The sequence below is a fragment of the Elephas maximus genome, chromosome 1, assembly GCF_024166365.1.
Source record: "Elephas maximus indicus isolate mEleMax1 chromosome 1, mEleMax1 primary haplotype, whole genome shotgun sequence".
NCBI classification, from domain to species: Eukaryota; Metazoa; Chordata; class Mammalia; order Proboscidea; family Elephantidae; genus Elephas; species Elephas maximus.
This window is the reverse complement of record NC_064819.1, coordinates 170815644-171104001: the sequence shown is the minus strand read 5'-3', so window position 1 is coordinate 171104001 and position 288358 is coordinate 170815644. Positions and strand designations below refer to the sequence as shown.

The 288358-nt window shown below is 40.4% G+C and overlaps 1 protein-coding gene across 1 annotated transcript; it reads left to right on the top strand.

Moving 5' to 3' along the window:
• Positions 1-117998: 117998 nt before the first annotated feature.
• Positions 117999-260964, top strand: PREP (prolyl endopeptidase). Its single transcript, XM_049898204.1, has 15 exons — positions 117999-118250; positions 124297-124371; positions 148257-148390; positions 149691-149821; positions 153786-153995; positions 156216-156337; positions 183610-183715; positions 197017-197208; positions 205214-205411; positions 210674-210777; positions 247733-247869; positions 249206-249300; positions 252150-252281; positions 254253-254409; positions 258186-260964. The coding sequence occupies exons 1-15, from the start codon at positions 118206-118208 to the stop codon at positions 258478-258480; spliced, it is 2133 nt and encodes a 710-aa protein (XP_049754161.1). The 5' UTR covers positions 117999-118205; the 3' UTR covers positions 258481-260964.
• Positions 260965-288358: the final 27394 nt, after the last annotated feature.

Sequence of the window (288358 nt, the reverse complement as noted above, 5' to 3'; positions counted from 1 at the left end):
TGGGCTACCCCAGAAATCAAACTTATACAAACCACAAAAACAGAGCTCTTTGTCTACCAAAGAACATGTTTCTTCCTGAGGCAGTAAACGCCCAGCCATGATTTGGCTGGTGAAGTGAAAGTCCTATATGAGGCAGAGGGCATGGAGCCATGAGTGGTTTTCTGCTACAGAAGAAAGGCTGGATTTGGCAACATCTACCATCCCTCTCAGTTTGATTCTGTGAGATTCTGACCTGCTAGTCCTGAGTGTTTCTGTAAAGTATACTTTCTAACTCAAGAACGAAAGAGATATAAAATGATATACACTAAAATGATACATTCTTACCAAGCCTCTCCTTCCTACTCAAATACAACCATTGAGTCTATGCCAGAGAGAATATTTTTTCGTCTTATCATATCACTCTGCTACTGAGAATAATTTTAGAAACCCTTTCACAGCAAGTCAGCTCTCAACCATTAGGCCAGTCATGCGTGCTGGACCAGTAGCCTCAGTGAGTCAGCAAAATAGTTAATGACATCATACTTACCGGGTCAGGACCCTGCACTTCCATGTCAGCATCTGTCTTTAGATATTTGCTGGCCTTCCAACACCTACCATGGCTCCAGGTTTGGGTTGGGAAGACCTCTCTTGCCAACTTATTACAATGAGACAGTGGATGCAGTGACTGCCAGGGCAATCTTGGGGTGGCCTTAGTGTTTCAGTTCTTACTGCAGATCCTCCCCAAATGCCCTCTCCTCTCTGACATCTAAACCAAAAAAAAAAAAAAGAGTCAAACCCACTGCTGTCAAATGGATTCTGACCCATAGCGACACTAGAGACCTTAGAGGACTGAGTAGAATTGCCCCATAGGGTTTCCAAGGAGCGGCTGGTGGATTTGAACTGCCAATTTTTTGGTTAGCAGCTATATCACTTAACCCTCTGATATCTAGGTGCCAAAAAATTTACATAGAGGGCAGAATCATCAGCTTGGAAGGAAAAAGAAAGTATAAATATTTGCTCCAGAAAATAGAAGAGTAAATAGATTACAAAATGGGGCTAAATCACTAGGAAGTGTTGAAAGACTAAGATCTATAGACAAAACCTGAATCTATGAAAATTGGAAATCATCAAAAATGAAATGGAATGCATAAAGATTGATATCCTAGGTATTCATGAGTTGAAATGGACTGGTATTGGTCGTTTTGAATCAGACAATCATGTAGTCTACTATGTCAGGAATAATAACTTAAAGAGGAATGGCATTCTATCCAACATCAAAAAAACATTTCAAGATCTATCCTGAACTACAATGCTGTCAGTGATAGGATAATATCGATACACCTACAAAGAAGGCCAGTTAATAGGACTATGATTCAAATTTACGTACCAACCACTAAGGCCACAGATAAGGAAATTGAAGATTTTTATTAGCTTCTGCAATCTGAAATTGATCGAACATGCAATCAGTATGCATTGATAATTACTGGTGATTGGAATGCGAAAGCTGGAAACAAAGAAGGATCAGTAGCAGGAAACTATGGCCTTGGTGATAGAAATGATGCTGGAGATATTATGATAGAATTTTCCAAGACCAATAACTTCTTCATTGCAAATATATTTTTCACCAACATAAATGGCAACTATACATAAGGACCTCACCGGATGGAATACACAGGAATCAAGCTGACATCAGTGGAAAGAGATGACGGAAAAGCTTAATATGATCAGTCAGAACAAGGCCAGGAACTGACTGTAAAACAGACCATCAGTTGCTCATATACAAGTTCAAGTTGAAACTGAAGAAAGTTAGAACAAGTCCACGAGAGCCAAAGTACGACCTTGAATATATCCCACCTGAATTTAGAGACCATCTCAAGAATAGATTTGACACGCTGAACACTAATGATCACAGACAGACAAGTTGTGGAATGTCATCAAGGACATCATACATGAAGAAAGCAAGAGGTCATTAAAAAGACAGGAAAGAAAGAAAAGACCAAAATGGATGTCAGAAGAGACTCTGAAACTTGTTCTTGAACATTGAGTAGCTAAGGCAAAAGGAAGAAATGATGAAGTAAAAGAACTAAACAGAAGATTTCAAAGGATGGCTTAAAAAGACAAAGTATTATGGTGACATGTGCAAAGAGCTGGAGATGGAACACCAAAAAGAAGAACACACTTGGCGTTTCGTAAGCTGCAAGAACTAAAGAAAAAACTCAAGCCTTGAGTTCCAATTGTGAAGGATTCTATGGGGAAAAATATTAAACAACACAGAAAGCATCAAAAGAAGATGGAAAGAATACACAGAGCCATTATACCAAGAAGAACTGGTTGACATTCAACCATTTCAAGAGGTAACATATGATCAGGAACCGATGGTACTGAAGGAGAAAGTCCAGGCTGCACTGAAGGCATTGGTGAAAAACAAGGCTCCAGGAACTGACAGAATATCAGTTAGTATGTTTCAACAAATGGATGCAGTGCTGGAAGTGCTCACTCGTCTATGCCAAGAAATTTGGAAGACAGCTACCTGGCCAACCAACTGGAAGATCCATATTTATGCCTATTTCCAAGAAAGGTGATCCTACCGAATGTGGAAATTATCGAACCATATCATTAATATTACACAGCAAGTAAAATTTTGCTGACGATCATTCAGAAGTGGCTACAGCACTATATCGACAAAAAACTGCCAGAAATTCAGGCTGGAATCAGAAGAGGACGTGGAACTAGGGATGTCACCGCTGATGTCAGATGGATCCTGGCCGAAAGCAGAGAATACTAGAAAGATGTTTACCTGTGTTTTATTGACTGTGCAAAGGCATTCAACTGTGTGGATCATAACAAATTATGGATAACACTGTGAAGAATGGGAATTCCAGAACACTTAATAGTGCTTGTGAGGAACCCGTACATAGATCAAGAGGCAGTTGTTGGAACAGAACAAGGGGATACAGCATGGTTTAAAGTCAGGAAAGGTGTGCATAAGACTTGTATCCTTTCACCAAGCCTCTTCAATCTGTACGCTGAATAATCTGAGAAGCTGAGCTATATGAAGAACAGGGCATCAGAATTGGAGGATGACTCATTAACAGCCTGTATTACACAGATAACACAACCTTGTTTCCTGAAGGTTAAGAGGACTTGAAGCACTTACTGATGAAGATCAAAGACCACAGCCTTCAGTATGGATTACGCCTCAACATAAAGAAGACAAAATCCTCACAACTGAACCAATAAGCAACATCATGATAAATGAAGAAAAGACTGTAGTTGTCAAGGATTTCATTTTACTCAGATCCACAATCAACACCAATGGAAGCAGCAGTCAAGAAATCAAAAGACCCATTGTGTTGGGCAAATCTGCTGCAAAAGACCCATTTAAAGTATTGTAAAGCAAAGATGTCACCTTGAAGGCTAAGGTGTGCCTGACCCAAGCAATGGTATTTTCAATCACATTATATGCATGCAAAAGTTGGACAATAAATAAGAAAACCAAAGAAGAATTGATGCCTTTGACTTATGGTGTTGGCAAAGAATATGGAATATATAATGGACTGCCCGAAGAACAAACAAATCTGTCTTGGCAGAATTACAGCCAGAATGTTCATTAGAAGTAAAGATAAGGAGACTTCGTTTCACATATTTTGGACACGTTATCAGGATTGATCAGTTCCTGCAGAAGGGCATCATGCTTGGTAAAGTAGAGGGTCAGCGAAAAAGAGGAAGACCCTCAGTGGGATGGATTGACAAGTGGCTGCAACAGTGGGCTTAAGCATATTAACAATTGTGGGCATGGTGCAGAACCAGGCAGTGTTTTGTTCTGTGGTACGTAATGTCGCTCTGAGTTAGAACCAACTCAACAGCACCTAACAACAACAACAACAACAGTCAAAATCTAGGAACCCTAGTAGTGCAGTGGTGAAAGCACTTGGATGCTAACTGAAAAGTTGGTGGTTTGAACCCACCAGCCACTGCATGGGAAAAAGATCTGGTAGTCTGCTTCCATAAAGATTACAGCCTTGGAAACCCTATGGGGCAGTTCTACTCTTCTCTACGGTCACTAGGAGCTGGAATTTGACTCAATGGCAATGGCAGGTCATTAAAAATCTTAAAGTGAGATCAGTTAGAACATTTTCTTTCCTTCACCTAAAATCTACCACGTGGGTACAGGTACAGAGAAAGTGGAGAGTTGGTTTTAATCAGCACTGGTTTTTTTCTACACGAGTATAATGGGGGGCAGGGAAGGGGTAGAGGGCAGTATGCAAAGATGTGATTATAGCAATGGACCATACAGTCTAGTAGGGAAAGAAGAGAATTTGAGGCATACAGTGGGGGTAGATAACGGTCACTGAAAAATGGTAGGATCAATGGATTGGCAGACCCTGCATGGTCAAATAACTGGAGTAAGGGTACTAGAGAAAATGAGTTGGAAAAGTAGCAGATGGTTGTCAGACAGTGGGAAGATTAAAATTTTGGAGGCAGTGCATTAATCAGACATGCCAAATTCTAGAGCATAACCATGGAAGAGGTTGGCAGAGACGTTATGAAGGAAAAGAACGTCAGAACTGAGGAGGCCAAGATACGACAAGGATAGCACATTAGGTGAATCATTTATAAGGATGTTAAAATCCCCAAAAACGATGCTGGGGAGGAGGTCTATAGATGAATAAACAGTGAGCCATGCAGTAAAATCCTTAGTGATGAGAAACAATGGCCAGGTTGTCAGTTAATTGCCTCAAAAAGAGGGAATAGCAGCTAGTTTCTATATCATGTGAGCATCAACAGAACTGCCACGAAAGCTGGGTTGTGAGAAAACAATGGCCTCTTCCTAAGAGTGCCCAGGGAGCTGTACCTCCTCAGGGTATGTTCTGGCTTCAGTTAGAACAAAGATGTTCGGAGCATTAATTGAAGATACAGGAGATTCTGTTGACCACAGCATGGTGGAGAGGGTTTGAGATGTGGTCAGAAAAGTGGAAGACTGGGTCAGGCTAGAGAACATTTGGGAAGGAGGTTTGAGCAGGGACACTTAGACTTCTAGTAATGACCAAAGTAAACGGTGCAGCACAGCCCTTCATTGCAGGGACAGACTGTCTTACTAACCTAGGGCTTAAATGAAATGCCACAAATGATTGGCTTTAAAGAACAGAAATTTATTTCCTCACAACCCTGGAGGCTAAAAGTCCAAATCAAGGTCTCAGCCTTGTCAATTCCTTCTGTGAACATCTCTCTTAGTTTCTGGTGTCTGCTAGTGATCCTTGACATTCCTTAGCATTTATCTTACCCTGTGTCTCTCTGTGTCTATTCTGATCTTTTTATAAATCAGGAGTGATTAGGTTTAGGACCCACCCTACTCCAGTATGTCTTCACTAACCTAATAAAAGAAAAAGCATATTTCCAAACAGGATTACATCCAGAAGTACAAGGTCCAGGAATTCAACACGTATTTTTAGGAAATACAATTCCATCCATAACAGACTGTAATTTAGTTAATTTTTCTCTTAGTTTGGGGTACTTAACATTCTCTAAATTTTTAGCATTATAAATAATTTTAAGGATCCCTGGTGGCACAGTGGTTAAGTGCTTGGCTGCTAACCAAAAGGTCAGCAGTTGAACCCACCAGTCACTCCACAATAGAAAGATGTGACAATCTACTTCTGTAAAGATTAAAAAACAGACAAAAAAAAAAAAACAGTTGCCGTCGAGTCGATTCTGACTCATAGCAGCCCTAAAGGACAGAACAGAATTGCTTCATAGAGTTTCCAAGAAGTGGATTTGAATTCCAGGCCTTTTGGTTAGCAGCTGAGCTCTTTACCACTGTGCCACTTTTGTTTTCTATAAAGATTACAGTTCTACTCTGTCCTGTAGGGTCTCTATGAGTCAGAATCAACTCAATGACACACAACAACAACAGTACAGGTAACTCTAGAATGAATATTTTATACTCCCTCACCCCAAGTTTTAGAGGAACCGCACCTTCAGGTTGTATGCTGTCCACTGTTTACTAATGTCTGCCTCCTGCTAGAATGTGTACTTGAGAGCCTTGAAAGTTGGGCTCATGAATTATTCAACTTCTTTACTCATATCATCTTGCACATAGTAGGAGCTCAAAAATGGCTACATTTGTTATGGCTGCTTTGAAAATCTAAAAACAGAAGTTTTCAGTTCTCTTCCTGTTTTCTTTTGTCTGTTTTTGGAAGTGGGTGGCGGGGGGAGTGCAGTGTTATGTTAAAAGATGTTTCTACCCTTATAATAGTCTTCCAGCCTGTTTACTTGTTCAGGGCACATCATCGCCATGTGACAGGACGTGTGTGCTCTAAAATGACAAAGTGTGTGGAGCCTAGCCAGCAGGGTCAAGAAAATACTTCATAAACAAGGCTGTAAATAACATCTGGGCTGTCCAAACACAGGAGGACCTGCTAGTTTTTCCTTTTCGTGGTTGTTTTGTTTGGTCGTGGCCATCTCCCTGTAGACCCAAACAAGTCAGGGAGCCACAGTTACAGCCCCAAGTTACTTCGGGCTAATTTTTGTTGTTGAGAATATATGGCAGGCTGTCAACTGGAATACCAGACCCCGCAGAGTGAAATGACAGGAAACTAGTGAATCACAGCATTGAAAAAGAAAGCCAAGAGGTCCGAATAATCAAGATAAAGGCTTTGAATCATGAAGGGGAAATAAGGCTTATAAACATTTTTCATCTTATAAGACAGAATATATGTAATGAGAATAATAATAATAATTTAAATTGATGGAAGAGTTTTCATCTAAATAGCTCAAACCACAAATTTACGTGTAGATATTCATCAAATTTAGCTCTGCAATATTCAATTAATTTTCTTTCCGTCATAGTTGATTTGTAGGCTGTTATAAGAAAACACCCCTTAACTAATGGAAATTATTTCAAATAAAGATAAAAAGTGATATTTAATATCTTGGAAGAAAACTAGGAGCCCTGGTGGTGCAGTGGTAAAAGCCCTCAGCTGCTAACCAAAAGGGGGGTGCTACCATTGGCTGCACACTTCATCTAGCTGTGGCTGTGCAGTAATCATCTGTGCACCTCAGTGCAGAGCTCTGGGCACCCTGCCCCAGAAAAAGGTGCCAGAAATGCAGCTTTTTTCGTCAGCATTCTGGAAGTACTACTTTGTCTCTGATTTAATTCCACTCAGCAAATACTGATCGAGTGCCTACTATGTGCATTGTGACACAATATGAGAAGTCTCTGCATGGTGCAATCAAGTAACACCCTTGAGTGTTAAATGAAAATTTGGAGGTTCAAGTTCACCCAGAGGCACCTTGGAAGAAAAGCCTGGTGATCTACTTCTGAAAAATCAACCTTTGAAAACCCTTTGGAGCACAGTTCTCTGACACACATAGGCTCCCCATAAGTTGGAACACTTAGTTAGTGTTATGGATTGAATCGTGTCCCCCCAAAATATGCATTGTAAGTCCTAGCCTCTGTGCCTGTGGTTATAATTCCATTTGGGAATGGGTTGTCTTTGTTACATTAATGAGGCAGGATTAGTGTAGGGTGTGTCTTGAGTCAATCTCTTTTGCGATGTGAAAGGGATTAAACAAGCTAGCAAAAGAAATAGAGATGAGAGAGGGTAGGCTCTATACTACATGAAGATAGCCAAGGAGCCAAAGAATAGAGACTTCCCTAAGAACCAACAGAGAGGAAGTCTTCCCCTAGAGCTGGCATCCTGAATTAGGACTTCTAGCCTCCTAAACTGTAAGAAAATAAATTTATGTTCATTAAAGCCACCCATTTGTGGTATTTCTGTTACAGCACCACTAGATAACTAAGACAGGCAGGTAGATAAGTAGATAAGACAACTAGACTTGGAGTTAGGAGACCTGAGTCCGTACCCATTTTCCGCTACTTACCACCTACAACCTTAGGTCAATCACTTGATCTTTTTCTCAGCGTATCTTCACACCTGTGGAATGAGTGACATTGAGAATTAAATGCCACGGAGTATGTCCTTATGCTTAAGAGGGTCTCAAAAGTTAAATTTTCTACTATCTTCTGTGGATTAGGTATGGTAGAAAACAGAATAAGTTTAAGTCATGGTTCTGGCCCTTAAAGAGTTGAGTCTCTCAGTGGGGACACTGGCCTAACTCTTGGGAGAACTTTGAATATGTAGCTGAAGACAATAAGAAGACCCCTTGTTAATCTGGATCTAATGCAAGCAGGAATCTTCATTTTCAAAGAGCTCCCGGGGTGATTCTGAAGTGCTCTACTGCAAAGCTAGCCTCAATCCTCTTCACCATAGTGAATGTCGGTATTTTAAAAGACTCCTGAGACACAAGGCATTAAAAGACATTTCAGGAGTTATAACACGTTCTATAGAACTTAGGTACTGGAGATAGGGAGGGAGAGAAATCACAACTTTCATATAGCAATTTTTGTGTTCTTTCATTATACTAATCACTTCATACTTTGCATTAGAAATTGTGTATAATTTATTCTCTCCGTGATTCAACTTGTATCCTCCAAAGCAACCTAACACATCATGACAAAGCGGCAAAGCACATAGCAATGAGAAATAAATGTTGAGGTGAATTAATCAATGAATAAATATAATAATGTATACATTCTTCCCAATTTCCATAATTGCTGAAACACAGAAGGACAGGAGGGATTAGAAAAGGAAGAGGAAAGGTCATGTCTCTGGAGCTGCTCTGGCCAAGACCAAAGCATTTTTTGACTCATGAGAGACCATTTCCCCAGGGATGAGAACGAGTTCACATTTCCCTGTCTCTCCAGGAAAGGAATGAATGCTGACATCTTAAAAACGCCTTGCTCTCTTCTGCCAGACTCATATACACACCACGGGAGGTACTGATGGAAGTTGCTTGAACAAAAGACATCTAAAGAAAAGAAAATTCAATAACGGAAGTTGGTTGTCCATCCAACTTGTAGTGTCCTGAAATACTCAAACATAATCTCAGAACTTTTCAGCAGGCTTCTTGGTGCCCATGTCTCCTGTGTGTAATATCTCTGGTGGAGAGCTCTAATAGACTGTTAAACTAAGTTTGATAGTGGAGGAATTTCTAAACCCAAAGGACTATGTGAGCATAGAAAACTAAAAGAGGTAGAACCAACGAAACGAAGAGCTTATTCTTAGCCTCTCATGTGGCATCTGGGAGGTTGTCTAGGTTTGAATTGCTTATTTGTAATCCATGTTGGCATCTTTCTGAGGGCAGATATTAAGGCATAGTTCCTTGAATCCACTTGAGGGCGTCAGTACCATCAGTCAGGCAATTTGAAGGCCAGGTTGGCCAAGATATTTTAGGATTCCACAGTAGAACATATTCTTTGAAAGGCAGGAATGCAAAGCAGAGTCTCATATGGCAAGTATGGAGAGGCCAAGCCATTAGAGTTAAAGCCTTCACAGGATCTACCCAGATTTGCTGTTCTTGATGGGATAATCTCAATAGGAATAGGTAGGAGTCACTTAACCTATGCCAGTTGAGCTGTTCAAATGGGTAAGTCATAAGATTCACTGCCAATCTGAAGTAAATATAACTATCTCTAAATTGGTGTCTGTATCACCTGCACAAATATATATATATACCATCCCCCCCGGACAGCCTGATTCAGTAGGGCTGTGGTGTGGTAGAACCTAAGAGTATACGCTTTTAAAGATCGCCATATGATTCTGAAGCCCAGCTAGGTTTGGGAACCACTGGTGGCTATAATTGACAAGCATAGCCCAAGTATGCAAAGAGGCAGCTTTTTAATAGTTATCACATAGGAAAGGCATTCCCATTCTCCAATGGATATTGACTTTGAGAAATACTTCAGGAATTTCTACTATTCAGGTAGTGAGTTAAGTATTGTTGAAATATAAATGTGCTTAACACACACACATATGTGCACACCAGTGATAGAAAAACTCTAGATTTGATTCACCTATTTGCTGACCAAATTCTTTCCATCCACAGAACTCCCTTGGAGCTCTTTGAAGTCAACAATTACTTTGTTCTCCGTGGAGTCACTCTGTGGTGAGGAAAATGTTGAAAGTTTGGAAGTGTATTAGGACTTTCTGAATCTGAGTTCGTTCAAAATATTTATCTGTGTGTTGTTTTTTCCTTCTCAGTATTTAGACTTCATTCATTCCAATAACCAGAGGACAATCTACTAATGTTAGTCACTTGAAATGCATAATAAAGATTGTAAATTTGCCAGTGGTGGTAGCAAAAAGAGGCTACTGATAACTGGTTATTAATCCATCCTGTCCTCTTTTGGAAGCATATAGTTAGTAAATGAATTTTAAAAAGAAGAAAGAAAGAATACCATTGCTGTTGTTCAATTCCGACTCATGGCAACCCCGTGTGTTACAAAGTAGAACTGAGCTCCACAGGATTTTCTTGGCTGTAATCATTACAAAAGCAGATCAGTAGGTCTTTTTCCCATGACACTGCTGAGTAGGTTTGAACTGCCAACTGTAAGATCAGTAGTGGAGTGCAAATCGCTTGCACCACCTAGGGATCTATAGTAAATGAATAGAACCTGAAAAGGGGCTCTATTTCAGCACAGTGCCTGAAAATAAAAGAATAATTCCTCAACAAATATGAGCTATGATTTCCATTATTCTTTTTTCATTAACTCATTACCCAGCTCCATTCTTCCTAACCAGTCACCATCACTGTTCTGAGGTACTGTTAAATAAAAAAAAGCGAACCAAACCCATCGTCAAGTCAATTCTGACTTATAGTAACCCTATAGGACAGAGTAGAACTGTTCCGTCGTAGGGTTTCCAAGGAGTGCCTGGTGGATTTGAACTGCTGACCTTTTGGTTAGCAGCCATAGCTCTTAACCACTATGCCACTAGGATTTCCAAGGAACTATTAAATACATGCCCTTATTCCTATCTTCTAGCAGTACTCTTCTCTGACCTCCTGTTTTATCCCACATATGTTTTTCCCTGACACTTATAGAGTGAGAAATCTTTGGGTAACATCTCTATCCGTAGCTGAAACATGTGTTTTGGTTTTTTTCTCTTAAATTCCCCGTTTGCAGGAAACCACAGATCCTAATGTAGATTTCCTGTAGTGCTGTAGAATCTCATAATACAGGATTTCACTTTTTAATCATCCCTCCTCTCTTTGCGTAAGCCTATCCACACAGTGATGTTCACGGCTGTGTCTGAGTGTTCACTGACTCATAGCTCCAGGCACAGCTGGTCCCACTCGTCTCTACTCGCCAGCTCCACTCTGTGTCACTCTCTCAACCTGAACCTCCTGCTCCAAAGGGTATTGAGTCATTGAATTATGCCCAGTTTGGGTTCCACTTAGTATCTTCTGTGCTTTTTTTACTAAGTAATGGATTAAGTGTTGATATTTATAGTAGCTTAGTTATTGATAACTGTTGATGCGATAGCTTTGGTGTCTCCCAAACCATTTATTTTCCTTCAGTGAATGCTTCCACTGGATTCCCTCATCACAGCACATCATCCATCAGCCGCTGTCTGTCAAGGAAAATGCACAAAACCAGAGCATGTGTGTGTCTGAGCTTTTGGAAGAGATTACAAAAAATGGAATATTTTTAATCTGTTTTCATTTTACTGTTTTTCCGTCTACCCAATACACATACACACACACACTTATTCACAGACACACATGCACACAGCTTCTGTTTTTCCAGTGTTTTTGAAATTTTGCTTGGTTTATACCCCTGAGGCCAATGGACAGGAAATGAGAATTGGCTAGGAAAGGAGATGAAAACACTTCTTGCAAATTTTTGGTTCTGTGTGGGGTATGCTAATTTTCCATTTAAAATGTTTTTAAAATAGATTTACCAGGAAATATTGCTTTATATAGAAAGACACTATTCTTTAATATTTGTATATGGCTATTTTTATCACTACCACTTCTAATCAGCATATTAATAGCCTTCTTGAATAATAACCTTCATTTGGTCACCTGAAAGTTTAGAAAATACTAAGATTAATTTCCCTTCAATGTAATTCCAAGGACGATGTCCTAAAGAAGATTTCATCCTATTGAAGAAACGTGCCCCATAGAATTCCACTGTTTGAGGGAAAGATTTAAGAAAAAACAAACACCATAAATCATTCCCTCTTTTAACACACTTACTATAAAGAAATAGTTTCAGATGATTTTGTCTAAACACAGAAAGCAACCTTCTACTGCTATTTAAGTTTTTAAGAGTTCATAAATTCCTCAATCTTCTTTATTATTTATGCATTTGTTTCCCAATCCGTAGTAAAATGGAAAAAATAAAATAAAAGCAATGTAGTGAGTTTTTCATCAAGATTGTTCTCTAGTTTGAGATTATTTCCTACTTACTATTTTGGTGTTAAAATGTTCTTCCTTTTTTTGACGTTATGAACATAATAGATGGAAGTTTTTTGTTTATTGTCTTCCCTTGACAAAATAAAGTGTCATTTCCACATTGTTCCTCTAATTTAAGTTTGAAGTTTCAAAATGCCTGAAATCAGTGTGCTGACTTCAGAATTCCATGATCATGGAGCAGTTTGGTAAATGCCACAGTAGTGGTAGCCAAAAGCCAGACTGTGTAGGGATGCCTGCAAGGGGCTTTGCAGCTGTAACTTAAGAAATAGCTTAGGTGATTGCTGCTGGTGTCCCAGAGGTCATAATTCTTGTTGAGATATTTCAAAAGGATGAGGTAATTAAGTTAATAATCCCTGTTGTTATAAATACTAGATGTAGCATTGTTCATTTATTACCTTCTAACATCCATGATGCCGATTTACACGAGAATAACTTGGGGGAAGCTCTGGTATTGAAGACTCTAGAAAGGAACTAGGATCAAAGACTCCTAGATTAAAGGGTTGATTTAGGATAAACATTAAAAGGCATAATGTGAACAACACACTTATTACAAACAAGAGATCCTGGGCTTACCTACTGTTCTATCTGGTGACAGGGATTTCACTTCCTGTAAAAACAAAACAAAAATCGAAACATAATTGAGTGAAGTAAATTGTTACTTGTGCAATTAACATAAAAGCATTCATTTTTGAATACCTCTAATTTACATTTAAAATGTAGTTTAATAGTTAACGTAGGTAGGGCCACACAGGATGAAAAAGTTGGCCTATAAATATGAACACATTTGAATAGCATGTATAATGTTCACATATGGTTTACAATTCTAACAAGTTCACTCGTCTGTCGTATTTTGAGATTTTTTAACATCTAGAGTCTATATCTGACCTCTTTTGAGAAACTCAGAGTATACAATTTAAACTGCTAGATGGTCCCATTTCAAACCACAGGCATCCAAATTAACATAGTTTCACAGGCTCAAAGACAGAGATAAATCCATATGTGGTCGAAGAAGAATTTTACTAAAAAGTGAAAAACACAACTTGTAGCAGGCTACTGGTTCTCAGTGTCATCTCATACATGAAAACTGCTACATAATGACAAAAAACAAAAACCAAACCCATTGCCGTGGAGTCTATTCCGACTCATAGCAACCTAACAGGACAAAGTAGAACTGCCCCATGGGGCTTCCAATGAGCAGATGGTGGATTCAAACTGCCGGCCTTTTGGTTAGCATAATGGCAAAGGGCTGGTGAAAAACTTTCCCCCACAAAAGACTTAAATACAGAATCACAGAGTTTGAGATATATCTGCCAGGTTGACATAGAAGGACGATTTTACAGTACATTTGCCTTAGCTAAGTCTTAATTTTCCCACTTACATCCTACTGGTTGCCATCAAGTTGACGCCAACTCATGGCGAACTTGTGAGTGTCAGACTAGAACTGAGCTTCCTAGGGTTTACAATGGTTGATTTTTTGGAGGTAGACACCAGGCCTTCCTTCCAAGGTGCCTCTGTGTGGATTCAAACCTCCAGTCTTTCATGTGCATCACCCAGGGACACTTCCATCCCACTGGTGGGCAGTTTGCCACATCTACTACTACTTCCTGGAGGCCCTGCGTGGGTGTTTGTATTCAGCGTCTGGTGCTGGGAAAAGTATCTGTGTTCATACCTCTATTGCTGTCCTTCTTGTCCTGTTGATAGATATGCTCTGTTCTTTTCCACATTAAATTTCAATTTTAGGTTAAAAAAGGAAGAAAAAAAAAAAACCCTTTGCTGTCCAGTTGATTCTGAGTCATAGTGACCCTATAGGACAGGGTAGAACTGCCCCATAGGGCTTCTAAGGAGAGGTTGATGGATTCGAACTGCTGACCTTTTGGTTAGCAGCCAAGCTCTTAAACAGTGTGCTGCCAGGGCTCCAATTTTAGGTTAATAAACGTATAAGGTTTTGTCTAAAACGGGTCAGAGATTACAGCCACGGGCCAAATCCAGCCTGCCACCTGTTTCTATAAATAAAGTTTTATTGGACTACATCTGTACCCATTTTTTTATGTACTGTCTGTGGATGCTACAACAATTGAGTAGCTGCTACAGAGATTGTGCGAACCACAAAGCTTAAAATATTTACCATCTGCTGCTTTCCAGAAAAAGTTTGCTGACTCCTAGTCTATAAGGAAGAAAACACATGTTGTGGGAGGGATTATTCATTTACATAGGTTTGAGTGCTAATTTCTTATAGAAACATTTTTTTTTTAATTCTTTGTGTAAAATCGTTGCCTTTCAGCTCACTGAGGAAAATATTCTATGTGAAGACAGATGCTGCCCATATTCCTTACTATTTTACTTTTTAATACTTGGTCGCCAGGTAGATGCATAACATATTTTGAGGGAAAGGGAAATATTTGGGGCAAGCAGGATTGATACTGAAACAGTGTGGCCTCTGACAAAATCTGAAGAAGGGAAACCCACCTTTAGTGCCTTTCCATCGTCCCTTACTCCTGCCCTCCTCTCTGCCCCTCACCTTTTCCTAGTCATGCTCTGGGTCCTATCCATTTTTCTCCTTTATCTGGGTTTAGCACTCAACTGACTCCTACTGAATATTTAGCTGAAAGTGACTTTGGAATTGCTCTTTCCACGCCTTTATATTTTAAAGATTAATTTCTGCAACTGAGGAACGTTAGCAAACAACAGAGCTTGCCAGTCAGAGGGCTGAGTGTATAGGTTGCTGTCGTGCGAAGATTTCGATCTCTATTGGGCACCAGCTGCTTTCCGGCGGCCAGCAGCCTCCCCCCAGCGCAACAAACAAACACGATATTTTTCTATCATGCCATGAAATTAAATGAAGAAGGTAGGGAAGTATTCACTCTAGAAATCACCATGTGTTTCAGCTACCCCAAAGCGAACTAATTTTGGGAAATCGGAGTTAATGATAACCATTATTTCCTAGAAACTTAGAAAAGTGCTTATTAGTATATCAAAAACCTATAGATAAATGAAAAAAAAAAACAAACAAGGCGCCCTGGTGGCACAATGATTAAGTGCTCGGCTGTAATCAAAATGTTGGCAGCTCAAATCCACCCAGGAGCTTCAAGGGAGAAAGAGCTGGCTATTTACTCTCGTAAATCTTTCTAGATTACAGCCTAGAAAACCTTATGGGGCCATTCTACTCTGTCACACGGGGCCACCATGAGTCAAAATTGACTCAATAGCACCTAACAACAATAACTTAGATAAAATTATACGAAGGAGCCCAACTTTAGGTCACTTACAATTCTCAGTCAAGAATAAAATTAGGTTTTCCTAATTGTCAAGTTGGAATTGTACACTTGTTATAAGAATGTCCTATTCCCCCTGTATCCTCAGCAGTTAGCCTAATAACTGGCACATAGAAGGAGCTCAGTATTCCATAGCCTTTCTACCCCCGATGTGATCCGTGGGCCTGGGCCATCGTCGTTGCCTGAGAATCTCTGAAAAATGCAGAATCTCTGGTCCACCCTAAACTCAGGTTAGAAATGCTGAATTGGAAGTTGCTATTTATCAAAATCTCCAGGGGATTCATATACACTAAAGTTTGAGAAGCACTGGGTGGGGCACCAAGTGAGGCCAGAACCTCAAATGAAATTTGGATATTCCATTTGAGATTTGAAGGCAGTGAAGTTAAAAAAAAAATTTTTTTGAAAGATGAAAAAAAAATCAATAAAATTAATGTAAAAGATAAAATGTGTTTTGTTTTTTTTTTTTTTAAGTAAATATCCATGGGAGGAGAGTGCCATTTTGTAAACTCAGGCAGCCCTGGGACAGGCATCATTTACCAAACTGTGGACAGTTTGGCCTACGGAAAGTTAAGCAAAAGTCCTGACTTGGTCCCTAACATGTACCATCGTCTCTAAAATGCTGGAGTGGTGAAACCCTCACGTATCAAGCTTAGCATAGGCTCTGTTTTTCCCAGCAGGGAATTCCATCAGCTTCATGCCCATGGGGAGGGCTCTGGCTTATAGCGGGAAAGCTCGGCAGGACACAGAGATGGTCTAATGGACTGTGCAAACCTCTAAACGGGAGCGTGCTCCTAGAATAGAGACAAAACTCCTGGGATTCTTGGAGTTCACTGCCATGGGGACAAAAGGAAGAATGATCATTCCTATGATTTAGTGAATTTTTCGATGCTTTATCTGGGGTCACTCTGACGTTTAAAGAAATAATTTTAAAAACCACTGGCAAGCGAAAACTAAAAGTGAGATTGCCCACAATTTTGGAAAAAAGAAGCACGTTCGCAACTCTACAGACTATGGAGTATAACTTACATGCTTGGCTTTGAGCCTTTGCTATCTTTAAAAATAAATGTTTGTGGAGCCAAGGAACCAGAAATAAACACTGTGTTGGGGAGTACCATATTCCATCCTGTCCCTTATACGTGGTAAAATGCTTTAAACCTTTCCGGACATCATTAGTAATGTCCAAAGACAATTATTCTGACTCTGTGAGAGGATCATGAGGGTATCCTTCTTCTAGATTTTTCCTCTAGGAAAACAAAGACAGAATCCAACTAACGGGAAGGAGTCCTGGAGATTGTCTGAGGTTGCAGGCATCCTTGCGGAGAGCCGACAAGGAGTGCTGCCCTACATTTGGGCTTTGCTAGAGCTGGTCTCTGCACCTGAATGAGTCAAGACAGTAAAAGCTGAGCAGAGACAGCGCAAGTCTAGATGCTAAGGTGGAAGGAAAAAGAAAAATGAAGAGAAAAAGCCTCTAGAATCAATAAAACCGGCTGCCATCGAGTTGACCCTGACTCGTGACAACTCCATACGTGACAAAATAGAACTGTTCTCTATCAGGTTGTCAACAGCCGATATTTTTTGGAAGCAGATCACCAGGCCTTTCTTTTGAGGCACCTGTGGATTGACCCGAACCCCCAAACTTTTGGTTAGCAGTGGGGTGTGTTAACCGTTTCACCACCCAGGTACTCCCTAGTATCAATAGCCTGAAAGCGTAAATTAGCGTAAAGCTTTAGAAGTCTGTCTGTAGAAGACCTTTGGCAAGACACTAAAGGCACTTCTCAGCCTGTTCCTAATCTTCCTCTCCAGCCTCAACATATGCCATATTCTTTCTAACACAAGTCAGCGCCTCTACAGTTTTCTCTCTGCCTGTCTTTCTCTCTCCCCTGTACAGCGAACTGAAAAGTCATCTTTCAAGACTTGGCTCCTACAATGTTTTCTCACAGATACCTTCTCACCTCTGCCATGGCCAGAAAGTCAGATTATATATATATATATATCAGTCATTCACTGGGCTCCTATATCACTCGTTACATAATTCTCTTTTAAAACTTCCTGCAGGTGGTTCAGCAGTCCCTGGGTGGTGCAAACAGTTAAGTGCTCAGCTACTAACACAAAGATTGGTGGTTTGAACCCACTCAGAGGCACCTTGGAAGAAAGGCCTAGCACTCTGCTTCCAAAAGGTCACAGCCATGAAAACCCTCTGGAGGGCAGTTCTACTCTGAGAGACACAGGGTTGCTGTGACTTGGCAGCAAATGGCACAGGTGGATCAGTGGTAGAATTCTTGCCTTCCATGTGGGAAACCTGGATTCAATTCCCCACCAATGCACTCACGCACAGCCACCACTCATCCAGCAGTGGAGGCTTGAGCATTGCTAAGATGCGGAACAGGTTTTAGAGGTGCTTCCAGGCTAAAACAGACTAGGAAAAAAGGCCTGGAAATCTACTTCCAAAAATCAGCCAATTAAACCATATGGATAACACTGTTGTGTGTAGGGTCACCACCAGTCAGGGACAACTCTATAGCAGCTAGCAATAACAACAATGTCCTCAATTTCTTATTTATACAATAAGAATGTAGTATCCAAAGAGGACACCATGTCTCTCTTGTTCATTTTACATGCTTAATTCTTGGCCAATTTTTTTCTAACACGGTACGTAATAGATATAATATGTGCCAAATTTGAACAAAATTATCACTTCATTTCTGAACAACCTTGAACCTCTAACTTTTTTTATAGGATGAGAGTGATAGATCTACTATAGGATCATTTGGAATATTGGAAAAACATGAAATGCATTAATGGTCCAAAGTCCATTTCAAGTCTTTCATGGTCTATAAGTTTTTTGCTGACAACTCTGATTCCTAGGGCTGTCTCCTTTATCCAAAGGACCCACCCACCCACTGCTGTTGAGTCAATTCTGACTCATAGTGACGCTGTAGGACAAAGTAGAACTTCCCGCATATGGTTTCCAAGACTGTAAATCATTACAGAAGCAGACTGCCACATCTTTCTCCTGCAGAATGGCTGGTGGGTTCAAACCGCCAACCTTTCTGTTAGCAGCTGAGCGCTTGACCACTGTGCCGTCAGGGCTCCGGATCCATAGAACAAGCGGTATCAAACGGAAATGCCAAGGTGTGCTGTCTTTTATTGTTCTTTAATTGTTTCATATCTATAAATCTTATCTCCCCAGATAGATTATAGTTTAATTCAAATAAATTCAAATCAGCAAATGGTGACTGATGTGTGAGGATCCGTGCTACTCAGCTGGAACCAGTTTCTGGATTTTATTTTAATGAATTCAGCAAATATTTATTGATCCTTTACTTGAACACATGATCACTATTCTCAGGGACATTACATTTTCTTTTAGACCTCTGTTTCTCCATTTTCTATGTTTCTAAGAAAATTGGCACTACTGAACAAGGTCAAGGGAAAATCAACCAAGCTATAGTGAATGGAGCAGTTTGGTGGTTCCAACTCAATGTAGATTCACATGCAACAAATTCACATGAGATTTCAGGTAACGCTTGGCAGCAGATGGTCCCATCCAGAAAGCAAAACAAGGCAGAAAGTTATTGTGGACAAATCCAAGTCAGAAGTCTAGTGGTCCATAGGCTATAGGATACTTGTCGAAAACTAAATCTCACCCTGGGATAAAGAAATACTGTGGCCTCGATCCCAGGGAACACCTAGAAAATGTTGATGAGGGTAACTTAGGAAGAAACATCTGGGCTACTAACTGAACCTTCATAGACCTTATGAACTTCTCCTGGAAATACTGGCAATGAGACAGCTCCTACCTAAAACCCCAGAATCCACACCTTCCAGGTTGCAAAGGAGGCTAGAGAGAGCAAGTAGGAGCGAGCCCAGGAGTAATGGCTGAGCCACTGAGTTCCAGATCAGGGGAGCAGAACTCAATTCAAAGTTCCTTCACATGGTGACCCTAAGGCTGCTGACCTTCCATCCCCCTCAGTACAGGTTGGCAGTGAACCTACTGATGGGGGACTCAGAGGACCCAAATGTCAGTTAAGTAAGGAAGAGAAAGAAGGGCCAAATGGGACCAGGGGAAGGGAAGACCAGAAGGGCTCAGGATGAAGAATTTAGGCACCAGCCATTTGTAGTAGCTCCTTGTATCACTGCACTTGCTGCAATACATTGAAATTGCTTTTTTACTTGTCTGTCTCCACCACAAGGTGCTAAGCCAGTGGATCTTATATGGCTCACCATTGTATTCTTAGCAAAAAACACAGTGCTTGCCACAGAGTACTCTCAAGATATCTTGTCCAGTAAGTGAGAGAACATCAGGTATAGGCCAAGCAAAGTCAGTGAAGTACAAAAAAAAATCAAAGTGCCAAAGGTAGACATGTACTGTGGGCCAGGTAAATAAGGAATCAAGTCTAGAAGACAAACTAATGCAGTACTGAATAGTGGTTACATGTATGGGCTTTAGAGTCTGTCTTGAATTTTAATTCTAGCTCTGCCTCAGCTACTTTCTACCTCCTGAACTTGAATAAGTTGTTAAATTGCTCAAAACCTCGGGTTTCTCTTCTGAGAAATAGCAGTTTATAATGCCAACCTCATGTGAGAGTTAGATAAGATAGTATATAAAGAGGTCAGCTCAGTGCTGGATTCTGTACTCAACAAATGGTTGTTATTAAGGCAGGAAAGAAAAAGCAAACCCTGTAATTCCAGCAGCTAATAAGCATCATCCAAGGTTGGAGGATTGGAGCCTAGAGATAAAGAATCAAGTCTCAGAGACTAACAAATAAATGACAAGGGACTCAAATGGAAACTCTAAAAACACAGGCCAAAGAGCGAGGTGTTGAGAAGCAAGATCCTGGCAAGGATGTTGTGTACCAAGATCTTGTATACTCCCACCAAGGCATGGAGGAGTAACAGGGAGGATTGTAGCTTGATCTTGTTTCAGCAACTTTCTAAAGCAGAGAGTCCTTCTATGCCTTAGAGCAGAGCTATTCGCCATCAGTAGGCAGGTATGAACTCATTGGAGCAGATAATTAGCACACTTGGCAGGAACACAGATGAGAAGGGGCCTGAAGTCGGGGGAATGCATGACAGCTAGGCACATAAATGGTGGTCAATAAGTAAGTAGTTGTCAATAATTTACTTTCATCATCATTACAATTGTTCCAAGGTGGAGAAGTGCATAAGCTCTCATTTTGATTGTGAAACTCTTTTTCAAAACAGACAAAGTCGAGCATCTTATTTGAAACAATTCTGGAGGATATGATGTATTCTAAACTCTCCCCACTGTGTCATTTGTAGAATCACCGGTATATTTTAAGGAATCTCTCACCATTTGCCATTAACCTATATCTGACAGTATAGAAAGTGCCACCTTTGCCAGCCTGAAAACAATATGTCTTGGCTTAAGTGTGAGTGAGCCAAATATAAAGGCTGTTAAAATGGATCTAAGGAGCCCTAGTGGTGCAATGGTCAAGAGCTCAACTGCTAATCAAAAGATTGATGATTTGAACCCACCAGCTGCTCCGTGGGAGAAAAGACCTGGAAATCCACTTGCGTAAAGATATCAGCCTTGGAAATCCCAGGTGGCAGCTCTACTCTGCCTATAGGGTCGCTATGAGTCAGAATCAACTTGACAGCACACAACAATAACAACAAGAATGATCTGGCACTTTTACCACTAAGAGGCCACCTTCTCTCTCCAGTCAACCCCTCTTACTAAAATTGTGTCATGCTTTTGCCCACAAAGTCAGTGGTGATTCCGAAATTCTCCAGCTTCTTCAAACTCTTGCTCAAGCATGTGGCCTTTGGGGGTCGATTTTGGCTGTTCTTTTTTCTGGGTAATGACTCTGTTTCTATGCATGAGAGCAACAGGCATCACATAGAATGCAAAGTTTTCTTGTAAAAATGTCAGTTGCAATAAAATGAATCTGGAGCCAGCCTGGCAGCCTGGGGGCTGTTACAGGCTGAAGTCAGAGCCTCAGCTTATGTCTACATGACACCAAACATCCAGTTAAAAAGTGAAAAACTCAAGCAGTCATCCAGATGTTTTGTCTGCTTGATGCCAAATATCCTCATGTTTCCCACTATGCAGATGTTTGGCATCAGGCAGACCAATATCCAAAATCTGGAAACATCTAGGTATTTGGTATCTCGCAGACACAGCCTTGGACCACTGGGCAGTGAAGGACAGGAGCTTGGGCATCATTTTTCCTGACTGTTAGTAGGAACTGTGAATCTGATAAGACCTTCATGAGAGTAAGGCTAGCCTATGTAAAAAAATGAAAAGGGCTTGGAATCAAACACAAAGGCTAGTAGCGCTTTGCCGGAGGAACGGATTCAAAGAAAAGAAAAACACAACAAAGTCCACTGTCGTTCAAATGACACTGCAGTCTCTCATGCAACCATCAGACTCCTGGGATTGGGAAGTGGGGAGCTTAGCTCCAAAGCAAGTCAAAGTTTGAGTCTAATCTTGTATTGATGTCAGACACTGCTTATTCAACTGGGCCCTCTGCTTCCCAAAAGTGAGCCTAAACTTCAGGACTGGTATCAAACCTTGTCCATCTTCTCCTGACTGGCCTGGTCATAACCTATTCCTGGATATGACCCCTTAGTATGAACATGAACACAGACTGAAGTGACCTCTAAGGAGACACAGAGTGTAAACTGGGTTTTGCCAGGGCATATTTCATTCTCTTTTCTGGGCAGATACTCTTTACTTCATCCGATTCCCGTTGATTCTGGCTCTTGATTGATGCCTAACTCTCCTCTCCCTCTTCTCTCAATAATTCTGAGAAATGAGAAAGACAGTGGAAGGCAGACATGTATTAAGACAGACAGACACAAAAAGAAAGAGACAGAAACAAAGAAGGACAGACAGACAGAACAAAAGAAAATAAAAGAACAAAAGAAAGAAGAAAGGAAGGAAAGAAAAGCTTCTGAGGACAGCTTGTGCAGGAGAGTTTTTGAAACAACACCACCACAACATAAAAGGAACAGTAAGAGTGACCTAATAAACGCAGGATGAAACATGGTCATGCGACGGAGAGGAGGATCTGAACGCCTGCACTTTTTCTTATTTATAACCATGTCAGGAAAACAGGAAAAACAGTGTGCAAAACCTCAGGTGGAATTTTCTTTCTGTCCCAGTTTTGCTAGTGGATTCTACTAGGAAGAAACTGACCATTTTGCTTGTCTTCTGTAGGCCTGTGATATACAATCATCATTGTCTCATGCATCCTATGATTGTGAGTTAGTCGTTATTACTCATTGTTATGTAGGGGAATTCTCCTCTCCTACTCACATCTGGATTTTGGCCATTACAGCAAAGGGGAGAAGCAGAGTCTGCCTGACCCTTTAACATTTGGGGTTTGCTACATTCTTTTCCTTGTTAGGATGGCTCCCTTGCGTTTTTTTTTTTTTTTTTTATTGTCGATATTGTTTACTAGTTGGTTGATTCAATCATTTTTAAATTTTATTGTGACCATGGTAATGGCAATGATTGCACTCAGCCTAAATTAGCTCATCAATAGCATAACTGTTAAATCTATCAGGAGATTAGCAATAGCTAATATACACATAATTTGGTCTCCTTTGTGGAGGCAGACATCTGTTTTCGTTGGCAGCAGTCTGTTTCTAGGCCCTTGCTTGATACCATGTGCGTGTCTAACTCCTGTTCACAACAATAGCTTTTATCCTTGGGGTTTGGTAGTGTAGTTAATTGATGCCTTTATCTTTTCATGAGAGATGCCAGCTCACATCAAAAAAACAAAAAAGGGAAAAAAAAATTCCAAAACACACTACAAAGGCTTGGCTTTTTATCTGGTGGAAATAGAGAACCTCAAAGCCGGACTCAGTATTAGAGAAAAATAAAGAGTGCTTTCATCCACATTGCTGGAAATTTTGCCTGTATCCTCTAATTTTCCCTGCCATCATTGAGAATTCAATGACTATTCGAATCTGAAAATTAAAAATACGGTTTTTTTTTTTTTTTTGCCTTTGAGAAATGTAAGTGCCAATCAAAATATACTAGAGGAAGGGCAAGATGTGTGTTTACTGGACGGGAACAAACGATGCCAGGCAGCAGGGTAGGAGCCATTTCACACTGAGCTGCGAGAGGTACTGGGAGGCCAGCTGTCATCTCCCGAAAAAGCTGACGAGTGCGTTTTTATAAACTGCGGAATAAGCAATTGGGTTTGTGCATTTGTCTGTTACAGTGCTCTGCAAACTGAGATACCTGCATACTAGGGAAAAAAATAACTGTCACGGCCTGATAGCTAGAGAAAAATCAAAGCCTTGAGGAGGTAAATCGTTCTGTGATGTTCACAGGAGTGTCTACGTTTCTTGTACAAGAGAAACTGATGCCTTAAAATTATGATTATTTATTCATTGCCTCAAAAAGCATTTATAGACTAGGAAAGCAGCAGGCTGTTGACCGGAAAAACTCCAGACTAAAAATGGAAAGATCAGAGTTTTGGTCCAGTCCAGTTGCTAAGATAAGATAAGCCGTAAAACATTTCAATGAAAGCAAAAGACAAGCCACAATTAAATACCTAAATGGGCGTTTGTTAAGATAAAATCTGTTTAAAGGAAAAATAAAGCTTTGTGCTTCCAGGATTGAAGGGTAAGAAATAGTGTTCAAAACACATCATCTTAACTACTTTTATTACTAATCACCACCATTATTACGGCTTAGTCTAGAAAGCCAAATCCAGATATTTTTCCTATGTAAAAATGAAAGCAAGTATCGTGACTTAGTTTTTTGATAGTCACTTCACTACTAACTTATCTGTTTTCTGTCAGAACCAAGTATTTATGAATATATTTTAACAGATATGTTTTCTTTGTATTATAAATTATGATAGATACAGAGAAAGAATAGACTCATAATAAGCCCTGGTATATGCACCCAGGGGTCCCAAGGTGGTGTAAATGGTTAATATGCTTGGTTGCTAACAGAAAGGTTCCAAGTTTAAGCCTACCTAGAGGTGCCTTGGAAACCCTGGTGGCATAGTGGTTAAGAGCTACAGCTGCGAACCAAAGGGTTAGCAGTTTGAATCCTCCAGGCACTCCTTGGAAACTCTATGGGGCAGTTCTACTTTGTCCTATAGGGTCGCTATGAGTCAGAATTGACTCGATGGCACTGGGTTTGGTTTTTTTGTTTTTGTTTTTGGTTTAGAGGTGCCTTGAACGAAAGGCCTTGCAGTCTACTTCTGAAAAATCAGCATTAAAAACCCTATGGAGCACAGTTCTACTTTGACAAATATCGGGACATAACGAGTCTGTCTGAGTCAACCCAATGACAAGTGGTTGGTTTCTTATAAGCACCCAGCTCTGTCAAATCCTAATATTTTTTCCCTATTTCTTTCTAATCTTTAAGGGAGGAAAAAAAAGAAACATTCCAGATTTTGTTGAAGCCCCTTATATACCCTTCACCTAATTCAGTCCCCTCTAGAGTTAACCACTATCCTGAATTTGGTGTTTCCCATACATGTCCTCACACTTTTAGATTATACGTTTGCATCCATAACTATATATTGCATGTTTTAACTTTATTAAAGTGTATCCTACTAGAAATTTACTTTTTCACTGAACATTATATTTTTGAGATTTTAAGGTTTATATATGATTTATATATGATTATACCACAACTGGACCAATAAGCAAAATCATGATAATCAGAGAAAGATTGAAGTTGACAAGGATTTCATTTACTTGGATCCAAAATCAACACCCGTGGAAGCAGCAGTCAAGGGATGAAAAGATGCATTGCATCGGGTAAATTTGCTGCAAAGGACCTCTCTAAAGTGTTAAAAAGCGAAGATGTCACTTTGAGGACTAAGGTGTGCCCGACCCAAGCCATGGTATTTTCAATCTCCTCATGTGCATGTGAAAGCTGGACATTAAACAAAGAAGACTTGATACTTTTCAATTATGGTGTTGGCAAGGAATATTGAATATACCATGGACTGCCAGAAGAGTGAGCAAATCTGTCTCGGAAGAAGTATACCCAGAATGCTCCTTAGAAATGACGATGGCAGGACTTTGTCTCACGTACTTTGGCCATGTAATCAGGAGAGACCAGTCCCTGGAGAAGGACATCATGCTTGGTAAAGTAGAGAGTCAGGGCAAAAAAGGAAGACCCTCCACAAGATGGACTGATGCAATGGCTGCAACGACGGGCTCAAATATAGTAATGATTGCGAGGATGGTCAGGACCAGGCAGTGTTTCGTTCTGTTTCACATAGGGTCACTATGAGTCGGAACCAACTCAACAGCACCTAACAACAACAACAACAACATATGAATGTATTACAATTAGTTTACCCATTCTTTTATTCATAGACCCTTGGGTTACTTCAAAGTTTATTAGAACAAGCAAAGCTCCCATAAACAAATCTTTTTGTGCATATGGTGCTATAGTTTCTCTAGCATATCTACAGGCAAAATTGCTGGGTCATGTGATATGTGTATCTTTAACTTTCCTAGATATTGTCAATTAGCATATTAGAATTTCTGTTTTTCCATGTCCTTGACAACACTTATCATTGCATGTGCATATTTGAAAAAAGGACTATCACTTTATCTACACTCAAAATGCCTGAAATATCGCTAAGTATAAATGCACAACTATTTCATTATTGAAAATAACATATTGTATATTATCACTGATGCCAAAAAAGGAATTTCTGATGCCTACAAGCCTTCTCATAGGAAAAAGTTATCCAGCAGCCACAGACCGTCTCTTCATGAGATTATTAAGGGTATTCATCCACATTATGATTGATTTTTACAGCTGGAAAAAAATGTTAGAAATCATTCTATCCAGCAGCATCATTTAAATATGAAAAATTAGAAGAGTTATGCCCAAAGTCACAGAACTGTAATAATAATATTATTAAATATCATTATATAGTGTCTGCTATGTGCCAGGTTTTTGAGTTTTTTTTTTTTTATGTGCCAGGTACCATTCTAGGTGCTGCACAAATATTCTCAATCCTCAGAACAATAGACAGATAAATCAAAAAAATCCATTGCTGTCGAGTCAATTCTGACTCATAGCAACCCTATAGGACAGAGTAGAACTGCCCCCATAGAGTTTCCAAACAGTGCCTGGTGGATTTGAACTGCCATCCTTTTGCTTAGCAGCCACAGCTCTTAACCATTACACCACCAGGGTTTCCAAGCACCACAAATAGTTTATTCTCCAAAACATATTTACATGGCCACTGAGAGCAAGACATCATGCTATTTATTCTGAGTGGAACAACATTATACCAGACACAGTCCCTACTTTTAAAGGTGCATAGTCTGGAAAGGAAGGTGGCACTGCAGTATAAACTAGTGCGTGAGGAATGCTGTATGATGGCTCAGACCAAGGCAGGCTGCTGAGAAAGGATCGTTTTCAAATCTTCCCTAAACATCCTATCTGAACCTGCCTCTGCCCTCCCCTTCTTCTATCTCAGAAGCCCATTTTATTTTCCTCATAGCCTTCCTCACACTCTGAAATTATCTTCTTTATTTAACCAATTGCCCCAGTGAGAGAGTGAGCACCATGAGAACAGGGAATTGTCGTTTTTGTGTTGTGTGGTCAGCCTCTGGCACACAAGAAGGCTTCAACAAATATTTATTGATTGCTGAATGTATGAACCACAGTATTTCAGTTTCCAAGGAGACAAGTGGGATATCAGACCATAAAAGTCTTTGAAGAAGTTGGAGTCTCAGTCATGGAGATGGAATTTAAGGGCAAGACTATATCAAAAGGACACTGAGTAAGATATACCAAGAGGGACTCAGAAAACAAAAGTGTAGTATAAGTTTAAGTACCAGGACTGGGACTAAAGTGGGACCTTAGAATCAAAGCAGAAACCAAAGAGAGCAAACAGGCTAAATTATGGAACAGGGACTGCCTACCATGACTGGAATGTTGAGCCACGAGTTCTTTAAATCCCTTCTCTATCACAGCAGGGAAACCCTGGTGGTGTAGTGGTTAAGTGCTACGGCTGCTAACCAAAAGGCTGGTGGTCCAAATCCACCAGGCGCTCCTTGGAAACGCTATGGGGCAGTTCTACTCTGTCCTATAGGGTTGCTAAGAGTCGGAATCAACTCGACAGCAGTGGGTTTGGTTTTTGTTTTTTTTTTATCACAGCAGAGTAGGATCTGGCCATGACTGTGGAGCTGGGAAGGGAGATTTATATCCTGTAACCTTGCCCGTTGGCAAGAGCAAGGCAGTGAGGTGGGGAAAACATCTTATGTTGGGGAATATCATGAATAGTGTATATTGGGTACGAGATGGGGCACGTGCTGATGAGGAATGAGAGCAAAGGGAAGGTAAGGACAAACCGTGGAGGATCTTGATTTCTAACCCAAGATTTTGAAATTCATTTGCTAGAAAGTAGGGAATGGTTGGTTATTACTTTGCTGCTTTGGTTTGCTTAGGTAGGGAAGTAATATAATGATTTTGGAAACTTGAGTGAGCTTCCTTAGGGCAAGATTCTTGTCCATTTATCAGTGATGTGTCTCCAGCTTAATACAGTGCCTGGCATATAATAAAAAATATAATAGAGCACAAAAAATATTTGTTGAAGGAATAGACTGCCAACTTTAAGCTGGTGGAGAGCCTGAAGGTGGGCAAAAGAGTTGGAAATTTATTCTAAAACCTAGTTTTATAAATTTGGTTTATTGCATTAGGAATAAATAGAGGTATATATAGCAAAGAAAGCATTGGCAGGACTTAAAGACTGACATTGCTTATTTTAGAAGGAGGTTGAGGCAGGGGACAATACAGGAATGAGGGAAATGGAGATGTTCTATGAGCCTTAGAGCATTGGTAACAGAGTACAAGCATAGAGAAGTCAGAACCAAGAGTTAGTTTGGGGATGGGGCTGGAAAGTTTGGTGCAGATATTTGACAAACAAGAAGGCCCGAACTCAACAGCCATTGTGTAAGAGAGGGATAATATGTGCCTGAAGCTCTATAGAAGCCTGGAAGAAAGATATATACTTGCCTGTAGGCTACTTCAATCATATTTAGAAAGAGGCAGAAAGGAACAAAACTAAATAGATTTGGGAATATCAACTGTGTAGCAAGAATGTTGTAGGAACATTTGATTTAGCAACCGAACAATATCCAGGGTTCGTCTCTAAAACTAAACATGTCTGAGGAGAATGCCAGGTGTTTTTGGACCACAAATTAATTCCTACTAGGTCCTCAGTACCTAACATTCTTGAATCTAGGCAGTTTACTTTTCTTAGGAAGCAATATTGCTGAGTAGTTAACCGCATGTCAATGGACTGAGACTGCCAGGGTTCAAATCCCACCTCTGTCATTTACTAGCAGGTTATTTAACCTCAATTTCTTCATCTGTAAAACAAGGATAATAAAAGTACTTACCTGTGGTGTTTAATTTTACCCCCAAAATGTGACCTTTGTCCTAGGTTCCTGGAAGATAACCTCTGAAACCTTGGTATTTCCCCAGTGATAGAAGTGTCCTTGATGAGGTCTCCAGACCACACCTGAGGGGTTATGCTAAATAAGGTGACTTAGGTGGGCACTGGCCTGGCTAAAAAGATCACCTGCTGATATCAGCTGACCTAAGGGTAGGGAGGGGTATGATTCAATCATTCGTGCCTATACAGTGAGGCCCCAATAAAGGACTTGGACGCAGAAGGTTCACAGACTTTCTGGTTGGTGAAAGACAGAAGGGTAGTGTGTACCTTTTTGGAACATGAAAGCTTCGTGTTGGGAGCCCTTCCAGACCTTGCCCTATCTGTTTCTTCCTTATACTGGTCCTGAGTTGTATCCTTTCTGCTGTAATAAAACTGTAATTGTTAAGTATAATGCTTTCCTGAGCTCTGCGAATCGTTCTAGCAAATTATTGAACCTGAAAGACTAGTGGATGTCAGCAGGCCAGAAGTAACTGGGCTGGGGACCCTTGACCTTACAGTTGGTGTCCTGAGAAGGAAGAGAGAACCCCCAAATTTGTAGCCAGTGGGTGAGAAGTGTGGGTGTCGTGGGGACTCCCAAGCTTACAGTTGGTGTCTGAGGCCTTGGGCAGATTTGGCAATCTGGAGAACTGTGCCATTTAACTTGTGAAGTCTGACAAGTGGTTAGGGTCTGGGTGGGTAGGGTCAGAGAAGAAGTGCTGCATATGCGGCTGGTGTCAGAACAGAGGGGAACAGAATTAATAAATTGATTCGGTTGATCAACACATTTGTTATCGGAGGAGGCGTGGGATTTAGTTTTTTCCACTCACTACCCCATGAGATTGTTCTGAAGATCAAATGAATAAGCACTTGTAAAGCAGTTCGCATAGTATGTGGCACTTAGTGAACACTCAGTAAGGGTCCTTGAAGCTTTGTACTGAGGACTGGAACATGTGCCTTTATTCTCATGTATGAACAGGGCTTGCTCACCTGGTGTTTCCTAAGCCCTGGGAAACTGTAGAACATTTTCAACAAATAGAAAAAACCCATATCAATGTTCATTCCTCCAAAGAAGGCCACCTCCTTATATTTAGATTCAAAAACACACCACTTAGGCAAGTTGCCACTGTATTAAGTCTTAGGCCTTGCCACATGTTAGCAACTCAGGTGCATTCAACTCTCACAATTGAAAAAGCCCTGGGAGAATTTCAAAGCTATTGTTTTGGATACTTCCTTTCACCCTGCTTTGAATTTGTCCCAGCTCCAATTTTAGACAATAGATTATAAGCCTTTAAAAAGGGAGTTCCTCCATTGAATATTGAGAAAAGGGAAAACGAATCCCTGAACTGGATGTCAATGATCACTCCCTGACTTAGGCAATGTCTGAACTCTTCAGCTTGGTAAAGTCAACCATGGGGTGTTTTTTGTGTTTGTTGGTTAACATATTTTTAAAAACTAGAGGGTTTGTTTAAAACAAGCCCATCTTTCTGTTTTGTTCATACTTGTCAGACCATCACAAGTGGTGAGGTAGTGGAATTTATCTGAATTGCCATTCTTCATTACCTTTAAAAAAAAAAAAAATGAACCCTAACAATAGTCAGCTTTACGAGGATAAACTACCAGCAAGCATCAGTAGGCCAGACGTACTGGCAGTCCCCAGTCAATCTGTAACTGAAAACTAAAAGTATAGCAGGAAGTCCTAATAATGAAACTTGCAGGAGTATAGAGCTGATGAAGCAGAAAGCAAAAAGTAGGTGATAACTGCTGAGAAATGCAACCTCGGCAGTCGTTATACCTTTAAGGATTTTCTTAACACATGGGTGAATCTTCATCTATTTTTGAATTCACTTTAGCCATCCAAAACAACTCTTGGCTCTGGGTTATTTTCCATCCTCTTCCAAGATAACCCTGCATAACTTTAATCAACAGAGCTATTCCAACAAGTATTTTTTGCTCAGTAGTCTTTCCCAAAGTAATAGACAGTTCAGGTTATCATATCTTTGTGTCATGTGGTACTAAATCACACTCCAGGGAGAGATAAGGAGACTGCCCAAGTGGGGTGAGCATGGTGGGTGTGGACTTTGTCCCCCAGTCAAGGTCCCTTTCACTCCAGGGGTCTAAATGTTTCAAGCTTAAGTGGTAAGAAGAAGAATCAGAACTGGGTGGGGTGGGATAAAGGAAATAAAGAGTACAGCTCTGCCATTGGCTGAAAAATGCCTAGGTCCATCTGGGTCCCACAGTCGGAAATTGGCTGATTTCATCTTGTTTTGTCCATGAATCACAGTGGCCTTGAGCAATCACATGCTCCCCGTGTGTCCCAGCTCTCTCTCCTCTGAAATAGAAGCCTTTACTTTCATCTACCAAGTGTGGAATGTGGGGGGTTGTCAGAAAATCTTCATGCTGGCCAGGCCAGCACTGCTTCTACAGTGGGTCTTAGAACTCCACTACCCTGTCTCGCATTGTCACTGACCCCAGACATTGCATTCGGCCCCACAAGGCTTTGGCATCAGAATCCAGAAGTAAAATGCAGGCTGAACTGACCTGAAGGACACAGTTCCTAGATTTCCTAACTTACTATGTGTCAGCCTTCACTCACTTCACACTGACCTCTGCCCATGAGCCCAGGGAAGGAGGTCAAGGACTCTACTAGTCTCTTGCTGACCAAAACCATATAAAAACTATTGCTTTGGGAATCTCAGAATGCAGTGAGGTATTGGCGGTTCAGTGGTAGAATTCTTACCCCCCATGTGGGAGACACAGGTTTGATTCCTGGGTAATATACCTCATGTGCAGCTACCACCCCTCTGTCGGTAGAAGCTTGCATGTTGCTATGATGCTGAACAGCTTTCAGGCTAAGATGTTCTAGGAAGAAATGCCTGGAAACCTACTATGAGCCAAGAAAAACCCTATGAATCACAAAAGTCCAGTTCCCAACAGGTCATGGGGATGGCCCAGGATGAGGGCCAAACTGACAGCAGCTAACAACAACAACTACGGCCAGTGAAGACTCTCAGGCACAGCAGGTATTAAGAAAAAAGAAAAAATCATTTTAAAAGAATTTAAAGCCATTTATGTACAGTTCGCATCTGCTCCTCACCTACTCACCCACCAAACTCCCATGCACATAATTGAAGTCATGAAAATAGAGCAATTATTAAAGGAAAATATTTGTTTCTAGGATTGGAAACTGGTATATATTCTCATTTTATTCAATATAAAATAGCTTTGTGCCTATTGAATTGATATGGAAGAAGACAGTAATCAGGGCCTAGAAAATATGTAACTTTTCAGCCTCTGAACATTGCCAGCTCCCAGGCTCCCAGAGAAAGGCATGTGTGCCTTATGCAGGTGAGAACAAGTTTTTCAGGAGCAGGCTACAAAGGTGATGCTGTCTCCAGAACTCAGACTACTCTCAAGTGCCCAGTTGGCCTGTTCACATTCCTGGCCAGCACAGGGCAAAACCAGTACTTGCACTTGCTACATGGAGTTCATTCCATCCACAGTAGCCCAGCCCTGTGACGCTGGGGCTGTTCATGGAACCGTGTAGGACACTGTTTCTTCTCCGCAGGAGGCTGGGTTAACCAGAGATTGATTCCTACCCATGACTACCCCATGTGTGGGGGCTGGGTGAGTGCCGGTAAAAACCCCAGAAGAGCTGTTGGGTCTGCTTTGGAGCACCCCAGACAGGACTCCTAAGGGTGCCTTCAGGGAGGTGAGCCAGTTGGCCTTGTTTATTAGAACTAGAATAATCTGACAGTTCTGCCGAACAATTGTTGTGCTCATATATGTAAGGAAAAATCCTTTTTAGCAAATGGATTATGTCTGATTTTCTCCTGAAATGAAGGCCTGGAGATGAAAACATTCAACATTTTATGAAATATATTGCGTTGTTGTTGTTGGGTGCCATGGAATCGATTCCGACTTACAGTAACCCTATGGGACAGAGCAGAACTGCCCCCATAAGGTTTTCTGGGCTGTAATCTTTAAGGGAGCAGATCACAAGGTCTTTCTCCCACCCAGCCATCAGGTATGTTCAAACTGCCAATCTTTTGGTTAGCAGCCAAGCGCTTAACCATTGCACCACCAGGCCTTCTTATGAAACATATTAGTAAATACTGATATCTGAAATACACACACAATATAAACTATGTCGTATTCTACCCTCTAGTTTACATCTTTAACCATATGATTTAAACCATTTTTAGGTCTTCTGTGAATATTAAATCTAATTTTTTTCCTTCCTATCACATATGCTTGTGTGTTCACGCCTTTTGTTTCCTACAGAAGGCACATTTCACATTGGACCTCATTTCATTACTCATTTTACATCTTCCTCTAAACCCTGGTGAAGATTTTCGGTAATTTCGGAAAAATGCTTCACTTTCACTTGTTAGCTGATCATCTTTGCCTGGACAGCAAAGATGAAGCATTTGTGTTTCAAGTTCGGGCCTGTCTGATGTTGCACCACCCGCATGACAAGTCTTAGCAGCAGGGTTTATGTGAATGGAGTTGATTTCAATTTCTCCTTTTAAAGTATTAGTACCCCTTAGCTTTTTGGCAAAGTGACCTGATGTATTACACCCTGGCCAGGCAGAATCCACTCCAGGCATTTGTGAGAGACAAAACTAAAGATGTGAGGAGTCGTAAAGGTCAGGTGGTACCATTAAGCTCTTGACTACTGAAAGGTTGGAGGCTCTAACCTATGCAGAGGCACCTCAGAAGTCAGGCCTCGTGACCTGCTTGCTTCTGAAAGGTCACAGCCTTGAAAACCCTGTGAAGCCGTAAACCCTGTGAAGCCGTCCTACTCTGCACACACGGGGCCGCCATGAGTTGGAATCCACAGCAACTAACAACAACAACAACAAAGGTCTGGCAAACTGTGCTGTTTCCAGGAAAACCTGCCTACGGTGGGCTTATTGTTGTCATTACGACTATTATTCTTCAGCACCAACATCTTTCATTGCCTCACAGTGTTTTTGTGAGACAAAAGAAGCCAGCTGAGACTTCAACAAAGAAGAATGCAGGGAAAGGGAGAGAATACCTTGAGCAAGAATAGCCTGGAAGGAGCCAAAAGTGGAAAAGGAAGTCTAATTCTGTCCAAGTCCGGGGGAAAAAAGTTTTTTGAGAAATGTAAACAAATCAGGAAATCCTGGCACTTACTCCAGTTCCGATCTGGGGAAACGCACAGGTCCTTTCCCTTGGAGCGAGGGAGCTGCTGTTTGTGAATGAAATCCAGATTAAATTATTCATTGAGCCCTGCCAGCCCCACAGTTTCCAGCTTTCCTTTTGCCTATGGCATAGCTTAAACCTTAAAATAATAATAATAAAAAAACATATGCATGTTATTAACTCTCCATATTCAAATGGAAATACAATGCTATCATAAATCTCTCTTTTCTAATGTAAATTCCTTTCTCCAGCATGAAGCTGCAGGAAAGCCATTGTATCTGAGTAATCTAAACTTGAAAGAGAATTTTTGTTAAACCAGTTATGATAGGGGAAACATGTTTTTCACTGAGTCGAAAGATTAAAGTTGGTTGTAAAAAGGGGTGGGGGACTGAGGGAGAATTATTGGTTGCTCAGCTAATGATTAGATACAGAACTTCAAGGACAAATTAAGAGGCACAAAAGACAGAGTCATGCAGATAAGTGAAAACAGTCCCAATGATATTAAATAAAAGATGCTTTGTTTATTTTAGGTTGTAATCGCCATTCCCATATTCATCTCCATCTAAGTAATCCACTGCCCCCCCCACCACTACCCCCAAGTGGATTCCAAATTCCATCACACAGCCCATCTGCAGATCAGAGGGTCTACAGTTCCTTCCTAGTTTACCAGAAGCACCTTCTCTCTTTCTCTAGTTTTGCCATGTCTATAAATGTGCCTGCCTCTTCTAACAAGACTTTGACCAAGAAGAATGTGGGCGTGAGGTGAAGAGGAGATACAGCTCCCCCCACTTTTTTTTTAAATATATATTTTTTAATTGTGAATCCTTTGGTTTATTTCAAAGAATGTTCACCTCATCTCAAGTTACTCCATTAGTTGTGCTTTTTTTTTTTTTCCATTTTTCTCCCACCCTTACCAGTTGCCATGGAGTTGATTCCAACTCGTCAAGGCCCCACGTGTCGGAGTAGAACTGTGCTCCGTAAGGTTTTCAATGGCCGATTTTTCAGAAGTAGATCACTAGATCTTTCTTCCCAGGCATCTCTGGGTAGATTTGAACCTCCAACCTTCTAGTTAGCAGCCGAGTACATTAACCATTTGCACCACCCAGGGACTCCTCATACCCACAAGCCTGCGCCAAATTCCTCATTTCAAAAATTATTCTTTCAAGTGTGGACTTGACTTGGCCATGCTGAAAAAAAACATGTCTATGTGTATTACAGAGCTGTTGTTGTTAGTCGCCATTGAGTTGATTTCAACTCCTGACAACCCCGTGTGTGCAGAGTAGAACTGCTCCATACGGTTTTCAAGGCTGTGACCTTCCAGAAGCAGATCGCCAGGCTTGTCTTCCAAGGTACAATGTGTGGATTGAACCACTAAACTTCTGTTTAGTAGTCCTGTCCTTAAGCTCTGAAGCCACTAGGAGCTCACAGACAAGAGACAAGTTTCTCTTGGAGGGAGGAGTTAGTTGAGGTGCTGAGCTGTGCAAAGGCCCTGTTCATGCCCCTCTTCCAGGCAGGCAGCCCTAGCCCCCTTCACTGCATAGAAATTCAAGGCAAAACCTCTTCCATTTAAGTTTTAAGGATGCAAGTGCAAGGATATACGGAGAAAAAATATACACTTTTGTCTGATTGTGAAGTACTAACTCTGTCCAAGAAAGGCATTTGTGACCCCCCCCAAAAATATTGTAATTACAAATAGAGATTTTAACAGCAGGACAGAGCTTAACTCTTAAGTATTCCTACAGATATTCAGGCATTCTATTAATGGTTCAAATATACATGGCTGCAGTCATTTTATTACTAATATTTAGAACAGAAATAATATAACTTAGAGTCATCTTAATAAAAATGCCAGAACCAAACTCTCTAGCAGCCAATGCTTATAGCATACATCTCCCTCAGGGGACAAATTTCTGCCTGATCTCTTATTTAATGTTCGGCATTCAAGATAGAAGATTTTATGTTGTTTCTCAATTGTTCAGAGGCTTATAGCACCTATAGAAATACAAAATCTGAGGCTATGCAAGGCTCTTTGGCGTCTGTCTCATTGAGTCATAAAAATGATCACCCTCTTGTCCATGGCCAATTTTGTCTTTCTAGATAATACAATCCAGAGGAAAATAAAGTTGCCTCTGAGTATCTGCTTCTAGTGGGTTATATTGTCAGGTGTGTGTGTGTGTGTGTGTGTGTATTCATGTGTGTGTGTTGAGACAATGGTGGTGTCGGTAACAGGGGAGAGAGAAACAGAGAACAGCACGTCAAACGTGTTTGTCTGAGGACATGAAGGGGAACTTTGTGAAACTGTTTTTCAGTCCACAAGTGTTATCTGTCAGAAGGATGCTGGTGTGGCATCGTTCATTTCAGCTTGGTTCTTGGGCCTAGCCTACCCAAGAGTGGTAGTCTCTGGAGTGTAGACAGAGAAGGGAAGCAGGTGCTTCAACACTCCAGCATCTGGTTTGGATGACCACAATGCACAGAACACCTGCAGCCTGCATTTCAGCCAAGTCTGGCCTCCCATTGTATTCAATCGGACTTTCTGCCTTGAGCAAGAAAAAGGCATTGTTTATCAGATTTGCCAAAGGATCTCTGGGGAGGTGGAGAGAGACAGGATAAACAAACCCACAACAAAACAAGTGTAAGCAATGCACTGGGAGACCTTGATTATTTGTGAATACCCAAGGTAATCTTTCAACCCTGACACAAAGTAAGTAAAGCTGAAAGAGAGAGCCAAATGTCAGCATGGACCAAGACACAGTTTCGCAACTGTATTTCGAGAACTGATATTGGATAATCACATCCAGACTCTGATCCTTGGGCTGAAGTAGAAACAAAATTCTCAAGACTGGAAAGATGAGTCTGCTTCGTGTAGGACTTTGTGCTCTGCAGTTTAAAAACCAGAATGGCACTGCCTTGCCCCAGAAAAATCTTACTAAGAAGACAGTCTTGCTGCTTGTGTGCTGGATGTTCCATTTATGTACTTTATGACTTCAAGTTTTATAATAATTATGCATTGGGTGAAATGGATCTCTGAAAATCATACTAAAAGCAATAATCTTGACTTAGACTTCTCTAGACAAAGTAAACAAAGCAATCTTGACTGATATTACAATATAATACAACCTCATGATTGTGCTATTGGGGTCAAGATAAAATTAACAAGCTTACTTCCAGGACTCAGAATATAGTGTAGAGATACTATATATAGTCCATTTTGTTAGTAAATAATTCCACAGGCGCCCCTTAGTTTCTTTCCTTTGTATAGAGCCCCAACTAGTGGAAAACTGAAAAACTGCACTTAAAGAGAAACCATATAAATGGGATAAGACCACCTGGTTTTCCCTCACGTAAGAAGCCATAAGATATTATGGAGGCTGCCCATTCTTAGCGTGGAGATGAGGACGAGGAGCTAAAAGGGGGCAGGGAGACTGGTTTATGATTAGCTTTTTACAGGGTAAAGGGCAAAATGCTACTGACTAATGAAAAACTGTACAACCTCACAAGTTAGAAATGAGTCAAAGCACTTTATCTATAGCTAATTTGAGAAAGGAAAATGTTTCTTGAGTTTAGAACTTATTCTTTTTGAGGACATCTTTTCAAAAGAAACAGGAAGATACGCTGTGACATAAAATTGCATATCCTGGAGGAAAGAAATATGGTTTCACAGATTAAGTGAGAATGTAGCTAGCAATGTTGCCTACCCAAATGTGGAACAGAACAGGCAAGAATGTTTCCATGTTGGGGCTGGCGAAGGGGAAGGTAAAAGAGCAGAAGTTAGAAGAGGAGCAGAGAGAAAGAAAGGATGCAAAGCTTCCCAATCAAGAATAAAATATACACACCTGGAAAAGTGACTTATAAATTTTCCTGGTGGAATTGGATCTTTGGAGTTGTTGGGTTTTTAATCCCGTTTGTTTGTTCTATTAACCTTTTCACCTCTGCATTTTAAAGAATTTCAGTTATGTGGATTTTTTTGAGGAGTCTTGGCTCCATTACTAAAAAATACCAATAAAATGCAGGTGACCCAGAAGAGTTATAAAAGTGGAAGAGGAATTCACCAAAGTGTAATCTGTCTGTGCAACAGGGGTTCATGGACAGCTTCAGAGACTTCACAAAACTCTGACAAGATAGGCAACTTCTGTGTCTGTGTGCATTTTTCTGGGTTGTATAGCTTTTATTGGATTCTAAAGGGGTCTATGACCCAAAAGAAGAACAAAGAGCACAATTATACCAGGGATCTGCGCATAGACAAAAATAACAGTCACATTTTAGTGGGTGTCCCTCAGAATAATGTCAAATTTCTCAGAGAAGCCAAGCAGAGATGTCAAAATGTTTCTGTATTCCACGAAGCTGACTATAGCCTTCTTATTTTTCCTTGCAGTGACTTTTGGGACAGAGCTTTACAGAAAGTTTCCTGTTGCATTTTGCACTGGTGTGATGGCACAGGGGTACCCCCTGCCAAACCTCAACATGAGGTACATGCCGTCCCCGAGTGCTTTCTGAGATGATTAACTTTCACTAACCAGCTTTCTTCGGTATGCATTAGACAAATAAGATGATTTATGCTTGAAAATCCTAAAACAATAGCAATTTTTTTTTCAATGGATTAAGTAGTGGAGAACTGGGGAAAAAAATGTTTAACTTTAGGGCTTGGAGGCTTACCCAGCACAGTTGGTTATCAAAATTAAGTCACGAAAGCAACATTTTTATACCACTTACTTAATGTTTGCAGTGGCTGTTAAATAAAGTCTCTAGTCCTTCTCTTCTTTTGAAAAGGGGTTTGTTTAAATACTACTTATTTGAAGATCATTAAGTCTCTAGAGTTCAAGGGTAACAAGGGTGATAATGCCATGGGGATGCTGTCTAACTTCTTTTATGGCATCAGCCTTCACATAGATTTTATTTAACAAATGACTTAGTTGTGAAGAAAAACTGTTATATTAATCTGTCTGTCCTAGCCTTCACCTCCCAACCAGACAGTTAATCTTACAAGGCAAATTTGTGGGATAACTAGAGAACACACCCAATCTATAAGTAATCCCCTTGTCAGTTGGCATGTGGTACTATGTCGCTAAGTAAGATTTTCCTTCCAAGCTGTTAAATCGCACGCCCCTGTTCTTTCCACCTCAGATAGGCTTAACTGTGCTTCTAAAATTCACAAGAAACAAGAGGTGAGGCTAACCAAGAAATAATGTAAAACTCGCCTGCATTTTTTTCTGGCTTTTTGTTGCTTCTGAGACTACTAGGAATTTTCATAACCGATGTTAGTTCCTGGGAACTTATTGCTTATTGGAACAATTAGACAGGCAGAGGTCTTCAGGAAAAAGGTTTCGTAAATTGAGGTTTGGGTTGTTGGGGTGGTTTTTTTTTTTTTTTTTTACTCCCCTTACCAAGACCATTTTGAAAGGTTACTTCAAATATTATAACCACAAACTGTTCAACCAGACGAAAATGAAAGTAGGCCACTTAGAGGGTTTTTTTTTTTTTTTTTGTCTAAAGTAAAGCAAAATGTCTTAATAGTTTTAACCATTGGGAGTTCACTGGCTACTAAAAGCAGTTACTTTGAAGTTAAGAAGGAAGCATTTAAAATTTTACATCTGAATTTGTAATTTTTTTCTTTTTCAGGATATACAGACTACAGTTTGGGTTTTTTTTTTTTTTTTTTTTTTTTTCTTCCCGTTAGGATTAAACTGACCTTCCTGCTTGAGCAGTGAAACCCCAGACTTGGACCTGGGCCAGCTGCCTTTCAGCACCACATCATTAAGAACTCTTGGAGGTGCTGTTTAAATGTAAAATTTCCAGCACTCCTTCACCAGGCAGATAGGCAAAGCCAACGCAGTCGGGGCATGTTCGACACATCCAATTTAAAAAGGAAGAAAAGGGGAAAAGCTTTCAAAAATATGTATATCAAAGTGAAAGTTAGTGAAAAATACAGCCATTCATCTGACTTAGGTGAGTCAAAGAATCTGATACAAGTGCACCTTACAAGGCTTCCTAGATAAGAGTAAGCCAGTGAGTTTAAACTGAAGGAGAAGCAAGACTTCAATGAGGAAAATATTTATGCTTTCACAAGAAGACAAGCAGTCCCCAAACAGAAGGATGCCACTTAGGCTTCCTATGTTCTAATAATTTGGGATTTCCTCACACATGGTAGATGTTCAGTGTGGCCTGGTTAATCCAATGAGAACTATAATTCACGTGCATACAAAAAAACAAAATCATGGGGGGGAAGAAGGAAGAAGGAAAAAATAAAAGCTATAATTCCATTAGGTTGGTAATCACATTTTAAGCCCAGTATAGGTTGAGACATGCAGGTGAGAATAATACGGTCAACACATGAGAGGTGTTTTGGAGGCGAGCCCATACCACCCCTGAAGTGAATGCTAAGCTGCATGTTAGCTAGCAGGTCTGTGTTAAATAACATCAGCTCACCTCCACTGTAAGCTGTGGTATCAGTTGAACGGCCAACTATAAAATAAAGCAGAAGCAGCTAGATAATTTGAGGACTTTCTTTTCCTTTTTCACACGACAGGATTTATACCAACATATATAAAACACAAGTGTATGAACACATGTACGCAGTCAATTCTCAATTACCTGTAATTATGTTCCCACCTCCACTGACAACCTAAAAGCAATTTCTAATTGATTTTGGAATGCATTTCAAATTACCATAACTTCTGGTATGCGTTTAGCTTTATCCCTTATTACTATCTTAAAACACTTTGGTCGATTAGAGGGCTATATGATATTGAATGATAACATCTGAATAAGTGACCTGAGATGTTTAAAATAACTATGAAAATTTACAAAATATATGATCCATACGAAGATAATGAGATTATGCAAACACTTTCTTTTTACTGTCTTCTTTACTCTCAATTAACTCTCCTCTATTTAATGGCTATTTGGAGCCCTGGTCGCGCAGTGGTTAAAAGCTAAGGTTGCTAACCAAAAGTTTGGCAGTTTGAATCCACCAGCCACTCCTTGGAAACCCAGTGGGGCAGTTCTACTCTGTCCTATAGGGTCGCTATGAGTCGGAATTGACTCAACAGCAATGGGTTTGGTTTTTTTGTTTGTTTGGTTTTGGTTTTAATGACTATTTAATATTACATACATTTTCAAATAACTTTGTGATTTTTCTCATTGATTTCCACAGTGACTAAATGTGTTAAGCAAAATATTAATTCCTAATTTCTTTGTGGCAGAAGTATACGCTTGGGGTATTACATTTTTTTATAATGGATAACTTTTTTTACCTATAGACCAGTGTTGAGTTGATGACAATTTTTAAAGAAATTGTCTTTTCACATATTACACATTTTCTTAATAACTTGCCATATAAATATACCTGGCATTTGGGGTTTCAGAGTATTTCACCTTATAAATATACTTGGGCCTTTGCAACTGCCTTTCAAAGAAAAAGAATAGTCAGAACAAACACACAAAAAGAATATGCAGACAATACTAGTAACACTTTTTATCCTTATATTTAAAAATATACCTCCATATTTCCTTAGAATTGATAATTTCGTTTCCTCTCTTGCAAGCTGTACAAAAACTAAATCTGAATAAATCCACACACTTGAGAATTCTGAGTTTTAGTTGTAACTTTTTGTGAGTAGGTAACTTTTAGCAAATCGATTCAAACAAAAGGATTAACTTAAAGGAATTGTCAACAAATGTACAAGGATGGAAAAGCAAGTTATTTATCTTGGCCTTGGTAGTGTCTTTGTGTCAAGACATTATCTCTGTGTCAAGAAATTATCATAAATTTATCTTGGCCTTGGTAATGCCTTTGTGTCAAGCCCACAGCAGATAAAAATACATGTTTTGCTAAGGGCAGGATTCCAGTCTTAGAACTCTGCTTTCCAGTCTTGTGCTCTTTATACCTATTTTTAAAGGAGTATGCCATTATTATCTGGCCCCCAGACTACACATTTTTTTAATTTAAGTTTTTATTGGTGTATTTTTGCAATATACTCGGGAAGGATGCCAAGATGTTAACATTGACATCAATAAAAAAATAATGTGCTTTAAAGGAAAGAGAGAGAGAAAAGGAGGAAGACAAACTATTTCATGTCCCTAGCCATATTACTGTCAACATTAAAGAGCTACAGTAAAAGTAAGAAGAGAGAAAAAATGGCACACACGTGTATCCAATAATATTTATCACCAAAATATGCCAAATTTTCATGGTATTTATTGTTTTGACCCCATCTAAAAATTATTTCTTACCAAAGTTTGTAGACAGGGCATGTGTAATTTGAATAGTTGTAGTCACTTATTTGTCTGATATAAAATTTTCAACCATTAGAATAGGTATTATGTAATTTGTCTTAATTTTCACTAAAACACAAACTTTCATACTTTTCTGAAATCATAAAACTACACTCTATCTATTGTGATATAAAGGATTCTTTAATATTATTTTTTTAGTACACGATTTCCTATAAATTGAGAAATATGTTTGTGGCTAAAATTGGCTTTATGAAACCAGTTTTATGTATTTTATTGTTGTTGTTAGGTGTCGTGGAGCCGGTTCCGAATCATAACGACGTTATGCACAACAGAACGAAACACTGCCTGGTCTAGTGCCTTCATTACAATCGTAGTTATGCTTGAGCTTATTTTGCAGCCACTGTGTTAATCCACCTCGTTGAGGGTCTTCCTCTTTTCCGTTGACCCTGTACTTTGCCAAACGTGATGTCCTTCTCCAGAGACTGATCCCTCCTGACAACATGTCCAAAGAATATAAGATGCAGTCTCGCCATCCTTGCTTCTAAGGAGCATTCTGGTTGTACTTCTTCCAAGATAGATTTGTTCATTCTTTTGGCAGTCCATGGTATATTCATTACTCTTCGCCTACACTACAATTCAGAGGTGTCAATCCTTCTCCGGTCTTCCTTATTCATTGTCCAGCTTTCACGTGCATGTGATGCAATTGAAAATACCATGGCTCGGGTCAGGAGCACCTTATTCTTCAAGGTGACATCTTTGCTTTTCAACATTTTGAAGAGGTCCTTTGCAGCAGATTTACCTAATGCAATGTGTCTTTTGATTTCTTTACTGCTGTTTCCATGGCTGTTGATTGTGGATCCAAAGAAAATGAAATCCTTGATAATTTCAGTCATTTCTACGTTTATCCTGATGTTGCTCATTGGTCCAGTTGTGAGGATTTTTGTTTTCTTTATGTTGAGATGCAATCCATACCAAAGGCTGTGGTTTTTGATCCTCATTAGTGCTTCAAGTCCTCTTCACTTTCAGCAAGCAAGGTTGTGTCATCTGCATAATGCAGGTTGTTAACAAGTCTTCCTTCAATTCTGATACCCCATTCTTCTTTATATAGTCCAGCTTCTCGGATTATTTGCTCAGCATACAGATTGAATAGGTATGGTGAAAGGATACAACCCTGGCGCACACCTTTCCTGACTTTAAACCAATCAGTATCCCATTGTTCTCTCCAAACAACTACCTCTTGATCTATGTAAAGGTTCCTCATGAGAATTAAGTGTTCTGGAATTCTCATTCTTCTCAATGTTTTCCATAATTTGTTATGATCCACATAGTTGAATGCATTTACATAGTCAATAAAACACAGGTAAACATCCTTCTGGTATTCTCTGCTTTCAGCCAGGATCCATCTGACATCAGCCTTGATATCCCTGGTTCCACGTTCTTGTCTGAAAGCGGCCTGAATTTCTGGCAGTTCCCTTTTGATATACTGCTGCAACCATTTTAGAGGACATATAAATGTGAATAGAGTTTCCAAAAAGAGTAATAGTTATTAGAACTCTACTTTCCTTCAAATAATGTTGCAAAGAAATTTTCTTGTGAAGACCAAGCAAAATGGACTTTTCTAGTCATCTATTTCTCCTTTTCCAAGTTTCAGAGAGAGGAAAAAAAAAGCATAACTTAATCATATCAATCTTTCATTTGAGAGCTGGTGAACCATTGAAAAGTCTATGTGCCAATAGTTGGTATATTTTAGGCCAGACAAGTAACTTGTTGGTTATTTCTTCTATCCTGGAAAAGAGAGAGTCCCATTACAATAGAGAAAAAATAGAACCCATTTATAAAGATTGTGGTAAGAAGAAGAATCTGGAAGTTGAAATTTAAAACTGTAAAATTCTCTTTAAGAATATATAGTGTTAGGTTGAACTGTATGAACTTACCAAAGAATATAATCATTATAACCCATAAAAATGGTAGGTTCATATGGTACAAACTAATAAATTAGTGAAATATTCCAAGAAGTTAGGGAAAAGAGAATAGATAGGTGTGAATAGGAGCTAGACATGAATTAAAAAAAAAAAAAACCTGTTGCCATCAAGTTGATTCCAACTCATACCAACCCTATAGGACAGAGTAGAACTGCCCCATACAGTTTCCAAGAAGCACCTGGTAGAATCAAACTGCTGGCCTTTTTGTTAGTAGCCACAGCACTTAACCACTATGCCACCAGGGTTTCCAGACATGAATAGAGGAAATAAAATTTTAAAACCATTTCCTTATTAACACGAATTATTATTTTAATCTTTAGCATTTGCTAACAAAATACGTATATCAACCAAAGCCTAAAAGCATTTTTTATCACAGCACAGTCAGGCTATCACTTGTTCCTATTTGTTTAAGTCACCCTATTTATATATACCCTATATACTAGAATTTTTCTGATCTAAGAAATCACATCTGCTTCAAAAAAACAAAGAATATTACAACAACATGGATTTGTTTGAAAGGGTCACTGTTGTCTACTTTTGGAAGACAGGCAAAATTACGAATTTCTCAATGAAAGATAAATGTTCAAAGTGTTGCCTGATTAGGGTCTGTGGCCTGGAGCAGTCAAGCCAGTGAAATGTACTCCAAGTCAAGAAAGAGAGAGAAAGTTTATTAGGAGGTGACACCAATGGAAAGTCCAACAGCAACATTGGCGGTCTTCATGTAGTCTCGAAAGGCAATCTCTACATCATTTTTGCAAGGGTTACATAGTATCTTCAGACATGTAGTCCACAGAAGGTTGGATGAGTATACATCAAAGACAATTACAAGAAACTCTTTATTAGGCTAAAGATATGCTTGCTGGACATCTGGACTCTAATCTTTATGTTTGTAACAGGCAAAAAAACTTACATAAAAGTCTCTCAGCTAGTGGAACTGGCCTGCCAAGTTTACTCTGACAGAGATAAAGAGTAAGAAAGAAAGTTGCAGACCAAAAGTGCCAGGCAGCCTTCCTAGCTGCTGTCTTGCAGGCTGAAGTCCATCCCCCAAGAGAACAAAGAAAAGGAAGGAGACCAAGGCCACAAGAGCCAAGAAGCTCCACACCCCTTTGGAAAGAGACCAGTGCAGCTGGTGTAATAAAAAAAGGACATTGAAAGTGAGAGTGCACAAGATACCAAGCCAGAAAAAAAAAATTTATAGGTTACTTAGAGTATCATCATGGTGTTGGTTATGTCAAGCTCTCATTCGCCCATTTTGAAAAGGAGAAAACGATCTACGAGATATTAGGGTCATGAAAGTTCTAAATTCCAGATGCTTTCAAGAGAAATAAACTTTCATGTTGTAACTCAACTGCTGAAATCTAAAGTAAATCTAATGTTCAATAGGGAAATAGTTAAGAAAACACTAAAATTACACATAATTCAATTCTAAAAGCTCACTATTTGTTGCAATATTATAATCTTAATCTGATAGAAGTGCCCATGCATAGGTGTAAGTGTATTTTTACTTTTTCCTAACTTGAATTTTGCCGCAGGAATATGTCAAATACTTTCATATCCAAAACAACTGATGACGAAATGGGACCTCCTTAATAAAACAGAATCAAAGGTTTCAATCATATTCTCTATTTATATACAAATAAAGAAAAGATTTTCAGGAACAAATAGATGGTTTTTGCAATTTTAGGTATATTGACAATAGGAAGAGTCTCACTTCCCTGATTGTGAATGTCCTAAAACTGAAAAAATAAACCAGCAGCTATAGAGTCAATTCTGACTCATGGCAACCTCGTGTGTTGCAGAGCAGAATGCACACCAGGAACCAGTTTTGTGTTCTCAGTTCCAGCCTCCTGTCATAAAGCTATGGCTCAGTACAAGGCAAATGTGTTGTGAGTTTTCAAGGTTGTGACCTTTCCAAAGTAGATTGCCAGGTCTTTCTTCAGAGGTGCCTCTGGGTAGATCCACTAGCCCATAAGAAAACCCATTGCCATCTAGTCTGTTCTGACTCATAGTGACCCTATAGGACAATGTAGAAATGCCGCATATGGTTTCCAAGGATCAGCTGGTGGATTCGAACTGCCAGCCTTTTGATTAGCAGCTGTAGCTCTTAATCACTGTGCCACCAGTCCTAGAAAGTGCTTAAATCCAAGGACTTGGCACTCACTAAGTACCATACTTTTGTAGACATTATTAAACTGCTGGATTTAAACAATATTCAGACTTCCAGTATCATTATAATGTTATCACTGTAAGAATTAATTTTTCTCACTTGCAAGTAACAGAAACCCAGCTCAAAAGCACTAAAGCGAAAGAAACGCAACGAAACAGTCAAGTTAAGACTTTATTCAAGCTTCAAACAATTTTGGAACCAGTTTTTCGCTCTCTAGTTCAGGCATCCACTCCTCAGTGGTGGCTCCATTCTAAGACAACACATGGCTGCAAGATGACTGACAGCAAATCTGTGGGCCACATTTTTCTAGGTTTCAGTCCATCCAAAAGATCAAACATCTTTGTCCTTGCATTCCCAGTGAAAGTCCAGAACTCACTCTGGTTGATCCATCTTAGATCCTAAGTTCATACCTGATTCAATCACTGTGACCAAAAGAATAAAAATTATTCCTGGGGTCATGCGCTCTACCCTTAGGACCCTACCACAAAATTGGGGGCGGGGGGGATGGGTTCTAAACAATAATGCAGTTGTCAGAAGGAATGCAGTGTGACAGAGCAAACTACAAACCGATTAATTTGAAACATGAACCAAGCAGGTAGAAATGTTAGGAAGCTGGGTCAGAAAGAGAAACCGTACTCAAATCAGTTTGGTCCTTTTCAGCCTAGATAATACTTTTGTTTTTGATTGTGAGGATGGCAAATTCAGTCGAAATTGAAATAGGCTATTTAGAGAATCCTAAAAGTTTTTTTCTCAAACTGTTGTGGAGCTGTTGCCTGAACACAGTCTTATCATATCTCAGAATATAATTTGGGGCTACACTCTGCACAGCTGGACTCAAGAACCTTCAGATTACATGGGAAGAGATTTCTAGCATAAACAGGGCCTGAGAAGAGCCCACAAATGGGGCTATTGATGCAAAGCTCTGTGGATTAAGTTCAACACCTTGAATTACATGGGAAATGAACAGGAGCTAAGGGGACACAGGTGTGGCATGTCCAGAGGAGCCTACATTCTTAAATCGACAGGCAGCCATATTCTATTCAAGCTGCTTTCCCCGGGTGGTCTGACTAACAAAGCTTCCTGTCATAAAGCTATCGTTCAGTACAAGGCGAGAGTATTGTGAATGCCAGGTTCAAAACAGTTCATTGAAAACTTCTTGGTTAAGTAATTAAAGCAGGCTGAGCTTTGGGAAATCCTCCAGGAGGGAACTCATTTTGAGAACAGCTTTCCAATTCACATGTTTCCCAAGCCAAGGGTAAGCTTAGTTCAGATGAATAACACACTTGCACACACACATACATACACACCACAGAAACTGTGGTATTAAAAAGTAGAATTGAGATCAGGGTTCAACCACAGCCGAAGTGAGTAGGTTTAACGAAAACTAGAAATTTTGTCTCCAAAAGCCTTCTGTTTATTGGACTGTTTTGCTTGATTGCTACTTTTTGTGTCTCTAGATTCAAATCTACGTTAGAAATATTCCAGGCGAAATTGCCTGCCTCAGCTGCACAGCATTGCTTTTTTTCAGTTAGGCAAATAAATAAAGTATATGTGTTTCAAATGAATGAAAGACACGCAGAATTTTATTTTTCACCAATCTGAAAATAAAATAAAGTGGAGTCTTTGTTCTTAGACATTAAAAAAAAAAAAGAAAGAAAAAATGGATCTTATAGAAGATAGTTTGCCTCAGGGCAAGTGACCAGAATGATTTTTCAAAGTCCTTTCCAATTCTATTTTTCAATGTTTCCAGAATATAGGCGGTTATATTTTTTACATTTTGCAATTTGTGGAAATTGTGTTCATGGTACTTATATTAGTTTCCTAATTGCTACTGTAATGAAGTACCACAAATTTACTGGCTTAAAGCAACACAAATGTATTCTCTTACAGTCCTGGAAATCAGAAGTCCTGAACCAGTTTCACTGGGCGAAAAAGTCAAAGTGCCAACAGGGCTGGTTCCTCCTGAAGGCTCTGAGGGAAAAATTCATCTTCCTGCCTTTTTCAGCTTTTAGTGGCCACTTGATATTCCTTGGTTTGTGGCCCCTTCTTCCATCTTCAAAGCACATCACTCCAATCTCTGCTTCCTTCATCACATTGCCCTCTCTAACTCTGACCTTCTTGCATTCCTCTTTACAAAGACACTTGTGATTCCATTGGTGCTCCCAGAATAATCCAAGATAATCTCCCTATCTCAAAATCCTTAATTTAATCACATCTGCAATGTCCCTTTTGCCCTATAAAACAATATTCACAGGTTCTAGAAACTGGGGCATGGATGTGTTTAGAAGGCTATTACTTCTTTAGAAAATTGGATTGCTGTCATTGAGTAGGCTATACTCAAGTTTCAGGAACAGACATATTCACGAGCCAGAGAAGTATTAAATAGGAAATGGAAGGATGGAAGCTGTTACTGAGTAGCCACTATGCATCAGGCACTATGTGAGATACCAGGTATAACAAACGAATAGTTGAAATACAAGTCCAGAAAGTTGAGAGATAAGTGCAGGGAGAAAGTCTGTGTTTATCGAGAAAGACTGCAATTGCACACCCACAAGTTTGTTAGAGTTTGGATTCGTGTGATGGAAAAAGCAGTAGATTGTCATAGTCCAGAGGTCTGAGGTTTCTGATGGCTTGGCAAAAATTATGTATCATTGGAAAGATCGTGTCATTTCTGTGATTGCTCCGAGTTTTAGCAACTTCCTGGTTTTAATATCCTGTCAGTTTTCTGAATACCTTGTATAATTTTAATGAGGAACTTCTGTCAGTACTGAAACTGATGGAAGACACACCCTAGGAATTGAGACTATAGAGAAAAGGATTCAAGATTGCTCAAAAATGGAAGGCGACAGGGGTCGTTATAGATACTGAGGTAATAAAGGACAGAATGAATTTATAAAGATTGAGGTACTATGGAAAGCAGTGCTTGACCACCCATAATAGAACTTATTTCTTTGGAATCTGGAATGACCAGCACGTGCCCAGTTTGACTTTTCTTGATCACTGCCATAACCCACAGTGTGAGATTTAGCTTTGTTAAACTTCACAAAAACCGGTTGCCATCAAATCAATTCCAATTCATAGCAACCCTATAGTACAGAGTAGAATTGCCCCATAGGGTTTCCGAGGAACTGCTGGTAGATTCAAACTGCCGACCTTTTGGTTAGCAACCTGAGCTCTTAGCCACTGCGCCACCACGGCTCCTTATTAAGCTTAGCACTCTTGATTGTTAAGATGTCTAAAGAACTTAAGAGATCAGTTGGTTCCAGAGGTAAAATTAACTACAGCCTGAAAGGTAGGATTTTCTGGCACTTCTGGCTAAAGCCAGAATACTTCAGAACATTCACAAGAAACAAACAAAAAAATCAGGAATTGGTTTCCCGATCAAATAGGCTGTGAGAAAATATACCTTGATCTAGTTTGATATGAAAAACTTTTAACTCACAGAATCCAATGCTTGTTCTAATATTTAAAGCTTTTAACTTTTTAGTAGCCCACCTTCAAAGTGTCTCTGAGTCCTTTTCTAGCTCCCTAAAATAGAGTTAGGGGTGAATATCACTAAATAGGAAAAGAGTTCCTAAAAGAAAATTCTTTATCACAAACAGCCCGAGGTGAAAAGCCATTTGTTGTTGCTACTAGAGAGTTGTGGCTGGCTCTTCCTAGGCTTGCATTCTGAGTTTGAAAGGATGCTCTTGTTGGTCGGTAGTATTAATGAGCTCAGAAGAAAAATAAACAGCTCTTCGTTGACCTGCCGATTTTTAGGTAAAAGGTAGAGTGGCTTTCTTTTTTAGCCCCTTGAGTTAAAAAAAAAAAAAAAGGTACATTTGAGGGCAATGAAATAACTTGTAATGACGTTTTCAGGAAGTTTCTAAAGTGGCCAACAGAAATTGTGTCCACTTACAGATTTTCTTTTTTCCACAGTTGTATAAATTAAGAAAGTACAGATTTTACTGGAAAAATAAAAAAAAAATTAAATTGAGATGCCTGACCTGGGAAAAACTTATTTTTCCATGAATCTCTTAGGGACAAGCTATTCGGCACTAGGTGAGATAAGAAACATAAAGAAACACAGATTTTAGTGTGACGAGAGGTGGAATAAAGACATGTACAGTTTACTGGTTTCTTACAATGTCTGTTGCAAACCTAGAGTTGACAGTCCTCAAACACAAGGCCATTTTTTGTTCTAGTACAGTTAAAAAAAAAAAAAAAACAGTTAAGGTCTGTGTAAATGCACAGCCTTAAGAGTACAATAAATCCCTCTACTTTCCCTAATGGATTTATTCGTCTTAAGTTCTTTATGTAAGAAATGTTACACCATTTGAACCAATAACATAAAACTGTTGAAGAGAAGATTTATTCATTTAACAGGTTAATTCTTGAAAGTGTGGTTCTAATTGTTGCATTTGGCAAGTGGAAGTATAACATTTGAACAGCGTTACTCATTTCCTTTCTTAGCAGCAGGTTAAAATAGACTGAGATTTTGCAGTCCCACATTCATTTCATGGGATTTACACCCCATGACTAGAGAAGTCAACAGTCTTTGATTGATGGTGATGCCAATTAATTTGAATGATCTTTTCCCATTAGTACATGTAATTTATCATTACTGCTCATAAAGTTTACCTTTATATTCTAGACTTTTCTTAGTCTTTTCCTTTATAGACTTGTCTTAAGGTATTTCTGGGACCAGGCACCTAATTAACTAATTGGAGGTCACCTTGTTAATGTTCGATAGTTAGTAAGATCGACATTGTCCCACTTATATATATGAAAAATATGTTCTATTTTACAACTCTTATGTGTATTCTACTTCAATACTGCTAGAGCCACAAAAAGTTTTTAAATGGGGTCGTCATTAATTATTTTATCAATGGGAAAAGACAAAGGCTAAATATCTTGCTTAAGGTTGCACAACTAATTACTGGCAGAGCAGATTTCCAACACAAGTCTCTGGCTTCCAGCACATGGAGTCTTCCCGCTTCACTAGGGGTTTTCAAGTTATATCCAGGGGAATCTCCTCTGGAGATACCTATAGGGGAAAACTGCGGAAAAGGAAGACAGGGCACTGGTCTGTATTCTGAATTCACTCAGAAAAAAAAAAAAAAGCCTTGTTTTTTTATCTGTTTTACATATTGGAATATTGGATAAATTCTTGTTTGAACAAATAGATTCATGGCAAGAAAAAATTGGAAAACTATGGCAATTGCCGTACTTACTACACTTCCTTAAAACGCCTAGAACATGATGGGACAGTGTTAATTCAGTCATTTTTATCTGGAATTAATAACTGATTTGATCAGTTTGCGAGGAAAGAGGCCAATTATAACAAACAAAAACATCATCAGTATATTGTCTTAAAACATTAAGAAACTGGTTGTCAACACCAAAATAGACAATTTTTTAAAAAATTATATGTGCACCTTCTAGAAACCTATCAATCAATAATAGCAAAACGGCTATTTGAGTGAACACAGAGATCTGGCAATAGATGTGTGTTGTGTTGGATTAAGGCAAGGAGAACGTGACAGACCTTTGCCTTTGTCTTCTTGTAGGGTATAATGTTAGCCATTGATCACCCAGGCTAGTACTGTGCTTTTTCAGGATTCTGTATTGTAAAACCATGTGAATAACTCACTTTTCTTTCTCAAGAGAGATTTATTGTGATATACATTTAAATCAGTTGACAAGTGATATTTTAAGACATTGAATGTACACGAGGGGGCACAAAAAGGACAATTTCATCACCTTTTTTTTCCTACATTTGTGCAAGTAAAATGAGACTCTGGGTTTCTTGGTTTATTTAATGTTTGCATCACATCTAGTCAATGCACTTGATTTGGATATAAGGAGCAATACAGAACTAGACCAGGGCGGTGGTGGTTCAGTGGTAGAATTCACACCTTCCATGCAGGAGACCCAGGTTCAATTCCTGGCCAAGGCATCACATAGACAGCCAGCATTTGTCTGTCAGCGGAGGCTTGTGTGTTGCTATAATGCTGACCAGGTTTCAGCACACCTTCCAGACTAAGACTGGCTAGAAAGGCCTGGCAATCTGCTGCTGAAAATCAGCCAATGAAAACCTTATCAATCACAATGGTCTGGCCAATCTTGGGGATGGCCCAGAAGGTCCAGAAACAGGCAGCATTTCATTTCACTGTGCATGAGGTTGCCATGAGTCAGGGGCTGATTCTATGAAAGCTAACGACAACATAGAACTAGACAGCATTGAGGAGTTTATAACCAGGGTGTTTTTCATTCTGGTTTTGACTGAACTTGTAGAGTTGTTTTCGTTTGTGTAATCCAAAGAAAATTCTATACAGTGTCTGAATTACCTTTTGGCTGTCTTTATCACTTGGACTCTGCTTTGCAAGGCAAGAAAATCTCTCTGAGCAAAAAAGTATAACATGTACCAAAAAAAAAAAATACAAAAGAAAAAATTTCTATGCTAATGAAAATACAATGCACAAATGATTACAAATATCCAGATATCTGGTGCAGTGTAAAAACATCCTAAACTATTCCCTAGGTAATTTGATGTCACAGACATATTTTTGACCTGTGCACTTTAGTTTCTCTGCCTATACAATGGATATTCTTCCTACTTGTTCTATCCCAGAGTGGTGTAAGCTTAGTGACACCAGTACATAATTCTGAGTACTGAGTAATTTAGTGAACAGAACTGTTTTCCAGAGGAGCAGTCGCCTAGGTTATTATAACCAAAAAAACCCAAACCCACTGCCGTCGAGTTGATTCTGACTCATAGCAACCCTATAGGACAGAGTAGAACTGCCCCATAGATTTTCCAAGGAGCACCTGGCGGACTTGAACTGCTGACCTCTTGGCTAGCATCCGTAGCACTTAACCACTATGCCGCCAGGGTTTCCTAGGTTTTTATAGGTTATAGAAATTATTCCCCCTTAAATAAGTAAGATGGAGGTTTAACTCATTAAGAACATAGCAGAAAGTTTTTACCATTAAACTTAAACACGTGCCTAATCACTACTGAGGTTGGTAAGTAGATCATACCACCAAGAACCATGTATTGTAGATCATGCATGCTGTGTCTCTGATCCACAAAGTTACTGCTATTCTACTACATAAGACTACAACCTGAAAATCTTCCGTCAGTGGCCCCAGTACCAATCTTTAGTAACTAGAAAATGAAATAAAGGGGCTGATTGCCTTCGTTAAAGTATTATCTTTAACACTGATAGGAGACACAGGTAACTGAAATTGCTCTTACTCTTTTTGTGATGGTATTGATCAAGGTAAAACAACTATTTGGGCCTATGTCACTAATCTTGTTAAAGTATTTTGAAAGAAATATGCCAACTACCATGGGTTGACACGCTCGCCTAATAAACTTTCTGGTTTTTAGTTGAGAATCTTAATAACTATTTGTTAATGATGATGTTAACCTAGTTCCCTTAGCAAACTCATGGCTTTCAATATTCTTAATAAAGGTGTAATTTGTGCTTTGTATATATTAAAGAATAAGTTAAGAATATAGTAAACATTTTTATGTAGAATATTTAATAATAATAAAACCACCTAACTTCATGTAGCACTTCATGTTTTGCAAAGCATTTTAACAGTCATAGCATCATGTATCAATTCACAATAACCACATAAAGAAGGTCAGCAGTCCTTATTATCCCTACTGTACAAATGAAGAAATGTAAGTTCAGAGAAATTGAGCAATTTGCTCTAGATCACATAGTTAATGAATAGTAGACCTGAATTTGCACTCTCATCTTGTTTCTTTGTAGCCAGTAGAATTCCACTATGACATTTGTATAAGCTTTGGCCATGACAATAAGCTTTATTAAAATAATTATGACCAACACTTTCATAGTGCCTACTATGCCCCAAACACTTGGGACGGGTTAAGTTACTGAACCTTCACAACACCTCTATGAGGCAGGCATTATTTTCTCTCCATCTTACAGATGGAGCTATGAGCCACAAATAGTTAAGTATCTAGATCACACAGCAAGTGACAGAATCAAGATTTGAACCTAGGATTCTGGCTCCAGAGTCTAAGCTCCTAATACAACACTACACTACCTCTCAGTATAGTTAACAAAGTCAACAAAGGTTGAAATAAAACCAATTATTAATGGTTTATCCAATTGGTATTTGGATTCTCATTTTGGTACAGGTTTTTTGGTCTGCCTTTTCCACGCTTTCTTTTGGGACAACCTATTCCACTCTTCACTGGGTAGACTGACCCAGGTTGGTTCATTCATCATATATCCCTCTCCTTACATGGTGTTGATCCAAGTAAGGGGCAAATGATCCAGACCAGGCTAATCAGTCCCCTCCACTGGGGTTCTTTGTACGGAAATTTAAAACAAAAACTCTGGCTTCTCAAATCACAAAGGAGGGGAATTTGAGCCTGGGGCTTCTGATGACTTTCATGCTCCCCTTGCTCCCAGGACACATGCAGAAGAGACCCCTTCAAGAGGAGGGAGTAGAGCAGGGCAGAGATGGGTCTGGCCTGACAGATGGTCACAGGATAACCCTGGGTTTCTGCAGACTTTCCAATTATTCTGTGAACTCTGGATTCTTCAATAAATATCTTCTTTTAGCCCAAGCTAGCTTGAGTTGGAGTTCCATCACCTGTGCTAGAAGAAGCCCTGGCTTAATAATGTAGCACAGTATATAGAGTGGTGAAGAAAGCAAAAACTTTAGCAATAAATGGCTCTGGATTTGAATCATGGCTTTCCAGCCAACCAATCTTGAGTAAGATATTTAATTTCTCAAAGCTCCAGTTTCCTAGGTTACATGGTAACATTAATAATAACTCTGTCATAGAATTATCGTGATGATTAAATAAAATTATGTGCATGAAAGTGACACATTCTTTCCTAATGATATCTTCGATGGTTAGGAATATTTCCCAGACCTCGACACTTTAGTTATTCATTCATTCATTCAACATTTGTTTGCTAATCAAGTGCCCTCAAGGAGTTTGTGGCTCAGTTGGTGAAACATATAAATTATGGTATGAACTGGTATCATGAAAAATTGGGGGTATAAATATAATCAGCAAAACATGATGGAGTGACCAGAGTTGGGTACCGAGTGTCAGGAAAGTTACTTAGAGGAAGTAGTATTTGAGCCAAAAGTTAATAGTAAATGCTATTGCCAGCATGACCCTTTTAAAATGAATATCCTTCCTTCTCTGTCAAACTTCTAGATTCTCAGTCCTTCTGATTGAAAATTTTAGTATCAAAAGGCAGTCCTGAATTGTGATTTGACACCAAGTGGCCACAGGTCTTGGGAAGTTCACTATTTGGCTACCCAGGTCAGATTTAATACTTTCCCAGACACCTTCCCTGCTTTTGTTTTCCTGTGCTACATTTCTCTCCAGTTCCTTACTTCCTAAAATGACTTGCATAAAAAACGTAGATCACTCTAAATACAAACACTTGTTATTAGGAAATCCAAACAAAGGAGTGTTGTTTAAAAGACTCCAAGGAGCAATTCCATTTTCATGTGATATTGGTTTACTTTTAGTAAAAGGTAGATGTGTCCTGAGTAAGAAATATTTTTTGAGATGTCGACTAACAGCATATGGGCACCATTTTATGTATGTACATGGGGCGTGCAGAGCAGTGGCAGCAAGTGTGGGCCCAGGGTCACGCAGTGTGGCAGAGATAGTGAAATAGGAATAAAAGGGAAATTCTTCAACTTAATAAAGAGCATCTAAACAAAAACCTACAGCTAACATTTTACTTAATGATGACACGCTCAATGCTTTCCTCCAAGACCTGTAACATTCACTCTCGCCGCTATTATTCAACTCAGGGCTGGAAGTTCTAGTCAGTTCAGTAAGGAAAGAAATTGAAATAAAAGGCATAAGATGAGAAAAGAAGACATAAAGCTGTCCCCATTTCCAGATGACATAATTGTCTATGTAGAAAATCCCAAGGAATACACATGCACGTACACAAATCTCTGAGATCTAATAACTGAGTTCAGCAAGGGCGCAAGTAAAAACACCAAAGTCAATTGTGCAATGAACACATGTGCACCAAATTTAAAAACAGAACATCATTTACAATCACTCAAAAATAATGAAACAATTAGGTATAAATACAGCTAAACATATACAGGACTTGTGTGTTAACTATAAAATGCTGATGAAAATAATCAAAAGAGTTCAAATAAATGCAGAGAGATACCACTCATGGATCAGAACACTCAAAATAGAAAAGATGTCAATATTCCCCAAACTGATACACAAGTTTCACACAATTTCGATCAAGATCCCAGCAAGAATTTTTTGCAGATACAGACAAGAGTATTCTGAAATGTGTATGGAAAGGCAAAGGAACTAGAATAAAACAATTTTAAAAAAAGAAGAATTAAGTGAGAAATTAATCTACCTCATTTCGAGCCTTATTATGTAAGACTTATTATATAGCTATGGTAATTATACGGTATTGATGGAGGGATAGATGCAGAAATCAATGAAATAGAACACAGAAGCTAGAAATAAACACACAAACATGCCCAAGTGATTATGGAAGAAAGCCTTTTCAAAAAATGGTGCTGGAGTAATCAGATATCTATAAGCCAAAAAAAAAAAAAAAAAATTAACCACAACCTAACTCTTGCACCTTATCCAAAAAATTAATTCAAAATCGATCACAATGGCTACAACCGATGACTCCCCTGAGAGGGAACACAACAGAGAACCCCTGAGGGAGCAGGAGAGCAGTGGGATGAAGACCCCAAATTCTCATAAGACCAGACTTAATGGTCTGACTGAGACTAGAAGGACCCCGGTGGTCATGGCCCCCAGACCTTCTGTTGGCCCAGGACAGGAACCATTCCAAAACCAACTCTTCAGACATGGATTGGACTGGACAATGGGTTGGAGAGGGATGCTGGTGAGGAGTGAGCTTCTTGGATCAGGTGGACACTTGAGACTATGTTGTCATCTCCTGCCTGGAGGGGAGAAGAGAGGGTGGAAGGGGTTAGAAGCTGGCGAAACGGACACGAAAAGAGAGAGTGGAGGGAGAGAGCGGGCTGTCTCATTAGGGGGAGAGCAATTGGGAGTGTGTAGCAAGGTGTATATGGGTTTTTGTGTGAGAGACTGACTTGATTTGTAAACTTTCACTTAAAGCACAATAAAAATTATTTTAAAAAATCTATAATAAATGTAAAAGTGAAACTATAAAACTTTCAGGGGAAAAAAAAGACATAAGAGCATATATTTGGGACCTAGGTCTAGGCAAAGATTTCTTAGACTTGACACCAAAATCATAACCCATAAAAGGAGAAATTGGTAAGTTGAACTTCATCAAAATTAAAAACTTTCCTCTGCAAAAGACCCTGTTAAGAGGATGAAAAGACAGACCACAGACCAAGCGAAAATATTTGCGAACCACATATCCAACAAAAGACTAGTACCTAATATATAAAGAACTCTCAAACTCAGCAGTAAAAAAGAAACAATCCAATTATAAAATGGGTAAAAGAGAGACATTTCGCTGAAGAGGACATACAGATACCAAATATACACATGAAAAGATGCTGGACATCATTAGCCATTAGGGAAATGCAGATTTAAAACACAATAAAATAATACTACATAATTATCAGAATAGCTAATAAAAAAATTCCACTCTGGGAAACAGTTTGGCAGTTCCTTAAAAAACTAACTATGCAACTACCATCCAAACAAAAAAACGAAACCCTTGAGTCAATTTTGACTCATAGTGACCCTATAGGACAGCATTGACCCTATAGGACAGCATTGAACTGACCCATAGGGTTTCCAAGCCTGTGATCATTACAGGAGCAGCCTGCCACATCCTTCTCCCACTGAGCAGCTAGTGGGTTCAGATTGCAGACCTTTCTGTTAGCAGCCAAGGGCTTAACCATTACACTACTGGGGCTTCTGCAAGTATCATATGACCTAGCAATTGCACTCTTCATTTACCTCCAAGAAATGAAAACTTTCGTTCACACAAAAACCTGTATGTAAAAGTTTATAGCAGCTTTATTTGTAATAGTCAAAAACTGAAGACATCCCAAATATCCTTCTATAAATCAATGGTTAAACAAACTGGTACATCTATACCATGAATACTACCCAGCAATAAAAAGGAAGGAACTATTGATACATGCAACAGCCTGGCTGACTGTCTTGATAATGATGCAAAATGAAACCAATGATACATACTGTATGATTCCATTTATATAACATTCTTGAAATTACAAAATTATAAAAATGGAAAACAGATTAGTGGTAGCATGAGGTTAAGGAAGGAATGGGGGTAGGAGGGAAGTCACTGTAGCCAGGGGTGGATTACCAGTAAATATGGTAAGCACAAGCTTACTTGTGTTTACTTACTAATCTGTAGTGACCAATTTCACATCAGTTTCATTAATATGTGAAATTGGCCACTACAGAGTAGTAAGTAAGCACAAGTAAACCTGTGCTTACCTTGCTGTCAGAGGCTGTAAAATCGAAGAGGCTTTGATTCTGTAGGAAGGTGCCGTGGGATTGGGAGACAGAGAGATGCTAGCCATAGCCAGAAGTAGAATCTTTGATGCAGTGAAAAAATGTAAAATTATTCACTACAGGTGATCTGGTAAACACTGTGCTTACCTTGCCTATTGGATAATCTTCCCCTGTGTGCGGCTATTAAAGGGCAACGTAAGCTATCCCCGTGGTGATGGAAATGTTTTGTGTCCTGAGACTGTATCAGATATCATATGGTTATGATATTGTTCTGTAGCTTTGCAAGATGTCACCATTGGGGGAGACTGAGTAAAGGGTACAGGGGTCTCTCTGTATTATTTGTTACAACTGCATGTGAATGTACAAAATAAAAAGTTCAGTTTTAAAATGTGAATCAATTACTTTACCATTTGAGAAAAAAATGAAGTTATACTTCTGTTTCATACTTGACATTATAACTAATTCCAGGAGATTGAAGTGTTAAATGTAAAAACAGCTAACAGCTACCGTTTATTGAGCAATTACTAAAAAAATGTACCACATTCTCACCTTACGCTTTCATAAACCTTCTAAGAAAGGTATTATTATCCACATTTTATCGAAGAGGAAAATTAGGTGTTTTCCCAAATTTATACATGTTAAGATCTATCCAAAGAAAAAGAACAATACACAACAATGCGTTAATCTTGCTTTGGAAGAATGCCATTCTAAGTGCTTTAATGATTTTCTTCTGTAATTATTTATATACACTCGGTTATCTGTAATGAACATGTTTTATTTTTTTTTTTTTTTTAAGTTGGGCAAAAATAAAACAAGGATTTTTTGTTAGAGACTAGGAATGAATCAGCAGGGAATATGGCTCACACAGCGCAAAACAAAAACTCCAGGTTAATATAAATTATGTTCTAATAATTGCATCTAATTACAAGGGAGAGTTGAGCATTAATAACGTTTAAAGACGGCTTAAAAAATAACAATTAGAAACTACAAAACAGTTTGGCAACATTCGAGAAATGACTAAATAAAGTAGACAGAACATTTTCTGAGGGGAGGATATCATAATGACTAATTATTTTGTTCTAATTTCCACCCAGTTGAAGGGCAAGAGACCGGAGGTCCTGAGGGCAGTCAGAGATGGCTGTAGTCTTCTAGGCAAAGGTTACCAGGGCCTGGATGTGGGTGATGGCAGTAGAGGTAGGAAGGAAGGAACAGAGATGAGAAAAGGTAGAAAGGAAGCGGATAAGACTTGATGATTAATTAGCAGTAAAGAACAATGGAAAGAGAAAAGCCAGAGTGTGATGTCACAGAACAAGAAAACACTGGCTATATTCCTGGTTTGCCATGATCCAGATGTGGCTCCTCACCACAGCCATTTAATATTCTGTTGGCTTCATTTTCCTCTTCCCTGCAACCTGTGACCTCTTCCCTGTAAACTCTAAGCCAAAAACAAAAACCAACTCATTGCCATTGAGTCGATTCTGACTCACAGCGACCCTATAGGACAGAGTAGAACCGCCCCACAGGGTTTCCAGAGAGTCCCTGGTGGGTTCAGACTGCCGACCTTTTGGTTAGCAGCCATGGCAGTTAACCACTATGCCACCAGGGTTTCCATCAAAAAAACCCCAGCGCCCTCAAGTCGATTCAGACTCATAGCGAACCTGTAGGGCAGAGTAGAACTGCCCCACAGAGTTTCCAAGGAGCACCTGCCAGATTTGAACTGCTGACCCTTTGGTTAGCAGCCATAGCACTTAGCCACTACGCCACCAAGGTTTCCATAACCACTAAAAAGGAAGAAAAATCCATTGCCATCTTGTCAATTACCGAGAAACCAAACCCATTGCCATTGAGTCAATTCCAACTCATGACAACCCCATGTGTCACAGAGTAGAACTGCTCCATAGGGTTTACGTGGCTGTAATCTTTACAGAAGCAGATCACCAGGCTTTCCTTTTGTGGTGTCACCATGTGGGTTCAAACCGCCAATCTTAGCTTCGCAATTGGGCACAAACCATTTGCACCACCCACAGAATGCCCCCCTTAAATCCAACAATTTGAGGCTGGATGACTAGAATTATAATAGTAACATTAACGGAGATTCCAGAAAGGAATCTGATCCCAGTTGCTGAGATTTAGAGTGTGACAATACCACACCAATGTGACTTGAACAAATGACTTAAGCCCTCTGTGTCGGTTTCCACGGAATAATGGTAATAATAGTAATACTGTCTGTCTCACAGGGTTATCCTACAAAAGCATATAGGGCAGCAGTTGGCATTTAACAAGTCTCAAGAGATGTGAGCAATTAACACCAGTGAATCTATTCTTACAGTTGATCACAACTATTCCCTGGGGCCCCAGCAGAGGGACTCACCAGACACCAAAATCTTAGTTGTAATATTCAAATTTTACTACCTCTCCTTCTATATGCAATTGGAGGAAATGCTGGGGTTTATAGGAATAGGATATACATAGGTAGCTAGGATTTTGCATGGCCGAGTCACCAGACTTTATGGGTTAAAGCTTTCAAATACTATTTCCTAAAGTGAGTGCTGGTTGTCACGTCCACCCTTTCTAGTCAGCACCATCACTTCCTAATATTTGTCATAGGTATTACCCCAAAGTAACAAAACACAAAGATCTGAGTCATCATGAAAAAAATAAGTGTTGATCCCAGCAGCCCTAATCGTCAGAAACAAACCACTCTGAGAGCAATGGATGCCTGTGCACCGGATTGAGGGTGCATGGCCAGCCTTCCATTCTCTGCCCTTGCTTTATAGTATAGGAGGCAAGAAGAGAGTCGAGGGGCAAATTTACACACGCACCTTGCTTCCGTCTTGCCCAAGCCTGTCCTCATCTGATGCTCACGATAAAATAATAACATCTGGTGGATACTCGCAAAGCTGTCAACTAAAAAAAAGTAGGAATTCTTTGCCTAGTACTGCAGGAGGAAAACTATGCTCAAAAGGATCGAGCTTTGGGGGAGAAAGTGCCAGGGATGAAATATTACCAGTACCTGTCGCTTGGTAGTAAAATAACAGAAGACAGCCGTCTCTATAGAAAATGTGTAGAGAATTTTGTTATCATTTAGGTTTCAATTGATTGTATTTTGTAAAATATGTTATTTCAGGGTCAACTTTTAATTTCATATGATACAAGCCTGCACACATCTGGTACTCTCTAAGCACCCGTTCAGACCAGTGCAAAAGGTACTTTCCAGTCCAAAGTCAGAGTAATTATCTTCTGTCCAGAGCGGGGAAAAAAAAAACCCGTTGCCATCGAGTAGATTCCAACTCATAGCAACCCCATAGAACAGAGTAGAACCGCCCCATAGAGTTTCCAAGGAGCACCTGGTGGATTCGAACTGCCGAGCTTTTCATTAGCAGCCAGAGCACTTAACCACTATGCCACCTTCACTGTAATGGCTACCAAAAATTAATGACTTGAAAATTTCTATAATATAAAGGAGCAATGCCGCTTGGTAAAAAAGCTCATAAATAAATGATTCAGCATTTGCGACTTCCTGACCGCCTCAAACACGAAATACGATCACCTTGTAGTTGGTTCAATTTGATCCCCTGCTGCGAATTTGCTTTCCCATCCCAGATACATGAAATCTGAATCTACATTTTAACAAGATCCCCAGGTGATTCTTGTCAAAATGTAGATTCTGATTCAGTATATCTGGGGTGGAAATGCAAATTCTCAGCAACGGGGCCAAACCAGTTCCAAGCCCTGGTTGAAACTGAACCATCATGAGCATGCCCTCTTATACCTCAAACAGAAAACTTCTTATTGCCTGTCTTTTTCTCTGTGGACATTAGTAGAAATGATGTGTAGTTTTCTCTTTTTTTTAAGCCTATTTTTCTTATTCTGAATCCTTAAGTATCCACTGGGGTCAGGGTAGAACTGAAGATAAAATCCATAAATGGACTTCCCTGTTTTGATCGCCAAATTTTTGCCAAATTGATTAGATGTGGTAGATACAAAGATTAATAATAATACTAGTAGTAGTAATAAAGAGACTATCAAAAGGAGATAGTCTGGATAAGAGAGTAGGGATAAAGACTCAAAACAAATGATGACATATTAATGAAAATTGTGCCTGTAGTAACACTTCCACGGCATTCTCATAGGGAAAATTAGGGGATCGATTTCCGTGACCTTAATATTTTCTTAAATTGTCTGATGTGTCTCTGATATATGTGAGAAGCTTGTGCTTACATTTGCCAGTGCACCTTGATGTGACCATGATTAGCAAGTCACCTGTGGCTCTTCTACCTGAAGGTAAAAAGAAAACAAGAAAGCACCAACCACGTGACACCAATTCTCCCTGAAGCAAATAAATCTGAGGGGATAACTACTCGGCTCTCACTTTTTGCGGTCTTGGGATGGTTTCCATGTCGTTGTTGTTGTCGTTAGGTGCCGTCGAGTCAGTTTCGACTCATAGCGACTCTATGCACAACAGAACAAAACACTGCCCGGTCCTGAGCCATTCTTACAACTGTTGTTATGCTTGAACTCATTGTTGCAGCCACTGTGTCAATCCACCTCATTGAGGGTCTTCCTCTTTTCCACTGACCCTGTACTCTGCCAAGCATGATGTCCTTCTCCAGAGACTGATTCCTCCTGACAACATGTCCAAAGTATGTAAGACACAGTCTCACCATCCTTGCTTCTAAGGAGCATTCTGGTTGTACTTCTTCCAAGACAGATTTATTAGTTCCTTTGGCAGTCCATGGTATATTCAATATTCTTCGCCAACACCACAATTCAAAGGCGTCAATTCTTCTTCGGTCTTCCTTATTCATTGTCCAGCTTTCACATGCATAAGATGCAATTGAAAATACCATGGCTTGGGTCAGGCACACCTTAGTCTTCAGGGTGACTTCTTTGTTCTTCAATGCTTTAAAGAGTTCCTTTGCAGCAGATTTGCCCAATGCAACGGGTCTTTTGATTTCTTGACTGCTGCTTCCATGGCTGTTGATTGTGGAGCCAAGTAAAATGAAATCCTTGACAACTTCAACCTTTTCTCCATTTATCATGATGTTGCTCATTGGTCCATTTGTGAGGATTTTTGTTTTATTTATGTTGAGGTGCAATCTATACTGAAGGCTGTGATCTTTGATCTTCATTAGTAAGTGCTTCAAGTCCTCTTTACTTTCAGCAAGCAAGGTTGTGTCATCTGCATGACGCAGGTTGTTAATGAGTCTTCCTCCAATCCTGATGCCCCGTTCTTCTTCATATAGTCCAGCTTCTCAGATTATTTGCTCAGCATACAGATCGAATAGGTACGGTGAAAGAATACAACCCTGATACACACCTTTCCTGACTTTAAACCAATCAGTATCCCCTTGTTCTGTCCGAACAACTGCCTCTTAATCTATGTAAAGGTTCATCATGAGCACAATTAAGTGTTCTGGAATTCCCATTCTTCTCAATGCTATCCATAATTTGTTATGATCCACACAGTCGAATCCATTTACATAGTCAATAAAACACAAGTAAACATCCTTCTGGTATTCTCTGCTTTCAGCCAGGATCCATCTGACATCAGCCTTGATATCCCTGGTTCCACGTCCTCTTCTGAAACCGGCCTGAATTTCTGGCAGTTCCCTGTGGATATACTGCTGCAGCCGTTTTTGGATGATCTCCAGCAAAATTTGCATATTAACCTCATAATCTCCCTCAGACCTGTAAAGCAAAAGGTTGAAGGATGGCATTTCCCTCTCCTCCAAATCTCTAAGGTATTACTTTGTCCTTTGGTATTTCTTTTCTTTTTTTTTTTTTTTAACTTTTATTGAGCTTCAAGTGAACGCTAACAAATCAAGTCAGACTGTCACATATAAGTTTATATACACCTTACTCCGTACTCCCGCTTGCTCTCCCCCTAATGAGTCAGCCCTTCCAGTCTCTCCTTTCCTGACAATTTTGCCAGCTTCCAACTCTCTCTATCCTCCCATTCCCCCCTCCAGACAGGAGATGCCAACACAGTCTCAAGTGTCCACCTGATATAATTAGCTCACTCTTCATCAGCATCTCTCTCCTTCCCACTGTCCAGTCCCTTTCATGTCTGATGAGTTGTCTTCGGGAATGGTTCCTGTCCTGTGCCAACAGAAGGTTTGGGGACCATGACCACCGGGATTCCTCTAGTCTCAGTCAGACCATTAAGTATGGTATTTTTATGAGAATTTGGGGTCTGCATCCCACTGATCTCCTGCTCCCTCAGGGGTTCTCTGTTGTGCTCCCTGTCAGGGCAGTCATCGATTGTGGCCAGGCACCAACTAGTTCTTCTGGTCTCAGGATGATGTAGGTCTCTGGTTCATGTGGCCCTTTCTGTCTCTTGGGCTCTTAGTTATCGTGTGACCTTGGTGTTCTTCATTCTCCTTTGCTCCAGGTGGGTTGAGACCAATTGATGCATCGTAGATGGCCGTTTGTTATCATTTAAGACCCCAGACGCCACATTTCAAAGTGGAATGCAGAATGTTTTCATAATAAAATTATTTTGCCAATTGACTTAGAAGTCCCCTTAAACCATGGTCCCCAACCCCCCGCCCTTGCTCCACTGATCTTTGAAGCATTCAGTTTATTCCAGAAACTTCTTTGCTTTTGGTCCAGTCCAGTTGAGCTGACCTTCCATGTATTGAGTATTGTTCTTCCCTTCACCTAAAGCAGTTCTTATCTACTAATTAGTCAGTAAAAAACCCTCTCCCACCCTCCCTCCCTCCCCGCCTCCTAACCACAAAAGTATGTGTTCTTCTCAGTTTATACTATTTCTCAAGATCTTATAATAGTGGTCTTATACAATATTTGTCCTTTTGCCTCTGACTAATTTCGCTCAGCATAATGCCTTCCAGGTTCCTCCATGTTATGAAATGTTTCACAGATTCGTCACTGTTCTCTATCGATGCGTAGTATTCCATTGTGTGAATATACCACAATTTATTTAAACATTCTTCCGATAATGGACACCTTGGTTGCTTCCAGCTTTTTGCTATTGTAAACAGAGCTGCAATAAACATGGGTGTGCATATATCTGTTTGTGTGAAGGCTCTTATTTCTCTAGGGTATATTCCGAGGAGTGGGATTTCTGGGTTGTATGGTAGTTCTATTTCTAACTGTTTAAGATAACGCCAGATAGATTTCCAAAGTGGTTGTACCATTTTACATTCCCACCAGCAGTGTATAAGAGTTCCAATCTCTCCACAGCCTCTCCAACATTTATTATTTTGTGTTTTTTGGATTAATGCCAGCCTTGTTGGAGTGAGATGGAATCTCATCGTAGTTTTAATTTGTATTTCTCTACTGGCTAATGATCGAGAGCATTTTCTCATGTATCTGTTAGCTGCCTGAATATCTTCTTTAGTGAAGTGTGTGTACCTATCCTTTGCCCACTTCTTGATTGGGTTGTTTGTCTTTTTGTGGTTGAGTTTTGACAGAATCATATAGATTTTAGAGATCAGGCGCTGGTCTGAGATGTCATAGCTGAAAATTCTTTCCCAGTCTGTAGGTGGTCTTTTTATTCTTTTGGTGAAGTCTTTAGATGAGCATAGGTGTTTGATTTTAGGAGCTCCCAGTTATCTGGTTTCTCTTCGTCATTTTTGGTAATGTTTTGTATTCTGTTTATGCCTTGTATTAGGGCTGCTAAGGTTGTCCCTATTTTTTCTTCCATGATCTTTATCGTTTTAGTCTTTATGCTCAGGTCTTTGATCCACTTGGAGTTAGTTTTTGTGCATGGTGTGAGGTATGGGTCCTGTTTCATTTTTTTGCAAATGGATATCCAGTTACGCCAACACCATTTGTTAAAAAGACTATCTTTTCCCCAATTAACTGACACTGGGCCTTTGTCAAATATCAGCTGCTCATATGTGGATGGATTTATATTTGGGTTCTCAATTCTGTTCCACTGGTCTATGTGTCTGTTGTTGTACCAGTACCAGGCTGTTTTGACTACTGTGGCTGCATAATAGGTTCTGAAATCAGGTAGAGTGAGGCCTCCCACTTTCTTCTTCTTTTTCAGTAATGCTTTGCTTATCCCAGGCTTCTTTCCCTTCCATGTGAAGTTGGTGATTTGCTTCTCTATCACCTTAAAAAATGACATTGGAATTTGGATCGGAAGTGCATTGTATGTATAGATGGCTTTTGGTAGAATAGACATTTTTACTATGTTAAGTCTTCCTATCCATGAGCAAGGTATGTTTTTCCACTTAAGTATGTCCTTTTGAATTTCTTGTAGTAGAGCTTTGTAGTTTTCTTTGTATAGGTCTTTTACACCCTTGGTAAGATTTATTCCTAAGTATTTTATCTTCTTGGGGGTTACTGTGAACGGTATTGATTTGGTTATTTCCTCTTCAATGTTCTTTTTGTTGATGTAGAGGAATCCAAGTGATTTTTGTATGTTTATCTTATAATCTGAGACTCTGCCAAACTCTTCTATTAGTTTCAGTAGTTTTCTGGAGGATTCCTTGGGGTTTTCTGTGTATAAGATCATGTCATCTGCAAATAGAGATAATTTTACTTCCTCTTTGCCAATCGGGATGCCCTTTATTTCTTTGTCTAGCCTAATTGCTCTGGCTAGGACTTCTAGCACAATGTTGAATAAGAGCGGTGATAAAGGGCATCCTTGTCTGGTTCCCGTTCTCAAGGGAAATGCTTTCAGGCTCTCTCCATTTAGAGTGATGTTGGCTGTTGGCTTTGCATAAAATTTTTTGCATAGATGCCCTTTATTATGTTGAGGAATTTTCCTTCAATTCCTATTTTGGTGAGAGTTTTTATCATAAATGGGTGTTGGACTTTGTCAAATGCCTTTTCTGCATCAATTGATAAGATCGTGTGGTTTTTGTCTTTTGTTTTGTTTATATGGTGGATTACATTAATGGTTTTTCTAATATTAAACCAGCCTTGCATACCTGGTATAAATCCCACTTGGTTGTGGCAGATTATTTTTTTGATATGTTGTTGAATTCTATTGGCTAGAATTTTGTTGAGGATTTTTGCATCTATGTTCATGAGGGATATAGGTCTATAATTTTCTTTTTTTGTGATGTCTTTACCTGGTTTTGGTATCAGGGATGTGGTGGCTTCATAGAATGAGGTGGGTAGTATTCTGTCATTTTCTATGCTTTGAAATACCTTTAGTAGTAGTGGTGTTATCTCCTCTCTGAAAGTTTGGTAGAACTCTGCAGTGAAGCCATCCGGGCCAGGGCTTTTTTTTGTTGGGAGTTTTTTGATTACCGTTTCAATCTCTTTTTTTGTTATGGGTCTATTTAGTTGTTCTACTTCTGATTCTGTTAGTTTAGGTAGGTAGTGTTTTTCCAGGAATTCATCCATTTCTTCTAGGTTTGCAAATTTGTTAGAGTACAATTTTTTGTAATAATCTGATATGATTCTTTTAATTTCAGTTGGGTCTGTTGTGACGTGGCCCTTCTCATTTCTTATTCGGGTTATTTGTTTCCTTTCCTGTATTTCTTTAGTCAGTCTAGCCAATGGTTTATCAATTTTGTTAATTTTTTGAAAGAACCAGCTTTTGGCTTTGTTAATTCTTTCCATTGTTTTTCTGTTCTCTAATTCATTTAGTTCAGCTCTAATTTTTATTATTTGTTTTCTTCTGGTGCCTGATGGATTCTTTTGTTGCTCACTTTCGATTTGTTCAAGTTGTAGGGACAGTTCTCTGATTTTGGCTCTTTCTTCTTTTTGTATGTGTGCATTTATCAATATAAATTGACCTCTGAGCACTGCTTTTGCTGTGTCCCAGAGGTTTTGATAGGAAGTATTTTCATTCTCGTTGCATTCTATGAATTTCCTTATTCCCTCCTTAATGTCTTCTATAACCCAGTCTTTTTTCAGGAGGGTATTGTTCAGTTTCCAAGTATTTGATTTCTTTTCCCTAGTTTTTCTGTTATTGATTTCTACTTTTATTGCCTTGTGGTCTGAGAAGATGCTTTGTAATATTTCGATGTTTTGGATTCTGCAAAGGTTTGTTTTATGACCTAATATGTGGTCTATTGTAGAGAATGTTCCATGTGCACTAGAAAAAAAAGTATATTTTGCAGCAGTTGGGTGGAGAGTTCTGTATAAGTCAATGAGGTCAAGTTGCTTGATTGTTGTAATTAGGTCTTCCGTGTCTCTATTGAGCTTCTTACTGGATGTCCTGTCCTTCTCCGAAAGTGGTGTGTTGAAGTCTCCTACTATAATTGCGGAGGTGTCTATCTCACTTTTCAGTTCTGTTAAAATTTGATTTACGTATCTTGCAGCCCTGTCATTGGGTGCATAAATATTTAATATGGTTATATCTCCCTGATCAATTGTCCCTTTTATCATTATATAGTGTCTTTCTTTATCCTTTGTGATGGATTTAAGTTTAAAGTCTATTTTGTCAGAAATTAATTTTGCTACTCCTCTTCTTTTTTGCTTATTGTTTGCTTGATATATTTTTTTCCATCCTTTGAGTTTTAGTTTGTTTGTGTCTCTAAGTCTAAGGTGTGTCTCTTGTAGGCAGCATATAGACGGATCGTGTTTCTTTATCCAGTCCGAGACTCTCTGTCTCTTTATTGGTGCATTTAGTCCATTTACATTCAGCGTAATTATAGATAAGTAAGTGTTTAGTGTTGTCATTTTGATGCCTTTTTATGTGTGTTGTTGACAATTTCATTTTTCCACTTACTTTTTTGTGCTGAGACGTTTTTCTTTGTAAATTGTGAGATCCTCATTTTCATAGTATTTGACTTTATGTTTGTTGAGTTGTTACATTTTTATTGGCTTTTATTTTGAGTTATGGAGTTGTTATACCTCTTTGTGGTTACCTTAATATTTACCCTTATTTTTCTAAGTAAAAACCTAACTTGTATTGTCCTATATCGCCTTGTATCCCTCTCCATATGGCAGTTCTGTGCCACCTGTATTTAGTCCCTCTTTTTGATTATTGTGATCTTTCACATATTGACTTCAATGATTCCCTGTTTTGAGCATTTTTTTTTTTTTTTTAATCTTAATTTGTTTTTGTGATTTCCCTATTTGAGTTGCTATCAGGATGTTCTGTTCTGTGACCTTGGGTTGTGCTGGTATCTGATATTATTGGTTTTCTGACCAAACAATTTCCTTTAGTATTTCTTGTAGCTTTGGTTTGGTTTTTGCAAATTCTCTAAGCTTGTGTTTATCTGTAAATATCTTAATTTCGCCTTCATATTTCAGAGAGAGTTTTGCTGGATATATGATCCTCGGCTGACAGTTTTTCTCCTTCAGTGCTCTGTATATGTCATCCCATTGCCTTCTTGCCTGCATGGTTTCTGCTGAGTAGTCTGAACTTATTGATTCTCCCTTGAAGGAGAGCTTTCTTTTATCCCTGGCTGCTTTTAAAATTTTCTCTTTATCTTTGGTTTTGGCAAGTTTGATGATAATATGTCTTGGTGTTTTTCTTTTTGGATCAATCTTAAATGGGGTTCGATGAGCATCTTGGATAGATATCCTTTCTTCTTTCATGATGTCAGGGAAGTTTTCTGTCAGCAGATCTTCAACTATTTTCTCTGTGTTTTCTGTCCTCCCTCCCTATTCTGGGACTCCAATCAGATGCAAGTTATCCTTCTTGATAGAGTCCCACATGATTCTTAGGGTTTCTTCATTTTTTTTTAATTCTTTTATCTGATTTTTTTTCCACCTATGTTGGTGTTAATTCCCTGGTCCTCCAGATTTCCCAGTCTGCATTCTAATTGCTCGAGTCTGCTCCTCTGACTTCCTATTGCATTGTCTAATTCTGTAATTTTATTGTTAATCTTTTGGATTCCTGCATGCTGTCTCTCTATGGATTCTTGCAACTTATTAATTTTTCCACTCTGTTCTTGAATAATCTTTTTGAGTTCTTCAACTGTTTTATCAGTGTGTTCCTTGGTTTTTTTGCAGTTTGCCTTATTTCATTTCTGAGGTCATCCCTGATGTCTTGAAGCATTCTGTAAATTAGTTTTTTATATTCTGTATCTGATAATTCCAGGATTGTATCTTCATTTGGGAAAGATTTTGATTCTTTTGTTTGGGGGGTTGGAGAAGCTGTCATGGTCTGCTTCTTTATGTGGTTTGATATTGACTGCTGTCTCCGAGCCATCACTAAGACATAGTAGTGATTTATTCTATAATTGCTCACTGAGTCTTATCTTGTTTTGTTTCCTTTCAGTATACGTGGATGGGCTACTAGATTGTGCTGTCTTGTTTTTGTAGCCCTTGACATACTTATGACCTATTACCAGCTGGTTTGGGCTGTTGCCAGGTATATATGCCTGAGTCTACTCACTATTCTTGAGTAGAATCTGATTTTGGGTCATCAAGTGTGTGCTGCACCCTAACACCTATCCACCTCGAGAAGTAGTGGTGATAGTTGTGTGTACTAGATTTTATTAGCAGTTGGGGTTCACACTCCGGGGGGGTAGGATGCTGACAGGCTTCCCCCAAGTGTCAGTGAGGTAGGTGTTTCTCTATTCCTATAGCACCTTGGTGGGAGGGCTCTGCAGCTGTGCCTTAGGCCTCCAATGCAAGTACCTCTACTGATTGGTAGGTGTCACCCTCCTTAGACCCCTAAGGCAAGAGGCTAGGTGGTCTGGGGCGAGCTTCAGCCCTCAGTTCCCTTTTGTGGGTCAGTGAGGGCTCTGTTGAATAAGCAGAGATATCAGACCTGGGAAACTTGTTTTTCCAGTAAATCCGCTAAAAAAAAAATGCAGTCAGATCCCTATCAGAACTGCCTTTGCATTATAACAGCCACCTTGTTCCCTGGAAGGATGAAAGCCCGAGATTTGGATCATATATGCTTGGCTGGAGCTGGTTCTGTGTTTTTAGTCCAATTAGGGAAGGATTTTTGGTCCCTGGGTTTTTTGTGGTTGCTTCTCTCAGGCGGGAAGAATGGGTTAGGAAAAGACCCCCCCCCCCCGCCAAAAAAAAGGGAAAAGCAAAGGTGCAGAGCCAGAGCCGTTCTCCCTCTGGCTCAGGAAATTCCAATGTTAATGAAGCCGCCTGAGAAGGGGAGGGGAGGGTTCAGAAAAACAGGAGAGAGTAGCACCCCGGAATATAGTCAAAGTTGCTTATCTTGCTTGGGATGACTATTTTATCTGAGATTCCCGTGGGGTGTGTCACCTATGTGTGCTGGCTGTGTGGAGATTGTCCCCCAGGGTCTGGCCCGCTGAAGCCGTGGTCAGATCCTCCGCTGCCAGTCCAAAGCCCAGCGTCAAGGTTCCCCTGCTGGGACGGTGTGCTCCTGGCTCCAAAATCAGTCGCTGCCTCCTGGGGACTTCTCGTCCCGCCAGCCGCATTGCTGCGCCGCCCCTGTGGACCAGCTGGGCCCTCTCCCAGGGTTAGTTCAGGGGAGTAGGGCTGCGCCCCGTGTTTGTACCGTGACCGGATGCTGAGTTCAGCTCCCCGGTGCCCAGTCCAAAGCCCAGAGCCAAGGTTCCCTGGCTGGGACACTGCACTCCTGGCTCCAAAACCAGTCACTGCCTCCCGAGGACTTTTCCTCCCACCAGCCGTGTCGCCTCGCTGCCCACGTGGACTGGCCAGGCCCCCTCCCAGGGTCAGTTCAGGGGGGTAGGGCTGCACCCTGTGTTTGCGCCGTCACAAGATGTTGTGTTCAGCTCCCCTGGGCCCAGTCCTAAGCCCGGTGCCAAGGGTACCTGACTGGGCCGCTGGCTCCAGGCTCCGGAAGCAGTCGCTGCTTCCCCGTAGTTGTTCGTTCTCCATCTCTGTCACTCAGGTCTACTATTTAAATCTGTGTTTGTTGTTCAGGGTTCGTAGATTGTCATGTATGTGTTCGATTCACTTGTTTTTCTGAGTCTTTGTTGCAAGAGGGATCCGAGGTAGCGTCTACCTAGTCAGCCGTCTTGCCCCCCGCCCCGTATTTCTTTTTATATTCAAAACTTCCCTTGTTTATTTTATTAACCAAAATTCAAAAACATTGGCAGCCTTTGTGGATATAGTCAGTCTTAATATCTATTCCCCTTCTTCCCAGGTTCTGGAGGGGCTGAGAAGCCAAAATCTACATTATCTAGACACCCATACAGGAGTCTATCTCTGGATGTGAATTGTTGTTGTGTGCCGTTGAGTCAGTTCTGATTCCTAGCGACTCTATAGGACAGAGTAGAACTGCCCCATATGTTCCCATGGCTGAAATCTTAATAGAAGCAGACTGCCAGATCTTTTCTCCTGCCATTTCTGACAAACGGAAGCGCTCATGTGAGATTCAGCAGGCAGAAATTCAAGACGTCCACCTTCCGGCTGCCTTTGGATGTTTCTGCCGACAAGCAAAGTTTCCATGAGAAGGGTGGGTGAGAGTGGGAGTTTGTTCTTGAACTCAATAATTTCAAGAATGGTCCCCAAGTCACTCCTCCAACCTTTCCAGTAATTTTAAGAGTGCCTAATTCCCTTTAATCAATCTCTTTCTTAAAAAAAAAACCTTTGAGTTGTTTCAATTCCCAGTTGAAATTGGACTGATAGTTCATGAAGTTTGTCTAGGACAGATGTCCCCTAGGAATACTCCCCACATAGCATTAAACAGTGAATTACTTTTTCTGATGTGTAGGGTCACAATGAGTTGGATTCGACTTGATGGAAATGGGCTTGGTTTTTCTGGTTTTATAAAAATACATATATTGGAACTGGTTTTCTGACTACCTTACTTTTTCTAAGTTATTTTTATTGCTGTTTCCATTATTCTTTTTCTCCTAATTATTGAAAAATCAATGGAATAAACATAAATAGTACAGCTAGGAAATTTTGTCTCAAGAAATGGAACTTCTTCTTATGCTCGTTTTCTTTTCTACTACATTGTTGTTGTTAGGTGCCATCCAGTCGGTTCTGACTCATAGCGACCCTGTGTACAACAGGATGAAAACACTGCCCGGTTTTGCACCATCCTCATGATTGTTGTTATGCATAAGCCCATTGTTGCAGCCACTGTGTCAGTTCATTCTCATTGAGGATCTTCCTCTTTTTCGATGACCCTTTACCTTACCAAGCATAAAGTCTTTCTCTAAGGACTAGTTCCTCCTGATAACATGTCCAAAGTACATGAGTCGAAGCCTTGCCATCCTCACTTCCAAGGAGCACTCTGGTTGTGCTTCTTTCAAGACAGATTTGTCCATTCTTTTGACAGCCCGTGGTATATTCAGTATTCTATGCCAACACCATAATTCAAAGGCATCAATTCTTCTTCAGTCTTTCTTATTCATTGTCCAGCTTTTGCATGCATACAAGGATATTGAAAACACCATTACTTAGGTCAGGCGCACCTTAGTCCTCAGAGAGGTATCTTTGCTTTTCAACACTTTAAAGAGGTCTTTTGCAGCAGATTTGCCCAGTGCAATACTTCATTTGACACACTGGCTGCTGCTTCCATAGGCATTGACTGTGAATCTAAGTAATATGAAATCCTTGACAACTTCAGTCTTTTCTCCATTTATCATGATGTTGCTTATTGGTCTAGTTGTGAGGATTTTTGTTTTTGTTATGTTGAGGCGTAATCCGTACTAAAGGCTGGAGTCTTTGATCTTCATCAGTAAAAAGACCTCATTGCTTTCAGCAGACAAGGTTGTGTCATCTGCATAATGCAGGTTGTTAACGAGTCTTCCATCAACGTTGATACTGCAATCTTCTTCATATAGTCTAGCTTCTGGGTTTAAATTTTTTTTTTTTCTGGGTTTATTTGCTCAGAATACAGATTGAATAAGTATGGTGAAAGGATACAGCCCTGATGCACACCTTTCCTGACTTTAAACCATGCAGTCTCCCCTCGTTCTGTTCAAATGACTGCCTCTTGATCCATATACAGGTTCCTCATGAACACAACTAAGTGTCCTGGAATTCCCATTCCTCACAATGTTATACATAATTTGTTATGATCTACACAGTCAAATGCCTTTGCACAGTCAATAAAACACAGGTAAACATCTTTCTGGTATTCTCTCCTTTCAGCCAAGATCCATCTGACATCAGCAATGATATCCCTGGTTCCAAGTCTTCTTCTGAATCTGGCAGAATTTCCAGCAGTTCCCTGCAGATGTTCTGCTACAATTATTTTTGAATTATCTTCAGCAAAAATTTTACTTGGGTGTGATATTAATGATATTGTTTGATAAGTCCACATTCAGATAGATAGATAGATGGGTGGATGGATGGGTGGGTGGGTGGGTGGGTGGGCGTGTGGGCGGATGGGCGGATGGGTGGATGGATGGATACCTCCTTTCCCGGTAAGTTTCCACTTCCTTGTGCATTCCCTCACAAAGAAATTCATGTATCCTTCTAATAAATTTCTCTTTTTGGCTTTAGCACTGATTTCTATTTCTCACAACAAAACAATCCCTAACAAATCTGTGCCTCAGTCGGAATGTATTTCAATTCCATGTAATTCAATTCAAACAATGCCTATTATGCACCTAACAACAACAACAATTATGCCTCTTATGCCAGATGATTTGAGTTCAGCTATGTATGTGCCTGGCCTTGGCCGAGTCTGTAGATGATCCTAATGGAAGAGCAGACATAGATTATAATGAGACATAAACAAATGAAATGAGACAGAATGTAATGTAGAGTCTTTTGTTCTCTCCACAGACCAGGCCATTTTTTCCGTGTTCTCTTTAACATTCTATTAAATAGGGGATAGTGGGGAAGAGATGTGGGTGGCAGTGGCTGAGACACATCTCCTCCAATTGTCTCGTGTGAAAACCTGAGAGGATGAGGAAGTTTGACAGGAAATAACAGCAGCAGGTCTCTGACAATGAAGATCACAATCTAGTGAGGGCCTTTAATTAAGCAAGATCATTTTTTAAAATTTGTTCGGAAACTACTGCCTTAATTCCTGAAGATCATTTGAAGTCCTGAACTGTGACTCATTGTCCATAATGACTGAGATACAAGTAGAGCTTTTATCCCACAAAAACCACTACCAGGACACAGACAATTAAAAATTAACCTAATCACCTATCCCAAGTTGGAGTCCTTACCTCTTGGAAGAGCCTGGAGGGGATGATAACACAGAAGTAGTTTTCTGTTTGTGTTCTGATTGCAAGGCCCAAAGCAAAAGAAACCCAAACAAAGTCCAAAATTGGGAAGGAAACTCATTTAATTGGCATGAGCAATGAAACTTCTTTTTCTGGGTTATCTGGACTTAAACAATCTAACTAGATTGACCTCATCTTAGCAGACAGAGACAAACGGAGAACCCAAGTACATATCTTTTGAAGTCGTTGTTTTCGGGTATCTTGGAAATTGCAGTATCAGTGCTAACTAAGAACATCTAAATGGTATTTACTTCTTCACTCTCACCAGTATAAAGACAATACTGATGCCATAAGCTACAATTGTGAGGATGGCACAGAACCAGGTATAGTAAAGGCAATACCTGTCATAGTAAAGACAATACCTAACACACTTGAGGTTGGAATTAACTTGATGGCAACTGACTGCAGACAAGGTTTCGTACTGTTAGAGCCAACTCAACAGCACCTAACAACAAATACATACATATATGTATATATATATATATACACTTTTGTGGTACATTATGGAGTTCCAAAAAAGTGTGTGGTTCAGAGTAACCATTTCACATTGTAGATAATATCAAATGTCTCTCAGTAGCAAAGAGATAGCAAGAACAGGTGTCATATACGAGCCTGTGCTGCTGGTGAAGCCTCTCACTTTTCCATATATGGAATGCATCCCAGCCAGGAGTCTAGCCTGGAGATGGCAAAGTAATAGATGACTCTTACTTATGGGGATGGTCTTGGCCATATACAGCTGAAGGGATGTGATAATGACAACAGCTGCCCTCTTTTGGAACAGGGTGTAGTGATGGATCCAATTACTGGCTACTTTAGTGAAAAAACCCAAACACCAAATCCACTGCCGTCGAGTCAATTCCGACTCATAGCAACCCTATAAGACAGAGTAGAACTCCCCTATAGGGTTTCTAAGGCTATAAATCTTTCTGGATGCAGACTGCCACATCTTTCTCCTGCAAAGCTGCAGGTGGGTTTGAACTGCCGACCTTTTGGTTAGCAGCGAGCTCTTAAACCATTGCACCACCAGGGCTCCTTACTTTAGTGAAAAGGCATGATAAATTAAAGACAACGCTGTAATTTAACCTCACCAGTGTCTCTTCCATCTTTTCATCAGGTTAATAATGTTCCAAAATCTCTAGTGTTTTTCCTTAAGCATTGGAATCAAGGGTGACTAAAAGCATAACTGAGTAAATAAGCCCCCCTGCAGAATTACTCTTCTCTTTCTTAGAAAGGCTGGGCCTCTGAACACATGGTTTCTTCGCTCTCCGCATCTATAGCCTAGGATGGGGCCACTGACTTCATTCTTACTGCCAGGCTTGCCCCCAACATTTGCAGAGCTCAAACCAAATGTACAAATGGAGACCCTCACTCCACATGTCTAAATATTTAACAGTTAAAAATCAAGCCAACAAACTGTTCAGGAAAACAGAGTCTATCCTTCCATCTTGACAGGTTTGCCTTCAAAACGACCTAGTTTAAATTTAGAATGTTTGGACTCCTTGGAATTTTGCGCCAGAAAGTTCTACCTAAACCCTGCCATCTCTGTTCTTCCCACCTTCCAGTCTATACCACAGAGAGAAGGGTCATACGCTTATGCATGTGGACACTCCTGCTCTCCTGTCCACATCCTATTCAAAGCCCCTCAAAGAGCCCTCTGGTTTAGAAGCCAGCACACCTGTGTTACAATCCACCTTCGGTAGAATGGCCCTGGGCAAGAGTCATGTGCAGGCCCTGAAAAAAGGCTTGGGGCCATTCAGTTGGGGATATGGAATTCCAAGATGATGAGGACCTGGAGCAGGCTCCCTAGGAAGAAAGACAAAAGGTTTGCACTATCCAACAAGTTACCACTTCAGCAATTTACCCAGGGGTACTATTAATGAAGTACAAGGAATTATCTCCTGATAGCACAACAGAGCAGGTGTCGTCTTTACAAGGACCATTGGTTTTGGTATTTCTATCTAGATAACAAGGAACTTAACTGAAACTTGTTAGAAAAGGTTCCACTACATATTGTTAAGTGAAAAAAAAAATCAACTTACAAAATAAATTATATGGCATAATCCTATATTTTAAATATTTATTTGTGTGTGTCTAACCCTTATATATATGCAACACAGTTTAACAATTATTATTTTTCATGTGTTAGATCATTAGAGATTTTCAGTTTCCACTTGGGTATTACTATCACTTTGTAAGTTATGCCTTTCCGTGCTGTCTGATTTGTTACTTTACTGTGACTAATATCTCTAAAATATCAGCTTTCAGAAGACTGTGTTTACTTGTCTTTATGTTCCCAGTAACTTACCCATTATCTTGCTAAACCCCCAAATCCTTGTTTCTTCACAATATATATATTGAATAAAGGTTTCAGAAATTGGAAATTTCTCTCGCTCTCCATTCGAGCACTATTTTTTCAAAGAAGGGTTTGGAGTCTGTGGTAGGCAGAATACCAAACCAAAACCAAACCCAGTGCCGTAGAGTCGATTCCTACTCATAGTGACCCTATAGGACAGAGTAGAACTTCCCCATAGAGTTTCCAAGGAGAGCCTGGCGGGTTCGAACTGCCAAGCCTTTGGTTAACAGCCATAGCACTTAACCACTACGCCACCAGGGTTTCCCATAGGCAGAGTAGTAGCCCCTTAATAGCCCCAATAATGTGTTATGATCCACACAGTTAAATGCCTTTGCATACTCAATAAGACACAGCTCTTCACATGGCAAAAGCAAATTTGCAGGTATAGTTAAGGGTAAGTATATTGAGATGGGAATATTATCCAGAAAGGTTCAATCCAATTACATGAGTCCTTTAAAAGCAAAGAACCTTTCCCAGCTGCGGAGAATCAGAGAGATGGCAGCATGTGAAGAACTCAACTCACTGTAGCTGGCTCTGAAGTTGGAGAAAGGGAGCCATGAGCCAAGAAGTGTGGGTGGCTGGAAAAGGCAAGTAAACCTGCAGAAAGCAATGTACCCTGCCAATACCTTGTTCTTAACCTCATGAGACCCATGTCAGACTTCTAGCTACAGAACTGTAAGATAATACATTTATCTTATTTTAAGTCACTAAGTTTGTGGTAAGTTATTACAGCAGTAATAGAAAACTAATACAGACTCTTTCAATAGGTCCCTGCATGGATGAAGCATGACAGAGAGTTTTGGGGACTGTGTATACAGCTGAAAAAGTAAAGGACTAAAAACAAGTAAAAGATGTGTATACTTACTAAGTGATACAAAGAATCTACTTAGGCTAATCTGTAGATGTGGGAAATGGTGGTAAGCAGAACACTGAAGTGTCCAGAACTCGATCTCTGTCTTAGAATACTGGGTGGAGAAGCCAACCTGACAGTAATTGAGGCCTTCGGTCAAGGGGCAAAGGCCCTAATTCAATTTAAAAAAAAAAAAAAATCATTAAAGAATATTAGGTGAGAATCTTAGGTAGAGTAAGAAAGTTAGGTTTAGAAACTACAAGCCAGGAACGATGCCTGATCCTCACTGTCGTAGTTGCCTAGTGATGCCATAACAAAAGATACCACAAGTGGGTGACTTTAAAGAATAGAAATGTATTTTCTCATAGCTCTGGAGGCTTAAAGTCCAAATCAGGGTCTTGGCCATGTCGATTCCTTCAGTGAACCTCTCTCCTAGTTTCTGGTATCTGTTGGTGATCCTTGGTATTTCTTGGCATCCCTTGGTGTTCCTTCCTTGATGTTTGCCTTTTCCCTTGTGTGTGTCTCTACGTCTATTTTGCTCTTTTTATAACTCAGAAGTGATTGTGTTTGGGGCTCACTCTACCTTGGTATGATTGATTAACATAATAAAGTAAACCCCTATTTCCAACCATAGTCATATTTACAGGCACAGGGGTTAGGATTTCAACATAATTTAATTTGGGGAGGGGGGAATAATTTAATCCATGACACATGCTATGAGACTCTCCCGCAGAGACCTTAAACATTCACTGCCACTAGATAGAGCTGCCAGGGCTTATATAACTGATGGAGCTCTGGTGGCACAGTGGTTAAGAGCTCGGCAGCTAACCAAAAGTTGGTAGTTTGAATCTACCAGCTGCTCCTTGGAAACGCTGTGAGGTGGTTCTACTCTGTCCTGCTGGGTCACTATGAGTCAGAATTGCCTCGTCAGAAATGAGTTTGGTTTCTCCTTTGTATATAACTGATACCAGAGCCTGTGCCACTGCTCTCCCCAAACCAAAAACCTCTGCTGCCACCCCCACCAGAAATCGGATTCTGCAAAGTTCCTTATGCTGCTTGCTTCTAAATTGAAGTCTTGTACAGTGTATCAGATCAGCAGAGCCTGGGTCACTTGCTTGGGCCCTGCTTGTCAAAGATGCTAGGGAAATGAGTTATTTCCTTTCCTCAGGAGGCAGGGAGGCAGGAATCATGAAGTGGGAAATTCTCCAAACTCAGGAAAGTTTTTTGAAAAATTTTAGCCCATCAAAAACGTACGAAACATGCAAGTGTCCATTACATCACCCAAAGGGTTTACAAAAGGTCCAACCCATTGAAAACACAGTGTGGCAAAAGACTGCCAACTGTGTCCCATCTTCTGTCCTTTAATGGTCCCTTTCCTTCTCCCTCTCCTTAACCCTGAAACTCTCCACTGGCCCCATTCATTCAGTATCATCTGCTCCCCGTGATGTTGTAGAACCTTCCTCTGCCACTAGCCTTATCAAAGCAAGATTTTTTTCCCCTTGTGAATGGAAAACTCAGATAGTACAGGCAGGTTATATAGAGTAAAGGACCCAGGTTTAATATTCTAAGAGAAGAGCCTTCCCTGACCACTGAGCTTAGGGTTTGGGTCTCACTAACCCCAAGTCCCCTGCAGTGCCTGGCACAGTGCTTTAACGCTGTAGATACTCTACAAACGTTTAGTGGAATAAACTGTAAACAAGCAAATTAGGTACACCCAGCCATGAAAAATACCTGTATAGTATTTACTTCAAGATTTTGGCAATTCTCTGTTAAAACAAAAAGAAAAAAAAAGCTTGTCTTTGGCAATCAACTAATTCCATCTGCTACCATAAAAGATTGCTAAATTTTTATTTCCATGTAACTTCTGATCTTGGAACTTAGAACCCAAATACTCTAGATAGTAAGTGGCTGAAATGTCACAAGCCTTGGAGTGGTGGCAGCACAAGTCTATTTTGGTAATGATTTTGGCAGATTCAATAGAAGCATTTGTTAAACAATCTGCATTTTAGGAAAATTGGGTCAGGGGTAGATGACCCAGGAAATGCAAAGGAAAGCTGCCTGCGTGAAATATAGCACATACGGGTAGAAACATTTTTCACTCCCAGGTTCTCCAAGGCAAATTATGAAACTGCATTACTTAGTCTAGAAATTTTCTTCAATGCATATTAATTTAACACTGTAGATACTCTACAAACGTTTAGTGGAATAAACTGTAAACAAGCACATTAGTTTTTATTTTAAAACTGCACACCCTCTTTTTTAAAGGAAGATGTTTAAATTATGGGATTTCTTTTTTTTTTTTTTTTTCCTGAGGCACCAGTGGCCTTTGACTCAAGGTTAGATGAAGATATTCTATAAAGGACATTGAGGGCTTTGTGATGGCAACAGGAAAAGCCCAAGAAAAGAGAGAACCTTGCTGAAGGATATATGCCAGAGAGGGAAGGGTAGGCTCTGGTGGGGGTCAGGGAGGAAGGCAAAGAGTGAAGAAGATGAAGGAGACCTGGAAGTGGCTATTATTTCAAGAGATGGCCCTGATAAGCTTATTGTAGAGCATGGAGCATGGTCATTGACCTTTAACTGACTCAGGTTACACTGGCTGTCAGTATTCAGTCGTCACAAGGATGGTCCCATCCTTTTGAAAGAAACGTACAAAGTATAGCTGCACTGAAACTATGGCTGTTATAACATTAGGGCTTTTCATTCTGTTTTGTGTACAATCCATATAGATATTTAGGGCAAACCTGCCTTCTAGATACCTACCCCTTGCTTCTTCATGTAGGATGTTGTGGTTTCCAATTTTAGCTTAAAAGTGGTGGATGCTCAAATACAGAGATAGAGTGATTGTTGCAAGGGATGGGAGAGGCAATATCTGGTGAAGGAGGAAATGGAGTGTTTTTAATTTCATTGAGACAATTTCTCAGAGATTTTATTATAGGTTTTTGTAGTAGTCCACAAATATATATTTTTGAATAGTTGCATTTTTAATAGTTTCTTCTTTTTTGTTTTCTGTTCTTCCCAAGAGGAGATGCCATCTCTTATTTATTTAACTCCCTTTTAAAGAATTTAATTTTATAGTGCCATCAAGACCAAAAATATGTCAATTTAGTGAGGGAAGATGTTTATTTGCTTCAGAACATTCACATTTTGAAAAATAAACATGTTTCTTTTTCTCCTTGGTCAATTTGGCTGCATAAAGTCACTTATTTGTGGCTAGTATTTGTCTCCACAATTTCCCTTAATAGTAGGTTTCGCAGTCTTTATATTCACGAAACATTTCCTTATGTCTGGACCAAATCCCTTTTTGCTCTAATTTGAGGCCAAGGACTTTGTGGAGTTGCTCGCAGTTGTCTATTGAATAGACAAACACTTGAAGTTTGTTTTGAAAACTCATTTCGGACTTCTCTTTACCAGGGTAAACAATCCTGATCTTTTTAGCCTTCCTCAATGGCATTGTAATGCATTAATGATAATATGCTCATGTATAAAATTGAACGTAGTTCAACAATTTCAGGACTAGTTTAAGAAATCCAATGTAAAACATATATGACTTAATCAATTATCCCTTATATTTGAATGAGACTTTTAATTTACAAAGTATTTTATAAACAATATCTCATTTTATCCTCATAACAAACCTGTGGGATGAATATTACTTTTCTTTTTTTTTTTTTACTGAAGACACTGAATCCCAGGCCACACTACCAGTAAGTGGGAAGGCAGAGATTCAAGCCTCCCTCTTCTGAGACAAGGACCCGGGGTATTTCTTCTACCCAACAGCTGCCTACTATATGCATATTCCTGTGCTAGGTGCTGCAAAGGATATGAAGATATGAGTACTCAATCCCCTATAGACCTGCTTGCAGAGGTGAGGAGAAGGGTCTTGGGAAGAAAATGGGAATGAGTTGGACTCTGAGTGTTAAGTGGGGTTTGGGTAGATGAGAGGAAATCAGGCACATTCCCGGTATGAGGGAACCTGCCTAAGTGACCTTGATTCAACTCCCAGCCAATGCACTTCATTCATGTGCACCCACCACCCATCTGTCAGTGGAGGTTTGTGTATTAGTAAAAAAAGGTGCTGAATAAGTTTCGACAGAGTTTCCAGACTGATAGACTAAAAAGAAGGAATTGATGATTTACTTCCAAAAATCAGCCAGTGAAAATTCTATGAATCACAATGATCCAATCTGCAACCAATCGTGGAGATTGTGCAGGACTGGGCAGATTTTCATTCCATTGTGTATGGGGTCCCCATAAGTCAGGGGACAGCTCGACGGCAGCTAACAACAACAACAAGCCTGAGCAAAGTCATGTTGTGCAAGGCTATTGTATGTTATCTCTTCTCATGGTAGAGGGGCATCGCTTGACAGGTGATAAAATTTCATGGTAAAGAACTTGGGCTGTAGGGTCTCAGAGGCCTGGATTTGAATTCTGGTTTTAACAATTACTAGCTTTGTGGTCCAGGACAATTTCCTTAATCTCTTTTGGTACATTTTCTCATCTGTAAAATGGAAGAATGAAATGAAATAATCCATATAAACACTAAATAAATATTAGCTTTTATAGCACTAAAAATGCTAAAGAGACTACTAATGTGCAGCATTTAGTAAGAATAAAGGGTAGTTTGGAATATTCCTAGCTCACAACTCAGAGCACCTTATCTCCCCAGGACAAACATGATTCCAAAGTATACTTATCCTCCCCACTCACTTCCTTGGTCTGAAGAATAAGATCATCCTAATTTTCACTCTCATTTTACAAGAAAGGAAACCAAAGAATGATTTGGTAGATAAGCTACTTTTTCCTGCCACAAAGCTAACTCTTATTTTTTACTGTTGAAAATTGGTGAGTTAAATGAATCTAAGCTACATACAAAAATAAATAAATCTAGTAGGATAGGGAAATAAATCAACTTCTTAACTGGCCTAAACTGCCCTTACACTTCTATCTTAAAAATGCAGGTTTGGGTATTTTTTTGTGCATGCTTCTTTGTTTTTGGTTATAAATTAGTATGGCTATTTCCATAAAAACTCCCTTGTCAATTGTGTCTCCAATCCTGTGTTAGAACCTACTCCTGAATATTCCCAACGAAATGTGTCAGGTTTGTGAAAGCCTTACATCATTCATGTTCTGAACAAAAATAAAAATGAAATCACCGATGGAGGGCTCAGTGAGCGTGGCTTTTGCTGGAGAAGTGAGAGAAGATAGTATGTCTTGCTGTGAGGTTGATCAGTGTCTTTTGGGGTGGAAGAATGGAGTATCACAAATAGTCTTTATTTCCATAGATGAAAGGTGCATGAGCACAGGCTAATAATTAACCATGGTCCTAGTTTTCTTTCTCCTAATGCGCTGGTTAGTGTGGGGAGAGGACCATCAAGTGGAATTGTAGGATAGGTGTGTAAGTTAACTATGGTGGCAGCGAGAAATTACCACAAACTTAGTGACTTAGAACAATACAAATTTATTATCTGAGAATCCAGAGGTACCTCAGAAGACAGGCCTGGTGAGCTGCTTCCAAAGGTCATAGCCTTGAAAGCCCTATAGAGCAGTTCTACTCTGCATACATGGGGTTGCCATGAGTCAGAATTGATTCAACAGCAACTAACAATAACAACAAACATTGAAAATATACCATAATTATTTATAACCCTGTTATAAAATTGGGATATATTTTAGGGAGTCTCTCACAGCCTTGGCAACCCTATAGAGTAGTTCCACTCTGTCCTATAGGGCTGCTGTGAGCCAAAATTGACTCAATGAGAGTGGGTTGGGTTGGGTTTTTTTCCTCAACCTCTGAAAGACTCTATACACGTAAAATCATGTCTTGACATTTGAGCCTTTCAGTAAGAACCCACAGGCTCCCATGTGTGGTACTGTGCCAGTGTCCTAAAAAACCAGTCTGCCTTTATTAGCCTGATGCTTTGATGGCCTTTGATCAAGCCATTGTACCAAAGCAGCCAAGATATAGGGTAAGATGTGGCCTTTCAGTAACCTTCCTTTTTTGTGTGTGTGAGAGTAAGACAAGTTAATTGGGCTTGGCAGTACAGATGACCCTTTCATGTCAGGTAAATTGAGACTGTTGTGCTTATCACAGGTAGATAACCATTAATATTGCTTGTACTGTCTATGGGAAGAGAAAGGGGGCTTGTTTGTTTTAAATGTTTTTCAAGGAAGGCAACAAAGATTCCCGGGGTTTGCCTGGCCAGGTCCGTCTAAAGAGACAATGGTGCCATTTAAAGAGTTCGAGACACATTGAAAGGTGGAGGACACACTCCTGTTGAAGTATTATTACTGTTGATAACCCCTTCTTTGTCCTTTATTTCACATAATTAATTGCCAAAGTTCAGATTGAGAGACCTAGTGGACTCACTTTGGACCTCTCTTTAGAAAGCTATACCTAAAAAGGGAAACCCTTTGTATTTTGGTAGTGATGGAATGTCCTGGACAATCTGCAGTTGACATCATTTGTACTTTATTAAGCAATTTGCTTTGCTCACAATTTATTCTGGGACAGTTTTTCCCTGTGCATTAGTTAGATTCTCTTTATGATTGGCAACAGTGACCATGCATGTGTTCAATGAGGGAGAGTGAGATCATGTGGGATTCACTCTTCTTATTAGGCAAGGTTTCCAGGGTTAGAAGATGGCACCATCCTCTTCGCTCCTCCAGAGAAAACCTAAAAGTTACAGGCTACTCTCAGAGAGTCAAAGACCCTTTGAGGGTAATCTGACTTTAGTGCCCACTATTCTGTTTTCACCAGTGCTGCTCCTGTTCCAGTTTTGAAAGTTCAGAATCTAGTTTAAAAAGAAGGGAAGGAAAGAAGGAAGACGGGAAGGAGGAAAACTGTGCTCTGGTCCCAGGAGGGTGGTTTGGTGGCCTGCGGTGGGTTCCTGCTCCCTCCTGAACTTGGGCATGGTGTTAGGGGCATGATCTGTAGATTTATGGTATATGTCTTATATTATTAAAATGAGATTTCCAAATAACTCCAAGATTTATCAGGAAATAAGAAATGAATCTGTGTTTTGTTGCCAGCACTAATGGAATTCATGGTTACAGTATTGGCAGGACTTCAGAAGAAAAGGTCCATCCGTTTATTATTTTAGGCTTTTTGAACTTGTAGCATTCCTTCTGGAGAGCTACTTCACAATGCATATGAAATGCAGGACAATAATCCTATTCCTACGAATGAGTCTTAAGGAAATAATTTAAGAGGAGAAAAACATATTATTGGGAAAGAGATATGCTTAGAGCAGCATTACATCAACTATACAAAACTGGAAAGAATCTAAATTTCCAGTAATAGATGACAATTGAATAATGATTTATCAATGCTGCGGGATATTGGATTACCATAAAAATAATAAGTGTGAGTTGGGTGAACATGGAAAAATATTTGTGAGACAAAGTGAAAAAGTAACATCAAATTCTATACAAAGGACAAAATCATGAAATAACTTTTATGTATATTGGAAGGTTTGTAAATAAATAGCAATAAATTCTGTGGAATTCTTTTTTTGTCATTTAAAATTTATTGATACAGTATTTCAAAACTTATTTAATTGTAAATAGTTTTCAATAAAATTAATTCATGTTAAATAAATCAGGGGACATTTTCTTATATCATTGTTAGGGAACGGATGCTAGGAGATAAATTTAATCTAGGAACCAAATTATCACTCCATGGAAACTCTTCTGTCATCAGAGGTGTTAAGGGTGATGTAGCTGATGTGTTTGAAAAGGTTAAGATATTAGAATTAGTGTCCACCCTTTAGGGTATAATCAGTGGATAAAATAAAGAATTACCCTGTGCATTTCAGAATAATAGTGAAAGTGTCATATAATTCAACAGAAACAGTTCTCACTCACTTTTTAAAATTAGCTCAAGAGCTTTTAATATTGTTCTACATTTAATAAATAAACTAAATAAACCAGTAAATACACTGTAAGTAGACATAATCTCATTTGCAAAGCAAAAATTCATTTTTCAAAGTTCTGTTTGTGACAAATGTACTTAGATGAAGACATTTATTTACTCCATTGTTGTTTATGGAAGTTAATCTCTCTCTCTTTATCATAAGTTCATTTAGTGACAGGTGATTTCTTTTTGGATCATTTATACCCCTAAGTGTCTTACGTACCTAGTGCATAATTGGCGGTCAATAAATATTGGCTTAATAAGTAATAAATAAGCAGGTCAAGCCAAATTTTAAACAAATCATTTTCCTTATCTAATTTCTACATATTATAAAAAAAAATACATACATAAAAAAATTTAGAATACACATATTCTAAATGTTATATTTAAATGGGGAAAAGATTGAAGTTGCCAAAGATTTCATTTTATTTGGATCCACAATCAACACCCATGGAAGCAGCAGTCAAGAAATCAAAAGGCACATTGCATTGGGCAAATCTGCTGCAAAAGACCTCTTTAAAGTGTTGAAAAGCAAGGATGTCACCTTGACAACTAAGGTGTGCCTGACTCAAGCCGTGGTATTTTCAATCGCCTCCTGTGCATGTGAAAGCTGGACAATGAATAAGGAAGACCAAAGAAGAATTGATGTCTTTGAATTGTGGTATTGGAGAAGAATATTGAATATACCATGGACTGCCAAAAGAAAGAACAAATGCACGTTGGAAGAAGTACAACCAGAATGCTCCTTAGAAGCAAGGATGCTTTGGACATGTTGTCAGGAGGGATCGGTCCCTGGAGAAGGACATCATGCTTGGTAAAGTAGAGAGTCAGCAAAAAAGAGCAAGACCCTCAACGAGATGGATTGACACAGTGGCTGCAATAACAGGCTTAAGCATAACAACGATCATGAGGATGGTGCAGGACCAGGGAGTGTTTCGTTCTGTTGTACATAGAGTCGCTATGAGTTGGAACCGACTGGATGGCACCTAATAACAACAACATGTTAAATTAGAATTCATTTAATAAAATTACACTATTGTCATTGATAAAAAGCCAAAAGGAATTCAGTAATAATACAGTAAATTCTACCATTTGCACACAGTCAAGAAGAATTTCTGCTTTTTTCAGTCTGTATTTCTGGATTGTTTTAATTTTTTATTACATAAAATATATATTACTTTTGTAATTCAAAAAATAAGATGAAATAAAAGGCTGAAAAATGTTTTGTTTTGGCATGAATATTCATACTTTAGGAATTTGCCATTCCTAAAGGGGTTGGGGACAAAAGGAAGTTTCAAGGGTGCTGATGCAGAGAAATGGTTTAATGTAATTTTTAAAATCAATGTAAATTTTTTAAGTTAAAAAAGAATTCCATTGATCCAGATTTCCCCAGTCTTTTGCTAAAGTAATTGAAAAAAAGTATGTTTTCTTCTTTAAAAAGATAGATTATTTGTACTAGACCTCAGAAGAAGGAAATCATGTTGCTTTGTACTACTTAAGAATAAGTGTATCTGACAACTTCCTACAGGGGAAGGGAGAAAAAAATATTTAAAAAGAAGTCATAGCTCCCGCCCCGCCCCCCCCCCCCCATCCTCCTGTGCTTTTTTTCCAACAATTTTAGGTAAGAGCCTACAAGGCTGTTTGCTACCAAACTTACCTGAAGTATCAGACCTGTGGGTAATAAACTGAGGAAATTTGAGTCTAATATTTGATTTATGGTGAATTGAAAATGAGTTAAATCTTCGCACCCCTTAAGTGTGGACTGCACATAGTGATTTCCTTCCACAGAGTACAGTATGGAAAGTAAGAAAAAGAAGAAACTTACAGTAGAGAAACTTGACAAGCACTATCTCAATCAGGAGGTCAAGGTCAGCATCAATAGTGATATGGAATGAACCCTTGATATGATATAATGGGCAGGGCTTTTTAACTTCTGTAGACTTTCTCCCCAAAACTCATAACACACGTCTAATCACAAGAAAACATCAGAGAAATCCCAGTAGAAGGACATTCTGAAAATGCCTGTCCAGTATTCCTCAAGATTGCCAAGGTCACGAAAACAAAGGAAGTCTGAGAAACTGCCACCTAGGAGGCATAATGATGAAATGGTGCCCTTGATGAGATCCTGGAACAGAAAAATAACATTAGGTACAAACTAAGGGAATCTGAATAAAGTACGGCCTTCAGTTAATAGTTATGTATCTATATTGGTTCATTACTTATGACAAATGTGGGCTAGTCAAGTAAGACATTAATAGGAGAAGCTGGATATGAGGTATATGGAAACTCTGTACTACCTTTGCAACTTTTTTGATAATCTAAAACTATTCTAAAATAAAACGTTTGATAAAGTAAGTAGGAATAAGGGATGTACAATTTAATATTCCAGTGTTAGAAATAAAAGATTTCTTTAAGCGTGGAAGGGCTGTTTGAGAAATAAACATCAGTCTTTGTGGATCAGTGTTAATCTAAAAAGATTCTTTTATGATATCCTTTTGAAGCGAGAAAACAAAAAATAGTTATATCTGAAAGTTGTAAGAGATCTTAGAAATAACATTATCCAAACCCTTTACTTTACAGATGAGCTAGTAAGAGTTTATACCCAGAGCTAGAAAGCAAAACTCCAAGTCCTCTGATTCCAAGCCCCCAAATTATGAAACCCACCTACAACGAAATGCCATTTGAACGCAGATAATCTAATTTGTAGACCTCTACCAGTCTGCTTGCTGTGTGCCCTTGAGTATGATTTGTTAATTCCAAAGGAAAGATCAGCCTCACATCCAGAAATTTGGTATAATTGCCCGGTATTTCCCAATAATTTTTTTTTTTTTAATTTTTGAGTGATGTAAATACCGGCATAGCTGCATATGTTGTTGTTGTTAAGTGTGGTCAAGTAGCTCCGACGCAGAGCCATCCTAAGTACAATAGAATAAAACAGCCTCATAACCATGGCTATGTTTGAGCCTGTTGTTACAGCCGCTGTGTCAGTCCACCTCATTGAGGGTCTTCCTCTTTTTTGCTGACCCTTTACTCTACCAAGCATGATGTCCTTCTCCAGGGGCTGGTGCCTCCTAATAACTTGTCCAAAGTATGTGAGACAAAGTCTCACCATCTTCGCTTCTAAGGAGCATTCTGGCTGTCCTTCCAAGACATATTTGTTTGTTCTTCTGGCAGCCCATAATATAGTCAATATTCTTCCCCAGAACCATAATTTAAAGGCATCAATTCTTCTTCAGTCTTCCTTATTCACTGTCCGTCTTTCCCATACATAGGAAGCCATTGAAAACACCATGGTCAGGTGCACCTTAGTCCTCAAAGTGACATCTTTGTTTTTCAACACTTTCAAGAGGTCTTTAGCAGCACATTTGCCCAATGCAATGCGTTATTTGATTTCTTGACTGCTGCTTCCATGGGTGTTGATTGTGGATCCAAGTAAAATTAAATCCTTGACAACTTCAATATTTTCTCCATTTATCATAATGTTACTTATTGGTCCAGTTGTGAAGATTTTTGTTTTCTTTATATTGAGGTATAATCCGTACTGAAGGCTGACTGGGTGGGAATGTGCAAATATGTCATTTGTGGCCCACCAAGGGGATTGGTCAGTTTTGCCTTAAAATAGAGCCAATTCCAGAGCAGAGAGAGGATTCTACCACCACTGAGGAAGAACAGCCAGGAGCAGACAGTGCATCTTTTGGACCTAGGATTCCTGAGCTGAGAAGATCCTGGAACCAGGAGACTGAGAGAGAGACAGACAAACAGACAGACAGAGAGCCGTAACCCTGAAGAGGGCAAGAAGTAGTGACAGGAGAGACCGGCAGGAGAACACGCATTGGGCTTCCTAGCCAGGAGCAAGAAAACTGAATATCTTGGGTGCCTCTGGGGATTACTGGCAGAACCAAAAGAGCTTTGTAACACTTGCCTGAGCAGGGCAGAGGCTGAGAGCCAGAGAGGTGTGTCTGCAAACACAGCTGGGAAGAGGCTGTCCTGATGTAAGAACTGTAGCCTGACCATTCCAGAACCTGAATTGTAACCGGTTACTTCCCTAATAAACCCCATAATTGTGAGTATTGTCTTTGAGTTCTGTGTGGGCATTGCAATGAATTATCGAACCCAGCAGAGAAGTAGAGAGCACCATGGGAGGGATGGTTGGTGTCAGAATTGGTAAAGATGGCAGAAAGAGGAGGCATGACTGACCTCTGCCTCATAGGAATCAGCCTTGGGCTGTTGATCCTCCTCCCACCTTATGAAGCTAGAGGAGGTCAGACATCACCCCCATGCCATTTTCACAATAGCTGAATATAGTACTTTAAAAATCATTCATATTTTTTGATTCTTTGCTTTATAGATGCTATATAGCCCTAGAATGCCAGAGTAGGAAGACTTTTACTGGCTCAAAGTCTGAGCAAATTTTCAATTTTTATGCAGAAACATCCCAGAAGGGAAAGCACTTACCATCCCTCTCGGCCAGATATGCCCCACCTCTGACCTCAAAAAAATGCTACAGACTGACTTCTTCTTTCCTCTCCCATCACTTCTTAGAGCGAGTGAGGATCTATGTAGACATAACCAAATGCTTTTATGATTGTGCATATTGTATACTGTACAGTTAGCATGGCCATACCAAACTGTCCTGCTCAGGATTGACATTAATGCCAGAGATGAGTAAGAGACAATGTTAATGTGAAAAAAGGTCTATATGGTTATATTTTCTTTAGCTCTTGTTCTAGCTAAAACCCTTTGCATATCTACTTTTTTCAGCATATAGATAACACTTTGTTAGTGATTGCTTTGATAGGTTTATTATTATTTAAAAAATACTTACATGCAACAAAGTATGCCCTGGTATTCCTTTTTAATTCTGTATATCCAGCAAAATTTCTAAACTTCTCCTACTTTAGCAGAAATCAGAGCATAGACATCACAGTGTCTGGGCAAGTTTGGGCAAGTTTGCTAGATCTTATAATCTTAAATTGTGGATTTTTTTTTCTATTATTTAATCTGATATTTCAAACCAATTAAAAATAAAACCAGCCATTGTAAACTGCCATGAAAAAAGCTACACAATGTCAAGTACTGGACCAAAAGATTCCATCTGGATATGGCCGTCATAAATCAATCTGAAGTATTAGAACTATTTGCCATCCAACAAAGATGTATCATCCCTTACTGAGGGCTTTTCTTTGAATTATTTTTGCCTATAAAAAGGGGACAATAGTGTTCTTAAATTAGAATACCATGCCAACACAAAATAATGGAGTAGGTATTTTACATGGAAAAACCCACTTGAATTTAACATGTTTTCACAACTCCAAGCCCTAAAGGAAAACAAGTAATTACTTTGAATTGGCTGACTCCCCACAAAAATTCTAAAATAGAAAAAATAGTCACATTATCAAGATTCACTCATAGGACAAGGACCAGATATCACAGAGTCCACTACAATTATATGTCCTGTGTCTGCTTTTCTCAAATACAAACAACCAGGCAAGACAGTCCAAGATGAAGTGAGCCAAAGACAAATCTATTGAGCTACTGCCTACCTTTTCTATTCAGTGACACAATTGTCCAGTAATAGGTAGAGAGATACAGTTTATCAGGTCTAAAAGAAAATAATGAGCCCCTTCTAAGTAGAAGGAAAAAAAACTCCTCTTATATTAGTAATGGAAAGATGTCTTAGAAAGGACCTTATCAAGTGACTTAGAAAAGAATTTTATCAAGAGACAAGATTTTCTTTTCAGAAAGTTATAATACTTCATTTTTGGTGGCATACTCTAGTCATTCAAACAATAATTGACATTATCAATTTTATAAAGAGAAATCAGTTATCAGAAGAGAAGAGAAATTTGAAAGCAAGTGTGCAGTTTCCTTCAAGTGTGTATTTTATATTTTGCTAGTTGTAAAAGTTTTGGCATTATAAACAGAAAAGATGACACTTAAACACAGAAGGAGCTATAGTGCTCCACATTATAGACAAGGGTTTGTCCAATAGAACTTTCTGCAATGACGGAAACGTCCCATGTTTGTGGTGTCCAATCCAATAGCTACAAACCAAAAGTGGCTAGTGGGCACTTGACATGTGGCTGATGACCTAAATTTTCATCTTATTTAATCTAAAATTAAACAGTCACTTGTGGCTAGTGGGTATCTCATTGGGTTGTGCTGCTATAGACACTGGGCTATATGTTCCCTGAAAAAAGTAAGAGGAATATGGCACATGGGTCAGGGTCAGAGGTAGTTTAGATACAAAACAAAGTATATGTTTAAAAAAAATGAGAAGTTTGGAGAATATTCACTTTGTGCCAGCCATTCACTGTCAGATCTCTTCAGCTATAAAATAGGAATTTTGGACTTATCCAAGGAAGATGTACTTCTATAAAATTTTAAGAGTATTTTAAGATTTTTATATGAATCATGTATTCCTAATCAACTAACAGAGCTCTCCTTAGTCCATTGGCTGCTCTGTAATATCGGTGTTCTACTTGATAGTGGTTGATTTAAACCAATGTGATTTTTTAAATACAAAGAGTTTTATAAAGATTCAAACATTGCTAATAAATAATGTAATTAAGTCTCCAGATCAAAGGACCTGGTTATCGTCAAACCAAAACCAAAGCCACTGCCGTTGAGTCGATTCCGACTCATAGCGACCCTATACGACAGAGTAGAACTGCCCCATAGAGTTTCCAAGGAGCGCCTGGCGGATTTGAACTGTCGACCTCTTGGTTAGCAGCCGTAGCACTTAACCACTATGCCACCAGGGTTTCCTCTGGTTATCTTAGTCACTTAAAATTACATGTTCACAGAAAGTTCTCTTTTGTCCATATTAAGCCTTTAGTTCCTGTGAATGAGGCAGTTAGATGTACAAGTCTGTAATTCAGGGAAAGCTCAAGGCTACAGTTTGCATATCATCTCTTTAATTTTCTTAGAGTATCATACCATCAGAACGTTCACTTTATGAAAAATGGTAAATTCCTTTAAGAGATTCTGCCTACAGTATAGCTCCTTTCTTCAAGATAGTGACTCTTTCCATAGCATTTTACTGAGTTTCATATACCTTTGTTTTATTAACAATATTGAATAAAATGGAATCAAGTGGCATAAATTCATTTGTATTGACATTTTAATAAATTATCCATATGCATTTTTTAAATTAATGTTCTAGCTCGTTGCAACAAAACTTAAGGGGAGTAAAAAATGTCGAATTTTCAGTGAACAGTCTGTTCATTTCAAACTGTTACAGCCAGCAACGTTTTAATAAACAAAGTTTTTTACATGTTTTAAAAGCTCTTTGAAATTCCTTTTAAAGAGATTTGAACTATTATGAAATGTAATTATATTGTAATATTGCGATGTATATCAACTTTTTTCCCAAAATAATACAAGAAAATGCCAAATTTATGCAACATTAAAAAAGAAACTCTTGAAGTTGCCAGTCCATCCTTCTACATCTAGGTTAAAAATAAAGATATAAAAACTCATTCTGAATATCATTTTATATATATGGCAGTTTTAGTATCCTAAGACCTTTAGCAACTTTTAAAATGACCAAGAGAAAAATAATAAATTCAATTGTTTATAAAACATATTCATTGTTAAAAACCTTTTCAATTCGTTTCATAACACATGTGTAGGACCCACTTTCTTCCCATCATAGAATCCACGAGAGCTTTCGCTTTCTCACAAGGGTTAAATATGAAGGCTATTAACTAGATATTCTCCACTGTTCTTTTTAACTCAAATTCTGAAAGCTTTCTCTTTGCCTTAACCCACTGAAGACTGAGTTTTTGCTGCCACCTATTGACAATAATTGTAAGTAATGAATCCTGTCTCCAGAGAATTTAATTAACCCCCACAAATCACACATTTTCAGGGTTGAAAAAGTCCTTAGAAACCCACCCATACAACTTCTTCCATTTTATGCATGACAAAAGGGTCCAGAAGGACTAAATGTCTTTCCTAAGGTCACCCCAAGGGAGGAAGACAGACCTGAAACTAGAACGTAGGTTTGAGGGTTTATTTTGCTATACCGATGGTTATCAAACTTGCTTAGGTGGCAGGGCACCTGAAATGTATGATGCTCTTGGTACAACACCATGAAATACTGATGTGCTTAAACTATTACATTAACTAGTAACATTTTTTACCATATTATGGATGAACGAGCATGTTCTTTTGCTATGACAATCGAATAAGTATGGGCATGTGTGGAAGATGGCTAAGCTGGGGGCCAGCAGGTGTCTGCATAAATAACTGAAAAGCCTTTTGGGAGAGAACTCATCTAAACAGAATTGAGGCACACAAGTTTGACTCAAGAGGATATCAGAGATCCTGAGTATAGGTAAACGTGTGTTACTGAGAGGCTAACGCCTCATGTTTATGTCTGAAAAAGAAAGTGCTAAAATAAAAGAGCCCCAAAAAACTACAAAAACTCTTCACACTTTCATGTGACACTGGGGGCACTGGTTTTCCAAGTGAGAGAAGACAGCACCTCAGAGACAGCAGCCCATTTTACACACACATGCATCTCTGGTAGAGGCATAAGTTCCTTCAACACAGACCTATCAAGGGCTTAGCAGTGACAGTCACCATGCAGAGTCAGGGCAAGAAAAGAGGATCAGAAAGGGCCACGTGGCACTTGGCTGACCTATATTTATTAGCACATAGGAAACATCTCTTATAACTCCTAGAATTCATTGGGATGGAAGACATTAAAAAAGGCCTGGAGTTTTCCCAATTGTTCATGGCAACATAGCTGGAGAATGCTGTTGTACTTCTATTACTCTGAGCAACAATTGAATGCCACAGTATTGGTGCTTGCTAACTCAAGCATTAAAAATGTGATGTTGGAAAAATTTAGATAATTAAAACTAACCAACAACAACCTGGTAGTCAAGATAACCTAATCTAAAGGAAAGGTGTTTGACATTAGGAAAAAAAAAAAAAGAAAGATTACTTAATTTCTCTAAATCTTGGTTTCCTTATATGTAAAATGAGAAAATTAGTAGCCTTCCCTTCCTACATCCCTGAGATGTGTGCAAAAGTGCTTAACAATGATAAGACTTATACAAATAGAAGGTAGTGTTGTTAACTTAACCTCTCCTTTGCTTCTTATTAATTTGTGGTTAGTTTGGCCATGGGACTGGCTTTGGTCAATAAGATGTGAGCAGAAGTGACACAGTACTCCTAGACAGGAGGTCTAAAAGCCAATGTGTGATTCACCATATTCTCTTTACCCTGACACAGTGATCACGGGACATGTATTAGGATGGAGTTTCTTTCAGTCTGTTTCGGGTCCCTGAGTGATTATACATGAACAGAGCCCCATATTGGGTACAGAGCATGAGGGAGAAACAAATTTGTTTATTTAAGCCACTGAGATGTGGGGGCTATTTGTTACCTCAACATTACCTAGTCTATCCTGACTGACCTACAGGCCTAGTCACATCTGGGATACAAACACAAGCAAATATAAAGAAACAATATGGGTCAAGTAGAGGTGAATGAAGGAAAGCTACTTGGGAGAGACATTTGGGAGGAAAGTTTTTTTTTTTTTTTTAAAAGACTAAGAGAATAAAAGATGGGCATTACTGATGAAAGAACTATTACGTTCATACGGATAGTTGAATTTGAAATAAAGCTAAGAATCAGATGTGATTTTTTAGACAGTATCAAAATACTTATCTCTTTGTATACTATAATTTCTGAACTGGTCTTAGAGAAAGGCAGTTCTACTTGCATTTCTATGAGGCTTGTAGATTAAATGAAAAGAGAAATAAAAAAGCCTAACACACAAACTTCCTTTTTCTAGGTACCACCTACTTTGTTATCATGTCAGCGGAGGTCTGTATGAATCACAAGCACAGATGTATGATTTTAAAATATTTGAATTTGGCCAAAAAAGAAACAAACGCGAGGGTTACACACAAATGAAAACAAATTCTTCTTCCACAAATTCCCTGTCCCTCCTAATCTCTGTTGAAGGCCAGTTTTAGACTCTTGACGAGAAGTATTTTCAAATCTTTATTTTAACACTTTTGTCCACATCTTCACCACGTTACGGAAAATGACCCAGAAGACGTTGCTGAATGAAAGGATACCTTACCAGAGTGACACAAGTGAAAAAAAGAAACAAGCAAACAATGAGGCCTTTGATAGGGAGCCCTGGAATTTCTTAATAGCAAATAGGGCTAATCAGTGGTTATGAGAGTGTAGCTCCAACTCCCATTAAAATAACATGTGCGCCCGCTTCTGTAACTCCCAGAGAGAAAACCCAAGGCGAGCAGTTCACGGTACTCTCCAACCCAGACAGGTGGAACTTCTTTGCCCTTCCTAAGTTCAATGTGAAGAAAGCATCAACACAAAGGCAGTGTTTTTGTTGGCAGTCAGATCAGAGCATGTTGACATCCCTATTTTAACAATCCACTGGTCAGTCTGGGTGTGGTTGATCTTTCTGAAAGTTTAGTCTTGAGGAAGTAGGTCAAGTGAGCCAATGTTGCTGTGTTCCCCTGAGTGTGACTAAATCCTTGCACTCATTATGTGTGTGTTGCTTTAGAATTGCTGTCTTGCTGACACAGAGTGTCACCTACTGACTCACCAACCGACATTTCTGGTTACCCCCAACTGACCAGTAGGGTTGGACTCCTTCCTTAAAACAGGCTGAGCTGGGCAAGCAAATAGCTGGTAGTGGTGAAAGTCAGATGAGATTAATGAAGGCAGTGAATGTTGTTGAGCAAAGACTGGTGGCTACGGTTGAGATCAATAATCCAAGGAGATCTATATACATTTGCGTGAGGGAATTAGAAATTGAAAGAAGACAATGATTATGAGATAATCAGCAGCAACCAGATCAAGAGCTTTGAGGGGAATGCGTGAGCGATGATTCTGATTCACAGCTCACAGGCTCTTCTCTCTCTTACTATGGCAGAGACCACCAGCCAGTCCCCAAAATCCATTTCCTCTTCTTCCCAGGCACATAGCTGGGCTCCATTTTCCAGGTTCCCTTGCAGTTAGGTGTAGCCAGGTGATTGAATTCTGACTAATGGAATGTGAGAGAAAGCAATGTAGGCTACTTTCAAGCCTGGCCCATAAAAACCACTTACTCACATTCCTCTTTTCCTCTTCTGGCTGCCTGGAGTGGTGGTGTTGAATCCCTGTGTTAAAGATAGCACAGCTGCAGTCAGGCTGGGTCTCTGCAAGGAACAGAGTCCACTTTCCCCTCTCCTATCCCCAGCTGCCCGCACCTGAAACCACCTGATCCTGTAAAATGACAAAGAAGTAAACTTCCTGTTCTCTGTTGTTGTTAGTTGCTGTCGAATTGATTCTGACTCAGGTAACCCCACGTATAAGACCAGAACTGGTCCATATGGTTTTCAAGGCAGATTTCAACCTTTCAGAAGCAGATTGCCAGGACTGTCTTCCAAGGCGCCTCTGGGTGAGTTTCAATCTTTCAGCTAGTAGTCAAGCACTTAACCATTTGCATCACACAGAAACTCCCTGACTTGTATAACTTTTATCGCATCCATGACATGGCCTGATTCCCACACTATTAAAGCTATTTTACTGTAAAATCAGTCCACAGTTCGCCTAGCTTCCTACTAACAAATGAATGTAAGAGACCTGCATGATTTCACCAGTTCTCCTCTCCGTCTTCATCTCTTCTTACTCCCCGCATTACCTTATATGCTACAACCGTACTGGGCTTCTCATATTCCCTCAAATGCATCTTCCTCCCTCGGCCCTCAGCATTTCCATAGGATGCTCCTTGGAACATTCTTCATCTATCCTTCCCACCATACCTCTTCCCTCCCACTCTATACCTGGTTAATTTCACTCATTCTTCAGACTTGAACTTAGACTGCAACCCTCCAAGACTGAGCTAGGTGACCTCTGGGCTCTCATAGCACCCTGTCCTGGAGCTCCTTCTGTACTAGGTTGTAATTATCTGTCAGTCTTCCATCGTGAGTCTAGGCTCCATGAGAACACGGACCGTGTTTGTACTGTTTGTAACTCGATCTCCAGTTCCTAACATATCTGGAATTTGCTAGGCACTCAATAAATATTTATTAAATGAAAGATTTACTCCTAGGTGGCCACAAAAGTCCTAATATAATAATCTGAGATAGTGTTGGAGAGAAGACATCGCGTATTTTTCATAACTCCACTGTTTAATTTAGTCCCTTGAACACATCTATTACATGTACATATCTGTTAAGTGACTCTTCTTTCAGGAAGACTTATGTTTTGTTATTTAAGGAAAAACTGGGTGAAATTTTGATGCCTCACATAATATTTTCATTGTATTCTAAAATGGCTTTTTTAAATCAATTTTCCTATTTGTGCTTTCCTATACATACCAATAACAAGAAACCAAACCCGTTGCCGTCTAGTCAATTCTGACTCAGAGCAACCCTATAGGACAGAATAGAACTGCCCCATAGGATTTCCAAGGAGTGGCTGATGGATTCGAACCACCAACCTTTTGGTTAGCAGCCAAGCTCCTAACTACTGCACCACCAGAGCTCCAACAAAGCACATAGCACATATACACAGGACATCTAATTTTTCCTATAAGTGATAGTTGGAAAAAATCCAGAAAGATCAATATAAATGACACAAATGTATATGAGGAACAGATGTCCCTGATAATTAATACAGATGAAAAAGAAAAACTTTAGGTAAATAGAGCAACATCCAGTCAAGCTAAGAATTGAAGAGAAGGTATTAATCTGAAGGCCAGAAGATTTTAGTGGGTTGTCAAATCCTGTAGGCCAGAAAATCAAAATCTGATCAGGATCTCTTAGAATTGTGACAGCCTGTTAGAGGAAGCTGATTTCAATGTACATGAATGTGTATATTCACATATACATAATCAAGTACTCTTAGAGAATAGATTCTGAAGAGCTAAGTCTAGGAAAGTCAAGAAGATATTAGCAAAGAAAATCCTATTTTTGTTGAGATTTTGAATTATCATGACAAATCTTGAGTTGCCAGGTAAATTCCTAGTAACATAGCCTATCTTTGTACTGGATTGTGATGAGAAGTTGCCTTATTAGTAGATAATATTTTTTGATGTTTGTACATTCTATCTAGAGCTGACTGGAGGCAGCTAGTCCTGGGTTGTACACACAGGATGAGTGCTCTTGGCAGTTGGAGGCAGTATGCATGTGTGTTTACATGTGAACAGTCTTAACCAGGATAGACTGGAAACAATGGTATCATTGCAAACTTCTAGGATATAGGACCTCAGGGAAGGGGTGTCTACCTCCATTTTAACATGCTTGAGGAGCAAGAGAGGATCAGCGGCTTGGAAAGCAGAGTAAGCCCCTGACCTTGGCCTTAGAAGAAAATGTCACTAGAAGGATTAAGCCATGAGCAGGTGAGCAATCTCAAGAAAGGAAGCCTCCCTTTCTAGGAGCCTCATGCAACATTTGCAGAAACTGTCCAACAGCATAAATGTTTCCAAATTCTCTATGGATTGGAAACTTCACCACACAAGGAAAGGGGCCCAGAGAAAATAAACCAAAAAAATAAAATAAAACCAAACTCATTGCTGTCGAGTTGATTCTGACTCATAGCAACTCTATAGTATAGAGTAGAACTGCCTCATAGAGCTTCCAAGGAGCCACTGGTAGATTCAAGCTGCCGAGCTTACAGCCATACCTCTTAAACACTATGCCACCAGGGTAGGATTTGGTCAAATAGTTGATCTAGGATGAAGCTCTCATCAGAAGTCAAGTAGTTAACAGGGAGATCCCTCCAGCTTGGAACAGAAGCAGAGCTACAGATCCGAGTCGAGCAAGCAGAGGGCAGAGCAGTGGACTTTAAAATGCTGGCAGTTACGAGTAAGGTTGATGTGAATATGAACCACTACTCAGAGATGGAAGTAAATAAGGGATGTGGGACTTCTCCTGAGACTGGGAACTGCTTTGAGCAGGTAGGGACAATCAGGTGTGAGCCCACACTTCTTGTGAGTAGGTTTTAGAACTAAGGGACAATTAGGAATTAGTTCCTGCTTCACTTCTAAATTTTTTTTTCTTTTTTCACTTCAAGAGAGAGCTCTGCTGGTGCAATAGTTAAGAGCTCAACTGCCAACCAAAAGGTCAGCTAGTTTAAATCCACCAGCTGCTCCTTGGAAACGCTATGGGGCAGTTCTGCTCTGTCCTATAGGGTCACTATGAATGGGAATTGACTCGACAGTAGCGAGCTTGGTTTTTGAGTTTTTTTGGTCACTTCAAGAGGAGCCCTGGTGGTACAGTGGTTAAATATTTGGCTGTTAACCAAAAGGCGGGCAGTTCAAATCCACCAGCTGCTCCTTGGAAACCCTATGGGGCAGTTCTACTCTGTCCTACAGGTTGCTATGAGTCGGAATTGACTTGACAGCAGTAGGTTTGGGCTTTGGGTCACTTTAAGATGAATCAATAAGCAGCCGGCCTCTGCTTCTGACACTGAAATCCCACCCTACTCTGCCTTGGATCCCTCCGCCCTCATTTCCTGCTCCATAGTCTTTGCAAACTGGGGCTTCTAACCGTAATTTGTTCCAAGCACTAGATCTTGGTGCATGTGAAAACCAAAGGAATCGTGTCCTTACCTGACCTTGGACCAAGCATCACTGGAAGGGAAGATATTCTGCAGCCCACAGTTCTACCTGAGCCGCTTTGGAAAGGGAGAAGTCAAACAACTCGAATTTCCTATGAAGGATGACTCAGCATCCAGATCTCCAAATCTGAGCATTGGATGCCTTGGGGTATAGAGTTTCAGGGGCCAATCCCCCTCCCCCTCTTGAGGAAATAAAAGCTCTCGTTTTTCAGCCACTAGGCCCTGCTTGCTCCTTGTCTGCACAGACGATAAATTTGCCACCTTCTGTTTCCCTTGAATTGGTGTCCATCTTATTTTGAACAGCTAATAGGACGGGACAACAATCCGAAAGGAACTCAGTTAGAACACCAGAGAAAGAAGAAAAGCACCATAACAAATCGTGCCCCAGACACTGTTCCAAGAACCTGAAGCTGGTTCCCCATATCCTTCTGGCCCAGCTGAGGTCCTTCTTGACATAGACTTGCCTGTGGATCATGAGAGATCCTTATCCAACATTGACTGCAGCCACCTGGATGGGAGAATGTCCTACCCTGTCCCAAGGTGAAACAAGTGTAGACATTTGCTTCCTTTTTTATCCACTGCATTCCAATCATTACGCTTCTATTTTAAAAAGAGTTCATATGTTGTGAGTGATCTGTTTGGTTTGTCTCCATAGGTGGAATGGAGAGGGGAACAAGTGAGCTGTATTTACTATGAACCTTTCATTGAGCTCAGTGCCCAGTCTAAGCTGTGGCAGGAGGCCCTGGAGCTGCCAGCATTGCTGTCTTGAGCCCAGTTGACAGCAAGTGTTGAGAGGGCAACTCTGGACCTCGGAGATACCAGTATAAACCCAGAAGGCTTGCTGGACAAGGAAAGAAAGAAATGAATGCAGAAAGGGATCTCGAGGTTCTGGGTGGGTGCTCAGTGAGAATTCATGGGAGCTTTCCTATTGGCAGGCTACAGAATATGCTTTGTTTATGAAAACAGAAATTTCCTTTCATTACCTTGCAATCAGCATGCCTACAAGTGTTTCTCCCTGGAGATTTGAAGCCCCTCTGAACCACTCGTGCCCTACTCTCTTGCTGCCCTTCAGGCAGGGGAGGCTGACCCAGTAAGCAAGGTAAGCACAGGTTTACTTATGCTTACTTATTAACCTGTAGTGAACAATTTCTTTCACATGGGTTTCACCACATCTTTGGAGAAAAACATGTGAAGTTGTTTACTACAGGTTAGTAAGCACGTGGTTTCCTTGCTTACTGGGTCAACTATCCCTGTCAGGGACTGTAAATTTGAAAAGAGGCTTAGATTCTGTAGGAAGGTGCTTTGGGACTGAGAGACAGATGCTAGCCATACCTGGAAGCAGAATCTTTGATGTGGTGAAAAAATCTGAAATTGTTCACTACAGATGATCTGGTAAGCAAGGTAAACACCATGCTTATCTTGCCTATTGGATAATCTGTCCCTGCCTTTAAGTAAACCATAATAGCTGATTGTGAATGTTTTAAATAGTATGAGCAGTGATCAGTTGCTCAAGACCTGCTCCAAGTCTCCCTTATCCCTCTCAGTATCCTTTTCTGTTTTGCTGCTTGTAACTCACGAGCTCTGATTTCCCTAGCTCCAGACTTTGGATCTTATATCCTAACTTTGATGTCTCTCTTTGGACCTCACAGGTTTTGTAGGTTTCAAACTCTAACCTGGTTCTTGGACTTTGCCCCTTCAACTCGAGGGAGCCTATTGCCTCTGAGGAAGGTTTCACTTCTTCCTTCTGCCTTATGCATCCAAACTGGTCTGTCAGACCAGCCTCTGGCCCGCAAAAGGAAAGAGCGGGGACTTTGAGTTGGCACCTCCTTAGTAGGCTGTTTGTGCCTGGGTGGTACACACAGTTAACGCACTTGGTTGCTAACCAAAAGGTTCTAAGTTTGAGTCCACCCAGAAGGGTCTTGGAAGAAAGCCCTGGCAATCTACTTTTGAAAAAAAAAAAAAAATCAGTCATTGAAAACCCTACAAAGCACAGTTCTCTGACACACATGGTGTCACCATGAGTCAGAATCCGCTCAAGGACAACTGGTTTAGTGGGCTGTTCAGTGAGGAAATCCCCTCCATTATCTGACAAGTAAGTTGACAAAAATAAGCCTACAGAGTAGCCTTTTTTTCATTGTCTCTTTCCACAGATGTAGCCAATTGATTCCTGTGTATTCCATCTGGCAAGGTCTGTGTGTACAACTGCCGTTTATGTTGGTAAAAAAAAGGTATTTGCAATGAAGAAGTCGTTGGTCTTGGAAAATTCTATCATTCAATCTCTGGCATTGTTTCTGTCACAAAGGCCATATTTTCCAACTACCAATCCTTGTTTCCAGCTTTCACATTCCAATCACCAGTAATTATGAATGCATCCTGATTGCATGTTCGATCAATTTCAGACTATAGTAGCTAATAAAAGCCCTCAATTTCTTCATCTTTGGCCTCAGTGGTTGGTGCCTAAATTTGAATAACAGTCGTATTAACTGGTGTTCCTTGTAGGCGTATGGATATTATCCTATCACTGACAGCATTGTACTTCAGGATAGATCTTGAAATGTTCTTTTTGACAATGAATGCAACACCATTTCTCTTCAAGCTGTCATTCCTGGCATAGTAGGCTATATGATTGATTCAAAATGGCCAATACCAGACCATTTGAGTTCATTAACGCCTGGATATCCGTGGCATTTTTGACGATTTCCAATTTTCCTAGATTCCTACTTTGTACATTCCAGGCTTCAATTATTAATGGATGTTTGCAGCTATTTCTTCTCATTTTGAGTAGTGCCACATCAGCAAACAAAGGTTCCGAAAGCTTTACTCCATCTACGTATGTCGTTAAGGCCTACTCTATTTTTAGGCAGCAGCTCTTCCCCAGTCATATTTTGAGTGCCTTCCAACCTGGGGGGCTCATCTTCCTGCACTATATCAGGCAATGTTCCACTGCTACTCATAAGGTTTTGACTGGCTAATACTTTTCAGAAGTAGACTGCCCAGTCCTTCTTCCTAATCTGTCTTAGTCTGGAAGCTCAGCTGAAACCTGTCCTCCATGGGTGACCCTGCTGGTATCTGAATACTGGTGGCATAGCTTCCAGCATCACAGCAACAGACAAGCCCCCACAGTACGACAAACCAACAGACATGTGGGGGACATCAGTCCCTGGAGAAGGACATCATGCTCGGTAAAGTACAAGGTCAGTGGAAAAGAGGAAGACTCTCAACGAGATGGATTGACACAGTGGCTGCGACAATGCGCTCAAGCATAACAATGATTGTAAGGATGGTGCAGGACTGGGCAGTGTCTTTTTCTGTGATACATAGAGTTCTGTGGTACTATGAGTTGGAACTGACTTGACGGCACCTAACAACAACACAACAACAAAGTAGCCTTTGTCTATTGCTGTTTCTGATACCAGGGCTATTCAAGATCAGTTAATCAACTTATTTCCAACAAGACTTTCAAGTAAGTGACAGAGAATAATAAATCAATAAATACTGAGGTTTAAACCTGTTTAAACACCCACACGTACACACGCATACAGACAGGAACACGCTATAATAACTATGACATCTTGATTTTTTTAAAAAAAACTACTGTTATTTATTTATTGAACTGCTGCCTCTGTAAAAAATGGGGGGGGGGAATATAGAGCTATTATTTTTTTCATAATATTTTCCCCTTAACTTTAAAGGTATCTTTGAAAAGTGTTATCTCTTGTTTTAAAGAAATGTATATCTGAAGTTTAGCAATCCTGTATCAGTTTTACTTTGGTTTCGTTTTCTTCTGTTAAAGTCAAGCAAATATTTATAATTTGCATTTTAAAAATAATATGTATTGTATAATCCAGGAGCCCTTGTGGTGCAACGGTTAAGTGCTTGACTGCTAACCAAAAGGTTGGTGGTTCGAACCCACGAGCCTCTCTAGGAAAAAAGACCTGGCAATCTGCTCCCTTAAAGATTACAGCCTAGGAAGTTCTATGGGGCAGTTCTACTCTGTCCAATAGTATCGTTGTGAATCAGAGTCAACTGGACAGCACACAACAACCATAGCATTGTATAATCTATGGTGTGCATATACCATAATTTTTTATTTATCTACTGTTGGGGACATTTATTTTGTTTCTAGTTTGGGGAAATTATGCACAAATGCTGCTGTAAACGTTCTTGTATATATATCCCGGGGCACATATGTGTACGTTTTGCTAAAGAATACCTAAGCATGGAATTGCTGGTTGTAACATATGCACATGTTCAACCTCACTAAAAAAAAAAAAAAATTTTTTTAATACTCCCTCCCAAGGAGCCCTGGTGGTGCAGTGGTTAAAACGCAGTTCTCTGACACACATGGAGTCCTTGTGTGATGCAAATGGTTAACACACTCAACTGCTATTTGAAAAGTTGGAAGTTCGAGTCTACCCAGAGGAGAAGAAAGGCCTGGTGATTTACTTCTGAAAAAAATCAGCCATTGAAAACCCTATAGAGCACCCTTCTACTCTGACCCACATACTGTTGCCATGAGTCGAAGTTGACTTGAGTTCCAGGTGACTTGATAGCGACTGGTAGCCCAGTTACACTCCCCCGAGTAGCACGAGAGTAGTTGCACTTGCTCTATTTCCTCACCTACAGTTGACATTTCAAGAATTGTTTTATTTTTCTAATCTAGTGGGTTTGTTTTTGAGTGGATTTGTAATAGTACCTCATTGTGGTTTTAAATTGCACTTCCCTGATGAAACCCTGGTGGCATAGTGGTTAAGAGGTACGGCTGCTAACCAGAAGGTCGGCAGTTCAAATCCACCAGGAGCTCCTTGGAAACTCTATGGGGACGTTCTACTCTGTCCTATAGGGTCACTATGAGTCAGAATTGACTTGACAGCAATGGGTTTGTATTTTTTTGTGGGGGGGGGTGTTGGTTACTATTGAAGTTAAGTATCTTTCCATATGTTAATTGGCCATTTGGATTTCCTCTATTGTGTGTAACCTATTTAAATCTTTTGCCCATTTTCTATTGGGCCAATGAATGTTTTCTTACTGATATCCTGCATACTAGATTTTGTTAGTTACATGTGCTGCAAACATTATTTCCCTTGTTGGCTTTTCTTTTCACTGTCTTTATGGTGTATTTTGATGAACCCAAACCTGACCTGTTGCCATGGAGTTGATTCCGACTCATAGTGACCCTCTAGGACAGAGTAGCACTGCCACGTAGGGTTTCCACGGCTGTAACCTTTAAGAAAGCCAACTGTCACGTCTTTCTCCTGCAGAGCTGCTAGTGGGTTGGAACCACCTATCTTTTGGTTAGCAGTGGAGTTCTTAACCACTGTGCCACCAGGGCTCCTTTTTGATGAACCAAAACCATTGCCTTTGAGTCGATTCTGACTCATAGCAACCCTACAAGACAAAGTAGAACTGCCCCATAGGGTTTCCAAAGAGTGGCTGGTGGATTGGATCTGCCGACCTTTTGGTTAACAGCATAGCGCTTAACCATGGCACCACCACCAGGACTCCTTTTTGATGGACAGAGGCTCTCAATTTTAAAGTAGACAAAATTTTCATTCTTTTCCTTTATGATTGGTACTTTTTTAAAAGAAATCTTTCCCCATCCTGAGACTAAGAAGATTTTTTCCTGTTTTATCTTCTAAAAAGTTTATTTTCATCTTCTATGTTATCATTAATCTACCTGGAACTTATTTTTATGAGTTAGGAGTTCAGTTATATTTTTCCATATGAATGCCTATTGTTTTTCCATCATTTATTGTATATGGGTACAATTGGCTTTTATATATCCATTTGCCACCAGGGGTCGTTTGTGACCAAAGCTTCCTAAATTCTATTTATTGTAATAATTTATGCATAGATGTTTGAAATTACATACATACACACTATCTTTCTTTGAAACTCATTAATGATGTTGGATTTTATTAAATATGTTTTTATGAAACCTAAGATAATCACATGATTTTTCTAATGTACTATCTTAAATGTGTGTGTGTTTTTTTTTTTTTTAATGTGGTAAATTTTATTAGTAGATTTTCTATGTCAAACTAACCTTGCACTCTAGGCATAAATTCAACGTGACTATGATGAATTATTCTTTCCATATATCACTGATATTTTAGAATTTTGGTATCTATGTTCACAAGTTATATTAGCCATTAAAATTTTTTTCTCATATTGTTCTCATCAGATTTTCATATCAAGATTCTGTGAATTTAAGAAAATCAGTTAGAAGATAATCCCTCTTTTCCTGTACTCTGGACCAGTTTGTATGAGATTGTGACTATTTGTTCCTTTGGTATTTGGCAGACTGAAAGCCATCTAGGTCTGGATTTTCCTTGTTGGAAATTTTTTTATTACCGATTGTCTTAGTTATCTAGTGCTGCTATAACGGAAATACCACAAGTGGATAGCTTTAACAAAGAGAAATTTATTCTCTCACAGTCTGGGAGGTTAGAAGTCCAAATTTAGAATGCCAGCTCTAAGGGAAGGCTTTCTGTCTCCATGGGATCTGGAGGAAGGTCCTTGTCATCAATCTTTCGTTGGTCTAGGAGCGTCTCTGCGTAGGAACCTCAGGTCCAAAGGGTGCCCTCTGCTCCCATCACTGCTTTCTTGGTGCTGTGAGGTCCCCATGTCTCCCTGCTTGTTTATTTCTTTTACATTGCAAAAGAGGTTGGCTTAAAACACAATCAATCTTGTAGATTGAGTGCTGCCTCATTACCATAACTGCTGCTAATTCCACCTTATTAATATCGTAGAGATAGGATTTACAGCACACAGGAAAATCACATCAGATGACAAAATGGTGGATAATCACACAATACTGAGCATCACGATCTAGCCAAATTGATACACATATTTTTGGGGGACACAATTCAATCCATGACACCAATTTAATGGCTATGGGTCAATTCAATTTTCTTTTTCATATGTTAGTTTTCAAAAGATAAACTTTTCTAGGAATTTGTCCATTTCACCTAAATTTTCAAATTTATTAGCACAAAATTATTCATAATAGACTGTTTACATCATCCATAATTCTACTATTCTACCCTGGTTTTGCTTATTTATTCATTCTCTGTACTTCTTCTGATTAATCTTGCCTGAGTTTCATCAATTTTATTAACCTTTTCGGAGAGCTAAATTTTGGCTGTTAAGATACTCTCGTGTTTTTTTTTTTTTTTGAATAATGTTTTATTGTGTTTTCAGTGAAAGTTCACACAGCAAATTGTTTCCATTTCACAATTTCTACATAAGTTGTTCAGTGATATTAGTTACATTTTTCACAATGCATCAACATTCTCTGTTTCCTGGTTGTTCCATTTCCAGTACTCTAGCCCCCCTGCCCCATTATCTTTTTGTCTTGGCTTCAGAATAATTGCTGATCTTTGGGTTTCATGTAGATGGTCTTTTAATGGAGCATCATACTTACAGGTAATATCCTTTATTTTGTGTCATCTGTTACTTCACTAAAAGGTCACCTGAGGGGATAGCTTCAGTTCAAGGTTTAAACAGTATCTCAGGGCGATAGTCTCAGGGAGTCCTCTAGTCTTAACTGGTTCAGTAAGTCTGGGCTTTTTAAGAATTTGAGCTCTGCTCTGCATTTTCCTCCCATTCTATCAGGGTCCATCTATTGTGGCTCTAATCAGAACAGTGGGTAGTGGTAGCCGGGCACCATCTAGCTCCTCTGGCTTCAGGGTAGATGAGGCGTGCTTTGTGTAGGCTATTAGTTCTGTAGACTAATTTCTTCTCAATGTGTTTTTTATTTCATTAATTTTTTCCTCTTTATTATTTCTTTCTAACTTGGGGAGGGGTGTATTTGCTATTCTTTCATAATTTCGTAAAGTAGACGCATGACTCATAATCTACAGCTTTTCTTCTTTTACAATGTAAGCATTAAGTGTTCTTCTCTCTAAATTCTGCTTTACCTACATACCACAAGTTTCGATGTAGTATTTTCATTATTGTTCAGTTCTAAATATTTTCTGATTTTCATCTTCATTTTCCCATTTGCTTAAAAGTCTTAAAGTTTCACTTTTGAAATTTAAGTTTTTAAACCTTCCGGAGCATTTTTTTGTGTGTGTGGGGGGGAGGGTTCTGTATGAGATAGTACACATTTTTTTTTTTTTCCTCATAAAGATATTTACTCTTTCTCTGTTTTTTAAAAAGTTCCTCCATTCCCACTAACGTGCAAAGTTCCCTACATTTGCTGTTGTTGTTATTAGGGGCCGTTAAGTCAGTTCCAACTCATAGCGACCCTGTGCACAACAGAACAAAACACTGCCCGATCCTGTGCCATCCTTACAATAGTTGTTATACTTGAGCCCATTGTTGCAGCCGCTGTGTCAGTCCACCTCATTGAGGGTCCTCCTCTTTTCCGCTGACCCTGTACTCTGCCAAGCGTGATGTCCTTCTCCAGGAACTGATCCTTCCTGACAACGTGTCCAAAGTATGTAAGATGCAGTCTCGCCATCCTTGCTTCTAAGGAGCATTCTGGTTGTACTTCTTCCAAGACAGATTTGTTCATTCTTTTGCAAGTCCATAGTATATTCAATATTCTTTGCCAACACCACAAATTAAAGGCATCAATTCTTCTTCGGTCTTCCTTATTCATTGTCCAGCTTTCACATGCATATGATGCAATTGAAAATCCCATGGCTTGGGTCAGGCACACCTTAGTCTCCAAGGTGACATCTTTGCTCTTCAACACTTTAAAGAGGTCCTTTGCAGCAGATTTACCCAATGCAATGCATCTTTTGATTTCTTGACTGCTCCTTCCATGGCTGTCGATTGATCCTTGACAACTTCTTTTCTCCGTTTATCATGCTGTTGCTCATTGGTCCAGTTGTGAGGATTTTTGTTTTCTTTATGTTGAGGTACAATCCATACTGAAGGCTGTGGTCTTTGATCTTCATTAGTAAGTGCTTCAAGTCCTTTTCACTTTCAGCAAGTATTTGTTTTTGGCTTTTCTATCTTACTCCATTGATCAATTTTTCCATTGCTGTTCACACATTGTATCATCTTAATTATTATAGCTTTATATTAATTCTTGATAGGAAAAGTCTCCATCTTCAGAAGTGTCTTGACAGCTCTTCAGCTTTTATTCTCCCATATAAATTATAGCATCAGCTTGTCAAGTTCTACTGCCCAGCCACCCCCTCCCCCCGCAAAAAAAATGTTGGGATTGTGACAGTAGTTGCATTGTATCTATAATCCAATTTGTGGACAATTGACAGCTTTTCAGTATTAAATATGATAATCGATATAAATATCCTACATATCTCTCTCCATTTACTTGGGTTTTTCTTTAATGTCTTTCAGGAAAGTATTCTAATTTTATGTATTCTGGTCTTGTGCATATATATATATATTTATCCCCAGATATTTTATATCTTTTATTGCTATTTATTGTAAGAATTTCTTGCAGATTTTTATAATTGTTTATTGTCATTAGAAAAGCAATTGATTTTTATATATTGATCATATATCAACCACCATGTGTAACTCATTTTTTTCCAATAATTTTCTGCAGATATTTTCTTCTCTAAGTAAATAATCATATCATCTAAAAATGATGACAGTTTTATTTTCTCATTTCTAGTTCTCTAGTACAATGTGGAGTAGAAGCCGTGATAGTGGTATGTTTATTCTTTTTTGAAATTATACAGGAATGCTTCTAATGTTTTTATATTTTAAACAATGTTTGTAGTAGGGTATGTGTGTATGCATGTAATTAGCTTAATCAGGTTGAGGATGTTTTCCTCTTTCCTCGATTTTTTTTTTGTGAACATGTACAAAATTTTGTTTGCTTAATCTATAGAGATGAGGAAGTGCACACTGTTTTGGAGAGAGTGGCTCTGCCACTGAATCCCCAAAAGAGCAAATAGTAGTATGCTGAAGACTAATGCTTCCCCGGCACACATCACTTAGCTGAGGCTGTAAGAATATACCACGGCCTTTAGTGAATGTCAAGACCAGCACAGTGAATTGAATACAGGCTTAGTTACTTCGAGTTAACTAAACTAAGCTGATGCTTGTTAAAGAAGCAGTAGTAAATGGAAAACCAGTCTGGTTTCTACTCAGAAAACCCAGAGAAAACTGGGAATAACATGCAAGATGAACAACCTCGATTGTGCAGGTCAGATGTACTGCTTTGTTTAGTCGGAAAAACACCAACAGGCCTCATCACTAATTATCCCAGAGTTTAAAAAATTCCAATAGAACTTTAAAATTGTTATCATTAATATTTTAAAGGACAGGAGATCAGATATTGTTCCATGAAAGACTATCTCTCTGAGTGTGTCCAAGTCTGATTTTCTGTATGTATTTTCATGTGTTTATTATTAGTCTCTGTGTTATCTTTACCTTGCTTAGTATCTGCAAATCTTTGGTGCTATTTTTCTATCTTGCTTTGTCTAGCTCATTTTCTCTCCCTTCCTGTTCATTCCTAATCTCCAAACTCTCTTCTTTTACAGCCAATAACTTAGAGCTGACACATTTTTCTACTATATATTGTATTTACTCAATAGTTTTAGGTTCTCAGTTCTTAATTTAAAATAGCAGATGAATACATTATTTCATCTTTTTCTTCTTAAATAAAACAAGTTCATTTCACATGTGGGGGTCATACTTGATTTTTCTTCTAATAAGTATGTAATCCAGGATAGGAAAAAAGATTCCTCTCTCCTGACCTCCTAACTTGGGAACTTCATCAGAAATGGTAAAAATAGTCCCATGAGCTGAGGTAGAAAAATACTGCATTTATTCTTGATCTACTTTCTATGTCCAAGGTTTTTTTTTTTTTTTTAATCTGTTTGAATTCAGTCCCATCCTCTCATTCCAGGATTTAATTTAGCCAGGCATTAAATTGAGAAAGGGAGGAGGAGACCAAGATTTCATGCTGTAATGCCTTGAAGACTAAGGTGTGCCTGACCCAAGCCATGGTATTTTCAACTGCATCATAGGCACGTGAAAACTAGACATTGAATAAGGAAGACTGAAGAATTGACGCCTTTGAATTGTGGCATTGGAGAAGAATATTGAATATACCATGGACTGCCAAAAGAATGAACAAATCTGTCTTGGAACAAGTACAACCAGAACGCTCCTTGAAGCAAGGATGATGATATTGAGTCTTACATACTTTGGACATGTTATCAGGAGGGATCAGTCCCAAGAGAAGGACATCATGCTTGGCAAAGTACAGGGTCAGCAGAAAAGAGGAAGACCCTCAATGAGGTGGATTGACACAGTGGCTGCAACAATGAGCTCAACCATAACAACGATTGTGAGGATGGCGTAGGACCGGGCTATGAGTTGGAACCGACTTGATGGCACCTAACAAGAACAACAACGCGAGGCAGCTCACGTATCCTTTTAACCACATGTGTATATTGAGAGAGGGTATTAGAATGAAAGAGCTACAGTTCTTGAAAAGGTCAGATCTATGAATTTAGTACGGACATGACAATGGGCCCAGCAATGGCCTTTAGAGCCAAATTTACCCTTGTGGATGGTTTGAACAAGAGGGAACTATGAAGAAATTTCTTTCTATAGATAATCACTTTTCACTCTCATCTCCATCTGCCTATAAGCTGTGGACAGCACTCCCTCAGGGCAATTTCATTCTTAATTCCAGAGTTCATTTTGAGGCCTGGAGCCCTGGTGGCACAGTGGTTGAGAGCTAGGCTGCTAACCAAAAGTCTGGTAGTTGGAATCCACCAGCCACTCTGTAGAAACCCTATGGGGCAGCTCTACTCTGTCCTGTAGGGTCACTGTGAGTCGAAACGGACTCAAAGGCAACAGGTTTGGTTTTTACCTTTATGTTGGGAGTCCCCGGTGGTGCAAACAGTTAACATGCTCAACAGCTAACTGAAAGGCTGGAAGTTCTAGTTCATCCAGAGACACCTCAGAAGAAAGGCCTAGCAATTTACTTCTGAAAAATCAGCCATTAAAAATGCTACAGAACAGAGTTCTACTCTGATACACATGGGGTTACCATGAGCCTGATTCAACTCTACAGCAACGGTTTCTCTTTACCTACTCTCTCTTAGAATCTCTTAGTTCTCACTTAGAATCTTAGAGTTCTCTGAAGCCACCTGATCCAACTCTCTCATTTTATAGATTAAAATACTGATGATGTAATGGATTCATTCAAAAGTTAGGGAACTAGTTAGTGGCAGAGCCAGGAAGAGAACCTCACTCGTATTCCATCTGCTCTCTTCATGATGCCTCACAGAGATTAGACATACAGAGAGATATACAAAAAGTCACATTGGGAAAAGTAATAAAAATTTTTAGGAAAAAGCAGTCTGAAACAACTACACTCCACAAATTAGTCAGTACGTTAGCTCGCTATCTGAAAATCGGAGTCCAGTTAAAGGGTGGGTTATCCAGGCAGCACCCAAGGCATCCATCTCTAAGGGATGCTAACAAGATGGCACTTTGTGTGGATTAGAGAAGCAGATGCAGCCCCTTGGCAGTGAGAATATAAAAAGACACCTCTTCTTCCAGGTGGCTGTAGCCTATGCTACGTGCACAGTGCAACAAGAGGAGACGGGGATGGATTTCAGCCTCTACTTATCTCTTGTACATTTACCTCTCCCCGAGACTGCTCTATGTGGTTGGAATGGATGCTCTGTTAAGCAACTTGGGATGGGGCTGTGATACCCAAGTAGCAGAAAATGATCACTAGCCTGCCTCCATAGCAGATGACTCTGGTTAATGGTCTGGGGATACAAAGCTCGAGTCAGGTAACAGGGGAGAGGATACTCTTAGGCTGAAGATCCTTCTATGTCCCTGCCGCCCCTAACCCTCAAGGATCTAATGTTCTGGGAATGGGTTGTTCCAGGTCAGAGCATGGATTCATTATGTGGTTCCCTTGGAAACAGTCTGCAGTGAGAGAGGTCCAGGAGTACTCTGGTGTTTATTCTGGAAGTTGCACTTCTATTTCTGAGATGGTTCAAATACACGGACAAGGTTGAGCAGGTGCTTTGGAGTCAACTGATGAGTTTGAATCTTGGCCCTGGCTTTCACTAGCTGTATGAAGACTTTGGGCCAACTCCTTTAAAGCAGCTGAGATTCCGTTTCCTCATGTGTACAAGGGGCTTTGTGTTGAGGATTAAAGGAGACAACACATATCAAGTACCCGGCACACAGGAAGTATACAATGTAGCCATGGAAGGGGAATGGGTGTTAACTGATTTTCTCCTCCCACACCCCAAATCCCTCTCACTCCAGTTGCAAACAGTCTATTGCTGGTAGCCCATTACGCTATCTGTGCCACATATAATCTTTGGCTTTCAGGGTCCAGAAGAACAGGGTACCAGCATGGCTGGCTGGTAGGGAACAAAGGATGATACCTTTGGTTTGATTTGTCCTTTGGGTACAACTTCCATACTTTCTACTTTGTAGTTGTTAGCTACCATTCAGTCAGCTAATTTTTCAGAATTAAATTGCCAGGCCATTCTTCCTAGTCTACCTTAGTCTGGAATTTCCACTGAAACCTTTTCAGCATCATTGCAACACACACGCCTCCACTGACAGATGGGTGGTGACTGCACATGAGGTACACTGGCCAGAAATCAAACCCAGATCTCCCACATGGGAGGTGAGAATTGTTCCACTGATCCTACCACTGCCCCCGCTTTCTACCAAAGGACTTGCTAAAATAAAGTCCTAGAGAAGTTCCACCAATTAATGGATGCCCTGGTAGGTCTTGGAGTCCCTCTACTTATTTATGAGGAGGCAAACTGTCAAGTGGTTAATAATGATAGATCTGGGTTTGGATCCTGGCTGTATTTTTTATTAGTTGTGCAGCATTGGGCAAGAGTCTTTCTAAGACCCAGTATTTCTCAACTGTAAAATAGAGACATTAGTTCTTATCTCTTAAAGTTTAAATAAGAATTTTCTGGCACATAACAGCACTCAATAAACATTATTATTATTGTTGGAGCCCTGCTGGTGCAGTGGTTAAGCACTTGGCTGCTAGCCAAAAGGTCAAAGGTTTGAAACCACTAGACTCTATGCAGTACAAAGATGTGGCAGTCTGCTTCCATAAAGATTACAGCCTTGGAAACCCTATGGGGCAGTTCAACTGTCCTATAGGGTTGCTATGAGTTGGAATCGACTTGACAATGGGTTTGGTTTGGGCATTATTATTGTTAGCACCTCTGCTGGATCAAGTGTTCCTGCATTGCTCTTGAAGAACCCCCTCCCCCCAAGTAGCAGAAGGAGGGGGCAATGCCTAGTAGTTCCTGCATCCAGTGATTGCCAGTCAAGGCGGGGAGTGGGGAGATAAGCCTGGGATCAGGAGCACTGAGCTGGAGTGTACTATGCCCCTGTGTTTGCTTGCACAAAGTTTGGCATCAATATGGTGAGCCTTTCCAGAACAGAGGCTCCTCAGGCTGCTCAAGGAGTGTGATCCAGGGATAGAAGAAGAAAAGGATTATCCAACATGCCACTATGAACAATAAATTAAGTGTGGGGCATGGAATTGGGGCCATAATAAAAAAAATATATAGAAGATACAAGTTTACCATAGTTACCATAAACCAAAAAACCAAACCCACTGCAGTCGACTAGATGGACTCATAGCAGCCCTCAGAATGAGGATGTAAATAAGGGCAGTATAAGTATTGCATAGCAACTAAATCTGTTGCTAGTCAGCTTTTGGACCAAGTAGGAAACAAACATCTGTGCCCTGCTCAAAGATGGTGGCTGACTAAGCCACTCTGAATGTGTGTCACTCTCCACACTCTTGCCAATAATCTAATTTTCTGCATGGACTGTGAAAGTTTTAGGAGCCTGATGCGGGAGACTGGATTATTGGCAAGAGGATAGAGAGTGACACACATTCAAAGCAGACGTTTGGCTGCCATCTTTGAGCAGGGCACCACTGTTCGTCAAAATCCAGGACAACAGATTTGATTGCTCTGTAACGCCTACACTGCCCTCCTTCATGTCTGCAATTACTGAACTGTTCCAAACTGGTTTGAAGTCCTGTTTATAGGGCAGAGTAGGACTGCCCCATGGGGTTTCCAAGACTGTGATCTTTCCAGAAGTGGACTGCCACATCTTTCTCCCAATGGCAGCTGGTGGGTTGGAACTGCCCACCTTTCAGTTAGCAGCCAAGTACTTAGCCACTTGCACCATCAGGGCTCCCATATAGTTTATCATATCTACTAGGAATTCAGGACATGAGGGACCTTCTGGCCACACCTATGTCATCTCCTAGGACTTTTAAGGGGCCAGCTATACAAAACACACTAGGCATACGCTACAGCTTTGATGATGGGATTGTAAGGCCTGTTCTGGATGGTTCAGAAAGCCAGACCAGAACACACAGCACCACTGGCACTAGGATGAAAAAAATATTACTATTAAAGTTTCTTGAGTTTGAGGTTAAGCACCTTGTTTACTATCTTTTTTCCCCATAGGAATATAGTAGGTGCTCAATAACTATACAAATTCACAGGAGGGGGATAAAGTAATGAATGAATGAATAAAAGCAGGATGAATAAAAGACACTAGATGCTTTCCAGTCCTCCCACCTTGGTCCTCTCAATTGATAAATCTCAAATAAAGGCTTAGCCACCTGCTGCACCTACATAATCTGAATACGAACCACCAATGCTGCCCAGGAATGTTGGGGTGAAGGGATATGTGTTTCCTTCCCTGTCATCATGATCCATTATTCTTCCCCACCAAGTCTAGTGTTGAAAAAAAAATTGAAGCAGTGGTAACTAGGCCACCTCAAAAGCCAAGGCTGGCAGAGGTAAGGTATCCCTTCGCTGCTCCTATCCAGCCCGGAAGCAGTAAGGCTGGAGAAAATATAGTAATCAATTAAACAAACCCTGATGCTTTTTCTATGATGCTACTTCTTGAGGGAGGCTCCACGAGCGCCAAGTGCCGCAGCAGATGGAGTTTTGGGGTGGCCGAGAGAGAGGACGCATGGTTGCCTAGGCCACACTGGCCTAGGTGTTCAAAGTGTGCCCGTGCGGTGGCCCCGGACGCCGTATCCGGCGTGTACCAGCGTCCACGGCGCGGTGGCCCGGCCGGCGAGAGCGGGTGCCAGCAGGCCTTGCGTGGGTGCCGCGCGCTTCCGGTGTGGCCCTCCTCTTGTCCCGGCGGCTCGGCCCGGCCCGGCCGGCGCTCCTGCAGAGGGAGCTGTGCGCCCGGCTTGGCGAACGCACCGCGCAACCCGCGCCCTCTTGCCGCCGCCGCCGGCGCCGCTGGGCCCGCCCGCCGGGGAGGGGCTCCTAGCCGACAGCTGCTTCCTGCTTTCCGCACGTCCTCGCCGAGGCGCCGCCGGTCCAGTAGTGGGAGCCCTGACCAAGACCCGTCCACGCGCCGCCGTCCGCTCGGTCCCCGTTCGCGTCCCAGCCTCGCCCCGCGGCCAGCCCGCTCCGCTCACGTCCGTCCCGGAGCCCCGCGCCCACCACGCTGCCCCTGCCGGTACCCAGCCATGCTGTCCTTTCAGTACCCCGACGTGTACCGCGACGAGACAGTGGTGAGTAGCTCTCCCTGCGCCCACCCTGCTCCCTGCCGCCGGGGCCGCGTCTGCCTCTCCTGCCGCCGCCTGCAGCTCCTCTTCCCGCAGCCCCTCTCCCCCTCCGCTACCTCCCCTCCCCCTCGGCCTTTGTTTGCGAGAAACGGGCCGGGGGCGCGGGGTTCCTCCCGAGCCACGGGGGCCCGGGTGGCGGTCACCTGCTGACGGCGGAGCCAGTGATCAGCCGTGCCCCTGGCCGCTTCCTAAAAATCGATGAGGTCAAGGGCAGACGCCCGGGTAGGAATGGGTGTCTAAAGGGAGTGGGGAGACAGAAGGTGTCATTGCTTTTTGACTGGTGGAGGCTCTTACATAAATACAGTGGTGGGAGGAAGTGTGTGTAACGGTGTGTGTGTGTGTGTGTAGATGATTTAAATTTTAAAACAAGCAAACTTTTAAAAGTTCTAATTTTAAAGTGCTTAGCGTTGAGGTTCATTCATTCCATTTTAAAACGTTTATTAAGCGCCTGCTCTGCCCCTGTCCGGTGCTGGACGAGGGGCGCTGGGGATGCAGATGAAAGCAGAGTAGTTACACTGTAGTGCTAATCCAGGTTTCTTAATCAAGAAGAGGAGTTGTTAGGGAATGAGGGGAGGCCTTAGAAGAGAGAGGGGTTGGCCTTTTTCAGGATCAGTTTTACCTAGTAGACGGGCTAACCATCATTTACCTAAGCTGCGGATGAACTCAGATGACCATTGACGTCCAGGGGGTGGAACGCAGAGCATACACCTTTTAGGAGTAAAACTTAATTTGGCATCTTAAGAACTGGATTGAATCTAAAAGTTGCAGGCATGATTTTCTTACTTAGTAGCCAAAATTCTCAGATGACTTAAAATGGAATTAGAATAAAAATATTTTGTATTCTATGCTTTTAATTTTTTCTGTTTACTTTGACCCAATCTATGCCAGAAAGTCTGTACTTTGAAGCACATCTCACTTGAGGGTAAAGAGTGCTGAGGCTTTGGAGTAAAGGACATATTGTTTTAAATTAAGATTTCCAAGTGGCACTGATGCATTCATGGTTCTTTGACCAGTGACCATCTGGTAACCACGTTTTCTCAGTCTGTTTGGCTCTTTGCTTATTAAATTTACCCTAGCTGCCCAAGAAGCCCTATTCCTGTGGTTCAAAAGGGTTGTTTCCTTTGTCTGGGGGACTAAAGCGATCCTGCTGGAATGGCAAAGAGGATAGACTAAGTAAGTAGATCTGAGTGCTAGTTCTGGTTTTGCCACTCACTAGCCGGGTGACCTTTAGCAGATCACTTACCTGTTATGAGATCACTTACCTGTTATGTCTTCCTTCTCATATATGAAATATTAGGTCTGACCATTGACATCACCTTGTGCAGTGAGAATAGCATCATTCATTCAGTCACATGACAGTCTAGCTCAGCAGCAGGCCAGCCTTTAGTAATGAGAAGACACGTGAATACCTTGGCTTGGGCCTTCAGGAATTTAGAGTTTTCAGGATAGATACAAATACAAAGAACTACCCATTATGTAGTTTAGTAAGTGCAACTTTAGTTTTTGTCTTGTTTTGGGGGGAAGGATTGTTGCTTGCTTAGTTTTCCCCCCTTCTGGGTAGATGCAGACCCTTTTCGGAGGCAGACAGAATCCTGTAGTTCATTTTTTTATATGTTCAACAATTCCTGTAAGTGTTGAGTAGGGATTTTATGAAGACATCAAAAAGGTAGTGGTGGTTAGTTGCCGTCGAGCAGATTCCGACTCGTGGTGACCCCACGTGTGCAGAGTAGAACTGCTCCATGGGGTTTTTAAGACTGTGACCTTCCAGAAGCTGATCACCAGTCCTGTCTTCTGAGGTGCCTCTGGATAGGTTCAAACCACCAACGTTTTGACCAGTAGTCAAGTGCTTAACTGTTCGCACCACATTAACTCTGAAGGGTATTCTGTGGATTTTAGTATTCTCTTGTTCCTTCTAACCAAAGAGCTTGTGATAACCCTAAGCCAGCATGGCCTAGGGAATGTAGCTCTAGTCCAGCCAGGATCCTTTTCTGTAGATAGCACAGTGTACTCATCTCAGCATTGATAGCCAACATGGGGTATCTATTTCCTGCTTCAGGATCCTGAGAACTAAGCCTAAGAGTTGACTTATGCATTTGCTCATACTGTAGCTTTTGATTTCTGGGATGGGTTTGTTTTTCCTCCAGCACGTGCTGGAGATTGCTGTAGCTCCCTGTCTCTCCCACTTGAGCATATTTCAGCCACATGCTCAGCAGTCTCCTGATGAACTGTGGGATTAGACCATGAAACCCTTTGGGTGGATCTCTACCCTATTGGGCAGAAAATTGGAAGCCATGACACTTCCTGTGTAAGCCCATTGACCATCCCCTGAGAATGTTGCTGTCAGGAAATTCAAGTGGTGTAGTGGTTAAGTGCTGTGGCTGCTAACCAAAAGGTTGGCGGTTAGAGTCTACCAGGTGCTCCTTGGAAACTCTATGGGACAGTTCTGCTCTGTCCTATAGGGTCGCTGTGAGTTGGAATCGAGCGATCTCGTACGAGGTCAAGTCCACAAGCTTTGGGATTAGCTGCAGGTGGGGTACAGCCCTACCTCTTATTAACTCTGACTTTTGTCCATAGCTTTTGTCAGTTTCCTTATCTGGAAAATAAGTTAGTACTAATCCCACAGTGATAATCAGATGAGATAATGTGGATGAATATCTATTCTCCAGGGTCTCTGAGTAAGCAGATCTATTGGCCTTTACCTTTGTTAATCTGAGTTGCATTTCCTAATCTAATATGGAAATACCAACAATCCTTTTATAAGGTTAGGAGTTCCTATGTGGTGCAAACTGTTAACATGCTCAGCTGCTAACCTAAAGTTTGGAAGTTCAAGCCCACTGTGAGGTGGCTTGGAAGAAATACCCAGCAATCTACTTCCGAAAAATCAGCCATTGAAAACCTCGTGGAGCACAGCTCTACTCCAGCACACATGGAGTTGCCAAGAGCCTGAACCAACTCAATGGCAACTGGTTTGGTTTTGGTTTCTTATAAGGTTGTCTTAAAGCATTGGGCAAAATGTGGCTATTCAGTAAATGTTCATCACTTTGGGTATAGCATTTGGCAGTGCCTTCACTTATTAATGCAAACCCTGGTGGCGCAGTGGTTAAGTGTTACGGCTGCTAACCAAAGGGTCGGCAGTTGGAATCTGCCTTGGAAACTCTATGGGGCAGTTCTACTCTGTCCTGTAGGGTCGCTATGAGTCGAAATCGACTCGATGGCACTGGGTTTGTCTTTTTTGGTTTCACTTATTCATATAATTGTCGTGATTTCAGTTAATCTTTTCTGCTTCCTTTTGAAAAGTTAAGTTTCTGGATATGCCTCTTTGAGTTTTACAAACATCACAATCCAGGAGTGTCTGACTTGTTCCCACTACAGGAATATTTGGGGAAAGCAGTTGGCAAATTGTTTTAGTTCCAGCTCTGGCTCTGAACAAGATATGGCCCTGGGCCCAATCTTGTGCTTGCCATCAATGTTAAAAATGTTAGAATGAAAGACACTTTACATCTTAACATTTTTATGATATCTGTTGCTAGGGAGAAGATTGTTATTTTAAGCATATTTTGTAACCACTTGAAGGTATGACAATACAAAAGACTTGTGGATGAGAACCCGAAACCAAGCCTGTTGCCGTTGAGTCGATTCCAACTCATAGCGACTCCACAGGACAGAGTACATCTGCCCCATGGAGTTTCCAAAGAGTGGCTGGTGGATTCGAACTGCCAACCTTGTGGTTAGTAGCATGAGCTCTTACCCACTGTACCACCAGGGCTCCATTGTGGATGAGAAGAAAATATAAAAAGTTTTCATTCAGTATTATCAGCTAAAACTTAAGGTAAGGATCAAAATTTGGTAATTTTATGAAGACCCATTGGGAGAAGTTTCAGCCTAGTTTCATTTCCCTTGCTTCTTGTTTGTCAGTTGTCCAATGAGAACAATTCTAGGGAGTTCCAGTGTAACTGTCCTGTTTTTCCAGTTGTTCATTTCCCCAGGTGTTCTCTCACCTGGCACCAGATGTGGACAGGTGCAGACCCTTTTCAGAAAGCCTGGCATTTTAGGCAAAGGGAGATGATTCTCGCCTGACCAGCACCCACATTGGAGCCTTGACCAGCAATGAAGACAGCGTACAGGAGCCCTGGTGGCACAGTGGCATATTGGTAAAAGCACTCTCTGCCAACCAGAAGGTCAGCTATTTGAGTCTACCAGCTGCTCCATGAGAGAAAGATGTGGCAGTGTGCTTCTGTAAAGATATACAGCCTTGGAAACCATGGGGGGGGGGGGTGGTTCTGCCCTGTTCTGTAGGGTCACTATGAGTTGGAACCTACTCGACAGCAGTGGTTGTGGGTGAGAGACAACGTTCAGGTTTTCCTCTTCCGGGAGAGTGTTTTCTTTCCTCTGGAAATAGCCCTTGTCTTCTGGTATTATTGAACAAAGCAAAGAGGAGACAGATGAAAAATTCATTTGAGGTACAGGTAGTCTTCCCAACAACCTCTTACGAGAAGCCTTAACCTGAATATTAAGTTATTCAGAGAGACTTGACAGGCAAGAGTTGTCAATGTGGTTCCAAGTCATTAGAATAGTTTTGATAGTATGAGAGGGAGAGGTTTTGTAATAATTTTTACTTTGGAGTAATTTCTTTAGGAATAATCACTTGGGAGTAGTGAAAAGCTGGTCCCAGTTTCTCCCTCAGACTCAATCAACCAGTCTCTGGGGCCAGAACCCAGGAATTGGTGCTTTCCAGAAGCTGTCAGGTGGTTCGATGATCAGCCTGGGGCGGAAGCTCCCGAAAGTTCCCTCATAGTTGTGCTTTGTTTACACTAAACAATTTTATTCCTTCAAATATTGGGGTAGTCAGAGTGGGTGATGCTTTTATGCTTCCTTTTTGTAAAAAAAGAAAGCATTTCATAACAGTCCACAAAGAGGAAGATGTTTTTTCTTTGAGCTTAAATCCGGGTTTTCAGCTGGTGTCATTTAGAAGTACACTACACATTAATAACTTGCTTTTTGGCAGTTTAAACAGAAAGTGATCCTATGATACATCGTAGGGAGATTTTCTAATCATGAATAAGCTCAGAAAGAACGGGAAAATGAACGCATGTGGTGGTTCCCTCACAATCGTGCCCTTCTTGCATCCCTACTGCATTGTAGAATTCTGTGCTTGCCGCTGACAACACACTTTCCAATTTCTTTAGCACAGCGGCAAGTCTTTGTTTTGTATTGTACATACAGAGCAGTTGCCTATTTTGACCTTTCATCTTTCTTCCCTCTCCAGCTAAAACATTCTTTTCATGAAGGGTGGCTTGCCACCTTTGAGAACCTGCCAACTTTGGTTCGTGTGGTAATTTGGGCAGACACATTGCCAGTGAGCCAACTGGGGCATTTTTGTCTGACCCTTTCCTGTTTCTCCAGCACATTAAAAAAAAACATTAATTTTAATTGGGGTTAGGCACTGTCTTAGTCATCTAGTGCTGCTGTAACAGAAATACTACAAGTGATGGCTTCAGCAAACAAGTTTATTCTCAGTCCAGTAGGCTAGAAGTCTGAATTCAGGGCACCAGCTCCAGGGGAAGGCTTACTTTCCCTGTTGGCTCTGGGGGAAGTCCTTGTCATTGGTCTTCCCCAGTTGAGGAGCTTTTCAGCACAGGGACCCCAGGTCCAAAGGACACGCTGTTCTCCTGGCTCTTGTTTCTTGGTGGTATTAGGTCCACATGTCTCTCTGTTTGCTTCTCTCTTTTACATCTCAAAAGATTGGCTCAAGACACAATCCAGTCTTGTAGATTGAGTCCTACCTCATTAACACAGCTGCTACTAATCCCATTTTATCAATATCATAGAGATAGGATTTACAGCAATAGGAAAATCACATCAGATGACAAATGATGGACAATCATACAATACTGGGAATCGTGGACTAGCCAAGTTGACAGATATTTTTGGGGGACACAGGTCAATCCATTACAGGCATTAATTATCTAATATCTCATTTTGCCTTTTGCAGGTACAGGATTATCATGGGCATAAAGTTTGTGACCCTTACGCTTGGCTTGAAGACCCAGACAGTGAACAGACGAAGGTAATTTTGTTTTATAATTGAAACCAGGCTTAGTAGCTAATGCCAAACCCAAGACATCAGTAACTACAGCTTTTCCTCCCTGCTGTCTTCCTGTGTTTTCTGTCATGGGATAGCAAGCATACCTGTTGGTAAACTTTTTGCCAAATAATTTAGTGGAAAAAGTGAAAACATTGTCACAGGTAAGATCGAGTAACTTTTGAATAAAGTTTGTGGTTTATAGTAAGACTGATGGACCAACTATTTGAAATAAAAATATCTGAAATGAAAACTGATTTTTACTAAAGAAAAATGAAAACCTAGAGAAAAATAGTGTGAAGGAAAAAAATGGCCTGATTTTTTTTTTTCAAAGGAGAGACAACCTTGTATACTAAACAAATATTGGGTCTTGAAAACTGAATGCTGGTCCTAGATCACTTATTGATTTTAAAACAACCGTAAAACAAAAACTAAATGATAAATATGAGAACGTTTTTGTGTTTTATAGAGCTAGTGGGCTGGGATGAGAATTTTTTGCCTTGTCTAAAAACATGAAGCATTCCTGTTGTTTTGGAGACGTAAGGGATTTTGAGGGCCCAGGAGAAGTCTGATTTCATTAAAACTACTCCTAAGTACCATTCCCATGGATTTTTTTCTGTCCTCAGAGTGCTGGGACTTGTTATTTATATATTTTTTACACGGTTAATTAACTTTCCTTGGTAGGGGAATAATATTTTCTCAAATCCTTTTCAAATTTCTTGACTTTTTTTATGTAATCGTACTTGCATATTACTTAGTACATAAGAGCATGTATGTAGAGAGCTTCTAATTTGCTTGCTATTTCAGAAGTTAGTTTGAGCTTCTTTAGAATACCAGAATGCATTTCCCATTTAAAAGAATTGAAAAGTTAAATGCATTCTGAGTAGTTTTCCAGGCCAGACTGCAAAAGCTTATGTCTTAGCTTCTCCTGTAACTTGTGGTCCCTTGTTACCATATACGCCGATGTTTCTGTTGAGAACGGAATTCAGATTTCTAACTTACAATGCCAGGAAAGCATCGCCTGCTGATGTAGACCTGGCAGGTGGAGTTAGGACTCTTCACTTTCCTCACCTCCTCCACTTTCTGATCAGTGGGGTTGCAGATTTTACCACCTTCATGTCCTTTTTTTTTTTTTTTTTTATGTCCTTGGGAAAGAGCTTGACAGAGCGAGTGGGGTGAAGATTTAGTCAGGGCTCCTGATATATGGAAAAGGAGAAAGTAGAGGCAGAGGAGGCAGCTCTTGCTCTGGTAAATCCCAGGTTATCTCTTCCTTCTTCTTTTGTTCCCATGCACTACCTTGCCTGCTTTCCTTTCTACCATCCTCCCATGTTCTTTGTGACTAGAGTTTCTCTCCTCCCCTGCCAACTATACAAGGTTTTACAGCTTCTTCCCTGTTTTTTATCCCCAAAGTCAATACACTGCCATTTTGAGATTTTCTCATGGCGTTTACTTTTCCTTACAATTCTACTCTCTCCCTTTCCCAATTCCATTTAGAAAGACAAAGGTCTCATGGGTGAAAATGATTTTGTATTTGGGTTTTGACTTTTAAGAAGCATCGGGTTAGGGGTGAATGGTAGAGATTCCAGAGGGAAAATCAGATAGGTATCAATAGGAGTGGGCAGAGGCTCCAGCTCTGCAGATAAAGCTAGGATTGGAAAGCAGGTGTGAGCTGCCTTCTACCCTCCATTCTGACACAATGACTGCAGTCATCCAGCCCTGGATTGAGCTGAGACAGTGGGATTGAGCCTGGAAGGGGAGAGCCACAGGCAGCTGCATAAGGTGCAATGGATGGAAAGCACCAGAGAAGGGACTGGAATTCCTTTGCATCTCTTGGAAAACAGTCCCCAGGGACTGTCTCAATGATGATTACTTTGTCTGAGGTATTGAGTACAGCCTGAATTTCTTCAGCCTTTATTGATGGTTATGTGAATGATTTAGCAATGTCAGAATGACCCAGTATTTGTTTTTGTATTAATGAATGGATAGTTGGCTGTTCCTTAATTGATGATGACTGGTCCCATGGATGACAAGCCACTGATTAGTAGATGCCAAGCTTCCAGTTAGTGGATGCATCTTTGCTAATTAGTGATCACACAATCAGCACTTGATAGAAGCTAATGACATGGGAGTGCACACTATTATTTTCATGGTATACATTTGTTGGATGCTTACTATGTGCCAGGCGCTATATCTAGACTTTGACAACCCTAACTCGTTCTCACATTCTGAAATAGATCTTTTTATCTTCCCCACTTTACAGATGAAGAAATTGAGGCACTGAGTGATTAAGCAACTTGACCAAGCCCACTCAGCTAGTAGTAAGTGTGGAGCTGAGAGTACAACCCAGGTAGCCCAGGTGGTTATCAATCTGACATTAAAAAAAGAAGAAAAGACTGGTGTAATAGCTTTGGGGATATGGGCTATCGGACTTTATCCATGCCTGTGCTTGCTATGGAATCCCTGGGTGGTCCAAACAGTTAACCCGTTCAGCTGCTAACCGAAAGGTTGACAGTTTGAGTCCACCCAGAGGCACTTCAGAAGAAAGGCCTGGTACTCTACTTCCAGAAAATCAGCCATTGAAAACCCTATGGAGGAGTACACTTCTACTCTGACACACCTGGGGCAACTGGTGACTGGTACAGGTGCTTGCTGTGTGACATTTTAGGCCCTCATGCGTGGACCCTGGGCTGACCCCCCACTCCCACCCCAGCCTGTTGAAACAAGACACCTCAGTTGTCAGAGGAAGTGTACAGCTTATACCTCTTCTCTGCAGCCTTGAAACACTTCTTTCTCACTCTCTAAATGGGCTTGTTATTGGTGTGGGCTAGTATATCATCTGGGATTTATATATAAATAGAAAGATGTATAAATAGATTTGGTCTCAGAGTGAAAATATAAGACAGCGTGTTTTTCTGGTGAGAAGAAAAGCAGCGTGAACATTTTATTATAGTCATAAGCATAGACACAAAGGTGTAGTAGCCATACCTTGGTGTAAGGAGGAGAATCGTCACGTAACCCTAAAATCTGCTTGTTACAGTGTTAATAGAAACAAGTGAGGAATTGAAGGACATTTGTAGCTTTTCTATACTAAGATCTGAAATGCTATCTGAATCTTTGATTGAATCTGTATTTAATTTTGGCTATCCAATTCTAACAGTGCCGGTTAAAGGCATTATCTTTATAAAGGAATATCGGAGTAGACTGGTAACTTAGAAAATTCTCAAAAACTGGGGTAAGAGGGAGTAGAATCTGAGTGAGTGCTTTCAAGCCGTCAAAGCCCTATTCTATAGCAAATGTTCCACATTGTGGAAGATCACGCACAACTCAGTTGTCTGGATTCTGTGAAGCAAATCCAACTTTGATAGAAAAACTTAGCAGAGATGCTTTGTAAAGAGAAAATAATAGACTAGCCCTGCCAGTAGGTGTATAAGGCAAGCCACATATATAATTTTAAAGTTTTACATTTAAAAAGTAAAAGGAACAGGTGAAATTAATTGTAATAATAGATTTTATTTAACCCAGTATACTTAAAATATCATCATCTGAGCCTCTAATCAACATAAAATATTAAGATATTTTACGTTTTAATTTTCATACTAAGTTTTAGAAATCCGGTGTGTGTTTTACACTTACAGCGCCTGTCAATTTAGACTAGCCACACTTCAGGTGCTGAAAAGCCACATGTGGCTAGTGGTTACTATATAGGACAACAAAGATATAGACCAACCTTTCTTGTGAGTATGGGTGTAAAAAATATAAATAAGTGTTAGCCAATAAAAAGGCAGAATTTGTCACAAGAATTTCAGAACAGCTCATATTAATATATTAGTAGTATAAGTTGGTGGTGTTATTGTTAGTTGCTGTCAAGTCAGTTCCACCTCATTGCAACCCCATGTGCATGGAGTAGAACTGCTCCATAGGGTTTTCAGAACTGCAACTTTTCAGAAGCAAATCACCAGGCCTGTCTTCCGAGGTGCTTCTGGGTGGGCTCAAACCACCAACTTTCTGACTAGTCATCGAGCACTTAACCATTTGTGCCACCCAGGGATTCTTAAGGGGATAAATAAACCAAAAACCAGAACCTGTTGCTGTCGGGTTGATTCCGACTCATAGCGACCCTATAGATAAATAAAGCTATGTAATTATCCAAATTGATATTGAAAAAGAAATTAAAAACCCAAAACCTAAATAGAAATAATTCCTTAACAAGATGACAAATATCATTCAAATCAACAACTTTACACACTAGACTAGAATGTTCTCAGTTGTTACCACTTTTATGATTTATAAAGCTTTGACCGATGCAATAAAACACAAACCAAAATTAGGTAAGGGAAAAACAAGTTTATTATTAATCGTAGATTATATATCTAGAACTGAAGGAAAACAGCTGAACCTGTATTAAAATAAATGACTTCAGGAAAGAGGGCAAGTACGAAGTAAATATGAAATCAGTAGCATTCCTATATACCATCAGTAATGTAAAGAAACCCATTTGGTAGCAATAACTAAAAACAAACTACCTGAGAATGAAGAAGAGATTCCAGGCCTACTGGGAGAATAATAATGTCACTGTCAGAAATATTATGGTCTAGAAAACAGCCAGCTTGGGGCATTACTAACAATAGTGAAAATTTGGAACTCACCTGTGTTTTCAACCATAGCGATATGATGAAGTAGAATGTAGTGAATCTGCCTGATGCAGTCTTTAAAAATAATGGATTAAAATGATAGATTATAAAGATTGCTTACTAACATGGGGCAGAGTTTATGGTAGAATTTGAAGTGAGAGAAGGGATGCAGTGCTTCAAATGATTACAACTTAAAGAAATACCTTTGTAAAAACTATTTTGGGAACTTCTATGTAGATACACAAACTAATAAAACAAAATAAATAAATACAGGTAAAGGAGAAGCTCTTGGTAAAAACTGTGGTATCCGCTTGAAGTTTCGGAACCATGACGAACCTTCACTGGTGTAAATGGGACATCAGGGTAACCATGGACGTTTTCAGCAAGGAATGGCAGAGAGGAAGGTTTGTAGTTACTGAAAACAATTGTGAAGAGTAGATAGTAACACGTGCAGGTCCCAGCAGGCAGCTGACCCATGTTTCCTGTCTGCAAAAGCATTTTCAGCTTGTCCTTTGCAGATTTTAGAAGGAAGCATGCAGCAGTTTTGCCACATCTGGCATTTTGACAGGGAAGTAACTAATAACAAGGCTCTGCTCACAGCGTCCGCTGCCCACTGACATTAACCTGGGCATTTGGTTGAATTCCTAATCTCTAACCTCCTAAAAACCTCTCTAGTACCTGTGCCAGTTTTCTGTGGCAGACATACAAATGAACTCAAAGTTCCCACACTCTGCCTCAGCTTTTCGAAACCTCTCAGGTTTCAGGGGTCTCATGCCCCCCCCCCGACCCCTCGTGTTCCCAGCCCAGGTCCTACTTTATCGTGAGCCATCTCCCTCTCTTCCTCGCCTGTCCATAACCCACTGTCTGCAGGTCCCTTGGTGTAGCTAATCCCCCCTCCTTTGTCACCACTCCAATAACATCTCCCATCAGTATAAACTGTTCTCTTTGAGATCAGCAGTGACCCAATTTAGAGGTTTTAAAAAATCAGTGTATATTCTTTTTAGCTTCTTTATGGCTTTTGCAGTTGACCATGGACTCTTTCTTGAAATGTTCCCCTACAACATCTGTAATACTTTTTTGCTCTTCCTTCAAACGTTTTGCTTCTCCTTTGTTTCTTCCATTGTTGTAAATGCATGTTACCCTTGCTTCTTTTAATACCCAGCTCAGCCCTTCTTGGGATTTCTCTTTCTTCTTGGAGGTCTCCTCCATCCCTGCTGCTTTGATAATCAGATCTGGGGAGTGTTGCTGGCACCAAGGTATTGAGGCCTGACTTCTCATTTTCCAGGGCCCCAGAACTGCTTAGCCTGCCAGTTAAGGATACCCTTGGTCTGGCTCCACCAACCTTTCCATTTTTATCTCCATTAGTCTCATTTTAACCACCTCATGCTCCAGTCGAGCTGTGCTGCTTATTGTCCTCCCAGATTTACTTCATGTGTTTTCTTGCCTGAATGCCTTTTCTGTCCTGCAGTCCCTTCTCGGAATAATAACAACAGCTTTAGTAACTTTATTGCTTCCTATTATGAAACACTGCACGAAGTGCTTTGCATATGTTACATCTTTGATGTCTTAACGGTAACTGTGAGGTAGGTGCAGTTGGTATTCACACTTTATAGTTGGTGACACTGAGGCTTAGAGGTTAATGTGCTATACAGTGCCTGGCTCGTGGGTTTTCTTCGTAATGATAGAATGGAAAGTGACTAGCATGTAATTTCAGTATATTTGTTTCAGTGTAAGTGCTTTCAGATTTATTCTTTTACCACAAAAGGGAGGAGTGACAGGAAGGTAGAGGAAGAAGCTGCAACGACTTCGATCTCTCCTGAGAATAGTTGGGAATGTCTTATTATTGAAGCCACTGAAAGAGACCAACACAGAACTGGAAGGATTTTGGTCCTAAGTGAAGCTGTGGAACCTGGAATCTGTGTACTAGTCTGACCCAGAATTAGGCAGAGGAGCTACTTTCCTTGAAACCATAAGGAGGAAAAGCCTAGGAAATGTAACAATTGAAAACAGTAATCAATTTGGAGTAGTATGAGTTGGGACTGTTTAATTTCTTTGTGTTATAACCCTCTGTGATTTTAAATTTTTTAAAAAATAATTTTAATAAATACTTCTTGAGGGAAACTAATTGGCCCCATGGAGCTTCTCTGAAAACATGCTCCTTCATTTAAAAAGCTATTTAGCCATTTTAACAAAAAAGTTACTGAAACAACTATTTGTTTGACAATTTATGCTTTAAATTTTGGGGTTGGAGCAGACTTTAATGAGCATGTGTCTTCCAATTCTAGGATTCCCTAGTTGGGCGGCACTCTTAACTTACTGTAGCATAAAAATTGAAACAAATAGAAAAGAAACAGTTACTTAAATGCTAAATGTTTATACCATGAATTTGTAAATGATTGAATACTCATAACACAACAGCCAAATAAATTAAGCTAGTCATTTTAAAAAGGCATATACTGTATGATACCATTTATATGAAGTTCTAGAGTAGACACAACTGATCTATGGTGATGAAAGTCAGATCAGTGACTGCATGGAGGAGGGGCATTGACTGGGAAGGGGCATGAGGATACTTTCTGGGGAGGTAGAGATGTTCTGTGTAATGAGAGGGGTGTAGGTCACACAAGTGTGGACATTTGTCAGAATGATCAGACAGTGCCCTTAACATCTGTGTATTTCACTGTAGTAAATTATACTTCAAGTAAAAACAAACCAAAAAACTAGTTTTACAGTAGTCTTTGAGGGTTGAATTTAGAGAGCTGGACTGTGTCTTTTTGTGGATATAAAATCTGAGGCTTCTGTAGTTTGCTAGAAAACCATTGAAAGAGATTGTGTTTAAGCATTTATTGATCCACCAGCTCAATCTTGTTCTGATCTGAGGACTGTTCTGGTCCACTTGTTGTGAGCTGTGGCCCTGGTTTCCATCACCCTTTATGTGTTGTAAAGAGCCCTGGTGGCTCAGTGGTTAAGCAGCTTGGTTAAGCAGAGGCACCTTGGGAGAAAGGCCTAGCAATCTACTTTCTGAAAAATCAGCCATTGAAAACCCTGTGGAACACAGTTCCAATCTGAGCCACAAGAGGTCGCCATGAGTTGGAATTGACTCAACACCAGCTGATTTTTTCTGTGCTGCTATGCTCTGAAGAGACCTGCCATGAACAGATTGGGCCCTGGCAGCCACTTTTTGGGTTCATTTCCAGGTGCAGGGAGAAGGCTCTTCCTTGCGTCTCCTTGTCACTGGGCCCAGGTCACATATTTAGGGAAGGGATTAGGAGGTTCCCATAAGGAAGGTGAGGCGAACAGCTCCCCGTTCTGTGTAGGGCCAGAATGTGTGCTTTCCAAGAGGCATGTATTGGAAACTACGTTTTGAACAGTATGCAGTAAAACTTCTAAACCCCACTCATGCATTGCTTTATTACTTCTGCTGATTCCTCACAGTTGCTGGCCAAGTACATTTCAAAGCTGGAATTTGCCTCCTGGAGCCTCAGTTTCTTCATCTATAGATGAGAAGGAGGATAGGTAACTGCTGAGGCAGGTGGTGTTGTGTTGAGTCCCTCCTTTACTCAGTGGCTTCAGCCTGCTCTGCTTCCTCCATTCCTTATTCCGTGACTAGTCATAACCTGTCCTCCCTCATCTAGAAGCACAGTCAGTTAGCCATCTTTCTTTTTTCCCAAAAGTCAGAAGGCACAAATTGTACTCCTCCATTTTCTTGTAGTAAGACTGTAGCAAGCCACCTAACCGAGACTTCAAATTCTTCATCTATAAAATGAGTAAAATCATACTCAACTCATCTATCTTCAAGGTTGTAATGAGAAAATGTGTGTAAAACTTCATTTCTCATACATGGCAAGGCTCTTTACTACATTTAAATAAATGTAATCTCTTTGTTTACATTGTTGAGGCAGCCGTGCTCTCACTCAGAGCACTGTGAAAATGCCAAATTATTATTTTTTCCTGGGCTCTTTCCCACTGTGGGGCTATCACTCCATGCCCTCCTTCCTGGCACTGATACATTTTTCCTTACCTCTCTGGACTTGATTTTCCAGTGTCAAGGACTAGATACACACAGTGTCCTTATAACCTCTTGAAGAGTCTCCCCATCTTATCTTATTGTGGCTACAGCCACTTAGCTGAATATTCTAGGAGTTGATACTGAGTTACTGAGAGGGAGATACACACAAAGGAAGAATTTACACCTTTCAGGGAATAGCTGCCCTGATTGTAATTAATTGTCAAGTCTGGCTTTCCCAAAAACTGTCTCTCCTGGGCTTTGGGGCATGAGCTAATCAAATGTAGTTTATTAGCTGCATATATCTAATAACTTTTTTTTTCCTTTTTTCCCTGAGATCTGCCCTCCGCAAAATGAAAAGTGACAACTGCTATTTAAATGTATTGGAATACACACATTCCAAACTCAACTCTAGTCCTCTAATTGTTTAGTCCAAAGGTTGAACTTTAAAGACGCGTCTCTTTTTATTCTCATCCACAAAACTAAGCAGAAAGTTCCTGTTGAATGCTGAGTTTTTCTGAAAAAGATACTTACATTCTGAATATTTGCATTTCAGCGGAACTGTGACTTCTAAGTGTGGCTTCATTGTTCTAAAGTGTAATTAAACTAGGCCAAAGTTTACCTTAAAGCTGTTTGGTAGCATCCCTGTTAATTGGTGCCTTGTGAACCTCCTGGCAAAGCTGGCCTGTGAAATGTCATTCCACCCATTCATTAATGTTTCACATGAGGACCTGGATTGAGGATTACTACTATATGTTATCCCTCCTGCAGTAAAAATAGGAATTGCATTAAGTAATTACATGACCACATATTACCTCAACCTCCAAGACTTCTAAGGTCTTAAATGTCTCACCACCTGCTATAGCAATGTTTAGCTTTATAGTTTGTAAACATCTCATAAATTCATAATTGAAATGTGTCTTTAGAGAACAACTTCCTTTTGAGCTCTAGATGGAATAATCGTCAACAGTATGAGGGAGTCTAGTACTTGGCTACCCCTCTTTTCTAAGCACTGCCTTCACTTTTCTTTTTCTCTCTTTCTATAACAGCTACGATTTTTGATGCAAGCAACAGAAACTGATTCTGGCCAAGTTAGGCAAATGGGGGCTTTGTGACAAGGCTATGAGGGCAGCTCTTGGGATGGACCGAAGAACTAGGCGTGATCAGGCCGGAATTAGTTCCAGGTTTCTGTGGCAGGAATTTCCATTTTCCACCCAGAAGTGATCTCCAATCATTCAACCCTATGTCAAGTGATTGAGTCCCAGGAGAGGGAGTCTTGACTGGTCAAGCTCTGCCATGCACTCACCCCTTGGCTATACTGTAGCACTGACAGGAAAGATTTGGTGGTAGCCCCGGGACCCTCTTTGGCTTCTGGAATGGCAGATAGCTACCTGGGGTTACCATCCCACTAAGAAGGGAGGATCCTGGGGAGGAAGAGTGGATGCTGGCTGCTCAAAATGCCGAAGGTCCACTGTGGTTTCATTCTCTCTTCATCTTGGCTCCTTTCCCTCTCCTTCCCCTTCCTTCCTTCGCCTGTTATAAGTTTACCTGTGTTCCCACCTGTTCCAAGCATCAGGTTAAGTGTGGGGATGCACTGTCATAAACAAGACAGATGTGGTCCCTGCTGCATGGAATTTAATTTTCACTGGAGAGGACCAGAGATTGGAGGTAGCCAGGCCACTTAACCTTTGAGTTGCTAGAGTTCAGGGCCAGAAAGAAGTCTGAGCCCCATCTTGGGTAGAGGCTAGGACTCTAATCCTGTTAGTTTACTACCAGAGGAGACTGCGTTTAGAAAGCCTGTTGCTGTCTAGTTGATTCCAACTCGTAGCAACCCTACAGGACAGAGAAGAACTGCCCCATAGGGTTTCCAAGGAGCAGCTGGTGGATTCGAACTGCTAACCTTTTGGTTAGCAACAGAACTCTTTAACCACTGTGCCACCAGGGTTCCCCATTTAGAAACCAAACCAAACCAAACTTGTTGCCGTCGAGTTGATTCCAACTCGTAGCAACCCTGTAGGACAGAGCAGAACTGCCCCATAGAGTTTCCAAGGAGTGCCTGGTGGATTCGAACTGCCGACCTTTTGGTTAGCAGCCGTAGCACTTAATCACTATGCCACCAGGGTTTCTGCATTTAGAAAAGCAGACTAAATAACTGATGACATATGCGAAGTACTTGTCTACGGTTAACACTGATATTTCCCCTGTCAACAGTACTCAGCTTTGGTTTCAATTATCTATAGTTTTTGTATGGTAAGTACTGATGTGTGGTATGGTATCTTCAGGAAAACAGTTGGTCAAGAATTAACAACTGGAAAACTAAGATAACTTGTCCCAACCTCTTTTTTCTGTGGGTTTTTGTTTTGGTTGTTCATAATTAGGTACCTAAATCCATTCACTACCCTATTCTGCCATGTCTAGGAAGAAATCTCTCAGTCTTAAAAATCACCTGGGGCACTTGTTAAAAATGCACATTACCAGGCTCTACTTTTGGAGTATCTGATTTCAGTAGAAATCTGCTTCCCAGGCACCCCACGTAGTTCTTCGTTGTTGTTGTTGGGTAATGTTGAGTCGATTCCAACTCAGACCCATGTGATAGAGTAGAACTGCCACTTAGGGTTTTCTAGGTTGTAATCTTTATGGGACAGATGGCCAGGTCTTTGTCCCACTGAACAGCTGCACACTTAACTGTTGAGACACCAAAGCCAAAAATCAAACCCATTGCCATCAAGTCAATACCAACTCATAGCGACCCTATAGGACAAAGTGGAAATGGCCCATAGAGCTTCCAAAGAGCAACTGGTGGATTCAAAGTGCCGACCTTTTGGTTAGCAGACGTAGCTCTTAACCACTATGCCACCAGGGTTCCTATTGCAACACCAGAGCTCTTTAAAAACCAGAAAAACCTGTTGCCATCGAGTTGATTCTGACTCATAGCTGCCCTATAGGACAAAGTAGAACTGCCCCATAGAATTTCCAAGGAGCGCCTGATAGCTTTGAACTGTTGACTTTTTGCTTAGCAGACGTAGCTCTTAACCACTATGCCACCAGGGCTCCAAAGTGATTCTTAAATCCAAAAAGTTTGGGAAAACTCCCCCGGAAAATGCTTAGACATGATTTGAAAGAAAAACCAGGTCAAAGTGTTTCAGAGTAGAGCTGCTCTCCGTAGGGTTTTCAATGACTGATTTTTTGGAAATAGATTGTCAGGCCTTTCTTCTGAGGTACCTTTTGGTAGATTCAAGCCTCCAACCTTTCAGTTAGTAGCCGAGTGCTTAACTATTTGTGCCACCCAGGGACTCCCTTAGACATGATTGTTGTTGTGTTGTTAGGTAGTGTCAAGTCGATTTTCAACTCATGGTGACCCCATGTGACAGGGTAGAACTGGCCCACAGGGTTTTCTTTGCTGTAATCTTTACAGAAGCAGATCGCCAGGCCTTTCTCCCGTGAAGTATCTGAGTATTTTAGAACCTCGTCTTTTGGTTAGCAGCCAAGCACTTAACCATGTACCACCAGGGCTCCTTTAGACATAATTGTTGTTGTGTGTTGTTAAGTCGATTCTGACACATAGTGACACTACAGGACAGAGTGGAACTGTCCCATAAGGTTTCCTAGGCTATACATCTTTACGGGAGCAGATCACCAGGTCTTTTCTGCTGCAGAGCTGCTGGTGGATCTGAACTGCTGACCTTTCAATTGGCAGCTGAGTGCTTTAGCCATTGTGCCACTACGACTCCTATAAATTTAGAGGGACCAGATCCTAATAAATTTCTACCAGGATTTTATTTCTATGTTTGTTTGGGAGACTACACAAACTGATTCTAAAGTTTATTTACAAAAATATATGCAAAGCCAGGCAAATTCTAGAAAACTACCCTGCCAGATATTAAGCATATTTGAGAATAGAACTTGGATCAAAGGTCAAAATGAAGGTTTCTGCTCCCTTCCCCCTTAATTACCAGTAACGAGCCTCAGAGGTACCAAGTTGATCTATGTGTCCTACAGGCAGGTGGAATGAGACGTGGCTGGGCTTCTAGAAGGCCCCACCTGATCTGTTGATCATGTGCAGCTGGAAGCTGACAGTGAGCCTTCCCTTCCTGAGAGCAGATGGGCCCACACTGGGTTTTTAAGATTAGAAGAGAATCAGCTCTTGCTGTTTGTATTAGATATTCTTCCTCCTTGGGAATGAGTAGGGGTTTATGGGGCCAGGAAGAGAAGAGTGTTTCACTTAGTTGAGGTCAATGGCATTGTAGTCACAACTGTGACCTGAACAAGTATTTCTTCTTGGCGTTCGAGGCCTCCTTTGTTGTCTAATGTACATTTTAATAAATGTTCGTTGAGTGCTGGAAAATAAGGGGCAGTCTATTTCTTTTCTTTTGTTTTTTAAAGATCCCATAACTAGCCTTGTAAAGTACGTTATTCAAATCCTTAATCTTCTCAGTCTCTAGGTGTGTTCCCTGAAGGTACTGCATCCAGTTCTGTTTGGCATGACCTGCCTACAGTTCTCTCTGTGACTGTCCAGCCCTCCTGGCGCAGAGTCCTGCATCCTCAGGGATGGGCTTTGCCACCTCCTGGCTTCGCCACCTCCTGGCTTCTTATTTATGGGAGAGCCATTTTGAAAAGGTGTTAAACTCCCAGCAATGAGAGGGGACCCAAGTGCGCCTCCTCTCTGCCCTCCAGGAAGCTCACAGCCCTTCATGCCAGGCTGAGGTTGTGGTTTTCTGCCAGGCTTTTCTGTGACAACAGGTACTAGAAGCCTCTAAGAGTTCCTTTAAGTAGGCTCTATACATATTATTTGTAGCAGAAATTCCCCAAAGTTTGTGGGATGTAGACAGTGCCATCCCTAGTTTTAATTGATATTTGGGAAGAGTGGATGTTGATATCTGCGCTTGAGTCAGTCTTCTACCTAGAGGTCCCTCCTGTGTACCCCACCAACCCCTACCCGCCAATCCTGTCCTGGAGGTAGTTTCCCATTCATTTGTTCTCTTGTAGCACTTCTTTACCCCCATCTGATCTTTTTAATCCCCACGGCACACATCGTGGTATTTTGTATAAATATCTATTTAATGAGTAACTATGTACATCATTTTTATTCATCTGCTTAGGAATGGTACTTGTAAAAGAACTTGAGGTGTTTTGTAGATTAAAATAGAGTACCTGTGAGGACAACTTGAAAAAACCCTTTCTGAAGAACGTTGTGGTAAAGGGCTCTCCAGCTCCCAAAATCGAGCAGCCCTTTACCAGGTGCCTTTGCTTTTCACGTCTGTTGTTGTTATTAGTTACCGTCAACTCAGCTCCAGCTCATGGTGACCTTATGTATAACAGAGCAAGATGCTGCAGTCCCGTGCCCCGTTCGCCATCTTTGGTGTATTTTAGTCCACTGTTGTGGCTGTTGTGTCAGTCCATCTCATTGAGGGTTTCCCTTGTTTCCTCTGATCCTCTACTTTACCACCCATGGTGTCCTTTTCTAGGGATTGGCATTTCCTGATGACATGTCCAGAGTAAGTGAACCCAAGTCTCACCATCTTTGCTTCTAAGAAGACTCGTTGTGTTTCTTCCACGACTGATTTGTTCTTCTGGCAGTCCACGATATATTCAGGGTTCTTCATCAATACCGTAATTCAAGTGCATCAGTTCTTTTGTCTACTTTTTTCTAATAGTTGAAGCAAAAAAGGATGTGAGTAGGATTTCTTAGTTTTGAGTAGCTACTCTTTGCTGTGAAAATGTGTTCAGATTCACCTACAGATATAAAATCTAAACTATTGATCCTCTTTAGCGGCTCAGCTGCATGTGCCACTAATGGAATTTCATGCTCCATCATTTTCATAACATCCTGGCACGACTCCCTGAGGAGCAAAGAGAATTGGAGTTCTCCCTACCCTTCAGATCGTCATGCAATTCCTCCATTGTTTTCTTGTTTTTGTTTTTCCTTTGTCCTTATCTCTTTTCTCTCTTTCTCCCAAATTTGTTCTAATTTTTAGACGAGAAAGCTATTATATCTATAGATGTCCTGGGTAAAATATCAGAAATGTTATTGGCATTCTGTGGAACCCTAAATTTAACAAAGCCTTTGTACAGAAAATTTGCCACCCACCTTCATGAATAAGATTTGCCCAAGTTATTAAGATGTGTGTTACGAAAGAACTTGAGAGTTCCAGGAGTTTGAATAGTGTTTGGTTTTGTGTCTAGTATTTGACTTGGAAGGGTACGGTCTTTAAATAATTGACTAACATCTGTGGGGTGGGAGGTGACAAAATTGGATGTGATAATCCTAGAATTATTTAGTAGCATTATTATGCCTGGCACAAAGGTTCTGTGAAAATTTTACATGAGAATAGCCAGTGTGTCTGTTTTAGCATGAGATGGATTCTATCTTAGTACTCATGATTTTACCATGAGAGATCTAAAAGAAGCAAAGCAGAATAAACATGTGGAGGGCACAATTCTGCTTTTACATGGAGAATAAACTGAGCCATCTATTGGACAACCCTTGGACCCACCGTGGGCCTCCCAAAGCCAGGAGAAAGCTTAAGGACAACCTCATACAAATATAAAATCAGAAGAATTAAGGACATGAAGTCTTTGGAGTGACTTCCTCAGATAACCCCCCAATATAAAGAGAGGGACAAACAACAACCCTCACCATGCTGGGGTCTCAGAGTGGGAACCCCAAGTAGCTAGAATGTTCTGATGAGGCCCTGTTGGTAAACAGCCATCCAGTCTGCAAACTAATGTGCATCTGCCCATTTTCTCTGTCTCCACTCCCATCACAATGGACAGGTTCCTATTCCATTGAAAAGTCAATTGTTCCTCTTGTGCTCTGGGTTCCAGCTTGTCTCACCTTTTAAGATCTCCACTCACATCGTTACTGGCTTTGTCTTGTATTTCAGTTATCTCCCTCAGCTGGATCATTCTTATCATCCTCTACTGTTCCCTTTACCATATTCTTCCTAAGGCCATCGCCCTGCTTATATTTCTCTTCTGCCTTAAAGAGTAGCCTATGCTCACCACCTCCATTTCCTCACCTCTCGTTCACTCTCGACCCTAATCCCATGTGGCATTTGAACCAGCACACTTCTTGACAAAGGCACCAACAGTTTTTATGTTTTCACATCCAGTGTTCTTTCTTTGTCCTCATCTTACCCACTTCTCATTAGCACACAGTTTACTTCTCTCCTAGAAACATTTCTTTCCTGGCTTTTCAGATACCACGCTTCTGGTTTTCCTTCTACCTACTGGCGACGGCAGTGGCGTTTTGGGTTTTACTGGCCACTCTTCTGAGGCTTCTTTCCTTGCTCCTTTTCTTCTCTTCAACCCTCTATTAGTTATCTATTGCTGTGTAACACAATACTACAAACTTAGCAGGTTAAAACAGCACACATTTATTTTTTTGGAGTCACACAAGCAAATTTATTTTGCCAGCATCTAGCAAAAGGAGACAGTAAGGGCTAGAACCTTCAGAGAGACTGTCTCCCCAATTTGCCTAAGAGCCAGGCTTTTAAGGGTTTCAACAAGGAGGGGTCTTGATGTTTATTCATGAGGTGTTTGGGGAAAGGGCAGAGATTTCTGAGAAGGGGTTGGGTTATGTAAATGCACGTGTGAATGCAGGATTTCTTCACGATGGAAGTCCTTTGGTTCCCTTTGACATGACTCATTATGGGATGTGATGCAGGCACACTGGTTCCCTTCGTCCCATTGCATCTCTGGCGGGCCAGGGAAGGTCAAACAGTAGTTGCTCGTACTTCTTTTATGCATGGTCTGCACCTGTGGAGACCTGCAAGCTCTGCATCAGCAGTTTATTTGCAGCATCCTAGAACATTTCAGTTCATTTCACCCTACAGCCAGAACATTTCACCCCACAGGGGCTGTGCATTCTGTTCTAATCTCCAGCAGGTGGGTTATGGTTGCACTACTGCCAATAGGTTGGGTCATTTATTCTACTCTCTGTCCTGTTTTACTTTTTCCCGGCCTATGTGCCAGGGGCCAAATCAGCCCCGCTCCAGCCTAATCCTGTCTCAGTGCCAATTGAGCTAGATGTTCCCTGAGACCATGGCCTCCACAGCTCTCAGCCCAGTAATTTGGTCCCTTAGAAGTTTGGATGTGTCTATGGAGCTTCCATGACCTTGCCTTGTACAAGTTATGCTGGCTTCCCCGGTGTCGTGTACTGTCTTACCCTTCACCAAAGTTACCACTTAATCTATTGTCTATTTAGTGTTTTTCCATCCCCACCTCTCCCTTCCTTCGTAACCATCGAGATTGTTTCTTTTTGTGTGTAAACCTTTTCACAAATTTTTTTTCCTTCATATAACTTTTTTTTTATAAAACCTTACATACACCTTGCTTGCTATATATTCCTAATTGCCCTCCCCCTAAAGAGACAGCACATTCCTTCTCTCTACCCTGTGTTTCCGTGTCCTTTCAGCCAGCTTCTGTCCCTCTCAGCCTTCACATCTCCTGTCCAGACAGGAGTTGCACACATAGTCTCATGCGCCTACTTGATCCAAGAAGCCCACTCCTTACCAGTATCATTTTCTTTCTTATAGTCCAGTCCAATCCCTGTATGAAGAGTTGATTTTGGGGATGGTTCCTGTCTTGGGCTAACAGAAGGTCTGGGGACCATGACCTCTGGGGTCCCTCTAGTCTCAGCCAGACCATTAAGTCTGGTCTTTTTACTAGTATTTGGGGTCTGCATCCCACTGCTCTCCTGCTCCTTCAGAGATTCTCTATTATGCTCCCTGTCATGGCACTCATCAGTTGTAGCCGGGCACCATCTAGTTCTGGTCTGAACCTGATGTAGTCTTTGATTTATGTGGCCTATTCTGACTCTTGGGCTCATACTTACCTTATGTCTTTGGTGTTCTTCATTTTCTTTTGCTCCATGTGGGTTGAGACCAATTGTTGCATCTTAGATGGCCACTTGCGCTTAAGACCTCAGAGTCCACTCCCCAAAATGGGATGCAGAATATTTTCTTAATAGTTTTTATTATGCCAATTGACCTAGATGTCCCCTGAAACCATGGTCCCCAAACCCCCGCCCCTGCTACACTGACCTTTGAAGCGTTCAGTGTAGTCAGGAAACTTCTTTGCTTTTGGTATAGTCCAGTTGTGCTGACCTCTCCTGTATTGTGTGTTGTCCTTCCCTTCACCTAAATTAGTTCTTGTCTACTATCTAATTAGTTAATTCCCCCTCCCTCCCCCCCATAACCATTGAAAAATATTTTCTTCTCCGTTTAAACTATTTCTTGAGTTCTTATAATAGTGGTCTCATACAATATTTGTCCTTTTGCAACTGACTAATTTCACTCAGCATAATGCCTTCCTGATCCCTCCATGTTATGTTTCACAGGTTCATTGCTGTTCTTTATCAATGCATAGTATTCCACTGTGTGAATATACCATAATTTATTTATCCATTCATCAGTTGATGGGCACCTTGGTTGCTTCCATCTTTTTGCTATTGTAAACAGTGTAAGCAGTGAACATGAGCGTGCTTATATCTGTTCGTGTAAAGGCTCTTAATTCTCTAGGATATATTCCAAGGAGTGGGATTGCTGGATCTTATGGTAGTTCTATTTCTAGCTTTTTAAGGAAGTGCTAAATTGATTTCCAAAGTGGTTGTACCATTTACATTCCCACCAGCAGTGTATAAGTGTTCCAGTCTCTCCACAACCTCTCCAACATTTATTATTTTGTGTTTTTTGGATTAATGCCAGCCTTGTTGGAGTGAGATGGAATCTCATTGTAGTTTTGATTTGCATTTCTCTAATGGCTAGTGATCGTGAGCATTTCCTCATGTGTCTGTTAGCTACCTGAATGTCTTCTTTAGTGAAGTGCCTATTCATATCCTTTGCCCATTTTTTAATTGGGTTATTTGTCTTTTTGTCATTGAGTTTTTGCAGTAACATGTAGATTTTAGAGATCAGCTGCTGATCGGAGATGTCATAGCTAAAATCTTTTTCCCAATCCGTAGGGTAATCTTTTTACTCTTTTGATGAAGTCTTTGGATGGGCATAGGTGTTTGACTTTTAGGAGCTCCCAGTTATCTAATTTCTCTTTTGCTGTTTTTACAGTTCTAGTAATGTTTTGTGTACTGTTTATGCCATGTATTAGGGGCTCCTAACATTGTTCCTATTTTTTCTTCTATGAACTTTATTGTTTTAGATTTTATATTTAGGTCTTTGATCCAACGCTTGTCTGACTTTCAGGTTCAAAATGGAACTCTTTTTTTCCTCCTTCTCTTTATCCTTATACAAATTTGTTCCTTCCCTTTTATTTCCCATGCTGATAAATGGCATAAACATTTTTCCAGTTGTGCAAGCAAAAACATAGGAATCTTCCTGTATACTTCCTTTTACCTTACCCCCTACATTTACTGAGTCAGTAAGCCTTTTTGATCAATTTTGCCTTGAAAATATACCTTGAATCCCTTACTCTTTCTTTGTTTCCCTTAGTTCAAAAGAGTATGAATTTATTAATTCGAAAGAGGCACAAATAGTGGGTTATATTAATGAGTAAGCTTAAAGGCCTAATACATAGTTTCGAAACTTAAAACTGGAATGTAATAATGATCAAATATACAGTTTCTGAAGTATCACAAAATCTGAATGAACAAACACTGTATTTTCAAATATATTTTCAATGTTGAAGTCAGGGCCACAGGCTCACCACACTCCACCTAGACATTTCCATCACATGATTAAAGCATCCGTCAGTTTCTCAGTATTCCTACTGCCACCACCACAGCCTCTCACTCACCTGGACCACTGCCCCAAACTCCTGACTGGCCTCCCTGCTTCCATTTTTGCTCCCCTATGGTCCATTCTCCATCCAAAGCAAGAGTAGCTTTTTTAAAAGATAAGTATACCCAATCATAGCTTATGTGCACTTAATTAAGATAAAGATTCAAATTTCTTAACCTGCCCACCAGGTGCTGCGCTGTCCGCACTCTCTGTCCAGCCTTATTCTCTAACCTGAACTGGTGCTTCCTCTCTCACTCATTCCCAGCCAAGCTACCCTTCTCTTCTTCATACCTGTGGGGCTCCTACCCCCGCCAGGGCCCCTGCATTTGCTGTTCCTCTGTCTGAAACACTCTTCCCCCATCATCGCATGGCGGCTCCCTCTCAGCTCTCAGACCTCAATTCAAAGCATTTGCAGAAGGGCCTTCCCCGGCCACCCTACTTAAAGTAAGTACCCAGTGCTTTCCACAGTCTGTGGGGAATGTGACCTGTTTTTTAATTTCCAAACCATTGTGAACTGATATTTAAGTAAAATTTAACAAAAAATGTCATGGCCGTGTCAAATTGCTTTAAAGGTTTTAAACACGCACTCTCATTACCTGTACTTGTCTCCTCACAGGCTGGTAGCAAACAGCTTGGGAACCAGCCCCAGTCTGCCAAAGCAACTTTGAGTAGTATGCTGCTCTGTCCCATTAACCTGTGTATGTCCTTAGGACTAAGCACTCTCTGTAGTCCTCTGGCCTGTTACTTATTTTGTCTTTTGTCTCCCCTAGTAGGATATCAGCTCCATGTTGGCATGCATTGTCTTGGTCTTGTCACCCCTCTATCCACAATGTCAAGATCAATGTCTAGCATACACTAAAAAAAAAAAAAAAAAAAAACCCCAAATCGTTGCTGTTGATAGTGACCCTATAGGACAGAGTAGAAAGCTTCCAAGGAGCAGCTGGTGGATTTGAACTGCTAACCATTTGGTTAGCAGCCATAGTTCTTTTTTTTTTTTTTTTATTGTGCTTTAAGTGGAAGTTTACAAATCAGGGAAGTCTCTCATACAAAAATTTACATACACCTTGCTATAGAATCCTAATTGCTCTCCCTCTAATGAGATAGCACAGTTCTTCCTTCCACTCTCTCTCCTCTTGTCCATTCGGGTAGCTTCTGGCCCCCTCTGCCCTCTCATCCCCACTCCAGACAGGAGATGCCAGCATAGTCTCATGTGTCTACTTGATCCAAGAAGCTCCTTCTTCACCAGTATCATTTCCATCCCATATTCCAGACCAATCCCTGTCTGAAGAGTTGGCTTTGGGAGTGGTTCCTGTCTTGGGGTAACAGAAGCTATGGGGACCATGGCCTCTGGGGTCCTTCTAGTCCAGGTCTGACCATTAAGTCTGGTCTTTTTTATGAGAATTTGGGGTCTGCATCCCACTGCTCTTTTGCTCCCTCAGGGGTTCTATGTTGTGTTCCCTGTCAGGGCAGTCATCGGTTGTGGCTGGGCACCATCTAGTTCTCCTGGTCTTAGGCTGATGTAGGCTCTAGTTTATGTGGTCCTTTTTGACTCTTAGGCTTATAATTACCTTGTGTCTTTAGAGTTCTTCATTCTTCCTAGCTCCAGGTGGGTTGAGACCAATTGAGCAGCCATAGTTCTTAACCACTGCACCGTTAGGGCTCCAGCATACACTAGGCTCTTATTACGTCCTTGTTGATGCTACAGCTTCCTGACTTGCCTGTCCTGCCCAGCCCAAGCAGGAGAAAAATCACAGGAATCCCAGGTTGCCGCTACTGCCTCCCCCGGGCTAGGTCTAATTTGCTCCTACACCTGGCACCAGGCATGGAGTTGGCCCTTAGACAATGTTGTGATGACCGAAATAAAGTAATAAACTTAAGTGGTGTTGCCAACTCACTGCTAACCTTGACCAAGTGACTAATACTACATGCCTCTGTTTCCATATATGGCATGTTCTTATCATCACTGTGAAATGAGGTGATCCTCTTGGGCATACTTTGTGATCTCCAAAATGTTCTCGGTGTCCTCTCAGATAGGCAGTGATTTTGTAACCAAAAACCAAAATCCATTTTCCTTGTTAACATGCTTTTTAATGAGATGGAGTGAGGCCAGCAGACTTTGGGTAAAGGGTCATATAGCAAATACTTTAGGCTTTGCCAGCCTCTCCTTTTTTTCCCCCAAAACCTTTTTAAAGAAAATGTAAGCATCATTCTTATCTCAACAGCCTTAGAAAAACAGACCAGGGCAAAGTTTGCTAATCCATAGCAGTAGATATTTGGAATTGTATTTCTTTGGGACTCAGTAAATTTTACTTTCTGTTCAAATGAAATAAGAAACGTGACCCATCAACACTTTTATCTTTCTTGAATTGGTCCTCTTGCAAAAACTGATGTTTATCACTGCATTCATATTTTACAGTCTTTCTTGCCTGTTTTCAAATGCATTGTAAACGTTTCTGAGTTCTAGAACAGCTTCATTCTTGGCTCAAAACCATGGCTGCCCAGAGCAGGGTTGGTAGTTCATGTGTAGGGGAGCCCAAGGCATATGATAGCCTGCTCATTTAAAGGCCATTTTGAGCTTCGACAGGCTCTTAGACTTTGTCGATAGATCCAAAAGTGGGTGCTGGCCGTAATGCATGTTTGTCTGCTCTGTAATTTTCTAGTTTTTCCCTGAGGATTTACCTGTATGTAGATACCAGACTAAACCTTCCATTGAATTTAGAGCTGGTACAATTATTCATGTTCCAGTTCTTACTGATAACCACATGTGAATTACTGCAAGGGCAGGATTTATAGTTATTATAAACTTTCTAACTGCTTTGTTATAAATAAGTTGCTCTTGGATACAACTGATCTTTAGTGAAAACAAACCCTATTCCTCCCTTTGTTGCCAAGATCTCGTGACTTCCTGTGGGCCATCTCTTGCCCTTTCTTATAAGCTGCTGTTGTAAATATTTCTGTTCAGTGCTACCTTCTCCAATGTTAGGTTTTATACAGGCAGCCTCTGGGTCACGGACATCTGACTTACATGTACAACCTGTAGTTATGAACTAAACTCCATAAAGCCTACGATAGTAAAAATGGAGATACATACAATGGTTTATAACAACAAATGAGCACTACTTTGCAAAGCACATCAGAACATTATTATTGTTACTGTATTATTGTGTTAAAGATGTTTTAGTGTACTTAGAAATGTTTCTTTAATGTTTTTTATGCATAGAAAGGTACACTGTATACTAAGACAAGTATTTGACTAACTGAAGTTAGATACAAAAGATACAAACTGTACCTAACTGTTTCAACTTACCTTACATACTCATTTGACTTAAAGGTAGACATAGGAATGGAACTCATTCATAATTGAGGGGCTGTCTTTATTCCTTGGTTTCTTTCAAATTTTAGCAAAATCTCTGAATTGAAGTTGATAAGGGGGTAGGTCTTAGAAAGGTAAGTCAAAAACAAAATTGGTAAAATACTGCCTGGGTATCTCAAACTTTATTTAACTCTGACATCTTTTGAGATCGCCTGCTGCTGGATAAGAAGCCTGGCACTGTGTATATGTAGATTATTGACAGAGTAAGATACGAGGGGCAGTATAGTGTGTTTGTTAAGAGCATAGATGTGGGTGCTAGCTCCGCCACTTAAGAACTGTGTGATGGGCAACTTTTTAACCACTCTGGGCCTCAGCTTCCCCATCTGTAAATTTAGGCCAATAAAAGAACCTTCTCAATAGGATTATTGTGAGTTTTGAATGAGTTAATACTTACCCAATACATAGTGCCACGTAAGCATTAATTGGATCAATAGTCAGTGTCCATGGAAGCAGTAGTCAAGAAATAAAATGACATATTACATTGAGTGAATCTGGTGCAAAAGGCCTCTTTAAAGTTTAAAAAGCAAAAATGTTATTTTGATGACTGAGGTAGGCCTGACCCAAGCCATGGTCTTTTCACTTGGCCTCGTATGCATGCGAAAGCTAGACGGTGCAAAGGGGAGACAGAAGAAGAATTGATACATTCTAGTTGTAGTGTTGGCGAAGAATACCGTGAATATACCGTGGACTGCTAGAAGAACAACAAATCAGTCTTAGAAGAATCGCAAACAGAATGCTCCTTAGAAGTGAGGATGGCAAGACTTCAGCTCGCTTATTTTGGACATGTCATCAGGAAAGACCAGTTGCTAGAAAAGGACGTTCTGTTTGGTAAAGTGGAGGGTAAGCAAAAACAAGAGAAACCCTCCATGAGATGGACTAACATGGTGGCTGCAACAGTGGACTCAAACACACCAACTATTGTGAGGATGACACAGGACCAGGCAGTGTTTTGCTCTGTAATATATAAGGTTACTGTGCACTGGAGCCAACTCTATGGCAACTAAGAAGAAGCAGCAGCATTGTTATTGTTATTTACTGAAAGAAGATATGCTTTGATGATAGATATTAATAGATAACATTTCACATGTATATTTCATATTTGACTTGCTCTGTCATTTTCTCTACAGGCTTTCGTGGAGGCCCAGAACAAGATCACTGTGCCGTTTCTTGAGCAGTGCCCTATTAGAGGTTTATATAAAGAGAGAATGACAGAACTGTATGACTATCCCAAGTATAGCTGCCACTTCAAGAAAGGAAAACGGTATGTAAAACTGATTTAATTTCCTTTTACCTTTTTACTCAAATGCTTTCTTTAATTATAAATATAAATTACTAATATAGAGGAGATATGTCCTATGAAGAAGCCTAGATCTGTAGCATATTGTTGTGTTATGGCTAGTGATTGGTGAGAAGAGATGATTCATAGATAGCAGTGGAGATGTGTTTGCCTCTAAAATTAATTATATTTGGCTTACACTCCTTGAAAATACTTCATTGTATGCATTATTTCCATCCAAGAATGGAAACAGGCCAGGAGATGGCTTCTATGAATTGACCTCTTGTTCTTCTCCCTTTAACATCCACTTAAACATTTTTTTTTTCTTCCTTTTTGAAAATCTCTTGGAGCCACCATCACAAATTTACTTCAAAATGTCACAGATTCCTGAACACAGGGATCAGCAAAGCATGGGCTGTGGGTCAAACCCAGCCCTTTGCCTGTTTATAAATAGCTTTGTTGGAACATAGCCCCCCTTGTTTGTTTACAGTTTGTCCATGGCTGTTTTCATGCTACAGTAGCAGGTTTGAGTAGTTGCAACAGAGATCGTATAACCCTCAAAGCCTGAAATATTTGCAACCTGGCCTTTTATAGAACAAGTTTGCTAGCCCTTGCCATAGCAGCCTGTCTCAGGAGGGGAACCAGCATTTTATTTTAGAAAATTTGCTTTCTTCTTCGTGTAAAAGAAAAAATGCTTTCTTTGAATATCAGTTTTAATTTTAGCGACTAAAAACCCATTGCCACATATGGTTTTCAAGGAGAGGATGGTGGATTCCAACTGTTGACCTTTTAGCTCACAGCCAAGCTTTTAACCACTGCACTGGTAAAACCAAAAAGAAAACCAAACCAAACCCATTGCTGTCAAGTCAACTGCAACTCATAACAACCCTAGAGGACAGAGTAGAACTGCCCCACAGGGTTTCCAAGGAGTGCCTGGTGGATTCAAACTGCTAACCTTTTGCTTAGCAGCTGTAGCTAACCAAAGTAGCATAAACCACTACCCCACCAGGGTTCATGCACCAATAAAGTAGTCTTGAATTGTCTTTATTTAGCTAATGTGTACAATTGCCATGAATTATTTAATATAGAAGGCATATCAGATGGATAGGTACCCTGTTTCCTAAGAACAGGCAGATGGCAGGACCTTCTACCCTAGTCTCCATGTCCCTCTCATGGCCTGATTGCAGTTGTAACTTTGTGAGCTTTTCGTTTTACTGTTATGTGTTTGGTTTTACTCCACAGATAGAAAATGCCACAGCTAAATAAAGCCCATCTCTGTCCCCAGGTATTTTTATTTCTACAATACAGGTTTGCAGAACCAACGAGTATTATATGTCCAGGATTCCTTAGAGAGTGAGGCCAGAGTGTTCCTTGATCCCAACATCCTCTCCGATGATGGCACGGTGGCGCTCCGAGGTGAGTGTTACACAGCCGTCCCTCGCAGCTCCGAAGTTGGTGCAGCCGCCTCACCTCTGAAATGCCGACAGGGCATGGACCGTATTGTAGAACAGATGCACACGCAATATCAGGAAGGCTAATTTTTGCACAGTATATTTAGAACACATGAATAGTCACAGACCTCTTTTCCATTCCGATGGCGTGAAGCAGAACTGGAGAATAATTCACACTGGATACAAATTAGCTTCTAGGGCTTCTGGTATCTTGAAGTCTCATCATCATTTCCTATAACATTCCTGGGATTCGTCTGTGATTGGGGGGAGAATATCCTCTTATATAAGAAATTTATGCTATACCAATGATGTTCCAACTATAAATATAAAACAGGAAAAGGATATTTATGAAACCTATTTTCCTACCAAAAAAAAAGTAACGAGAGCTTTTAAAGTCTGGTTAGTTGTTAGTATGTTAAAGTTAAAAGTAAAAAAACAGAAACGGTCCTGTGCAAATTGGACAGCTTGATACCCTGTCCCCTGAAGATGCAAGTTTAAAACCTGAGTCAGTTAGTTTTGCCTGCACTTACTGCACATCTCCTAAATAAATGTTATTAGAGAGAACTTCCTCCACAGGCCATGGAGAAGATTACCCCAGGCTGCTGCCAAAAGTATTAGTTCTAGGATAAGGTAGTCAGTTATTCCCTGGTTCTACGGTTTAATAACTGCACACTTTGAGAATTATTTCTTCAAAACATCTTGGATGTTCTTAGTGAAGTTGGCTCAGCATTTTCCCTGTAGCATCGTCTGTATTGTAGAGAAAGCACAGGCATAGGTTGGGCCCTCCAGAATCGAGGAATTGGAACACTGAAGTCCTCTGTACTTTATTAGGTGGGAATGCAAAGGCCCTGTTCCATTTCTGGAGCTCTGGTGGCACAGTGGTTAAGAGCTCAGCTGCAAACCAAAAGGTTGACAGTTCGAATTCACCAGCTGCTCCTTGGAAACCCTAGGGGTCGGTTCTACCCTGTTCTGTAGGGTCGCTGTGAGTCGGAATCAACTTGACAGCAACAGGTTTGGGTCTTTTTTTTTTTTTTTTTTTGGTTCTATTTCTAGGAATCCCTGGGTGGTGCAAATGGTTAAGTGCTCAACAACTAACTGAAAAGTTAGCGGTTTGAACCCACCCAGAGATGCCTCAGAAGAAAGGCCTGGCAACCTGCTAAGGAAAGGTCACAGTCTTGAAAGCCCTATGGAGTGCAGTTCTACACTGAACTTCATGAGGTTGCCATGAGTCAGTTGGCTCAACAGCAACTGGTTTTTCATTTTTTTGGTTCCATTTCTAATCATGATTCAGCCATTCCAACCAGGGATTTGGTGGTGCCTTCCCCACACCCCCAACAGGCTGTGCGGGAATGTAAATAATGATCCTTATCTACCACTCAGTATTAAAAGTAAGATGCCAGCCAGCTTGATGAGAGTGTTCTTGAATCTGAGCCTGGGGTTTTAAACAAGTTTAACGCACTGGTTCTATGCAGTAACATACCCTATTAGCGGCATGCATTTAGATTTAACAAGAGTCTATTTTGCAATCCATTGAGAAGGACTTCGGTCCAACATGGTCTTACCTCTCACCCTGATAATCATTCCAATGACTTCTTTATAGAATGCATGTTTGCCATGTACAAGGAGCCCCTGACAGATGAAAAGGTAAATTAGACATGGAACCTGGCCTCAAACAGGCCTTGAGTTTTCTGAGAATGGTACTATAGGGAAGTTATAATGTGGGTAAGCATTCAGATTGTGTTAATAGCATATGATTTTTTAAAACATATTTCAAACCAAAATGTTTTATTTCATGTTTCCCTGAAGATATTCTAATTATAGATAAGTAATCCAAACGTTTAATCCAAACATTGCAGTGCTGTATAGAGTGATAGGTTACCTTCTAGATTTTTCTGTATTTATATACACTTTTCTTGGATCCATGACAGGAATTTTAAGTGATTGAAACGTAAGTTTTGTGAAACTTTAAACTCATTTCCCAGTCATAGAAATTCCATGTAAAATAGTAGAAAAGCTCTAAAAATAGTTGAGTGTCTTAGGATAATTTTCAACCCACAGTAAAGTTTAGCAACCATCATAGGAGGAAATCTGGTGTCATAGCATCTAATGGCAAGTATGGTACCAAATGCTATAATTACTTTATAATTATAAGAGTTAATATAAAACATGTAGATATTTGTCAATTAACATTCCATAGTGATTAAAACGTTCTGTCTGTCACCTGGCCCTAAAGCATTGGACAACAGTCTGTTGACAGTGTTGCTCTTCTTCATTTTTCACAGCCACTTTTGAAATGTGCACTCTTACGAGCCTTCTTTGAAAACCTGCAGGCTTTTCCTTGGGCCTGTGCTGACCAGACAGTGTGGACATTAATCCTTAAGTGCCAGTAATGCTCAGAAAATGAGGACATGAAGGGGGATTTCAAAGAGTGGAATCCATTCCAAACATTAACTAATGGCTACAATTTAGTTCTTTTACTTAGTGTGTGTCATAATTCAATTATTACTCTAAAAGCAGTTTCCTTACTCCTCCTTCCCCTTATTCTCTTTAGAGTATACCCACTCATCACTTATTGACATGGTTAGGTTCCAAAGACTAGGTCATTGTATGAAAATCAGCATTATGAGAAAACAGAGGATGAGCACATCAGATCACAAAATGGAGGATGACTACATCATTACAGAACTGCCAAATTACATCATTGCACAACTGCTGAACCACTGAAAATCATGGCCCAGCCAAGTTAACAATAACCTTAACCATCAGAGCCAGTGTTATTCTTGCCCAGGGCTTCGAACCAGTTCAGAGCAGTTGGGTAATTGCTGATGTAAACAAGGGCAGTGTTTAAGCATTGCCTGGCAGCCAAATCTGTTGCCCACTGGATTTTGACTGTAGTAGAAAACAAACAGCGGTGCTGTGCTCAAAGATGGTGGCCTGTTGCACTGCTTTGAGTATGTATTGCTCTCCAGAGTCTTGCCAATAATCCAGTCTCCTGCATGGATCCCAAAAGTTTCAGGAGCCTAATACAAGAGACTGGATTATTGGCAGGACTGTGGGGAGGAACACACCTTCAAAGTGACATGGTCGGCCACCATCTTTGAGCAGGGCACAGCTGTTTGTTTCCTGCTTGGGTCAAAATTCGACGGGCAACAGGTTTGGTTGCTATGCAGCATGTACACTGCCCTTGTTTGCGTCAGCAATTACTGAGCTGTTCTGAACTGGTTTAAAGCCCTGTTCTTATTTCACACCTTGGTGTTCATTACTGCCAGATATACACCGTTAATGTGCAAAATAGTAGATTTTTTACTGTTGTCACAAATGTGAAATGTCAAATAACAAGACCTTAAGTGAGGAGCAAGTGTATAAATAAAATATGCCGAAAATCTCAGATGAGCTCTGCTTTCAACTGAACTGTCTATTGAATCATAGAAATTTCAAAATAGGACGTTAGTGGTCATATAATCTAATACTTCATTTTAAATCTAGTAACCGTTTGCTATCAAATCAGTTCCTACTCATGGCAACCCCATGTGTGTCAGGTAGAACTGTGCTCCACAGGGTTTTCAATGGCTGATTTTTCAGAAGTAGATGGCCAGGCCTTTCTTCCAGGGTGCCTCTAGGTAGACTTGAACCTCTAAACTTTTGGTTAGCAGCTGCATGCATTAATGGCTTGTATCACCTAGAGATGCCTGTTTCATTTTACAGATAAAGAGACTGAGGCCTAGAAAAATTAGGAAAGTTGTCTGAGGTCACAATGCTATAAGGCTTTGCCTGAGCCCCCAGATTTTCTTGCCGCCAGTTTGCTGCTGCTTCTGTTGCCACACTCTTCCTCCTCGTATGGCAAAGAGCTTTGTCCACCTGGGCAGTGGGCAGAGCTGGGAGTTGTGTCCCCATGTTCACCATGTGACAATTTCTCCTGTGTCCTGTAGGCTACGCATTCAGTGAGGATGGTGAATATTTTGCCTATGGTCTGAGTGCCAGTGGCTCAGACTGGGTGACAATCAAGTTCTTGAAAGTCGATGGTGCCAAAGAGCTTCCAGATGTCCTTGAAAGGGTCAAGTTCAGCTGTATGGCATGGACCCATGATGGGAAAGGAATGTTCTACAACTCATACCCTCAGCAGGATGGAAAAAGTGATGGTAAGTTAAGACTTCAGAGGAAGCATTTCTTACACAAAATGAAGTATGACTTCATGTTACTAGAAAGAGAAGCTAAACTCCACATAAAGGTAATTTGGTCTAGAGTTGGGTTTCCTCCAAGAGTATTGTACCAGCTTTGTTGTGTAACAGATCCCCTCAAAACTTAGTGGCTTAGAATAATAATTGTTTATTTTTACTTACTAGTCTGTGGTTGACCAGGTGGTTCTTCTAGATTTACCTGGGTTCTGTCATGCATCTCTGGACAGCTGGAGGCGAGTTGGTTGATTTTGGCTTGGTTCTTTCACATGCCTGGTGCCTTGGCTGGGACAACTAGGCTGCCTTGGCTCTGATCCACGTGGCCTCCCATCCTCCAGCAGGCTGGCCAGGGCTTGGTCACATGGCAGCTCGACAGGACTCCAAGAAGGAGACCTGAACGGCGCAAGACTCTTTGAGGCCTGGGCTTGCTGCTGGCCTATCACTTTGCCACATTCTCGTAGTCAAAGCAAGTTACAGGGCTAGCCCCAATTCAAAAGGTGGGGAAATAAATATAGGGAACTATGAAGAATTAGGGCCATTACTATAATCAGTCCTCTTATACATGTGTTATGCTTCCCAAAGGGATCATGGGGTGGGTAGGTTTTTTACAAAACCAACCTATTTGATGATATCAAAGAATTATAAAACTCTCCTACTGCAGTAGTCACATTTCTTCCTCTGATCTGAAGTTACAAGTCACCTGTTGGTTGGAGTTATCTTGGTACTTTTTTCCCCTGGACACACCTTTGTTCTTTTCGGCTGGATGGAGATCCTGTGGTCTGGTACCCTCTCTTTTTTCCTCTTTCTTCATCCTGCTAGACAAGAAGGGCCATTTGTCCCCTCACTAGCACAAGCTGTCATCATCAGCATCTCCTGATGCCACCCCATGCTTCTATAGGGTGTATAGCATTTTCCTGCTATCGTGTTGCGTCTTTACAGGGGAGTTTCACTGTCCCTGGGTTACAGATGAGGAAGTGGGTGCAGAAAGCCTCAGTAGATTGCTGGAGGGCCTGGGCCTGGCAAGATGCAGAGCTCCTCCGGTGCTTTCTACTACATGTTCTGCCCCCTTACCATGGCTTGCTGTATCTTGGTCATCTTTAGATAGTCTTCCTTTTCTGTTTTTCTTCCCTGGGATGAACCGAGAATAAGGCTGTAATACTTTTGGTCTCTTTTGCCCATGTTTAGTTTTTGCTATTTTTTATTAGACTTTTTCTTAGCACCTTTTTCTTAAGTCCTCCATGAACTACAGAGGAGCTAATGGTAGGATTAGGAGGGATGCGTTTTTGCTCAAGGATGTGGCTCAAGAAACAGCTGTGCCCTGTACACTGAAGTAACTGCCTGTGTTAAACATGCCCCAGACTTAGAAAATGTTGCTATTTCCATTTTCACGGAGATAAAAAGTAACTGGAAATTCTTATTAGAGGATAATGTTATTAAGCTAACCTGTGAAAAGTATAAAGTTACTATTTATCCTCAACTTTCAGTAGTAGTAATAGTAATGATGAAGGAGCACTGGTGGCGCCATGGTTAAGTGCTCTGCTGTTAACCAGAAAGTCAGCAGTTTGAACCCTACCAGCTGCTCCATGGGAAAAAAGACCTGGTGATCTGCGCCATTAAAGATTACAGTCTGGGAAACCCTATGGGGGCCTTTCTGCTTTGCCATGTAAGGTCACTATGAGTCTTAATCAACTGGATGGCACACAACAGCAATGAATGACGGTAGTAATGATTAATAATTGTGATTGACTTAAGAAAGCCAGTATCTTCTCCCAGCTGTAGTTATGCTGCCCTTTTGTCAAGAGGACCTCAGGGACCTCTCAGGTTGTGTGATGGAGAGCCTTATGAAAGTAGCTAAACAATTTCGATAGTGTTCTTCTTACCAGTGTTTCTGGAAGACCTGGTGAAGATCACCAAGTGCTGTAAAACTTGTTACATTATGATATCATCCCTTTTTTTTTTTTTTTCCCTTCATTGTCTTGAAAATTTGGTACTTTTTATAGAGGAAAAAAATTAATGAAAAAAATTTAGTCTGATAACCTCCAAAATCAGCAGATATGTATCAATAGCATCTAGGATGGTACTCAACTGATAACTGAATTTTTCAGTGTTTCCAGTATTGTTCATTATGGGTGGAATAGATTTTCTTTAAATTGCCAGCTGAGTTTGTGTTTTTAACTCCCTCAGGCACGGAGACATCCACCAATCTCCACCAAAAGCTCTTCTACCATGTCTTGGGGACTGATCAGTCAGGGGATATTTTGTGTGCTGAGTTCCCTGATGAGCCCAAATGGATGGGTGGAGCTGAGGTATTGTACACCTGTGCCACTTTACCCCCAGAGACCGTGTTTATGAATATTGTTATGTTACATGGTAACCTTTATGGGTGGTAGAAGTCCTTTAAGTGAACGTTCTTTTGATAAAAATACCAGTATTCAAATTAATGCTAAATAATGATGGTGGTAAACTTTTAAAGTGCAACATCAACATAAAATTCTTTAATCCTGGAAGTAATACGTGCTTATGGTAAAATGTGTAGAGAAACATTTGGGAGTTGCAAAACCCTGAGTGACTTCTCACAGGTGAACACCGAGTATCATTCCAGAAATGTTCTTTGTACACAGGTGAGAATATGGAGGGAGAGCGTGTGCAGGTGTCTTATTTTCCTTTTCTACACACATATGCTCTTTTCATGCATATTGTTCACTTGTTCTTACATTAAAATACATATCTTTTATTCATTTTTTCACCTTATAAGTAGTTCAGACAGCCCTTGGGGTTTTGACAATAAGGTGGTGCAGTGGTTGAGTGCTCAGCTTCTACCCAAAAGCTTGGCGAATCACCCAGCAGCTCCAAGGGAGAAAGACCTGGCAGCCTGCTCCATTACAGCCTAGAAAACCCTGTGGGGCAGTTTTCCTCTGTCACGTGAGGTCGTTGTAAATCGGAATGGACTCAGTGGCACCTAACAACGACAACCACTGAAGTCATGCTTCTTTGAACTTACTGGCCTAATTTTTTTTCTCTTTACCTTTTTTTTTGTTTGTTTGAGGGGAGGGGCGATATTGATGCAGAAAGCCTAAGATAAAAAAGATAGTACACTTTAACAATCAAATTTTACACCCTTTGTATTCTTCATGAAAATGAAACATGTGCTCTTATAGGAATGTTTATGCTTCAAAGCTAATAATTTCTTTGCAGAAGACCTATTTTAATCAAGGTAAAGTTTAGTTGATAGAATAACATGAATACTAGAAATAAATGCCAGAATATTAATATGTATTTTGTATATTAAAAGGCGAAACCAAACCCTTTGCCATCTAGTCAGTTCTGACTCGTAGCAACCCTATAGGACAGAGTAGAACTGCCCCATAGGGTTTTCAAGGAGCACGTGGTGGATTTGAGTGACCGACCTTTTGGTTAGCAGGCATAGCTCTTAACCGCTACACCACCAGGGTTTCCGTTTAGCATATAGGCCTACAAAATACAAGGATATTTTACAGTCGAATATACATGTAGGTCAAGTTGGTTGGATCTATTTATTAGCTTTTGGTTGAAGCAGCTACTTTTTAAATTACAGTAGAGACATGTCATACATTTCACTTATACATATTCAATTCTTCTAGGTAGACAACTATAAAGAAAAATAGACTTAAATAGTTCAGGTGATTTCTTCTACCATTTATTCATTAGCTATATACTTTTTACTTAACGTGTCTGATAAAATCCTTAATACAAGCTTAAGAAGGTAAGCATTCCATTGCATACCAAAACCAAACCTGTTGCCATCGAATTATTTCCAACTTGTAGCAACCCTATAGGACAGAGTAGAACTGCCCCATACAGTTTCCAAGGAGTACCTGGTGGATTCAAACTACCAACCGTTTGTGGTAGTTTGCAGTGGTAGCAGCCAAGCTCTTAACCACTGAGCCACCAGGGCTCTATAGATGACATTAAATGGTAGGATAAGGAACTTGCCCATAGGCAGGTAGCAAGTGAGTGGCTGGAACTGCTTGCTAGTTTTCTTATGCCCCATGGCCTGTGTGTTCTCAACCACCATGCTACCTTGCCTCCATAGGCAAAAGGAAAGAGATCCTACAAAAACAGCAGTGATGACCTTAAATGAAAGGATGCATCTCTACTACACGCAAGTTAAAATGACGTTAAAAAGAAAAAAAAGTTTATATGGTACCAGAGTCCTAATTAGTAAATTACACATAGGAAGTTTATAAGAAAACCAGTGGGCCTAGTGAACATGACCTGGCCATAAACTTCCCTTAGGTTGCATTCCTGATGCTTGGTGCTCTTGTTATGGCAGGTATCACCCAGTTAGTAGCCCAGGTTGATTGGGCAGGTCTGGCTGACTAGGTGAGTGTCCCCTTCCTTCCTCACCCTGCTATGCATGATCTTTCTGAATATCTCTCTTTCTCTGAAGAGGATCGTCTTGCCACATAGAAAAACACACATTTTGTCACTTAAATTTGAGTTCTGTAGTCTGTAGGTAAGAAGCCTTCAGAAGCCTCAGGCCCACCTTGAATTGGTATAGTTCAGGTCTTCCACTCAGAAAAATCCAGGTCATAAAAAAACATCTTGAAGTACCAGTGCCTTGTGCCCTTCAAGGGAGTGTCATAAAGCCAGGAGAGTCAAGAAGCTGGCTGGGCCAGAAGCACCTGGGACTTAGGTACAGATTAGCACTCAGGGCTTTCATTGGAAATTAAGCAAACATTTTCCTAGCAGTGTTTATTTAGCAACCTGCCCTTAGAGAAAAGTAGTGGTCTGCTTCATAACGACACATCAGCTCCATGTGCTACAGTTGTTTCTTTTGTGTTTTTAAGTCCTTGCTTTGGGGATCATCATTTCAAACCTAATATGCTGTTAAGAAAGGACTCCTGGTGATTCAGTGGGAGAGCATTCAGCTGCTAACCAAAAGGTTCTGCAATTCAAACCCACTGTCTGCTCCATGGGAGAAAGATATGGGTGGCAGCTTGCTTCCATAAAAATTACAGCCTTGAAGATTCTGTGGGCCAGTTCTCCTCTGTCCTATAGGGTTGCTAGGAGTCAGAATCGACTTGATGGCAATGGGTTTTTATTCCTTTGATACCTTTAACAGTGAGTATGATGGCACAGTGATTAAGAGCTCAACTGCTAACCAAAAAAGGCCAGCAGTTTGAGTCCACCAGTTGGAAACCCTGTGGGGCAGTTCTACTCTGTCATATAGGGTTGCTATATGTTGGAATCAACTTGACGGCAGTGGGTTTGGTTCTTGTTTTTTTGTGAATGGAAAAAGGAACACTGGTGGTGTCAATGTATCATATTGATGAGGGTGCACCGGAACAGAAATCAGGAAATTTTTATTCAGATCCAGTCTGCATAGCCTTGGGCAAGTCACTTCATTTCTCCAAGTTTTTGTTTTTTTCATTTCCTCCAGGGCTTTTTCAGCTCGGAAAGTATATGGATGGGGATTTATCACAGCATCTCATAGACTCCTGAAGTAGGCTTCCTGGGTGAGATCATAGCTGGTGAAAGTAAGAAAAGTGGAGTGTGGAGAGTAGGTTTTCATGGATGTGTTGGAGGAGTGTGTTTGGGTTGGATGGTTCTGTGTGTGTGTGGATTTCTCCAGCTTGCTGCCATCTTCCACCCCGTGGGCTGTCACAAATCCAAGTTTACCGAGAACTTCCTTTTTATCCTAGATGCTTTCTCCTCATGACTCATCTCCTTTCTTCACAGATACTTTGTCTACCTTCCTGCATGGACAGGTCTTTCTTGCCTTGGTTTACTGAACAGGCAGAACTCAGTAAGTTGCAATCAGGAAGCAGATTTAGTTTTCCCACTTCAGTAGTGCTTACCTAGGACAGTACCTCTCCCCAGGATGTCTCCCTTATACTCGGCAAAACCCATGGCTTTCTGTGCACTTTATAATCTTAGAACTTTTACTAAAGTTCCATTGCAGTCCAAATGAAAATATCGGTCTCTGTGATTTAAACTTTCTTCCCTCTCCCCAAGTCAAGCTTGGCCAGCACATGGGAGAGCAGCAGAGGACTAGGGGCTCCATTCAGTCCTTCCCCTTGGGTACTTATCACTAGCCATGCAAGGAGGAGAGGAGTTAGAGAAGGGGAAGGAATTTTTGTCCATCCAGGGCTGTTTGTCATCCTCTCTTGGCTGCTCACAGTCTTGGCATGTGTCCAGAAGTGAGCTCCCTCTTGCCTTCCTTTTGTAGAATGTTGGGAGACTCTGCTACTACCTCCTCCTCCACTCCCCATTGCTGGGAACCTTTGCACCCCCTTGTTTCCCAGTGTGAGATATGAGCTCTGGCTGACGTTTTGCACCCCACCAAAGCTTCTGTTCCCAGCAATATTCCCCTGAGATTTCATACCTCTCACTGGTATACGTACCCCTCCCCAATACCACCAAGCCCATCCCTTTTGGGCAGGGACCTTTTAAGATGGCTTGAGGCCAGCTACCTTCCTGGTGCTGCTTGGCCCAGGGGAAGCCACATCTGTGGGTTGCTGTATCTCAGAAGCACAGGCTGTGCTCCCTACTGCCATCCTCACTTGTCATCTGAGGGCCATGAGCCAGCCTCCTGCCCTCAGCACCCTCCCCATATACCTCCCCACTGCTGGGATCACAGGAACAGCGGGCATTCTCATGCTTCTGGGGTGTAACATGAAACAGATAGCTGGCGTTTGGCTTGGATGGACACAAGTATCAATTATCATTTAATAAAGACTATTGGAAACCCTGGTGGCATAGTGGCTAAGTGCTACGGCTGCTAACCAAAAGGTCGGCAGATCACATTCACCAGGCGCGCCATGGAAACTCTATGGGGCAGTTCTACTCTGCCCTATAGGGTCGCTATGAATCCAAATTGACTCGACGACAACAGGTTTGGTGTTTGTTTTTTTGTTTTTTTTTTTTAACACAGCTGTAGGTGAAGAGCAGAATTGTGAGAAAACAGAAATTGTCACGTTTTAGAAGGTTCTATTTTATTGCTCTGATGGCTGATGGACCAAGAACAAAACCAACAACGAAAAACAGAACTCTATTTTAAAGTGAATTGCAGAGCATTTAAAAAAAAAAAAAAAAGCCAAACACAAAGAAATCCAGCACTTTGCAGCACTTTTCCCAACAGAGGGTGCTCTAGCATAAAGATTCTGAGAATGTATCAAGACCCTTTAGAAAGGGTTAAGGAGAAAGTGCCCAACCACTTTGTGATTATTTAGCTGAACCCTATATTGAGAACCTGATTCTATTATATCTAATTCTTGAAAAATTTCACAAAGGTAATCCTAAATCTTAGTATTTGTCGCATATCCCCATAAGTCATTTTTATGTATTCACTTGTGATCCCTAGTAATTAAAAAAATATACTTATATACATATTTAAGGAGGCCTGGTGGTGCAGTGGTTAAGAGCTCAGCTGCTAACCAAAAGATTGGCAGTTTGAATCCACAGCCACTCCTTGGAAAGCATTTGGGGCAGTTCAACTCTGTCCTGTGGGTTCTACTATGTCATAGGGATGCTATGAGTTGGAATCCACAGTAACAGGTTTGTTTGTTTGTTTTTTGGTATGCATATTTAAATCTATATTAATACATCTGTTATGTAAAAAGCCTTGCCTGATGCTTGACTCAGTAAGTCCACAATCAGTGTGAGTATCTTTACCCCACCCCCCCGCAAACACACTTCCTCTGCTGAGGTTCAGGCACATGAATACTGGCAAGGCCTTGTGTGCACTAACCGCTGCTTTCCGTGCATAGTAAAGTCCAGTAACATTCCTGAGGGAACTCTGCCTCATCTGCCCCGAAGTTGTTGGATATTTTTCGCTGGAGCAGTAATTGTTCAGTAGCCCTCTTCCTAATAAGCACAGTTGTTTTGACTTCAGCGTATTTCAGGGCAGATCAAGGAAAAAAAGATAGGACCAGGAGATAGCAGTGTTGCGCAACAAGCTGTTTATTGGGGCAGACACTTCGACAGGTTTGCATGAGAGACACAGTCCCTCACAGCAGGAGACCCTCCAAAGGAAGCAACCCAAGGAGGCGTGGCACCAGAAGGGAAAAAAGGCAAGAGAATTCCCAGGAGAGAGGAGGGAAGTGGAGGAGGGCTTATGAGTCTAAGTGATATCCCTCAGCAGCAAGGTGGGACTTTTCCGGGTCACAGAGCTCCAAAGGTTTGAAATCTTTATAACTGCAGAGTTTTATCTTATCTATGGCTAGAGGATGTTGGTACAGCTTCATGTGTTATACAAAGCAGGCAGGCTGTAAATGGCTAGCCATCGGCTTATTCGGGCTATTTTTATAGCCATTGGATATGTAAACATTTGAGTTTGGTGTTGGTGGGCTTTTGGGGCTAATAGGCTAGCTTGCTATGAAGAAATGAACAACCTGGGATCAATACTCAGAGGATGGTCTGCCTCATTTATATAACATCAGTTCATGCATTCATTCCCCAAGAACTTAGTAACCTTGTGTTGGCCACTGCTAGGGGCCAGCAGTACTCTGGAGAATAGCAGGACAGCCTCTGGTCCTTACGGAGGATGTTTTTGTCCTATTAAAATATTCCATATAAATATTTTTAAATGACACAAAGAGATTTGGGGCTCATCAAAGAATTTCTTCCTCGTGCAGTTTGTCTGTGATTTTAAAGATACTGTTGTCCTCTTCACTTCTCCTACAATCATTAGCCTGAGGCCACCAGCATGGGTTCCTTGTGCTGTTCCAGTGAAGTCCTGCATTTACTACTGGCTCCTAGAGACCTTTGCCCTCTGTTCATCACAGAAGTGCCTTAGGGGTAATCCTGGGATGGATTTCTAATTGGACTGTTTGACTTTGCCCGAGGCACATTGTACATGTCTTCTCTTTCATTAAACCCATTACCATGGAGTCGATTGGGATTCTGACTCCAAGCGACCCTATAGAACAGGGTAGAACTGCCCCATTGGATTTCCAAGGCTGTAAATCTTTACGGGAGCAGGCTGCCACATCTTTCTCTGGTGGAGCAGTTGGTGAGTTTGAACCATGACTTTTGGTTAGCTGCCGAGCGCTTAGCCACTGAGCCACCATGGCTCCTTCTCTTTCACTAGCACTGCATTAAGTGAAGTGATAATTAACGTCCATCATGCTGATTAGAGTGCAGGAAAATCTCTAGGTGAGGAACTTGGCAGCGTGGTTGGGAAGGCAGAAAAGTCAGGAAGCTAAAGTAGAGACCTGGATGTGCTTAAAGCGAGAGGGCCATGCTGCTCTTTATACATGGGGAAGAGTTGATGTTTGTAATAGTAATGCTGGATTTGCTGGTGAGTCACTTATCTCACTGGAACCCTCTTTTTTTATAAAAATATCTTATTGTATTTTCGGTGAAAGTATACACAGCAAAACAGGTTCCCATTCAACAGTTTTCTACACATAATGCTCAGTGACATTGGTTACATTCTTTATATTGTCAACATATTTGGTATGTCCATTCTAGTTGTTCCATTCCCATTAACTTAGTCTCACTGCTCCCCAACCTTCTCATCTATACTTTAGAGTAACTGTTGTCCATTTGGTCTCTTACAATTTTTTAACAGAGGCCAGCACTCAAGGGTGACATTCATTGCTAACTATTTTGAGCTAACCTGCTATTTAGTTAAAAGGTGAGTTTAGGGGATAGGTTCGGTTCAAGGTTTAGAGAGTATCTCAGGGCAGTCGTCTAGGGGACTCCTCCCATGTCAATGGATCTTCACTGAACCCCCTCTTATTGTTCAGTAGGAAAAAAGGAAAACAAGCTGCAGATTCTTAAACGACCAAGGTTATCTGTCACAGAAACAACCAAGTAGATCAGACACATTAGTTGCTGTTTACGGTATTTTTACACAAATAACACATGCCTGCTACATTTGTTTGCCAACCATGCCCTCCCCCTGCCACGAGGTATTTACATAAGCACCTCTATGCCAATTTTTTTACATGTTGGAGGAAAAAAAAACATAGTGCACTTCAACAAAAATACCTCACAGGGAGGGGAAGAGCTTGGTTGGCAAACAAATGTAGAAGGCACCCATTATTTGTGTAAAAATCTGGTACTGTCAAACCAAAAAATCAAACAAGTTGCTTAGAGTCAAATCCAAGTCCAGTCCACCCCATGTGTTGCACAGTAGAATTGCTCCATAGGATTTTCATGGCTGTGACCTTTTGGACACAGATCTCCAGGCCTTTGCTCCGAGATACCTCTGAATGGGTTTAAATCACCAGCCTTTTTGGTTAGTAGGTGTGCATTTAATGGTTTGTGCCATCCAAGGACTCCATATAATGTCAAGAACTACATGATTTTAAATTCTAAATGGGCTTTCTTTTCTTACAATTTTCTGTTACATCTCGTCATAAAGTATTTGGATTGATTTCTCCCCTCCTCTATTGCTATAGTACCATATTATATTGGGAAAGGTGGGTAATTTGATTCAATGGCCCTCTATTGGATATATTTATGTTAATGTATACGATTACATACGCTTCTGGCTACCCCTGTACTTGTGCTACTGAAACTGTCTCTTATTTTTATTTCAGACTCATAAATGAGTCACATAAGTGAAAAGCCATCACTGCAGGTGATTAGTTCAACATTTTAAAAGTTTTCCTAAATTAACTTTTGGAAGTGTACTTAATGTTCAAAGGATGTTCTTGTGATTCACGGCAATTATGAGAGGAATCCAAAGGAGTCTCCGAAACAAATTTGATAAAGTTTCCTGCTCTGAGAGTAACATAATTAACATTCAGAGCTATTAAAATGCATTTCCACTCCTTTTGTTAATTTCTAGGACAATTTCAAGTGTCACTGCTTTTTAGTATACTTTTTTGGACAGAATTTCTTTTATCATAACATAGGAAAGAAAATACTTTCTTCAACTTGAAAAAATACATGTGGATTCAAATTATGAAAACATTTTCTCCACTCTGTTTTTGTTGGGTAATAAGTAGAAGCATTCATATGTGTAAAGAAATTCCATGTCTGTGAAGATTTGGTTAACCAAAGATCACATGGCTTTGGAGTCCAGTAGCTCTAGCATAAAACAGATTACGAATTTTCTTTGAGAATGATAAACGTGCTTGATGAAAGTCCATATATATTATGTCGGTATAAATATTAGTTATGTGCCTGGTCATTCTGAAGGCCATGACCTTTTAAATTGTTATAAATAATTGAGAGTTAAAAATTTTAATAAAGGTTCTTCTGTTAATTTTCTTTTAACATGACACTAATGAAAAGAGGCTTGTCCTTGTCATTATGTAGTACTGAGATTGAGAATAGCCAAACTGACCAAAACAAATGAGTTGGTGGCAGAGCTGATGACCATTGGAAAATGGAACAGCTTGACTAAGACTCTGGTCTGAATAGATCACCATCACGCCTACATGGAGCACTTACTGAAGACATTTTATGAACGTAAATGGTTTGGACGAGAACCTCTGAGGTATGCTCGGGTTGCTGCTTATCTCACTGAATTCTGTGGTTTTTCAGTTCTTGGGTTTCTAGGGGTTATGTTCCTGAATATGCCAAGTCACAGGAATTACATGTTTGTTGGACCAGCATGTGTGAATTTACTAGAGTAAGTGTAAACCACTGACTCTGACCCTCTGCGTCCGTCAGTTTGTTGTACTGTGGCGGCTTGTGTGTTACTGTGATACTGGAAGCTATACCACCAGTATTTCAAATAGCAGCAGGGTCACCCATAGTGAACAGGTTTCAGTGAAGCTTCCAGACTAAGACAGACAGGGAAGGAGGACCTGGCAGTCTACTTCTAAAAAAACTGACCAGTGAAAACCTTACAACTAATAGTGGAACATTGTCCAATATAGTGTCAGGAGATAAGCCCCTCAGGTTGGAAGGCACTCAAAATATGACTGGGGAAGAGCTGCCTCCTCGAAGTAGAGTCTACCTTAATGACGTGGATGGAGTCAAGCTTTAGGGACTTGCATTTGCTGATGCGGTACAATATAAAATGAGAAAAAACAGCTACAGACATCCATTAATAATTGGAACATGGAATGTATGAACTATGAACCTAGGAAAACTGGAAGTCATCAAAAATGAAGCGGAACACATAAATGTCCATATCCTAGACATTAGTGAGCTAAAATGGACTGGTTATTGGCAGTTGTGAATCAGACATTATATGGTCTGCTATGCCAGGAATGACAAAGAGGAATGGCATCACATTTATCATCAAAAAAAAAAAAAAATTTCAAGATCTGTCCTCAAGTACAACACTGTCAGTGCTAGGATAATATCCATATGCCTACAAGGAAGACCAGTTAATCCAACTATTTTTTAAATGTATGGACCAACCACTAATGCCAAAGATGTGGAAATTGGGGATTTTTACCAATTTGTGCAGTCTGAAATTGATAAAACATACAATCAAGATGAATTGATAAATACTAGTGATTGGAATTCAAAAGTTGGAAATGAATAAGAAGGATCTGTAGTAGGAAAACATGGCCTTGGTGATAGAAAGAACATCGGAAATCATGTGATAGAATTTTTTAAGGCCAGTGACTTATTCATAGCAAATACATTTCTTCAGCAACATAAATGGTGACTATATATGCGGACCTCACCAGATCGAAAACACAGGAATCAAATAGACTTCTTCTGTGAAAAGAGATGGTAGAAAACCTCAATATCATCAATTCGAACAAGGTCAGGGGCTAACTGTGGGACAGACCATCAATTGCTCATATGCAAGTTCAAGTTGAAGCTGAAGAAAATTAAAACAAGTCCACAAGAACCAAAATACAACCTTGCGTATATCCCACTCAAATTTGGAGATCATCTGAAGAATAGACCTGATGCTTTGAACACTAATGACGGAAGACCAGACAAGTTGTGGGATGACATCAAGAACATCGTACATAAAGAAAGCAAAAGGTTACTAAAAAGACAGGAAAGAAAGAAAAGACCAAAATGTTGTCAGAAGAGACTCTGAAACTTGCTTTTGAACATAGAATAAACCTAGCTGAAGTAAATGGAAGAAATGATAGAGTAAAAGAGATGAACAGAAGATTTCACAGGGCTGCTCAGAAAGACAAAGTAAAGTATTATAATGAAATGTGTAAAGGCCTGGAGTTAGAAAACCAAAAGGGAAGAACATGCTCAGTATTTCTCAAGCTGAAAGAACTGAAGAAAAAATTCAAGCCTCAAGTTGCCATTTTGAGAAATTGTATGGGGAAAATATTGAACGACACAAGAAGCATCAAAAGAAGGTAAAAGGAATACACAGAGTCACTGTAACAAAAGAATTGGTTGATGTTCAGCCATTTCAGGAGGCAGTGTATGATTAAGAACCAAGGTATTGCAGAAAGAAGTCCAAGCTGCACTGAAGGCATTGGCAAAAAACAAGGCTCCAGGAATTGTCGGAATACCAATTGAGATGTTTCAACAAATAGATACAGCATTGGAGGTGCTCATTCCTGTATGCCAAGAAATTTAGAAGATAGCTTCCTGGCTAACCAACTGGAAGAGATCCATATTTGTGCCCATTCCAAAGAAAGGCGATGCAAAAAATGCAGAAATTTTAAAACAATGTCATTAATATCACATGCTAGTAAAATTTTGCTGATGATAATTGTCAAACTGTTGCAGCAATAATACATTGACAGGAAACTACCAGAAATTCAAGCCAGATTCAGAAGAGGATGTGAAATGAGGGATATCATTGCTGATATCAGATGGATCTTGACTGAAAGCAGAGAATATCAGAAAGATGTTTACCTGTGTTTTATTGACTATGCAGAGGTATTTGACTATGTGGATCATAACAAACTATGGATAACATTGCAAATAATAGGAATTCCAGAACACTTCATTGTGCTAATGCAGAACCTGTACATAGACCAGGAGGCAGTTGTTGGGACAGAACAAGGGGATACTGTGTGGTTTAAAATCAGGAAAGGTGTGTGTCAGGCGTGTATCCTTTCACCATACTTATTCAATCTGTATATTGAGCAGATAATCAGAGAAGCTGGTCTATATGAAGAAGGAGGCAGCATTAGGATTGGTGGAAGACTCATTAGCAACCTACAATATGCAGATGACAAAACTTTGCTTGCTGAAAGTGAAGAGGACTTGAAGCACTTAATATGAAGATCAAAAACTACAGCCTTCAGTATGGATTGTATCTCAGCATAAAACAAAAATCCTCAAAACTGGACCAATAATCAACATCATGATAAACAGATAAAAGATTGAAGTTGTCCTGGATTTCATTTTACTTGGATCCACAATCAATGCCCATGGAAACAGCAGTCAGGAATTCAAACAACATATTGCCTTGGGCAAATCTGCTGCAAAAGACCTCTTTAAAATGTTAACAAGCAAAGATGTCACTTTGAGGACTAAGGTACACCTGACCCAAACCATAATATTTTAAATAGCCTCATATGCATGGGAAAGCTGGATAGTGAACAAGGAAGACCAAAGAAGAATTGATGCCTTTGAATTAGGATTCTGACGAAAAATATTGAATATACAATGGGCTGCCAGAAGAATGAACAAATCTGACTTGGAAGAAGTACAGCCAGAGTGCTCCTTGGAAGCAAGGCTGGCAAGACTTCGTCTCATGTACTTTGGATATGTTGTCAGAAGGGACCATTCCCTGGAGAAGGACATCGTGCTTGGTTATGTAGAGGGTCAGGGAAAATGAGGAAGACTCTCAACGAGGTGGATTGACACTGTGTCTGCAACAGCAGGCTCAAGCATAATAATGACAGTAAGGCTGGCTCAGGGCCGGGCAGTGTTTTGTTCTGTTGTACATAGTGTCACTGTGAGTTGGAACCAACTCAACAGCACCTAACAACAACACACTCTGTGTAATACTTTGAATGACATCTATCAGGAGTTTTCTTGGTACATGTTACTATCTCATGTACTTCAATACTATAATATTTGTTAGTAATATGTTTTCTATAATGAAAGTATAAAGAACAGTACTCCCATACCTATATCCTACCTTTTTTTCTCCCTTTTGATAAATGTAAATGAGTATGGAACCTGTTGTTAGGTGCCATATTCAAAAATAGAAGCCAACACTTAGAAAGGTTTCCTCTTAAAATATGCCAAGGTAAGAAACCACAAATGTTACAGTGAGATACTTTCTCCCCACTCTTCAGTTCTGCCTGGAGAGTAATTTTCCTCCATCAGGCTTTCTCAATGAAGTATTATTGGCTAGATAGTGGGGAGACTGGGAGTTTGCAAGCCTGCCTCGCTGATTCACTGCCCTAAGCTATGTTCTTAAGTGTCGGCTTTATCAGCAGCAAAGTTAGTATATTGGTTCTCTGTCTGTTGACTCTTGTTTCATTTCTAGTTGATTCAGAATTTATGCAGGGAGAAATATACAGTTTGTTGGACCCTCTCAGTAGTCTGAGTGGAAGAGCAGTAGCTGTGTGCGGTGTGATTCTACACACTGTATATTTACAGGGCTTTTTGGATGCCTTGCATACTGTCACAGGTCAGGTTCCCTGGAAAGCAGACACCATGGAAATTCGTGTGTAGGAAGTTTAATGGCAATGCTTTCAGAATCTCCACTTGTGGGGAGTGAAGGAAGCAGAGGGAGGAGTCAAACTGTTATATAGTCATTACAGAGGTCTCAGCAAACCTAATAGGGCAATATCAAGATGGGATAGCCTGTAAGGGTTGTCCTAACAGGTGATAGGGCTGAGCCTTTGTACCCTTGCATTAACCAGTCATTGGATGTGAGATCGCTCTGAAGGAATACATGACCTGCAGGAGATGGCTCTCTTCAACCTGAGGACAAGTACCAGGGAGGGTCTCAGCTGAGAGTCATCTGCTACCAGCACCTGGCAGCAGGGAGGATGAGTTCTTCAGACCTAGAGGGCAGTGTACCACAGCATCCACTACACATACTGATGTTGTCTTCCAGTGAGATGCACACTTGATAAAGAATATATGTAGCTTGAGTATGTACTAGACATAGCTGTCAATGCCAAATATCTATATCAACACAACAGTTGAAAGTATAGAAAAATTTAAGCAACCATCTGTAGAGGGATTCTACTTCTCCTTTAAGAATCAATTGTCAAGAAGGTGGGGCCAAGATGGCAGAAAAGTCAGATGCTTCATGTCATCCCTCTTACAACAAAGACCAAAAAAAACAAGTCAATTGAATACATATGCCAATCTAGGAACCCTCATCATCAAAAACAAAGCTGAAAAATTGGACTGAGCGGCAGGTGGAAGGAGAGACAATTTGAAAACAGCAGAAACGGGGAAATATGGATCATGGGATCACCGATGTCCTGCTAGCTGATTCTGCACCGCACACACAGGCTGATACAAGCAGCAGCATCCCAAGCTGAAACCTATCCCATCTGGTGCAGCCAAGCATCAGTGAATCTGCACACACCTCCAGAACCAAACAAGAGTGACATCAGACCTGGTGAAAATTAAGTGCAAGTTCCCAACCTACCGGGTACATTGGCACCATAATCCTTTCCCCTACCACAGTTGCACAGCTGAGGAGCACTCCCTTCCCCTCACGCATACCCAGACCCCACTCCAACACCAATCCCACAGCATTTAACAACACCACGCCCCCTAAGCCAGGAACTCATAGCTGGGTTCGGAGGCACCCATTCAATTACACAGCCACTAGCATTGGTGTCCACAGACTTACAGCACCCTTCACTCCCACCCTTTACCCCCGCCCCAGTGCCTTGCGGGCAAATCCAACACTGCACACCCTCATTAGGACAAAACGAGCAGGGCATCTACCAGAAGGCCATTTTCACCAGCAGCAGCCAAGTGGGAGGTGCAGATTTGTGACATTTGACACCACCCTGCCCTCTAAGAAGGGGCCTCACCCACCCATCCCAGGGGTCTAAATGTTGGCAATACTACCCACTCCATCTAGCCACCCACAACAGGGGCCTGAGAATTAGTGGCGCCTCCTAGTCCCTCCAGCCAACAGTACCAGGTGCCCAAGGACTGGCTGCACTCAACCCCTTCCCCCCATGCACTCTCACAGACACGGATACACAGGGTACCCGGGGCAGCCAACAGCCCCCTGCCTTGGTCCACACATCACCCCTCAGTGCAACCTGTGACCCATGCCTGTTCTGAACACCCTCGTGTAGCCCTGTCCATCTGGAACTGTAGATGAGAGTTTCTGCACCACACACTCAGTGACCAACGACCCAGACACCTGTGCCCTGAACAGCTGCATCCCGAAGAACAGTGAACAGGCTCCTGGGCTCACACACCTAATAGCTGCTCTGACCGCCTGGAGACAGGAGGTGAGAACTTCAAAGACACCCACAACTGGAGTAGCTCACACACTCAGCCTACTTGGACGTATCAAAACAACAAAAATACACAGTAGACACAGTAAACAAAAATACAATAAATGAATAAATCTAATAACTTATTGCTGCCTTGGAGACAATAGTCAATATCAAATCACATAAAGAAACAGGACAGGATGGCTCTGGCAAGCCACAGAAATAAAGAGCCAGAAAACCTTCCGGAGGAAGATAAGGCAATGGAACTATGTGTTAAAGAATCAGAAGACTAATATACAGAGATCAGGAAGGAGATCAGGCAAAACACGGACCAAATCAAGGAACGTACAGACAAAGCAATAGAATAATTCAGGAAAACAATGCAAGAACAAAACAACAGGATAAACAGGCTGCTAAAAACCATACAGAAACGGCAACTGGAAATCCAAAAGATAAACAATAAAATTTCGGAATTAGACAACTCAACATAAGGTGATAGGAGCAGAATTGAGACAAAGAAGTCAGAATTAGTGAGATTGAAGATAATCTCTTAACACCAATTTGTTTGAGGAAAAAAAATGAAAAAAAAAAAAATAAGAAAGCCTAAGAATTATATGGGATACTATCAAGAGGGAGAACCTACAAGTGATTGTAGTAACAGAACAGGGGAGGATAATGGAAAAGACAGAATTGTTGAAGATTTGCTGGCAGAATATCATGAAAGACAAGAAGATACCTATTCAAGAAGCTCAATGAACCCCATACAGGATAGACCCCAAAAGAAAGTCACCAAGACACATCATAATCACACTTGCCAATATCAAAGACAAAGAATCCTGAGAGCAGCTAGGGATAAACGAAAAGTCACTTACAAAGGAGAGTCAATAAGGCTAAGCTCAGATTTCTCAACAGAAACCATGCAGGCAAGAAGGCAATGGGATGACATATATAAAGCCTTGAAGGAAAAAAATGGCCAGCCAAGGATTATATCTTCAGCAAAATAGCCTCTCAAATATGATGGTGAAATTAGGTCATTTCCAGATGAATAGAAATTGAGAGAATGCATAAAAACCAGACCAAAATTACAAGAAATATTAAAGGGAGTCCTTCGACTAGAGAACCAACAATGTCAGACAATAAACGATGGAAGAAAAAAAAAAAAGGTCAAGCAAACAATAAATAAAAGAGAGCAGGAGTGACAATAAAATAGGCTTTAAGGCAAATTCCACCATAAAGGATAAGAAAGGACAGTATATGACAATTGAAGGATCAATATGCCAGTTAACCATAATGAATATGTATGCACCCAGTGACAGGGCTCCAAAGTACATAAAACAAACTCTAACAGCACTGGAAAGAGAAATAGACAATTCCACAGTACTAGTAGGAGATTTCAACATACCACTTTTGGTGAAGATCAGAACATCGAGAAAGAAATTCAATAAAGATACAGAAGATTAAAGTGCCACATTCAACCAACTCAACCTCATAGACTTATACAGAACGCTGTACCCAACAGCAGCAAGGTATACTTTCTTTTCCAATGCACATGGAACATTCCCCAGAATAGACCACATTTTAGGCCACAGAGCAAGCCATAACAACATCCAAAACATCAAAATAATACAAAGCATCTTTTCTGATCATAATGCCTTAAAGTAGAAATCAGTAACAGAAACAGCAAGGGGAAAAAAAAATCAGATACATGGAAACTGAACAATACCTTGCTTAAAAAACAACTGGGTGATAGAAGATATCAAGGATGGTATAAAAAAAATTGATAGAATCAAATAAGAATGAAAACACATCTTACAAAAACCTTTGGAACACAGTGAAAGCAGTGGTTAGAGGTCAATTTATAACAATAAACGCACGCATCAAAAAAGAAGAAAAGGTCAAAATCAAAACATTAACCATACGTCTGGAACAAATAGAAATATAGCAGCAAAAAAAGCCCTTAGGAAGCAAAAGAAATAAAGATTAGAGCAGAAATAAATGAAATAGAAAAACAATTGGAAGAGTCAACAAGACCCAAAGTTGGTTCTTTGAAAAGTTCAGCAAAACTGACAAACCAGTGGCCAAACTGCCAAAACAAAAACAGGAGAGGAAGCAAAAAACCTGAATTAGAAATGAGACAAGTGATACCACAACAGACTCAACTGAAGTAAAAAGGATCATAACAGAATACTATGAAAAATCATATGCCAACAAATTTGAAAACCTAGAGGAAATGGACGAATTTCTAGAAACACGCTACCTACCTTAAATAACACAAATTCAGGTAGAAAAACTAAACAGACCCATAACAAAAGAAGAGATTAAAGAGGTAATACGCCCCGCCTCCCCGGGGCCAGGGGAAAAAGGAAAAAAAAAAAAAAGCCCTGGCCTGGATGGCTTCATTGGAGAATTCTACCAAACTTTCAGAAAAGAGCTAACACCAACGCTACTAAAGCTATTTCAGAGCATAGAAAAGGAAGGAATACTCCCGAACTCATTCTGTGATGCCAGCGTAACCCTGATACCAAAGCCAAAGACACTACAAAAAAAAAAAGAAAACTGTAGACCAATATCCCTCATGAACATAGATGCAAAAATTCTCTAGAAAATTCTAGCCAATAGAATTCAACAGCATATCAAAAAAATAATTCATCATGACTAAGTGAGATTCATACCAAGTATGCAGGGATGGTTCAACATTAGAAAATCAACCAATGTAATCCACCACATAAATAAAAGAGCCACTTGATCTTAGCAATCTTCACAAAAAAGGCATTTGACAAAGCCCAACACCCGTTCCTGATAAAAACACTCAGCAAAATGGGAATAGAAGGGAAATTCCTTGACATAATAAAGGGCATTTATGCAAAGCCAACAGCCAACATCATTCTAAATGAAGAGAGACTGAAAGCATTCTCCTTGAGAATAGAAACCAGACAAGAATGCCCTTTATCACCACTCTTACTTGCATTGTGTTGGAAGTCCCAGCTAGAGCAGTAAGGCAAGAAAAAGAAAGGGCACCCAAATTGGTAATGAAAAGGTACAAATATCTGTATTCACAGATGTGATACACAGAAAACCTCAAAGAATCCACAAGAAAGCTACTGGAACTAATAGAAGATTTCAGCAAAGTAGCAGGATACAAGATTAACGTAAAAATCAGTTGGATTCCTTTACACCAACATAGAGAACTTCAAAAAGGAAATCACCAAATCAATACTATTTACAATAGTGCCAAAAAAGATAAAGTACTTAGGAGTAAATCTAACCAGGGACGTAAAATACCTGTACAAAGGAAATTACAAATCACTACTGCGAGAAACCGAAACAGACCTCAAAAAGTGGAAAAAAAATACCATGCTTGTGGATAGGAAGACTCAACATTATGAAAATGTCAGTTCTACCCAAAGCGATCAGCAAATACAATGCATTCCCAAACCCAGTTCCAACAGAATTCTTCAACGAGATGGAGAAACAAATCACCAACTTTATGTGGAAAGGGAAGAGGCCATGGATAAGTAAAGCATTACAGAAGAACAAAGTGGGAGGCTTTACACTACCTGGTTTTAGAACCTATTACACAGCCACAGTAGTCAAAACAGCCTGGTACTGCAGTAGAATTGAGAACCCAGACATAAATCCATCCATGAGCAGTTGATGTTAGATAAAGAACCAAAGTCTGTTAAATGGGGAAAAGACAGTCTCTTTATCAAATGGTGCTGGCATAACTGAAAGTCCCATCTGTAAAAAAAAATAAAACAAGATCCATACCTCACACCATACACAAAAGCTAACTCAGAATGGATCAAAGACTAAAATATAAAATCTAAAATGGTAAAAATCATGGGAAAAATAATAGGAACAACACTAGGAGCCCTAATACTTGGCATTAATAGGATACAAACCATAACTAACAATGTACAAACACCAGAAGAGAAACTACATAACTGGGATCTTCTAAAAATTAAACACGCTCATCAGAAGACTTCACCAAAAGAGTAAAAAGAGAACCTATAGACTGCGAAAAAATTTTTGGCGGTCCACATCCAACAAGGATCTAATCTCTAAAATCTACAAGATACTACAACACCTCAATGACAAAAAGACAAATAACCCAATAAAAAATGGGCAAAGGATATGAACAGCTACTTTACCAAATAAGACATTCAGGCAACTTGCAGGCACATGAAGAAATGCTCACGTTCATTAGCCATTAGACAAATGCATATCGAAACTACATTGAGATACGTCTCAACCCAACAATACTGGCAATAATCCAAAAAACAGAAAATAAGAAATGTTGGAGAGGTTGTGGGGAGATTGGAACTTTTATGCACTGCTGGTGGGAATGTAAAATGGTAAAACCACTTTGAAAAATGTTATGGCACTTCCTTAAAAAGCTAGAAATAGAAATACCATACGATTCAGCAGTCCCACTCCTAAGAATATACTTTAGAGAAATAAGAGCTGTCACATAAATAGACATATGCACAGCACTATTCACAATAGCAAAAATATGGAAGCATCCTAAGTGCCTATCAACAGATAATGGATAAATTATGGTACATACACACAATGAAATACTATGCAATGATAAAGAACAATGATGAATCCGTGAAACATCTCATAGCATAGATGAATCTGGAGGGCATTATGCTGAACTAAGCCAGTCACAAAAAGACAAATATTGTATGAGACCACCATTATAAGAACTCAAAGAAAAAGGTTTAAACACAGAAAAAAAAATTATTTGATGGTTATGAGGGTAGGGAGGAAAGGAGACGGGAAATCATTAACTGGATAGTAGTTAGATAAAGGGAAGGACAACACACAATATAGGAGAAGTCAATACAACTGGACCAGAGCAGAAGCATAAAAATTTCCTAGGCATATCCAAACACTTGGAGGGACCGAATAGCTGGGGCTGGGGATCATAGTCTAGGGGGATATCTAGGTCAACTGGCATAACATAGTTCATAAAGAAAATGTTCTACATCCTACTTTGGTAAGTAGTGTCTGGGGTCTTAAAAGCTTGCATGTGGCCATCTAAGATATATCTGTTGGTCCCATCCCATCCAGAGCAATGGCGAATGAAGAAAACCTAATACCTGAAGAAAATACTAGCCCAAAGGGCTAAAGGACTACGTGAACCAGAGTCCACCAGCCCGAGACCAGAAGAACTAGGTGGTGCCTGGCTACCACCACTGACAGCTGTGATAGGGATCACAGCAGAGAGTCCCGGACATAATGGGAGAAAAACGTAAACCAGAATTCAAATTTACGAAAAAAGATCAGACGTTCTGGCCTGACAGAGACTAGAGGAACTTGTGAAACTATGGTCTCTGGACGCTCTGCTACTCCAGAACTGAAACCATTCCTGAAGCTCCTTTTTCAGACAAAGATTAGACAAGTGTATAAAACAAAAAATAACACACATGAGGAACGTGCTTCTTAGTTCAATCAAATATACGAGACCAAATGGGCAACTCCTGTCCAAAAGCAACATGAGAACGCAGGAAGGGACCAGAATTGGAGGAATGGAAACAGGGAGCCCAGGATGGGAAGGAGGAGTGTGCTGTCACATTATGGGGATTGCAACCAGTGTCACAAAAAAAAAAAAAATGTATTTTTTTTTGAATGAGAAATTAACTCGAGCTATAAACTTTCACCTAAAGCACAATTAAAAAAAAAAGTAGTAATAATCGAGAACCATCTGTTCCCAAAATCCTTCTCAGATCTCGCTCTTGCTCCCTCCCCTATTTGCTCCTCTCTCATATTTCCATCATACTTTGTATTTCTTGCTCTTATCTTTGGAAAATACTGCTTTATCTGTGTATGTATGTCTGGCTCTCTCCCATATGGGGATGAGCTCTTGAGGGCTTTGTTCTATTGATCTATGTGTTCTAGAACCTAGTTCAGCAGCGCACACTTGGTTGTCGATGTTGTTGGGTGCCATGAAGTCAATTTTAGACTCATAGTGACCCTGTGTGACAGAGCAGAACTGCTTCATAGGGTTTTCTAGGCTGTAATCCTTGTAGGAGCAGATTGCCTGGTCTTTCTGCCATAGAGCCACTGGGAGGGTTTGAACCACCAACCTTTCCATTAGCAGCCAAGTGCTTAGCAGATACCTGGTAGACCCTCAGTAAATGCTGGTTGAATAAACAACCTCAGCTCTGACTCCCTGAATATTGAACAGCTGTCATGCTGTCTTTGGTGGCACTTGTTAAATCATCCCTTTGGTCGAGATGGAACTTTAGTTGGCACCTAGATTTTCCTGTTACAACCAGCCACCTTTGGTGCCACTAGCAATCTCCAACCTCATCTACCCCTCAGCAAAGGATTACACTTCGTTATTGACAGATTTTTGCCCAGAACCTATGGTAGTTAACTCTTCTGGTAAACTAGACTAGACTTCCCAGAGGATCTATATTGCCATGCCTAGTCATTACAAAGACCTCAGCAAACCTACAGGGCACTTTCAAGCTGGGACAGTCCTTCAGGGTTGTCATAAGGGGAGACCCCAGTAGCCTTAACGAAAGCAAGCTAAGTGGTCTTTCTTCTTTCACTCTAGACCTTCATCCACATTCTGTTCCAGAGCAGAGGGAAGTTAAGTTTGAGGAAAAGGAGCCCAGGAAAAAAGGAAGAATAAATTACTCTGTAAGGCCTGGAGATGAGCACTGTGCTCCTCCCACCCCAAGGAGACATGCCTTCCTGCCAGCCATGAGGGTGGGACCAAGGAGGGTGGCTTCTGGCCTTGTTTTTATCTGTCAAGTATATTTGTCTGGTTGTGGATAATGAAAAGCCAAGTACCAGTAAAATACCAAATGTTATTCATCTCATCTGTAGAATACCATGTTCTTTGTATGCCTGCATTTTTCCTGTTTCCAATTACTTTTATCAATACAGATGTTACTACTTTTCTCTTCTTCAATTAACATTTTCTCACTTATATTTAATCGGTACTCTAGATGTAATTCAATCAATGACTTTATAGAATTAGATTGCCAAAGTAATCTGTATCTAAAGGGAAATTTTTTTTTTTTTTTAACCTGGCAGTAATAAGAGCGGTAAAGAGTTATCTTTCATCCTGCTGTGCTGTTATTATTAGAAATACAAGTAAAGGATTTCAATCAGCAAATATAAATGTTTCACTGAGAATAATTCTTAGTATATTGTTTTTGTTAACTAATGTTTATTTGCATAAATGGTAGATTTTCATGAAACAGTAATTTTTACATAAGGAAAATTTGTTTAAAATAATACAGACTTAAAAGCTGTGATGGGTAGATTTAGGCATTGCGTATTTCATAATTGGTTTAAGACTAGCATTGCATCCTTAGAACAACTGTGTTGCTAGTTATTCTAACTGATGTTGCACTGTTTAAAGAAAAAATAACAGTATTTTGTGAACTGGAATTTGTACCATTTCGTGAAGGCCCGATGGGCCCTTGGCCCTTCTGCTTTTCTGTTTTCCTTTTATCCAGCTTTCAGGAGAATCACTTTATTCTTTCAAGATTCAGATGTCATCGTCAACAATATTTTTCTTCCTTTCCCAGTATTTGTCTTTTCCTTCCTAATGATTTCTGAAATTCATCTTTAAAACTACATTGAAATGGTCAGAATTCATCTTTAAAACAGCCTTGAAATAGTCTGTGTATGAAGCTGTGGTTAAATATGTATTGTTACAGATTAAATTTTAGTGGAAGAAGGTATATTTCTAATCTTTATATTTCTGGGGAAACAATGACTTAAAATTATTTTGAGATTTGAGACTTAGAATATTTGAAAATTTATACTTTCCAAATTTGTTAGCAAATATGTTTGGTGGCTATAGAACATCCCTGGGTTGTGATAAAGAGAATTATAGTGAAAAAAACTGACTTAATTGGCATCCCAATAGCAATATGCCTTGGGAATTCTTAAATTAAATATATTTTCTATTATCCTCCCCTGTTCTGGTACTCCAGTCACTCATAGGTTATTCCTCTTGATAGAGTCCCACATCCTTCTTAGGGGTTCTTCATTTTTTTAAATTCTTTTATCTGATTTTTCCTCAAATAAGTTGCTGTCAAGTGCTTTATCTTCAGTTTTACTAATTCCAGCTTCCATTGCCTTAATCCTGCTCCTGTGACTTTCTATTGAATTGTCTAATTCTGAAATTTTATTGTTAATCTGGATTTCTCTTTGCTGTCTCTCTATGGATTCTTGAAGCCTGTTAAATTTGTCATTGTGCTCTTCTATAATCTTCTTAAGTTCCTCTGTTGCTTTGTCTGTGTGTCCCTTCACTTGTTCTGCATTTTACCTAATCTAGTTCCTGATCTCTTAAAGAGTTCTGTATATTACTCTTTTGTATTCTACCTCTGGTAATTCCAGGAAGTTCTCTTCCTCTGGAAAATTTCTTCATTCTTTGTTTGGGAGCTTGCTGAAGCCATCATGGTCTGCCTCATTATGTGATTTGATATTGATTGTTGTCTCCAAGCCATTAATAAGTTGTTATATTTGTATTTTACTGTGTCCTAGCTTCGTGTTTTGTTTTGATATGCCCAAATAGGCTGCTCATGTGAGCTAGTTTGATTATCGGTGCCTTTGAAGCTCTAATGTCCTGTCATCAGGTGGTTAGATTTGTTACTAGGTATATGAGCCCAAAAGTCCATTTATTTTCTTATATGGATTCAGCTCAGCTGTCCAGATATCAGTCACCAAGTATGTGGTGCAGGCTCTTACCTACAGTCCTAGATGGGCAGCAGTGATTGGAGTAGGCACAGGTATCTGGCTACAGTAAGGGGTCACATGCTGAGCAAGCCAGGGGGCTGACAGCTGCCCCTGAGTGTCCGGAAGGAAGCATGTCCTGGTTCCCCAGAGTGCGTAGGTAGGTGGGTTTTGCGCCCGGACTCTGGGCCCCGAATGCTGTTAGCTGTAATGACTAGGAAGCACCCCTTAGTCTTAGACCCCTGTTGTAGGTGGCTAGGTGGCATGGGTGGAGCTAACAGTCCTCAGCCCCTGATGTGGGTAGGTGAGGACCCTGCTTAATGGGCAGAGCAGCATCAGGTGTCACAAACCTGCCACCGCACCATATAGCTGATACGGTGAAGTTAGGCTTCCGGTATATACCCTATTATACTGTGCTAATGGGGGCCTACACTGTTGAAATGGGCCCACACAGGTCTCTGCAGGGATGAAACGCATTCAAAGTCCACAGACCCCTTATGCCTGTGCCTAGGCAAAGGAGCTGTGCCTGCCCTGAGTTCAAGGTTTAGAGGAGCTGGCAGATTATTTTTTCCTGTTTGTTAATTTGTCCCAAAGCCGGGAGAATGGCTCAGGGCACATGACAGGCCCTACTTCCAGCCCAGGGAAAGCGGCAGTAAGCAATTGCTAAAGCAGGCCTGGGACCTGGTACATAGAAGGAGGGAGCAGGAAGAGAGGTTCTTCCCAAAGGGGAAGTTTTTTGATCCATACTGTAGGTTACATGCATGTACTTATCTTTTGCCAATTGAAGGCTGCTTCTTGCTGGTTCTGGAGGGTTGAGTAGACTCTCTGCCATTTGGTCTCTCCCAGTGTGGAAAACGTATCCCAAATGCCACTGCTTGCCTCACTGTGTATTCAGCCTGCCAGGTGCTGGTTCCCACCAGGTGGGATCTGGCAACTCCTCACTGCTTCTGAACCGTCTCTCCCTCCCCCTGCCACTCAGTCTGATTCCTCAAGTTTGCTTTGATGTTCAGGGCTCCTGGATTGTCATATATAATCGATTCACTTTTTTGGGGGGGGTCTTTCTTGTAAGAGGGACTACAGGAAGCGTCTGACTATTCTGTCATCTTGGTTCTACCTCCTTAAGTTAGATTAAATATAAATGGCTACAACTGTTTTGTCCACCCAGAAATGCTGAGAACAACTCCTTAGATGTGCTTGAGACAGTTGTCTTTGAAGTGCATTTTACTGGTCTCTTTTTTTGACTGAATCACTACAACTGAATTAGTCATCATTTATGATTGATATAGTCAGACAGGTAGGGTTAACTGTGGTGGTGGAACAAAAGAGCTGTTAAAAGATTACGATCTAGAAGTTGGGCAAACAGGAACCACACCCTGTCATCATGAGATAAGGTTGAAACAACCTGTGAATTACTATCTCCTTCTTAGTGTTTTTCTAGTCCCTTCCTCCTCTATAGGCCCCCGCATGTACAGAAGAACAAAGTCTGACCACTGTTTAACCTTCCTTAGCCCTCTGAAGATGGCAATGTAGTGCCAAAGATGAGTGCGCTTGTGTTATATCACATAAGTGATGCCAAGGGCTGCTGAGAGGACTCCATCTTGAATATCAGTGGGTTCCATCTTGGATTCCAGATGAGCATGCAACCTAATTAACATACATTGACATTCTGAGAAGTACCTGCCCCTTGAAAGAAGCCCACTAAATATTCATTACTCTCTTGTCTTCACCAAACCCACGTAAGCCCTAGCTTTGCTTCCTTTTTTGAGTCAGCCTTTTGGAGAGGCTTAGTTCTCCGCTGACTCCTTTTGCTTGACTCAAGAAGAATAAAGCTTGTTGAAGATAAAGTTGGTCTTTCACATATATTCTAACTTGGGAAAATACAAGGACCCTTTGTGTTAGATTGGTGATCGGTAACAATAGCGTGACTTTTAAACACTAAAAATTCTGTTCTTATTTAAAGGACAAGGGAACAAAAGTATGTATTATTTTAAATGAGACTGCTTTGCATTATGTATAATAAAATTACATTTGCGAGGTTGCTGAAGATATCCTTAATTTAGGGAGGTTTAAAAATGAGATGGAACTAAAATTCTAAACATTGGTTTATTAGCTATACATATTAAAAGTATAAGGAAAGCTAACAAAGAACTAGTAATAGAACATATAACTACCAGATTAGTCTCCATGTCATTTATCACCTTCTAATATGGCACTAGAAGGTGATATTTTTTAATATGGCACAGTGGTTAAGAGCTTGGCTGCTAACCAAAAGGTCAGCCATTCAAATCCACTAGCCGCTCCTTGGAAACACTATGAGGCAGTTCTACTCTGTCCTATAGGGTGGCTGTGAGACAGCATTGGGGTTGGTTTTGGGTTTAATATACTCCATAATTCCATGTTTATATGTTTGTTGTTCCCACTAGAATATAACATTTTTCCTGATTTGTTCACTGATTTGTCTTCAATACCTAGAAAAATGTACATAATAGCTACTTAGCAAATATTTATTGAATGAACAAATGAAAGAGTTACAGTTGATGAGGATGTGGAAAAATAGGAACTCTCATACGCTACTGCTGTTTAAGAGTGTAAACTTGAAAAAAGTACTTTGGAAAACAATTTGATAACATCTGATAAAGTTGAATATGTGTATATCCTACCACTTAACACTGTTACTTCTAGTTATATACCCTGGAAAACACATATATAAGGCCATAAATAAATATGTTCAAGAACGTTCGCTGAAATGTTTGTAATAAGAAAAAAAAGTGAAACAATCTAAATGTTTATTGGTAAGAAAATGGATCAATTAATTATAGTATGTTCTTCCACTGCAATACTGTACAATAGTTAAAAATGAGTGAAGTAGACTTACATGCAGTAATTAAAAAAAGTGTATTGAGTGAAAAAAATTAGTCGTAGGAGGATGTATATATATAGTTTGGCACCATTTATATAAATTTTGACAACTCAAAACAATAATATAGTTCATTGCATTAGTTTTTTTTGGCAGTCAGAATTCATTTTGTTATCTAAGCATCTGCTGTTTAATACTGAAAAGGAAATCCACAAAAGCACAGGCCTCTCATCTCTGACATCAAGTGGTAGAGATGGCTAAGGATATGCATAAAAGGACTGTTCGTTAAATACTTGTTAATATAGTATGAACCATGGTGAGCTTCTTTGTATCCAAGTCCATTTTACTAATTCTTATTCATCATTTATAACAACAGCTTTTTAAATATGTAGCCAGTGAAGAAACCTTAAAGCCAAGGATATTAATATTCACAATGACAGATTGTGTGTATGTACAGTTAAAGAATAGACTAGAAATTTAATGAAAATCACATTGAAGTCATGACATTCAGTTATGTCTACCGGTATTTCTACTTAAATATTTCACTATGCTCTGTCGAAACAAACTCTGATTAAAATAAGAAGAAATTAAAATTAATGTTCTTTTTTTTCTGATACTTTTATTTTCAGATCATACATTTGGTGTGAAGATAATGCATTTGAAGTTAACCTTTGTTTTTCACTTAATATTAAACAGTGCTCTCACAAAAAATAAGCTCTGATCCGCCCTCACCCTATTCTTGTTTTCTCCACAGTTGTCTGATGATGGTCGCTATGTCTTGTTATCAATCAGGGAAGGCTGTGATCCAGTAAACCGGCTCTGGTACTGTGACCTACAGCAGGAATCACATGGCGTCATTGGTAAGTTCTCTTTCAAACACAGACAATTATTCTAGAAACTCCACTCACAACAGTTATTTTGATCTTCTCATTGATTTCCCAAGAAGTCTTCTTCCATTACTACCGCATTATCTCATTTTTTGATTTTTTTTTCCAGCACTATTCCGTAAAGTGAGGAAAAGTTGAGAGAAGCGAACTATTGACTTTACTGTTTTCTCTGTAGATTGAGGTTAACTTATTTTTTGCACATGAGTGTGAAAATATCCTGAGTATCACAGTGAAGCTAGCCTTTTGGTCTGTAAAGCATTATCACTGTCTCCATGAAATGGCACAAACTGCCACAGGAAGGGGATATATTCAGCCAATGGGAATTCACCAGGTTAACAGGGTATACGTAACAGCTCCCCTGTACTGAGCACACACACCATCACAGCCAGTTGGCTTCCCGAAGCACCATACGTCACGATGGTAAGCTTAAAACCAGCCAGTTACAAATTCTGGAGATGGTTCATTTTAAATGTTGTTCTCTTCCAACAGTTTTATCATGCCAGCTCAAAAGTAATTCTTATTAAAAAAAAAAAAAACTCATCACCATTCTCAAGCATTAAAGCTATTCAACTGGCACAGTTCACTCTTAAAAATTCCCACACCCAAAAACCTGCTCGCCCCCAGATAAGTACACTAAACTAATGCAAAATATGTGGCTAATGCAAAATAAATATATTTTGAGATTGTTGACACAGATTTTCAAAATATACAACATGCAGTACTTTAATAATGTATCTCGTTATTGGTGTCTAATCTGTATTATAGTGTGAACATGGAAACATTTATTTCTGCTTGGGGGTTGCACTATTTTGTAAACTTCTGTGAACAAGGGTCATATCCTAACATTCTTCGATACCATGGAGCGTCATGTACACACATAGCGGGCTGAAGCCAGCAACTCTTTATTGTAGTATTAAATATATACCCAGTTAATAAAGTTTTGTTTTGTTTAGTTTTCTGTTAAGAAAAAAAAAAAAAAAGAGTATACTCATTTTGGCCCCAGGAAAATGGCATCAGCTACATCAGTGTTCACATCTTCTGATAGGAGCAAACCACCACCCAAGAATTAGTCACTGGAGTTGCCAGTCGAGATTGACCTAGAACTGAGCAAGCTTCTTAAAATTGAATCTAAAATAAACAGTGACAGCAGACATCGCAGTGTTCTTGTCATGCACACGTTCCCCTGTATTTCTAAGGTGGTGAAAAGGACTTTGCTTTTCTCCAGTTTATTAGATATTCCAGTTACAATGTCCTTCCTGAACAGAGTGCTGTTTTCATTTTCTATTTGTTAGTTCACTGTGTATTTAACGATTACGTGGGCCTGTGTTATTAAAAGATACAAATTAACTCTGGTTTTGTTTTGTTTAATTTACCCCACATCCAGAGAAGAAAAATTCATCCATGTATTCATAGACAGAACTGCAATTACTGTGTCCACTTTCACGATAACAATGCTTTGAGTGAGATTTGCACATCCCAGCAAAACACGAGGGAACTCTCTGTTTGCTGAGACTATCTCCCGGCATCTTTTTCTTGCTGATTCTTTACCTTCTCCCCCATTCTTGTTATACTGCTTAAACTAAGGGGAAGAACAATTAAGATTTAATTTAAATCTTAAGTAAACTAGTTAACTTAAATGTTAGATGAGCTAGGCCTGAATAGCTAGTGACTAGAAAACTAAATCCCATGTTTTTGAAACCTCTAATTTTGTATTACTGAAATTTATACTCCTTTTAATGACCTGAAGCTTTTCTGCTATGATTTTAATCTTTTATTCTCTTGAAGGTAGGGTGAATTACCAGCATTTTTTCGTATAAATTAATTATTCATTAGGGTACCACTAAATAGCCTTTCTTGAGAACTAAGTAATTCATTCAGGTCGCCTCTTTTCTAACATTTCTATAATCTTTGTCTCTCAGGCAAACTTACCCATGCACGGTTTAAAATGAGAAGCACAAAAAAGTGGCCAATGGTCATTTAAAATAGTAGAAAAAGTCAGTATATAGGGAAAACAAAACTATATAAATAAGAGATGGAAAAAAAAAACAACTTAGAATCTTGGTGTTAAAAGAGATCTCTGTGAAGCTGGCTCCTCTTGTCATTGAAATTTGAATTTGTGTTCAGGATCTTGCAGACTGTCTTCTTACTTGCTACTTTGTGAGTGTGATTTCTCACCTGTTCTCCCTTGCCTCTCTATGGAGTGCCTCATTCTACCATTTACATTTACTGTGTTTTTACTTAAGAATAATATGAAAATGCTTCAGTTACAAATTGTGGACCATATCCTCCTCTCCACAGTAACTGCACTTGAGGCTGGTGGTTGCTTCTTTCTGAACAGGCAATTCCCATGGTTTACCTCACTCACCATCATGTAGAAATGGCATTAGGTACATATGTGCCTTCACAGTTTATATAATTTTTCAACTGTTCAAAATAGCTAACCAGGCCTTCTGTAAAGAATATTGTAATCCTTCGCTCCACTCGTTACCAGAGAAATGTGGTGACTCACTATCTTCTTGCTTCAGGGTGGGAAAGATTTCTACTCCATAGTTCACTACACTTTCTCAGGCTTTTTGCCAACACCTTTCCTTCTGTAGGTCCCTGAGTGTCACAAACGGTTTGCACTCAGCTACTAACCACAAGTTAGATGGTTCGAATCTACCCAGCAGTGCCACGGAAGAAAGGCATGGCAACCTGCTTCCGTTAAGATTACAGCCAAGAAGACCTTGTGCAACGCAGTTCTACTCTGAAGCACATGGGGTCCCCATGAGTCAGAATCAACAGCAACCAGTTTGGGCTTTTGGTTTTTCTCTCTGCAGTTGTTCCTTCTGTTCCTTTCTCCTACTGTGATTTTTCTCTCCACACAAAAGGCAAAAACACTGTGTGTAAGGATTTGTAAGCTACATGGGGACAGGGGCCTTATCTGCCTTGTTCCCTGCCAAGTCCCTGGACCTATAACAGTGCTTGACCTACTCAGAGTAGTAAGTGTACACCAGCTATGTCTTAGATGAGTTTGTCCCTTTAGGGATCCCTGTGCTCAGGTGGCCTTCTCTGATAAGCCAGCTTCCATCTGGAACCGTTCATTTACTTGTGAGCGTTTTGAATCTTTTCCCTCCTGTGGCCTCTTAATTTTTTAGATTAAATTTTTGTACTTTTTATTAAACACTGAGAATGATGAATAGTTACGACCCTTGTGTCTTCAGCCCTGAATATTGTATAAGCTGAAGAATTCTGCTTTTTTTTTTTTTTTTTTTGGTTCCGTCTTTAAAATCACAGGTGAAAAGGTATCAGGGTACCAGTAAGGACACCAGCCTAGCATGACATCTTATTAGTTCTGCTGTAGAAAAGGCAGCTGGGTCTTGACTGTGATTCTTAAGGTGATTCATGCCCTCAGATTAGTTGAAATTATCCACCCTGAACCTTGCAAGAAAATGATTTGTGTCTGGATTTTTTTAACTCAACATTATATATTTTATATATTATATATATAATTTGGAAACCCTGGTGGCGTAGTGGTTAAGTGCTACAGCTGCTAACCCAAGGGTCAGCAGTTCAAATCCTCCAGGTGCTCCTTGGAAACTCTACGGGGCAGTTCTCCTCTGTCCTATAGGGTCGCTATGAGTCGGAATCGACTCGACGGCACTGGGTTTGGTTTTGGTTTATATATAATTTATATTGCATGTATTATATATATGAGCTCTGGTAGCACAGTGGTTAAAGTGCTTGGTTGCTAACTGAAAGGTTGGCGGTTTGAACCCACCAGCAGCCCCAAGGTAGAAGAATGTGGCCGTCTGCTTCCATAAAGATTTACAGCCTCAGAAACCCTATGAGGAGGTTCTCCTCTGTCCTATAGGGTCTCTATGAGAGGAATCAACTCAGTGGCAATGGGTTTAGGTATGTATGTATGTGTGTGTGTGTGTGTGTGTGTGTGTGTGTACATATATACACACACACACTTTGTTTCATGAGGTTGCTATAAATATTCTATTTTGAATATATATATAGTCGTATCATGTAGTTAGACTAAATTTAAAATAAATTTCCACAGATTTTCTATATTGTAGTTAAATATTTGGCCTCAGAGCTAGCCCTTTTTTCTCAAATGTGGAAACTTCTAAATACTTACTTTGAAATTTCATTGAGCTTTTACTTGAAAAATGTGAATAATAGTCTTCAACATTACTTTTATATGTACTCAATGTAGTGACATATTTCTAAATATTTTTATTAGAAGAGTAGAGGAGTCATCCCATTTTATATCACCTAACTTTAAAATTTAAATTTTGGTTTCTTTACATTATAAACAACTATAGTAAGACCAAATCTACCAGGTGCTTCTTGGAAACTCTGTGGGGCAATTCTACTGTGTGTCCTGTAGGGTTGCTATGAGTAGAAATCAACTCAGTGACAGTGGGTTTTTTTAATGGGTGTATAGTAAGATTTAGTCTACAGTGTAGAATTCTATAAATTTTGTATTTAGTTATGAAGCAGACAGGTGTTTGTGTCCCACTCGGCACCAGGCACTGTGTTAGGTGATATGGTGATGACAGCAGGTTGTCCCTGCTCTTGGAGTGCTCCCCACCCGATGAACAGATAGACATTGAGATTAATAATGTAGCCTTCCCAGGCAGTGTCACAGGTGCTGTGACCCAGCGTACAGACTCAGCTCAGAGTTATGACATCTCTGGAGTTTGAGCACCCTGTACTCTTATTCCCTCCTTCTCATCTCTCTTTTCTTTCTTTTCCTTGCTTGTTCCCTTTTTTCCTTGTTTCTCTTACTTCCTATAGGTAGTCAGATACATTATTCCCTTCTTTATAGAATAATGAGCAACAAAAGAGAAACTGTCTGCTTGGCTGGGTTCTAAATACATTTAAAATTATATCAGAGGTTTTTAAATGGGAACAATTGTTAGTTGTGGAAAAAGAAGTATACCAAAACCAAACCTATTGCTGTTGAGTCGATTCTGACTCATAGTGACCCTGTAGGACAGAGTAGAACTGCCCCATTGGATTTCTAGGCAATGGCTGGTGGATTCAAACTGCCAGCCTTTTGGTTAGCAACCAAACTCTTAACCACTGTGCCACCAGGGCTCCAAAAAGAACTATAAACAAGGTAAAATCCTTGTTTTTAGTAACTTAACATCTTCACTGTTCTTGTTAGCTTCCATCAAGTTGACTCCATCTAATGGTAACTTTATATACAACAGAACAAAGCATTTGTTGCCAGGTACTGTGCCATCCTTATGGTTATCAGCATGTTCGAATCCATCACTGGTGGCTATGGTGGCAATCCGTCTCACCAAGAGTCTCCCTTGCCCTTGCTGGCCCTCTGCTTCACCAAACCTGATCCCCTTCTCCAGTAATTGATCCCTCCTGATGACGTGTCCAAAGCAAACAAGTCAAACAGTGTTCTGTTTTGATCCATGAGATTTTCATTGGCTAATTTTCAGAAGTAGATTGCCAGGCCTTTCTTCCTAGTTTATCTTCTTCTGGAAGTTACATTGAAACCTGTCCACCATAGCTGACCCTGCTGCTATTTGAATATAGGTAGCAAAGCTTCCAGCATCACAGGAACACGCAAGTTACCACAGTATGACAAACTGACAGACACTTGGTGGTTCTTGAGTGTAGCCTGAAAGGGTTTCTGCTAGTCACAACATTCAGGAAGGGCCTTGGGGGAAAGGTGGGTGGTGTTGATATATTGATTTTTGTAAATAATTATCAGCTTACCCTTTCCCTCACCCAGACTTTAACTTGTTTCTTTGCATTTTTCTTTTTTGCTAAAAGTTATATCACTTTAGGTTGATGAAGTTTTCAACTCTCACCCAGTCTTCATTTAAATGCTTCTATGTCATTAAAGGAAATTGGCTTTCTCCTGCAGAAGAGATCAGTCTATACCACTTGATGGCACATAACGATGAAAAGAAACTTGGTATTTGTTGGACACTTAAATCGTTCATCCAGCCCTCTGGCTCATGTAAGGCGGATGATGTCTTGTTTCTGAGTAAATGAGACAATACTGACTCCATTGTCACGCCTGATGGGCTGGGCCTCCTTTAGGGGTGGAGTGGAAAAGAGGAGATAAATATTCAAGAAGCGTTAAACAAATCGTTTTCCCAAAGCTTAGGAAAGTTACCAGTGCATTAAAAGTGAGGCCAAGAGAAGAGGAGGGCTGCTATGAGAAGCAGGGAGTTGTTAGAAAATACTGTGTGTACCAGAGTGGGAATGCAAAAAGAAAAGAACTGGAACATCAAAAGACAGTATAAAATAAGAAGCAAAAAATGAATTTTGAAGTAAAATAAAAAGTAATAATATAAAATTACTACTTACACTAATTTTTAAATGAATGATTATAAGAGCTTTTTCTGGAAAATGGTTGCGTGCCATGAGAGAGGGAAATTAGATCTTAAAAGTTCACTGTTAGCCAATCATACTGTTCAGAGAAGCCACATTCACTTTATCTTTGTCATTTGAAGAACTCTGAGTTTATTTGGAATGGTAGGAAGTGTTTGTTTAGATACCCTGGTGGCATAGTGGTTACTAGCTATGGCAAGCTACAGCTGCTAACCAGTAGGTTGGCAGTTCACATCTACCAGGCACTCCTTGGATACCCGATGTGGCAGTTCTACTCTGTCCTATAGGAGTTGAAATTGACTTGACAACAATGGGTTTGGTTTTTGGTTTGGTTGGTTGTTTAGCATTTTCTGTGTGCCAGGTTCTGAGCTACAAATGTAGATAATTTCATTCAATCTTCATGTAATTATTATCCCCAGGAAAGAGACTGGAGGTCGCATAGCTTTCCTAATGCCATTTAAAGATCCAGACTCAGGTTAACTTCCAAGCCTGCGTTCTAACGTTTATCACGTGGCAGAGTGAGAAGGGTATTAGTTGGGCCCAAGACAACAGCCTTCCCACCCCTTTAGCATCAGAGCATGATCTGCACCTTGCCCTTGTTACCCTGTTACATGTAAAGCCCTTAGTGTTTTGTAAAGTATAAAAGCACTTTATCTTACATTGCCAGAGAACTTAGAAAACATTTTTCTATGAAAATGGTTAATATCATTAATGATTTCCAAAGAAATCCATGAAAGTAATGCATAAGGGTGTAAAATGACTTAAACTAATCTTCACTCAATAAACAAATCATTCCCTGCCAAGAAGGTTTATAAAAAGTCATTTTAACTTAATGTGGAGAGGTTCAGGAATTGAATTCTATTGGCTTTACAGTGAATGAACAAAGATACTTACAGACAAAAGGACCTGAGAGAAGGTAGGCACAAATGAAACGGTAAAGGAGTTTAGTCATTCTCTTTTTGAAAAGCAGTTTTCCTGTTTTCCATTTAAATCAACTCTTCTAACTTGTGAATAGCAAAAAAGTGAGTCCCATTGTTCACCTGGAATACCTTTTCTCTTGAGTTATGTCTTGGCCAGAGCCTAGAGCAGCAAGGGTTTCTAGGGAGCAAAAGGATTTCACAGATTCCCCACTTAAACGTGCTGCCCTTGGATAGCCTGTACTTTGAACAGGTTTTCAAATTATATAGCTGAATTTGTACAAATCCAGCCATATTCTTTATTCTGAATGGACTTATGACTCCTAATATGTGCTTATGGTAAAGGTTTGGTGACAGATAATGACCAACCACAAACTATTTTGTTGTTTTTGTGTTCATTGGAGCTTGATTATTTAAATAAGTATGCCACATCTTCAGGCTCACCTGATTGTACAGTAGTACTGAAGGAAATTTCTACTGTTTTTTGGCTCTCATGGATACTTGAGTGACTGTTTAGTCATAATAAATGCCACTGGCTGCAGGACCTTTTCAGGCAGAGACCATGAGATGGTTACACTGAGAAATAAAGGTTTCACGTCACAAATGCTTTATTGTCAGGGGAACATTTAAGGAATCTGACATTTTGCTGAACTAAGATTCTGTGTCTACAAATGTCATTGCCCAGAAAATTCTGTTTCATCACTTTTATTTTAAACAAAGGTACCTTTTTGATTTTTATTTCTAATTACCTGCAAATTTTACATTGCCAGCTAATTTTTTTAAGCTTATTTTGTTGTCTATTTAAGTAATGGTTTGTTTGTTTTCCTTTTGAGCTATTGGTCTATGCAAACTGAGGTGCAGTTACCTTTGGGTGGGTCACCTGCTGACTAATCTTTTGGGGTTAGCCATTTGTCACTGAAATTAGCATCATTGTAATTCAGATGCAGAGTTTAACCTTTTGTAAAAATTAATTGTAAGGACATCTGTTCCTGAGAGTTTGGTACTTTATATACTCTGCTTAGCTTCCCAATTGAAACAACTGAAATGCTATAAAAAGCTTATAAAGCATCATTGTAAATAAATTGCTAAATTGGCAGAAGAGAAACCATAGAGGCCAAAGATACAATGAAAGCAGGAATGCAGAAATCCTGAGATGTAAATTGGATTGTCCCTGAATATTTCTGCTGAACCTTGGAGGTTGGGCTTCCCTTTGCTGGCTGCCCATTAAAGGGGGTATTAGATAAAGCCTGGAGTCTTCCAAGGTAGAGAGTCTAATGAGAGATGCCCTCAGTGTAAGGGTGATGGAGAAATAAACCAGCCAGTGGGGGTAGGGGGGTGGGTGGGACATGTGGGAGGAGGGTACAGCAAGGAAACCCACCTGTCTACCTTGGCACTAGTTGGGGTTGAGGGAAGGCAGCACATGAATTCTGCTCCTAAAATGTGAGAAAAGCTGAACTTCACATGGGTGTGGGTTGAATTGATTGTACCTACCAGGTCCAGAAGTCCTTTTGCCAAGATTTTAATTTAAGCTGCTACTAGGTTGGTTGCATCTCAAGAAGCAAATACAAATCCTCTCTGGAAGAGTACAAATTCAACCCAGGCTTCAAAAATTCCCAGAGATGTTTCAAGGGAAATTAGCAATTCGGTCAAAAAATCATAAAGCAGACAAAGAAATTCACAAGCTTGAGAAACAGAGCTAGCACAAACACCAGCCAGCAAATATAATTATCATACTCTTAATGTAAAATAGGAAACCCTGGTGGTGTAGTGGTTGAGTGCCTTAGCCACTAACCAAAAGGCCGGCAGTTCGGATCTACCAAGCACTCCTTGGAAACCCTATGGGGCAGTTCTACTTTGTCCTATTGGGTCGCTATGAGTCGGAATCGACTCGATGGCAACATGTTTGGTTTGGTTTTTGGAATGTAAAATAAATATCTTTAATACCTTTTTTAAAATAAAGGATTAGTATAATTGTTGTTAGGTGCCATCAAGCCAGATCGATTCATAGCAACCCCATGTGACAGAGTAGAGCTGGCTCAGAGGGTTTTCTAGGCTGTAATCTTTACAGGGGAAATGCTGGTGGCGTACTGGTTAAGTGCTACAGCTGCTAACCAAAGGGTCGGCAGTTCAAATCCGCCAGGCACTCCTTGGAAACTCTATGGGGCAGTTCTACTCTGTCCCGTAGGGTCATTATGAGTCAGAATCGACGGCACTGGGTTTGGTTTTTTTTTGGTAATCTTTACAGGAGCAGATCGCCAGGTCTTAACCTCTGCAGAGCCACTGGTTGGTTCAAGCTGTTAACCTTTTGGTTAGCAGCCAAGGGTTAACCATTGCTCCACTAGGGCTCCTTATTAGTGTGATATAGCTTGAAAAAACAAAAGTAAATGAGAAGCTTGAAAACATATGCAAGAAACAAGATGGTATAAAGAATAATCAAATAGATTTGGAAAAGGACTAAGTAGAACTTCTAGAAATCAAACCCATAACCACTAACATTAAAAGTTTAGTTTTTAGGTTAAAGTTAAAACCCGAAACCAAACCTGTCGGCCGTAGAGTCGATTCTGACTCATAGTGACCCTATAAGGCAGAGTAGAACTGCACCATAGAGTTTGCAAGCGGCACCTGGTGGATTCGAACTGCCAACCTTTTGGTTAGCAGCTGTAGCACTTAACCACTAGACCACCAGGGTTTCCAGACATAGTTAAAGAGAGAATTAATGAATAGAATATAGATACAAGGAAATTACTTAGAATGCTGCCTCAAGAGATGGAAAACATAAGAGAGGTTAAGAGACATGGAGAAGAGCAAACTCTTTTCAGAAGTTATAAACTACATAATTGGGACCAACTGTACTGCAGAAGACCACTAGAAAAGCTGAGGGGAAAATATCCATTGGAAGACTTCACAGAGCTAATGAGGAAGTGAATCGGTCTACAATATCACAATGGAAAATGGAATTGATTCAAGATATCACAATGAAAATGACATAAACCAAACCCACTGCCATCGAGTCGATTCCAACTCATAGCAACCCTACAGGACACAGTAGAACTGCCCCATAGAGTTTCCAAGGAGCGCCTGGCGGATTCGAACTGCTGACCTCTTGGGTAGCAGCCGTAGCACTTAACCACTACACCACCAGGATTTCCAAAAATGATACAGCTGTCTTAATATCAAAGTAGACTTTAAAGCAAAAAAACATTACTAGAGATAAAACTTCTTAATCATAAAGTTTAGCTTTATTTGCAAATAACAATTCTAAATTTACATATCTACTAGTATGGTTTCAAAATACATGAATCAAAAATTAACAGAAATACAAGTAAAAATAAACAAATCCACAATTATAGAACATTTTAATATACCTTTCTGTGACAGGTAGACCAAGTGGCCAAAAAAATTAGTAAAGATGTAGACTGAACAATATGATTAACATATGACCTAATAGACAAATTTAGCATATCCCACCCAATGGCTACAGGGTACGTATCCTTTTCAGTCACACACAGGACCAGTTTTAAAGGATTTTTTTTTTTTTTTTTTAAACTAGGCCATCGAGCTCAGCTTAAATTTAGAAGGAATGAAATCATACAGAGTATGTTCTTTGGGCACAATAGGATTTAGCTAGAAAATAGTAACAATAACCAGAGGGTAAATAATCTCAAAAACAACATCAAGTGAGAGAAGTAAGATACAAAAAAATTGTGTTGTATGATTTATTACATACAAAGTTAAAAAAGTAGACGAAACTAGTCTATAGTATTTATGGATGCATATAAAAGCAGAAACAATACCAAAAAGCAAGGAAGTGGTTCCTGTGAAAATCAGTGACTACCTTCAGGAGGAACGGGAGCTTGTTCAGAGCATCGTAGAAGTTCCTGCCCCCTTCTTTTGTCAAAAAATGTATTCACTGTCCTTATGTGTTTATTCTTCCAAATGAGCTTTAGAATGATGTTGTCAAAGTCCCCAGAATTCTCATTTGGATTTTGATTGGAATTGTGTAAATTTTAGATTTCCTCTGGGATTATTTTTACATTTTTGAAATACTCAGTTTTCCTATCTAGGGATATAGTATGCGTTTCTTGTTACTCGGTATTTTTAGGTTTCTTAAAAAAAAAAAAATTGAGCATTCTTTATATAGACTCCAAATTCCATATTAAGTGCATTCCAAAGCATGTTATTACTTTTGCTTCTATCGTGAATAAGGCTTTTTGTTTTGTTTTTCCATATTTTCTAACTGGGTATTGCTGGCATGTAGGAAAGTCATTGACTTTTTTAACTGCTTATCTTATTGTTAGTTTTAATTCTAACCACTGATTGTATTATATGTAGAGTTTTTGTTGTGGGCTAGGTAGTAGTAGCCACTTTATAATAATTTTCACATTTGCTTACTATTCCTTGTTTACAGTCGAGAAAATGAAGCTGAAGGAGATTAAGAGATTGCCCAAGGTCACACAGCTCAAGAGGAGTGGGGCTGGGGTTTTAGTTAGATGTACCTGACCACAAAACTCTCTACCATGGGATTATATTTTCCCTGATAAATTTAATTCAACAACAAATTACATAAAGATGCTGTGAAGATGTATGAGATAATGAATGTAAATTGGCTTTGAAAGATTCAAGGAATACAAATGAACTATCCAAATTAATGTAGCAATTTCACTGTGAAATTGAAAGTAGAAGATGTTTGGAGAATAGCGTTGCCTTCCATTACTTTAGAAGTCATAGAACTTTCTTGTTTATAAAACCTTCTAGATGTTCTTTGAACATTGATACTGGATACATTGTGAAGAAAGATGTCTTCCCAGTGTTTTTTTTTTTAAAAAACTTAATATTTAAAAGTGGCATTAGTGAGTTAAGATTTTTTTTTTTAGTGATAGCCATCTCCAGAGTATTTCTTAGGACTAAAGGGCTAGAATGTGTTTTTTCTTTCATTCAACACAAATTTTATTTTGTACCTTTGAAGTACCTGCCACTCTGTTTAGGTAGTGAGTATGAAATGGTGAATAAAGACAAATACTAACCAAACTAATAAGTACATAATTGTATCTTGAGAAAAGTGTTGTGAGGAAATGAACTGGGTGTCAATTAGAAGTGGCTAACCATTTGGGGGTGAGCTGGGCAGAGGAACCAGCCTCTGTGAAAGCCCTGAAGCACATTCTAAGAAATCGGAGAAAGGCCAGTGCTACTCAAGGATGGGGTGAGGGAGAGTTGGAACCAGCCCAGGTTGGCTAAGTGGGCAAGGACTGCAACAATCCGGAAGATGAGGCCGTGAAAAGGAATTTGGATTTTGTTCGAAGTGTAATGGCGAAGCCATTGAAGGTTTCTGAGAAGGGTGCTAATGTGAACTGATTTAGGATGTTAAAACATTGTGGTGGCTGCTGTACCATGACAATCAAGAGTGGCAGTGCGAATGTTAGGTATAGACCAGTAATGTCTGTCAGCCATGGCACTGTTGACATTTTGACTGGGTAGTTCTTTGTTGTTAGAGGCTGTCCTGTGCATTGTAGGATGTTTAGGAGCATCCCTGGCCTGTACCCACTAGATGCCAGTAGCACCCCTCACCCCATTATGAGAACCAAATATGTCTCCAGCCATTGCCAAATGTCCCCAGGGGAGCAAGTCACCCCTGGTTGAGAACCACTGCTGTAGACCAGGAGGGAAACAGTGAAAACATAGTATGGTGAGATGGTGGTGGAAGTGGAGAGAAGTGCTCATATTTATGCATGCTCAGGTGGGAGAGGATTTACCAGATACTTGGGGTAGTGGGCTAGAGGAAGAGATCCTTCACTCCCTACTCATTGCCAGGTTTCTCAGGGACTCCTTTGCATTTTTTTTTTTTAAATATTTAATTCACCCACAACTTGTCCTCAGATCTTCCAAATAGTGTCTCTACTTTGTGGTCTATAGATAGACAAGATCCTATCTCCTACCACCCCCTCCCCAACCAGCACCATCTTTAAACATTGGAGAGGTGATAGGAATGCTTGATCTCTTTACCAGGAATTCTGAAATGGGTAAAGCTGATAGACAACTTTGAGGGAGAATATGACTATGTAACCAACGAGGGGACCGTGTTCACGTTCAAGACAAATCGCCATTCTCCCAACTACCGCCTGATCAACATAGACTTCATGGATCCTGACGAGTCTAAGTGGAAAGTGCTTGTTCCTGAGCACGAGAAGGATGTCCTAGGTAAGATTGCATGCTACTCGACAACTGTGCTTTTGGTTTTAGTGAGAAGGTCAAGAAGTTGGCACATCTCTCGTTCTGTGATGACCAGTTACAAGATCAGGAGCATTGAACCTGTAATCATAGGAATGAAGTGTTTGAATAGTGCAACCAAGCATTTACTGTATGACATCTTTGTAGCTTAGTATGACACCATGTAGAAATACAGGGTCTTCATAAAAACTGTGAAGGTATGAATTTAGACTTTCAAAGGTACCGCTTTTTAAAAAGTATCAGTCATCTTTGTGTAGCTATTGTCTGCTGATAATGACATTCAATTTTTTAAACCATTCAGATTCAGAACCCACACCTTTAACAATGTGAATAACCTTTAGCTGTTTACATTATACGTATTGTATATCTTAAGGTGGATTTGCCTTCCTCTTATTAGAAAAGAGAATAGACTATTGTTAGAATTAATTGAAACTCTTTGCAATTGCCGCTGTGTGCACTGAACTACATTACCTCTTGAGAGCTTCACTTCCGAAACAGTCATGTTTCAGAGTGCCTTTAAGTTCCCTTTTATTCGTTTTGGAAACCCTGGTGGTGTAGTGGTTAAGTGCTACGGCTGCTAACCAAGAGGTCTGCAGTTTGAATCTGCCAGGTGCTCCTTGGAAACTCTATCGGGCAGTTCTACTCTGTTCTGTAGGGTCACTATGAGTCGGAATCGACTCGATGGAACTGGGTTTGGTTTTGGTTATTCATTTTCTCTGATTTTCAAAAAAATGGCGTGCTGCTTTATAAATTATTTATTGCCTAAAGCTGGATTTGATTAGAATAAGACTCACTGATTTTGCTAGGGGTGTTTTTACACAAAAGGAGAGTTTAACCTTCAGGCCAATGAAGAGTTGACTTGTTGGAGGTAGACTTCTGGTGATGGGTTAAAATCTACAACTATCCAAAAATGCAGAGGTTTATGGTATATAATCAGGAAAATATTCCCTTTTGCTTGCTGCAATGTGACCCTGTCTCAGATAAAGCAGTCCTTAAATGTGTTTTCCAGTGAAACTATATGGGATGCTTAGTTAAAATCCAGGTGTGGGAGTTAGGCATATCCAGATCCAGGTGCTGGAAAAGTGAGGGAAGATTTCTCCCCCAGCTTGTAGCTTTGTGTTTTTTGTGCCTCAAAGACATTTAACCCAGGCATTGCTGGGGCGTGGGAGGATGGCAAATGATCTTAGCTGATGCTCTCAGAGTGTGCTTACTGCTGTGCCCTTTTTTTCTGCATGGCCCTGGAGGAAGAGTTTGCTTGAGACACTCCTCAGCCCCTTGGCGTCTGCCTGCATCTCTCTACCCTCTTATGTACTGGGGTGTAAAAACAACTTAGGGGCAGTGTCTGACCTCCTTCAGCCCCACAAGGGGGAAGGAGAACCAAGATCAATGGTGCAAGGCTGACTCCCATGAGGTGGAGGCCAGGCAAGCCTCCTTCCCCTGCCATCTTTACTAATTCTGACTCCAACTGTCCCTCGCAGAGTTCGATAATTCATTGTAGTGGCCACACAGAACTCACAGACCATACTTACAATTATGGGTTTTATTAGGGAAGTAACAGTTACAATTCAGGCTCAGAAACACTGAGGGTAGTCAGTCCTTCCATCAGGAAGCCTCTCCTGAGCTGTGTTCACAGGCACTCCTCTCCCTGGCCCTCAGCCTCTGCCCAAAGCCACTCATTTTTCTTGCTCCATGGGCTGGGAAGCCTACCACACCATCTCCTGCTGCTGCGTCTCTGCTGTTGGGTCTCTCCTGCCACCGCTTCTTGCAATCTTCAAGGTTACAGCTCTCTCTCTCACATGGTCTCCTGCTTCCAGGAACTTCTCAGCGCAGGGATTCCAGGCCCAAAGGATGCACTCTCAACTCCTGGCTGTTCTTCCTTTGCCATGGTAGAACCCTCCTCTCTGCTCTGGAGTTGGCTTTCTTTTAAGGAAAAACTAATAAGCCCCTTGGTGGGCCACAATCACACAGTCCCGCCCAATAACCTGTGTGGGAGTTACAAGACCATGGCTAGAAAGGCCACACACATAAGTAATCAGTTGCACTACAGGCCGCTCCCTAGCTTTTCTAGCCATGGTTCTTTCATATTTGGAGGATAACTTACCCCTCCCAATCATTTTACCAGTCCAAAACATTCATTAACAATTAGTCTTTCAATAGAGCAAAGAGTCACACAGGGTGAGGTTACTCAGGTACCAGCCATTCAGGTGTGCCACAGGCGTTCATCTGAACTGATCAGGTTCTCCAAAAGTCATCTTGGCTTCACCTTTTCTGGCCTCTCATAAAATTAACTGAGAGAAGATTATACCCTTGCTCTGAGCCTCACGAGGCATCAGCATAGCAAAACCTTTAAGTACTTCAGGTTCAGCCACGGTACTGGAGTCCAGCAGTGCCTCCCCCTTGGTCCACCATTTTACATTTACAGCTTCTACAGTTACAGTTTTTACAATCACAGTTAACCCTGTTAATAATCAACACTCACAACAGAATCATATAATCCTATCAACATCTCCCCCCACCCTCTCTTCCCAGACCTATTAGGAAAAAGGAAACTTCAGTGGGGTTTTTCCTTGTCCCCCTCATTTAATGTAAGCACAACTCATGAAAGCGTGCAAGCCAGTCACTTCATGCCTTTATCTCTCCCTGTTTTAGACAGCCAATGTTTAAATTGCCCACCCCTATCAAACCAGTGCTCTGAGGAGAAAAACATGTTCCTTAGTCTTGAAGAACCTTCTGTTCCAGTTGGAACTTTAAGCATCTACAACCATAAGCAAAGTCCAGTCCAGAGCACACCATCAAATTGTAGCAACCTATACCAGCCCATGGTGTCAAACATCTTTCTCTTCATTTGGTCATTTTCTGGTCAGCTTATCCTTAGCCATCCAAGCGAGGTCACCATGGGTAGCAGCCTTAGGTTCGAGAGTTCACATGCACATCCCAGCACTTCAGACAGCCCCTTCACACACTCTGTTCGTAGCCTCCTTGGGCTAGGTCAACGGGTTCTACCCATAAACTTAGGAGCCCACACACAACTCCCTTCACTTCTGACCAGCCAGCCCTTCCTCTCACTCTCACCCCTAGCCCTCGTGGGCTGGGTCAACAGGTACCAATGGAACATGTCCAAACTCAGCCCTTCTCTTCATTGCTGCACTCATGAGTGGACCCAGGTGGTCACTACAGGTGAGCAGACCCAGTTGTCTACTTGCTGATTCCCTTTAATTTACAGTCCTAGAAGAGGGTTCCTTCCCAGGGGCACTCGCTTTTCCTGCCTCTATACATTCAACGGCAAACCACTTGCTCAAAATTCAAAAAGCGAAACAGCTACTTTCTTCCTGTAAGTTCTTCCTGCAGATGCAAATCTTGCATTCTCTCAGCAGTTCTGGTTGGGGCTCATATTTTCGACCTAAGGCCCCCAGTCTATACAAGAGCTACTGCGTTCAAACAGCCTGTGCTTCCCTCAGGCAAATCCTCATTCCCCTTTTAGCTTATCCAATCAAGTATTGGCTAAAGGTGGAGTTACACACTTTGTAATCTGTAATACCCAGTATTCATTTCTACCATACATTTAGGTCTTTATAACCACTAGGTAGGAGACATATTCAGATGCATAGTACATTCAATTAAACACATAATCCTAACCACATAACCCTTTTAAAACATTTCAGTTTCATCCTCTTTACCCCTTGACTATCTTACCATTCATTTGCATAAGGCCTTGGGCCTCTGGCTGGGTGGAACTAGAAGACCCTGGCCCCTATCGATTGTCCTGCTTATCTGGCCTGGCTTTTGCCTCAGACCACTCCAGGTGCAGCTTTTCAGCCATTACAGGTAACAACAACCAAAGCAACCATCCACTAACCAAAAATTTTACTTTCCAACCTCCCCCTTTCTTTCTCTTACAAAGTTCCCTGCTTCCATGAGTCTGGAGTCATTGCAAAGAATCCCATTTCTATTCAGACCACTCCAGGTGCAGCTTTTCAGCCATTACAGGTAACAACAACCAAAGCAACCATCCACTAACCAAAAATTTTACTTTCCAACCTCCCCCTTTCTTTCTCTTACAAAGTTCCCTGCTTCCATGAGTCTGGAGTCATTGCAAAGAATCCCATTTCTGTCGCCAACTGTAAAACGGCATGGGAACAGTGTCTGACCTCCTCCAACCCCAGAAGGGGGAAGGAAAACCCAGATCAGTAGCACAAGGCTGACCCCCATGAGGTAGAGGCTAGGCCAGACTCCTCTCATCACCATCTTTACTAATTCTGACACTGACCATCCCTTACACAGCACTCTTTACTTCTCTGCTGGGTTTGATAATTCATTGCAATGGCCACACAGAACTCACAGACCGTAGTCACGATTGTGAGGTTTATTAGGGAAGTAACAGATACAGTTCAGGCTCAGGAATACTCAAGGTACAGTTCTTCCATCAGGACAGCCTCTCCCAAGCTGTGCTCATAGGCACGCCTCTCCGTGGCCCTTAGCCTCTGCTCAAAGGCACTCAGCTTTCTCTCTCCATGGGCTGGGAAGCCTGCCACGCCATCTCCTGCTGCTGGGTCTCTTTTGCTTCTCACAGTCTTCAAGGCTACAGCTGTCTCTCTCTCTCTCTTCTCTGTCTCTCTCTGTTTTTGTCTCTCTGTCTCTGGCTCTCTCTCTGTCTCCTACTTCCAGGAGCTTCTCAGCGCAGGGATCCTGGGTCCAAAGGATGCGCTTTCTACTCCTGGCTGTTCTTCCTTGGCCATGATAGAACCCTCCTCTCTGCTCTGGAGTTAGCTCTCTTTTAAAGCAAAACTGACCCATCCCCTTGGTGGGCCTCAGTTACCCTTTTGCAGTCCCACCCAGTTATCTGGGTGGGAATTAGAAGACCATGGCTAGAAAGGCCACACACAAAAGTAATCAGTTGTACTGCATGGGGTCTGTGACCCCCTTCAGGCAATCCTGTTGAACAGGACCCAAGACAACCACATGCCTGTTCTTTCCAGCAAAACCCAAATCTGCAACCTGAGGCAGCAGCCCATCCCTGGCTCTGCCTCTAAAGCAGTTAGTCAGCGCTTCCCTTGCCTTCTGGATGTTCCAGTCACAGCCCCCTTAACTCCTCAGGTTTGGATCAGGCATCACTGCTCTGTCTCAGGCTGGAGTTAGAAGGTAATGACACTGTCACACTCTCTGCAACGAGAAAGGGACCTTACAGCTTGGCCAGGGCTCTTTCTAAGGAAATCTCTTTACTTGTCTCCTCAAAACCTTCCATTCACTTTCTGACCCCTGTTTATATCTGGATAAAAGATCCACAAGTCATGGAATGGGTTTTTGGCCATTTCTTTCAACACCTTCATGTGAGGAATCTGTTTGGTAGTCATTTTGGTAGCCTCATGGCTACAAAACTGAGGGAGGACCATCGCTCCCAAAGGTAGCGGTAGTTATTTATTAGTTGTTGTCGAATCAGCTCTTATTCATGGCAACGTTATGTATAAGAAATTGCTGTCTGGTCCTGCATCATCCTCACAATCAGTATATTTGAGCCCCTTATTACAGCCACTGTGTCAGTCCATCTCACTGAGGAAGTTTTCCTCATTTTTGCTCACCCTGTACTTACCAACCATGTTGTCGTTTTCTAGTGATTGGTTCTTCCTAATGATGTGTCCAAAGTAAGTGAGACTCTTGCCATTCTTGCTTCTAAGGGTAGTAATAGCCAGCAATTACCAAGTCCTTCTTCAGCACTTAACTTCACATGTTTTGACCTTGTGCATTGGTGTGTCCAAATGAGACTTTGGTAGCATGAGTGCTTGTGTAGGATGCCCTGGGTATTTTTCAGGCTTAAGTTAGATTGGAATGGTGTTTCTCTTATAGGAAGCTATCGAGGATACTGCAAATATTTCCTAAGGCAATGTGAATTTTCTGCCTTTTAAAGCCAAAAACAATTTTACCTATGCCTTAGGGTGCATCCTACCTCACATGTAGATCTAATGAAATGCAAATAGATGCTTAGAGATTTTTTTTGGGGGGGTGATATATTTTTATAACCTTCTTTCTGAAAGGTTATAAGTTCTTCAGAATGGAAAGGGGAAACCTTCAATATTCACTAGAACTCATCAATTTAAGAGATGCACAGGTGAATTTGCTATATATCATTATTGCAGAATGCCCTACTGAGAATAAAAACTAGGGATGAGTCATAAAGTATAGCTATAAAGTCAGCGCTTGTATTAATGACAGCCTACAAATCACCTTGTCCTTTTCTTATTCACTTTGTCTGTTTTATAATCCTGACGTTCTTACAGTTAACACAGATTGATTATCCTTTGACAGAAGTAATTTACTGCAATTTTTTACATACTTTCTTACTTTAAAACATTAAGTCAGATGAAATATATTGCTTGATTGAGTTGCTTTAAAAAAAATGTATTGGATAATGAGCAAATTACTTTTTGGTGTAAGAGTTCTTTGTATCCTTACTTAAGGAGAAGTTTGCTGTGGTAATCTATACAAGCCAAGGAGATTTAAGCCCCTGGTGATCCTCCAAGTTCCTGCTGGCTGATGTCTTCTGTTCATGTTGGTAGTTGACATTATTAGCATGAAGTCCTAATTTCTTGTGTTATAGAAATAAGAACCTCCAACACATACATACAGCTCCTCCCAACCACGAAACTCAAGAAAGGCTTGTCTTTCTAGCATGTTTGAGTTGTTACCTGCAGCCCTGTCTTTACATCCATATGCCACAACATGTGTCTCTCTGCAAGGCCAGTCTTTACCTCAGGCTTGTCTTCTCTATAAGGGAATGGATTGTGCCCTTCTGTTTTCTTCTTTCTCTTTCACCTCACTCACCTACACTCTCCAGCTCTGTCACCAACAGTACCATTTTTGCAGGTGAGATCCTGGGAGTTGAGGAGGACTTATTTCTCTGCCTTGCTCTCCCCACAGTCAACCAGTTCTTTTGGGAAATACCTTTCATGCCTTTTCTTTTCCGTCTAGGCTTTATTCCCAGCTTGATTTGATGTTCAACCTGGTTTATTGTGGTAGTGTTCTTACTGGTCTCCCCTCCATTGTTCTGCATTCAGCGGTCAGATACACACATGCTTCATTAATATCATCTTTATTTATGTCAGCCTTCTTAGCTTCTTAGTAATGGCTAAGTTAGAACTAAACTCTTCTTGGCTTACCAAATCTCCCATCAGACCACCACCAGCATCACCATTTGCCCCTCACCTGAACAACTTTTTTCTTCTTCTTGAAAATTGATCTCTTACTTGTCTTCTTTACCAGTCTGTTTGTTCATTCATTCTCTCCCTACTTCTATCTCTGGCTTTCATTCCTTGAGTCACCTGTCTTCCCACCAGATCGGCTCCCGGAGAACTGGCCTGTTCCTGACAACCCCCTTCCCCATATCCCACTCCTACACAAGAGGTACAACTCAGCACTTGCTTAAGGGCTCTCACTTGCTTTGGATCCCCCACCAATCATTACCAACCTCTGTTTATATTTTACTACTCTTATTTTCATATGATCTTGTCTCAAGGGCAGAGATGACATTATCCTCTTTCTTGTCTCTCTAGCACCTTGCAGGGTATCTGGTACATTCCAAGTGCTTAATACATTTTGTGTAATCAGCCCTGACAGACATAGATTATGATTTGTTTTTGTTTTTTGATATTTTCTTCCTTTTATCCCCTGTAGTATAGTACTGGATACAAGATAAGTAGGCAGGGTTATTTGTATTACACGTCATCTAGATCATCAAAAGCCACTGGCCCAAGGTAGAAAATACTTTGTTTCCTCTGTACCTGACAGGAACAAGAATTTATTAAAGGAATTTGCTGAAAACTAGATGGATGATTGAAGCCAATATAAATCACCTTGGAAGTATCATTTCTGCCATAGCTCAGTGTATGGCTGTTGCTCAAGATTACTGTTTAATGAAACAAATGTTTTTTTCTCCAACTTTCAAAACCTCATTAGGCTTTATCACTACATCTCTTCTTTTCAGAATGGGTAGCTTGCGTCAGGTCCAACTTTTTGGTCTTATGCTACCTCCACGACGTGAAGAACATTCTGCAGCTTCACGACCTAGCCACTGGTGCCCTCCTCAAGACCTTTCCACTCGAGGTCGGAAGCATTGTGGGATACAGTGGTCAGAAGAAGGACACTGAAATCTTCTATCAGTTTACTTCCTTTTTATCTCCAGGTGAGAGTCATTTCATCATCATCACTTACTTTAAAAATCAGATGTTTGGGTTTCTTTGGCAAAACTGGACTATAATGCTGGGTTATTGAAAATCACGTATGATGTATTACAGCCAAAAATATTTAATGGGAATAAAACAGTAAAACAGATGCTCAGAACAAAGAAACGTAAAAGCCTGAGAACCACACTCTCATTAATCTTATGTGGTGAGTATCTGTTCTTCTGGGGACAAAACAACTGGTGTTCTGAGTTGATTAAAAAAAAGTATAAACACGTATAATGTTAGATTCAGCGTTTGTCTTTTTTGGGCTATATATGCAAGGACAGACACAATGCTGGTAATTAAAAGCATAAAATAAAATCTCTAGCCACAATATGACACTTAAAAATATGGTTTCTAGAACAAACTGAGAATAAACCTGTTGTTATATCTTCTGCTGTTAAACTGAAATAAAATATAATTCTAAAAACATAGCCTAATGTCATTTAGAAAAAAATGTGTCTATTACTTGATTCTAGTAGAAAAGGGAAAAATGCTTATGAGTTGTGATTTTTAAGTTTCATGGTATTTAAATTTTTCCCAAAATGAATGTCCTCATTTTTCCTTTTTTTTTTAAGTTGGTCAGATTAATCTGCTTTGTTGTTTGTTGTTCTCCTTCTCCATTCGACTGCACTGTTCATAGTCAGAGGCATATACATACTCTGACTTGTCCCCAGAGTATGGCTCAGCTGGCAGTTTGTAGTTGACCAGGCAGACTTTGTCCTAAAAGCCATCTGACAGAAAAAATTTCTGCACTTCCCTTGTTCATTTGTTGAGCTCTATAGCGCTTTTCGTCCCACCTGGTTTTGTTGCAGTAGTTTGGTCACTGGAAAATAAAGCACTCTTATGAAAGAGTTAGGCAGGTGCTAAAGTGGGTCTGTCCTCCACCAGGGATTTGGCCAGATGACAGTGATGCCTCACCCACTTTTCTTTGGAGCCACAGAGCAGACAACCCAAATAGAATCTTATCCTGTGACAGGTCGCTGTCAGGATTATTAAAGCCAAAAGAAAGATATTCTGTAAGTAGATGTGATAGTATATCTAGAAAACTTAGCAAGCTTTACTTTCCCAAGTATGTTTCAGAGGCTCCACAGGGATTAAGAAAAGTGCCCACAAGTGAACGCCACACCCAGGGCCAGGACTCAGGAACCGGAACTTTGAGAACCCCGAGTCAGGCTGCCCTGTACCTCAGCCCATTCCCCAGGGGCCTGGAGCACAGCAGTGTCAGTGGACTGGCACCAAGAAGAATCAGTTTCCTTCAGATAGTCGTTCTCAACCCGCTGCTGTGGGGTCCTCAGTTTATTTCCTCAACTTTACGCTGGTTCCAGAAATTTCACTCTGGAAAATATCATAGCTTAAATCATTAAAATAGGGACAATGGCCCCTCACCTGTTTCAGAAAATGACTTTTTCAAGGCCTCGAAGAAATTGTAAATGAATTTGGTGATTCCAGTGAGTACAGTTGTCTTCTGTTTGATTTGAGAGGAAACTTGCACACAAGTCTGTTTCATAACCCATGAAACTGAAAATTGCAGTGTAGGGAATTAGTTACAAAAGGATGTATTTAAATATTTGACTCTCTTTATTTGCCAAATAATTCTGGATTTTTGTTGGATAAAGGACAATGAGAAGAGAGGGGAGGTGACTCGCCTGCTTTTGATAAAAGCCCAAGTCCCCAAAGGCCTATAAACCTCTCTCAATGACCCCATGTGACCATTTATTCCAGGAACAAGCTCATCATTACTTGGGGAAAGAAAGAGTTTGTTGTCCTAGTGTAAAATGATGAGTTCTGTGCCAAGCAGTGAAATATTATTCATGACTGTGGCTGTGAAGTTGGAAAAGCAAAGTGTATTCCTAGTTCTGTACCTCCAAGGCAGCTTCTGGGCAAGCTCTAACCTGTTACTGTAATGCTTTGTAAGTCTCCTTTGTCTTCTCTCGTTCATTTGCTTTCATCTCTCCCTTTCACTCTCCTTAAGGCAATTAGATATATAAGACCAGAGAATAGGGTTTCCACACTCAAGCCTTTGGGTACACATGTAAAAATGGCTATCAATTTAAACTAGATATCTTAAAATGGAGAACTGTCAGAGGTGTGTGTGTATACACATTCGTACACATGTACATCAGCTCAGAAGCTGTCTTGCACCGTTCTCTGAAGTTGAATGCTTAATAGTACGGCAGTAAACAACAGAGACACTAAATTGTAAGTAAAGCCCCGCGGCCAAAAATAACTGAGCTCCAACTTCCTGCTGTTGATGTGTGAGTACAGCTGGCTGGTGCATGCCGGCTGACTTTGTTTCCCATGGAGGCGTGTGCTGCTGATGACACATCTTGATCCCAAGCCATTTAGGACTTTTGCACCTTAAGTCACACTTGGGAGAAAACAGGCAGCCAGGGCAATTTGGAGCACGATGAGGTTTTCCCCGGTGGCTGGAACCACTTAGTGGTTGAGCTGATTAATTCTACACAGGTGGGACTTTGGAGGGTTGGCTAAGGTTAGCTCCAGACAGACATGCACATTGTAATAATCTGGTACAGCAGTCCCAAATGCACGGCCCTGAGAAGCAGGCATGAGACGTGAAAAAAGCCTTTCCCAGACTGCTAGGGAAAGGCAGTTTTCTTAAGAGACTTGGTTTTTTGTTTTCTGGGTTTTTTTTATAGCATCAGAACCCAAGCTATAGTCAGATAAAACAATATTTACATGGGGTCATTTTTTACAATGTTACTTTGCCTTCTCTTTACGTATGTAATTTTTTAGGTTCTTCTGTTTCTTTTTTCTTTTTGCAGTTTGTCCTGGAGTTGCTCATTCCTCCTAACTCCCACTTCTTCCACCTCCTTATATTTATTTCAGATTACAGCAGGAACATCCCGGCTGGTCTCCCTGCCTCCATTCTATTGCCAGAATAGCCTTGCTAAAGCACTGTGTTCCTCAGGAGATATCTCAAGTCTAGAACCTCCTGTGGCCTTAAGGGACTTCAATAATCCAGTTCTCTCTTTCACCCTTCAACTTTGAGATCTGTTTCCTAGAGATCACCTAACCGGTCCTCTCTGGTTCGTGATTCTAGGATGTTTTTTTCAAACCTCACCTTCCTTGGTCTTACCCACTCAAGCCTTCTCAGATAGGACACAAAGGATCATTAGATTATGGTGTGAATATGCAGTGGGCTAACCTGGTCTGACTCAGATGAATCTATAAAATAGAATATATGATAAAATATATTAAGCACTGATACCTGCAGTTTGAACAGAGCCTCCTCTGAGGTACCGCTTCTGATGTAGGAGACAGAATAGAGGTCAGACCCTTGGGCCCTTATCTCTGAAAGTAACCAATCCCTGTTATATGTGTATCACATTCTGCTATTAGGGTATTAATTAGGAGATATGACTTTTCAACCTTTCTAGATGAACGAGTGTTTAGAATGTGCTTCCTACTCATTGTTTTTCACTAGGGAAATTTCCATTCTAGTACTTTGGTGACTTGTACAAGGACACTGAGCTAGTAACTGTCCAAGTTGGGAATTCTGACTCCCAAGTTCTGTGTCCTTCACTGTACTCCAAGTAGCAGTGACTCCAGACTGAGTCAGGTGTTCAAATGGCACATGCTTAGTCTGTACTCTGTATTTTTTTTGAAGATTCAGATTTTTTTTTGGTGGAGGGATGATACTGATCAAGGTGCTCTTCATAAATTAAAATATATCTGAAGGTAGACTTTGCCCTCAACACGATATTCCTACAGGCAAGGACAGTATTCAGTGTAGAATGCATATTCACAGAGTATGTTTTGGGAGTATTTTATGAAGCTATTTTCTAACAAATATCCAAGGATAAATTAAAGTAAGAAAGCCGATATTTCAGTCACATTACATCTCCCCACTGCCAATGTTAATTGTATATCCTACTGTTGCCATTGAGTCGATTCTGACTCATAGTGACCCTATATGACAAAGTGGAACTTTCCCATAGGGTTTCCTAGGCTATAATCCTTATGGGAGTGGATCACCAGGTCTTCTCTCCCATGGAGCCTCTAATGGGTTTGAACCGCCGACCTTTTGGTTAACAGTTAAGCACTTAACCATTGCACCACCAGGGCTCCTTGTTTTTTTTTTTTTAGTAACCTTAAAATAATTTGTCCAAGCCTGAGAATGGAAATAACACTCAGAGAGATTAGCAGTCATGCTTCTAAAGAATCTAAGTGTATTATTCTTTGCCTGTGGAGAGCAGGGTATTGTTTCTCATCTGTTAATGAAGTACACACTCAGAGGAGTTGAAAAGAATCAGTCACTATTTATGAATGTGTCCTGCGGGAATACATTTGGTTTCTGGTTTTCTAGAGCAAATATTGGGATCTCTAAATAGACTTTTCATAGACTTGACAGCATACGTTTAAAGTATTATTGGGAGGGAATGCTGTTTCTGTACTAACCACTCTGTGAGTGACTAATCCTGTTTCATAAACCACAGCAGTATGATTGTTTTCAAACATTATTTGTCTTACTTATTGTTTCTTTCATTTAATTTTTAAATGTTAGCAGGTAGTAGCATTAAATTCAGAAAATGGCATTAGTGGTTAAATACGTTGGAATTCTTGGTGCATACTATCATTCTGTATTGTGCACAGTTACTGGGATAACCAAAATTTAAAAGGCAGCTCTGAAATAGGTGCCTGGTCGCCTTTGGTTGATGATTGCTGTCCACATATATGTGACAGATGGGATAGATGTCATGTAGCAGGAGCCCCAGGATAGCCGCCACGAAACCCCCAAGGTTTTGACCTTGAGCAAGTCACTGAATTTTCTGCCTCTCAGGTAAAATGGCCCTAGATGAAGTTGACCATTTACTATGACCTGCACTCCTAAGCAGCCTGGCTTGGGAAAGACCTGTAAGTTCTGCAGTTAGATTTTTTACTCCTCATATTCACAGAATGCACAAGAATCTTCTAAAATTTATACACAGATTCCCAGTACCCAGTGCCATTGAGTCGATTCACAGATTATGGTTGTAAGAAAAGTGATAGTGTTGATAGTGAAGAGTGATCACTTACATAGCAGTCCACATGCCAGACTCTTCGTGCGGTGACCCTTCCACAGCCATGGTGATTTTCAAGGTTCCTGATTAACGCTTCTCTCTTGCTATTCATGGCATCTGTTTGTGCTCTGTGATTCTTGCCCTCTTTTGTGTCTAGTGAACCTTCCAGACTAAACTGATAATTCTACTTTTTTTTAGGTATTATTTATCACTGTGATCTTACCAAAGAGGAACTGGAGCCAAGAGTTTTCCGAGAGGTGACTGTGAAGGGAATTGATGCTTCCGATTACCAGACAGTCCAGGTATCAAGAATCTGATCTCTTTAATGTGAGAGTTAGTATAATGTTAGGAAACCTGACTAGGGCTTTCAAACTCCAACTTGTCAGGAGTTTCAGACAGCATATATTCATGGAGCTCCTGCTGTGTTCTGGGCATTGTGCCAGGCACTCCAGACGAAGCAGAGAGCCAGGCATGGTTCCTGCCCTCCCAGAGCTTGCAGGTTCAGCTCCCATGGCTGCTATTTTTCACATTAAGCCAGAGTTCTTTGTCTTGGGGCTCTTACTGCAATAGCTATCAAAGCAACACAGTTTGTCTGTGTCAGTCTGCCTGCTTGAAAGTAGGTTATGTTCTTGCTCAGGTCTTTTGGTGTCAAACATAACAACATAGATTTGCTCTACATAAAGTATTTACTGATGTGCTATGAGGCCTTTTCAATCTGTTTATTTCAGCCTGGCACACAGTGGACACTCGATAAAATATTTGAGTGAATGAAGTAACTATTTAATTGTCATGCCTCCACAAATTCAGTCTCTGGCAGCCAGTTTTTCAAGTTAAGAATCTTCTATTTTGAACATACCATTTATAGTAGCCCCTAAAAAGAGAAAATACTTAGGAATGAATCTTACCAGGAATAACATAAAAGACCTATAAAAAGAAAACTGCAAAACACTATTGCAAGAAACCAAAAGAGACCTACATATATGAAAGAACATACCATGCTCATGGATAGGAAGACTCAACATTGTGAAAATGTCAACCCTGTGAAAAGCAATCTATAGATACAATGCAATCCTGATCCAAATACCAACAGCTTTCTTTAATGAGATGGAAAAACTAATCACAAACTTTGTGTGGAAAGGAAAGAGGCCCCAGATAAGCAAAGCATGACTGAAGGAAAAAAAAAAAAAAAAATAGGAGGCCTCACACTACCTGACCTCAGAACCTACTGTACAGCCATAGTAGTCAAAACAGCCTAATATTGGTTCAATAACAGACACGTAGACCAATGGAGCAGAGTCAAGAACCTGGATGTAAATCTATCCACTTGTGATCAGCTGATATTTGACCAACAGCCAAAGTCTATTAAATAAGGAAAAGACAGTCTTTTTTTTTTAAATTGTGCTTTAGGTGAAAGTATACAGGTCAAGTTAATTTCTCATATGGAAATTTATACACATATTGTCATGTGACCCTAGTTGCAATCCCTATACTATGATAGCACACTCCCCCTTTCCACCCTGGTTTCGCATGTCCATTCAACCAGCTTCTATCCCTTTCTGCCTTCTCATCCCGCCACTGGACTGGAGCTGCCCATTTAATCTCATGTATCTGCTTGAACTAAGAAGCACACTCTTCATGAGTATTATTTTATGTTTTATAGCCCAGTCTAATCTTTGTCTGAAGATTTCACTTTGGGAATGATTTTAGCTGGGGGTTAATAGAGTGCCTGGGGGCCCTGTCTTCTGGGGTTCCTCTAGTCTCAGTCAGACATTAACTCTGAGAAAAGACAGTCTTTTTAAAAAATGATGCTGGCAAAACTGGATGGCCATCTGTAAAAAAATGAAACAGGACCCATACATCACACCGTACACAAAAACTAACTCAAAATGGATCAAAGAGTGAAATATAAAACCTAAAAGGATAAAGATCATTGAAGAAAAAATAGGGACAATACTAAGGACCCTAATACAAGGCATAAATAGGATACAGACCATAACTAACAGTGCCTAAATACCAGAAGATAGACTAGATAACTGGGATCTTCTAAAAATTAAACATTTATGCTCATCAAAAGACTTCACCAAAAAAGTAAAAAGAGAACCTACTGACTAGGAAAAAAATGTTTGGCTACAACATATCTGACAAAGGTCTAATCTCTAAACACTATAGAATACTTTAACACCTTAACAACAAAAAGACAAATAATCTAATTTAAAAAATGGGCAAAGCATATGAACAGACACTTCACCAAAGAAGACATTCAGGCAGCTAACAGACACACAAAGAAATGGTTATGATCATTAGCCATTAGAGAAATGCAAATTAAAACTACAGTGAGATACCATCTCAACCTGACATTACTGGCACTAATCAAAAAAACAAAAAAGAACAAATGTTGGAGAGGTTGCAGGGAGATTGGAACTCTAATGCACTGCTGTTGGAAATGTAAAATGGTTCAACCACAATGGAAAATGATGGGGTGCTTCCTTAAAAAGCTAGAAATAAAACACCATATGATCCAGCAATCCCACTCCTAGGAAAACACTCTGCAGAAATAAAAGCCATCCCACAAATAGACATATGCACACCCATGGTCATTGCAGCACTATTCACAATAGCAAAAAGATGAAAACAACCTAAGTGTCCATCAACAACTGAATGGAATAACAAACATGGTACATACACACAGTGGAATACTACAGAACGATAAAGAATAATGATGAATCTATGAAATGTCTCACAACATGGAAGAATCTGGAGGGCACTACGCTGAGTGAAATAAATCAATCACAAAAGGAAAAATATTGTATGAAACCACTATTGTAAAAACCCAAGAAAAGGTTTACACACAGAAAGAAACAATCTTTGATGCAGAGGGCTGGGGAGGGGAAATCACTAACTAGACAGTAGACAAGTGTTATCTTTGATGAAGGGAAAGACAACACACAATACAGGGGAAGTCAGCACAACTTGACCAAGGCAAAGCCGTAGAAGTTTCCTAGACACATCCAAACACCTCGAGGGACCGAGTTACTGGGGCTGAGGTTTGGGGACCATGGTCTCAGGGGACATCTAGTTCAATTGGCATAACATAGTTCATAAATAAAATGTTCTACGTCCTACTTTGGTGGGTAGCGTCTGGGGCCTTAAAATCTTGTGACTGGCCATCTAAGATACATCTGTTGGTCCCATCACATTTGGAGCAAAGGAGAATGAAGAAAACCAAAAACACAAGGAAAATACTAGTCCAAGAGAATAATGAATCACATGAACGACAGCGTCCACCAGCCTGAGCCCTGAAGAACTCTATGATGCCTGGCTACCACTACCAACTGCTGTGATAGGAATCACAATAGAGGGTCCCAGACAGAGCAGGAGAAAACTGTGGAACAAATTTGCAAGATTACCAGACTTACTGGTCTAACAGAGACTGTAGGAACCCCCAAGACTATGGACCCCAGACACCCTGCTAACTCAGAACTGAAGCCACTCCCAAAGTTCACCTTTCAGCCAGAGATTAGGCAGGTTTATAAAACAAACAGAAACCCTGGTGGCGTAGTGGTTAAGTGCTACGCCTGCTAACCAAAGGGTCGGCAGTTCAAATCCGCCAGACGCTCCTTGGAAACTCTGTGGGGCAGTTCTACTCTGTCCTATAGGGTCGCTATGAGTCGGGATAGACTGGATGATGCTGGTTTTGGTTTGGTTTATAAAACAGTTAACTCAAGTGAGGGACAGACTTCTTAGCTCAATCAAGTATCTGAGACCAAATACAAGAAGGCAGGAAGGCACAGGAAAACTACACAAACGGACATGGAGAACTTAGGGTGGAAAGGGAAAGGGGCAGAGTGCTGACACATTGCAGGGATTGCAACTGATGTCACAAAAGTATTTTTGTATAAATTTTTGAATGAGAAACTAATTTGCACTGTAAACTCTCACCTAAAACACAATTTAAAAAAAAAATGAATTGCATAGAAAAAAAAAATTTACAGCCTTGGAAACCCTATGGGGCAGTTCTACCCTGCCCCATAGGGTCGCTATGAGTCGAAATCAACTTGATGGCAATGGGTTTGGTTTAGGTTTTATATATTATCTGAACAGCAAACCTTAAAGGTCATACCAGCTGATGAAGAGTACTACTTTGATAACAAATTAGATTTTGTTAAGCAGACGCGATGTAACGACAGAAGCACTGAACCAAGAGAGAAGTTTTTGGAGGCTTCTGTTTCTTCATTTGCTAAAGAAAGCAGACTGAAATATTTTTTCAAAAGAAGAATCCTCCCCAGCTTTGAATCTCCCCCAGCGCACTGAGTCTCTCAGAAACAACATAACTGATTGAATGATTGATGGTACAGAATGCCTCTGTTTCTTTGCGATGAGAGGCCACCTATAGGAACCAGAACTTTTGCTTTTAATGAACATTTTATTTTCATTTATGAAGAAAGGTTAGAACAAAGAGCACTGGATCTTTCTAAGAGTGGTACTGTGAAACTAGGGCATGGTTAGAGCCTGGCGAATGACCCTTCAGCTACTGGGAGATGGTCTAGAACATAGGCTACATCTAGATCATAAATAAATTAAGCTTTGTTTACAGAAACAGGCAGTGGGCTGAATTTGGCCCAGGGCTGCAATTTGCCAGCCTTTTTTCTGTCAGCAAACTGGCCTTCTGCTTTACTAGAAGACAGACTTGCCCGTCTGCTTACGTATTGTCCACGGCTACTAGTCATGCCTTGGCACGGTAGTTGCAACAGAGACTACGTGGCTCACAAAACCCGAACTGTTAAATATTTGGCCCTTAAAGAAAGTTTGCTGATTCTAGGCATATATCTAAATAGTATTTAAAATTAGAACATCCTCAGGAGATGCACAAGGCCATTGTCAAAGAGCCTTATCAGATAGGCTTGACATCTGCCACATACACACTGAGTGATGCTGGGCACGTCATTAAACCTTTCTGCCACAATTTGTTGTTGGTGTTGTTGTTTAGCTGTAAATGGAGATTGCATTTATTATGCAGGATTCCTGTAGGAGTATATGAGATGATGTATGTGAAATGTCTGGCACCTAGACTATTTCAGGTATCTATTTTTTTATTCTATATTATTAGAAATAAATATAACAGACTTAGCTTTCCTTGTCTATCAGAGCTTGTTTCTTGTTTCATTCTCAAATTGAGCCATTTCCTGGAGATATATCCCATAGGGGCCTGCAGCCCCTGTCAGCTGCTGCCATGGTTCATCAGTTTACCCTCACCCTATGTGAGACTTTTACATCTCTTCATTTTAGCCCACCGTTCTTTGCTGTTTTTTTTTTTTTTTTCCCCCATGTGTAGAAAATTTGTCCCTGTCATCTGTTACATTTGGCATTCTCAGAGCCTAATTCTAGTCCTTGACTGGGCCTCCCTGGTTGGGAGGGGGTGCGTGCCATTGCCTCTCCCCTCCATTATGCCAAGGACACCCAGCAGTACCCAGAGAGTGTCCCCTCTCCTGCTCTCAAGAGGGCAGCCTTGGCCACCACAGAATCCAGCAGACTGGCTTCAGAGGCTACCCTTCCTTCCCCTCCTCATCTCTACTCAGCAGCCCTACTCAACTCTATATAAAAAGACGCTGCTCTCCTCTCTTTGCCTCTTTCCCACACCCAGTGCCAAAATGCACAGTTACCTTTGGGCTGGACAGGGAGGGGCACCTGTAGTAATAACAGCTGCCAGGGCTGCAGCTTCTTTCAGGGAAGTCAGTCTTCCTTCTTGGGGAGGGTGTTTTGGGTTGTTTCTCCCATGGTGCAGCCACGTCATTAATATTCCTTACAGATGATACAAAAAGAAACTAGTTCCCACCTAATATGTATTGTTCTCAGTTACGAATGAAAAGGTAAAATTTTACGGCTGAATAAGTACTTGTGCAGAATGAAAACCTATCAGCTGTGTTCACAGCCACCTGAAATTTCCAGACTAATCTGTGAAGGAAATACAGGTGGGCGCTGCCAGTTGCCCGTGTCATAGGAAAGTGCTCACTTAATTCCTCTGTGCCTGGCTGTCATTCTCCTAAAGAAAACTTGCCTGACTTTGAGTTACTTAAATACTTACAAGTCTTCATCTGTACGGAAACCCTGGTGGCGTAGTGGTTAAGTGCTACGGCTGCTAACCAAAGGGTGGGCAGTTCGAATCTTCCAGGTGCTCCTTGGAAACTCTGTGGAGTAGTTCTACTCTGTCCTGTAGGGTCGCTATGAATCAGAATCAACTCGATGGCACTGGGTTTGGTTTCTTTTGGTTCTTCATTTGTACTGCTGCAATAGGGGGAAATAAAAAGATTCTTGGAAAATATTTAAAGAGACAGTAACCAGACACACCACATTGGCTTGCAGATTTCAATGCACTGCTTCTCGTTGCCATGCCTTGGAAAATAAAGATAAGCCTGTAGGCAGCATAGAGCCCTGTGTATATTGCCAACAGAAAGTCTTATGTCTACTGATAGTGTGCATTGTACCTGTTGTTACTGAGTTATTAAAATAGGATGTGTGCATTGTATATAGGTGCCTTTGATTGCACCACGATGTCACAATGCCATAGACTTTTTATCACCTAAAATCTGTTTGGCACAGGTTGAGATTCAAGTGTGTGCAGCAGAGCTTTGACATGAATGTGAGTGTGACAGATGTTCTCACATTTTGATTAGGCTTTCAGCAGTGTTGCCAACAATAACCTAGTGCTATAAAAAATAGGTCCTAGAGAGGGGATTTGTGCATGAATGGAAAGCGTTCTCACAGTGTGTAACAGAAACTACAGCGTCTTGAAAAAAGATACTGTTTTTGTTTTCAGTTACTTTCAGGTAATGTCACTTTTAATTCCACTCGACCCTGGTGTTTATATTTAATCTGTATGTGATGTAAAAAGAATAACCCCTGGACCATTTGTCACTCCTTCATCTCCTCTGTGTCATCGTCTGAGATTTGTTATCATTTTGAAGCAAATACTGCAGCTTAGGTTACCTGGCATTGTTGGTCACCACTGACTAAGAATGGTCATCACCATGCACATCTTTTGCTGCTGCTTTCTACCTGGGGTTGTAGCAAGCCAAGACCAAGCCAAGGAGAGAGGAATAGAAAGGGTGAAGAAACAGACATACAGGTAAACAAGCTACAGAGGTCTGCTCTTTGGGCAACTTTCCATTTGCTCAAGGCCCTGAGCATCTTGAATGGGGAGGTGAAAAATATGGTATCATAATTTGTTCTGACAGTCGTAGAGCAAAGCTGCTATTTGTAGTCTTTATCCATTCCTACCTGTAGCTCTGGGTAGGATATTGATTTATGTTGGAAAAATAATTTTGAAAATCAAATCCTAAAAATACCGTTAATTTTTCTTCCAGCATAGAGTGCATATAAGAGTTCAGTTTTAGCTAAATTTGTCAAATCTGCAATGGATTCATCTTTTCATTTTCCTGCATTTTATTGTGAAAGGCACAACCCCTTAATATTGATTGGAATCTCTATGACCATGTGTTTGAAAAAAAAAGGCAAAATACCAGTCATTAGAAATTACATCTGTAAAACAGACTTGGCGATAAGCGATTTTCCTGAAAAATCCTATCTGCGTTTATCATCAATGCTGTTTTAAACAAAGTGAAGTAATAGGGCAGTGGTAGTTCAGTTTAGTCCATCAGCAAGTATTTATGGCAAGACCACTACGTGCAATGACAGGTACTTTTTGGACACAAAGAAATTCCAGATACAGTTACTGTCCTTGGAAAACTTTCTGTAATATTGGAAGGTTGAGACATATAGACCTGAAAACATCACAAACACCCTGAGAAACTGTATCACGGTGGGCCTGGGTCAGTGTTTCCATGTTCAGAGAGCAGCCTGGTGATGGAAGTCCTCATAGGAGAGGGGGGGGTTGGGCAGGGCTTTGTGGGATAGATGTTTTCTATCTTCTTTTTTTTTTTCACTTGAATTAAACTTTATTATTCTTTCCAAGAGAAACATTTACATGTTAATAGAGGCTTTCAGAGACTTCACTGGAAGGATTAATGGTGGAATCCCAGGCATCCTAGGCAGGCTGGCTAGGGAGATGTTTGGAGCCAGGCAGTCATCACAACATCGCCTCAAGGCTGTTACCTCCACATGGATTTGGGGCAGGATCCCACTGCCAGGAGGAGCCCTGGTGGCACAGGGGTTAAAGCACTTGGCTGCTAATCCAAAGGTTGGTGGTTGAATCCACCAGCCGCTCCATAGAAGAAAGATGTGGCATTGTGCTTCTCTAAAGATTAAAAAAAAAAAAAAAAACCCCGCTGCTGTCGAGTCGATTCTGAACTCATAGCGACCCTATAGGATTACAGCCTTGGAAACCCTGTGAGGCCGTTCTACTCTGCCCTATATAGTCACTATGAGTCTGAATCAACTTGGTGGCAACAGGCTTGGGCTCACTGCCTGTTGCAGATGAACATTCCCTTTTTTTCTTCCAAGGGCATCTTGTCTCACATGTCCCTCCTTCAGATCCCTGGGTCCAGACCCCAGCAATGCGGGAGCACATCCATGGTCCTAATGATAGCATTTTTTTAAATTGTACTTTAGGTGAAGGTTTACAGAGCAAACTACCTTCTCATTAAACAATTAATACACATATTGTTTTGTGACATTGGTTGCCAACCCCATGACATGTCAACACTCTCCCCTTCTCAACCCTGGTTCCGCATTACCAGCTTTCTTGTCCCCTCCTGCCTTCCAGTCCTTGCCCTTGGGCTGGCGTGCCCACTTAGTCTTGTTTTGCTTTATCAGCCTGTCTGATCTTTGGCTGAAGGGTGAACCTCAGGAGTGACTTCATTACTGAGCTAAAAGGGTGTCCGGGGGCCATATTCTTGGGGTTTCTCCACAGTCTCCATCAGACCAGTAAGACTGGTTGTGTGTGTGTGTGTGTGTGTGTGAGTTAGAATTTTGTTCTGTATTTTTCTGATGATGGCATTTTAACCCAAAGACATTTATTTTTCCTTCTGATAGGTATGATAATCCCAAAAGCATTCAGAGAATTTGGGGAAGCTAAAAAGGAAACCCTGGTGGCGTAGTGGTTAAGTACTATGGCTGCTAACCAAAGGGTCAGCAGTTCGAATCTGCCAGGCGCTCCTTGGAAACTCTATGGGGCAGTTCCACTCTGTCCTGTAGGGTCGCTATGAGTCGGAATTGACTCGACAGCACTGGGTAAAGTGTGAAGAGTGTTTTTATTTTATTTTAAATTGTGCTTTGGGTGAAAGTCTACAGCACAAGTTAATTTTTCATTCAAAAATGTATACACATTGTTTGACATTAGTTGCAATCCCTACAATATGACAGCACACTCCTTTGCACCCTGGGTTTCTTGTGTCCATTCATCCAGTTCCTGTCCCTTCCTGCCTTCTTGTCTTGCTTTTAGGCAGCAGTTGCCCATATGGTCTTATATATTTGATTGAACTAAGAAGCATGCTCCTCATGTGTGTTATTGTTTGTTTTATAGGCCTGTCTATGTCTGAAAAGTGGGCTTTGGGGGTAGTTTCAGTTCTGAGTTAGCAGCGTGTCCAGGAGCCATAGTTTTGAGGGTTCCTCCACCCTCTGTCAGACCAGTAGCCCTGGTCTTTTTTCATGAATTTGAATTTTGTTCTACATTTTTTTCCGTCTCTGTCCGGGACTTTCTGTTGTGATCCCTGTCAGAGCTGTCAGTGGTAGTAGCCAGACACCATCTAATTCTTCTGCTCTCAGGCTGGTGGGGGCTCTGGTTCATGTGATCCTTCAGTCCTTTGGGCTAACATTTTCCACATGTCTTTGGTTTTCATCATTCCCCTTTGTTCCAAACGGGATGGGACCGATAGATGTATCTTAAATGGCAATTCACAAGCTTTCAAGACCCCAGATGCAACTCACCAAAGTGGGATATAAAACATTTTCTTTATGACCTATATTATGCCGGTTGACCTACACGTCGCTCGAGACTATGGTCTGGGCCAGGTGTTTTTATGAGTCCCAGTTCCCCATTGAGACTCCCAAATAATTATAACACCACCTCTGCCTTTTTGTTGCAGTGTAATTTCATAATTTCACTGTAAATTCCAAGAAGATAGTAACTGTACCCTAAGTATCCTGTGCAGCGTGGTTGCCTTTGGCAGTTGTCTTTTGTGGATGGAATAGTATTTGCACTGTGGTCAGATGGGATATAACGAAGCAATGTAGTGTAGCAAAAACATGGCTTTTTGGTTTCTCAAAATCTCATTTTTGTTCAGCCAGCGAGGAGATTGGCTTTTCTCTTCCAGAAATGAAAGGCAAAATTTATAGACCTGAAAAAGAACAGTGAGCTGAGTATACTAAGCATGAGCTCCATTAACAACAGTGTCTGCATTTTGTAAAAGAAAAAAAAAAATGCAAGTAACCATATTTTATGGGGTAAAAGTAAAATTAAATCGACAGGGAAAATAACAAGGATTATAAACGTGCAGCATGGGTTTATTATTTTTATCCCTCATCTGTTATACTTAGTATGAATTTTACTTTTCTGAGGATTACCTATAGTAATGCATGTGAAATATTGAGACTATCCCTAAGGAGGTTTGTTGTGAAGCTTAACACAAATGTTAAGATTAGATGATTCTTTGAGTTTATCAAGATGCCTTGGGATAGGAGGAGTGGAATTTTCTTTTTCTTAATTTAATCTAGATTTTTTTTTTAACTTTGGTGATAACTAATTTGTGGTTGCTAGCATACTGGCTTTACCATTTAGAGAACAGGTTCTTAGAACGTTAATTAGTGTTTTAGTACTCATTAACTTCTATGCTGAGTGCACGGCACATGAGGTTTATGAGTATTGACTTAGCTACACCCTTGGGGAGTTGACTATTGAACTTGCGATTTTATTTTTCTGTAGTACTGCATTCTTGCAATTAGGTGTCAGTCAGAAATCTTAAGAAAATGTTAGTAAAGAGTGGGTGAGTGTTTTCAAAAAGAACTTTTCGAGGGGTTGCTATCCTTATGTATAATTATAACCGATTTAGCTTAAAGCGTGTATGTATAGTGTGCTTTGAGCTGGATCAATTATTCTTGACAATCCACTGCCTAGTCATTCATGTTATTTTTTATATTATGCCTCAGGTGGAATATTCTTGCACAAACATTCATGCTCTGTTTTAGATTTCTTAATGATGCTGGTCTGCTAGGCAAGGGCATAACATTCATATTCAAAGAGGATGTATATTTGTGTCTGTTTCCTCTTCTTTAGATACCAGCTGTGTTAAAGTAATTTGACCGTAGAATGATAAAAAAAAGAGTCTTTTTTTCTTGCTATCTTATAATAGAGAAATTAGTTACATGGCCAAGTCTGTAGTTGCTACAGTCTCCATGAAATAAAAAGAAATTCTCTTCCATGTTTTAATAAAGGACGTCATTTTGCAGTAAAAATCACAAGGTGGCCTCAAGAATTGAGCAAACCCTTCTCAGTGGCTGGGCAAAATCCCATAATGATAGGTGTCTTGTGGGGCTTCTGTGGCAGAAAAAAAAAGTGGGTGAAAATCCAGTGCAGATTCAGTTCTGTTGAACTTCTTAGTTTCTCTGATCTTTTCTTTGAGGCAATAAGCCCTAGTTACATTATGAATGTAGTCTACCTTGAGTTGGGAACCAGAGAAGCAGCTGAGCCTGTGCCTGGTACAGCCTGGGGAGGGTGGTGGGCAAAGGAAGCCCCTTTGGTTGGCTCTCCTGGGGAACATGGCACAGTGTCCCACCATCATGGGAATTTGCTGAGCTTGCTTTGCTGAGATGTTAATGAAAAAGACAGATGTTGATTTAATTGGAATGGCTTAGGTTCATTTCTAGAAAGCTGTCTAGGTTTATTGTTCTTTAAGTATGTTGTTGTATTAGAGTTCATAACTGACAGATCATACTATACATAAGCCTAATGCCATAGTTGACAACCTATACTCATCGGAGATTTGCCCACCTATAGTATATACAAAAAATTTAGTATTTCAGATTATCTACAGATATTACTAAGTTTGCTGTTTTATGTAATAAAGTCATCTAAATAGGTTCAAGTTTTGTTTACATTGCTTTAAGGATAGTGGCTTTTGAGATCCTTAAGAGTTGCAGGTTGCTGAGTTTCGCTAGAATATCAGGGTGGGTAGATTTCAGGTTACCCACCGCCAACAACTAGCTACCAGCTTCTTGCTAGAAAACTATCTTGGTAAAGAACAGTACATTTCATCCTATATTTAAAAAAAAAAAAGGTGAAGAATCACTTCCTTCTTATTAGAAATGAATCAATGGAAGTGTTTTGCCATGGTAACATCTGTGACTAGTCTGTTTGTTCATGGTACTTGTCTTTTGCCATTTTAATAATTGTTTCTGTTTTTAAAAATGAATCTGAATCTCAAGTTGTATTCTTCAGATTAGAATCAGCTGTAAGCAACAGAGGGAAAAAATCAAAATAATCATGGCTTAAGGAAGATGGATGTTTATTTCCCTCTCACATAGAAGTGCAGAGGGAGTCATTCAGGACCAAAATGGTGTCCACGCTGTAAGGAGTTCCAGCTCCTTCTTTGTTGTTGCTTCAGCCATATTATATCCACATTCCAGCCAGCTGTCTTGTCTGGTAGATACTGCCAGGCATCACATCTGCTTGTATCTTATTGACAAAAACTTACTCACATGCGGTGGCAAGGAGGTTAAGGGATGTAGTCTTTATTCCCAGGGGTAAAAAAAAAAAAAAGAAAAATGTGTATAACTAAAAATTGAGACCTTATTTTCAAGAAAACAGAAGGATGGATATTGAGGTGACAAATAGCTGTCCACCACATTAGGCAAAACAGGCCTTCAGTGTATGGCAATATGTGAGCATTAAGATAATCTCAGAAGGGTTATCTCTGGCACAGTGAGGAAGTAGGGCAAGCTAGTGTCCAGATAGTTCTCCAGGTGTTTGATTCTGTGCTAGAGTCCACTTCTTTGGATAACCAATTTTCAAACACCCTCCTGCACTGTCTCCTGTGAAGGATGTGAGTACAGTTCATCCTTCAGAGGCCAAATGTCTGGAATGGAAGCAGGACATAAATCAACCTACAGAGAGTGTACAGGTCCCTAATTTCATAACTGCCACTTTTTCTTTTTCCCAAGTGATACGTTTTGGGTTCAGGGTGAAGTTGTATGCCTTCCAGTTACATATGCATTAGAGTTCATCTAGCTGAGTCCTGTCACTTTATACATGAGGAAACTAAAACTCAATAGATACATGTATCTTAAGCAAGGTCACACTGTTAATAATTGGCAAAGCGAGAACTAGAGCCCAGAACTCCAGATCTGTACTGTTGTTCTTATTAGTCGCCATCCTATTGGTCCCCAACATGTCTGTCAGTTTGCCGTACTGTGGAGGCTTGCGTGTTGTTGTGATGCTGGAAGCTATGCCACCGGTATTCAGATACCAGCAGGGTCACCCATGGTGGACACGTTTCAGCTGAGCTTCCAAACTAAGACAGAAAGAAGGACCCAGCCGTCTACTTCTGAAAAGAATTAAAAAAAAAAAAAAAAGAATTAGCCAGTGAAAACCTTATGAATAGCAGCAGAACATTGTCTGATACAGTACTGAAAAACGAGCCCCTCCAGGTTGGAAGGCACTCAAAAGACAACTGGAGAAGAACTGCCACCTCAAAGTAGAGTCAACCTTAATGACATGGATGGAGTCAAGCTTTCGGGACCTTCATTTGCTGATGTGGCACAACTCAAAATGAGAAGAAACAGCTGCAAACATCCATTAATAATCAAAACCTGGAATGCATGAAGTATGAATCTCGCAAAATTGGAAATCATCAAAAATTAAGTGGAACACATAAAGATTGATATCCTAGGCATTTGTCAGCTGAAATGGACTGGTATTGGCCATTTTGAATCAGTCAGATGGGCTACAATGCCAGGAATGACAACTTGAAGAGGAATAGTGTTGCATTCATTGTCAAAAAGAACATTTCAAGATCTATCCTGAAGTAACAATGCTGTCAGTGATAGGATAATATACACACGCTTACAAGGAAGACCAATTAATACGACTGTTATTCAAATTTACACACCAACCGCTAAGGACAAAGATGATTTGAAGATTGAAGATTTTTACTAGCTTCTGCAGTCTGAAATTGATGGAGCATGCAATCAGGATGCGTTGATAATTACTGGTGATTGGAATGCAGAAGTTGAAAACAAAGAAGGATTGGTAGTTAAAAATATGGCCTTGGTGATAGAAACGATACTGGAGATCCCATGATAGAATTTTGCAAGACTAACGACTTCTCCATTGCAGATACCTTAACCAACATAAACGGTGACTATACACATGGACCTCACCAGTGGGAACACACAGGAATCAAATCAGCTACATCTGTGGAAAGAGGCAATGGAGAAGCTCAATATCGTCCATCAGAACAAGGGCAGAGGCAGACTGTAGAACAGATCATCAGTTGCTCATATGCAAGTTCAAGTTGAAACTGAAGAAAATTAGAACAAGTCCACAGGAGCCAAAGTACGACCTTGAGTATACCCACCTGAGTTTAGAGACCATCACAAGAATAGATTTGACATGTTGAACACTAATGACCAAAGACCAGACGGGTTGTGGAATGACATCAAGGACATCATACATGAAGAAAGCAAGAGGTCATTAAAAAGACAGGAAAGAAATAAAAGACCAAAATGGATGTCAGAAGAGATTCTGAAACTTGCTCTTGAATGTCGAACAGCTAAAGCAAAAGGAAGAAATGGTGAGGTAAAAGAAGCCAACAGAAGATTTCAAAGGGTGGCTCGAGAAGACAAAGTGAAGTATTATAATGACATGTGCAAAGAGCTGGAGATAGAAAACCAAAAAGGAAGAACACACTCGGCATTTCTCAAGCTAAAAGAACTGAAGAAAAAACTCAAGCCTCAAGTTGCATGTTAAACAACACAGAAAGCATCAAAAAAAAAAGATGGAAGGAATATACAGAGCCATTATACCAAAAAGAACTGGTCGATGTTGAACCATTTCAAGAGGTAGTGTATGATCAAGAACTGATGGTACTGAAGGAAGAAGTCCAAGCTGCACTGAAGGCATTAGCAAAAAACATGGCTCCAGGAACTGACAGAGTATCAGTTGATATGTTTTAACAAATGGATGCAGTGCAGGAAGTGTTCATTCATCTATGCCAGGAAATTTGGAAGACTGCTAGCTAGCCAACCAACTGGAAGAGATCCATATTTATGCCTGTTCCCAAGAAAGGTGATCCAACTGAATGTTGAAATTATCAAACAATATCATTAATATCACATGCAAATAAAGTTTTGTTGACGATCATTCAAAAGTGGCTGCAGCAGTGTATCGACAGGGAACTGCCAGAAATTCAGGCTAGCTTCAGAAGAGGACGTGGAACCAGGGATATCATTGCTGATATCAGATGGATCCTGGCTGAAAGCAGAGAATACCAGAAGGATGTTTACTTGTATTTTATCGACTATGCCAAGGTATTTGACTGTGTGGATCATAAAAAATTGTGGATAACATTGTGAAGAATGAAAATTCCAGAACCTTTAATTGTGCTCATGAGGAACCTGTACATAGGTCAAGAGGCAGTTGTTCGGAGAGAACAAGGAGATACTGCGTGGTTTAAAGTCAGGAAGGGTGTCCTTTCACTATAACTATTCAATTTATATGTTGAGCAAATAATCCAAGAAACTGGACTGTATGAAGAAGAACAGGGCATCAGGATTGGAGGAAGACTCATTAACAACCTACGTTACGCAGATGATACAACCTTGCTTGTTCAAAGTGAAGAGAATTTGAAGCACTTACTGATGAAGATCAGCCTTCAGTATGGATTACACCTCAACATAAAGAAAACAAAAATCCTCACAACTAGACTGATAAGCCACATCAAAGATTGAAGTTGTCGAGGATTTCTTTTTACTTGGATCCACAGTCAACACCCATGGAAGTAGCAGTCAAGAAATCAAAACATGAATTGCATTGGGCAAATCTGCTGCAAAAGACCTCTTTAAGGTGTTGAAAAGCAAAGATGTCACCTTGAAGACTAAGGTGCACCTGACCCAACCGATGGTATTTGCAATCAAATCATATGCATGCGAAAGCTGGACAATGAATAAGAGCAAAGAAGAACTGAAGCCTTTGAATTGTGGTGTTGGCAAAGAATATTGAATATACCACGGACTGCCAAAAGAACGAACCAATCTGTCTTCGAAGAAGTACAACCACAATGCTCCTTAGAAGCAAGAATGGCGAGACTGTATCTTACATACTTTAGATGTGTTGTCAGGAAGGATCTGTCCCTGAAGAAGGACATCAGCGGAAAAGAGGAAGACCCTCAACGAGATGGATTGACACAGTGGCTACAACAATGGGCTACAACAGGGGGCTCAAGCATAATAACAATCGTGAGCATGGTGCAGGACTGAGCAGCGTTTTTTTCTGTGGTACATAGGGTTGCTGAGTCAAAACTGACTCGACGGCACCTAACAACGTGTCCATTCCAACTCATGGTGACCCCATGTGTGCATAGTAGAACTGCTCCATAGTATTTTCTTGGCTGTAACCTTAACAGAAGCAGTTCACCAGGCCTTTTATTTAATGATACCTTGGTGAGTTTGAACCACCAACCTTTAGGTTAGCAGTTGAGTGCAGACTGTTTGTGCCTCCTAGGGACCTAGATCTGTGCTGGTCCTGTGCATTTGGTTATCAGGATAAGTTATTCGCTGTCTCTATGGCTCAGTTTTTTCATCTCTAAAATAAATAAATTAGACTAAATGGACCCAAGCTCTCTTACTATTAGAAGTATGTTTCTGCACCATGTTAGTATCTGGTGACAACTTTGTGAACCCTTGTGGAACCTATTAAACAATAAAAAATATTCCCTGTGTAAACGGGAGACAGTAAGGGCCCATAAATTCACATACAGATAAATGTTTTTATGATCTATTTTAATGTTTGGAAACCCTGGTGGCATAGTGGTTAAGTGCTACAGCTGCTAAAAAAAAGGGTCGGCAGTTCGAATCCACCAGGCACTCCTTGGAAACTCTATGGGGCAGCTCTACCCTGTCCTCTAGGGTTGCTATGAGTCGGAATCGACTCGACGGCACTGGGTTTGGTTTTGGTTTGGTTTATTTTAATGTTTACTTCCCAGTCTCCTTGTTGCATGTAACCTTTTTGCCTTGTCCATTTGTGTTTGGTGAGCACGTGTGTGTGTGTGTGTGTGTGTGTGTGTGTTTTAATCTGAGAAACTTTAAGTGTTAAATGTTAGCCACTATTTGGCAGCTTGAAACACCATTTAAAAATATGTTCAGAAAATGAAATAAAACTTTTTGTTTTTGTCTTCTTATCTTTGCTTGGCTTCCAAAGGGAGACAGAAAAGCTTCCACCAGGATCTTATTCAGGGGTTGTTATTAATGCTGATATTGGCACCAGACAGCTTCTAACTTAAATTCAAAAGAATATTCACAGATTTATTTTGGAAACTACCCCAAGACTTCTACTTCTTGTGCAATGAATCTGAATAAGAACTTCTATACCCAAAACAGGTGACCTTCTCTACTGCTTTTTCTTGGAGGGGTGCATCCATTCCAGTGTCTGTCTGTGTACTTCTGTCTTCTTGATAAGTGAAGTTAGACAAAGAAGTAATAGGATTAGAAGAGCATCTAGGAATGGAAGTCTGATAATTGTTTGGATAGCTTCTCTGTTGAGGAAGCATAGCAAGAGAGGGTTGGGGTAATCTTTATTCTGCCTTTCTGTGATGGTACTATTCCTAAACCCCAGGGGAACATTTTATATAGATTGCCAAATAGCTGTTCTTTGGCTTCTGGCTCTACTCTGTCTTTTAGGGCAAAGGGAGAAAAGAGACAATAGGAGCTTAGTGTGGACTCTCCATCTGCTGTGTAGTTTCCTTCCCTCTCATCCACTTTGCTTGGAGTTACATTGATGGTCGATGGATGATAGGGTGAGTAAAAACAGACCTAGCACTGGGGAGATTCCATTATCTCACTGGAGGAAAAACCATTATTGGCGTAACTATCATTGGTCTGTGAAGATGGGAGGAAAATTTTTCCATTTCCACAAGTATAATCTTTTGATTTGGATTAAGTGTCCACTGACCTGGGCTTATAGAGGTAGACAATCATTCTCTGTTCATTCCCAGTGCTGAGCAAATCTAACATGTAGATTAGAAATGTCATAATAGTTAAAACTAGGATGGTAGGATATTATCTAAGTGGAGAGCATGGTGAGGGTACTGAACGGGGACACACAGACGTTGTTGGTCATGGTGTTGAGTCTAGCTCTTCCATCCAACTTTTGGTACCTTCCTCCACAGACCTGCACTGGTGCTGTCTCACTGCCTGTCTTAGTTTCTTGGTACTGCTGTAGCAGAAATACCACAAGTGGATGCCTTTAATGAGCGGAAACTTATTTTCTTACAGTTTAGGAGGTTAGAAGTTTGAATTCAGGGCACCAGCCCTAGGAAAGTCTCTCTTTCTGTCCACTCTGGGGGAAAATCCTTGACTCAGCTTCTCTATCCAAGCATTTCTCAAAGATAGGTGACATCTGTCTTTCCTCCTTTTGTGCTTGATTGTCTCTGTGCCTAATCTGTTCTTTTTATATCTCAAAGTGATTAGGTTTAAGAACACTCTACCCTGATATGGTCTCATTAGCATAACAAAGAAAACTATTTCTAAATGGGATTACATCCACAGGTGTAGGCATTTTAGGGGGGACACAATTCAATCCATAACATTCCACCCTTTAGCCCCCCCCAAACTTCATGTCCTTTCCATGTATAAAACACATTCACCCTATCACACTGTCCCAGGTAGAGTCCCCACCTCAGTTCTCCATGCCAGCCAGGCTCACCTCCCAACCAAGCCCGTGACCACCATACTAAGACTCACCTCTGTCTCAGCTCCTCTTTCCACCCCAGGACTGCTCATTTTTCCTTACTCCATCTTTGAAAATTCTGCATGTTTCATTATTCAGCCAAATCCCAACTCCTCTTTGGACGCATCCTTTCTTGTTCATGCCCTTGGGAACTCAGTCTGGGAGAGGAAACAGGGAAGGGGGATATTCAGCTGTTACTTAAAAATATAGCATAAGTGTGTGCTTGCAATATGTCAGTCTCCATGCCACGTTCTCTGCATTATCTCATTTGTTCTCAGAAAAACCACCCTTTGAGGTACACACTTCTGTGAGCTCTTGTTTTCTAGATGAGGAGCCTGAGGTGTAGGGAAGTTAAGCAAGTTGGCCCAAATCACACATTGAGTAACTGGCAAGTGGTACTTAACCCTTGGCCTCTGATTCTGTGTTGCTCCTAAGCATGGTGCCACTTTGCCCCAAGAAGCTGCCCCAAGTAGCGGGCAGAGGAGTGCAACAGCCAGTTCTTCACATGCCTGGAAGGGGAGAGAGTGGAGTAACCAGGATTAGTCCTGCCGACGACCACACTTTCCTAAGAAAATGCAGCATAGGCAGTGGCCTCGGTGGGATTTAAAGGTCTTCTCAGCACTCTACCCCGTCCTTTTATCACAGCACCTAAAATTCTGCTCACAGAAATTCATTCCATTATTTTAAGTTTGTATTCCTCCAAGATTTTCTTTTAATAAACCTACTGAATGGCCAGTTTCTTTTTCTCCAAGGACCTTATTATTTTCTATGGCAAACTCAACATTTTTGGAAAGTTAGTGTCTTGAACATGTTGTTTTTTATTAAGTAATGTTTCCCCACTTAAATACAACTATCTGAGCCTCTGCTCAGCCTGAGTAGAATGAAAGACAACCCCAGGAAGACTGGGCTGTGTAGCTCTTCTCACATGTCTGCTTCCCACTTGAGTTTGCATTCTGTCCGTAACCCTCAGGCCTCCATCCCTCCTCTCTTGGACCTATTTGGAGCCAGGAGACTCATATTGGCCTCACTAGTTCTTCAAATGCCTGGGGTCTGTGAGAGAAGGGGCAAGATGAGGGCCTGGAATAGGAGGTGCTGGAGGCAGAGAAGAGGCATGAAGCCACTGGGGTTGCCTTGATCTAGAAAAAGGCTGATATCAGGGCCAGTTTATATGGTGGCAGTGAAACTGGCTTTTTTCTGCTCGGATGACTCTGATACGGTGCTGTTTCATCAGTAGAGAAGTATAAGTGTAATCTAGCTCAGATCTTTCCTTGGGGTGACATCTGTGAATTATGGTCTCCTGTAAACACAGCACCCCACAGTATTGAGAGGAGAGTTAGTGGTGATCTCAGTTTGCATGAATGATTTATGTTGTACTCGATACATTATTGGGCAGGCTTCCTGCCTGGGGCCAGCATTAGCCAGGAGGGCAGCCAGTTCAGAGATCAGCAATAAACAGGAAATGGCTGTTTGCTGTTGTTTGATAGGATAATGTGGCTTCTTAATAAATTGCCTAGCCCTTAGGATTATGTTTGTCTGCTAGTTTGATCAGTCTTCAGTAATGCCCACAAGATCCCCACAGTCTGGCCCTTGGTCTCTCCTTCTCTCACTCAGTTGGAGTCCTACTGGCCTCCTCGATCTTTCTCCTCTCTCTGTCTCGAAAGCTCACCCCAACTCCTGGCCTACTCTTTCACTTACTTTTCACCACATTGATCAGAGACTCCTTCCCTAACCATCCTGTCTAAAGTAGCAGCCATTCCCTACCGCCTCTTCTCAGTATCCAGCTTTATTGTTTTCTCCATTGCACTTACCACTCCGGACATTGTTTTCATTTGTTTGTCTTCATCCATCTCCCCTCTAGAATGCAGTTTTGCCCACTGTTGTGTCCCAGAACCCAGTATACAGAGTAAAAAAAAGTAGATGCATATAAATACTTGATGAATGAATGAGAGAGGTGGTAATAGATGATGAAGTTTGTACCAATCTAGTTGTCAGTGCCAGAAACCTATGAAAGTAGAAAATTTGCTTTCTGTAATATTCTCATGTTGTACCAGCTCCTTCTCTTCTCCTGGGGCAGTTGGCCCTGTTTATCCAAAACTGACTAATAAAGGCAGAAGATGAATGTTTACTATCATTTTTACTTCTGTGGCATTTGTTGTGTGATCTAGTCTTTAAGAGTATTTTGGCCATAGTCTGATACCAAAACAGGATATAATACCAGCCCACCCTTTTAGAGAATCAGAGTAAATATTTTTTTATATTTTTCTAGCACGCATTTATTGTGTGGTTGTCTTCTAATTCTAGGATATTTCATGCTTACAGATGTTTGGGAACCTTTTAGATGAGCCGAACGACGTAAAAGCAATTCTACTGGTGTTTAAATTCAATTGACCAATCCCTTATGTTTTATGAGAATTTGTGACCATTATTTTGGACTTATTTTTTATTACTTCTTTTAGACTTTGGAAGCTTAAAATTTCTCCCTTTTAAGTGGCTTTGGGCTTTTTTAACATGTTGCTTTCTAAAGCAGCTTCTGATTTCATGTACTTAATTTTCTTTTCTTTCATGTCTCAGCATGTTTATTGATTGTTGTAGATGGTTCATATTTTCTTAATTATTTGTGCTTTTTGTAATATCTTTCCATCTTGGTTTAGTCTAAGAGAGGTCCCCCAAGTCCATTGCCCCATAGAGAGAAGCCGAAGATGCTTATGACAGTGATGGTTATCCTAATACTAATATAATGAATTTTTCAGGTGAGAAATCACAGTGAGTGTATAGGTATGACTGGATGAAAAGATTACTTAAGTAAATAAAAATAATTACTTCACAAACATTTATTAAGCTACTGCCTTGTATCAGCACGGGCAGTGATGGGAATACTCGCAGAAACAGAGTTTACTAGGGGAAATAGGGATGCAGTCAAGCATTTTCAGCAATTTGATGGTGTGGGGGGGCAGTTATTAAAGTTAATTATGGGTCCTCTGGGAGCCCAGAGGAGGGAGGAGCATCCAAGACAGCTCCCAGAAGCCAGGCTTCCTAGAAAGGAGCTCAGTTTTGAAAGATGTGTAGTTCTTTGAGCAGATGGGAAGGGCCTTGTTGAGAGAACAGTGTGTACAAAAGCAGAGGTGTATCATTACAGCAGATATGCAGGCAGTGTGGCTGGAGCTGAAGTAGCAGGAGAGGAGTCCGGAAAGAGAGGCAGGTCCAGGCCTCGAGGGCCTGGTATACATGCCAAATGGGATGAGACCTTATTTCATATACAGTGTGGAGCCCTTGAAAACAGCCTGTGCAGGATGCATGCAGGGCTGTCTACCAGGTGCTTAGAAAAATCAGATCGGGAGTCAGGGAGAGACAGGGAGGCTGGTGATGGTGGTGGTCAGTGAGCCCATGAACAGAGTTGAGAACTAGAGAGAAGAGGAATGAAGTCTCAGTAATGCTAGCGTTTCAGGGATAAGCGAGGAAGAGCAGCCAGGAAAACTTGCTTCGTGGAAGCCAAGGGAGAAGAGATTGAAGGAGTAGAGCGTGGTGAAGGTCAGGTATTGCAGAAAAATCACAGAGGACACAGGGCTGGCAACAGTGGGACTGTTATTGGGTGAATCAAGCAACCCCATGTGACAGAGTAGAGCTGCCCCATAGAGTTTCCTGGGCTGTAATCTGTATGGGAGCCAATTACCAGGTCTTTTCTCCCTCAGAGCAGCTGGGTAGGTTCAAACTTGTCAACCTTTCATTTAGCAGCCAAGAGCTTTACCATTGCACCACCAGGGCTCCCAGGGTGGGATTGGCTGGGAGCATTTGACCATGAGAGCAGCCTGTGAAAGTCAGGTAGCCATGGATTGAAGAGGCTACATGGGTGGTGTTAAAAACAAAACAGAGTTTCATAAAATAAGAGTTTTATTCAGATTCAAAGATTTGCAAATTGGTAAGTACCACAATGAAAATTCAAAATGGCATTCCAAAGAGGGAGCGTAAGTGGCGTTTTTTATACTGAATTTTGCAGAACTTTGTACAGAATTGGGAAGAGTATGGGAGTACATTTGATTGGTTGACGTCAAGCATGCTCTCAAGATTCATTTATCAAGAATTTCTATTGGCTGGGGTACTTAACCTTAGCCATAATTTTCTGCATTCTGGAGCTGGCTCCTTCTGTTTCCTACAACATTCTGGGTGGGCCCCTCAGTATGTTGCAGAACAAGTTATCTTGGTCAAGACTGTGGTTACAGGTCACATACTCTAAAAAGAGAAGTAGGGGCCTAGGACAAAACAGAGTCTCATTCAGACCTATGTCAGCCATTTTAGTTATGTCAACCATCTCGGTTTTAGAGTGCTCTTTCACATTGGGGGCGGTGAGTGAGCTGGTTCTACTGGCGTGAGGGGTCTCCTTACAACCCAGGGCTTATGTGTTAATTACTAGAACTTTGAGCTATTACCCAAAATTCATTAAATGAATGTTCTATTCTCCATGTGCTGGCCCAGTGGATAGTTATGCACACACCCCTGATGCTTCATAAATGTCAGATATTGCTCTTCCACTGTTCTGAATGCCATCATCAGTACAGCATGATGTTCTTTTCTAGATCATCCATGAACATGATTTAATTATTCATCTTAAGCTTTTGTTTTCCTTCGCCTTTAGTTTTTCATCACCTTAGCACGCTGATTACTGGTGATAATAAAAAGGTATGTTGTTGTTAGGCGCTATCAAGTTGGTTCCAATTCATAGCAACCCTTTGTACAACAGAACGGAACACTGACTAGCCCTGCACCATCCTCACAATCCTTGTGCTTGATCCCATTGTTGTAGCCACTGTGTCAGTCCATCTCACTGAGGGTCTTCCTCTCTTTTACGACCCTCTACTTTACCAAGCATGATGTCCTTCTCCAGGGACTGGTCTTTCCTGCTAGCATGTCCAAAATCTGTGAGATCCAATCGATGACTGCCCTGACAGGGAGCACAGCAGAGAACTCCTGAGGGAGCAGGAGATCAGTGGGATGCAGACCCCAAATTCTCATAAAAAGACCAAACTTAATGGTCTGACTGAGACTAGAGGAATCCCGGCGGCCATGCTCCCCAGACCTTCTGTTGGCACAGTACAGGAACCATCCCCAAAGACAACTCATCAGACATGAAAGGGACTGGTCAGCGGGTGGGAGAGAGATGCTGATGAAGAGTGAGCTAATTATATCAGGTGGACACTTGAGATTGTGTTGGCAACTCTTGTCTGGAGGGGGGATGGGAGGATGGAGAGAGAGGGAAGCCGGCAAAATTGTCACGAAAGGAGAGACCGAAAGGGCTGACTCGAGAGGGGGAGAGCAAGTGGGAGTAGGGAGTGAGATGTATGTAAACTTATATGTGACAGACTGATTGGATTTGTAAACGTTCACTTGAAGCTTAATAAAAGTTATTAAAAAAAAAAAAATCTGTGAGATGAAGTTTCACCATCCTAGCTTCTAAGGAGCATTCTGGTTGTACTTCTTTTAAGACAGATTTGTCATCCTTTTGGCAGTCTGTGGTATATTCAGTATTCTTCACCAGCACCATAATTCAAAGGCGTCAATTCGTCTTTGGTCTTCCTTATTCATTGTCCAGCCTTCACATGCATATGAGGCGATTGCAATACCATGGCTTGGGTCAGGTGCACCTTAGTCCTCAAAGTGACATCTTTGCTTTTTAACACTTTAAAGAGGTCTTTTGCAGCAAATTTGCCCAAGACAGTACATCGTTTGATTTCTTGACTGCTGTTTCCATGGGCGTTGATTGTGGATCCAAGTAAAATGAAATCCTTGATGACAACGTCAGCATTTTCTCCAAGTTCAGAAATCCTGCTATGAAAGTACAAGAACAAATCTTTTTTTATTTATATTCTTAACTTGGCTGTGTGAAATGTTTTACATTTGTGCAGCAGAATAACAGTATGTGTATATATAAACATTTATATGACTAAAAGTATATTATTTCCATGTTTAAAAACATTTTAACAAATAGACTAAGATCTTTCTGTAGTGATCATGCTCAGGGTAAAATGAGGTGGTGAAAGGTGGTAGGAACCATCTATTAGCCATCAGAAAAGAAAAAAATATATAGGAATTCACCGATAAGATTTTTGCCACTGTTATTCTACTGTACAAATATAAAACAACATTTCACACAGCCAAGTTTAGAATACAAATCAAAAAGGATTTGTTCTTGGACCTTCACAGCAGGATTTCTGAACCTTGTGATTTGCTTTCATTTTTTCCCTGCCTTTCTTTCCGCCCCTTGCTGAGTCGTTGCCCAGTGGCTATATGTGATGCTGCCTTTAAGTCTCTACTCAACCACTTTTAATTGACCACCTCTTTGCAGCTGGCATTAGCCAGCATGCATCTACTTCTGGCCCCACGTTTCCTGGTGGGAGGTGGTGAAATGCACTGTGGTGCTCCTGGGCTCCTTAACGATTGTTCTTTAAGCAACTTGAAATCACCTCTGATAGGTTTCTTTCTTGCCTCTTACTTACCTAAAGGATTTATTTTAGTGATTTGTGTTTGTGTTGCGTGAGCGATTGTAAGTAGCAGTGGATCAGAATGTAATTATAAGATATGCCCAAGAGAAACTCACAAAATAGCTTTGTACAGAGAATTGTATTTCCAGATTCACCTTTTCAGGATTCTAGTCATTTGTTTTTCTGCAGTAAAAATCGTTTTTGTGCACGTGCTCCCCATAGTGTTTTGCTGCCTCTCAGTGTCCCCTGAGATGCGCAAGTGAAAACGTGCCAGAGGACAGTTGTGCCGCTTTCTAGTCTAGGGCTTTGGTGGATGCTGTGCTCTGTGCAGCTTTATGCAGTCCTGTTTAACACCCCCACACCACCACGAACTGCTTTATTGCACGAACGCTACCCTCCTTTCTCTGCAGTAACATCTGTCTCTCTTTAATAGTTCGCCCTTTTAAGGAGTGAATAACTACCAGCCGCAGAATTTTAAAGCTGTGCAGTTCTCTTATGTTCCATTAATGAACATTCTAGCTGGAGTTTGTCTTTGCAGCATATTGGTTATTTTTCTAACGCAATAAAATAAATAAGTGGTCTGCCATAGATTTGAGTTAATGAAGATTTGAAATGGACTTTAAGTATCCTAGTCGTGTTTTTATTATGCAGGTGCAATCGCATGCAGTAAATTACCGTAACTAAACAGTTAAAGAGCCGTAACGCTCCTTTGCCATGGCATTGCTGAATTAACAGATTATCAGCTATACATAAGGAAAATGTCAAATGCTAAATATTTTTCATTGGTTATAGGTTGGAAATTTGTGACCTTAAAAAGCTTATGCAGTCTCTTGACTGCCTCAACCAGCATTAATTTTTGTTTTATTCCTTTTCGACTTACAAGTATTTTGATGCTAGATTCTCTAGGCTGCTTGATTAAAGCATAGGGCCCAGCTTGAGAATTCATTATCCAGCATACAGTTTCTAGGTGCCTCCCGCCTTCCAGGTACCATGCTAGGTACAGAGGTAAAAAGACACACAGCCCTGTAAGGAGACATGACTACACAATAGCAGTGCCACAGAGAGTTTGGGAGAGTCCCCAGAGGGAGACATTTGAACCAAAGCTTGTAGGATGATCCCTTGTTTACAGTGGTTCAGAGTGTTGAGTTTGGAGCCATACAGCCTGGGTTCAAATCCTGACTCCATCATTTACGAAATACACAATTTGGGCTACTTAAATAACCTCTCTGGGTCGGAGTGACTGCAGCTAAAAAATGGGGTATTCATAGTATAGATCTCATGCAGGATTAAAATGAGGGGATATTTGTAAAGCCCATAGAACAGTCCTTGATACATGGTAAAGGCTATATAAGCCCTTTAAACAAATCAAGGAAAGCAAATAACATGTGTTTTGATCAACGTAAGGACTAGGGGAAACTATTGTGAAAAATACAGAAAATTACTGGCAGAGATTTTATTTGTTTTTAAATGTATGGAAACATTGGTTTATAACTAACTGATAGAGAAATCTACCATCACTGAGTTGTCTCCAGAGCCTCAGCTAAGTTTCATTTCTTGAGTTTTCAGCTGTTTTAATGTTTCTTTTTTTTTTTATATAGGAAGAACTGTCTAACAATTAGAGACGCTCCAAAATGAAATGAGTTGCCATTTGTGCTGGTTTAAGTTTCTTTCTCATTAGTAGAAATATTGATGCAAAGAGTGAAACTGCCGACCACTCTGATCAAGGTCATAATAGAGGGTCCCGGTCAGAGGGGGAGAAAAATTTAGAACAAATTTCAAATTCAAAAAAGGCCAGATTTACTGGTCTGAGAAAGACTGAAGGCATCCCAGGACTATGGCCCCCAGACAACCTTCTAACTCAGAACTGAAGCCATGCCCGGAGTTCACCTTTCAGCCAAATATTAGACCTGTAAAACAAATAGTAAAGCCCATGAGGAACATACTTCTTAGATCAATGAAGTATATGAGACCAAATGAGCAACACTTGCCCAAAAGCAAAGATGAGAAGGCAGCAAAACCTGACGAATGGAAACAGGAGACCTGAGGTAGAAAGGGGGAGAGTGCTGACACCGTGTAGGGATTGTGACCAAAGTCATGAAACAATTTATGCATAAATTTTTTAATGAGAAACTAATTTGCTCTGTAAATTTTCACCTAAAACACAATAAAATGTTTTTAAAAAAACATCCCAGAGATATAGCTTTGGGGATGGCTGCACTGGGGAGAGGCAAGGTGGGGGCAGGGTCAAACAAGGAAATTTATAAGAACCTGTGAAAAAAAATTTTGTAATTCAGTCACACTTTATAAAGATATGAGACAATGGGCATGGGGCCCTGGAGATGGTGAAATGGTATTTTCACTGGAGAGGATAGTTGGGGTTGAGAAGGATTTACAGAGATTGAAGACAGAGTGGAAAGCTTCAATTGCTAAACTTTGGTCTTCATTTGGTAGACAGTGGGGAGTCAGTGTATGCTGTCAGTAGAGAAGAGACTAGATGAAAAGGGAGATTCATCTGGTAAAATGTAGCTGAAGATTGGGCGCAGAAGTCCTGTTAGAAGGCCAGGCCATGGGCAGGATGAGGCAGTTGTGTTGACTACCGGATAACAATGAGAGATGAAGGGAAAGGCAGTCAAGATGACTTTGATCCTCAGGAATCAAGGCAAACTGGTATAGGTATATAGGAATCAGAAAGAGTTTAATACTCGATTCTAATTCATTCATTCAACAAATGTTTGTTGAATGCAAAAAGCTCATAACCACCTGATAATGTGTTCACCATGCTGTTTTCTTGCAGAAGTGATACTCGCATATGCATTCCATTTGCAGCCTGAATCCCACTGTGTGAGCCTGGGTCCATGGCAACGTCTGTTGCTCAAGAGGGCCCTTAGAAACAATGCCTGTTTCAAAACAGAAGCCAGTTTCTCTGGTGCCTCTGCATGTTGTAGGTTCTTCCCTTTAATGGAAATATCTGATGATGTGTTTGCATTGACCACAAAGAGATCAAAGCAGTGGACATGAAGACAGCTTTTATGTTCTGCAATCCATCATAGCCATCTGTCTTTCTACCACAAAACATAGGAGTGCATCCACAATCCAGATAAACTCAGCAGTGTGCCATAGTATAGATCTAGTTGTGCCTACACCTCTGTTTTTCTTGTGTTCAGTCTTCCACTTTCTGTTTCTCTTCTTGCTCTCAGATTGAAGCTAGGAGAAGGCTTATTATTTCACAGATGGCCGAGCCTTAGAGAGCTGATGCATTTGTGCAGACTTCCATAGTGCTTAGCGCATTGTTGGTGCTCAAGAAATGCGCCCCCCAAAAAAGAAAAGATTTTTAAATAGACTGACTTTGCTGTTTTTGAGGTGCCCCATGGGAGTTTTTGGATCTCTAATGTTACAAAATGTCCAGCCATCCTTTGAAAAGCAAAGTAAGGGAGCCTGGAATAGAAATTTCCTTATCTGCCCAAAGGTGACTCTTAAACTCCTCCCCACTCCCCCAAAGTTAAATGCCTGGAAAATAGACAGGATTACAACCTTCTAATGCTGGTCTAGTATTTTTAACTTAAGCACAGCACAGAAAAGTGCCATACCTCTCTCTAAGTCGTAGCATGTTCTTCATCTACTCCTTTTACAAGGTAATTGAGGCACAAAGGGTGCCTTTGGCTCAGTTCTTTGGGTAATGGAATGTCTTATCCCCTCCTCCTGCTGACTGTGGAATTTCAGAGTGGTTCTGCTCCTTGTCAGATGAATCGGCCACACTTAGCACAGGCCACACAAGTGGCTTCTGTCAGCTCTGATAGAAAGGGACGTGCAGCTCCCTTCTATGAGCATTCTCCTTTAAACCTGTCAGGCTCTAAAATTAGGCAGGAGTTGCTATCGCCAGACATTCTTCTCTCCATAGGGCTTGCCCTTTGCAGCTTACCTTCATCTTTCCTACACGAGCATGTCCCATTACTGGTGATAATGAGAGTTCTGGCATTAGCTTCAGATAGCACCAAATCTGAACTAGAGCAGATGTGTTGAAGATTGATTGTTTTGGGGAGCTTAAATTGTTGCTGGTATTTGAGTGTCTTAACAGAATTGATTTCATTACGAAATGTATTCATCTCAAGAAAAGTAATTTCTGTGGAGAGAGCTGATCTTTTCACAACCAATGTCATTAGTTTGAAGAACAGTAATGTTACCTTGATTTGTTATTTTTACTCACTCTTTCCTTTAAAGGAAGATGTTTTTATTTCGTTTATTTGAAACCAGATTCACGGGTTAAGACAGCTGGACATATCTTCAGTGACTGCCATCTTGTGTCCAAACATGCTTCCAGAGTTCAATCTTTATATTTGGTGAAGGGAGTAATGTGGTTCAGTAGTAGAGCTCTTGCCTTCCATGTAGGAGACCTGTGTTTGATTCCCAGCCAGTGCACTTCACGCACAGCCACCACCCATCTGCCAGTGGAGGCTTGTCGCTATGATCCTGAACAGGCTTCAGCGGAGCCTCCAGACTAAGACAGACTGGGAAGAAAAGCCTAGTGATCTACTTCCAAAAAATCAGCCAGTGAGAACCCTATGGATCACAACGGTCTAATCCTCAACTAATCTTGGGAATGGCACAGGCCAGGCAGTGTTTTGTTCTGTTTTGCATGGGGTCACCATGAGTCAAAGGCCAACTCAATGACAGCTGCATATTTTTTGATGGCCTCTGGGAAGTCATAGTTGACATAGGGATGGGTCATTTCTGAAATTGGGGTCTGTGTACTTTATATGAGTATGAATCCTCTTGCCTCTCTCTTTTCTTCAGTAGCTTTATAATCTGTAGGATTCAGGTCAAGGATCCATGAGCTCTTATCTGTTAAACCATTTTTCGTTAGAATATAGCTTTAAATGGGCAAAATTGTTGTTAGTTGCCATCGAGTCAGTTCCTACTCATAGCAACCCTATGTACATCAGAACAAAACACTACCCTGTCCTGTGCCATCCTCACAATCGTTATGCTTGAGCCCGTTGTTGTAGTCACTGTGTCAGTCCATCTCGTTGAGGATCTTCCTCTCTTTTACTGACTCTCTACTTCACCAAGCATGATGTCCTTCTCCAAGGACTGGTCCCTCCTGATAACATGTCCAAAGTACGTAAGACAAAGTTTCGCTGTCCTTGCTTCTAAGGAGCATTCTGGCTGTATTAGAACCTGGTGGCATAGAGCTATGGCTGCCAACCAAAAAGTCGGCAGTTTGAATCCACCAGCCACTCCTTGGAAACCGTATGGGGCAGTTTTACTCTGTCCTATAGGGTCACTGTGAGTCAGAATCGACTCAACGACAATGGGTTTGGGTCTCTGGCAAAATGATATTTGACCCCTGGGTTCCCTAGAGAGAGGTGATCATTGTCATAGAAAAAAAATGAATGTATTAAATCTATGCCAGAAGTTCTAATGCTTGCAACATGTTACATAAGTATACCCAATGAAGATATTTTCAGTTGGCCTGAAGTGAAATACTTTGCGATGTAGTAGAAAAAACACTGAGCTGGGGACTTAAGAGATCTTGATGGTAATTTGCCATAAACTAGCTATGTTACCTCGGCAGGTATCTTATCTTTCTGGATCTTGGGTTTGTCATTTGTAAAATGAGAGGGTGACAGGGGCTATCTGAAATATTTTCAATCCCCAGAATTTGGGATTATCATTTTAATTCCCCAGTTCTGAGAAAGATCTGACACTGGTGTTGTTTAGCCAGGTGGCATAGTCTTGCTTCTCTCAGAAAACAGTCATCACTGTCTTCTATCTGGAAGCCATACGGGCTTCACAGATGCTATGGTCCTTATCACTTTGTTGTACTTAACGGTTTTGGTTTTAGATATGGAGTAACATCATGGGGTTGCCTTGAGTCAGAGTCGACTCTAGGACAACTGGTTAGCATTGCTAATGCTACTCTGAGTCTTTAAAATGAAAAATTTACATTTTAAAGGGATCTGGGGGGAGGACAAGATGAAGGAAAGAAGATAATTCTTAACTCAGTGTTCATAATTTTGGTCAGCCTTTGGCTGGCTTGACAGTGTTTGGAATGAGCTGTGGTTTTGAATCGCTGTCGTGATAAACAAGGTTTATGTTTGTTTTTTATTTGTGGTATCCCTGATGAAGATTTAATATTGATCTACACTAAAACAGTCCCTTTTATGAGCTCTCATGGGTGCTTTCAAGACAGTTTGTCTGGCATGGATTTTTTTGAGGTGTTTGTAGTCTGTTAAGAAACCCTGGTGGCATAGTGGTTAAGTGCTATGGCTGCTAACCAAGAGGTCAGCAGTTTGAATCCACCAGGCAGTTCTACTCTGTCCTATACTGTCGCTATGAGTTGGAATCGACTCGACGCCAGTGGGTTTGATTTTGGTTTTGGTAGTCTGCTAAGGTGAAAGAGTGGGCCAAGAGGCGGGCTGTATTGTTAACATCTCTGTCAGGGGCTCCTTGTTGAACTGAATCTGTCCGCAGCCAATTTGCTCCACTGCGGTCAGGAAGATGGGAAGACGGGCCCATCAGCCACATGTGATGAGCCATTAATCCTGGATGACAAACTAAATGAATAATTTCTTTAATAAGGATCAGCACAAAGCTGGTTTCTATGAGGTTAAAGATGTCCCAACTGTCCGACTTTCCCAAGCTGCTGTACCAACCACTCCATCATCTCTAACATCAACTACTCCCTCTCCCCTCAGTACTCTCCCTTCTTGCCTTTGGGTTCCCTAACTCACTGCAGCGTCTCACAGAAGTCACAAACTGTATGAAGGAAATAGCTCATGCAGTTGTGGAGGCTGGCAAGTCCCAAATTCGTGGGTCAGGTGTAGGCTTCTCCCTGGCCCTGTCTCTGCCCAAAGGCACTCAGCTTTTTCACTCCGTGGGCCGGGAAGCCCATCTCCTGTGGGTCTCTCCTGCTGGTCTCTCCTTCCTTGGTGGTGGTGGGCTCTTTCTGCTCCAGAATTGGCTCTCTATTAAGGCAAAACTAACGAATCCCCTTGGTCACCATTATCTTATTTGCACAGCTCCGCCCAATCACCTGGATGGGAAGCAGCTGTTTTGCTCTTACCCAAGTGGGTGCATGTTAGATCCCGTGTGAGTACTTTGTTTACCTGTTCATTAAAGATCCCATAAAACTTTGACCATCCCACTACAGGGCTGTTCCTGCAGTGGACACTCAAAAAGAATGGGTGTAAATTGTCAGCTTTCATTTGGTTGCAAGTATTTGTTGGGGGGGTGGGGAGTCTATTTGCTTTTCAACTTAAACCTGAGTGTTGTAATAGTAATAATGTGTTGAATAACAGAAAAATACCACAGGAATTTAAGCATTGGCAATTGTCTACTGGTAGAGCACTAGAGCACTAAGGGTTTTTGTGTTAACATACATATATAAATTACATTATAACTTCTGTATGTTACTGTAATAGTTGAATACTACAGCTATAGTAAGAATAACACTACAACTCTAGTAGATGAGAGGAGTTGGGGAGACTGGTTAGGAGGCTCGTGGAGTTGAGAACTCTGAGCTGGTTTGCCAGTGCAAATGAGAGAACAGAGCCCTGGTTGGCAGAACTGAAATGGCCTGGTGAGTGCCTGGATGCGGGGGTCCTTCACACAAGATAGGATTCTGAGCATTAGTGATTAGGTGGTGGTGAAGTGAGTGCTGCTACTAGCCAAAGTAAGAAAGCCCTGAAGAGGAGCATGCACATAGTGATGTCTGGGACATGCTGACTTGGAGAGGCAAATAGGCTGCCCACTGGAGATCACAGACCCTCAGAGTTCAGGCAGCCTTGAGGGGCTTTCTAGCCCAGCCCGTTACAAGCGACTTCAGAAAACACTAGTCTGGCATATGAGCTTGTAAATATGGACATGGGGTCCCTTAGCACAGAGTTTATTTGAGCTCTTTGATATGGCAGAGGGGGAATTTGCAGACAGAGAAAAGAAGACCAGGTATAAAAAATTGCAAAACAGTAGCATTTGGCAGGAAGAAGAAAAGGCAATAATGGATCAGTTAGGAAGGTTGAAAAGGAATCAGAGAAATAAGAAAGAAAGAAAAAAACAGAAAAATATTTCACCCAGGAAGCCAAAGAAGTAATTAACATATAGGGATCAAGAAGGATGAGCCCAGGGAAGACACCAATTAAAAGACACCATTTCTGAGCAGTGGGGGAAAGAACAGATTCTTCAATAATTGGTGTTGGAATAGTTGGCCATTTGGGAAAAAATAGATCCCAGACCATTTGCAAAAATAAGCTCCATTAACAACTACTTACAGTACAAGATACCACAAAGAAAGACCAGCATTAGGTTAGGAGAAGATATTAGGAAAACATACGACAGAAAAAGGGTGAATATCCTTAACGTAAGAAGAGTTTCTGCAAAGTAATCAGAACAGAAAAGCAACACAATAAGGGTGGACACACTTTGTTCTCTAAGAAATATAAAATGACTAAAATAGATGAAAAGTGTTTTCTAATTGAAATACTGAAACTTGAAACAGTGAGATGGCAGTTTTTGCCTATTAGACTGGCAAAAACTAAAATCCATTTTCATGTCCACTGACGGTGAGAAATAGACCCTTTAGGTAAACATTGTCACTGAGGAGCTTAAGCTGATACACCGTTTTGGAGAATTATTTGTCAGAATCTATCGAACCTTTAAAAGCACGTACGTTCTGATCTAACAATCTCATGTCTAAGAGCATATTCCACAGAAATCATAGCACAAGCACATAAAGAATTATCTACAAAGGATTTGTGCCATCATTATTGATGACAGAGAAATGAAGAAGAGTCCAAATATTCACCAGGCAGGAATTGGTTCATTCATACAATGAAATACGAGACAGCCTTTTTTTAAAATGAGGTAAATCTGGGTTTTATCAAAGCCACTAAGAACGATCGCAGGCGAACTGGGTGAGGAGAAGTGTAGAATTCCATAGTGAAGCCATCAACGACTATGGGAAAATACCTGGGTTTTAGTTGATATTAACTGATGAGGCTAGAGGGGTGATCAAATAGTGTAACTAGTGTTTTGAACACAGGTCCACCTGCATCAGACTGTGTAGGAGACTTGCTGAATCTGCAGATTGGGGCCTTCCCCTCAGGATCTCTAAGGATGAAGCCTGGGAAACTTTTTTTTTAACACACTTGTCACAAGATGCCTCTGCCCAGTTGAAGAAGTTTAAGAACCAGTGGTGTAAACTCTGAGGTGGAGCTTTGTGACAAGGTTTGGGAAGCAAATAGAAGCAAGGAGTATATTTGTTTCCCATTCTAACCTAACAGGTCTAGGGCATTGGGAAAAGAAGCACCCACAAAGCTTCTGAAAGAAAAGTTTCAAAGGAAGTAGTTGCAATAGGAAAACCAGTTTCAGTTAAGTCAAAGAAATAAAAGGTGCATGATGGGAAATGCCTGGGCTGTTTTTATTGAGTAGGAGCCGTGGCGACGCAGTGGTTTATGCTCCGCTGCTAACTGAAAGGTCGGCGGTTCGAACTCAGCAGCTGCCCCACCAAGGAACGATGTGACAGTCTGCTTCCATAAAGATAACAGCTTTGGAAACCCTGTGGGGCAGTGTTACTCTGTCCTACAGGGTTGCTGTGAGTCGGAATTGGCTCAACAGCAATGGGTTTGGTTTGGGTTTTATTTTCAATGAAATATTTTTTAAAATGCCTACATGGATTCTTGCCTTAGTTATCAAAATACTAAGGATTCAGTTTGCCCTTTAATTGAGTAGTCAGGTTTAAATTTGGTATCAGTTACCATTCTGTAAATGGAAATGGCATAGAATACTGCCACACACACACGTGTGGGTGTGCACGTGTGTATACACACATGCACACATGTGCAGAGATTTGACAAGATACATATATACACACACATATATGTGGTATGTTCTGTATTTCAAGGCTGAAATAGCCTTCTTGTAAGGTGTTTTCGTCCCCACAGTAATATCATCTTCACAGTACCATTTTACTTTTTGGACATTGTTCAAAATACTGTTATTTTAACATCAGAACCAGACCAACTTAAAGCTTGCCTGTGTTTTTGCTACTCGGACATAAAGGAGACTTTGTGATTTTGATGGTATTTTTAAAAAGTATCCATGCCTTTGTCATGGAGCCAGATGAGACCGGTACAGGCATAGGTAACCCTCATGCAGGTGGTAGCAAGAAAAACAGTATCTGAGGAAGACCCCAGATTGTCATGAAGTAACAAGAGATGGAACACTTTGGGAACAGATAGAAGGTCTGAGTGTCAGCTTAGTGGGGACTAGGTGGGCATCAGTCCAGCTGTCTAGGTGACGAGCAGGGTGTCACAGAAATGGTGTCAGCCCAGGGAGGCTTGAGCTGGCCTGAAGAGGACTAGGTGCTGCAGCAGGGATTTGAGAATAATTGGGAAGTTGGGGAGTGGTTGGAGGGAATGCTATTTTTTGAGCGGATGATTCAGTTCAGTTAGAGTCATGCGAGACAGTTTGCTAGTTTACTCCTGAGGTGCTCCTGCCTCTGTGGTTATGGTGCTCCACATGCTTTCCATCTGGGTTGAAGACACTGTGTTTTAGCTCATTAGCCCCAGCCAGTCACTTGCTTTTTCTTCTCACTCTGCATTACTTGTACTCACCCACACAGTTATACTCTATTAGTCGCTGCTAACTGGCATTAAGTAACTTTAAATAAAACTGCATCCCATCTGATAATTTTGAATTCTGCGGTGTATTCTCCCTCATTTCTAAACGGCAACATTTATCTGTCTCAATATTTCTCTCCAAAGTCAGAAACAATTTTTTTAATATTAATTCCTTGGCAGGTTCCAAAAAGTTACCAGACTCTTACATTTATCGTGGTCCTTTAATACCCTTCTCTAAATCTGCATTGCTTCCTCCTCTTTCCTCTCCGCCCCCTACTACTTATTTCCAAGGACTTTGCAGCAATTTTTTACAACACAGCTGCTGCCTTAAAAAGCTTTGCATATAATATGGCTCCAGATCACATTAAATGTAAAGGCTTTTACCATCGACTATAACAACTGAGGTCAGCAAGCCATTTCTGAGCTAGGCACATCTCAGGTGTCAGTGGAGTGAAGATACCATGTTTGCCCAAAGAGAAACCCATTTATAATGTTTTCAGTCTGAGAGAAGCCATTATCAGCTTATTGTAACTTACCACTTTTATCCTGTGGCTTATCACTTAAATACCATTTAGCATCCTCTACCTTACCCTTTTTCTACTATTCTTTCATCAAAAAAGTAACGAATATGGAAATATCGACTGAACGTGGTTGTGGTTGCCCAGGTTCTAGAAGATTTGATGAGCCTAATTACCAATACTAGAGAAAATGTCTTCATTTAACGCCTTGGGAATAATAGTTTGTTTCTGATCTACTTTCCAAGCTAATATATGTTTTGTTGTTGTTAACATTTGTTTTATAGTCAAACATGGAAAAACGAAGATGTATTGAGCATCTTGGGATTTAGAGAGGAAACTGAATACGAAACTTGTTTTCTAGGGGAAAAAAAATCTCCCTAGATTGAATTGCTTGGCAGATGGCCAAATCTGACTTTTTCCAGCGTTGAGAAGCATGGTCAGGAGCAGAGATTGAATGCCTGCTCTCTGCTGTGTGCTTTGGGCCTGTTATTTCATCCTTGTGGTGGCCCCGAGAGGTGACCATAACGTCCGCATATGAGGATGAAGAACTAAGGCTAAGAAAGGATAAATGATTTGCCCAAGGTCGTCTAGCTAGCTAGACATGGAATAAGAATTTAAATTTATGTGTCTCTTTTCAGACCTCTGCTGTTTTCACTACTCCACACTTACTCTGTAAAAAACTTAATGATGCTTTGTTATCAAATAACTATTTAATGGTACTAAGATCCCATGGTGTATTCTACTTTCTTTTGTTCTAGATTTTCTACCCTAGCAAGGATGGTACAAAGATTCCAATGTTCATCGTACATAAAAAAGGCATAAAATTGGATGGCTCGCATCCTGCTTTCTTATATGGCTATGGCGGCTTTAACATCTCTATTACACCCAACTACAGGTAAGCATGGAGTATTCTTTCAACGTCAGCATTTGCTCTTCTCTACAGAGTGGAAACCAGAGACTGCTCTACTAAATCATATTTTTCTAATATCCTTTTTTCTTGCTCGTTGTTTTTGTGGAGGGGCAAGATTATGTGTTAACTCCCTGCGTTTTGAGTCAGAAATTGCAGGATCATTATAAGCTAATCTTGTAAAAAAATGTCATCAGTGGAATAATTGGTTGAGGTAGCTGAGGCATTAGCTACCTGGCTATGGAATGTTGGTATCACTTGAGATCTTTAGGATAGGAAGCCCCACCTTCAATGTCTATCATTTGCTACCAGCTCATTGCCCTCAGTATCCTCTTCAAAGGAAATGGTTTTCAATTACTGATTATAGTTTTTGCCAGTGCAGAGTCATAAAATAGGCTGCCTTAATATTCCATAAATTGCCATAAATATATATTCCATATACAGGCAGTCCCCGGATTACAAACGAGTTCCATTCCTAAATCTGCCTTTAAGTCAAATTTGTATGTAAGTTGGAACAGTTAGGTACTGTTCATATCTAACGTCGGTTAGTCAGTCAGATGTCTGTCTTTTCTATGCCTAAAAAACATTAAAGAAACACTTCCAGATACACTAAAACATCTTTAACATAATAAGTGTTTTGATGCACATTGCAAAGTAGTGCCCATTTGCTATTACGAACCATTGTACGTACCTCAAATTTTAATATAATAGGCTTTACAGGGGTTGGTTCGTAACTACAGGTTGTACGTAAGTCAGATGTTCATAACACACTCTGTTACTTTGCCTGTTTTAAACTGTTCTGTGACTATTTCCCAGATAACGTATGTTCTAGAAGAAAAATCTACATTTATACATTTGCTATTGTTTCTATAAGTATCTAAAAGAAGGCCTATGGATGCAATGGTTAAGTACTCAACTGCTAACCGAAAGGGAGAAAGACCTGGAGACCTACTCCTGTAAAGATTACAGCCTGGAAAACCTTATGGAGCAGTTCTACTCTGTCATATAGGGTCACTATGAGTAGGGATCAACTCAAGGGCACACAACAACAACATATAAATATTCGTCATTTTTAAACTTAATTTTAGTATCCAATATCCTTGATTTTAATATCAAGTGGAATTTGCTTTGAGTATTCTTAATAAAGACAAGGTGTTTCCTACCAGCAAGGCCATATGTATATGGGGAAAGGGGTTCCTATTTATATGATATTACTTGTGAAGTGTTTTGGGGATCTTTTTTTTTTTTTTTTTTTTTGAGATGGAGAGAGAGTACATAGTCCTTACTAGGCGAGAAATGAAAGGCTGTTTTAACTGTTTCTCAGTGTGTCCAGGCTTATTTTTGTGAGGCATATGGGCGGCATCCTTGCAGTGGCCAATATCAGAGGAGGTGGCGAATATGGAGAGACGTGGCATAAAGGTGAGGTATTTTCTTTTCAGAAACATAAATCTGGTATAGTCAGACCATGGTTATGCTGAGCCTTCCTGTTTAAATGAGCAGGGGGGTTGAAGTGAAAAGCATTGTGGGTAGACAAAAAAATAAGGATATTTGCAAACACATTGCTGGCATCACTCCCCCTTTAAAAACAACTAAGTCTTTCCATATTTTATTTTCCTTTGTAGTCTGTTTATTGTAATGAAATACATATTTTTCAGAAGTATTTCCCATAGACCATAGTCAAAATTTTGTTTTTGAGCAATGCATGGGGTGCCTTTTCGTCTATCACTGTCAGAAGTGTTGTTTTGTCTCCTGTTAGCATTGCTTTTATAGTGCAGCATTATTTGGTTATCTCAGCGGACTGCAAAACAGGTCATTTTTCTCTTCAGAGATAAAGCAATCTAAAATAGAGCTTTCCTGTTCCCAATGTGAACATTCCTTTGCTTGTTTTCTCTGATCTTCCCAACATTGCTGAGAAATAGCATCCTCCTAGCAATGCTGCTGTGACTATTGTGTATAGTTTTAGACAGAGGAACTAAGTCATTTTTCTTTCCTGATTTTAATTATTCCATCTCCCTTCTCTGGCCTCCTGAAGCAGGAATTCTTGTTGATTGAGGATTCTACTTCAGTACTCAACTTCATACCCCAGATGATCACAGTTTTATTTTAAATGATCATCTTTATTGCTAAAGCCCTTGCACTCTTCCATTTCTTTATGTATGGCATACACTCCCTCCCCCAGGTATTTGGGTATCTGGTGATTTTCCACAGGTGAACCATGATCTGAAGAGCATGATCTTCACTTGCCTTGGTGTGTGTCCCTGGAGTGTAGGATGTGGGACTGCCATGCTTCTCCTTTCTCTCTTCGTCAGCCATCATTTATGAAAAATCCCACTGGGATAAAGGTAGACACCAGTGCTTACGGCTGGTCAGCTACCACCAGTGAGAAGAATCTTCCCTTGCAGTTAGGAACTTCAGAGACCACCCTTCAAGTCTGTGCATCCACTTGTTCTTCTCTACTCTCCCAAACCTGAGCCCAAGCACCCTGGTTTTCTGAACAAATGAATCAGCCAAGATGAGGGTAGGGATGTAGAACTATTTTTGTAAACCCGTTAGGTGTCCAGATGTAAGAAAGGCCCAGGCATGACCCAGTGTGTATCCCAAGGGCTGATATAAGACAACAAACTACTTGAGCATCTTAGCAAAAATGAATAAATCCTAATTAACAAGTGTGCTCAGTAGGGCCTCTGGCCTGTCTGCCATTGTTGGATCGACTGCTGCCAGGTGTCATGCCCAAAGACTTTATCAGTCATTGTAGTTGAAACTTCACAGAATTCATTGTAAAGTTTGCCTAATATTACAGCTTACTCTAAACTCTTGTTGTGAAACTATGATATTAAAAGATGACCGATAAAAGGAGAATAAATAAGAATAAAGTCTCTACATGTGTTTGATTTGCATTCCAAATTCATGTACTAAGTCTGGACCCCGTAACGCCCCATGCTTTCTAATTTAGAATGTCTGTGGTGCATGTACTCAAATACATGCCTGTGTGCACAGATTCCTGAACCTATGGCCCTTTCGTGAAAGAACCTGGATTCTTCTCCATAAAAACCTCTCTGATCATCAGGTGCCCACCGTGTTCTGACGAGGGAGGGTGGCTGTGGTCTTGGTTGACTCTCTTTCTAATCTCTGTATTAATTAGAACCAACGTATTTTCTAAAAGTCTTCGGGGGAAAAGGGGTTGAAAGTGGACTCAGACTGAAAATTGGTGTCTGTATTTAGACTGAATCAGAAATGTTCAGGGCACCACAAGGATGAAATAATGGGCTGGAAGTGGACCTTTTCTAGTTATAGCCCAGTGTGTTGAAAACTGATAAATCTAAATGACATTCCGTTACTTGAATTTAAAATTTAATGCTCTTTAAAAAATAGTCATATCCCCAAAATGATATTATTCCTGGCAACTAAGTAATCCTAGCTGTTCTAATTCACTGATGATTTCTTATTAAAATCTTAATAACATTTGTTTTGATATGAAAACATTTCTTCAGTAGCCCTGCTTTCATCTTTAATTGAATTTCTGCAGAAGTGGTTAATATCAGATATCTAATTAGATCGGTCTGCTTTATGTTCATTCCATAGGCGGTTATTTCTGACATCTGTGCCTTTGAGGGCTTGCTTTTGACTTTGGCTTCTACCCAGAGAGGGATTAAGGTATTCTAAGACTGTGTAAATGTTTCTCTCTTTAAGTTATTTCTATGGTTCGATACATTGGGTTGACTTACAGATGGTAAAGCCCAGTTCTCTGGAGAGATGCTTGAGATCTTTCATTCAAGAATTGAGAACCTGTCATTCTTTGCTGCAGCCCTGGCCTCACCCTAATTCTTGCTTATACTTTAAAGTAGTGAGCAAGGGCCAAGTTGGAGAACTGTCTTCATCACTTGTCCCTTTCAAACTTCTGCAAAATGAAGGGAGCACAAAGTGACTGAAAGTGCCCTCATCTTCATAAGGGGGAAGCCTGCTTCGTGCCCACTGCCAGTTCTCACCTCGTGTGCCAGAGGACTGTGCATTGCTGGAGCTTTTGTTTCTTTTTTAAGTTCCACTTCTCCAAAATATAGAAATTGCAGTGGTAACGATGTATTTCCACAAAATGTAACAAAACTTAAATGGAGGCATTTTAAAATATATTATTAGCCCATTGTTTTTAAGTTGTTTAGGTTAATAAGTAGTTGAAACTATACCCTATCATCACCTAACTCCCTTTAGGGTCAATGGTTATGTTTTGATTTATTTTTTAATTAACTGTCTTTCACTTCGGCACATTGTAGGTGGTATCTTGGCCAACAAACAAAACTGCTTTGATGATTTTCAGTCTGCAGCCGAATACCTTATAAAGGAAGGTTACACATCTCCCAAGAGGCTGACTATTAATGGAGGTTCAAACGGAGGCCTGTTAGTAGGTAAGAACTAGATTTCATTTATTGTATTTATTGGTTAACTCTACATGACGATGTCTGTAGGTAGCTCACGATTTACTTTGGTTCATGGTGCAAAGAAAGTAAAACTCATTTATGTTGAGACATCTGATAAATTATATTTAAAGAAACAGTTGAACCCATATCATACTAACTTGACTCATCATAGCCTGAAAAGCTGTCCCACTTCTTGATCCTATCTCCTGCTCTGACCTCTTCTCCCCTCCATGCTGTGGGCTTGACTATTATTCTTCTCCCAGTGGGCAGGACCCCCTCTCCCCACACACTGGAGCCACAGGTTGCCAAGGTTCGGCCAGCACAGGACTGAACCAGATCACCCTCCTGATTGTGTTACTTAGAACTTATAAGATGTGATCATCACTTAACAGTTGTTGAGTACCTACGCCATATGATGTTAAATGCTGTTGATACAGAGGGATAGGCCATGAAGGGAAGTGATGCGTACACAAAGATGGACCATTCGCAATTTAATAGCAATGAAATAGTTCACACTTGCTGAGCACATTGTGTGCCAGGCCCAGTGCTAAGCCCTTGACATGCACTCTCTTGTCTGACGTGCATGTAGTCTTGTGTGGTGGGTACTGTTGTTATCCCCATTTATAGAGGTGGAAACTGGGGTACAAAGAGGCTGAGTAGCTTGCCCAGTGTCACACAACTGGAAAATGGCAGTGCTGTGGTTTGAGTCTAACACTGTGATTTTTAGATACTGCTCTTTTCACCGCTATGTGTCACAGCCCCTTAGTAGCTTTTCCTAATTTTTGATAGCTAATAAAATTTTACGTTTTTTCTTGCAATAGCACAATATTATGATGAGCACTTGTGGTGACCTTGAACTTTGCTTGCTGGTCCTACATCCAATGTCATTAGGGTCTATTATACATATGTAGAATAACACATACAGGCTCAACTTAACATTTGTTAGCTACCTCTGTTGAAAATAGTCTTGAAAAAACATTTCCAATAGAGGTAAAATACAAAGGTTCAACCTAATTTACTCAAATTTGTCAAGAGTAAAAATTTACTTAAATTTTAAAAGTAAAATTTGTAAATATCAAATAATTGACCCATTCATTCAACAAATTTTTATTGAGTTCTGAGATCTCCAAAGGTAGGGCAGAGGATTCAGTAATAACCACTGAAATCAGAATTGGGTGTGGGAACTGTTTTTGGCTAGAGACAGGAAAAGTTCAGATCCCTTGACGAACTCCTAGACCTGCCAGCTTTGATATTACTTACTCCCAAAGCCTCCCAGACAGTCTTGCATTGGGTTGGGTACACCTATATTCCTTTTGTATAGTACCTGAATTTTCCCAGCAATAGTGATTGCCACACTCTATTGTAATTGCTTGTTCACATCTTCATTTCTTCCAGTAAATTCAGTCGTCTTCACTAATATATCCCCAGGTCTCATGCCTGGCACATGGCAGATAACTCAATAAATATTTGTTGAATGATACAAAAAAGATCTAAGTATGTGAAGAAGAGAATTTTAAAAACAGGACAGGATAATATGCCAATATCATTAAGCACTCTGAACTGAGTTTTAGACTAAATTCTGCCTTGAACTGGTTCTGAGATCTTGAACAAGTCCATTAACCTCCCTCATCACCTGTGAATGCACGTGGGGATGGGAGTGAGGGACACATTCAGAAAGACTTCATTGCCTATCAGATAGCACTCCCCCATCGAGATTCAGTTTAGAGAGTAAGTTGCTATTATTGATGAGATTGTAAGGCGCTATTATTGATGAGATTATATCAACCCTCAGAGATACTGGAGGTTGGAAAAAAGCTTGTCAACCATTGGGCAGATGGTTTCTTTCTGTGCTATAAGGAAAAAGGCAACCAAGATTCTGAAAATGTTTAGATTTGTTTAGTTCTATTTAGATGTTTAATGATGGACTACCTTGCCTCCCTTTTCTGTCTTGGTTTTTAGCTGCATGTGCAAATCAGCGTCCTGACCTCTTTGGTTGTGTTATTGCCCAAGTGGGAGTAATGGACATGCTGAAGTTCCATAAGTATACCATCGGCCATGCCTGGACCACTGATTATGGATGCTCGGACAGCAAACAACAGTTTGAATGGCTTATCAAGTAAGGTCTTAATTCATATGAGCATATATGTGTTATTAATCATTGATAATCATAACACTGAACGCAGTCACAACAGGATAAGTGTTTGATCCTTTATCCCATTCAGTGTCTCATATTTGCATATAATTTACTGCAAGAGTAGGAGAAGAGATGCGGATACCTCTGTCCTTCATTTTAATCTTGCCTTTAAGAAAAACAAAAAACTAAAAAATAAACTGCAAAGATGTGATAAGGGAATTCTAAAGATGTCTTCCCAAGATTCCCTTTCACCTACTTATTCCAACCAACACTAATCTAAGTACTGTTGTGAGGGGGGCTTTGTAGATGAAATTAAGATTGCTAATGGCCTGACCTTAAAATAAGGAGATTATCCAGGATCATCCAAATGGGCCCAGTCTAATCCCATGAGCCCTTAAAGGCAGAGGACTTGACCCTCCCTTGCTGGCTTTGAAGCAAGGCTTTGAACTGGATTATTCCGGTTCAACCCCCTGCTGAAAATTTTCATTTGTAACCCCCCAACCCAGTGCCGTCGAGTCGATTCCAACTCATAGCGACAGATATACTGAATCAGAATCTGCATTTTAACAGGATCTGGTTAAAATGCAGATGCAGTATATCTGGGATGGAAATGCAAATTCTCACGGGGGTTTCTTGTTATAGATTCTGACTCAGCATATCTGGGGTGGAAATGCCGATTATCAGCAGGGGGTTAAACTGGAATGATCTGGTTCCAAGCCCTGCTTTGAGGATGGAGAAAGGGGGCCTCTAGAAGTTGAGAACAATCCCCAGCTGACAGCCATCAAAGAAACAGAACTTCAGTCCTTTCAGTCCTATGACCACATGGAACTGAATTCTGCCAAAAACCTAAGTGAGTCTAGAAGCAAATTCTTTCCAGAGTCTCCAGAAAAAAACCAACAAACCAACACCTTGATTTCTGCCCTGTGAGATCCAGAGCAGAGAGCCTAGCTAAGCCAACCCAGACTTCTGACTTACCGAACTATTAGATGGTAAATCCGTGCTGTTTTAAGCTGCAAAATTTGTGGTAACTTATGGTAGCAGGCAAAAATTGATGCCAAATACATTGCCATGAATTGAAACTACAGGAAAGCACTCCCAGTCACCTTCAGTACAACTTCTTCTTCAAAAAAAGCCAGGCCATTATTTGAAAACACCACCTGGAACAGTATCTAACTTTTGTAGTTCTTGCCAATCCCCTTTTATCACTGTGGACTACGAAAGGGTAAATGCTACCTCATTTGTTAAAGAATAAAAAAACCATGGTTCTATTCTTAAAGTTATAGCCTTGTCTTACTACATCTTCAAGAGATCCAGGGGTCCTAATGGGGAAAATATATATTTGGGACTTCCTTTTCTAAATCAAGAAATAAGCAAGTAAAAAAAGGTACATGAATAAGTACAATAAAACTTATTTTACTTTCTTAGTATAACCATATATTTTTGAAACTACAGCTTGCATTATTAAAATATCATACAACCTACCTCATTCATATGCTTCAACACTTCAGCAATAACAATGAGAAAATGGCAGACATCGAGATTCTCGGTACTTCAAGCTAAATTCTTTTTGATTTTTCACCCTCTTTAATTCCCACATGTAAGGAGGTTTTTTTTTGTTTTTGTTTTTTTTGTTTTGTTTTGTTTTATCAGCAGCATTTAGAAGTGACCCTTGGACTAGCACAAGAAGCCTGTTTTCCTTATTTCAGTCTTCTCAGTAAACTATGGATTTTGATTTAAAAAACTTTAATTTCTCAAATCAAATATTTTTCCCCCATTTTATTTGCTATTTATGGCTAGTTCTCCACATAGAAGCTCAATTAAAGTGATTACATTTTTTAAACTGGATACTTCTAAACTACTAAATTCTCTTCTCTAGGGGGAAATGTTTATTATTTTAAATACACAGTAGCCTCCCTGACACATATTGGTAAAAGCTGAATATTTGAAGAACTTAGAGAAAATATGCACTTAGAGGAAAAGACTTATTAAAGTCCATTTGAAAAATATTGGTTATTGGGTATCCAGCCTGTTGCCATCAAGTCAATTCCAACTCACAGTGACCCTATAGAACAGAGTAGAACTGCCCCATAGGGTTTCCAAGGAGTGGCTAATGAATTCAAAATGCCGACTTTTTGGTTAGCAGCTGAACGCTTAACCCCTGGACCACCAGGATTCCTTCATTGGGTATCACAGGCAATACAATACTAGATAGAACCTAATACTTCTAAGATTAATTTGAAAGCAAGGAAAGAAAGGGGGGAGGGAGAAAGACTTCTAATTATTTTTTCTCTCAAGATATCTATGATATTCCTGTTTCAGATTTTAGTCTCCAAATTCTAGTGCTCACAGCACTGTAATTTCCTCTTACCTGTTACACGTGGTAAAAATAGGTGGCTCCGAAGTGAGCAGGGAGCTCAGCCCTCACGTTAGATCTGGAAAGGGCCTTGCAAGGAGCCGCTCAATCGCAGCACCCCCAGAGTAGGGTTATAAAATACCATCCAGAACATTAAAAGGTGCCCCCCCCAAAAAAGAGCTGGACTTCCAAGTTTGGAAGTGGCTGGGTTAAATATAGCCTAACAGATTTCTTTTCTGCGGAACCTCTCAGAATTTTTAATGTATTAATGTGGCACAAGAATCTCTAAAGGTGGGGGGTGGGGAGTATTAGTAGTAGTCAGAGCTCTCCAGGCTGGATTCACCACAGAATGCACCTTATTTTGAGGACTAGGTTGATCAGAAAACATGTTGAAACAATATCAGAAGACAGATCCATTGCAAACCCCCCTCCCCCATTTTAAATGTTGAAACACCAAACCTCAAAATGTTTTAGCTTTGATTGGTTAAAGTAAAGCAGAATTTTTACCACTGTCCTCCATTTGACCTTCAAAATAAAACTCTACTAAAGTAGTTGATCATGTCCATTGAATATTTTCGAAAAACATGACACCCTTGGGTTAAATGTAAAGAAAAAATATCCAGCTATTTCTCTCACTTGCTTAACTATTATTAGTCATTGTTTACTTCAGCCCTACTTTTATCTTTCAAACCCTTCTTGCTAACTTACCCTGGAAACTTACCTGGTACTTCAGAAGGTGCCTCCTCAGTTAACTTTTTCTCCTTTGATCAAAGGTGCTTGTCTTCACTGCTGGGCTGTGAGAGCCAGCAGGAGGCTCAGCAGCCCAGCCCAGGTTCCCTGGGTTACAAACAAGGAGCTGAGGCCCAGAGAGGACACGTGATCTTCCTCAGATAGCAAAGCTGAACCTGGAAAAAAGGCTTTATTATAGATGTTAAAAAGCAAAAAATTGCCTTAGCTTGTAGATTTGAAATTCTTCAACAAAAGAAAGGCTTGCACTTAATATATATACATACAATCAGTATTTTTAAAAGACAAATCACTAGCCCACTGGGTAGCAGGTGAAGAAGTTAAGTCTAGAGAAGATTAAAATATTCATCTCAAGACAGCAAGTATGCATATAGTTTATTTCAATAGCCTTGTGAGCTTCCTTCTTACATGGTTTCCAAAGTTGAAGCTGAATAAATCACACAGCTCCCTCCCTAGTTTTCAGTACCCCTTGCCAGCCATAGTCTAGATGACATAGTCTACAGTAGTTGCTTATGTAGTTGTTAGCTGCAGTCTTCTTTCCTAGTGAAGTTAGGCCGATAAACTGCATAGGTCACTGTCACACAAGTCCTCCGCGACTGTGCTAGTGAACAGCTCTACTTTTGATAGCCAGCCTCACAAAAGCATCTTTGCCTTTCAGATATTCTCCATTGCACAACATCAAGTTACCAGAGACAGACGATGTCCAGTACCCATCCATACTTCTCCTTACGGCTGACCATGATGACCGTGTGGTCCCGCTTCACTCCCTAAAGTTCATTGCCACTCTACAGTACATCGTGGGCCGCAGCCGTAATCAAATCAACCCCCTGCTTATCCACGTGGACACCAAGGCAGGCCACGGGGCAGGGAAGCCTACTGCCAAAGTCATAGAAGAAGTCTCAGATATGTTTGCATTTATAGCACGGTGCCTGAACATTGACTGGATTCAGTAAATGGAATTCTCTGCTTCCTCTTGACAGCCACAGAAAACCTCAAGGGCTTTCACATCGTTGAAACCGAGAAACCACTGGGTATGATGCACACCCACATAAACGCTATTCCTGCACTCACAGGCTACAGTTGAACAGAACTTCTGTGGGAATTTTATCTTTTTTAGGCTTCTCCTTTTTAGCAAGCCCTTGGAGTTTCTTTTTCCACCCTATCCAGGCACATGTTTTAAAAAAAAATTTTTTAAAACGCATGTTTGGATAAATAGCTAAGTGGCAGCCAACACATTGTGAATACTAGATCGCTGAATTAAGAGTCATAGTCGGGATATTCATATATAACACCTCAGTGGAATTTGCTTCTATAATCATAACCAATATATCTTTCAATAAATGTGAGAACTGTCTTCATAAAGAAGACTTCTTTGCAACAATAATAAATGTTATTTAAGAATGAGAGGCTTCCTTTCTGGTTCCTTTGCATTGAGGGGCAGCTGCAGGAGTAGTCTCATCCTGAACCATGTTGCTTTTCTGCAGAAATAAAGCATTCTGTCACTTTGCAATATTTCCCAAGCAATAAAGTCTTAGAATGTTAGCACTGGAAAGAAGTTGAGCTCACCCATTCCAGCTCTTTTGTTTATGGGTGATAAAGCTGCTAGAGGTGACTCCCTGTCCTCTGTGTTAACACCTCAGTCAGCTGATGATGTATCTGATCAGGGCCCTTCCATTTGTACACCTTCTTGTAAAATGCAGTGAAACTAGACTGGGAAAGTCAAGTTATTCACCTGCCTTGTCTTTCCGTTTGTTGGTTTCGTTACAAAGTATTCCTGGAAATCACAGTTCCTTGAATATGAAACTAAGGAGACCACGTGAGTAAACTATGCGAACAGATAAGTTTATCCAAGCTTATCTTACATTAAAAAATTTTTCAGCATTTTTCAAGCTGTTTTTCTCTCATAGACCACTTTCTGGAAATATAAATAGGCATACTTAAAAAAAAGAAAAGCTGTGTGCATTAGTGAGTTTGGAAATCAGTGGATTAAGCAAAGGGTTAAGGAAAAAAAGCTTCACCCCCCTCCCCTCCCCCCGCATTTTAAGCCACAGAACTTCTCAGAGCCTTTGAAATGCCACTACACTCATGAATCATTGTTGTTGGGTGCCTTTCGAGTTGATTTCAACTCATAGCAATCCCATGGGACAGAGTAGACCTGCTTCAGAGGGTTTTCTAGGCTGTAATCTTTATGGAAGTAGATTGCTAGGTCTTTCTCTTAGGGAGCTGCTAGTTGTGTTCGAATCGCCAACCTTTAGCAGTTGAGCACTTAACCTGTTGCACCACCAAGACTCCTTCATGAATCTTTAAAGGAGGGTATGTTGTTGTTGTAGTTAGGTGTCACTGAGTCGGTTCTGACTCATAGGAACCCTATGTACAACAGAACAAAAACACTACTTAGTCATGCGCCATCCTCAAAATCATTGCTATGTTTGAGCCTGTTGTTGCAGCCACTGTGTCAGACCATCTCCTTGAGGGTCTTCCTTTTTTTCCCTGATCCTCTACCTTACCAAGCATGATGTCCTTCTCCAGGGACTGGTCCCTCCTGATAACACGTCCAAAGTCCATGAAACGAAGTCTCGCCATCCTTGCTTCCAAGGAGCATTCTGGTTGTACTTCTTCCAGGACAGATTTGTTCCTTCTTCTGGCAGTCAATGGTACACTCAATATTCTTCATGAACACCATAATTTAAAGGGATCAGTTCTTCTTTGGTCTTCCTTATTCATAGTCCACCTTTTGCATGCATATGAGGCAATTGAAAATACCGTGGCTTGGGTCAGGCACATCATAGTCCCCAAGGTGACATCTTTGCTTTTTAACACTGTAAGGAAGTCTTTTGTAGCAGATTTGCCCAACGAAATATGTCATTTGATTTCTTGACTGCTGCTTCCATGGCCTGCTTCCATGGACGTGAAATGAAATCCTTGACAACTTCAATATTTTTTCCATTTATCACGATGTTGCTTGTTGGTCCAGTTGTGAGGATTTTTGTTTTATGTTAAGGTGTAATCCATACTGAAGACTGTAGTACTTGATCTTCATAAGTAAATGCTTCAAGTCCTCATTGTGTCATCTGCATATCACAAGTTGTTAATGAGTCTTCCTCCAATCCTGATGCTGTTTTTGTCATATAGTCCAGCATAAAAAAAAAAAAAACCAAACCCAGTGCCGTCGAGTCGATTCAGACTCATAGCGACCCTATAGGACAGAGTAGTCCAGCATACAAATTGAATAAATATAGTGAAAGGATACAACCCTGACATACACCTTTCCTGATTTTAAACCATGCAGTATCCCCTTGTTCTGTTCGAACAACTGCCTCTTGGTCTGTGTACAGGTTCCACGTGAGCACAATTAAGTGTTCTGGAGTTCCCATTCTTCGCAATGTTATCCATAATTTGTTATGATCCACGCAGTTGAATGCCTTTGCATAATCAATAAACACATTCTTCAAACTTTTGTCCATAAAATTTTTTTTTCAAGGCATATGTTTTAACATCTCACTAAACAGTGTTCCTTTTGGCATCAGTTTGGGAAATGCTGGTCTAATTTAAAGAAAGAAAAATTTCCTCATTTTCTTGCATCAGATTTGATGAATAATAATTACCATCTGTTTTTATAAAGTATCTTATATAAAATGGATTACTGCATTGTTCCAATAACTTGTACTTTTCCAAGTAGGTCCTTATTTGTATAAACTGTCTCTCTTGGCCTCTCAAGTTGTGGCCCAAAATTAAACACACCTTTTTCTCCCAAGCATATCACTGCAAGCCAAGCACAATTGAAAGGTTTGGTTTTCATCTTCTAGAATCATGCTTTCTACTCCTGTTTGTTTAAAATAAGCACTGTACTTAACACACTGTCAGTGAACATGTGATTCACTATAACCTCTCTGGAGAAAAAGTGTGCCACTAGCTACCAGTGCATTCAGAGACTGGTATCGTCATCATCTACCCGGAGAGATGCCAGCACTAGCTAACTGCTGTGTAACTGTTGATCTCTATGGCAGGGAAATAAAACGCATTTGCACAATTACGCCAAAGGCAGCCTCTTTCCTAGACCAGCTGGGTCATTTGATGTACAGACAGCTGAGTACCCACTCAGCCCAGAGCATGTTCAAGCTTGCACTGAATCCAACCGTGCTTTCCCACTGAGGTCTTCTACGTAACAGCAGAAAGTAGAAGTTGAATGTGCAGGGTCTGAGTTTCAGGCAAACGCCGGTCAGGCCTGGGTTTATATCCCAACTCTACCATGTATTAGCTGATGAGGAGGAGGAGTGAACAAGGTAATATGCCTAGCATATAACTGGCTTCCAATTGTGAGTTCCCTTTCCCAAGCTAATTTTCATATCTAGATTTTAGCAGGATAATTAATCCCACAAACTAAAGGTAGATTTTTAAGCCTTAAACACTGGAAGAAAGACTTGAGATTGGGCTCCCTCTCATATCTCAAGGAGTCTTTTCCAAGTGAACGACACCAGCCATATGCAAGTGAACGACACCAGCCATATGCTGTATGATTCCATTTATTTGAGATATACAAAAAAGAGAAACCTATAAAATAGGAAGTAGATTAGTGGTTGCCTGGGGTTGGGATTAGGAAGGAGGATTAGCTATAATTGGGCATGAGGGGTCTTCCTGGGGTGATGAAAATATTCTAAAACTGGATTATGGTGATGATTATACAACTTAGTAATTTACAAAAAAAAAAGAATTGTACACTTGAAATGGGTGAATGTTGTGGTATGTAAAGTATACCTCGTTAAAACCCAAAAATCCATTACTGTTGAGAGGATTCCAACCCATAACGACCCCCATAGGAGAGAGTAGAACTGCCCCATACGGTTTCCAAGGAGCGGCTGGTGGATTCAAACTGCTGGCCTTTTGGTTAGCAGCCGTAGCTCTTAACCACTGCACCACCAGGGCTCCTAAAAGTTGTTAAAATAAACACTGGCAATGAAATAAAAAGAAACGGGAGCAAATTAACCTCTCTGGATGAGCACCATCCAGGAGTAGACACCTGAGGAACTGCAATGTCAAGTAGGAAAGGCAGGTGACAGGGAGCAACAGAAATAAAAGTTCAGGAGTTTCTGCAGACGTAGTCCTGCAGCATCTTGGAGGCAGGGAGAGACAAGTGCAATGAGGCTCACGTATCTTGGGTAAATGACTGAGAAAGCCCTTGTTGCTCTGCTGGGCAAGAGAAAATAATCATGTGTATTACTTATCTTGGTGGCCACTTATGCCAAGTAACCCTAGGAATTCTACACGAAATACTTGAACATTAATAAATGATTAGTGAATGATTTAGTAAATGATTTATATTTAGTTGGCAATTTAGGTCTAAAAATATAAATAGTTTATTATCTTCTGGTCCCAAAGCATTGAAGCCTTTAGTAAGTATTGAAAGAGCTTGCAGCCATTATGAAGAGGGACTCAAACTGAAGTTAACCTAAAAACAAAGTGCCTTAGTGTTCTCTAGGAAACCAGAACCAGTGAGATACATATATTTAAAGAGAGAGATTCACTTCAAGGAGTTAGATACCAACTATGGGCAGCCAGCAAGTCCAAAATCAAGGCCAGGGACAGGCTGTAACTCCTGCAAGCTTGCATTCCAAAATCCATAGGTCAGGAGACAAGAAGAGTAAAGACTAAGAGTGTTCTTGCAAAATGTCTGTTTATAGTTTGGAGACAGAACACTCCCTAGAAACACTCCCTTTTTTCTTCTAAAGGTCTTCAACTGATTGATTGAAGCCTGCCTACACAACGGAAGGTAATCTGCTTTACTGGAGTACAACCGATTTCATCACATGTAATTACTTCATGGACTCCCTGGGTGGTTCAAATGGTTAACAGAAAGGTCGGAGGCTCAAGTCCACCCAGAGGCACCTTAGAAGAAAGGCTTTGTGATCTACTTCCAAAAAATGAGCCATTAGAAACCCTATGGAGGGCAGAGCTGACATGGTACCCTAGACACAAGCACCATGCTGTTTCTCTGCAGCAAAAAACTGAAAAACTAAGTAAAACAGATACAAATGTCAATCCTGGAACCCTAAGCATCAAATGAAGGGATAAAGAACTCGATCAGACACTGGATGGAAGAAGAAACTGACAGAATACAGAGAACGAGGAGAGATACTGAGTGGAGGTCCCCTGCCAACTAACAGGGCACAGCATTGCTATTTTGGAACACAACCAGAAATGACCCCAGGCAGGGAGTACAGGAAGTCAACTTCATGGAGTTCCCAGCAGGAGACAGAGTACCTGGTAACCAGAGAAGCATGTTTCCCACCCCTCACCCTTCTGGTGACTTGAAGCAAGAACCCCCCCACCCCCCATCTCAGCAGTCTCCACTGCCAGGATCCACAATACAAGCTCCCCCAGACCCACTCTCCCCCCATACCAAAGTGTGGCTTTTTTCCCTCTCTCTTTCCTCCTTTTCTTTCTTCCTTCCACCTAGCCCTATATACCACCTCCTCACTTCCCCTCCTCTACCCCACCCCGACCTGCTGCCTACCTCCAAGTCACCCCTTCTTTTCTCCCCTTTTTTTCTTTATCTCTCTTTTTTTTCTTTATCTCTCTTTTTTTTCTTCCTCGTACCTAGCCTCATACTTCATGTCTCTCACCTTCCCATCATCCGCTGCCATGCTGCCACAGCTAGAGGGGCCCTGGCACTCAGGCCTGCTGCCACACTGGGCCTGCACTACCTCTCCCCTCCCACCACTAGGCCAGCTGCTAAATAGTGGGAAGCAAGCCCATACCACTCCCCATTGAATACCCCTGCCTATGTGGCAAGGGACTATGAATGCTCCCACACCACTGGATCAACTTCAGAAGGCAGACAGCGCCCACCCAGTCTGCCCTTAGCTACCTCACCAAGCCAATATACAGTGATGGGGGCTAGCCCTGCCTGCTGCTGACCTGCCCACCGAGACAAGGTGGTGAGAGCTATTGTGCCCACAGATGAGCAAGCGGCAAAACACACCTGGCCTGCCAGCCCTGACATATAAAAACAAAACAAAAAAGCAATATGAGACACACGAACATACAATCAATAAATAAAATATCTTAATGTCTCAGAGACAGCAGACAATATAAAAACAAGAAAGGAGGTGGAGCCAAGATGGTGGAATAGACAGATACTTCTGTCGAGCCCTCTTTACAACAAAGACCTGAAAAAACAAGTGAAACTAGTATATTTGTGACAAGCTGGGAGCCCTGAGCATCAAAGGCAAGCTTAGACAACGAAATGAGGGGCAGGGGGAGGGAGAGGCCGTTCAGAAGTGGAGAGGAGTTACTGGACCTGAATCGCCGGGAGCCCTCAGGCACCATTCCTGGAGCAGCGGTGGGCTGGTCCTAGTGTTTGGCCGCAGTTTCCTCAAGAAGAAGCAGCCACACAGCCCACTCACACCTCCGGAACCTGAGGAGAACTGCCCTCTCAGCAAAAGGTAAGTACTTGCGTATATTTTACCGCGCCCCCCACCCCCTACCCGCAAGCCGGCTTCAGCGGCTGAATCCCTGGGCCTGAGATAGACCTTGGTGAGCACCTAGAGCCGTCCTCCCAGCTTTGGGGAAGGAAAAAATTTGCAACTGGGGGGAAAAGATAATTTGCTGGCCCCATTAACCGGGGGAGCTCAGGACAGAAGTGGCTCCTGTCCAGGCATAAACTATCTGTGAACCTCAAGCACCTTTCCTTTCTGCATGGACCTGTGTGGGCCTATTTCGGGAGAATAGGCCCTTGTTGGGAAACTCCAACCATTTCAGCTATGCGGTGGAGAGGTGGGTGTTTGACGTTTGACATTGCTTTGCCTATTAAACAAGGTCCTCACCTACCCACAACAGGGACCTAAGGACTGGTAGCTCCACTCAGGTCATCCAGCCACCGGCAACAGGGGTCCAAAGATAACTGGTACCTCCCAGTCCTTACAACAAAAACTTTGGGTGACCATGGTCCCTCTGCAGAACCTACCCACCAACACGCTCTAGGGAACAGACGCGTTTTCCTCAGAGACACTTGGGGGTGGGTTCTCAGCCCCCTGCCTTGTTCAGAGCGTGACCCCCTGCTGCAATCAAATACTGGTGTATATGCCAATCACCCCTGTCCCTCTAAGACTGTAGGGCAGAGCCTGTACCACACACTTGATATCAGCTACCTGGAAACCTGAGCTGAATTCATACAAGAAAACTAAATGGACTCCTAGACTGATATACCTGATAACAGCTCTAGCCAGCTGGGGACAGGACACCAGAGCTCCAAAGGCAAAAAAAATCAAGCTAGCCCACTCAAGCAACCCATAGGGATATACCAAAACAAAACAAAGCAAGCAGCTATGACACAGTAAGCAAGCATAAACTAATACAATAATTTATAGATGGCTCAGAGACAACAGTCAATATCAAGTCACATAAAGAAACAGACCATGATCACCTCAACAGGCTCTCAAAACAAAGAAACCAGGGATCTTTTAGATGTAAATGCATTCCTGGAATTACCAGATGCAGAATACAAAAGTTTAATATACAGAACCGTTCAAGACATCAGGAAGGAAATGAGGCAATATGCAGAACAAGCCAAGGAACACACGGATAAAGCAACTGAAGAAATTAGAAAGATTATTCAGGAACATAATGAAAAGTTTAATAAGCTGGAAAAATCCATAGACAGCAATCAGAAATTCAGAAGATTAACAGTAAAATTACAGAATTAGGTAACTGGATAGAAAGTCAGAGGAGCAGAATTGAGCAAGCAGAAGCTAGAATTTCTGAACTCGAAGATAAATCATGTGACACTAATATATTTGAAGAAAAATGAGATAAAAGAATTTTAAAAAATGAAGAGACCTTAAGAATCATGTGGGACTCTATCAAGAGAAATAACCTATGAGTGAGGGGAGGGATAACAGAAAATACAGAGGAAATTGTTGAGGATTTGTTGGCAGAAAACTTCCCTGATATTGTGAAAGATGAGAAGATATCTATCCAAGATGCTCATCAAACTCCACATAAGGTAGATCTTAAAAGAAAGTTACCAAGACATATTATAATCAAGCTTGCCAAAAACCAAAGATAAAGAGACAATTAAAAGAGCAGCAAGGGATAAAAGAAAAGTCACCTACAAAGGAGAGCCAATAAGAATAAGCTTGGACTACTCAGCAGAAAGCATGCAGGCAAGAAGGCAATGGGATGACATATTTAAAAAATTAAAGGAAAAAAATTGCCTTCCAAGAATCATATATCCATCAAAACTGTCTCTTAAATATGAAGGTGAAATTAAGACATTTCCAGATAAACACAAGTTGAGGGCATTCATAAAAACCAAACCAAAACTACAAGAAATACTAAAGGGAGTTCTTTGGTTAGAAAATCAATCATATCAGGTATCAACCCAAGACTAGAACACTGGGCAGAGCAACCAGAAGTCAACCCAGACAGGGAAATCCAAAAAAAGAAAGCAAGACTAAAAAAAAAAAAAAGCCCAACACAGGGTAACAGCGATGTTATTATACAAAAGAAGACAACATTAAAATAATAAAGAGGGACTAAGAAATATAATCATACACCTTCCATATGGAGAGGAAGCTATGGCGATACAAAGAAATAAAAGTTGGTTTTAAATTTAGAAAAATAGGGGTAAATAAGAAGGTAACCACAAAGGAGACAAACTAGCCTACTCATCAAAATAAAATACAAGGGAAAAATACAGACTCAGCAGAAACAAAATCAACAACAACAAATATGAGGAAAAGGACAATATACAAAGAAAATCTACTTAGCACATAAAATCAAGTGGGAAAAAGAAACTGTCAACACACAAAAAAAGACATCAAAATGATAGCACTAAATTCATACCTATCCATAATTACCCTGAATGTAAATGGACTAAATGTACCAATAAAGAGACAGAGAGTGGCAGAATGGATTAAAAAATAAGATTCGTCTATATACTGCCTACAAGAGACACACCTTAGACTTAGAGACACAAACTAAAACTCAAAGGATGGAAAAAAATATATCAAGCAAACAACAATCAAAACAGAGCAGGAGTGGCAATATTAATTTCTGACAAAATAGACTTTAAAGTTAAATCCATCAGAAAGGATAAGGAAGGACACTATACAATAATTAAAGAGACAATATACCAAGAAGATATAACCATATTAAATATTTATGCACCCAATGACAGGGCTGCAAGATATATAAAACAAACTCTATCAGCATTGAAAAGTGAGATAGACAGCTCCACAATAAGAGTAGGAGACTTCAACACACCACTTGCAGTGAAGGACAGGACATCCAGAAAGAAGCTCAATAAAGACGTGGAAGATCTAAATGCCACAATCAACCAACTTGACCTCATAGACATTTACAGAACGCTCCACCCAACAGCAGCAAAGTATACTTTCTTTTCTAGCGCACATGGAACATCCTCTAGAATAGACCACATATTAGGTCATAAAGCGAGCCTTGGCAGAATCCACAACATTGAAATATTACAAAGCATCTTCTCTGACCATAAGGCCATAAAAGTGGAAATCAATAACAGGAACAGCAGGGAAAAGAAATCAAACACTTGGAAACTGAACAATACTCTGCTAAAAAAAAAATGGATTGTAGAAGACATTAAGGATGGAATACAGAAATTCATAGAATCCAATGAGAATGAAAACACTTCCTATCAGAACCTTTGGGACACAGCAAAAGCAGTGCTCACAGGCCAGTTTATATCAATAAATGTACACATCCAAAAAGAAGAAAGGGCCAAAATCAAAGAACTATCCCTACAACTTGAACAAATAGAAAGAGAGCAATAAAAGAAATCCACAGGCACCAGAAGAAAACAAATAATAAAAATTAGAGCTGAACTAAATGAAATAGAAAACAGAAAAACAATTGAAAGAATTAACAAGACCAAAACCTGTTTTTTTGAAAAACTCAACAAAATTGATAATCCACTGGCCAAACTGAAAAAAGAAAAACAAGAGAGGAAGCAAATAACCCGAATAAGAAAGGAGAGGGGCGATATTACAACAGACCCAACTGAAATTAAAAGAATCTTATCAGATTACTATGAAAAACTACACTCAAACAAATTTGAAAACCTAGAAGAAATGGATGAATTCCTAGAAAAACACTACCTACCTAAACTAACACAAACAGAGGTAGAACAACTAAATAGACCCATAACTAAAGAAGAGATTGAAAAGGTAATCAGAAAACTCCCAACAAAAAAAAGCCCTGGTCCGGATGGCTTCACTGCAGAGCTCTACCAAACTTTCAGAGAAGAGTTAACACCACTACTACTAAAGGTATTTCAGAGCATAGAAACGGATGGAATACTACCAGACTTATTCTATGAAGCCACCATATCCCTGATACCAAAACCAGGTAAAGACACCACAAAAAAAATTATAGACCTATATCCCTCATGAATGTAGATGCAAAAACCCTCAACAAAATTCTAGCCAATAGAATTCAACAACATATCAAAAAAATAATTCACCATGACCAAGTGGGATTCATACTGGGTATGCAGGGATGGTTCAACATTAGAAAAACAATTAATGTAATCCACCACATAAATAAAACAAAAGACAAGAATAACATGATTTTATCAATTGATGCAGAAAAGGCATTTGACATAGTTTGACACTCATTCATGATAAAAACTCTCAGCAAAATAGGAATAGAAGCAAAATTCCTCAACATAATAAAGGGCATTTATACAAAGCCAACAGCCAACATCACCCTAAATGGGGAGAGCCTGAAAACATTCCCCTGGAGATCGGGAACCAGACAAGGATGCCCTTTATCACTACTCTTATTCAATATTGTGCTGGAAGTCCTAGCCAGAGCAATTAGGCTAGATAAAGAAATAAAGGGCATCCAGATGGGCAAGGAAGAAGTCAAAGTATCTCCATTTGGAGATGACATGATCTTATACACAGAAAACCCTAAGGAATCCTCCAGAAAACTACTGAAATTAATAGAAGAGTTCAGCAGAGTATCGGGATACAAGATAAACATACAAAAATCAGTTGGATTCCTCTACACCAACAAAAAGAACATCGAAGAGGAAATCACCAAATCAATGCCATTTACAGTAGCCCCCAAGAAGATAAAATACTTAGGAATAAATCTTACCAGAGATGTAAAAGACTTATACAAGGCAAACTACAGTACACTTCTGCAAGAAACCAAAAGAGACTTACATAAGTGGAAGAACATACCTTGCTCCTGGATAGGAAGACCCAACATTATAAAAATGTCCATTTTACCAAAAGTGATCTATACATTTAATGCAATTCCGATCCAAATGCCAAGGACATTCTTTAATGAGATGGAGAAACAAATCACCAATTTCATATGGAAGAGAAAGAGGTCCCAGATAAATAAGGCATTACTGAAAAAGAAGAACAAATTGGGAGACCTTACTTTACCTGATTTTAGAGCCCATTATACTGCCACAGTAGTCAAAACAGCCTGGTACTGGTACAACAACAGATACATGGACCAATGGAACAGAATTGAGAATCCAGACATAAATCCATCCACATATGAGCAGTTGGTATTTGACAAAGGCCCCAAAACAGTTAAATGGGGAAAAGACAGCCTTTTTAACAAATGGTGCTGGCATAACTGGATACCCATCTGCAAAAAAATGAAACAAGACCCATACCTCACTCCATGCATAAAAACTAACTCAAAATGGATCAAAGACCTAAATATAAAATCTAAAACGATAAAGATCATGGAAGAAAAAATACGGACAACGTTAGGAGCCCTAATACACGGTATAAACAGTATAGAAAACATTATAAAGAACGTAGAAGAAAAACTAGATAACTGGGAGCTCCTAAAAATCAAACACCTATGCTCATCCAAAGACTTCACCAAAAGAGTAAAAAGACTACCTACGGACTGGGAAAAAGTTTTCAGCTATGACAGTTCCGATCAGCGCGTGATCTCTAAAATCTACATGATACTGCAAAAACTCAACCGCAAAAAGACAAATAACCCAATTAAAAAATGGGGAAAAGATATGAATAGACACTTCACTAAAGAAGACACTCCGGTAGTTAACAGATACATGAGGAAATGTTAGCGATCATTAGCCATTAGAGAAATGCAGATCAAAACTACAATGAGATTTCATCTCACTCCAGCAAGGCTGGCATTAATCCAAAAAAACACAAAATAATAAATATTGGAGAGGCTGTGGAGAGACTGGAACACTTCTACACTGCTGGCGGGAATGTCAAATGGTACAACCACTTTGGAAATCGATTTGGCGCTTCCTTAAAAAGTTAGAAATAGAACTACCATACGATCCAGCAATCCCACTCCTTGGAATATATCCTAAAGAAATAAGAGCCTTTACACAAACAGATATGTGCACACTCATGTTTATTGCAGCACCGTTTACAATAGCAAAACCATCAACTGATGAATGGATAAATAAATTATGGTATATTCACACAATGGAATACTATGCATTGATAAGGAACAGTGAGGAATCTGTGAAACATTTCATAACATGGAGGAACCTGGAAGGCATTATGCTGAGTGAAATTAGTCAGTTGCAAAAGGACAAATATTGTATAAGACCACTATTATAAGAACTTGAGAAATAGTTTAAACTGAGAAGAAAACATTCTTTTGTGGTTATGAGACGGAGGAGGGAGGGAGGGTGGGAGATGGGTATTCACTAATTAGATAGTAGATAAGAACTACTTTAGATGAAGGGAAAGACAGCACACAATACAGGGAAGGTCAGCACAATTGGACTAAACAAAAAGCGAAGAAGTTTCCTGAATAAACTGAATGCTCTGAAGGCCAGTGTAGCAGGGGCAGGGGCCTGGGGACCATGGTTTCAGGGGACATCTAAGTCAATTGGCATAATAAAATCTATTAAGAAAACATTCTGCATCCCACTTTGAAAAGTGGCATCTGGATTCTTAAACACAAGCAAGCAGCCATCTAAGATGCATCAATTGGTCTCAACTCACCTGGATCAAAGGAGAATGAAGAACACCAAGGACACAAGGTAATTACGAGCCCAAGAGACAGAAAGGGCCACATGAACCAGCAACTACATCATCCTGAGACCAGAAGAACTAGATGGTGCCCGGCTACAACCCATGACTGCCCTGACAGGGAACACAGCAGAGAACCCCTGAGGGAGCAGGAGAGCAGTGGGATGAAGACCCCAAATTCTCATAAGACCAGACTTAATGGTCTGACTGACACTAGAAGGACCCCAGTAGTCATGGCCCCCAGACCTTCTGTTGGCCCTTGACAGGAACCATTCCCAAAGCCAACTCTTCAGGTAGGGCTTGGACTGGACAATGGGTTGGAGAGAGATGCTGGTGAGAAGTGAGCTTCTTGGATCAGGTGGACACTTAAGACTATGTTGGCATCTCCTGCCTGGATGGGAGATGAAAGGGTAGAGGCGGTTAGAAGCTGGCAAAATGGACACAAAAAGGGAGAGTGGAGGGAGAGAGCGGGCTATCTCATTAGGGGGAGAGTAATTGGGAGTGTGTAGCAAGGTGTATATGGGCTTTTGTGTGAGAGACTGACTTGATTTGTAAACTTTCACTTAAACCACAATAAAAATCATTTAAAAAAAAAACATAAGAAAGGAGGACAAGATGTGTCTAGCAAGTGACCAAAATAATCAGATAACCTTCCGGCAGAAGGCAGTGAAACTACCTAATATGGAATTCAAAAGATTAATATTTAAGGCACTCCAAGAGATTAGGAAAGAGATCAAGGAAATCACAGACACAACGAAGGAAAAATCAGCCAAAATCATAGAAAACACAGATAAGACCAATGAAAACATAGTCAAAATCAAGGAAAACACAAACAAAGCAATAGACAAATTCAGGAAAATATTACAAAGAACAAAAGGTCAAAGTAAATAAACAATTAGAAATCATATAAAAGCAGTAACTAGAAATCCAAAAGATAAACAACAAAATTTCAGAAATGGACAACTCCATAGAAGGTTTTAGGGGCAAATTTGAAACAATGGAAGACAGAACCAGTGATATTAAAGACAAATCCACTGACAGCACTTTAAGGAAAAACCAGGGAAAAGAATGAAGAAAACCTAAGAATTATGTAGAACACAATCAAGAGCAAAAATTTGCACATGATTAGAGTTCCAGAACAGGAAGAGAAAATGGAAAACGCAAAGAAGATTGTTGAAGATTTGCTGGCAGAAAACTTCCCAAATATCGTGAAATATGAAAAGCTGACCATCCAAGAAGCTCAACAAACCCCATTTAGGATAGACCCCAAAAGAAAACCACCAAAACATATCATAACCACATTTGCCAAAACCAAAGACAAAGAATCCTAGGGCAGCTCGAGAAAAACGAAAAGCCACATACAAAGGGGGAAACAATAAGACTACACTCTGATTACTCAGAGAAAAATATGCAGGCAAGAAGTCAATGGAGTGACATATGTAAAACCTCGAAAGAAGAAAAAACTGCCAAGCAAGAATAACATATCCTGCAAAACTCTCTCTCAAATATGATGGCAAAATTAGGACGTTTCTAGATAGAAATTAAGGGAATTCATAAAAAAACAAACCAAACTTACAAGAAATATTAAAAGGAATCCTTGGGTTAGAGAATCAACAACATCAGACAACAACCGAAGTCTAGGACACAGGACAGCATCAGCCACATAAAAACCTAGGTAAAAACTTCCAATAATAAATCTAAAAGATATGAAACAAGGAAACAAAACATCAATCCATAAATAAGGACAACGTCAAAACAATAAAAGGTGGAATAAACAGTGTAGGTATAGAAATTTCAAACGGAGAGGAAGTCAAGGTGATATAAAGTAATAAAAGACTTGTTCAAACTTAGGAAGATAAGGATAAATTTCAAAGTAACCACAAAGAAAGTTAAAAACCTACACATCAAAATATAAGAGAAGAAAAACATAAGGACCCAGTAAACACAAAATCTGTAATAACAAAAGTCACAAACAAAAGGAAATCAGCACAGGAAAATAGGAGGAATAATGAAAACTTCAAACCACATAAAAAAAGCTTCAAGCCAAAATGTATCTGACATCAGCAATGATATCCCTCATTCCATATCCCATTCTGAATCTGGCTTGAACTTCTGGTAGTTCCCTGTCAATGTACTGCTGCGACCACTTTTGAATGATCTTCAGCAAAATTTTAATTGTGTGTGATATTAGTACTATTCAATAATTTCCACATTCTGTTTGATCATCTTCCTTTGGAATGGGCACAAACATGAATCTCTTTCAGCAAGGTGGGCAAGTAGCTGTCTTCCAAATTTCTTGACTAGACAAGTGAGCACCTCCAGCACTGCATCTGTTTGTTGAAATATCTTAATTGATATTCTGTCAGTTCCTGGAGCCTGATTTTTGCCAATGTGTTCAGTGCAGCTTGGACTTCTTCCTTCAGTACCATCAGTTCTTGATCATGTACTACCTCCTGAAATGGTTGAATGTTGAACAATTCTTTTTGGTACAGTGATTCTGTGTATTCCTTCCATCTTCTTTTGATGCTTCCTGCATCGCTCAGTATTTTCCCTGTAGAATCGTTCAATATTGCAAATTGAGGCTTGAATTTTTTCTTTCAGCTTGAGAAATGCCAAGTGTGTTCTTCCCTTTTGGTTTTCTAACTCCAGGTCTTAGCACATTTCTTTAAAGCACTTTCCTTTGTCTTCTAGAGCCACCCTCTGCAATCTTCTGTTCATCTCTTTTACGTCATCATTTCTTCCATTCACTTTAGCTACTCTGCATTCAAGAGCAAGTTTCAGTGTCTCTTCTGACACCCGTTATGGTTTTTTCTTTCTTTCCTGTCTTTTTAATGACCTTTTGCTTTCTTTATGTATGATGCCCTTAATGTCATTTCAAAACTCATCTGGTCTTTGGTTGTTAGCATTCAATAAGTCAAATCTGTTCTTGAGGTAGTCTCTAAATCCAGGGGAGGATATACTCAAGGCCATATTTTGGCTCTTGTGGACTTGTTCTAATTTCGTTCAGCTTCAACTTGAACTTGCATAGGAGCAATTGATGGTCTATTCTGCAGTCGGCCCCTGGCCTTGCTCTGATGGATGGTACTGAGCTTCTCCATTGTCTCTTTCCACAGATACAGTCAATTTGATTCCTGTGTATTACATCTGGCAAGATCCATGTGTATAGTCGCCATTTATGTTGTTGAAAAAAAGTATTTGCAATGAAGAAGTAGTCGGTCTTGCAAAATTCTATCATGTGACTTCTGGCATTGTTTCTATCACCAAGGCCATATTTTCCAATTACTATGAGTCGGAATCAACTCGGTGGCAGCGGGTTTGGTTGGTTTCAGATCCTTCTTCCTTGTTTCCAACTTTCGCATTCTAGTCACCAGTAATTATCAATGCATCTTGATTGCATGTTCGATCAATTTCAGACTGCAGAAGTTGGTAAAAATCTTCAATTTCTTCATCTTTGGCATTAGTGGTTGGTGCGTAAATCTGAATAATATTTGTATTAATTTGGGTTTATGGATACTATTCTATCATTGATAGCGTTGTACTTCAGGATTGATCTTGAAATATTCTTTTTGATGATGAATGTGATGCCATTCCTCTAATTTGCCATTCCTGGCATTGTAGACCATATTATTGTCCAATTCAAAATGGCCAGTACCAGTCCATTTCAGCTCACTAATGCCTAGGATATTGATGTTTATGCATTCCGTTTCATTTTTGATGACTTCCAATCTTCCTAGATTCATACTTTGTACATTCCATATTCCAATTATTAATGAATTCTTGCAGCTGTTCCTTCTCATGTTGAAACATACCACTGCAGCAAATGAAGGTCTCTAAAGCTTTTACTCTATCTGTGTCATTAAGGTCGACTCCAATTTGAGGAGGCAGCTCTTCCCCAGTTGTATTTTGCGTGACTTGCAACCTGAGAGGCTCATTTTTCTGCAGTATACCAGACAGTGTTCTGCTTCTATTCATATTCTTGCCAATTTTTTCAGAAGTAGACTGCCAAGTCCTTCTTCCTAGTCTGTCTCAGTCTGGAAGCTCTACTGAAAACTGTCCACCATGGGTGACCCTGCTGGTATTTGAAATACTGGTGGCATAGCTTCCAGCATCAGAGCAAAATGCAAGTCACCTCAGTACAACAAACTGATGACGTGTGGGTGGAAAGATTTACAGCTTTGGAAACCCTATGGGATTACTATGAGTTGAATTGGCTTAATGGCAGTGGGCTTTGTTTTATTTTAATGAATAGCAGGAGACTTGAGTGAAGTGAGTTTAAGGTTTACTTGGCAAAGGAGAGGTCAGTGTAGAGAGGTAGGTACTGGGAAAGTATGATTCTGGAAGGAAAATTAGGAAACATACTGAAGGCACAGTTTGTGTATCTCTTACTCTTGGTTTTAGCATTTCAGCCCAGGAGTACTATTGCAGGGCCTCACCTGTCAGGCAGGATATACCCAGCATCCCAGAACGTCAAGAGAGCCAGCTGAGAGCTTTGATCAAGGTGGTCAACAAACACAGGTTTTGCAGCCTGAGCCAGTCCAAACTGGTGGTGAAAGAAAATTACTACTATAAACTACCCAGCTGTCTTAAGCTGGGTTCTCTAGAAAAGCAAAGCCAGTAAAGCTTATAAATGGATATAGAGAGAGAGAGGGAGAGAGATTTATACAAAGAAAATGGCTCAAATGGTTGTAGAGGCTGTAACATCCCAAGTCCATGGGTCAGGAAAGAGACTTCTCCTGATTCACATAAGCTGCAGAGGCTGGTGAACCCAAGATTGGTAGGCTGGAGAGCAGGGCTATTGCTCACAGGCTGTGAAGATTGACAAATCCCAAGATCAGCAGATAAGACCACAGGTAAGCTGCTAGCTCAAGTCCCAAGAACTGGAGGTCTGACGAACAGGCAGCTGCAGGATCCAAAATGAGCAGAAGCCCCCAAGCCCTGCCTGAACAGCCACCCACACTCAATGCAGGTGACAAGCCCAAGGAAACTCACCTTCAATGGATTGGCTACTCACAGCAGATCACATCATGGGGGTGATAACATATCAGATCTGAACAGGAACGTGATCTCAACGTATATGACTGCCAAAACACTGAGAATCATGGCCCAGCCAAGTTGACACACAATCTTAACCATCACACCAGATTATTTGAATTTTGTCTGTTTTTCCGCTTACATCCTTTTCCTGCCCAGCATCCTACACTGTATTCAGTTGACACATCTTTTTAGTCCCCTCCAATCTGACAGTGCCTCAGTCTTTCCTTGTCTTTCATGACCTGGATATCTTTGAAGAGGTCAGTTATTTTGTAGAATGCGCTCCAATTTGACTTCGTCTGATTTTTTCTCATGACTTGGTTGAGGTTATATGTTTTTGCCAAGAAAACCACAGATTTGATGGCATGCCATTCTCAGTGCACCCCATCTGGGGTACGTGGTGTCAGTGTATCTGATTCTTCGTTATATTCATTTGGATCACTTGGTTACAGTGGTGTGTGCCTAGTTTCTCCACTGTGACTTTCTGCTTTTCCTCTTGAAGATTACCTTATTAATTTAGTGGTAGTTATATTTTATATTTTAGCTAAATTAAAATACATACTTAAACTTCACCTTTTGGGAAAGTACTTGAGACAAAAGATGTAAACAAATAAGGTTCCTGTGCATCCTATCTCAATGAATAGTCCTCTCCATCTATCCTGCCTTGATTTTTCCTTCTTAAATGCAGTCATTACCAAATTTTACCAACTCTACTTTCTAAATATGGCTCAAATTTGTCCACTGCTCTCTACCTTCACCATACTTTAAATTGTCTCCCTGATTCCAAGTCTTGTACCCCTCAAATTCTATCTCCTCACTGACTTCAGATTGAGCTTTAAAAAGCTAATGTGATCAGGTCATCTCCCCGTTAGAGCTTCCAGTGGCTTCCCACGGCCCTTACACAGCAATGATCTGTGCAAAAAGCCTGTAATGAGCCTTCTGGGATGAACTGATGGTAAATGATCCCCTGGGTAGTTGAACAAGTCAGTTTCTGTCATGAATTGTGTCCCCAAAAATTTATGTCAACTTGGCTAGGCCATGATTCCCAGTATTGTATGGTTGTCCTCCATTTTGTGATCTGATGTAATTATGCATTGTAAATTCTAGCCTCTATGCCTGTGGTTATGGTCTCCTCTGGGAGTGAGTTGTCCATTATATTAATGAGGCATTATTAGGTTATATTAATGAGAATTAGGGTGGGAGGCACTACTTTTGCTTGAGTCACACCTTTTACCTTACAAAAGATAAAAGGAGAGAGAAGCAAGCCGAGAAGAGGGACCTCCTACCACCAAGAGAGAAGAGCTTGTTCTTTGGGCCTCCTGCACTGAGAAACTCCTAGACCCAGGGAAAGATGGATGACAAGGACTTTCCACCCCCACCCGCCTCCACCGCCAGAGCCAACAGAGAGAGAAAGCCTTCCCCTAGAGCTGGTGCCCTGAATTAGGACTCTATTCTCCAAAACTGAGAGAGTAAGTTTCTGTTTGTCAAAGCCATTCACTCACGGCATTTCTGTTATAGCAACACTACATAAGTAAGACAGTCTCCCACCTGCAAATCAGAATCACCTGGGGAGCTTATTAAAAATACAAATCCATGAGTCCTGATTGAGTAGAAGGGACCCAGAATCTGTATTTTAACAAGGTCCCCAGGCAATTCTGATATTGAGGTTGGCTAAGTAATCACTGATTTAACCCACAAAATGATACTGGTTCTTAGGGGGAGCTGAGAACATTTTTTCTCAATTTTCCAAGCTCCTGTAATGCTGCTGCAGTCCAGCTATAATTTTTAAATGTACTTAAATTTATTTAAAATTACATTATGCTAAAGGTTTTATAAAAACATCAGCTAAATGCAGAGTCTTGGCATATTCTCATTTCTCTTGAATTTGCCTATATTGTAATATTATAATTTTTCTTACTTAAATAGGCAGTGCTTTTATTTCCTAAACTCATTAAATTTCACTCAATATGGTGTGGCTATAATCCTTCTGGAATCATGAAGTCCTGATGTCAGATTTTAAAGATCTCAACCAGAGCCAGTGTCCAGCAAATGCACTGACCAAGCTCTGGTCCACATATTTTAAAACACGGGCCAGGCAGTGCTATGGCGTACAGGGATCATTGCTCTTCGTGTTGACACCCAAAGTTTGGAAGACAAATCCAGACAGCTCATCTGGTGCTACACGTCTTTTTAGCCATTCCCAATTTTTTTTTTTAAATCTCTTCAAGTCTAAATAAAAAAGTAAGCAATTTCAAAAATATTTTTTTATTTTAATCTTTTTTTTAATCTCTTCAAGTCTAAATAAAAATTAAGCAATTTCAAAAAAATCTAAGCAAGCAATTGTTTCTGTCATGTTCATGATACTTCTGTAAGAGTCCAGACATTACAGCGCCCCTTTGTTAGAGTTATGTTAAACCTCAGCGTAATTCCAAATATAGTAACCCTTAGCCTCATTTTTAAGAGATAGCAAAATACATGTTATACCAATGAAATTTAAAGTTCAAGTTAAATATATAATGTGAAAAATATTTTTTTCTTTTAAAAAATAAGAGATGACGTTTAATCAGACTATTTTACAGTAAGCACACATCTTCCTCCACTTCTCCTGGTCTTGCAGATCTTGCAATTGAACGTACTGGGAAAATTCTGACAGAGAAAGAGGTGGAGAAGCCAAGGAATCAGTATGTATTGGCTTGTGGTAGCCTGTAGCTAAACAGTTTCTCATCTCCTCTGCTCTGAGTCAGAATCACCTCAGAGGGCGGCCCCTTCTCAGGCTTAGAGGTAACTCCTTCACTGCCTCTTCCTTTGTTATTTCTCGTGACAAACGCATTTTTTTTTTAACTGTCAAGAAAACCTAGGGGGCATAATTATGACTAAATCGTGATTAAAGAATGGAGTCTCTTTCAGGCAATATTTCTGTTTTAGTTATAGAGGAAAATATAGATATTGTGATCGGTTCTTTATCACAGACCCTAACTACATGCAAAATCAAAGAAAAAATTTAAATGAACTAAGTTAAATTAATTTGAAAATTTTATATTCTGCTATGTCTAACTATTACCTTTTAGGTTTGGAGTCTAAAAGTCAATAAGCTCCAAATGAGTGAGTTATAAAATCAACTGGGAGGACTGATCAAGAGTTTCCCCCATATTTACAATGTGTGGAATTTTTTATTTGAGATTACTATAGCATTTTTTTAAACAGGTAATTGAGTAATTACCATAGTGCCTCATGCCCAACCACACTGCATTTTATTGGTTTGGAGTGTGTGTTTTGGAAATTTTGGGGCATATTATAGAATTAAGCAAGACATCTAAAAAGAGACCAAAAAAAAAAATTAGAAGTTTCAAAGGAGCAGAGAAACTTAACAAGCACCTGGAACGAACTACTTAAATTAGGCTCTGAATTTGGTCCTGTGTCCGTTAGCCCCTAGGATACTTAGATAAATTACCTAAACTATAGGAGCCTCAGCTTCTTCAGCTACAAAATAAAAATAACACTATTGACCTCAAAGTGCTATCATAAAATACATGGATTAGATGAGCAAAAGACTTCCCTGATAACTTCCCTGACTAAAGACACCTTTTTTCATTTTGCTGGTCTCTCTCTCTCCATCCTTCCTTCTAGGGCTCTGTCCTCTGCTGCCCAGTAATGGTCTGGTCTGTGCTCTAGACTATGACTGCTGAGGCTTACAGGCCAGTCCGTCTGCCCACTGTGGACAGCATCTGTTGCTCATCACCAGGCTCCATTGTGCTGGCAACTTCCCCTTTCTTCACAGCTTGTTCATCCTGACCTCAGGCCACTGATATCCCTCTGTTCTCCTAGCATCTTGGAATCTCAGTGGAGCATTTATGGACCTCTGGGTGGCATAGTGGCTAAGAGCTATCTATGGCAAGCTACAGTTGCTAACCAAAAGGTTGGCAGTTTAAATCTACCAGTCACTCCTTGGAAACTCTATGGGGCAGTTCTACTCTGTCCTATAGGATTACTGTGAGTCAGGATTGACTTGATGGCAATGGGTTTAATGGGGTCACCTGTGGGAATCCCTGGGTGGTGCAAAGGTTAACAGGCTAGGCTGCTAGCCAAAAGTTTGGAGGTTCGAGTCCACCCAGAGGAGCCTCAGAAGAGGCCTAGTGATCTATTTCATTGAAAATCCTATGGAACACAGTTCTACTCTGACATACATGGGGTCACCATGAGTCAGAGTCAATTCAACAGCAATTGGTTTACCAGTTTGGCTCCCCTGCATATCTCATGCAGACTATGGGGATCCTGGAGGTGCCTCAATCCCATCTGTCAAGCCAGCTTCTCTTTCAGGGTTGTCCCATGGCAGCGGTGCCAACCAATGGACATTGCCGTCCTCCATGAGACCTAGAGTGGAGGCAGGGCACAAACCCCTTCACTTTTGTCTTTGTTGCCACCCGTTTCCCACGGCTCCTCCCCCTGCACATCAGCCCAAAGAGGGGAGGGCAGCACACACATGTCTTACTGCATGCTTACCCTCCCTTTATTGTCCCATCCTCCTTCACCTATGTCCTACACTGACCTCTCTCTATCCATATCATTTATTATGATCCAGTCCACCAGGATGGGCTCTTGATAGGTGCTAAGGAAATTCTTTCTCCACAAAGCCTGGTTTCAAAAACTAATACTTTTCTGCAGACCCGGAAGTCCTACTCTAGAGTCAAAGACTGAACACTGTATCTATTTATATTCCTGCTGTGGTGATCCTAATTCTCCCTCAAGGCAAACAGCATTGCTAGGCAGAAAATGCAAATCTGTACTTTAATATATTTCAAAAAACATATATCTCTTCAGAATGCCACACTTCTCCCTGTAAAAGTTTGTCCTTTCAGCTCACATTTCCTCTCTCCTGATTAAACAAGGTTGAAAAGTTCCCCTGAAAGGCATAGCTGAAACTAGGAACTTGGAGAAAACAGAGACAGGCAAAGGGACAGTTGAAGATCAAGACAAGTCATTGTGGCTCATTTTTACTTCACCACATCAGCTCATGCGTATATTCTAAGACAGCTTGATCAAAACATGGAGTCTTCTTCCCTTCAAATGCAATTCCAAAGATAATGCATTTCACCCCATAGGAACTTCAGAACAGATTTTCAAACCTCCCACAGCTGCACAAAGCTCTTTTGCTACTGTAACAATTCTTTACCATCTTTAAAATATTCTGTACATTCTTAATCACAATTCTAGAAAATATGTTGTAAAATTCCTCATGCAGACATTATATCCAGCTCCTTCTGGGAGCAATTTTGTAGGCAATGTAGAGATGAGTAAATTAGGGTTTGCATTCCAGGAATCTGCAATCTAGTGAGGGATCAGGAGAGAAGAGATAAGCAGCTACATAATTAACTACAAAACAATAGAAAAGATGATGGGTACAAAATGCTATCAAAGCACTAACAGTGGATTCTAAGGACACTTTTCACATGCGATCTCATATAGATGACTGTTATGGATTGAATTGTGTCCCCCAAAATATGTGTTGGAATCCTAATCCATACTATACCTGTGGATATAATCCCATTTGGGAAGAAGGTTTTCTTTTTTTATGTTAACGAGGCCATATCAGTGTAGGGTGTGTCTTAAACCTACTCACTTTTCAGACATAAAAAAAGTAGAAAAGCAAGGACAAATGAGGGTGGGGAACAGAGCAAGGAGATAAATGGAGATCTCCAGGGAATGCCAAGAACACTACAGAAGCTAAGACAACGATTTTCCTCCAGAGCAGACAGAGAGAGCTTACCCCTAGAGCCAGCATCCTAAATTTGTACTCCTAGCCTCCTAAGCTGTGAGAAAATAAATTTTTGCTCTTTAAAATCACCCACTTCGTGTATTTCTGTTATAGCAGCACTAAGAAACTAAGACAGTAATGAGTCCATGGGCTGGAAAATGCTCTGACAGCTGTTTTACGGCCAGTGCAGACGCAGACACTAGGGACTGAGCTTCTCTAGTGACTGCTAATAAAATCACCTTGAACTAAACAGTATGGTCCAAGTGCATTGCCTTCTGATCAAGTAGAGGAGGTTGAAGTACTTAGCAAGAACCTAAGAATAAATGGCACTTCTCATGTCAAGCATTGGTTGGAAGCTGGGTGGTGGACCAAAGCCAGGAGTAGAAAAACAATGGCTGCCACAGAAATCTGCTGCAGTTCTGTGTGGTATTCTGAGCTGCTGATTGAGAAGAGACACATGCTTTGGAAACTGGATAAGTTGGGGGTGAGGTTGCTATTGTGCCACGAAACTGGAGACCACACCCTTTATCCCCAGTATTTCCATCCAGATGGAAGGCAGAGAGGGGCTATGGGTTGCAGTGACCAAAAGAAAAAAAAAAAAAAAATGGAACAAGGGGAGCTGGCAAAGGCTCATCGTAAAAGCAAATAAGGAGAATGTTCAAAACTGGAAACCACGGACATTACTAAATATTTTTGGAGCCAGGAACACTTGCATATTCGATAAACTTGGGGAAAAAATCCTTGAAAGGAGGAGACAAGGGTGTCAAAAACTAGAAAGGGCAGCTTCAGAGGGAAGCTAATAAACATTATGGGAGAAATCAAGCAAAAATTAAAATAAGCAACCCAAATGTTCATTGTGAAAATGTTACTAGGGACTTGAAAATTAAACTAGATCCACTCAAACACCTAAGGGGCTCTTATTTCATATCATGTGCCAGGTGCCGGCAACACCCTATCAGGGTACACAACTCTAGGCCTGGAATGTGGCCAAAGAATTCTGTACTTTATTGTACCATAGTCTGACAGCCAGGAGTAATATGCCTAGAAAACTGCTGTTCAGCCCAAGGTCTAGAAAATGTGTGTCAAGGGTCCAGTGTGTGTGGTTTAGTCCTGTTCTGGGGAAGGGTGTTTTATTTCTCAGTAAACCCGTTGCCATCGAGTCGAATTTGACTCATAGCCACCTTATAGGACAGAACAGAACTGCCCTCTAGGGTTTCCAAAGCTGCTATCTTTACAGAAGCAGACTGCTACATCTTTCTCCCTCGGAGCTGCTGGTGGTCTGAACTACTGTCTTTCAGCTAGCAGCCCAGCACTTAACCACTGTGCCACTGGGGCTCCTTTATGTCTCAGTATATATGATATATGAGCAAATTGATGCTCTGGCTTGCCATTCAGATCCAATAACCCATATAATCTGAAGCAAGAGTCAACAGAACAAAATGCAAAACCATGGAAGAAAGTGGGGAAATGGGATATTTTTGAAGGCAGATGACTGGAAGGTGGTCAATGAGAATTCTTGCCACACAATTTAACTGGAAAGAATATGGGGGGGGGAGGGGAAGAAAACTAACGCAAAAATAAAGTAGAAATGATAAAATATAATTGACAAATTTGGACGTTAACAGAAAGAAGATAAAATGTAAAATAAGCAGTTTCCCAGTGTCAGCTTTCTTGTGCAGTAGTTATACATGGCTCGTAGGAACACAGTGTGGAGATCTGATAGATGGAACCCTACAGCTAGCTCTCTGATATGCGGACTAAGATTCAGAAACTATTTCTAGGCTCTGCCATCAGAGGAAGGAGAGCATTATTTATGCATGATTGCTTCTCCATTTAATTTGTTTAAGGCAGAAGGTGTCAAGACTTGGTGTCGAGGGTCAAACCCATCCTGCCCAAAGTGCAGGCGTGATGGAGATGGAGAATTGTCATGGAGTGGGGGAAAGATGTATGCAACCCAGAAAGGCATGTCCTGGCAAACGTCATCGTAAATGGGGCGAAGTGGAGGGTTATAAAGACGAAGAGCCGGAGGGCAAACAGCAAAATACTATACCACGGATAGAAAATAGATTGAAAAAATTGGGAAGGGCTTGAACTAATCCTCCAGCAATTCATGTCACCCGTCTCAAGCTCTGTTTCCACATCTATCAAATAAGGAGGTTAGGTTAGGAAATCTCTGAGGTCGGATTCAGCCTGAAAATTTCATTACCAAATGATATACAAGGATCAGCAGAAGAACTAGGCCAAAGCAGAATTATCCCAGGACTCGTTCCTGCACCAAAGCAGAGTCTCAGCAAACAACACGCATCATCTTTGAATGAGCAAAAGGCTTTTTGGGAGTTGATTTTATGGGATCATGAGGAGGAGCCTACAAAGAACACACACACACACAAAGTGTATAGAGTCTTACTAAATGGAAAAGAGAAAAGTGAAGGGAAAACAAAATATTTTGAGGCCTTACATTTAAAAGAAATTCATATTCAATATCTTTTCAATTTTCATTGGTTTTAGTGGTAGAAGAATAAGTGCAAAATTGTCTCATTTAAAAAAAAAGTTGTGAGTACAACTTTAAAGCACTTCACAAATATACAGTAGTTGTTAATAGTTTTGTGGCCATTTAACTAATTCAGTGGAAGCAGGAGCTCTCTTAATTCTCATTGCACTCAGGACTTAGGGAAGTTTGAATATATACTACAAAAGCAGCAGTTCACAACCATTGTCATAGGTGGGCTCTTAAAGCAATTACTCTGACAAAAAAAAATAATAACAATGTTTAAATAATGATGGTAAAAATTTAGGAGGCCCAAACAGCTCCAAACAAACAAGGTGACGACAAAAAAAGAGCTGAAATTTCAGTCTTTGATTTCATCTTTGTTATGAATATTTCTTTTTGTTATGAATATTAGTACAAGTTTATGCGTGGTTTTAGCAAAGCTCTTAGAAATCTTTTGTGCGTTCATCAAGACTACAGAGGAAGAACACATTTCAAAACTAAAACAGGAATAATGCTTTCATCAAGCATCTTACATATTTGAAAGCTCTAACACTTGTTTCTTGAGGACAATTCAATTATTTGGGAATTAGAGCAGTTAGTTATCTTCCTGATGCTTCCATCCCCCTCCTGTCACCTTTGCCAAAGATCATCAATAAGAATATGATGGACGTTTTTCTGCTTTAAAAAGGGAGTCTACACCACTGCACTCTATTTGCTGTCACCGGGACAGGCAGCTGCACCAAGCCAAGAAGTAGCCTAAATGTTTAATGAAGCAGGAAAGTCATTCTTCACTTGTAATGCAGACCCACTAGACGGTCTGAAAAGATCACCTTTGTTTGTTTTAAACTGGGGAATAGATTGCTGAATATTTAATGAGTGATTTGGCTCTGTGAGGGGCCAAAGAAGGGTCAGGTTATGGCTGCCTGCTGTTCCCTATGATTTCAGAGTTCCTCAGGTTTATTAAAGGTGGAGATCTTAAGGCTGAACCAAGACAGTTTGCAGCAGCACTCTTTGTAGCACTATATAAGCAGAAAGAAAAGCGGGAAGTCATGCGTCTGTCCTGGGGAAGCAATGTGAAGAATTAGGACCAATCTTGCAGGAAGAATAAGTAGAACTAGCATTTATTGCCACTGTTCGCAAAGGTGGGAAAGAATAATGGTGTTAGGAAAGAGAAGCAATCAATATCTTGTGATTATGTTGGGAAAGAGCGCTTACATCCAATTGATTCAGTGATTTATTTGTGGTGTTAACTGCTGCCTACTAGCTGAATGATCCTAGTTCAAGAACAGAGTACTTTTGTGAGCTAGGTCCTCACAGCCAGGCTCAAACTTTAACTGACTTAGAATCTGCTGCAACAATACAAGTGAGAGACGATACTGACTTGCACAAAGGTGGTAGCAATAGAAGTAGAATCAAGAGGCATTTGCTGACTTATTGGCTATAGTATATAAATGAAAGAAATGGGTCAAGGATGACTCCAAAGTTTTTGGCCAAAACATTTGGAATAATGGAGGTGCCATTTACTGAGATACAAAAAGGAAAGAGAGAAGTAGTTTTAAGGGGAAAATGAAGAGTACAGTTTTATACAATGTCAAATTTGAGATGCACATCCAAACCTAGATGGCTACTAAAAAAAGCCAGTTGCCCTTGAGTCTATTCCAACTCATAGTGACCCTACAGGACAGAGTAGCACTGCCATGTAGAGTTTCCAAGGAGTACCTGGTGGATTCGAACTGCCAACCTTTTGGTTAGCAGCCGTAGTTCTTAACCACTATGCCACCAGAATTTCCAAGATGGCTAGTAGACAACTGGAGTTGCTGTTTAGCTCTGAGCTGAGCTGGAGATTTTGGGATTCGCCATTGTAGAGATAAAGATAGTAAAATAACCCGGGGAATGTAGATAAATAGAAATGTTCTGAAGACTGAGTCCTGAGGTACTCCAGCATTTAGTGGCCAGGAAGTTGAAGAAAAAACGATAAAGGGGACTGAGGAGGAGCTCCAGTATTTAGGAAGAGAAATAAGAGAGAAGGGTATCATGAGAGTAAAATGAATAAAATATTTCAAAGAGAGAGTAATCAATTGGATCAAATGCTCCTGATGGGTTAAATAAAACATGAACTGAGAATTGGCCATTGGATTTAGAAACATGGAGGTCATCAGTGATTTTGATAATTGTCTTTGAAGAGTGACAGAGATAAAGACCTGAATGCAGCGGATTCAAGAGAAAAAGGGAGAAGGGTAAGTAGAGAAAGTGAAGTACAGACAAATATTTCAAAGGTTTTTGATGTAATGGAAAGCATGGAAAAGGGGTGGTAGCTGGACTGGGATATGAAATCAAGAAGATTTTTTTATGTTCTACATTCTATTTTATAGTGCCTGGAGTCTTAAAAGCCTGTGAATGGCCATCTAAGATACTCTACTGATCTTGCCCTTTCGGGAGCAAGGGAGAATGAAGAAAACTAAAGATACAAGAGAAAGATTAAGCCAAAGAATTAATGGACCACATCTACCACAGCCTCCACCAAACTGAGTCCAGTACAATTAAATGGTACCACCACTGACTGCTCTGACAGGGATCACAGTAGAGGGTCCTGGACAGAGCTAGAAAACAATGGAGAACAAAATTCTAATTCACAAAAAATGACCAGACTCGCTGACCTGAGAGAGACTGCAGAAACCCCAAGAGTATGGCCCCCAGATACCCTTTTAGCTCAGTAATGAAGTCACTCCCGAGGTTCATCTTTCAGCCAAAGATTAGACAGGCTCATAAAACAAAACGAGACTAAAGGAGCACACCAGCCCAGGGGCATGTGCAGGAGGGGACAGAAAAGCTGGTAATAGGGAACCCAAGGTCCAGAAGGGAGAGCGTTGGCATGTTGTGGGGCTGTTAACCAATGTCATAAAATAATATTTATACTTACTGTTTAATGAGAAACTACTTTGTTCTGTAAACCTTCAACTAAAAGTACAATAAAAAAGAAAACAAAAAGATTTTTCTTGTTTTATTTGTTCTGTTCTGTTTTGAATGGGGGCTATTACCCCACATTTGCATGCTTATGGGAATAATTTAGAAGACAAGAAACAACTGACAATGAGGAAAGAGAGATAGATGTCCTTGAGTAATCAGAAGGGGATAGAATCCAGGAACAAATGGAGGGGTAGTCCTTTATAGGGGCATGGACAGCTCATCCACTGTATTAGGAGGGAAGCAGAGTATAGGTGCACATAAGAGCAGATTGGTAGATCTAATGAAGGTGTACTGGGTTCGATACTCTTTCCCCAAAATTCATGTCCACCTGGAACCTCAGAATGTGACCTTCTTTAGAAATAGGGTTGTTTCAGATGTAGTTAGTTAAATGACATCATACTGAAATAGAGTGGGCCCTTAATCCAATACCACTGATGTCTTTATAAGAGGAGGAGGAACAGAGTGGCCATATGAGACAGATGCAGAGATTGAAGTTATGCTGTCACAAGCCAAAGAACACCTAGGGCTACCAGAAGATGGAAGAGGCAAGGAAGGACCTTTCC

Bases quoted from the DNA above. Each gene is read 5' to 3' on its own strand.
- PREP (XM_049898204.1), top strand. From the start codon at position 118,206: ATGCTGTCCTTTCAGTACCCCGACGTGTACCGCGACGAGACAGTG. The intron at 197,209-205,213 runs GTAAGATTGCAT...TCTTCTTTTCAG, and splicing joins GCACGAGAAGGATGTCCTAG to AATGGGTAGCTTGCGTCAGG. The intron at 249,301-252,149 runs GTGAGGTATTTT...GGCACATTGTAG, and splicing joins TGGAGAGACGTGGCATAAAG to GTGGTATCTTGGCCAACAAA.